At 42.2% G+C, this 274,543-nt stretch overlaps 6 protein-coding genes, 1 non-coding gene and 2 pseudogenes across 21 annotated transcripts; 5 read left to right on the forward strand and 4 right to left on the reverse strand.

Moving 5' to 3' along the window:
- Nucleotides 1-329: 329 nt before the first annotated feature.
- On the reverse strand, nucleotides 330-13,076 carry sh2d7 (SH2 domain containing 7). The gene is made up of 6 exons (XM_085412919.1): nucleotides 12,922-13,076; nucleotides 11,748-11,837; nucleotides 11,503-11,668; nucleotides 3,625-3,864; nucleotides 849-1,496; nucleotides 330-760 (listed from the first exon to the last, which is right to left on the reverse strand). The coding sequence occupies exons 1-6, from the start codon at nucleotides 13,074-13,076 to the stop codon at nucleotides 716-718; spliced, it is 1,344 nt and encodes a 447-aa protein (XP_085269045.1). The 3' UTR covers nucleotides 330-715.
- A 1,446-nt stretch (nucleotides 13,077-14,522) lies between these two features.
- dapk2a (death-associated protein kinase 2a) lies at nucleotides 14,523-30,633 on the forward strand. 5 transcript variants are annotated; one of them, XM_085409092.1, is made up of 9 exons: nucleotides 14,523-14,733; nucleotides 14,971-15,072; nucleotides 16,172-16,393; nucleotides 18,496-18,634; nucleotides 23,716-23,845; nucleotides 24,569-24,644; nucleotides 24,748-24,900; nucleotides 25,043-25,088; nucleotides 26,580-30,632. In XM_085409092.1, exons 2-9 carry the CDS (start codon nucleotides 15,011-15,013, stop codon nucleotides 27,228-27,230), a joined length of 1,479 nt encoding a protein of 492 aa, XP_085265218.1. In that variant the 5' UTR covers nucleotides 14,523-14,733; nucleotides 14,971-15,010; the 3' UTR covers nucleotides 27,231-30,632. The 5 variants fall into 5 exon arrangements, with proteins under 5 accessions (XP_085265218.1, XP_085265242.1, XP_085265226.1 ...); XM_085409116.1 differs by having other exon boundaries at nucleotides 14,717-14,733; nucleotides 16,179-16,393; nucleotides 26,580-30,633; XM_085409100.1 differs by lacking the exon at nucleotides 14,523-14,733 and adding an exon at nucleotides 14,738-14,846.
- Nucleotides 30,634-41,929: 11,296 nt separating this feature from the next.
- On the forward strand, nucleotides 41,930-140,610 carry herc1 (HECT and RLD domain containing E3 ubiquitin protein ligase family member 1). 8 transcript variants are annotated; one of them, XM_085409154.1, is made up of 79 exons: nucleotides 41,930-42,252; nucleotides 44,137-45,113; nucleotides 45,301-45,396; nucleotides 50,292-50,486; nucleotides 51,586-51,897; nucleotides 52,157-52,253; nucleotides 52,496-52,639; nucleotides 53,334-53,461; nucleotides 56,068-56,212; nucleotides 56,451-56,622; nucleotides 57,304-57,438; nucleotides 60,670-60,835; nucleotides 60,975-61,100; nucleotides 61,551-61,772; nucleotides 62,208-62,360; nucleotides 69,169-69,301; nucleotides 69,469-69,660; nucleotides 70,335-70,559; nucleotides 71,786-71,959; nucleotides 72,063-72,177; nucleotides 72,274-72,394; nucleotides 86,269-86,440; nucleotides 87,073-87,409; nucleotides 88,433-88,553; nucleotides 89,238-89,289; nucleotides 90,018-90,283; nucleotides 92,867-93,082; nucleotides 94,901-95,021; nucleotides 95,262-95,499; nucleotides 95,580-95,752; nucleotides 95,987-96,142; nucleotides 96,227-96,333; nucleotides 96,421-96,531; nucleotides 96,609-96,779; nucleotides 98,150-98,389; nucleotides 98,504-98,587; nucleotides 99,132-99,691; nucleotides 100,517-101,144; nucleotides 101,397-101,670; nucleotides 101,767-101,977; nucleotides 102,073-102,239; nucleotides 102,437-102,553; nucleotides 102,806-103,061; nucleotides 105,435-105,556; nucleotides 105,657-105,862; nucleotides 106,202-106,470; nucleotides 106,661-106,713; nucleotides 106,811-107,011; nucleotides 107,467-107,641; nucleotides 107,943-108,210; nucleotides 110,046-110,259; nucleotides 110,691-110,950; nucleotides 111,044-111,171; nucleotides 111,586-111,722; nucleotides 113,135-113,335; nucleotides 113,424-113,554; nucleotides 113,690-113,907; nucleotides 114,036-114,156; nucleotides 114,294-114,443; nucleotides 114,646-114,747; nucleotides 114,847-115,020; nucleotides 115,245-115,544; nucleotides 115,631-115,696; nucleotides 121,007-121,132; nucleotides 121,256-121,394; nucleotides 121,591-121,772; nucleotides 123,133-123,288; nucleotides 123,836-123,958; nucleotides 124,062-124,164; nucleotides 126,738-126,907; nucleotides 128,267-128,405; nucleotides 128,751-128,920; nucleotides 132,047-132,216; nucleotides 132,460-132,625; nucleotides 132,729-132,805; nucleotides 133,962-134,214; nucleotides 135,340-135,492; nucleotides 136,328-136,633; nucleotides 139,979-140,610. In XM_085409154.1, the coding sequence occupies exons 2-79, from the start codon at nucleotides 44,163-44,165 to the stop codon at nucleotides 140,162-140,164; spliced, it is 14,895 nt and encodes a 4,964-aa protein (XP_085265280.1). In that variant the 5' UTR covers nucleotides 41,930-42,252; nucleotides 44,137-44,162; the 3' UTR covers nucleotides 140,165-140,610. The 8 variants fall into 8 exon arrangements, with proteins under 8 accessions (XP_085265280.1, XP_085265264.1, XP_085265307.1 ...); XM_085409138.1 differs by having other exon boundaries at nucleotides 102,073-102,233; nucleotides 105,657-105,883; XM_085409181.1 differs by having other exon boundaries at nucleotides 102,073-102,233; nucleotides 105,657-105,883; nucleotides 110,742-110,950.
- On the reverse strand, nucleotides 75,833-78,318 carry LOC146679213 (zinc finger BED domain-containing protein 4-like; annotated as a pseudogene).
- Nucleotides 132,902-133,006, forward strand: LOC146679214 (U6 spliceosomal RNA). Its single transcript, XR_014912668.1, has one exon. It is a non-coding gene; the product is annotated as a U6 spliceosomal RNA (small nuclear RNA).
- A 14,760-nt stretch (nucleotides 140,611-155,370) lies between the features above and the next one.
- On the forward strand, nucleotides 155,371-156,337 carry LOC146679215 (uncharacterized; annotated as a pseudogene).
- Nucleotides 156,338-158,869: 2,532 nt separating this feature from the next.
- LOC146679216 (CD82 antigen-like) lies at nucleotides 158,870-210,093 on the reverse strand. 2 transcript variants are annotated; one of them, XM_085409411.1, is made up of 9 exons: nucleotides 206,295-210,093; nucleotides 183,605-183,677; nucleotides 181,128-181,200; nucleotides 171,441-171,562; nucleotides 167,433-167,507; nucleotides 163,320-163,418; nucleotides 161,215-161,388; nucleotides 161,049-161,132; nucleotides 158,870-160,378 (listed from the first exon to the last, which is right to left on the reverse strand). In XM_085409411.1, the coding sequence occupies exons 2-9, from the start codon at nucleotides 183,671-183,673 to the stop codon at nucleotides 160,301-160,303; spliced, it is 774 nt and encodes a 257-aa protein (XP_085265537.1). In that variant the 5' UTR covers nucleotides 183,674-183,677; nucleotides 206,295-210,093; the 3' UTR covers nucleotides 158,870-160,300. The 2 variants fall into 2 exon arrangements, with proteins under 2 accessions (XP_085265537.1, XP_085265528.1); XM_085409402.1 differs by lacking the exon at nucleotides 206,295-210,093 and adding an exon at nucleotides 202,564-202,696.
- A 16,586-nt stretch (nucleotides 210,094-226,679) lies between these two features.
- kmt5b (lysine methyltransferase 5B) lies at nucleotides 226,680-235,826 on the reverse strand. Of its 3 annotated transcripts, none has more exons than XM_085409207.1 (10): nucleotides 235,463-235,826; nucleotides 233,229-233,486; nucleotides 232,995-233,142; nucleotides 232,728-232,893; nucleotides 232,539-232,648; nucleotides 232,042-232,208; nucleotides 231,914-231,933; nucleotides 231,690-231,826; nucleotides 231,337-231,536; nucleotides 226,680-231,101 (listed from the first exon to the last, which is right to left on the reverse strand). In XM_085409207.1, the coding sequence occupies exons 2-10, from the start codon at nucleotides 233,395-233,397 to the stop codon at nucleotides 229,615-229,617; spliced, it is 2,604 nt and encodes an 867-aa protein (XP_085265333.1). In that variant the 5' UTR covers nucleotides 233,398-233,486; nucleotides 235,463-235,826; the 3' UTR covers nucleotides 226,680-229,614. The 3 variants fall into 3 exon arrangements, with proteins under 3 accessions (XP_085265333.1, XP_085265324.1, XP_085265342.1); XM_085409198.1 differs by lacking the exon at nucleotides 235,463-235,826 and adding an exon at nucleotides 235,278-235,423; XM_085409216.1 differs by lacking the exon at nucleotides 235,463-235,826 and adding an exon at nucleotides 235,336-235,414.
- Nucleotides 235,827-251,407: 15,581 nt separating this feature from the next.
- pole3 (polymerase (DNA directed), epsilon 3 (p17 subunit)) lies at nucleotides 251,408-269,325 on the forward strand. Its single transcript, XM_085409229.1, has 4 exons — nucleotides 251,408-251,801; nucleotides 265,343-265,428; nucleotides 267,408-267,526; nucleotides 268,392-269,325. Exons 1-4 carry the CDS (start codon nucleotides 251,736-251,738, stop codon nucleotides 268,571-268,573), a joined length of 453 nt encoding a protein of 150 aa, XP_085265355.1. The 5' UTR covers nucleotides 251,408-251,735; the 3' UTR covers nucleotides 268,574-269,325.
- Nucleotides 269,326-274,543: the final 5,218 nt, after the last annotated feature.

Here is a 274,543-nt window from a genome sequence, read left to right on the forward strand (position 1 = left end):
ACCTGTTTAGAGGGAAAGTGATTTTTAGGACACGGAAGCCTAATATTAGCTGTTGTAATGTTAGCCCATAACCACCCGCCTCATTGTCAGTTGGTCTTTACTTTATTGATTTAAAGAGCACTCTACACAGGATAAAAACCACAAAGTGCTTCACAATAAGGGTCGGAGACAAAGGAGACCACAGGTCTAATCTGCTGAAAATAAGTAATTGTAATAAATTGTGAGTAAATAAGAATATTTATGGATGTTTTTGTGCGTTACAGCCCTGAGTTTGATTCAAAGGATCTGATGATGTGAGTTAAAACAGGGCTAAGATCAGGACCTAACGTAATGATTTCAAACCTTTTTCCCATTCAAATCCATGACAGCAGTGCTGAGATTCTTGTCAACAATAAAATCCAAGTATTTAACAGCAGGTGTTACAGATTAGACATTGTTCATATCCAAGGACCCAACCTCAGACAAAACCAATCCTTTCTGATTTAAAAACATTTGTGATTGGGTTCAGTCCCAAAAACCCCTCGTCTGTCCAGCTCAGGGTTTTTTGTAGCTTTGATTTTCTTAATCTTACCTATGTGTAAGCCTCTTATCTTGACTTTATCTCTATCCCTATGTCACTCACAGCACACAGTCATCTGCATATAAGAACAAATAACTGGAGGAGCAATGTTCATCTCGTTTATATTAAGGAGGTTCTCCACAACAGATTCTGCATTTATTTCTTCTTGTAGTCAGGTAGGAATTTCTTCCACTTCATGTTCTGCAAACAGAACATAAGAAAAGTTCATATATTAATATTTTGCTGCTTACAGTAAGAACTGGAATACATAGTATTCTTTCAGGCTTACACTTTTACTCCAGGTGGACTTTGACTTCTTGGTCTTCATGTCGTCCAGCGTCTCATAAGTGTTGCCTTGAACAGCAGCTGCCTCACCAGGGATCTGCTCGTAGGTGTCATCTCGCAGCCTAGCAGGAGTTGTCACCGGAGGAACCTCAGCATACATGTCATCTCCTCGCTGGGTTGAACGGCTTTCAGACCCCTCAGAGGTCTGGTACAGAGGGTTGGATCTTGATATTTCCTGGTCATCATTGTGCTCTTCTGACCTGATCACGCTTTCATGGGGTGCGTGGAGGGAATAGGTTTGGCAGGTAACCCTCTTTCCTGGAACAGGCGATGTCAGAGACAGGCTGCTGAGCTGGTTGGAGTACTCCTCCTCTGTGGTGTTGTTGTCCAGTTGTGGTAGGGATTTGCTCCTGCTCTCTACTTGTGTCGACTGAGAGGTTGTGATGCCAGGAAAAAGATCACCAGGGTACATTGTGTCAGTTGCATCAACCGAGTCTTTGTTAGACATTACTGCTGAATTTGTGTTTGCCATGATTCCATCTGCTCTGTATGCATCCATCTGGGATTTCATTGGATGTGAAGTTGTATCAGGCAAGGAACCACTCAGGGTAAATCCTAGAGGAATCCCTCTTTTTGGTCCTGGAGGCATACCCTTAATAAAAATGAGTGACAAAGTAGTCCAGTTACACAATTCACTAGCATTTCTTTAAATTAAATAAATTTCATTAGATTTTATTGTATTTAGCACCAATTCATAACAATATTTGCCTCAAGATGCTCTATATTTGCAAGATGAAGACCCAAGCCCAAGAATCACATGATCTACTTTTACCAAGGACATGGCACGATGGAAAAGAAGAACAACTGACTGGACGTTGAGTCATTTTCACATAAAATTTTGACTTTTAGTCTTCTGAATGAAAAGACGAACAACAATGAATTTTAGTCAAATTTAGGCATCAAGATCAACTAAATATCGTAAGATTATAGTTGACTTAATCTAAAGTTGATTCAGTTAACAAAAATATTAAGTGTCCAAGTTTGACCACGTTGCTCCAAAAGCAAATTATTTTCCATGAAATCAAATGTTCATTAAACGTTCAAGTGTTGAGATGTTGTTGTGTTTTTACAGAGCATGGGAAATAGGAAGGTTATACTGTTCCCTGAGGCAAATCAATGTGTGTGAAAGTTTAGCAAACAAGGAGATTACTTCTGATTGAATCACTTCCAAACTCGCGTCACGTTTATACTCAACTTCCTTTATCATTTGTTCTCATCTCTCCAGAATATTTTCATCTCATTTTCACTCGTTGAAAAATGTGTCAATTCATTTCATCATTTTTATCCTTCTGCATTATTTTTTATTTTACTTATCATTTTGCTTTCATCCGAAAAAAAATTGTCACCAAAATTAACAGTGGATCTGCCAGAGGGCAGGACAGCAAACTGGAACTGTAGATATTACACAACATATTTAACATTCATCTAAAGAGCTAGTATTATCTATGGGTGAAACTGAAACAGAGTCTGAGATTTTATTCTCAATAAAACTGAGTAGATTTAAACCCCACCTCAGAACAGGCAGGACTTTCTGATGTAACTGTGATTTTAGCAAAAGTGACATGCAGGTGCACTGTCCTGCTGAAAGTCTCCATCAAGTAATTCTATGGCCATGAAAGGCTGTTCAAGCGCGCTCTTATTAGGCTGTACATATGCAGGAAGCTGCAAAACACCGTTCTGTGTCATATATAAAATTGTGGGGTTTTTGTACGTGTGTGGAGTCGAGTAAGGAAACACATTTTCCACACATTAGTAAACCTTTGTACCTGTTTGCTGAAGTTAATTAAAGCACACCAAACCAGATTCTGTGTACTTCAAATACACAGTGGCTAAACAGAAAATTCAAGACCACTGTTACCCTGGCCCAACAAAGATCTCTTCAACAGCAAGGCATGTAATAGAGTAAGAGTAAATTAAATACAGGCCTCTCTCATACTGGATGGCAAGACTGTAAGGTGAAAGCATAGCTCCCATCACTGACAAACTAATAAGTTCTAAACGTTATCAGAAAATTCTACAGTAAAATATCAGGAGAGTGGTTCGTGCCATAAACGTGTAACAGCTCTCAGCTCCAGACAAACAGCGCAGTAACTGTTTAGTTGCAGTTCTTGCTGCTCAAAAGCATCACACCCGATACTGAAAAGTTCACACTTTTCTCTTACAGAAATGTAACACTGGATCATTTTCTTTTTTTTTGGATCAGTGCTTTATTTGTCTGTATTACAGGTCATGTCACATTTTAGGTCATATTTATGCAGGTTTCACAAATGTTAAGAATTACTGTATTTTTGGTCCATGTTTGTAATGCAGTTCTTATCATATACATATGAAATATAGCTCTCATATTATGTTACTTTGCAATCTTTGTTGTGTTGATGCACAAAATGAGCTTTAACTGTGAAGTTGGATTAAACTGATTTTGCTGTTGGATGCTGCCACTGAAAGCAAACATTTAATTATTGTGAAACTGTGTTGCATACCTGCACACATTAGCATAATTTGCACATAAGTATGCACGTGCAGTGTTTTACACAAATTTTCTCCTACATGATTCTTGAGCTATTGAATAAAATTAAATATAAAATTGTAATTCCCTAAGAAGTATTTTGACTATAAAGCTTTGTATGTGGTGAGATGCACACTTTTAATTACATGTTATGTAATTACAGCACTTATAATTCTGTATTCTTCAAAAAGGACAGTTCAAGTGTCCAGCTTACCTGGGAAAGAGACATTGCATCCACAGACACCGTCCCCGTCAGCCTTCTGGCTGTGGATTTCGGTGGTATGGGTGGCTGCACTGCAGGAGGGTCATTTTGCTGCTGAATCCTTTGATTAGTACCCACATGGCTGTGATGATCACTTTTCTGATCCCACAGAGTCCGCAGTGCCTGCACGCTCACCCCAGACATCTGTTTGGTGTTATAGTTCACCACATCATACAGTTCATTTGTGTCCACCTGAAAATCACAAGCAACATTATTGTCTAATAAGAGCTTCAACAAGCAAAACCAGACAGATCATCTGATGACATGACCTCAAATTCAGTCACATGTTAAGGTATGATTAGCTTGTGGAGACCAGACTGCTGCATTTAAGGATTAGACATTGGACAAGATTAAGGTTTAAGAATGAATTTGCTATTATGGAACTAAACATGCAAAAGATTGCAAGAACTTGACTGATGCAGTGGGAATGAACATCTGGACCTTTGCTAGCAACAAGAACTTTTGAACCAAGCTTTGCATACCCAGGGATGGAGCCATCTGACCAGCGTTATGATTTCTCATAAACTTGGTGAAATAAAAACAGCAGGCCCTTCTGTTTATCAAACCGTGTTTGGAAGACTCTGTTGCACTAATATGGTCTCAGAAAAAAGAAGCATTTGGGAATGTGTTCCTGTCCAGTCAACAAAATAAACTGAGCAGCACTCGGTAGTTTTTGTTAATGCTAACAATTAACAGTGGTGTTGAAGATGTAACTAAAATGGCCAAATACTTCAGGGCATTAACTGAATCACAGACAGCAAACACCTAGTTTAGTTTCATGAAAAAATGGCAATTTTTATCTTGCTAATAGTTTTGAATGGATTTTTCTTTTATTGATTAAAGTTTCTTCAGCTCTTGTTCTGTGACAGTTGTGAGTTAAACTGCTATACACAACAAAATCCGTCAGCTTAGGCTTAAGTGTTCTTTGGCTAGAAGCTGCTGTGAAAGTGTCTCAAAATGTCAAAGTGTACATTCATGACGGCCTGCAGGTGGCAGCACGTGCTCTAAAAACTGAAGTGACAAAAGACTAGAGGAGGCTGCACAGAAAATGGACAATATACAAGCTTCACCAGTGAGTCCTGAGGACATTAATGAACAAAGCTTGCTTCAAAATGCAAGTGAACAAAGAAGGAGGGTATAAAGCGAACAACTGATAATAAGTAAAAACGCTGACATATCTGCAGTCTAACATCCAAAGCACTACAGATGAATCTTGCTGCTCTGAACACAACAGAATGTCAACAGAAAAAATTCTTACTAACATCAAGGGAGACGTTTTAAAAAACAAATAAAAAATAGACGTATTACCTTATCACCAAGAGAAAAGCTGAAGTCAGACAGAACCGAAACATGCTCGTCATCACTTGCAGACAATTTAGAGAAAAATAAAAGGAAAGGATGACACTGACATTATGAAACTATGCTGACATAAGAAGTCACGTGGATTTGAGACAAAAGCACTGATGCATGTAAGCCAGTAACTGTTTTTTCAAAATCACATATAAAAGGCTAACCGGTGCTGATGGAGATATTAGTGCAGATATCACTCTGGAAGAAGAGCATAAGAAAGAAGCTTATAATGGAGAAAGACTACAGGTTGGTCGTATCCAGTCTGCTAAGAGCGCAGCACACCCATGTGACAGATCCATGGGATCTCCATCTCCTGCTGTTGCTCTACTAGCACAAAGTGTTTAGGACAGTATAACGCTGAGCAGGCTACCCACACCGGAACCAACAGTGTTCAGTGGTGAGCAAATCCAATAGAAAACCTCCTTAATGTCACTGATAGACCAATAGGGCATCTCTGCTGCTGATTTAAAAAATGCATTGGTGGCCCCACTTGTAATGTCTACAAGGCATGTTCTGGAAAAAACATAATCAACAATACGGTCAGGCATTTGTTTTTCAAAGAGCATTTAGAGAGAAGCTATCAAACCTGTCAAAAGTACAGACGAAAGATCCCAAAGAAACTTTACAGACTCCATGAATGGTAGCAATGCCTTATGTAAAGGGCCTGGAAATATTGAATGACAGTGAGAAAAATCAGAAACTGCCTGTTACAAACGCTTTAATAGAAGTGGAGAGTTTCCCAGTTTCAGTGCCATAGTGTCATCCCTGTTGTGGAAATCATCTGGAACCCAGTTACCTTCAACTCTGCTCTTCGCCCAAGTTACGCAGCGACAGTGAGAAGCTAAAGGACATTAAAAGGACCAAGCACCAAAACAAATGTACACTGTGACAAGACATCAACCAGATCACATGGGGAACACCAAACTCACATCAGCTTCACAACTGCACAAACCTCATAAAAAGGTCTCTAGAAGACAGAAGGACGTATTTGACGGCTAATGAGCTGTGCTATGGCTTTTTGACCTCCTAAGACCTGAACTCTTCCACAGCATGCATTTTTAATTTCTCTTTGCTATTTGGGCTGATTGGGACCTGATGAATGTAAAAACAAAGAATTACCTGATTTTTATTTATTTATTTATTTATTTTTTTTACTACCTGATTTTCGTTTCTGAGAAAAAATCCACATATGAGGACATTCATTTTAAATTTCGATATACAGTGTATAATATAAGTGGTGGATATTTTCATCCAGACATCCTAAAATGTGATGTCCACATACAGTGGGGCAAAAAAGTATTTAGTCGCCACCGATTGTGCAAGTTCCCCCACCTAAAATGATGACAGAGGTCAGTAATTTGCACCAGAGGTACACTTCAACTGTGAGAGACAGAATGTGAAAAAAAAATCCATGAATCCACATGGTAGGATTTGTAAAGAATTTATTGGTAAATCAGGGTGGAAAATAAGTATTTGGTCAATAACAAAAATACAACTCAATACTTTGTAACATAACCTTTGTTGGCAATAACAGAGGTCAAACGTTTACTATAGGTCTTTACCAGGTTTGCACACACAGTAGCTGGTATTTTGGCCCATTCCTCCATGCAGATCTTCTCGAGAGCAGTGATGTTTTGGGGCTGTCGCCGAGCAACACGGACTTTCAACTCCCGCCACAGATTTTCTATGGGGTTGAGGTCTGGAGACTGGCTAGGCCACTCCAGGACTTTCAAATGCTTCTTACGGAGCCACTCCTTTGTTGCCCGGGCGGTGTGTTTTGGATCATTGTCATGTTGGAAGACCCAGCCTCGTTTCATCTTCAAAGTTCTCACTGATGGAAGGAGGTTTTGGCTCAAAATCTCACGATACATGGCCCCATTCATTCTGTCCTTAACACGGATCAGTCGTCCTGTCCCCTTGGCAGAAAAACAGCCCCATAGCATGATGTTTCCACCCCCATGCTTCACAGTAGGTATGGTGTTCTTGGGATGCAACTCAGTATTCTTCTTCCTCCAAACACGACGAGTTGAGTTTATACCAAAAAGTTCTACTTTGGTTTCATCTGACCACATGACATTCTCCCAATCCTCTGCTGTATCATCCATGTGCTCTCTGGCAAACTTCAGACGGGCCTGGACATGCACTGGCTTCAGCAGCGGAACACGTCTGGCACTGCGGGATTTGATTCCCTGCCGTTGTAGTGTGTTACTGATGGTGACCTTTGTTACTTTGGTCCCAGCTCTCTGCAGGTCATTCACCAGGTCCCCCCGTGTGGTTCTGGGATCTTTGCTCACCGTTCTCATCATCATTTTGACCCCACGGGATGAGATCTTGCGTGGAGCCCCAGATCGAGGGAGATTATCAGTGGTCTTGTATGTCTTCCATTTTCTGATGATTGCTCCCACAGTTGGTTTTTTCACACCAAGCTGCTTGCCTATTGTAGATTCACTCTTCCCAGTCTGGTGCAGGTCTACAATACTTTTCCTGGTGTCCTTCGAAAGCTCTTTGGTCTTGGCCATGGCGGAGTTTGGAGTCTGACTGTTTGAGGCTGTGGACAGGTGTCTTTTATACAGATGATGAGTTCAAACAGGTGCCATTCATACAGGTAACGAGTGGGGGACAGAAAAGCTTCTTACAGAAGACGTTACAGGTCTGTGAGAGCCAGAGATTTTCCTTGTTTGAGGTGACCAAATACTTATTTTCCACCCTGATTTACGAATAAATTCTTTACAAATCCTACCATGTGGATTCATGGATTTTTTTTTCACATTCTGTCTCTCACAGTTGAAGTGTACCTCTGGTGCAAATTACTGACCTCTGTCATCATTTTAAGTGGGGGAACTTGCACAATCGGTGGCTGACTAAATACTTTTTTGCCCCACTGTATGTGGATGCCAGGTCCTAGGAGGTTAAAGCAAGGTCAGGTGTGAAGGATGTCAACACTGTGACACTTCTGTGAGAAAGCACAGTAAAACAGTATCTGGTCTCCATGTGACGGGTTACACCTCTGCAGCACACACCCACCTCCCTCCTGCCTATCACCAACCATAGATTAACCCCTCAATAGTGAAACAGGTCTCCTGATTGGCTGCAACTGCCCCAGAGCACTAGCACCCAGACGAGTGATACTTTGCAAAGACGATGAGGGTTACACTGTTCAAACATTTAGGGCAGAACACAGTTGTTGGTTTATCATCTTCCTTCAAGACAGACATGGTGAAGACCTTCTCCCATCATCTTGGTATATAAGAGATCCCTCGACTACCTGTAATACAGTGTGGAATATTGTCCACTATTGCATCCACATACAACCCACTGGGATGTACTACTACCCATCTTCTCAGTAGAAAAAGAATCCTGCAAGAGATGTCAAAGCACAGGATGGGATGACCCATTGCCTGAACATCTGAAACTATGGTGGGAGCAATGGAGAGAGGACTTTGCCAGTCTAGAGACAGAAGGATAGGCAGATGTTGAAAGCTTTGAAGGATGAAAAAGGGACTGCATCCTTTTTTAGATGCAAGCACCATCACCCTTATGGAAAAGATACATATAAATCTTATAGAGTTTTTATCTGTGAGTGAAACTTGTATGAAAAGCATACAAGAGTGAAAACAGATATAATATCCCTAGAAAAAGTATATAAAAGAAACTTGTATGTTTTGGATTCTTACTAAAATGATATATGAAAGTGGCCACTTTCATGAGTAAATCATATACGCCTTATAGCAGCAGCAGCAGCTGTCTCAGTCTCAGTGAGTAACATGCTCAGGTAAGAGCTGTGTTACAGCAATGTGGAAGCACTCTTCTGGACAAGCTCTAAAGCTGTGCCGAGCTTCATTATACATAGATAATGAAGTACACCGTTTTCCCACATTGGTTGTAAATAGCACGCAGTGGTTTTATATGGTTTTATGTCCCCTCCAGTGATATACCATCTACTGGCTCATGAAGATTAAGTCAGTTGGTTTCATCCCACACCTGTCAGTGTGTGGTCTGTTGGAGACCAAGTAAACCTATGGAAGATAAAAGAATGAGCAACCTCCCTACAGAGCGAATGGAATCCTTCCCACCCGCCACTTACTGTGGTGCCACCTTTGAGTTTTTGTGGCGTAGACTGGTCGGCCCATTCAAGACCAAACAGGGATGCGAGGAACACAAGAAATACGCCCTGCTGTTTACATGCTTTAGCTCTTGTGCTGTTTATGTTGAACTGTTATGGAATCTGTCAACCAATGCTCTCGTCAGTGGTTTGCATTGCTTTTTTGCACTATGGCGCTCAGTCAACAAATTAAGTGTGACCAAGGAATCAGTTTTATATGTGCCAGAATGAAATGAAAGCAGCTGACGTTCCTCATAGGAAACCAATGTAACTTTGCTATTGTACGAACCCACGGTAATCATAAACAGCAAACTGCTTGGAGCGCTCACTAACAGTGATGATACAGTGTTCTGTAAAAAACTGTTTCAAGTTACAATGCATGTACAGCATCAAATGAAATAGTCGGGAGTGTAAATTGCCTCCAATGCAGTGTGCTGTAAAGGTTTGTAAATTTTGAAATGCAGTTATTTCTTATTATAAATGTTTTGAGCCTTCCTGTAATAACATCCATCCATCTTCTTCCGCTTACTCCGAGGCCGGGTCGCGGGGGCAGCAGCCTAAGCAGAGAAGCCCAGACCTCCCTCTCCCCAGCCACCTCCTCCAGCTTATCTGGGGGAACACCAAGGCGTTCCCAGGCCAGCCGAGAGATATAATCTCTCCAGCGTGTCCTGGGTCTGCCCCGGAGCCTCCTCCCGGTGGGACATGCCTGGAACACCTCACCCAGGAGGCGCCCAGGGGGCATCCTTGTCAGATGCCCGAACCACCTCAGCTGGCTCCTTTCGATGTGGAGCAGCAGCGGCTCTACTCTGAGCCCCTCCCGGATGGACGAACTTCTCACCCTATCTCTAAGAGAGAGGCCAGCCACCCTTCGGAGGAAGCTCATTTCTGCCGCTTGTATCCGCGATCTCGTTCTTTCGGTCACTACCCACAGCTCGTGGCCATAGGTGAGGGTAGGGACGTAGATCGACCGGTAAATTGAGAGCTTCGCTTTTACACTCAGCTCCCTCTTCACCACGACGGACCGGTGCAGCGTCCGCATTACTGCAGCTGCAGCCCCAATCCGTCTGTCGATCTCCGGCTCCCTTCTCTCCTGTAATAACAAATGTCTTACTTTGACTGGAGCTTTACACTCGTAATTACAGAAAGGTAATAAAAAAAGTCTAAAACAGCAAAGGAAGCTAGAGGTTACTGAGAGAGAGAAATGAAACATGGAGAAACAGGGAAAGTAAACAAGGAGTTGAGCTTCATCTAACATGGCAGCGAGGTTAAATATGTCTGCTACATGTGTTTAAGCATTTGGGGGGTTTTGTATATAGAGGACTTGCTAATTTTCTTTTGCTAAGAATTTTTAATATACTTTTCTTTTGTTGTTGACACGTATGCTGGTCTGTGATAGTATGAAGCTAAGCTGCTGAAATAAACAGAGTTCAGGGTTAAGTTTTCTTCAGCCTGGCAGTGAGCTAAACACAGTACAGGAACAGAGAGAAAAGCAAAGACATTCCAGATATTTCAGATCTGCTCTCAGATGCAGAACGGAAGGCAGATCTCGCATTTGCTGGAGATTTGCATTTCTGCCTCAGACACTGAACCTGATTTTATACACTCCTTTTTTCTCACAGAACAGGAAAGCAAGAACTTAAAAGAATTCGTGTTTTTATTATGCATAATTGTAACCTCTTTTTAAGATGAGAAAAAGAGAAGACAAAAAGGCAACAATCCCAGTTTCTCATGTGGCCCCGTGAGGAAATCGGTTGTGCACCTTCTTGGTTGTGGGGCGATCGTGGCTCAAGAGTTGGGAGTTCGCCTTGTAATCGGAAGGACAGTTTCGTCTCGGTCGTTGTGTCCTTGGGCAAGACACTTCACCCGTTGCCTACTGGTGGTGGTCAGAGGGCCCGGTGGCGCCAGTGTCCGGCAGCCTCGCCTCTGTCAGTGCGCCCCAGGGTGGCTGTGGCTACAATGTAGCTGCCATCACCAGTGTGTGAATGTGTGGATGTGTAAAGTGCTTTGGGTCCTTAGGGATTAGTAAAGCGCTATAAATACAGGCCATTTTACCCCTGGTTTACATCTATCAGAGGCTGTCTGAGGTCACAGTGAAGTACCCATTAATGTCAAGCTCCATATTACTTTGGGGAGGTTTGTGGTTCAGGTTACATGCATCTTTTTACTGGGCCTCTCAGTTCATTGTGTGGCAGTGTAATCTCTTGGGTTATTTCCTGTGTCATATAGTTCACACTTCCCAGTGTTTTCCTAATTCTGGGACGACTGCTTTGGGGCTTCTTTGTTCTGCACCAGCCTAATCAAATGGCTGTTTGGTTCATTCAATCTGCCTTCTGTGTCTTGTGCTTGGGTTCCACTTCTATAAACCCTGACAGCCTCACCTCATTACAGCTGGAGGTCAGATATTCTCCAAAGGGCTGGATGGCGCTGACCTTGTAGTGTTGGATCAGCTCGGTGAGACTGCCGTATGTCTGAGAGTCTCCTGATATGATAAAATGTCCGTCTTGATTTTGGGTGATAACAAAATGGCGGCACCTGTCATTACCCCTTGGGAGAAGGCAGAGAGAGGAATGAGGAAGAATACTGAAACAGTTCAACAAGGTCCAGTTGACATGCTTTGCCTTACTTGTAGGACAGGATGTAGCCGAAGGCTTTATCACTGAGACGAATGAGAAAACAGCCCATACTTTTATCCCTCAGGAGATCCTCTGCTTCCCTGCAGCGGAAAACAAAACCGATCCAATTGAACAAACCGGCAGTCAAACTGGATTTGAAACACGCCATGAAACTATTCATTTCACTCTTACATCACTCAGAAAACAGAGCTCTATTGATGCCGAATCCAGAGGTAACATTTTTAACGCTCTAAGCAAAATTCCTTGGAAGCGGGGACAGCCGTCTTCTGTTCAGCACAGCCACGGCCGTTCATTAAGAGCCTTCTGGTCATTAATGTCAACAGACTTGTAGCTAATGCGCTATAACTTACAACTAGCTCTCGACTCGTTTTTATGTCGAATGCCAGTCTTTAAGAAGGAGCTTTAATCTGAATAGTATGATGCGAGCAAAGACAATTCATATTTTACCTCGTTTTTGGCTGTGATATTAATTAATATGGAACAGAATATTGGCTGCTTTTTATTTTCTGAATACAACTCCTGTTCTCCCAAACAGATGTAGCTAAACTTTTGCTTTGAAAAAGTCATTGAGGTAAAAGTTTGTGGGTGCTTTCAGCAAAACATGTTTAAGTATAAGAAAAAAAAGCTCTAAGTGCATGTCCTACTGCTGCAACACTATCTGCATCTCTATTTTATCCCAATCAGTGAAAAGTAATTAGAAACGGACAAATACATAATACGTTCACCTATATGTTCTTCCCTCGTCTAACACCAAGTCAGCAGTCCTAACGTGAGGCATGAGGTAGCATGGAATGAAAATGATATTCAAACTCTGCATTTCCTCAGTAGCTACCCACAAACACGGACAGTAAAACCATAATAGTGATGGGAGATATTTACAGTATTTACAGTGTTCAAATGAAATCACAAGTAAGTGATGAAGCCCCAGTGAAGCAGAAATTCTTGAACTTCCTATAAAAAAGCCTAATTTTTTTCATGTGCTCAGTCATCTAGAAAGTTGATTCTGTTTATCTGGACGTCGCGTTCTCAGTGGGAGAAAATGTTTGGTCAGTCATCAAAGTGGCTTCTTCACTACGTCCAGCTGAACAGAATCAGCTTTCTGGGTATCTTCTCGTCACTAGTCTCTACGTGTCCTGAAGCAAAGGTCTTTTGTATGCTGCTTACTTTCTTGTAGCAAGGCCTTGAAACCAATCAGGGAAGTTTCCATTGTGCTGGACGAGCGGCGCCTGTGTCTCAGTAAACCATCGAAGCACCAGCTCCTTCAGGCCCCCTCCTTCCTGTGGTTCCATATTCAGCTCAACACCCGACCTCTTCTCCATCCACATCCATATGTGAGCTGCTGACAGAGCACAGGTGATACAGTGTGCATACTCTCTGCTCTGACGTAATACTTCTAAAGGAAGCAGAGGTGCCTCATTTGACTACTTCTGTCTCTCATCTGAATCGGGGTATTGTTGCAGTTTATCTAGTTCATCTGCCACCAGCTTTTCTGCCTCACATTGCACAGGCACTTTCATTTTACTATCTGTGTTCCTTGTTCCAGATTGAACTTTAACAGCTTGGCCCAAAGTAAATATTTCATTTGGTTTGTACCTTGGATTAACAGATCTATACAAAAACACATATAGCTTTAGATGACCTTCCCCCCCATGTTCCTTTTCATGTTTCTAAGCACACCCAGTCTCACTCTCTCCCACTGAGCCTATATAAAACTACTAATGTCACAACTTAAAGCACATTATGTGCACTGCATGCAAAGGATAGAAGTCCAAAGTTACATTGTTCATGTGCTATGGTCAACAATAATAAAACTTTAAAGACTATTAGCGAAAAGCAAATGCAGCAAAGGGGGAAAATAAGAGAATCGGTCAAAAAAAAACCATACAAGAGGATCTTACTGGACATAGGAATACAAGACCAACTGGAAAGCCTGACTATTAAGATTTCACAAGCATTTTTGCAAGGGGGAGCTTAATAACTAGAGTTAGACTCTAATTGACTGAGCAGACTGAAGAGTGAAAGACTAATAAAAACAAAAAGTAACACTGATAACAGGGATTACTAAATAAAACAGGAAAAGAAAACAACATACCTACCCAACGCCTCCTGCTTACCTCTGTTCTCTTTACCTGTAACAGACTTTTACTTTGTAAAATCTATATACGCTACTGCTTATTGAAAACAGAACAGAAATATGAGATTAAAAATAGCAAGTACTGAAACTGCAGGAAGAGAGAATTCAAAATCTGGGTAGAACAATTATATCCCACAACTGATGCTGTAATTTCCTAACATTTATTATTTATTACCAGTCTACCAACCCACCACATGTCACCCTGGCCCCAGCAGGTTATAGGTGACGTGGTGAATGTTGAAGGTAAGGATGTAGCTACAGCTTAATGAACAGTTCTTACTTTAACGACACCATCTACAGTAACCATAACTACAGTTTGCTTTGTGCCTTCACATAATATTTACACATATTTTTCTCCTTTCCTTTGAAACTGCTTGATACCTCTTGTTCTATTATTACCTGCATTTCATTGTAAGGAGGAAGATTACACGCGTTATAGAGAAGTCTCTTGAGTAACACTTGAAGTGTTATCAAATCTTGCTAAAACAGTCCACTCATAAACGTGAAACAGGACCACTGTGTATTTGTTTTCATATGTCACATGTGTGATTCAACAAATTCGACGTTAGCGTCTCCGTTTTTACTGCTTCACCATTTTAATCATGTTAATCTTACCAAACACAAACACATCGTTCAGATCCTGTAACTGTTTCTCTGAATACACGTTTTATCGATATATAACGACGACATTTGTTTCCAACTATACGAATTTTGTGAGACTTTTCTGCCCGACTTCGTGATCTGTGCAGAGCGCTGCAGCCACAGACACGGGGACACGGACACGGGGACACGGACACGGGGACAGGGCATGACGAGGAGGAAGTCCACGAGCACAGAGTTACGTATGTTTTAAACACGCGGACACATTTTCTACACATTATCGTTGTGTAGCGTCTGTCTGGCACGACACGCTGCAGTTCCTGTGATCTGTTTTTCCAGATGACATCGGAAACTGGTTATTTTCGGGGACAGGCTTACTTCAAAATCTTTTCCCTTTATTATTTGTAGATGGTTTTTTAAAATTGGGCCATGTTGTTTAAGTAAAGCACTTTTTACGTGTTATTTAATTATCATTTCAGGACAGACAGAAATAACATCAAACTGGGGACTGCGGCAGTAATGGATCTATTCAAGCAACAGAAAGTGGAAGATTTCTATGAAATTGGTGAAGAGCTTGGCAGGTACAGACGCGCACGGCTTTTGCATCTGCTTTAAATGTAGTTTAATGAGTAACAGCGGCTAGTTTAATGTAAATCAGAATGCAGATAGTGAGACGGATGGATTGAGAACAACAGCATATTAACTACAAACTCAACCACCAACCAGAACACCAACTACTTCAACGTGTATTCCTGTGTTCATTTAACTGCTCATCACTGGTAATCCTGGTGTAGGAAATATAAGGCATGTTTGCAGAGTAGACACCTACACAAAATACACTGGGATCTTTTTCAAACTTGACTTACATTTACTCTTCCACAGAGTTATTTCTGAGCTCTAACGGTATGGAAATGACACTGGGTCATTAACTGCACCAGTGAAAAGTCTTTTATTTGTCTTTGGCTGCACACAGCTTCCTTTTTAGCTGATGATTGCTGACACACACTCTCTAAATATCAGGTGGTTTCTAAAAGCGATCCGCTCTATTTCTGAGAGAAGTGAGAAACAAAGTTGCATGTTTGGCTTTGCTTTTGTTGCTGTGTGTTGTGTGAGAGAGACAAATGTCATGCACATCAAACTGCTTTTTAAAGGACTTGTTTATATTTAGCAGAGGTTATATTTGCTCTTAGCCTGGCTGCAGGAAGTGGAGTGTCAGCTTACAAACCATTGAAGTGAACCAGGAAAAAATAGATGCATCTGCATGGTCATATAAGTGAATTTGAATGTTAAATACTGTACATGACCTGTGGTGTAACTGTGCAGTTTGTTGTTGTTGTTGTTTGTGTTGTCATTTTCAATATAGATAAGGAAATTTGTGGGGTGCATTCTAGTTAGTAAAGTGTCAAACAGTCAAACTAATAACTAAATTACTCATTGGTCTATTTTAAAATAACTCTAATTTTCCACAGTCAATAAAACGACCTACAAATGTTGTAGTTTGCTTAAACTTTGCAGTGCGCCAGACTTTGCCAAATATTTATGACAGTTATGTGCAGTCAATAGGACTGCACCCTTGTTTCCATCTAACCTGCAGATATGTTCATGGTTCTGTGTGGTAGTTAGGAAGTGATTTTTTCAATGATCTTCATTTGATTGTGTGATTTCCTCTCTGTGTTTGAGTGGGCAGTTTGCCATTGTGAAGCAATGTCGAGAGAAAACTACAGGTTTGGAATTTGCTGCTAAGTTTATCAAAAAGCGGCAGAGCATGGCCAGCTCTCGTGGAGTCCGGCGAGACGAAATAGAGCGAGAGGTAAACATCCTCCAGCAGATTCAGCACCCCAACATCGTCATGCTGCACGACGTCTATGAGAACCGCACTGATGTGGTGCTTATCCTGGAGCTGTGAGTAGCTGATTATAACTACTATAATTACTCAAAGATTATTGAGTAATCCCAATTAGCTTCTCTAAAATACAGTACAGTGGAAAATCTTCATGTATATTCTATATTTTGCCAGGCAGATGGGAAATGGGTGCACAAATCATTGAAATGTGCAAATATGCATGAAAATACAGGCATGCATAATATAGCAAACTCTGAGTTGGTGGTAACAAGTGTGAAAGTCAATATGTGAAATGAGTTTTCATGAACAGAATAGGAAGGTCATTTCAACACTATTTATTGGATATTGGCTTTGGTTTGTTCTGTCCTCTGTCAAGATCATCCCGCAGTGCTTCAGTAATGTTAAGGTACCGTGTCTGCAGAGCTGCAGAAGGATCAACTGAAGGATCATAAGACAGTTTTTTGCTGGATTTTTCTGAAGGACGTAACTTTCAGATACGGCTCGTCTGCTGTATATAGTTTTTTAAGCCCAATATTTCTTCTTTTCTGCTCTACTTGTCCAATTTTCTCAAAAATTTTTTTAAGAAAAGTGTTGTGAAAAAGCATTTGACACCTGCTTGATTTCTTTTTATCGTGTCTGCTAAAGTTCCATGTTTTAGATCAATATTAGACAAGGATAACTGGAGTCAATGTAAAACAGTTTCTAAATTGTGTTTTCATTTATTAATGGAAAATAACTACCATTACCTAAGTACCTACCTAAAACTTGGTTGATTGTATTAATTTTGTCCCACTCTTGGGAACATGCAAGTCCAGACTTTAACTAACATCCACAAACGGACAATCAGACGTTCTCCTTCAGGATTTTTTGGTATAGAGTAGAATTCATGGCTCCATTACTGATAACAGGTTGTCTGGATCCTGAAGCATCGAAGCAGCCCCGGTACATCACACTACCACCACCACGTTTGCTGATACCCTTATATGACTTGCTGTTTTAGTTTTATGTGAGATGTAACAGGATGCAAACCTTACAAAAAGTAAAACATCTGTCTTTTTAGTCCATAGAACATGTTCCTCCTAAGTTTTTAGGGTCATCAAGATGTTTCTTGGCAAATGAGATGAGCCTTTGTGCTCTTTTTTGTCAGTAATGGTTTTCACCTTGGAAATCTACCTTTTTTCCCCATTTCTTGTTACTGAATCATGAACACTGATCATAGGTGAGGCGAGTAAGTCCTGCTGTTCTTTAGATGTGGTTGTGATGTTGAAACATGTCCTTATAATATATGTTGCCTAGAGGGGACTACTGAAATTAAATTGGTACTGTATAAGTGAAAGCAAGGCTATCAAAATAAAACAGGAAGTAACACACACTGAGACCCAGACTAAAACACGTGAACTTGATAAAGGGGCTGGAGAAAGACAGGGAGACATGACTGACTGGGAAGAAAAAAGGATGAAACACAGAGAGACTATTGACAGGAAGAGAAACTCAGGGACCAGAACTGGAGACATTAACTAGCCATGGCAGGGAAACCAGGAACCTGCAGAGACAGGACATGGAGAAACCAGACAGACACAGGGACATGACCGGGGAGAAAAAAGGCTACAAAACATGGAGAAAAAAAAATCTTTAAAAAGAAATCATTTGCTATATGAAGCTATACACCATATTATATATTTTAGATATTAAGTATATACACTAGATTGCCAAAAGTATTCACTCACCCATCCATGTAATTGAATTCAGGTGTTTCTGTCACTTCCGAGGCCACAGATGCACAGAATCAAGCACCTCAGAATGCAGACTGCTTCTATAGAGAACAAGTCGCTCTCAGGAGCTCAGTGAGTTCCAGCGTCCGACTGTGATAGCATTGCTCTTGCCCAGTCATAACATTTTCTGGCTACCAAATATTCACAATTTTAAATGTGTGGGAAAAGTTTGGAGATGGTCCTTTCTGTTCTAATATGACCTGACAGAAGAGCGGCGACTGCAAGACAGGCCTACTCGTCCAGCATCAGTGGACGGATAGGCCTGCTCATTGAATGTGTGAAAGGTTGTCGGACAGTATGTTCCTGAAGCTATTCAGTGGGAAATGAAGGAGAAACGTATAAAAAGAGATAAACCGGCATTTTTTACAGTGATTTTTTAACCCTTTCAGAGTCTCTGGTGGTGAGCTGTTTGATTTCCTGGCCCAGAAGGAGTCTCTGAGTGAGGAGGAGGCTACTCAGTTCATCAAGCAAATCCTTGAGGGGGTGAACTACCTTCACGCCAGAAAGATAGCCCACTTTGATCTTAAGGTTTGTCCAAACAAGATATATCACAGTCTCTTTTTTCACCACAGATAAGATGTTTGTGGTGGTGGGGTGTGGTTTGAGACTCAGCTGCCAGGGAGCAGCGGTGCAGTGGGTTCAGGGGGCAGTGCCAGGGGAGGCTTTCTGGCACAGTTGTCAAGGGTAATCGTATTAGATGTCTCCTATATGTAGTGATCCAAACCACCCAATAACCGCCAAAGGCCTCTATACTACTTGTACAAGCTTTCAGACCCAGAGCTCTTACAGGAACGAGCCCAAAATAAACAGGACAAAGGGATCAATATCAGCCAGGCGCTGTGTGACTCTTCTATTACTCCCATTTTCAGCATTTTGGCTAACTCCCTCTGAACAATTTGCCTTTTATGTTCAGGAACCCTGTAGGGCCGTGAACGCACCGTCACGCCAGGCTGCGTTTCAAAACGATGCTCAATGAGAGACGTTCTGCCAGGCAGGGGGGGGAACACGTCCGCAAAGCGCTGTTGCCCGCTCTCTGGGCGTGTCAGATGGTCATCACAATGGAGGGAGGTGGGAATGATGGACTTTTGCTCTCAGGTCCAACACGTACTGAATCTCATTCTTTGCAGGGCTCGGACCTACGGAGCCCCGCAGGGGACATGGGAGAAAAAAAAAATTAGGGAGAAAAAAAAAATTAGGGAGAAAAAAAAATTAAGGCGGACTTTTGCGAGATCTCGCAAAACAAACTCGGGATCTCGCAAAAGTTGAATTCCAACAATGGCGGCAGCTACTTAGTTGTAATATTACTCTTTCTGGGTCACAAAATACACTTTTAAGATATTTTGAGGCATGAATGTAGCTGTGTAAACGTCAGATACCTGCTCGGTTTACAAGACATCACATATTTGCAAAAGTGCTCCGACGTTTTTGGAGATCTGACACCCACTAGCTCGAAGCTAACGGGAGGTCGAGACCTACTACAGCCGGGAGGAACACCGCTTTCCCGGCACATCGTGCCTCGACCTCCCGGTCGGCTTCGAGCTGGCGGCCTCCGAAGAATGCGGCTAAAACTTTTGCGAGATCTCGAGTTTGTTTTGCGAGATCTCGCAAAAGTCCGTATTAATTTTTTTTTTCTCCCTAATTTTTTTTTTCTCCCTAATTTTTTTTTTCTCCCTAATTTTTTTTTCTCCCATGTCCCCTGCGGGGCTCCGTACGGACCTTCCTCTCAGCTTTCTTTAATCAGGTCGAGCACCCCATGTGGCTTCTGGCGGAACAGCAGCTCAAAGGGAGAAAATCCTGTGGAGGCCTGGTGGACCTTGGCAACTGCAAATAACTGAGGGTCTAACCAGCGATCCCAATTGCATTCATCTTCGTGAATGAACTTACAAATCATGGACTTCAAAGTCTTATTCAGCCACTCCATCAGCCCGTCAGTCTGAGGGTGGTAGACGCTGATCCGAACAGATTTAATGCCCAACAATTTGGACAGTTCCCGCAGTGTGCGAGACATGAATGACGTGCCCTGCTCAGTCAATATTTTTTTCAGGATACTGACTCGGGAGATGACCTGAAACAGTGCCTGTGCCCCACGCTTTGTAGAGATGTCACGCAGTGGCACTGCTTCCGGGTATCCCATTGCATAATCCACCAGAACTAATACAAAGCGATAGCCACGTGCACTCTGGTGAAATGGCCCGATGAGAACCATGCCAATGCGCTCAAACAGAACCTCCACTAGTGGGAGTGGGCGCAAAGGCGCTTTTTGAATGGCTGGCTGGTTAACAAGCTGGCATTCTGGGCAGGATGCGCACCAGCGGTGAACATCCACCCAGATGCCCGACCAATAAAACCAGGCCATTATTTGCTCCAGAGTTTTGTCACATCCCATATGCACTGCCATGGGGTTATAATGAGCCGCCTGGAAAATCATTTCCCAGCGGCCTTGTGGCACCAACAACTGGCTGTGTGTCTCCTCCGTGCGAGTGTCACGACTCACTCAATATAACCTGTCTTTTAATAACACGAACATGAAGTGCGGGTAGGTCCGCACGGCTTCAGGGTGCACCACGTGACCATCAATCTCAATCACTTGGTCAAAGGCTGAGCGCAGAGTGTCATCAAGAGAATGCTCCAGTGGGAAATCTCCTGTGGGGGTAATTTCCAGGTGGCGGGGGGTGGCGCGTCCTCCCTTGCTTTTGCGGCCAGGTGATCCTCCACCAGTGTGACCGCCACGTCCACGTCCACTTAGCTGTCTCGCCGGCAGCGGATGATCCTCCCCAGTCAGCCTGCAGGTGCGGAACCGCCGGCGATGATCTTCTTGGGTGAGGCCCATCTGCTCAAACACGGCCTGGCTCATGTCAGCGACGCAGCTCTGTGAGGTCGGTAGTAGGCTCAGGGCTGCCGTTTGCAACTCCTCCGACAGTATTGGAATCAGGGGGTCTACTGTGCTTGTGGCCACTGGCACGCCTCCGCTGTTGCATGGAATGCCTCCAAAAAAACCTGAGGATCATCACCGTCCCCCATCCTTTGCATCACTACTGACAGAGGCAGGGGCCTCGACGGTGCAGGAGCCCCAACTAGCTGCTCAAGGACCCTGGTCTGCTGGTCTGAGTGCTCCTGCAGCTTAATCAGACGCTCCCGCTGGGCCACCGCCTGATCTTGACACATCGTTGCCAATTCAACCAGCATCTGTGCCAACAACTGTGCAGGCTGGGTAGGTAGCGCATCGTGCGGGTCAGACATCCCACTCCTGGGTTTCGGTACCACTTGTAAAAGTACACGACGCACACGATGATCGTGCTCACTATAATTGCGTTTTATTGAAAGTTGTGAAGTCAGGGAACACAGTCGTTCCAGTCCAGCTCTCTCCGTCCCCGCTCAACTTTGCCTTCACTATATAGAGAAACAGAAAGAGACACTGTCATCAGTCAGTCACCACCACCTGTGGCTCACCTGCCTCCCGGTACCACCCCCTTGAGCTCACTGCACCACTCCTCCCCTGCAGCTGAGCCAGGGACAACACCTCCGAAACATATGTCATTGCTGTAGATCCTAGTGGTCTGGATCAATGTTCGCTCCTGGCATAGAGCTTGAAGTTATCCATGTGGTTAACATTAGCTCCATTCTGCAGTCTGTATCCATTGCCATTTTTGCTAACGATCTGGCTGAGGGGTTTAGGCCTATGCAGAACAGCCAGGGAGATACTGCATCTCCTTGGTCAATCCCACACTTGATGGCGACTTGTGAGAGTTGACTTCTAGTGTGTTGCATTGGGTTCATGATGAAGGCTCTTAGGGTTCTGTTGAATTACAGGCTTTCTTGTTGTCAATCCAGGTGTTTCACTGGTTTGTCAGTTTGGTCTTATAGTCTCAAGTCTTCCAGTAGTTAATGTTGTACCCATTCCTTCCTGCTCATGTATTGATCAATGTGCCATCTTAGCTGCTGTGATAACTGACAGGAGCTTCCATGTTGTGCTGAGGCAGGTTATTAGCCAGTAGTTTCATGGATCGAGTCCCTTCTGAGGGGTCATGATGAACAAAGCCAACTTACAAAAACAGTTGCCTCAAGGTGTTTTATATTGTAAGGTAAATAATACAAAGAAAACGGAAAAACCCCAACAATCATATGACCCCTTATGAGCAAGCGCTTTGGCGACAGTGAGAAGGAAAAACTCCATTTTAACAGGAAGAAACCTCCGGCAGAACCAGGCTCAGGGAGGGGCGGGGCCATCTGCCGCAACCAGTTGGGGTGAGGGGATCAAGACAGGGCAAAGTGTGGATGAGAACCATTGCATTTAAAAATAATTAAATGCAAAGTGGAACCACGCAACGTGGTGTATAAACAGATAATGAGTGAAAAAGTATGTTTGAAGAAGAAACACTCAATGCATCATGGGAATCCCCAGCAGTCTAGACCTATTGCATCATAGCTAAGGGAGGGATTCAGAAAGGTCACATGGTCCAGCGTTAATTATATGCTGTACCAAAAAGGAAAGTGTTAAGCCTAATCTTAAATGTGGAATGGGTGTCTGTCTCCCAAATCCAAACTGGAAGCTGGTTCCACAGTTGAGGGGCCCGAAAGCTGAAGGCTCTGCCTCCCATTCTACTTTTAACTAGTCTAGAATCCAAAAGTAGGCCCAGAGTCTGAGAGCAAATTGCTCTAATGGGGTGACTAGATCATTAAGATAAGATGAGGCCTGATTTTTTGTATGTGGAAAATGACTCCAAGATTCCTCAGTATTGCTGGAAGCTGAAGTAATGCCATCCAGATGCCATATTTCTTAGATATTTAGTGCAACAACCTCAGTTTTATCTGAATTTAGAAGCAGAAAATTCGAGGTCATTCAGGACGTTGTGTCTTTAAGACATTCCTGCAGTTACAAAGCTGCTTTTGTATTTCTAAACAGAATCTAACAATCTAAGTCAACAAAACAATCAATTTTTTAAACTCTGTATCTTATCTTATCTTAAAACTGTATTGGTGATGCAGCGTTTCAGACACGTACCTGGTGCTCTCCTGGAAGAAGCCTCGCTCCGTACGGTTTGAACTAGGATGGGTGTGGGATAAGTTAGAGACCAAAGTAAAGAAAACAGAGAACAACTGAAGAAGTGAAAAGAATAAAGAGTGTGAAACAGTTAACACATTTCTTTGCTTCAAACATCAGTATGTGTTATTTCAAACACTGTAAAAGAAAAAAAGAATAAGACCAGGTGTGTCCAAAATGATTGACTGGTCTTCATATGTAGCAACACATCTGAATGTGCTAAGTGAAAAAAACAAAACATTGTAACAACATTTTTCTGACATTTAGAAACAATCACTTATCTGACAATGTATCCCATGTACTAATCAATAAAATGATTTATTTCACTCGTAGTTGAAAACTTGTTCGTAGACCAAAATGCCACTGAGCATATAGTAAATAAAGTAAATTCATGAATTAAGTTGTGCATAGAAACATGATGGGTCCATTTTTCACTGCTTTCCACAAATGATTTTTCCCTTTTTTAATTTTTCTTCCCTTTTTGTATCAAAAAATCAACTCACATGTTTTAGAACCTCCTAATGTGAAGTGTTCAAAGTTGCTTAGTACATGTTCTTGTCTTCTGCAGCCTGAAAACATAATGCTTTTGGATAAGAACACACCCTTGCCAAGAATAAAACTGATTGATTTTGGTCTTGCCCATAAGATTGAAGCTGGAGTTGAGTTCAAGAACATCTTTGGAACTCCTGAGTTTGTAGGTAAGATTATTATTTATAAACTGGGGTAGCAAAGAGCTCATATTCCTTCACTGTTGGTAAATGGACTGGTTCTTATATAGTGCTTTTCTGCTCTACCTGGGGACTCCTATTGCTTTGTACAACACCTCATTCACACCAGAACTTTTTTCTTTTTCGATTAGTAGATGTCCGAGCTCTATCTCCGGAGCTACAGTCACCCAATCTTTTTCATTCCATTTTTAAAATCTTTACATCACTTGCCAATCTGTCTAAGATTTAATTTTTGAAGTCTTCTCAGGAAATTAAACTGATTCTGATTCTGACCTCTCAGCTGTTATGAAGTCAATAACTACATCCCAAAACTCTGGAAAAGGCAGCCTGAAGATTTAGGGGATGTCGATCTAGCCACTTAATCACAACTCTCAGCTTTGCTTAAACGATCAGAAAATAATCTGGACAAAGACGAAGGTAAACAAAAATAATCAAAAAATATCCACAAAATAATAGAAATAAGAAAAGCTAGAAAGAAAAGCATTGTTTACTGCCAGCAGTTCTACAATGCAATGGACATTTTAAAGGAGTTTGGTCCCAGTTATCCAGTTAGCAATCTGGTTTTGAACTGTCATGTCTTTAAAAATAGAAACGCATTAAAGGGTTTGCAATATTAGATCTAAATACAAGGAAATGTTTACCTTTCTGTTTTATGTGCATATTTATTTATTTTTGTATTGGTTGCCTGTAAAGCTCCAGAGATTGTCAACTATGAGCCCCTTGGATTGGAAGCAGACATGTGGAGCATTGGTGTCATCACTTACATCCTGCAAGTTAACCTCGCCCAATATTAATGTGGCATCTCCTACAATATCATATACATAGTAATGCAGCAGTATAATAAACTGCACTTTTTTATTGTTTTATTCCAGGCTGAGTGGTGCCTCTCCTTTCCTGGGGGACACAAAACAGGACACACTGGGGAACATTTCAGCCATAAATTATGAGTTTGATGAAGAGTTCTTCTGTCACACCAGTAAGCTGGCCAAGAACTTCATCAGCCAGCTACTCGAGAAGGATAAGAAGTAAGAGCTCAGGGATAGCTTAGTGAAGGATACTTGTGCCACAGCAGGAGAGTAAAACGCACATTAATTCTGGAGAGCTCATTATAGTCACATCACCACTTTTACATAATGAAAGTTAGCAAGATTTTTTTTTGTCTCACAGGAAAAGATTAACAATTCAAGATGCCCTCAATCACCCATGGATCAAGGTAATGCTTCTGTTGAAGCCATCTCAGTTCGCAGAGCAATGCATGGCTATCAGAGAGCTTTATAGAGAAATGATGCCTCAGAAACCACTTAGGGCTCTTCGCTTTTTAAAAACTTCACTGGTATAAATTCAGAAATTTACAGAGAAACAGGAGACTCGAGCATGAAAAACTGAAATCTCTCATTTAGGAAAATATTCAGACTTAACGTAGAGTTGCTCTGAAATGACCTGATCAAGGAGACTTTACGCAATTCACACTGCACATTAGGACAAAAACTGAATCGTGAAGTCCAAGAGCTCTTTGTAGATAAAACAAAACATTGTGACTACGTCCACACCAGCCCGGATAAATTTGAAAACTGCGTTTTCTTCTGAAAACTATCCACACTAGCGTTTTCAGTTGTTTTCACAGAGTTGTGCATCCACTAGTGATGTGTCAGTCACGAACAAAATGGCTCTTAGAGCCGGATCTTTGACGTGAACGACGCTTTGCGCTGAGCAGAGGGGGGAGGGGCGGTAGTTACACTGGCAGTAGCACAGGAACAGAGCGAATCAACCACGAATGTGGTTGTTGATCAATGGTCATGAGAATTTGCATAATTAAGATTAAGGAACTGACCTCCCAGCCCATTGTTCCCTCACTGGGCTGGTTTCAGTCATTGTGCAAATGTCCTGTTTATAAGATTGAAACCTGCAGTCAGCTGAGACTGAAGACGTCACCTGGATGAGTGACGAAACGTTTCTCCCACAAAACGCTGCGTCCAGATGAACAGAATCAACTTTTGGAGATAAGAGATTCTCAGAAACTAAAGAAATCATAAAACCCAAAATCAACAACAAAATTCCTTCCCCAAAACGCTGGGTCCAAACCCCAGGGATCCTAACAAGGATTCACAAGCAGCCACGGAAATCCTGAACAGGGACGAGGAAAACCAAGTCACTGTCCAACAGGAACGGTTATTGAAAGTTTCCATGAAAAGCTATTAATTTTTGTTTTATCTACTTAGTGTCCTCTCTCTGGGAATAATTAGGTAACAGGATTCATCCGTCCACGAAACTGTCAGTTCTCCAGTTATTTTTAAGCCTCTGAAATTTTTAAAGAAATATTTTTATTGTAAAGAATCAAAATTACCCCCCCCCCCCCAAAAAAAAACAAAAACAAACTGTAATTGTCCCACATTTGCAGACCTAATTGTTTGTTCCCAGTCCTTTCAGCGCCTGCTGCAGTTATCTCCTGCAGTTTTCTTAAAAACCTGAGCATGCTATCCTTTCTTTTCACATTTTTATTATGCTATCTCTCAAACTTTTGATGTTGACTTAATGTTTAATTCTTTGAATAAAAAACATGTTGACAGTGTTTTTGAAAGGTTCTTTATAAATAAAGTCACTACTATTTATAATAATAATAACTTGGATTTGTAGAGCACCTTTCAAGAATCCCAAGATTCTTCTTTAAAACAGTTAATCTCTCTCTGTGTTTGAAATTGTTTAGTCCAATGAGAACAAGGAAGAGAATAAAGCCAGGGGGCCAAAGAAAAGTGAGCGGCGCCAGTTGAAGACCAAGCGCCTGAGGGAGTACACTATCAAGTCCCACTCAAGCATGCCACCCAACAACACCTACGTGAACTTTGAGCGCTTTGCCCAGGTTGTGGAGGACATTGACCAGATGGAGAGCTCGTTCATTAGCCTGGCCGCAGCCCACGACTCTCTGCAGGAAAATATAGACGCCATGGTCTCTATTTATAATGAAAAGGAAGCCTGCTACAAGGAGGAGAATGAAGCCATGCGTCACGAGCTCTCGCAAATCCGCTACGAGTTCCGTAAGGTGGAGGCCTTGAAGAGGAGCCTGCAGGATGACATCCAAGCCTTCAGCTGCAGCCTCGGTGCCATCAGCAACCGCTTCCAGGAGAGACAGAGCCGGTTTGATGCCCTGGCCCTGGAACTAAGCAACGAGGTGAAGTGGGTGCAGGATGTCATGGGGTCATTTCATACAGATGAAGGTAGAAGATACCCCAACTGCAGCTTCTCCTCAGCTTTCAACAACGTGAATGAAACTCTGAAAGAGCTTTTAAACCGTTCCTGTGAAGGAGAACTGCTCTCTGGGATCAACTTGGACTTTAGTGAAACTGGACAACAAAAATGATTTAAAATACTAAATCACATAGAAAACATTTAAAAGCAGCTAGCAGGAGTGTGCTGCAGCATGCCCAAATATTTGTTACACAAAGCTATACACTGTTTGTTTTATACGTAAATAACAGATTGCATACTTCCATACTGAAACTTTTTTTCATATGAACAAAATCTTCTGTTCTAAAATACTATTAAATGTTAAGCAAAGACTTCGCTGTAACAATCAACATTCATTTATTGTGTTCTATGTTGGAGAGATTTTAAAAAAAAAAAGCCTTTTCTACTTATTTCTCATTAAGTCTAAAAGAAAGATTTACTAATTTGCTATTCTGCATTAATACACTGCCTGGCCAAAAAAAGTCACCACCAAATTAAAAGGTCACACACTCTAATATTTTGTTGGTCGCCCTTCAGCTTTGGCGCATTCACTGTGGCATTGTTTAGTAAGCTTCTGCAATGTCAGAGGATTTATTTCCATCCAGTGTTGCATTCATTCACCAAGATCTTGAATTGATGATGGTGGAGTCTGACCACTGTGCAAAATGTCTGTGAAGGTTCTCAGTCATCCAGGTCATCGTAGTCAAAGGAGCTTGCAAAGAAAAGCGTCTGGACTTCTTTAAGTTGCTTGAAGACGTTTCACCTCTCATCCGAGAAGCTTCTTCAGTTCTAAGGTCAAATGGTGGAGAGTCCCAGATATAAACCTAGTGGGAGTTTCCCCCCACAGAGGGACAAAAGGACCCCTGATGATCCTCTAATCGCCTGAGCCAAGGTGCGAAACTGGGTGTGGGTCACAATCAGCCAGAGTTTCGGGTGTGTTCATTGTGAAACCTGGCCCCACCTTATCATGCGAATTCCTGAGGTCAGATGGCCCAGGATGTGAGTGGGCGTTAAGGCGTCTGGGAAGGATCTCAAAACTGGATTATAGATGGCAGAGAGTTGGTGTCGTAAGCCCCGCCTCTGTTCAAAGATGGTCGCTCACAGTGGACATAGATGCTTCTTTCACTCCTCTTTCAAACCATCTGTCCTCTCTGTCCAAAATGTGAACATTGGCATCCTCGAAAGAGTGACCTTTGACCTTTAGATGCAGATGGACTGCTGAGTCTTGTCCTGTGGAGGTGGCTCTTCTGTGTTGTGCCATGCGCTTGTGAAGTGGCTGTTTGGTCTCTCCAATGTAGAGGTCTGGGACTGGGACTATCTGGGACTCTCCACCATTTGACCTTAGAACTGAAGAAGCTTCTCGGATGAGAGATGAAACGTCTTCAAGTAACTTAAAGAAGTCCAGACACTTTTCTTTGCAAGCTCCTTTGACCACTGTGCAAAGCCTTCTCCAGCACACCCCAAAGATCCTCAATGGGGTTAAAGTCTGGACTCTGTGGTGGCCAGTCCATGTGTGAAAATGATGTCTCATGCTCCCAGAACCACTAATTCATCATTTAAGCCCGATGAATCCTGGCACTGTCATCTTGGAATAGGCCCATGCATCAGGGGAGAAAAAACCCATTCATGGAATAACCTGGTCATTCAGTATAGTCGGGTAGATTCAAAGATTCAAAGGCGTTTCTCTGTGCAATGAAATCCTTTCTTTGCTGTCCACCCACAGATGCCGATTAATATATACAATAGAAACAGAACGTATAAAATACAAATAGTACAAATAAATAAATGAAGACAGGAAAGGAGACAAAATATGGAGGTGTGAAACAGAGATGTGTGCAAAGAGCTATAGCTTAATATGCAGGATGACCTGATGTGCACACTTCAGAAGTGTGCACAGTCCGTGTTGGGGGTGTGTGGGGTCTTTGAGGATGGAGGCAGCTCTCCTCTGGACTCTGTGATGGTAGCTGCTCTGCAGAGAGGGCAGCGGAGTCCTGATGATCTTCTCCGCAGTTGTTATCACTCTCTGCAGGCGTTTGCGGTCCATAGCAGCTGGTCAGCTGACCTCATTCTTGGAGCACATGCTGTTGCTGAACCTAGACCTGACCAACTGCAGCAACCCCAGATCATAGCACTGCCCCCACAGGCTTGTACAGTAGGCACTAGGCATGATGGGTGCATCACTTCATCTGCCTCTCTTCCTACCCTGATGCACCCATCACTCTGGAACAGGGTAAATCTGGACTCATCAGACCACATGACCTTCTTCCAGTGCTCCAGAGTCCAATCTTTATGCTCCCTAGTAAACTGAAGCCTTTCCCCCCGGTTTGCTTCACTGATTAGTGGTTTTCTTACGGCTAAACAGCTGTTCAGTCCCACTCCTTCATATTGTGTGTGTGGAAATGCTCTTACTTTCACTATTAAACATAGCCCTGAGTCCTACTGTTGTTTTTCTTCAATTTGATTTCACCAAACATTTAAGTGATTGCCGATCATGATCATTCAGGATTTTGTTCTGGCCACATTTCTTCCTCCAAGACGATGAGTCCCCACTATCCTTCCACTTTTTAATAATGCATTGGACAGTTCTTAACCTTAGACGTTTTCTCTGCTTGATGGATCCCAATGATTTGACCCTTCTCAAACACACTAACATCTTTTCCAGGACCACGTGATGTGTCTCGCGACATGGTTGTTTATGAAATGAGAAGCAACTCATTTCACCAGCTGGGGTTAAATAACTTGTTGCCAGCTGAAAGGTAATTGCCAATGCAGTAATTGACCAACAGGTGGCGACTTTTATTTGGCCAGGCAGTGTATAATGTTCAGGGTCATTTTTAAACGCATCGGGTCCCTCGAAATGCTCTTTGTTTCCATAAAGGTCCCAAAGAGATCTGTTCCCAAATTAGTACAGAATGTCAGTACTTGATCTGTCTTAAAATGTGATGTGATGTCTGAGAGCAGCTCTCTGTGCAGTCTGATCTCTCTCCATGCTGACCAACACTACGTGGTCGGATCAAAAGCAGCATGTATTCCTATATTCTGACAGTAATCATCTGCAGTGAGAAGCACACATATTAGCAGTGTGCTAATAAAATAAAAAATGAAAAGTTATAATAGCTCATTTTTCCAAAGTTACTTTGAATTTACTCATTTTGTGAGACAAAATTTATATTTCTCTTTCATTCAGCTTGCAGCTTTTATTCCACGCACAGTCCACATTATGATTTGAAAGCTTTTTTACCATCCTTTAACTCTGGTATCACTTTTAGAAGAGATTTTGTTGTTAATTATGTTGTTTTACAGAGAAACACGAATGTAATGCAACGAGTATACTCAACACATTACTTTTTTTTAATCCTATAGGATAAGGAAATTCTCCTGGGAGTGATTAACCCTTGTATGGTGTTCGGGTCTGTGAGACCCGTGTTCAGTTTTTTTCAAAAGAAAAATTAAACAATTAATTATTTTTTCACGTGTAAATGTGTTGTGTCTTTCCACTCACTCCACTTGATTATAACTGATTTATTTATAACATTTTATATAAAAGAAAAACGAGAAGCACATTAATTCATAAATGTGATCTAACAAAGGTAAAGGGAAAAAATTAACCATGTTTGCTGTTCATATGTCTTGTAATTGGGATGAAGTAAACATCTGTTGAGTAATTTAACATAAAATTGTTTGATAGTGTTAATTTGGAAAGCCAAAACTCTAGCGGGTCCACCAGACCCATGAACACTGGCTGAGTAACAAAAATACGAACACCACACAAGGGTTAAGTAACACACTCCAAATACTCCAGACTGAAAAAGTCATTTGGATGAGTCACATCTTCTATGACAGATGTGTGAAAAGCAGAAAGCAACAGAGACTAAACTGACAAATCCAAAACTGGGAAGAAACTAGAAACATGAGATGTGGTAAAGGCAATACATCAGAGATGGGCAACTCGAGGCCTCAAGGGCCGGTGTCCTGCGGGTTTTAGATCTCACCCTGGGTCAACACACCTGAATCAAATGATTAGTTCATTACCAGGCCTCTGGAGAACTACAAGATATGTTGAGGAGGTAATTTAGCCATTTGAATCAGCTGTGTTAGATCAAGGACATCTAAAACCTGCTGGACGCTGGCCCTTGCGGCCTGGAGTTGCCCACACCTGCAGTAGATGATACGCAGACAATCAGGCAGCAAACAGAGGAAGACAAAGGGCTTAAATACACAGAGGGATAACGAGGGAATGAGACAAAGGACGAGAGGAAACAGGCAGAGAGACATGGACTGACACTGGAACAATGAGAAGCACAGATATGAACACATAACTAGATCAGATGTGACACAAGGAACACAGAGGAAGCACAGTGACGGAAACCAAGAGACCAAATACTATAAATATCAATGAAATCAAAGACTACTAACTCAAAATCCCAAAACGTTGGGTCAAAGACCCAGGACCGTGACAGGCGAAACGCTCCTGCCACTGAAAACGCTACGTCCAGATGAGCAGAATCACCTTTTTGGATTTCCTCACCTGGATCGTTGAGTTTTTGACTTTTAAGAAAAGTACGTTTTGTATAATATGTGTAGTACATTAACTTTTTTGAGTAATGAGCCAACACTGCTCACAACAAAGAGTGGTAATAGCGCCAACATGTACAAACATCTGCACAAACAGCATGCAGTTCATTTGCAGGACTGTAGTGTCTTTGAAATGCTGCTTTGTGACGGTGGTGAGTCTCAAACTGGAGACAGTGAGACATAAGTCATAATAATGGAATTGCATAATTCTGAAGTATCATCATTGTATAAGTATAAAATGATAAAATTCCACTCTTGCGTGTGTTGGTGGGTTGTTTTTTTTTGCAGAGGTGGGAGTTACCACAGGTGCCCCCCCTTGGGCTTCACACACCTGTGAGTGATTGCACACCTCTCTCTGTTAACCTTGTCAGAAGCCCCTACTTAAGAAAGTGGCTGAACTTCAGTCTTTGTTGGATTATTGAACTACTACAGTCAGTGTTCAACACCACGTTTCTCCACTATAGTTGTCCTATTCTACCTTATCCCTTTAACCCCTAACCTCATTTACGCTTTAAACCAGGGTTTGACAAGAATGCTGCAGGACACCAGCCCTTGAGGCCTGGAGTTGCCCTAACCCGTCACTGGCGACGGTTTAGCGTTTAAAGGTTTATCCTGTTGAGAAAAGCTAACCTTTGTCTTCTTGTGTGCACATTCCTGTGGCAAGATTCCTCCGTGGTTAGCGGTGAGTTAATCAGTGTTTCTGGATCTGAATTGTTGTTTTAGTCCAAGTTGAAAATAAATTCATGTAATTTTATAGACGAGTCCTGCGACTGACTCCTGTTTGCTGAGCGGACTAAGGGCCTAGAAGCCAGTACATGGCAGTGGACCCAAGCGCAAATACCAAACAGAAGACATCAATGGAATATATGAGTTTTATTGCAAACACAAGAATAACAATGACGAGGGGGCGAAGGATGGGACGTGAGCACGAGGCAGAGAATCACTGACATGAGGCTCTGCAACAGAGGGATAGTGTAGTTAGATATGGGGATGATGAGCGAGAACCAGAAAGAGAGACTTGATGGCTTACTAGCAGGTGGAGGTTGTTAAGCATAGAGGGGAGGCAGCTGAGGGAGCGTCCGACAGGTGAGTGACAAAATGCGATTCCAACTTTAAGTTCCAGACGATCCAGAGAAGACAGCAGACAGGAGGAGCAGGTGAAGGAGGTAATTAATTGCGTGCCAAGGGTGAGTCTGTGGAGAAGTTTGGAAAATCTTGCCAAGAAAACCAGTGTTCAGGTAATTGACTGCAGGTAAGCAAAGTGAAGACTGGACGAGGAGAACAGGAGGTAGCTGACAGACTAGCAAAGAACTGATGGCAGCTCTGGTCTTTAAGTACAGGCTCACTGGAGCCATCGATGGAGGGCAGACCCAGGCAAGCACCAGCAAACAGGAAAAACCTGAGCCTGTATGACGCACACTCTAGATGCAAGAAGCCCAGCTAAACGGACATAAGATAAGATAAGACTTTATTGATCCCACAACGGGGAAATCTTTGCGTCACCTCAGCTCAGGTACAGATATATGAAGGAAATACAAAAATACAAATAAGTACAATCAATGAAAAAAAAGTAAGATAATACACTATATACAATGGTAGCATATACAGTATGTGATTATGGATATAGTTGGAAATATGGAAGACATAAACTATATAGCTTGGAAGGTCCATTATGCATGAAGTGGTGACCGTGGATGTTCAGTGTCCAGTGACTCATGACATCATGATTGAGGAGTTATAAAGTCTAACTGCTGTTGGGATGAATGATCTGCGAAAGCGCTCCTTCCTGCAGCGAGGGTGTTTCAGTCTCTGACTAAAGGAGCTGCTCAGCCCACTCACAGACTCATGCAGTGGGTGATGTGGGTTGTTCATGATGGATGTCAGCTTTACTAACATCCTCCCCTCACCAACCACCTCCACAGACTCCAGGGGACATCCCAGCACGGAGCTAGACCTCCGCACCAGTTTGTCAATCCTGCTCCTGTCCCTGTCCGTGCAGCCACTCCCCGAGCAGGCCACTGCATAGAAAAGGGCAGACGCTACCACAGTGTCATAGAATAACAGAGTCCTGCAGACTCCGAAGGACCTCAGTCTCCTCAGCAGGTGGAGTCGACTCTGGCCCTTCTTATACAGGACGTCTGTATTTGTAGTCCAGTCCAGTTTATTGTTGAGGTGAACACCCAGGTACTTATAAGAGTCCACTATCTCAATGTCTTTCCCTTGGATGTTCACCGGTGTTGTAGGGGGTGACTTCCTCCTGAGGTCTATGATCATCTCCTTTGTCTTGCCAGCGTTGATTTGGAGTACGTTGGTCTCACACCAGCCAACAAAGTCACTGATGACCCCCCTGTATTCCTGATCATTCCCGTCTGATACGCATCCAATGATGGCTGTATCGTCTGAGAACTTCTGTAGATGGCAATCGTCCGAATTATAACAGAAGTCTGAAGTGTAAAGGCTGAACAGGAAAGGTGAGAGAACCGTGCCCTGTGGTGCCCCCGTGCTGCAGATTACCACCTCGGACACACAGTCATGGAGCCTCACATACTGTGGTCTGTTGGTAAGGTAGTCGATGGTCCATGCAGGCAGCTGTTTGCCTTCTCCGGCTCCCTCCAGCTTCCCTCTCAGTAGTGCGGGTTGGATGGTGTTGAAAGCACTGGAGAAGTCAAAAAACATGATCCTCACAGTGCTCCCCGTCTGCTCTAAGTGAGAGAGGGATCGGTGTACCAGGTAGATGACAGCGTCATCCACCCCAATTCCAGAACGGTAGGCGAACTGCAGGGGGTCCAACACTGAGCCCACCAGTGGCCGAAGGTGGTGCAGGATGAGCCTTTCCATGGTCTTCATCAGATGAGAAGTCAAGGCAACAGGCCTGAAGGCCTGAATAAAGTTTCTCTCTCTCCCCCTGTCCCCCATATCCAGCATGTAAACAAAAAATAGAGCAAAAACACCTTTAAGCCATTTATTGTAGACATGCTCTGGATGGGAGCAGTGTTTTTGAGGTAGATTATCTGAGTTTGTGTTGAAGCTTAGTTCTATTTTGTGTGCCATTTTGGCCTCGGCACAGCATGACAATTTAACAATTTGCTGAATAATATATACAACAGTGGTTTTTAAAGAAACGTTGTTTCTGTGGCTGCTTGGGGAAGTAAATGCCTGCCCCGAGTTTTATACCAGCCCCTGGATGGAAAACAGCCTCCTGCTAATGTAAGAAAGGCTTCCGAAAAGGGAGAAACAGCTCTTAATTTATGCCCTAGTTTAGGTTGTATGTATACCTTTTCTTGTCAATACTGTACTTGTGATTTATTTATTTATTTTGCATTTACGAAAAATAATTTGTTTAAAAATATTATTTTAATATGGCAACAAAATGGTTGGTTTTGTTTTTAAACAGATTTTTAAATGAGCAGTTCATTTTCAAAGACGATTTTCTTTTTTGAACATGAATCATTGTAATCCTACGGAGCCCCGCAGGGGACATGGGAGAAAAAAAAAAAAAAAAAAAAAAAAATTAAGACCGACTTTTGCGAGATCTCGCAAAACAAACTCGAGATCTCGCAAAAGTTTTAGGCGCATTCTTCGGAGGCCGCCAGCTCGAAGCCGACCGGGAGGTCGAGGCACGATGTGCCGGGAAAGCGGTGTTCCGTTCCTCCCGGCTGTAGTAGGTCTCGACCTCCCGTTAGCTTCGAGCTAGTGGGTGTCAGATCTCCAAAAACGTCGGAGCACTTTTGCAAATATGTGATGTCTTGTAAACAGAGCAGGTATCTGACGTTTACACAACTACATTCATGCCTCAAAATATCTCAAAAGTGTATTGTGTGACCCAGAAAGAGTAATATTACAACTAAGTAGCTGCTGCCATTGTTGGAATTCAACTTTTGCGAGATCTCGCAAAAGTCCGTCTTAATTTTTTTTTTCTCCCATGTCCCTTGCGGGGCTCCGTATAATTCATAAGACCAAAGTGTCCTAGCAAATTAATCGATGGAATCATTGACAGAATACAGAAAAAATTGAATACAGCTCTAATTTTATGGTAATTGTTTAACTGCAGTACATAGTTATTCTAAAAGCAGAGTCTAAATTTTGTTTCAATTTAAAGTCCATTGCAAATATGTGGTCTGGTTTCCTGTGTTCGCTGACGTCTTCCTTCTTCGTCAGGATTAAGTGTCATGATTCAGTCGCTCCCAGTGGATTCCTAGAAATTAAACTGTGCAACCCAGCTCACACAGACCAATATTATCACAAATTATACCTTGACTGTGATATTTAGAGTGCTGTTTATGATCACCTGGTGAATAATTTGAAATGTAATTTCAGAGCTGGGTTGTCATTCACTGTGCTTTCATTACCTTGAGCATCACTTTTCACGGTATATAAAGTCTTTGTCATTTCATCCAAATGATTATATAATGATATGATAAGCATATGACAGAGGTCGTGTAGAAGTGGCAAAATCATTGAAACTGGAAAAGAGTAAACCTCTTTTATTCCTAAATCCCTCACAAGTGAGTCTCCAATTATGAGGTTTTTCAGAGATGCTCGATGATGAAGGATGTGTTGAGTTACCTGAAGAAGGTCCCATTCCCTGAGATGAATGTGATGGACCTACTCACCTTCGGATGATTCGTAGAGCAGGTGGAAGAAGCCAGGAACCCGAGTTCACAGCTGAGTAATGGTGAGGAAGAGCATAGACGGTCTGTCGCAAGTGGAGGGAATGCCTGCTCATCCAAGATGTTGAAAACAAGCTTTGTGGCAAAGCTCCAAGTGAACACAGAGCATTTATGTACAGTGAAAAAGTGAAACGGGGTTAAATTAGGTTGGAACAGTTGGAAGGTCCAGTAAATTTGATAAAAGTACTGTAACACAGAGCAAACAGCAGGCAGGCAAAGTAAAAAATTAACTGCTGGAAAGATGAACATTATCAGGTAAAGAGCCTGATGTTTTTCTCAGCAGCTGACGGGAAGCAAATCAGAGCTAAACTTAGAGAGAATGTTGGACTTTCAAAGGGCAAAGACCACTTCAAGTAAATGCCCAGTTTTCTCTGCAAATATTTGATGTGGAAGTGGGTAACACCAAACTGTTAGGGTCTAGTCAGAGCCATTTCAAGGAAGCAACACTGCATGAAAAAAAATGTACATTTTCCATTATTTTCATCTGAAAAAGGGCTTGTTAAACTACTAGAAAAACAAATTGTTCAAGCCGAGGATCTAATGACATAACATTGTTGTCCAAATGTATTACATGTAACTGTCAAGGCGGACGGAACGGACTCAGGCACAAACGCAGGCTTTTCAGGGTCAAAGGTTTATTTACAGTCACCAATGTGCACGATATATATGAAGTGCAGGCAGGGGAATCCAGGGCTCCAAGGAAAGGTTGGGAGGGGAATCCACATACGCCATGTTCCTCAAACTCCACAATCATCTGCCGTTCGCTCACTCTCTTCTTCTCCAAAACCAAACAAAAAACAAGCTCCAGTGATCCAAATGAATTTCCCAACACACACACACACACACACACACACACGTCCCTGAACAGGGTCCCAAAACATAGTTCAGGAGGCCGGCCCGGAGGCTGACAATTCAGGAGTCTAGAACAGTTCATCTTCAGGGGCCACCCGTGCGGACGGCAACGGCGGCGACAAGTCCGGAGGCCGGCCGCGCGGAAGATAGCAGCGGCGTTCGGGAGGTCGCCCATAGTGGCGATGACGCCCAACAAGCAGCCTGGCAGATGACTGCCGATGTCGAGGCGGCAGTTTGGGACACAAAGGCTGCGTGGCCCCCGCAGCACCAGGCAAGGCAGAGGCTGGACCAGGCGAGGACGAGGCCGGAGCTGCAGCTGCTGCTGCTGCAGGCGATGTGGATGCAGCTGCTGCTGCAGGCGATGTGGGTGAAGCAGGTGAAGAAGCAGGTTGCTGGACGGGCTCCTCAGGCCCTCCAGCTGACGAGGTAGGTTGCTGGACGGGCTCCTCGGGCCCTCCAGCGGAGACGGAGACGAGGACGAGCTGGCCGGGCTCTCCAGAACCCCCAGTGGAAACAGTCACTGAACCAGCGGGCACAGGGCCCCCTGGCACACACATGGCTGACTGCAGCTGCACGGAGCACTGACCCTGCTCAGGCAGCGACAGCCGGGTGCAGTCCTCAGCTCGGTTCTTAGCCTCCAGGGGTCCAGAGTGGGCTGAGGGCTGAAACTCAGCCTCTGGGGGGGCCCTGGAGTGCGTCACAGTCTCTGAACTGGCCAGCTTTTGAGGACTGATAACAAAATTGTGTGGTTTGTCTCTCTGCTTAGGATTAGAGGTCGTAGAACAGTTCTTTATGGGTTGAATAGACATAGCTTGCTGTACTGGAGGAGTAGGTGAAGATGATGGCTGAATAGGTGGCTGAGCTGAGGGCGACTGAGGAAAAGGTTGGAAAAATAATGGTGGTGAAGTTGGAGACTGAGCTGACGATAAGGCTGATGATTCCTCTACCAACTGAGCTATTGACTGGGCAATGGACTGTAACATAGTTTGTAATAAGTCTGGCTGTGACTGTAACTGGGCTATGGGTAGTGAGGCTGAATGTGACGGAGCTTCCGGCTGGGCAGCTGACGGAGCTTCCGGCTGGGCAGCTAACTCAAAAAAAACCAAAAACAAAAAAACAAAAAAAAAAACCACACAGCCCCGGTATAAACAGTCACAAGGTCTGGCGAAACAAAGAGTGCCTTTTCCACTCACCACAGCCGGCAACTCAGAAGTCTCGGGACCCGGCTGTGGCAATGGGCGTCGGCGGCGTGAACGTCGCTTCCTTCTCAGGGATAGCACCGACCGGCCGGGTAATTCCACATCCGGCGGGCCGGGCCGCAGATTCCCCGGCCAGCGGTGCAAAACATTCACCACCGGGCTGGGTCGGGAAGCGGTAGCAGCTGGAGGGTGAAGATGGAGTTCGTTCAGAATGAAGTCCTGTGCGAGCGGGTGAAGAGAGTCCAGTAGCCAGGGGTGAGGAGAGAGTAATTGCTGTAGCCTGGCTTCTATAACGCGGTGAAATTCCTCTCCCTCACGTTCGAGCCACAGGTTAACCAACCTTGAAACAGAGTCAATTAATTCCTCCCAAAACTCCTGGGAAGGTGCGGATGCTGCTGGGTCCATGTTTGGTCGGCTCGTACTGTCGCGGCTGGGGCAGCAGTCGTGTAGTGAAATGAAAAGGACCCAAAATGCAGGGAGCTGACTGATGAAGAGTGTGACGTTTATTTACAAGGTGGGATAGTGGCAAGCAAGCAGTGAGGCATGACAAATAACTGAAGAAACCTAAACTGGGAGAACTACATAACAAACCTAAGAGCATACAAAAGGGGTGCGGGGCAGAGAGCCACAGGAACGAAACACCATGGAACACAGAGAAATGCAGACGAGCCAACAACGAACACAGACCGACACCCACTAAATATACACACACAAGGTAATTGGGTAATCACACACAGGAGGGAAGAACAGCTGATCCTAATACACATGATGACTGGAGGACACAAGCTGAACACAATGACAACAGACAGAGACCTTCAGAATAAAACAGGAAATCTAGAACACGAACCGGACACAAGGGGGGAGGACACAGAATACCAAAATCAGAATAACTAGAACAGAGGAAAATAATCATAAAACACAAAACGCTGGGTCAACGACCCAGCACCATGACATAAACTTATACACAGTACATTAGCACAATAACTGAAACCAGCCCACTGAATGAACAGTGGGCTGTGAGGTCAGTTCCTTGATCATTAATATGCAAATTGTCATGACCATTGATCAATGGCCATGAGTACCATTCACGGAGAGTTGGGGAATTCAAATTCAAATTCAAATTCAAATTTTATTTGTCACGTACACAGTCATACACAGTACGATATGTAGTGAAATGCTTGGACAACTGCTCGTGACCTAAAGAAAACAAAAAAGGAAAAGGCTATGAATAAGATAGGAAATAAATATGAAAAATTAAAAAGGGTAAATTTAACTATGAAGGAATAAAATATAAATTAAGGTTAAAAATGAAATAACTGTACAACACAAATTAGAATGAAGGGTAAATTTAACTGGGAAAGAATAAGATAAAATATATAAATTAAAGTTGAAAATAAAATAACTGTACAACAAAATACACAATATAGAACTATATAAGAATGTATGAAGAAATATAAATAAATATATACACAATAACAGCAGCTGTACAAGTATTAACCGGAAATGAAGAATGTAGTGACCAGTGTTGTGCGATCCACATTATGTCCTGTGCAGTGCAAATATGCTTAAAGTGATTTAAGTGATGAAGTGAAAACAATGTCCAGAAAGTCCAGTGTGTGTGTAAGAACCGTATGTGTGGGTCAGTACTGTGTGGTGGTGTGATTGAGAGACCGTATCGCCTGCGGGAAGAAGCTCCTCCTCAGTCTCTCTGTGTTGGTCTTCAGGGAGCGGAATCGCTTTCCTGACCTCAGCAGAGAGAACAGTCTGTTGTTGGGATGGCTGAGGTCCTTCACCATCTTCCTGGCCTTGGTCCAGCACCGCCTGCTGTAGATTGAGTGCAGGTCAGGGAGCTCGGAGCGGATGGTGCGCTCAGCTGACCGCACAACCCTCTGTAGAGCTCGTCTGTCCTGCATGGTGCTGTTCCCGAACCAGGTTAAGATGTTTCCCGCCAGGATGCTCTCTATGGTGCACGAGTAAAAGTTCCTGAGCACCTTGGAGGGCAGTTGGAAGTCTCTCAAGCGTCTGAGGTGGTAGAGACGCTGCAATGGCTGCAATCACAGCATTGTAAGATGCTGAAAGACGTACCCTTAGCTCCACTCCTTGATTCAGAGATTTCCCTTTTCATGTAAATGGCCTCCTTTACTCCGCGCTCAAACCAACATTCGTCCCTGTCCAGGATGTGTACATCCTCATCACTGAAAGAGTGTCCACTGGCCTGTAGGTGTAAACAGATTGCAGAGTCCTGGCTAGAGTTAGCTTTTCTGTGTTGTGCCATTCGCTTCCCCAGAGGTTTTTTGGTTTCCCCGATGTATAAATATCTGGGAAGGAACCTAAAGAAAGCTCCAGCTGATCCAGGAGAGAAGGACAACTACTAATTGAAAACCCTTAGTGATCCCATAGTGTCTGGAGTATCGGCACAGTTGAGGTGCATTTTTTCTAAACACAGCACATCTGTGGCTTTTAAACCCCAAAACACGCTGCACCAAAAATTGATCCACCCCAAGGATCGGGTCCCCCGACACAAACAGAGTAATATAGTGTATGAAGTGCCAGAAGGATTGCCAGGATTTATACATTGGGGAAACCAAACCAAACCAAACAACCTCTGGCTAAGCAGATTTAATGTTCCTATATTGCCACAGTGGGTCCTCCTGCTGCATGACAATTTCCAGCCTCATGTGGCAAGACTATGCAGATATTTCCTGGAGAATGAAGGAATCGATACCATTGACTTCCTGCTTCCTCTGGAATATTATGCTTTTGGTCCATCTGATGGCGCCAGATTGCACTTTAGACTATCCAGGAAGTCAGTGATGCCCTGCTCGAAATCTGGGAGGAATCCCTGAGGATATCATCCATTGTCTCATTAAGAGCATGACCAGACATTGGAAGGCACGAATACAAGTGTGTGGAAGCCATAGAGTTGTACTGAAATTTCTGCAGAATGATTTAGCCTGGAACATATTTTTTTTGTTTCACTTTCATTTTTGGCATGTCTTTGAATGCAGCCCTTTGTAGGTTGAACATTTTCATCAAATGATACGACATCCTTTTATTCTCAACACATCACCCAATATCTACATAGGAATGATTTTTTTCCCTCACTTAAAGTATTCCTTTAATTTGCTTGACCAGTTTACAATATACAGTATATAGGTAATCCGATCAGAAATAACAACAATAAGTAAATAAATAAATAAATAAATATAGATAACAATTATACTTGAAATGTTGAAAGACAAGAGCTAAACATATTAAAAATGTGCGTCTTCATTTACTTGGGTTTGAGTTTTAAGTTATTCAAACACTCACAGTAAGGTTGAGTTTTAAGAGTATTTTTGTGATAGCAGCTTTGACCTGTAATGGTACAGAACAGAATGACGCTGTCAGGGTGAGGCCTGTACCATAAATGATAATTAAAAGTGACATGGCATCGAAATCAGCTGACCACGAAGACTGTCATGAAGCCCTTTGTCTCTGTGGCCGTGAGCTACTGTGCGTTACTGCTGATGGTTTTGAGCACATGGGCACTCGGAGAAAACACACGGAACATACTGACCAGACAAACGAAAATCAGACAACTAGAGAAGCAGACAGGCAGATAGAGAGATAGACAGGTCTCAGCGTCATAGCCCGGGGCTGGGGCTCTGTACGGGGTTGACAGTGAACACACTGCCGCTTGCAGGATTCACTCGCTGCAGGACGAGGCGGGCGGAGGCATGGAAATCGTTGCATGCCACTGTCTCTTTTCACGTTAACGTTACCGCCACGGCATTGACCATACTGCTTTTGCTTGAAATGAAGCTCAGTTGGATTGTTGTGTAACCGCACAGAGAAAAGGAGGCCTTTCGCTATACTGGTGAGCGAGCTTTTTTTCCCTAGCTAGCGTTAGTCAGCTGTAGCTAGCAAGCTAACACACTCGGCGCTGATGATACAGCAGATAAGCCAGGCTGATACTGGCCGAAATAGCTCACCTCTCACAAACCTGTGCTTTATGTACAGCTATGGATGCTCATAACTAGGTTGTTACCCCCCGTTACACCCGCGCATGAAGATGTCACGTTTAGGTGTTTTAACCTTTGGCTAACTGAGGGTCGTCAAGAAAGTTAGCTACAATCGCCGACAGTAGCAGCGGTCGATAGTTGTTTCTGTTTTGTTTTGTTTTGCCTCGTCTCAAAACTAACCACTAACATGTAGCTTGTGGTTTGACGCAAGCGCTAGCAGTGCTGCTAAGCTTACTGCCATTTCTGTTACTTTGACAGCCCTCTGCAGTGCTGTCACTTTGTGAAACTATTAGCTGCTGGTGATTATCATTGCAGAAAAACAGCCTTTCCAATCTGACACAAGAAACAAGTTACTAAACCGCTCGTCATTCAAGCCAGCGGTGTCACACCTAAGTATCATCCGGCGGGTAGCTGTTTGTTAACCTTAGAAGCTACAATAAAGCAGCGTTAACACGGCCGTTGCTCTATGTTAACGGTATCTGAACATCTAAGTGCTGTCTGCATGTTCACCACGATTACATGACCTGACACTGGTTATCTACACTACAGCAGAAAACTTTATAAAATTCACGTAACCCTTCACGTGTGTCTTAGTTAGCATACATTTCGAAGCTTTCTAATCTTAAAAATGTAAAGAAATGACCATGTAAATCAAATATAATGAAAAAATGCCATACTGCAATGAAATATACCGTGACGACATTCCAGAATTGTAGCTTATTTAGTTTCTGATTCATGTTTCAACACAGATCAGCTGCAGCCTTTAAACCACAGAGATCTGAAGCAAATATTGATTCTCTTGCCACATTGCTGGGAAACACTGGATCCTAGCCATTGTGGATGTTATGCTGACATGAACCAGGCCACTCCCTGACATCAGTGCCCCCCCCTGCAGACAACACAAAACTGCCCACGATGGGCTTGAGGAACATAATAACCAAAAGCTTTCTTTAAATTCCTCAGATCCCCATCTGTTCTAAAGCAGTATAGGATGCACTAGGCTGCTCAGTCCAAAAGACCAAGCCGCAAAACACGACCCAGCTACAGTAAGATGGAACCATGATGCAGTATAGTAGATGTTTGTATTGCTATTTAATTCTCGATTTCAGAATAATTGCAGCCCTAATTATAACAGAACACCTTTATAGTCTATTTGTCTGACCTTTTGCAGCCTTATTAGCCTCTAGAACCCTTCGATCAAGTGATCATTTATGCAAGTCTAGAATGGTTCATAGAGGGGATCAGGCGTTTGTGGTTGTGGCGCCGAAAATGTGGAACGATCGACCTCTCCGCATTAGAAAGGCCCCAACTATCACTCTTTATAAATTTCATCTTAAAACATATTTTTTCTCTTTGGCTTTTGATACTGCATGAGAGTTACCAATTCTTTTTATCCTAATTTTCTTTTAATGTTCTTACCCGTTGTTGATGTTAATGTCACTATTTAATTATTACTTTGTACAGCACTTTGGTCAACTCTCTGTTGTTATTAAATGTGCTTTATAAATAAATAAATGGGAGATAGTGTTTCAAACATGTCAGGCTGACTTTATTCTCAAATGTACAACTAAACTTCACAAACAGCAGTAGTGATGAATGCAATCAATGTCCAATTTATTATTTTACAATGGGTCATATCAACACGACTGTTCTCTGATAGCTGTTCTATAAGAGGGTACATATATAAATTTAATCGAAACAGATTTAATGTTAACGTTTTGCCCACTCCGTGTTTTCAGGACTGATGGCTCCAGAGTAACATGCCATGGCTTTAATGATCCCCCCTGTGAAACTGAAATGGCTGGAGCACCTGAACAGCTCATGGATTACCGAGGACAGCGAGTCCATAGCCACACGGGAGGGAGTTTCTGTGCTCTACTCAAAGCTGCTGGCCAACAAAGAGGTTGTACTGCTGCCCCAGCAGGTGCTGTGTCTGAAGGGCCCCCAGCTCCCAGACTTTGAGCGCGAGTCCCTCTCTAGTGATGAGCAGGAGCACTACCTGGATGCTCTGCTCAGCAGCCAATTGGCGTTGGCCAAGATGGTGTGCTCCGATTCCCCGTTTGCTGCCGCTCTGCGGAAACGTGTGCTGGTGCTTCAACGCGTCTTCTACGCGCTTTCCAACAAGTATCATGACAAGGGCAAGGTTAAGCAGCACCAGCACTCACTGGAGAACAACTCGGGTTCGGCAGATCTGCACTCTGTCAGTGAGCGGCCACGGTCCAGCACTGACGCCCTCATTGAGATGGGTGTTCGCACTGGCCTGAGCCTTCTCTTTGCTCTGCTGCGCCAGAGCTGGATGATGCCTACTGCACCGAACCCAGGTGGAAATCCTGGGAGCAACATAAACTTGTGTAATGATGTCATTCACACAGCCATTGATGTTGTTAGCTCCCTGCCAGCACTCTCTCTTGCCAATGAGAGCAAGATCCCACCAATGGGACTGGACTGCCTGTCCCAGGTTACCACCTTTCTGAAGGGAGTGACAATGCCAAATTCTGGGGCAGATATTTTAGGGCGGCGGCTGGCCTCAGAACTACTACTGGGGTTGGCTTCACAGAGGGGTTCTCTGCGCTACTTGCTGGAGTGGATTGAGATGGCTTTGGCTGCGTCAGCTGTGGTCAGTACGATGGAGCAGAATAAGTTGCTACAGAACCAAGAAGGCCTCATTAGCTATGATTGTTTCATGAACATCCTCATGCAGATGAGGCGCTCTTTGGTAAGTAAATGTTAACAATGTACCTATTAATTTTTAGTATTATAAATCCAGTCAGAACTGGTAATATATGCATGTCATTCCTCATCTCTACAAGAAATGGTATTCTGCAACAGTTTGAGTGTTATTAAGTGCAGTGTCCATGCTTTGAAGCTTTGAGTGTTCTCATCATTGAATTGTCTTCTTCCAGGGTTCCTCAGCAGATCGTAGCCAGTGGCGAGAACCCACACGGACCTCTGATGGCTTGTGTTCATTATATGAGGCGGCACTCTGTCTTTTTGAAGAAGTAAGCAAGCACATTTTTTTCTTTTAAGAAATTGTATTATTGCGCCAAAAATAGCACCTTATAATGGCAGTAACTAAATTGTTTACTTTTGGTGTTGAGTTGGGTAGTTCTGTTCCACTCTGGCAAAAATATTCATATTTAATACTGAAATCCTGAGTGAAAAGAAAGCAACTGGACTTCAGGCTCCTCAACCTTCACTCACATCTTGTGTCAGGTGACCTCAAGTAGGCATGGAAATCAAGAACCGCAGCAGTTCAGTTCCTTGGAATTGTTCGTTTTCCCATTGATTGTGCTTTTTGGTCCTACTTGCACTTGTGCTACAATCAACTGATTTCAATTCGTGTGTCAGAGGAAGAAAATAGTGGCGCAGTCTATAGCTGGATATGGACATTACTTTAATTTTAATTGCAAAAAAGGACGAGAGCACGAAAGTATAGTGGATACTGCACCCAGGACAGAGTCGACTGCATAGCACAACTTCGGCTCTTTGCAAGCATCCGCACAGACAGAATGCTAATGCTAATGCTAAGCTCGCCAGGAACCCAGAGTGGTGTTCAAGCTGAGTAAATGTCAACACCCGCCCAGCAGTCAGACCCTGAACTTCAACAGGTAACAAAAGAAGTAATTATCAGCCAGGCTCAGATCCTCAGTTTCTGTCTGCTTATTTTTCTGCAGTAGAATCACTGTGGCAGTCGCTTTGAGCTGTTTTCATCTTTATTTGTGTTCATACCGAGAGAAAGATCACATGTGTGTCTTCATTAGAATGAGGATTTTTGTTGGTGTGTGGAACTGTAGCCTGTAGGTTTATGAATTACTTTCTCTGGTCGGTAATTAAGTAATGTACTGTATTACTTTTGAGAAAAGTAATGAGTAATGTATAATTCATTGTTTTGTTTTTTTGTTTTGTTTTTGAGTAACGACTCGAATGGTGATCACAGCAAAGAGGGGAAATATCTCAAAATATGCACAAACATTTAACCATACAGCACGCATTTACTTTGAACAAATGTAATATCTTTAAAATGTTGCTTAGAGATGTTGGTGACTCTCAGTGGGGCCAATGAGAACCTAATGTGAATCTAATGTGAAGTGATATTAATAATGCAATCAGAATCTATAAATTCAGTTCCCATTCCTACTCAACGGGTCACATGATAGGATGACTTTGAAAGCAGGGCTTCCATAGTGTCGTGTTAACTGCTTCACATGATATGAGAAGTTTCTAGACTGAGAGGAGACACAAACCCAGCCACAGGGTAGTGTCAGCTGGTGCACTCCTGATGCCACTCCCACTCCTGGGTTAGTGGGAGGGTTGTTCCAGGGAGAGCCTAAAATCTGTGCCAGATCTGATGTGGTGCCCCTCAAGCAGCCGAAAGTACTGCTAATGATTTTGTGGATTTATTGTAGTCAATATCATACAGTGAACACAACATGGGAGTCTTTTTATTGTACAGCAGAAATAAACATGTTTATAGCCTGGTGAAATAAAACAGCTTTGGTCTCTGTCACCCTTCTTCATAACAACTACCAACAACATACTCTGTTTATTAATTCATGAATCTGGATACCGGAGTGCTGCCACAGGAAGCTGTAGTTGTTTTGTAGCGCTGGTGCCTTTTGGAGTATTTTTAATGGAATTAAAATGCTTCTTGCTGACTTAGTTTTGGGGACTGAAATTCATGTACTGTTGATTAAGTGAATTTCTTACAGTTAACTAGCACAGAGCTGTGCCATATTACCAAAATCTTATATCCCGATATAAGTGGTTTCTTGTCCCGATAGCAATATATATATTAAAAAAAAGCCTGTACATCGATTGCAGAGGGTTCAGTCTCTCATGAAGAAATGATCCTTTATTAAATGGCATACCATGGACCAAAACCTCTTCTAACGTTTGACTCTGTGGTTTATTTTGAGAAGCTGACGGCTCTTTTTTGCTGCTTATTCGATATATCATCATCAGATATATTTCGTCTTATCGCACAGCCCTAAACTAGCAGCTGTATGTCTGTGTTTATGGCTGCATCTTCCACTACAGCAGCTAGCACTCCACTTTATCAAAGATGGTAACTTGTAGCTCCAAAGCACTTAACATACCAATTACTGAAGTGCTGATGGTGACGTCACTGTGACTGAAAGCAGGCTGCTGGTGCATTGGATTTGTAACTGAGAGTATTAACTGTAAAACAGAATGCACAACAATATTTTTATCACTGTATTGTTTTGATTTAACCAAATTCTAACACGACTAATTGTGAAAGTTTACTTAGCGAAAGAAATGAGTCATGCTCTTGATAGAAACACAATGCCAAGAGGTCAAGTGACACAGAGCTCTGATGAACTACCAGGAAAACTAAATCTCTGATGGACCCTTATTTAAGGAGAAAAATCTGGTACTTAAAAGCATTGTTGCCATATTTTCTACTATACCATTAAGCAACAAAAGCTGACTATTTAATACAGTTTGGGTATTTTGTAACCGTTCGGCTGGATTACTGTGATTCTCTTTATTTTGGGGTGAGTCGATCTTCTGTTTTTCGACTGCAGTTAGTCCAGAATGCTGCTGCACGCCTTTTAACTGGCACTCGTAGATACGAGCATATCACCCCAGTTTTATATTCACTTCATTGGCTGCCCGTGCATTTTAGGATCCATTTTAAGCTGCTTTTATTTGTTTTTAAATGTTTGTCCAATGCTGCCCCTCAAATCAAATCAAATCAAATCACTTTTATTGTCACATCACATGTGCAGGCACACTGGCACAGCACATGTGATGTGAAATTCTTGTGTGCGAGCCCCACAAGCAACAGAGATGTGCAAACACAACAACACAAACGAGCAAAATACAAGAATGGCCAACCTGAAACTAATAAATATATGTACAATATATAATAGTGTATGCATTTCTGGATGTGTATACTAAATATTTTCCTACGTGTGTGTGTGTGTGTGTGTGTGTGTGTGTGTGTATACACATTTTTACAAATTAAATAGTAAAAAAAAAAAAAAAAAAATAATAATAATAATAAAATATATAAAATATACAGAGTTGAATATGTGCAAAACAAGTGGCATTTATATACAGTGTGGAGTGCAAATGTTGAAGTTTCAGTAGTGAAGCTGAGGTGTCTATGACGTGTTCAGCAGTCTGATGGCCTGATGGAAAAAGCTGTCTCTCAGTCTGCTGGTACGGGACCGGATGCTGCCCTCTGTACCTCTCTGAGCTTCTTCATCCATACATACCTTCACGGTCCCTCAGGTCGGCAGACCAGCTCCTCCTGAGCGTGCCCAGGACTAATCGTGAGCTCAGAGGGGATCGGGCGTTTGCTGTGGCAGCACCAAAATTGTGGAATGAGTTGCCTTTACATGTTAGACAGGCACCTTCCTTATCTGTTTTTAAATCACGTCTTAAAACATATTTATTTACCTTGGCTTTCAGCACAGCAGGACTTGTTGATGTCTCTTAATATGTTTCTTATTAATTATATTATTTTTAATTTTAAGATATTTTACATGTAATTTAAACTGTTTCCTCTCTGTTTTATATTTGTAGCACTTTGGTCAACATTGTTGGATGTAAAGTGCGTTATAAATAAAGATGCTATGCTATTTTTAAATTAAAAGTGATCTGGCAATACAACTGGAAACGTTAAACTTAAGCTTAACACATTTCTGTGTTTGCAAGTTAGTTCAAAACTGCCTTTCATTTCTTCCTTTTGGTGCTGAGATATCAACAGCAGACCAGTAACCACCATCACCGGGTTGGTTAGTTGCAGATAATTGACTTGCATTAGTTTATGTTAGCGAATAAGCGAAAGAACAGATAACTCACTGGAAAACAGGGAACAAAACTGTGTGGCTATAGCTCGAGAGTAGAGCAGATCATCTGTGGTTCAATCCCTAGGTGCTCTGGCCTTCATGGCAAATATCTTTAGGCAACATACTAACATGAGTTGTTTTCCGTTCTTCGTGAAAGTTGGATAGAAAGCACTTGCATAGAAAACAGTGCTTGTGTGAATCGGTGAAGCTCCGTAAAGCGGTTTGAGTGTTCAGATAGAGTAGAAAATTGCTTTATAAGAACTGCTAATGGTGATGTCACTGTGACTGAAAGCCGTGCTGCAGCCAAGCAAAGCATGGGTTACTTGTGGACGTACCTTCAACTGACCAATAGAAGCAAAGCAGGAGGGAACAGGAGAAAAATTCAAAGATCAAAACAAGTATAAAAAGCACAGACAGTGGTTGCAGAGGACAGGGTTTATTGTTTTTAACACTCAGGTCTTTGTATGTTATAACTTCGCTCTTCTCCACGGCTGGCTGATGGACCAGCAAAAGCTGAAGTGGTTCAGAGACCAATTATACCATGTACAACTGGGAGTTACACCCTGAGGCAGCAAAAGTACATTTTTGTGTGTCTGGGCTTTATGCCAGACTGTTAGAAGCAGTTGAGCTAGCTTAAAATCAGTGGACAAAAGCGCTAACTGGTAGTAGCTAGCTCAACTCAGCAGAGGTGTTCTTATTGAAGTGAACAGCATATGAACTTGGGTTGCAAGACGGACCTCAAATATGTCATTACAGATCATCTGCCTTAAAGCCAGGGGGCGTGGGGGGACAGTATCCCGTACTACATATGTTTTACCGACAGAATCAACTGAAAGGGGAAGTGGCACAAGTTATGAAGTTGATGTACGTACGAGGAATTCCTGTGAGCGTAAAGCTCAGGCTTTGCTCTCAACGTTTGAAAGGGAGAGCCCATGAGAAGAAAGGACTATTATTGTTAGCTGTGAATCATCTAAATAACAATAATAATAAAAGTAAAGCTTACTCTAGAAGAGTTTCAGCATAAAGCTATGCAGCTGGAAATAAGTATCATGGCTCCTCTATTTGTTTTCTCCCAGGTATGTCGAATGGCATCAGACTACTCTCGCACTTGTGTTAGCCCGGACAGCATACAGACTGGCGAGACACCTGTGGTGTCGGAAACCTGTGAAGTGTATGTGTGGGGCAGCAACAGCAGCCACCAGCTAGTGGAGGGAACACAAGAGAAGATACTGCAGCCCAAGCTGGCTTCGAGTTTCGCAGATGCACAAACAGTAAGAGCAAACCTTTCTACTGTAAAACTTCATAATTCTTCAACTCTGTTCTTTGTAGAAAGTTAAGAAACCTATCATCAGCTTCAAATGGCAAACTGGATGTTGTCTTTTAAAGAGGCATTACTTTTACTGATCACAAAAATGGTTCGATGTAAGATTTCACTGGTTTTCTCACAGAGATTAAAACTGTATTTGTTATTGAGACAGGGACGGTACTTTAGAGATGATGGAGTGAACATGATTCTGATTTTACTTCCAACTTGGCTTGTTTATGTTTTGGGAAACAAATGACTGAAACATGAGAAGCTTGTAGAACTCTGAGACCCGGTTTCTTTTTGTTTGTGTTCTAATTTTTTTTATTCTGATTATAGTTTTACTGAGTTTAATATTATAATTTATTTCATATTGTAATATTTCCCAACAAGACTTAACTGGGCAGGCTGCCCAGTTACATGACATTTAAATTATAATTTATTTTCATCTGACTGAGAGAAAAACACAATCTATGAGTGTACAATCTCTCGTTTTGGAAGTTCAGTTGCTGTTAGCCTGGTAGTTCTGGTCCTCAGTGTGACTCAGCTGTCTCCAGTCTCACAGAGACTCCAGTGCCAACATCTTGGACTGCAGCTTTTAGCAGCAGGCTATGTTAGACTCCACTGTGAGTTCAACGGCCACGCAGCTCTGATGCAGCAGAGCAGGAGCAGAGCAAGTTCAAACACGAAACAACAGTTTGTTGCAGTTTCCCCGTCTCTCTAATCTAAGAATCTCTGAGATCCTGCAGTGGTATATCACAAGAACGGTGGTAAAGACCAGTCAGCTGTTCCGCACTGCATGTGCCAAGTAACAAAAATCGAAAATGTGGTGTCACTTTTGGCACGAGATGCTGTTTGCGATGGAGCGATGGCAGATTGAAACTGTTACTGTCTGTTTAGAGAAGGTTGGCTTAAACTGAAGCATGGCTGATGGGTAGTGCCTTGTCATATTTTCCAGCATCAAACCGTAGCACTCACTAACTCGCTCAGTAACAGTTGCAGAATGGTGTTGAGTAAGCCTGCAGCCTTTCACCACAGAGGCAAAACTTCTTCGCTATTCTCTTCAGATTGAGGCAGGCCAGTACTGCACCTTTGTGATCTCCTCGGATGGGTCTGTGCGGGCCTGCGGGAAGGGCAGTTATGGCCGTCTAGGCCTCGGAGACTCCAACAACCAGTCGACCCTCAAAAAGTTGACCTTTGAACCCCACCGTGCCATCAAAAAGGTGTCATCATCCAAGGGATCAGACGGCCACACACTGGCCTTCACCACAGAGGGTGAGGTGTTCAGCTGGGGAGACGGTGATTATGGCAAACTGGGCCATGGGAACAGCTCAACACAGAAGTACCCAAAACTTATCCAGGGGCCGCTGCAGGGGAAGGTAGGATGTATACACTTTCACTCATGTAGTACAATAAAGCAGCAGTGAAATCTAGACGGTCCAAATATGATGTGTCTATTTTCTCCACTTCTAGAAACTGTAAAATTCATACAGAGTCCTGTGCTAGTAGATGACGATTTAACAGTTCTCGTGGTGAATTATCTTGTTGGTGTTCTCCTGTACCACATAGAAAACACACAGTCTTTTGAGTGTTTCCTGGCATCGGCAAACATTACAATGCGTTTGTATGCTTTGTCAGGTGGTGGTGTGTGTGTCTGCTGGCTACAGACACAGTGCTGCAGTCAGTGAAGATGGAGAGCTGTACACATGGGGAGAAGGAGACTTTGGAAGATTAGGTATGTTGTCGAGCTACAGTCCATTCATTTCCACCTTTTCTGTGAAGTAATGTGCAGATCCATCCAGTTTTCTGAGCATCAAAATATCCATGCAGATGATTACTCTCTGTTCCAGTTGGTATATTTTCTAAATGACAGACGATGGGCGTCACGGGAGTGCAGGGTTATCTGCTGCTTTTCATTTGTGTTGCAGAATTTCCATTTGTAAATAGCCTGACCCTTTTTATTATGTGTGAATGCAGGTCACGGTGACAGCAACAGCCGCAACATTCCTACCCTGGTCAAAGACATCAGCAATGTTGGAGAGGTGTCATGCGGAAGCTCCCACACTATTGCTCTGTCAAAGGATGGACGCACTGTCTGGTCATTTGGGGGAGGGGACAATGGTGTGTACCTTCATTTGTCAAATAGACTTCAGAACTAAGGGTATAAATGTGGACATCTGCATTGGCACTTCTGTGGGACAAATAATGCCAAAGGTCAGAGAATGGCCAGTTGAATGGATGCTTTGGGCTGATAGGAATGCAATATTCATTCAAATAACCAGTCAGTACAACCAGGGTCTGCAGAAGAGCTTGACTGCACAACTTGCTAAACATTGAGTCAGATTGTCTACAGCAACTGGACAAAGATAGGTTCAGAATAACACAAACGTACAGAGTGATCCTGCCTTGTACCAGTCATTTAAGCTGAAGGTGGTGGTTTAATTATGTGGGGGATATTTTTTGGCACACTTTGGGCCCTACAGTACCAACTGAGAATGCTACTGTTAGGTGTCCATTTCTTTATTACCACAGTTTACCCATTTTTCTCATGACTGCTACATGAAGGATGATGTACTACATCGCAAAGCACAGGTCATCTCACCCTGGTTTCTCAAACACAACAGTGACTTCACTGATCTCAGATCTTAAACCAGTAGAGCAACTTTGGGATGTTGTGGAACAGAAAATTCGCATTAAGGATGTTTTGCTGACAAATCTGCAGTAAATCCATGATGTTTGCTGTAACTAATGAAGTGGCCAGTATGTGTAAACTGCAAATAAGTTCATTTAAGAATGTTCATTCTGTGTCTTGCAGGGAAACTGGGTCATGGCGATACTAATCGAGTCTACAAACCAAAAGTAGTGGAGGCCCTGCAGGGCATGTTCATCAGAAAAGTGTGTGCAGGAAGCCAGTCATCTCTTGCATTAACTTCTACAGGACAGGTAGGACATGATTTGTGTTTCCGCTAACCAAGAGTTATAAAAAGTCTGCAATACAGTAATCTTAGTTTTAAGCATTAAAATATCTGTAAAATTATTTTGATCGATCTTAAAATTATAAAGTCAATCATTATAGAAGTGCTTAAACATGATCCCCGCCCCCTCTCAGAGGGGGAAATTTCTACTTCTCAAGGCCTTAACCAATATGAAATCAGAACTCACTCGTGTAATATATGCAGTTTTGCCACAAACCACAAAGCAAATACATAGGGCTGCACGATTAATCGTTAGAAAATCGCGATCTCGATTCATACTTATGTGCGATCTCATTTCCAAATGACAACGATTTAAAAAAAAAAAAAGAAAAAAAAAAAGACGAAGACGATTGTACCGTATTTTGATCCGGGACGTAATCTGCATGAAAACAAGCGCTCACTCTTCCTGCTCGACAAATGACAAGGGCGGAGCCTTATACCACGTGATACAGAAGCTGTGCCGTGTGATGCTAAAATTAGCAGGAAAAAACAACGGAGAGCACGTCAGGGATGACGAGAAAGTGACAGGAGAAAATCCGTCCCGGTCAACCACCCAAACATCAATAACGGGAACCTTATACAGCGCTTCCCTATACACGTCGAACTCCCGCAGGCACAAAGACATTACGGAGGCTATCACTTATCACCTAAGTAATAAATTTGGCCCGCAGCCTAATTACATTTGGCCCACGAAGCCAAACCAAATTACTATTAGAGCTGGCCTACTGGTATTATACAGCTAATATATATATTGTTTAGTATTAAGCTTTGCTTGTTCCATATTCAGTTTTCCAGCAAAACTTATTTGAGTCCATAAGAAAAGATTCATTCTTATATCTGGAGGAAGATTTTTTTTTCAATAAATATTAATGTTAGCCCACGACTTTGTTCCAGTTTTGAATTTTGGCTCACTGTGTGTTTGAGTTTGACACCCCTGACCTAGACAAACGCTACACAGTGCCGTCCCGCAACTATTTTTCTATTGTTGCACTACCTGCTCTATACACGCAGCGTCGAGCAACGGTGGAGACGGACTTACAAGCAGTACAACATTTTGCGGGAACAACAAAACGTGAGACATTTGTTGTTTTTATGTTTATTTATTGTTTTTATGTTCAGTCGCAACTTTTACGAAGTTGATGTGCAGTTAATAAGTGCAATAAATATTTATACTGGAAAAGAAAATCGTGAGAGAATCGTGATCTCAATTCTAAACCAAACTAGAAAGCGAAAATTTCAGAAGAAATTTTAAGTGTGCCTATGCCGCTGCCAATGAGTGTAGTTTGCCATTCATACGGCTACAAAAAAAAAATCCAAATAAGGGTAGACAGGCCGTACTACTGCTGGCATACCACTAGAGTGAGCCAACACACCACAAATTAAGTGAGTGAGCCAACACACCACAAATTAAGTTTCACTTTCGTTTGAAGTTAAGTTTCACTTTCCTTCCCATTCATTTCAATGGGCAAAAACTTGCATTAAAATATTCATATTTAAAAAAACTATAGAACTAATAAACACCAAAAGTCATAGCACACCATTCCAGCTCCAGCCGCACAAAATGAAAAAGGAAAATAATAATAATAATAAGAATAATAATAAATCCGAGAAACAGTAATAAGTGTGCCTTTTGGCATAGGCACACTTAAAAATCATGATTCTCATTTTATGCAAAATCGTGCAGCCCTACAAATACACTCATACTGGGTGGGTCCTGTGGCTCAACCTGTAAGATGAGTTTAGAAGAGAGTGCACCGTTTTGTTGAACGACTAATTCAACTTGTCTACACGAGAAACGAACAAAGTTCAGAGGTCAGAAGAAGTTCAAACTGCTATCAATGGAAATAGAAAATGTCTGGAAAGTGCCACTCCTGGTCCTTATTTGGACAGTTATTCTTGAAGCATCAAATCATTTTCATTTCATTACACCTTCATGTTCAAGTTGTTGAATCTGAATTTTTCCTAATGCTTCAAAAGTTTCCCCGACATAACGTTTTAAAAATCGTTGTTCCTTTGCAGCTTGTACACTTGCCATGGCGCTATATTTTTGGTGTTTATAGCAACAAAGCCCTGCGTGGCTAACGCTGCACTAATATTCATCAAAAAGCTTGCAGGTATTTAACCTGCGAGTTCGTGTGTACCACAGGACAGAGGTGCACATCACAGGTCTGCAGGCCTGACAGCTGGAGGTGTATCACTGTTTTCCACTTGGTGACAGCATTTAGGCATTCTGCCTATTTTCAACGTGTTTAATCAAATTAAACACGCTGAAAATATTGTTGCCATTTTTAAAAGATGCCCTAAAATGTATTCAAAAGGATCTTAAAACATCTTGAAATTAACTTGTTTCAAGCTGCTTAGATCCTTGAAACTTATGGACATTTATCCCAAAGAGGGAATTTCGTGCAGCTGTTTATGTATTCCTACTGAACAGACAGCTGGTTGGACACAGTTCAATATTTAAGGTCGAGATTTGTTACATAATATTGTTCTTCCAGTTATTTGTCTCTGAGGTGCCGCTTCACTGCCCAGGACAGAAAGCTGTGCTGATGCTGATCCCGCTCTTGTTTTCAGGTGTACGCTTGGGGCTGCGGTGCTTGTCTAGGCTGTGGTTCCTCTGAGGCCACCGCACTCAGACCTAAACTTATTGAGGAGCTGGCTACCACCAGAGTAGTGGACATCTCCATAGGGGACAGCCACTGCCTGGCCCTGTCACATGGTACTACTTTTCTCTTTTTGTGCGCTTGCTGTCTGGGATCAGAGTTAAAATACTCAAACTGTCTCTGTCAGTCAGTTTTTTTGCTGACACAGAAAATTTTTGTGTTTGTTGAGGGCTGTTGCAAGCAGCCTGATGTAATAGCAAATCTGCAGACCTTGTCAATTTAGGGTAATATGTAACTTCCAGCTTGAGATATGACATATCTGTTTCGATCGTGTTGTGCTTAATCCCGATGCAGACAATGAAGTATATGCATGGGGCAACAACTCTATGGGTCAGTGTGGGCAGGGGAACTCCACAGGGCCAATCACCAAACCCAAGAAGGTCATCGGCCTGGATGGAGTCGCCATTCAGCAGATCTCAGCTGGCACCTCTCACAGCCTGGCCTGGACTGCCCTGCCCAGAGACAGGTCAGCTACCGCAACAGTTACCACGAACTGATCCCATCATGATGATTTTCTCTCTGGAAATATTCACGTGGGACTGCAGGCAAGAGCTGATGTTGCAAGACCACCAGAATTTGTTTTTCAGCTACTAGGAAGCACGAGTCAAAGGGCAGTAACTACACGTGAAAAGTACTGAAACTGCAAAACCAACACACTGATCTTATGATTCAGAGTAAAGGTTACAGTGGTGGGTTTTATTGCAGTCACTCAGCAATCAGTCTCCAAAAATGCACCGAAAAACACAAATCAAAACAAATACCCTGATACTGTGAGCATCCTCAGAGGTCCTACCTCTCAGCCTGGGAGATGAGTTTAGAAGAGAAGCACTGTGATTCAGCCTTTTTGTTAAATATGTAATTCAAGGTCTTTAAGGATATGCACTTCCAGGAACAGCTGAAAAAGGCCAACAGGCGTCAACGAGGGTGACGGCGTGAGAGAACTGCTGTTTAACAAACACATTTAGGTGTTGATTGATTAAAAGCATACATGTGAGATACATACAAATGTGGTTATCACAGTTATTGTTTGGATTTTGGTTTCACAGGCCTTTATGTTTATGACATCGACACAACACTTTACTGTAGATCAAAGTAATTTACTGTACCTTACATACTTTACTAATATTTACTTATTACTTCTTTCTAGGCAAGTAGTAGCTTGGCACCGGCCCTACTGCGTTGACCTAGAAGAAAGCACATTCTCTCATTTGCGCTCCTTCCTTGAACGATACTGTGAAGGCATCAACAGCGAGGTCCCTCCTCTTCCCTTCCCCTCATCCAGGTGAGCCTGTTAGCCACCAGCCTTCACTGGTGTTATAAACCCTCCTGGGCTTGCTGTATAGTCTTTCTTGCACTTAGTGAAATCATATGTGACCAATCAGAATGTAACCTTGCCAAGTTCCATCCATCCATCCATCCATCCATCCATCCATCCATCCATCTTCATCCGCTTTATCCGAGGCCGGGTCGCGGGGGCAGCAGCCTAAGCAAAGAGGCCCAGACCTCTCTCTCCCCAGCCACCTCCTCCAGCTTATCCGGGGGAATACCAAGGCGTTCCCACACCAGCCAAGAGATATAATCTCTCCAGCGTGTCCTGGGTCTGCCCCGGGGCCTCCTCCCGGTGGGACATGCCTGGAACACCTCAGGAGGCGCCCAGGGGGCATCCTTGTCAGATGCCCGAACCACCTCAGCTGGCTCCTTTCGATGTGGAGCAGCAGCGGCTCTACTCTGAGCCCCTCCCGGATGGCCGAACTTCTCACCCTACCTCTAAGGGAGAGGCCAGCCACCCTTCGGAGGAGGCTCATTTCTGCCGCTTGTATCCGCGATCTCGTTCTTTCGGTCACTACCCACAGCTCGTGGCCATAGGTGAGGGTAGGGACGTAGATCGACCGGTAAATTGAGAGCTTCGCTTTTACACTCAGCTCCCTCTTCACCACGACGGACCGGTGCAGCGTCCGCATTACTGCAGCCGCAGCACCAATCTGTCTGTCGATCTCCGGCTCCCTTCTCCCATCACTCGCGAACAAGACCCCGAGATACTTGAACTCCTCCACTTGGGGCAGGAACTCGTCCCTGACCCGGAGTGGGCACTCCACCCAGAACCATGGCCTCAGATTTGGAGGTGCTGATCCTCATTCCCGCTGCTTCACACTCGGCTGCGAACCGTTCCAGTGCGAGCTGGAGGCCCTCACCCGATGAAGCCAACAGAACCACATCATCCGCAAAAATCAGAGATGAGATTCTGAGGCCACCAAAGCGAAAGCCCTCCGCCACTTGGCTGCGCCTAGAAATCCTGTCCATAAAAATTATGAACAGAACCGAAGACAAAGGGCAGCCCTGGCGGAGCCCATCACCCACCGGGAACGAGTCCGACTTATTGCCGGCAATGCGAACCAAGCTCTTGCAACGGTCGTATAGGGATCGAATGGCCCGTAGCAATGGGCCAGACACCCCATACTCCCGCAACACCTCCCACAGGACACCCCGAGGGACACGGTCGAATGCCTTCTCCAAGTCCACAAAACACATGTAGACTGGTTGGGCAAACTCCTATGCACCCTCAAGTATCCTCGAGAGGATAAAGAGCTGGTCCAGTGTTCCGCGACCAGGACGAAAACTGCATTGTTCCTCCTGTATCCGAGGTTCGACTAGCGGACGAACTCTCCTTTCCAGCACCCTGGCATAGACTTTCCCAGGGAGGCTGAGGAGTGTGATCCCCCTGTAGTTGGAACACACCCTCCGGTCCCCCTTCTTAAAGATGGGGACCACCACCTCGGTCTGCCAGTCCACAGGTACTGCCCCTGATCTCCACGCAACATTGCAGAGGCGTGTCAACCAGGACAGCCCTACAACGTCAGAATCTCTTTGAGGCAGTCCGAAAGTCTTTTTCCATGGCCTCTCCGAATTCCTCCCACACCCGAGTTTTTGCTTCAGCCACTGCCCGAGCCGCATTCCGCTTGGCCTGTCGATACCTGTCGGCTGCCTCCGGAGTCCCACAGGCTAACCAAGCCCGATAGGACTCCTTCTTCAGCCTGGTGGCTCCCTTCACCTGTGGTGTCCACCATTTGGTTCGGGGATTACCACCACGGCAGGCACCAACCACCTTGCGGCCGCAGCTCAATGCAGCAGCTTCGGCAATGGAGACGCTGAACATGGTCCATTCGGACTCAATGTCCCCAGTCTCCCTCGGAATGCTGTTGAAGCTCTGCCGGAGGTGTGTGTTGAAGATCTCTCCGGACTGGGGCCTCTGCTAGACGTTCCCAGCACACCCTCACTACGCGTTTAGGTGCACCAGGTCTGTCCAGCGTCCTCCCCCACCACCTGATCCAACTAACCACCAGGTGGTGATCAGTTGACAGCTCAGCCCCTCTCTTTACCCGAGTGTCCAGAACATATGGTCGCAGGTCTGGTGATACGATTACAAAATCGATCATCGACCTACGGCCTAGAGCGTCTTTGTGCCACGTGCACTTATGGACACTCTTATGTTCGAACAGGGTGTTCGTTATGGCCAAACTGTGATTAGCACAGAAGTCCAATAACAAAGCACCGCTCGGGTTCAGATCAGGGAGGCCGTTCCTCCCAATCACGCCCCTCCAGGTCTCGCTGTCGTTACCCACATGAGCATTGAAGTCTCCCAGCAGGACAACAGAGTCTCCAGGTGGAGCACCTTCCAGCACCCCCCCCCCAGGGACTCTAAGAAGGCTGGGTACTCCGAACTGCCACTCGGCGCATAAGCGCAGATGACAGTCAGGACCCGTTCCCCGACCCTAAGGCGCAGGGAACAAACCCTCTCGTCCACCGGGAAAAACCCCAACGTACCGGCAGCAAGCCGAGGGGATATTAGGATACCCACCCCAGCCCGCCGCCTCTCACCAGGGGCAACTCCAGACTGAGACAGAGTCCAGCCCCTCTCCAGGAGACTGGTTCCAGAGCCCAAGCCATGCGTAGAGGCGAGCCCGACTATATCTAGCCGGTACCTCTCAACCTCACGCACTAACTCAGGTTCCTTCCCCACCAGAGAAGTGACATTCCATGTCCCTATTGCCAGTCTTGGCAGCCGGGGGTCAGTTCGCCAGGGCCTCCGCTCCTGGCCGCCACCCGGCACACAATGCACCCGACCCCTATGGGCCTGCGGGAGGATGGGCCCATGTCTCCTCTTCAGGCTGTGCCCGGCTGGGCCCCATGGACTAAGGCCCGGCCACCAGACGCTCGCCCTCGGGCACCCTCCCTGGGCCTGGCTCCAGGGCGGGGCCCCGGTAACCCTATCCCGGGCAGGGTAAACTGTTCCCTCGATATTCTTTTCATAAGGGTCTTCTGAATCGCTCTTTGTCTGGTCCCTCACCCAGGACCAATTTGCCATGGGAGACCCTACCAGGGGGCAAAAGCCCCCAGACAACATAGCCCCTGGGATCCCTGGGACACACAAACCCCTCCACCACGATAAGGTAGCGATTCAAGGAGGAGACCTTGCCAAGTTCTGGATTAAAAATGTTTTTAAATTTATTTGAAGGGAGCATCACAACTTCCTCAAGCTGTGCCTTCGGCTTCTGTCCAATCATCTGGCGCTGGCCCTGGCGGGGGGCGTAGCAACGAGTATTTTGGGCCGGCAGGCCAGGCCACTGAGGAACCTCCTTTTCAGACTGATGGACTCCTCTGTGCCAGACGAGATTCAGGAGGTAAAATATGCTTTTCGGATAATTGTTATCAACAGAGTAATATTCAGACTGAACTCATAACAGAAATAAGTCATGAAGGATTATGGGAGGTGATCAGAATGAAACCTAAAACTGACTTTAAAATACTTTCTTCCTTCAGGCAGTGATTGAGACTCTGTCTGTGGGGGCAACCATGTTGCTGCCACCACTGAGGGAGAGGATGGAGCTTCTTCACTCTCTGCTACCTCAGGGTCCGGACAGATGGGAGAGTCTCTCCAAAGGACAGGTACCCGATGCTACATACTGTGTAGATGGAGCTGCGCAGGATTCGTTGCTTGATGCTTTAAACAGCCTGTAAAGAAGAGGAACAGAACCTGTTTTTTTTTAAATAAAATCTAATGATTATCAGGAACAAATCCATCAGTGCCATGTAGATACAAGCATGCAGGCTGAGGAATAGACGTAGCTGTGGACAGGATTCAGAAAGAAATCACACACTAAACTCTGAAACATGGGTAACTTATCTTAGTAATGTTGTCTTTTATGTTAAATAGCGTAATAATTTCAGAGGGGAGTCACAGAAGACCAAAAGGGAAATTAGTGGTGGGCAGCAATGGCATCGATTTACATTGCCCTCATATATTCTCACTTACTCAGGTGTGAAAGATGAATTTGCTGATTGGTTCATGTCTCTGTTGCCTGCATTGCTCAGGAATGTTTGTATTTTGTGTCACAGAGGATGCAGCTCGACATAATCCTGACCAGCCTCCAGGACCACACCCACGTGGCCTCACTCCTGGGTTACAGCTCTCCTGCTGATGGCCCAGAGGTACTTTCATCTGGCCCTGCCTTTACAGCTCTCCCAGAGCCTGCCTACGGCACCACCACAGGCCACCCCGACACTCACCTGGCCGAGATTCTCATGAAGACGCTGCTCAGGAACCTTGGCTTTTATACTGTAAGTTAATACCGAGAAATGAACACACTGCACACTGAATGCTAGTTAGACTGCCTCTGGCTGTACTTTTCCTCTTGAGTCTTCTGACTCAATTATCCACATCATTCTGTTTTCTGCTCTCGCAAAGCCACAAATGGAACTCTGACATCCAGACGAACAAAACAAAACTAGAAACTACTTGGATGAAATAACTTTTTTTCAATTCAATTCATTTTTATTTATACAGCACCAAATCACAACAACAGTCGGCTTGAGACTGTTGTGTATATGAGATTTCTATCAGAGCGTGGGAGCACTGCGATATCAGACTCCTGTGTATGATCTGTACATGTACATGGTTTTGAAAATAAAGCTGACTTTGACAGTTGTAGACTAGTGTTAAATAAATGGAACTGAACCCACAGATGTTTGTGTTTGTATGTTTGTGCTGTACAGGATCAGGCTTTCGGTGAGCTGGAGAAGAACAGTGATAAGCTGCAGCAGGGCACATCCTCCTCTGACAGCAGCCAGCCGGCTCACCTGCACCAACTTCTCTGCTCGCTGCAGAAGCAACTTCTAGCATATTGCCACATCAACTCTCTTACTGAGGTACGGCTGCGCTCCTCTTTTTTAGAATAATTAGAGTGTGTAAACACATTTGTTTTGATTCTTGATGCTTAATGACTTAGAAAATAGTTTTCACACTACCAAAACATGGCAGGATGACGGGATGGGGGATTACAACACAATTTCATAGCCTCACAGTGTTTTATTTGAAGACGTTTTTTATTTCCGATTGCACTTTAATTTCAGATCATATATGGTTGTTGTAATGAGGATTAAAATGGCTTTAAACTCTCAGGCACGTTGGTTTTGTTTGTCTGAGAGCAAACTGAATTCTCTATCAGTGAACAGGAGAGGTGTAAAATGTGCTTGGTACCCCGCATCTTTCTTTCGTTCCTTCTGCATTGCATGCTGGGAGTGTGGCGGTGGAGCGTGTGATGAGTCTGACTGAGAGATCGAGGACTTGTTTCTAACTTTACTTTTCTGAATTGATTAAATTAAGCATTACTGACTTTTTTTGAGTGTGCAAAATCGCCAAAATGGACTTCTCTAAACTCATGAGACAACATGGTTTTAAGATCATACCTAGTTGTCCTTGCTCAGTAGAGGAGTGTAGTCTGGCAGTGGGTGAACTCAGCGCTGTGGTCATCTTTGTTGACAGTGTGGAGAACGCAAATAAAGCAAATAAATCGGAAAGATGATTTTATGTCTTTAAGTCACTGGTGGGTTCTTGGCAAAACTGAAATCAACGAATTTTGTCAGCAGTGTACTGTCATTGTCTCATCGGTAGGGATGGGTATTGATAAGATTTTAACGATTCCGATTCCATTTTCGATTCTGTTTAACGATTCGATTCCTTATCGATTCTCTTATCGATTCTCTTATCGATTCTTTTTTTTTTTTTAAAAGGAGAACACTAAAGTCGATTAGCTTAGAACTGTGTTTTATATCTTCTCTTTGAACAAGATAGAAATTTAGGAGTAACATGGCCTTACAAACCCAACAGTGAGATCTTAAGAGAGCCACAGCCTACGGCTCTTCAATGGGGTGTCACAGGGTCCCCAGGAAAAAAAATGTATATGTAAAATAATAAAATAAATATTCTCCTGTAGCAATAACAAAGTTTAACATAAATTATTCTGTAGCAATTACACAAGAATATCCAGTAATGTCCTGCCTACAATTAAACACATTCACTTACCAAAGTGAAATCGGGGGCATCTGCTGTGGCAAATGGGTGCAAGCCTTTGACCACAAACTTAGACACTGCTCGGTGACATTCGTCTATCCTGGCCTGAAAGGAGACGCTACCGGTAGACTGCAGCGAGACCTGCCAGCATCTGAGCCAGACTCTGTCTCTCTCATCATGGTTATCTAAATGCAACGCACAGTAATAGCAGGTTTTGTAATAAGGTAAATCGCGCTAACATAATATGCAATGCTAATTGATTAGTTACCTGCAGTATTAACGGGAGAGGACGTGGAAACGCTACCGCTGCTGCTGGGTTGAGCTTCGCTAGTCCAGAGCGGATCAAAAACACGACATTCGTTGAAAGCAATCGCGTGTTTTTTGAGCAAATGCTTTTGCATATTCGTAGTGTTTCCTCCCTTTGATGAAATCTCTACTTTGCAAGTATTGCACGTTGCCCTGTTGTCATCCTTTCTCATAAAGTGTAACCAAACTTTTGAGCGTTTGTGCCGCTCAGGCGCCGTGTTTCCTACTGGGTAAAAGACGCTACTCAACGTGATGACGTCATTCGGGGCGACTGGAATCGATAAGGGAATCGTTTTTAAAAGTGGCAAACGATTCCAAGGAATTGAAACAGTGGGAACCGGTTCTCAACAAGAACCGGTTTTCGATACCCATCCCTACTCATCGGCCAAATCTCTGAGAGATCTGGAGACTGACATAGTGGAGCTGGAGGTGTCTGCAAATTTTACAGGAAACCGAGTTTGGTTTGAGAACCTCAAATCTAAAAAAGCCTTGCCGGGCTCTGGAGCACAGGGGGCTCAGGTTTGTTGCAGATTTCAAAATCTTTCTCTGATGGATGCTCCTACGAAGGTTTTCTTTTCTCTGGAAAAAAGAAAGGACAGAGCAAGGTCTGACCTTTGTGACGATGTCATGGAGGTTTTTGAGGAGAGCTTCACTGAAGGCTCAGAGACCTCAGAGCTGCAGGAGAGCAGTTCTAACGCTGTTACCAAAGAAAGGTGATTTCCAGGATATTAAGAAGGGGCGGCCTGGCAAACAGACTGAAGAAGGTGATGGATCTGGGCCCTATTTCAGGAAGCCGGTTTAGAAAACTCAGCGTGAAAAACGATACTCAGGGTTGAGTAACCCCGAACTGTCCAACTCGGAATATTCGGTTTGAGAAAGGCTGATAACAATTAGTGCAGTCAACGCGGAGTTGCTTTAACCCCAAGTTAAGCGCGCGCACGAGGATACATAAAGCCCTGATTAGTGGAGCACAGATTAAGCGAGTCACCATGGAGACTGAGGGAAAGAAGGCGCGGTCAATGTATTTCACAGCGCTTGAGGCCGAAATTCTGATGGCAGCATATGCCGATAACGTGCAAATTTTGCGGAAAAAAAGTAACAGCCTCAGCTGCAAAAGAAAGGGAGCATGCATGGCAAAACAAAGCCGACAGAGTCAATGCGTGAGTGTTAATTTAAACATTGATCTAGGGATTTCCACCCATTTAACACGTTATTTTATCATATTTTATTTTATTTTTTATTTCATACATTTTATTTTGTGATGTGATGTGAGCGCAGGTGCAACCCAACAGGCCCCAAACGTTCCTGGCAGCAAGTAAAAATGAAATATAAAAATATAGTCCAAACAGGTAAGGTGTAATTGTATTATGAGCCATAGTGCTTGGTCTGTTTGTCCTATATAAATCAATTGCAGTTAGAGGCTACATTAATTTCCCCTCTGTAAGCACTTATTGAAATTATCTGAGCACATTACAAGTACATATTTGCTTACTCTGTATGCTCAAATGTGACCCGTTATAGCCAACAGAAAAAAAGCGGAGGCCTGAAAAACAGGTGGGGGTCCTCCACCACCACCACTCACAGAGGCTGAGCAGTTGGCTTCCACATTTGTGATAATGTTGGCAGCATCACATATGATCTTCACAGTGCAGAGAACACAAATTAGCATCCATTACTATAATGAAATAATTTGTTAGTTTGAAATGCTACAGGGAACTATGTACCTGTACATTAATGCTGTGGAAAGACTTCCTGTTCACATAGTCTCCTTCATTTACTGAAGGAGCAATGATTGGAATGTGAGTGCCATCTATACAGCCAATCACGCCTGGGAACCGTGGGAATAAATGTAAAATTTAAGTAGTAGTTCAAGTATCACCACATCATGAATTAAGTTTCGTTCATCCTGATACCTGCAATTTTGTGGAATCCCTCTTTGATAAATCTTGTGGGTCTGTGACCGGGGAACACCACAAACGGGTACAGGAGACGTTTCAGTGCAACTGTAACATTCCTGACTGCCCGACAGACGGTAGCCTTGGAAACGTGCTCAGCGTCACCAATATTATACAGAAAGCTCCCGTTTGCAAAAAACCGAAGTGCAATACAAATAATATGTACAGAACTGAGAGAATGTCCGCGATGTGTCACATGAGCAATATTAGGCCTGAGGATGTTATCCAAATAAATTATAGATTGTGCTGAAAAACGGTAACGTTCACACAGGAAATCATCAGGAAATTATAAAATGTCCAAACGCGCTCTAATCACTTTCCCGGCGGAGAGCTCTGCGGAGAATTTGGGCTTCAACATCTACTGGCTCTTCAAGGAAGGAGCACGCCATGTCTGACACTTCCTACAGTCAGGTTTCCGACAAAGAGGCGGAGAAAGTCGGGGTTAGTTGAAGTAAACCTGCTAGGGGGCAGGTTAGCTTCACGGAGTGTGTCGTCATAGTAACTCACTCAGAATTAATCTAAACTCGCTTTGTGAAACCGAAAACCCAGAGTTTTCGTTAACTCAGGGTATACTTACTCAGAGTTTGCACTAAACCGGCTTCCTGAAATAGGGCCCTGGTTGTCCACCAAACACAAACATACTGCGTGCCAGACAGGTCTATTGTTGATAAGAGGGGACTCAAAACACATCCTTGTGGAGACCCGGTGCTGAGTGTGATGGTGCTGGACCGGTGGGGGCCGAGTCTGACAGACTGTGGTCTATTTGTCAGGAAGTCCTTGATCCAGAGGCAGATGGGGGTGGAGAGTCCCAGGTGAGACAGTTTCTGGACCAGGATCTCCGGGATGATATGATTGAATGCTGAGCTGAAGTCCAGGAAGAGCATTCTCACATAGCTTCCTCGGTGCTCCAGGTGACTCAGCGCAGTGTGGAGCGCTATGGTGATAGCGTCCTCGGTGGATCGATTTGTCCTGTAGGCAAATTGGTGGGGGTCCAGAGTGGGAGGCAGACCGGCCCTGATGTGCTGACAGACCAGCCTCTCAAAGCACTTCATCACTACAGGCGTAAGTGCAACAGGCCTGTAGTCATTTGGGCTGGCCACAGCTGTCTTCTTGGCGATGGGGATGATGGTGGAGGTTTTGAGGCAGGGCGGGACGGTGTTTGATGACAAGGAAAGGTTGAAGATTTTAGTGAAGACTCCGGTCAGTTCGTCAGCACATGCTCTGAGAACCTTTCCATGTATTCCATCAGGACCTGCCGCCTTCCTGGGATTCACTGACCTTAGAACACACCTCACTTGGTGCTCCCTGAGTGTTAGTGTGCCAGTGCTGGGGGCGGGTGGAAGTGGTGTGGCAGCTGAGGGCCTGGTCGTCTCAAAGCGGGCGAAGAAACGGTTTAGATCCTCAGCCAGTGAGGCATCAGTCCTAGATGTCGCCTGGTTATTGCTTCTGTAGTTGGTAATGTGATTGATCCCCTGCCACATTTTTCTGGGGTCGTTGTCAGCAAAGTGATCTTCAATCCTCCTCCTATAGGCAGCCTTAGCTTTCCTGATGCCTCTACTCAGGTCTGCCCTGGCTGCCCTATACGCAGCCCTGCCCGATAGGCTCGGAAGTGCTGGCCGGTGTGGATGTTTGCGTAGCCTAGCGTCTGAGCCCGACCGGCATCCCCTCTTCCGCTTTCTTTCCCTCCGTCGCCTTCTACGCTTGCTGGGCGGGCAGACCATCCACGGTGACCCTGGCGGTCTCGCTATCTCCTCCAGGATGTTGTGTGTTCGCTGATAGTCGCCAGAAACAGACAAACTATATTTAAAACCTAGGTCAATTAGGTTCTGGCGACTGTAAGAGATGGCGGCGTTGCAAACATTCAAAAATATCCACATTAAAAGTAAAAACGAGCACCAAACTGGAGAGCTAAGAGCCGCTGCACCCGTGCGCGTAAACTTTAATCCTTGATGATCAAGTTTTTTTTGCATAATCGACATTGGATACACCGGGCTGTGCTTTTTGCCCAAAGAAGAAGGTGGACAGGGACGAGCTCACCTAGAGAGCAGAGCTGCAGCTTTCAGACTGCAGTTTATTCAGAAACACTTGATGGGAAGGGAAGATGTTTTCTGGGAACCAGTAACTAGTGTTATTTTAAGAGGAAAAGGAGAGTTAGGAATGGATGCTTCCGTGTTTTTACTAAACTGTAATTTAATATTTTGTTATGAAATTCCTATGTTTTATAAAGGCCTTTTTAAAGCTTGGACCCTTTTCTGTTGGAAAAGACTGGAACCAGCTTCCTCATTGTTTTGGCTTCTAGAGGAACCGTTGTTTTTGGGGGCTTGGCCGGATGCATGTGATGGAACTGGACTTGCTTTTTTGAAAAGACTGCTTGAGACAAATTATGGACCAGACCTTCAGAACACAGAAACAGCAACAACTTTCATTGGTTCAAGTCAAGCCACATTATGAGGAGTATTCTAGACTTTTGGCTTAAATGTTTAACTTTAGTTGAAAAGGAGATGCTGTTAGATTCTAGTCGTGGATTAGAGATTTCCGATGAAAGAGATCCTTTTTGAGGAATGGAATTGAGTATTGATTTTACATTCTTGACGGGACCCTCGCTTATGAATCGGAAAGACTCGTGACTTTTCACATGCTGAGTGGAAAACTGTTATATAAAATGTCAGTTCAAGGGTTAAATAAAAGGCACTTCAGTGGAAGGACCGATGCTGTCTGGAGAGACAAGTTAAAAGTTGAGGAATGTCAGAAACCTATATGGAGAGTCTTTTATTAACCCCCACTCAATAAGAGGTCAGGTGACCTACAGGGGAGGGTTTTGCACGGTGCCATTGCTGTCAGTAGTTTTGTGTCCAAGGTTAAAAAAGATGCAAGTGAATTATGTCCCTTTTGTCAAGAAATAAAAACTAGTTTTCATATGTTTCTTGAATTTAACTGCCTTGAAACGCTGTTTATTGTGTCTTTGAAAACTGTGGAGTGGCTTGGTCTCCAGTGGCAGTGGGTTGATACAACTTTCATTTTGCTGGTTAAATATAGAGTTAAAGCTAAATGTCTGTTTTATTTACTGATGAATAATTTCACTGATGCTTCTTTTCAGTGGTGTCTTAATAATGTGGTGTGCTATGTTGTAGATAGATCGCCTCTGTCAGTGCGCCCCAGGGTGGCTGTGGCTACAATGTAGCTGCCATCACCAGTGTGTGAATGGGTGGATGACTGGTTGTGTAAAGCGCTTTGGGGTCCTTAGGGACTAGTAAAGCGCTATACAAATACAGGCCATTTATTTCAGCCCTGTGATGTTGGTAAAAATCTGTCTGTCTGTCACTTTTTTAGTGAATAAAAGAAACCAAATAAAAGAAAATGACCATAGTATATAAAAACTTTTTGTCACCCTGTTTATTTGCAGAACTCCAGCAGTGTGTCATTGCTCCACAAACATCTGCAGCTGCTCTTGCCACATGCCACAGATATCTACTCCCGCTCTGCAGCGCTGATAAAGGAGAGCTCCTGGAATGGCAGCATACGGGAGAAGCTACAAGGTGAATGAAATCAAGTGACCTGTGTTGTAATCTGGCTATAAAGGCCTGTTTTCACTTCCTTGTTATCTCATTCTGCTCCGATAGTTCAAGTTCTTTTCATTTAGCATTGAAGATACTTTCTTTTGTTTTATATCATTGTCATAAAACTATGACCATGTAATCTGCAGATGTGATCTACGTGTCAGCAGCAGGCAGCATGCTGTGTCAGATAATCAACGCCTTACTGCTGCTTCCGGTGTCGGTGGCAAGGCCGCTGTTGAGCCAACTGCTGGAACTGCTGCCTCCTCTGGATTGTTTGAACAGACTGTTGCCTGCTGCCTCTCCTCTGGAGGACCAGGAGCTGCAGTGGCCTCTTCAGGGTGAGCTCAGAGCAAGGTTAACTTGGTCAAAATTTGAAAAAAAAAGTTACAAAATATCCTGGGATGAGGTAAATGCATGTACAGACACATGATGTGATCATTTCTGCTGGAGATGTTAAATTATGAGCCCTTGTCAGCTAAGCCAGCAGTGTAATTACAAAAAGCCATGTGTGCAGGCATTACGTGTACACATATTCTGTCGTTAAGTTTTTTCTCTTTAAGAGCTTGATGATTTTTTTTTAATTTGGGATAAACATACACTAGAATTGGAGGATTAATTTGCCGGTTCAGGTGTCGGCAACTTTCAACATCAAGAGTCATAGCTGCTCCTACCAAGCAGTGGGAGAAGAAGAGCAGCACATGCAGGTGACGGGGACAGAGGTACATATAGTATAATAGGGTTCGGGGTAACCTTAATCCTAACCCCTGGCTTGCAAGCTGCAGGTCGCCGACCTCTAGGCTAGATGTTCGTGTGAGATGCTGAATAGATGCGACTTCGCAAGACTCATTTTTGGCCTTAACATTAATATGTAACACTGATGTCTGATATGAGAAAATGAAAATCATATCGTGTTATTTATAATGAAAGGTGATATGTTTCAACACCCTGCAGTTGGGGCCATCTTGGCGTCTGGTGGAGTACTAAATTGGAGAACGTATTTGTCTTTTTCCAGGTACCTCAGACTTTGCTGAGCCAGCCTCAGGAATGACCCTGCCGCAGCCCGCACTTTCTTGGGTGTGGCTTGTGGACCTGGAGAGGACAGTCGCCCTGCTAGTTGGGCGCTGCCTTGGTGGGATGCTGCAGGGAGCTCCCACCTCACTGGAGGAACAAGATACTGTTTACTGGCTCAAAACACCGCTATTTAGCAATGGCTTGGAGATGGACATCCCCCAGCTAGGTACAGGACGGACGCCCACATACACAACCAGTAGCAACTAGTTAACACGATAAGCTTAACAACCGATATATGGAGCGACGGCCTCTCTCTCTCTCTCTCTCTCTCTCCTGCTGCTACTTCAATCATGAAACTGATCAATCATCAGCTGATCGGCTTTTCTCTTCTTTGTTTTTGGCCCACTTTGCATCAGAAAGAGGAAACCAGCGGCTGAACAACAGCAGCACGTTTAAGCTTAATCAGCTGTTGTTAGAATGTATTTAATATTACTTTCTACTCGAGGATCTTTTTCTACGTCGCTGACGGCTGGTAACTGTGCAGGGGCGGAGCTAGCAAAGTTTAGCCAGGGGGGCCGATAGGGCATGAACAGGGAAAAGGGGGCACAAAGACATACTTTTCTTTCTTATTCTCATTTAAAATGTCTAGCGTTTAATAAATAATTATCTGAGTCTTACACCCAAAGTTTTAATCTTGTGTAAAATGTATAGAAGTCAATTACTGCATATAGTAACTGTTAAGTCTAATATACCCTAGTAAGCTATAGTACTTTTTCCTTTGGGAAGGTACCATCTGTGCAGTCTGCAGTTCTGTGGAAGAAAGATGTTGAATCTATTTAATATTTCTTGAAAAATAATTGATTTCTGTGCATTTTTTTTCCACACTGCATCAAATTAAAGTTGATTACGTTGATTAAGCATCATGAGGTGGAGCGTGAGGGGTGGTTCCCTATTTTTTATTTATTTATTTTTGTTGTTGCTGGGAGTTGGAACCCTATTAGTTAGGTTGCTTAATATTTATGCTAAGTACTCTTTAAAATACCAGAATAGGGAGGATGGTGCAGGTTTAAGTTTATTAGATTGATCAGTATTGCTGAACTATGAAATATTTTGTTGTATTTTTTACATACAGGTATAACAGAATAGCTTTAGTGTTGTTGTTTATTTAAACTTGAGTATGAACTTATACAAAATGCAGCAAGATATTTAAAAAACAGTTTTATTGATTAAAAAACACTATATCGGATTCATATCGGTATCGGCAGATATCCAAATTGATGATATCGGTATCGGTATCGGACAGTAGTAGCAACATGAGTAGATTAGTAGTAGAATGTAACTTAGAGCAGGACATTACTTCTGACTGATCAGAATCCTAGGGCTCTTGTCCAGTTGAGTTCATTTATCGCTTCTTCTGTGACTTGTGAAGATAATTGTTTGCTTGTCCTTCAGACACCTGCATCAGCTCATTATTGGAGGCTGCACTGTCTGGTAATGAGGAGCAGAAACCCTTCGACTGCACACTGCATCCTGACTTGAGTGTCTTGGTGGATTTGGCTCTGGGTTCCTCTAAAGAACCTGCCAACAGCCTTTGGATCAACATGCATGAGTACGCTATTGGCAAAGGTTTGCATCTTTTTTGAGTATATACAGAATCCTACCATTTCTTTAATGCAATTAGCTTTACAGGTATATACATTCACTGACTGCACTGTGGATTTTGTTGCAGACTGGGACAATGCATCTCTCAGTAATGAGACCCTATTAGACACTGTGTCCAGGTTTGTGTTGGCAGCCTTACTGAAGCACACAGGGCTGCTCGGCCAAGCCTGTGGAGAGGGCAGGTAGTAAAACAAAATACACCTTTTAATATATGAAATACATGAAGCATTTCCATACTGTCCCACAGTACCTGTCTAAAGGAAATATTTTCCTATCAGGTATCAACCATCTAAGTCCCTGGCAGAAGTCTATCGGTGTGTTTTTAAGGTACGAAACCGCTTACTAGCCTGTAAGAACATGGACTTCATCCAGACACGATCTTCTTCTCGTGAGAGGAGGGTAAGTAAACAAAGCTTCTTTTTTTTTTAGTTTTGCCTCTGCACACCACTATTTAAATAAATCAATGTGTGATTCAACAACAGACTTTCACCTTTAATTTAAGGGGTCAAAAAAGTGTAGCACAAACTGTTTAGGAACAAACCAACATAATTTCAAATATAAGGGTTGATTTTAATACATGGGTGATGGGTCTCTCTGCCCTAACTTTTGTCTTTAGTAACTGAAAAGTATCTTTTGTTGGACTGAGATCAAGTGTGTGATTGATACCATAAACACAACGTTGCAAAATGAACAGCTGTTTTTTAGCACAATCAGCTTTACAGCTTCCTCCCTTTGTGCTTTATGAGATTGGCACGGCTGAGGGTGGGAGAACACATCTGCAAAACGCTGTTCCAATGCAGCACGTCCACTCTCTGCGCCTGTGTGAGATGGTTATTACAATGGAAGGAGGCTGGAATGTGGGAATTAGGTACCTCTGGCCCTATCTCATCTCTCTCTTGTGATGCCCTGGTCAGTCAGTATCTGCAGACTCGTGCCTGCACCACACTCGTTGCAGAAATGGTGCGCAGAGGCACTGCTTCAGGATATCGTATTGCATAAGCCACCAAAACTAATACAAAGTGATATCCCTGTGTACTCCGTTGAAATGGCCCGACGAGGTCCGTGCCAATGTGAGCTCAAACAGGACCTCCATTAATGGTAATGGCGACTCCGAGCAGGACGCACACCATCGGCGTACATTTGGGGAGGAACACCCTTCACTTGGTGCGGGAGTATGAAAAGGAATCAAGGAAACTAGTGGATTATAGGAACCATCTTCGTTTTAACGAAGATGCAGACAGAACAAGGTTGTTCCTAAGAGTTTGCGCCTTGGATCCACTGTCAGGGGATACAGAGTTGATTCTACGGAGAGCACAAAATCAGCTTCTAAGTGAAAGGATAAGACAGGTCCATTTCACTATAGCTGATTAGCAAGATTAGAGCAAGATTAGCTAGACTGCAGGAAATGAAAACCCTTCTACCGTCTCCAATCTTAGAAGAGGTTTACAAGTTTGTGGACAAGGCTCAGCGGTCCCAACACTCTAAAGAAAAAGAAAGACAACGCAGGAAATTCCACAACTTGCTTTCAAAAACACACACTCGTCAGTCTGAATCTACACAACTCAGAGAAGAACACACACCTGAGGAAGTCAGGAAAAATGGGTGAAGAACTTTTCAGACCGGAATCTCACTGAACCTGAAAAGAGAGTATTAGCCAAAGGACTCAATTTTGCCATTTCTTCGCAACAGTTGCCCATAGTGGACCTCATCACAGCCACAGAAACCGCCGTACGGATGAACAAATTATCACAAACAGAAGCAGAGCAAATCAGGATGAAAGTCTCAGCCACCCTCTCCACTGCCAAAGTCCCTCCGTCCAACCTCACAATACAAGAAAAGAAGGCCGTCGCTTCCCAGAGCAAAGACCACAACATCACTATATTACCAGCTGATAAGGGAAGATGCACCGTGGTCCTAAACACTACAGATTACCACACAAAGATCACTACTCTCCTCAGTGACAACAATACCTACAAAGCATTAAAGCGAGACCCCACAAGCAGCTACAAAAAGAAAGTTATCGCTTTCCTTCAAGAGCTTGAAAAGGACAAACCTTTGACCGCCTTACATATCACCGCCTTTACCCTGCATTTATGGACTTCCTAAGCTCCACAAAGAAGGTGTCCCACTCAGACCCATAGTCAGTAGCATAAACTCAGCCACTTACAACATCTCGAAACACCTTGCTACCGTCCTAGCACCTCTTGTGGGGAACACCCCACACAACTTCACTGACAAGGTCCAGAAACTTACCCTGGATCCAGATGAAACCATGGTGTCCTTTGATGTAGTCTCTCTCTTCACTTGCATACCCACCACGGAGGCCGTGGAGACAGTCAGAAAACGACTACAAGAAGACAGCTCCTTGGAGGACAGGACCAACTTCACACCTGATCAGATCTGCACACTGTTAGACCTCTGCCTCACCACTACATATTTCAAGTACAACGAAGGTTTCTACAGCCAAAAACATGGCTGTGCCATGGGCTCCCCCGTGTCACCTATTGTAGCCAACCTTTACATGGAGAAAGTGGAAAGGAAGGCTCTTGGCTCTTTCAAAGGAAGAGTACCCAGCCACTGGTACAGATGTGTGGACGACACCTGGGTGGAATCCTTCACTGCGCACATTAACGCTGTGGATAAAAACATCAAGTTCACCAGGGAAGACACAAAGGACGACTGTCTGCCGTTCCTGGACTGCGCTGTGCACATTGAAGAGAACGGCAAACTCAACATCGAAGTTTACCGGAAGCCCCCACACACGGACCAGTACCTCCTCTTTGACTCCCATCACCCTTTGGAACACAAACTTGGAGTAATCAGGACCCTACACCACCGGGCAGAACATGTTCCCTCTAAGCCTGAAGGGAAAAAGAAGGAACACACACATGTAAAGGAAGCACTCAAAACGTGCGGCTATCCTAAATGGGCGTTCTTAAAGTCAGCAAAGAGGCACAGAAAAGAAGACCAGACACCAGCGAGGGAGGATAAGAAGGACAGACGCAACAACATTGTCATCCCCTATGTAGCCGGTGTATCAGAGGAACTCAGGAGAGTTTTCTCCAAGCATGACATCCCAGTGCATTTCAGACCAAGCAACACACTCAGACAGAAACTGGTTCACCCGAAAGACAAAACTCCTAAACACAGACTTAACAATGTAGTGTATGCTGTACAGGTTTCACAATGAGCTCACCCAAAACCTTGGCTGATTGTGACCCACACCCATTTTCACACCTTGGCTCATGTGATTAGGTAGAGTATTATCAGGGGTTCCTTTGTCCCTCTTTGGAGGGAAACTCCCACTGGGTTTAAATCTGGGACTCTCCACCATTTGACCTTAGAACTGAAGAAGCTTCTCAGATGAGAGTGAAACATCTTCAGTAGGGATGCACCGATACCACTTTTTTCGGAAAACGAGTACGAGTACTTGCATTTCAGTACTTGCCGATACCGATACTGAGTACTTAATAAAAAACATGATTTAAATTTACAGGTAACAGCTTTAGTCCTATAATTTAACAAAAAAACAAGGGACTGGTTTGGAATTAAGAACATTTATTTAAAACGAAAAGCATGTTGTATGCAACATATTACAGAATAAATAATGATGAAAAAAAAATGTAAACAGTGACAGTGCAACTCAAGTATTGTTTTCAGTTTGTTGTAAACTCTGCCGCTTTGGACAACACAAAGGGCATTAATAAACATCTTTGCTATTTAGTGCACAATATTTGAATAAACTAACAACATCCACCAACATAGAACTGTGGCAGTCAGTGCAACTGAGGTAGGTATTAACATCAAGTCTAAGACGACTCACTTAATGGAGCCTATTTAGAAAAAGTGAGTGGCAGGTTTTTTTTAAGAAAAGTAAGAAAAAAGTAGCTTTTCTACATTATCAGCAGTCAGACTGTTTCTGTTTTCATCTATAATATGTGACAATGAGCTAAAAAGCCTTTCACTTTCCACACTGCTACATGGGGCTGAGAGGTATTTACGGGCCATTTTAGCCAAAGTGGGGAACCTGATTTTGTTGACACCCCAGTACTTCAGAGGACTGTCTTCACGAGGGCTTGGGGCCTCTCCGAGGTACGTGTCGAGCTCAATGGCAGCACCTTATGCCAGCGGCTGTGCTGCCTGGGGCTGCTCCTTAGCAATTTCATCAAATACAGTGTCCAGACTGCTGCTAGTGCTGGCCTGGGCCTTGAGGAACAGTTTAGCAGGAGGTTCTGCAGCTCTGCCCGACTCCCCTCTGCCTCAGCTCTGGACATCATCTGCAGCTTGGCCTCTGGAGCAGTGTTGTTAGAGAAGAAGCGATCTTTATACCTGCACAAAATTTATGAATGTGTTAATATGTGGAAAAATAGGACTGATTTTAGTTTCCCCTAAACCACTGTGACAAATGCCAGCCATTTGACTTTCTGGTAGTAATAAGGGAAATGTATTTCATATTATACACAGTGGGGCAAAAAAGTATTTAGTCAGCCACCGATTGTGCAAGTTCCCCCACCTAAAATGATGACAGAGGTCAGTAATTTGCACCAGAGGTACACTTCAACTGTGAGAGACAGAATGTGAAAAAAAATCCATGAATCCACATGGTAGGATTTGTAAAGAATTTATTCGTAAATCAGGGTGGAAAATAAGTATTTGGTCAATAACAAAAATACAACTCAATACTTTGTAACATAACCTTTGTTGGCAATAACAGAGGTCAAACGTTTACTATAGGTCTTTACCAGGTTTGCACACACAGTGGCTGGTATTTTGGCCCATTCCTCCATGCAGATCTTCTCGAGAGCAGTGATGTTTTGGGGCTGTCGCCAAGCAACACGGACTTTCAACTCCCGCCACAGATTTTCTATGGGGTTGAGGTCTGGAGACTGGCTAGGCCACTCCAGGACTTTCAAATGCTTCTTACGGAGCCACTCCTTTGTTGCCCGGGCGGTGTGTTTTGGATCATTGTCATGTTGGAAGACCCAGCCTCGTTTCATCTTCAAAGTTCTCACTGATGGAAGGAGGTTTTGGCTCAAAATCTCACGATACATGGCCCCATTCATTCTGTCCTTAACACGGATCAGTCGTCCTGTCCCCTTGGCAGAAAAACAGCCCCATAGCATGATGTTTCCACCCCCATGCTTCACAGTAGGTATGGTGTTCTTGGGATGCAACTCAGTATTCTTCTTCCTCCAAACACGACGAGTTGAGTTTATACCAAAAAGTTCTACTTTGGTTTCATCTGACCACATGACATTCTCCCAATCCTCTGCTGTATCATCCATGTGCTCTCTGGCAAACTTCAGACGGGCCTGGACATGCACTGGCTTCAGCAGCGGAACACGTCTGGCACTGCGGGATTTGATTCCCTGCCGTTGTAGTGTGTTACTGATGGTGACCTTTGTTACTTTGGTCCCAGCTCTCTGCAGGTCATTCACCAGGTCCCCCCGTGTGGTTCTGGGATCTTTGCTCACCGTTCTCATGATCATTTTGACCCCACGGGATGAGATCTTGCGTGGAGCCCCAGATCGAGGGAGATTATCAGTGGTCTTGTATGTCTTCCATTTTCTGATGATTGCTCCCACAGTTGATTTTTTCACACCAAGCTGCTTGCCTATTGTAGATTCACTCTTCCCAGTCTGGTGCAGGTCTACAATACTTTTCCTGGTGTCCTTCGAAAGCTCTTTGGTCTTGGCCATGGCGGAGTTTGGAGTCTGACTGTTTGAGGCTGTAGACAGGTGTCTTTTATACAGATGATGAGTTCAAACAGGTGCCATTCATACAGGTAACGAGTGGGGGACAGAAAAGCTTCTTACAGAAGACGTTACAGGTCTGTGAGAGCCAGAGATTTTCCATGTTTGAGGTGACCAAATACTTATTTTCCACCCTGATTTACGGATAAATTCTTTACAAATCCTACCATGTGAATTCATGGATTTTTTTTTCACATTCTGTCTCTCACAGTTGAAGTGTACCTCTGGTGCAAATTACTGACCTCTGTCATCATTTTAAGTGGGGGAACTTGCACAATCGGTGGCTGACTAAATACTTTTTTGCCCCACTGTATATTGCATACATTTGTATTTGTGTATTTTAATTACAAATATATAATATTTCAGATGTAAAATAATCTTACATTTAATACTGTAGTTTATCATTGAATACCTATAGCACACAGCCTTTACCTTGGGTCAAGTATGGTGGAGATGAAGTACAGTGGGTTGGTCTCGACATCACTGAAGTTCTTCTTGACAGCTGCCAGTAAGGTTGCTTTCATTGTCTTAACGCCGTGGTCCTCGTCTGTTTCTCTGTTTAGAAGTCTCACTAGCACAGTCACAGCTGGGATGACATCAGAGGCTAGTGCGTCGTAGATGCTCTCTCTTTTAGTTAGTTCCTCAAAGGGGGCGAGGATGGCAACAGTCGTCTCCATAAGAGCCCATTGGTGAGCGGTGAGATAGTCAGGGAGTTCGTGCTCGGACATGCCCAGCACTCGCTTTTGCTCAATGAGGGACTGGAGCATGTAATACGTGCTGTTACAGCGCATCTGTACGTCCTGCTGCAGTCTCTTTATTGGCTGGTTGAGCTGTCCCTGAATGTCCTCGAGGCGGGAGTAGGCTAAGGCGGAATGTTTAAAATGCCCAACTATTTTCCGTCCCACTGCTATAGCACAGTACGTTACTGTAATCTGATTACTTTTTTCAAGTAACGAGTAAAGTAAGGGATTACTATTGCAAAAACGGTAATTAGATTACCGTTACTTTCCCGTAGGAACGCTGTGTTACTGCATTACTAAAACCGTGATTTTTTGCGAGAATGTCTCACGATAGTGACGTAAGCGAGTGCGCCGTTAGTGACAACAGCTGTGTGCAGATCAACAATGGATCACATATCGAGTGCGGGAGAGAGTATGAGCGTGCAGCGTTTAAAGCGTGGAAGTACTGACCTTACTTTGAGTTTGATTCCATAAAAAGTGACAAAAACATTAGTGTCCATCGTGCGTGGGAAGAAAACTTCTTTTTACAGCGAAAAAACCCCCTAAACTTCCGAGCAAGCACGAGTGCGCAACGACGTAATGGGAAACTCACAGAGAAACTCGCGGATTCTTCAACTGACCGCGGCACACCTGCACCAGGGTAACCCTCCGCCTACCCCACTCCTGCTTTACAGGTGAAAATAGAGCAACAGGACCGCTGAGTCTTTGACTTTATTTATGTTCTGCTGTGTTTTACTTGCATCTCTTTGAAAGAGTGAGTGTAAACACAAAAAATATTTTATTTTATGTGCTGGAATGTGCAGAAAATAGGTTTAAATGTTAAACTAATTTCTTCCAGTCAGAGAATGTTGCATATAATTAAATTTTTGCTTCATGCATAAAGTTAAAAGATTAAAACTAATAAAACAAGTTTTAAAAAGAGACTTTTCCATTTGATTACATTTTGTATGATGGATTATGTAGAAAAAGTAGAATTGGTCTGAAAGATCTATCGCTTTATCACCTCTTCAGGTTGTAAATCGTGTTTTTAAAAAGTAACTAAGTAATTAATTACTTTTGAAAATAAGTAATCAGTAAAGTAACAGGATTACTTTTTTGGGGAAGTAATTAGTTACTGATTACTTTTTTCAAGTAACTTGACCAACACTGGTGGTGACCATGGTAGCCATTTAGAAGTCGGCCATCTTGGATCCATTTTTTGTTTTTTCAATAGGAAGAGGGCCATGTGACATATCAAACTTATTGGTAATGTCACAAGAAAAACAATGGTGTGCTTGGTTTCAACGTAACTTTATTCTTTCATGAGTTATTTACAAGTTTCTGGCCACTTATAAGATGTGTTCAATGTGCTGCCCATTGTGTTGGATTGTCAATGCAACCCTCTTCTCCCACTCTTCACACACTGATAGCAACACCGCAGGAGAAATGCCAGCACAGGCATCCAGTATCCGTAGTTTCAGGTGCTGCACATCTCGTATCTTCACACCATAGACAATTGCCTTCAGATGACCCCAAAGATAAAAGTCTAAGGGGGTCAGATCGGGAGACTTTGGGGGCCATTCAACTGGCCCACGACGACCAATCCACTTTCCAGGAAACTGTTCATCTACATCATCATGTAGCAATTTAAAATATCCAGTGGCCTTGAGGTTTCCATTGATGAAGAATGGACCCACTATCGTTGTGCCCCATATACCACACCAAACCATCACTTTTGTTGTTCCAACAGTCTTGGAGGGATCCATCCAATGTGGGTTAGTGTCAGACCAATAGCGGTGGTTTTGTTTGTTAACTTCACCATTCACATAAAAGTTTGCCTCATCACTGAACAAAATCTTCTGCGTGAACTGAGGGTCCTGTTCCAATTTTTGTTTTGCCCATTCTGCAAATTATGTGGCCGATCTGGGTCATCCTCGCTGAGATGCTGCAGTAGCTGGAGTTTGTAAGGGTGCCATTTGTGAGTAGCTAATATCCGCCCAAGGGATGTTCAACTTCAGTCCAACACTGAACCAGTTTCACGAAACTTAGCAAGCAGTTTGCTGACTGTAGCATGGGAGATGGGTGGTCTCGTAGGGCGTCTTGCATTGAAATCTGCTGCAATGACCCGGTTACTGCGTTCACCAGATATCAACACAATTTCGATCCGCTCCTCACGTGTTAACCTCTTCGACATATCAATGGCTGTGAACAAAGAGAAACTTGTAAATAACTCATGAAAAAATAAAGTTACGTTGAAACCAAGCACACCATTGTTTTTCTTGTGACATTACCAATAAGTGTGATGTGTCACATGGCCCTCTTCCTATTGGAAAAAAAAGTTGTATCCAAGATGGCCGACTTCTAAATGGCCACCATGGTCACCACCCATCTTGAGGAGTTTGCCCCCTCACATATACTAATGTGCAACAAACAGGACTTTAATATTAGGGGTGCAACGATACACAAAATTCACGGTTCGGTTCGATACTTTGGTGTCACGGTTCGATATTTTTTCGATACAAAAAAATGTTCATGCCTTTTTAATTTGTCATTTATTAAAATTATAAATATATATTTTAACTCAAAAGTACAGTTTTTAAATTTAACCCTAACCCTTGTGCGTGTTTTTTATTTTGACAGCGAATGCGCACCTGCGGACCACTTATGTGCAGCCCTGGTTATTTAGCTCGTCATATTGCAGCCACAGAAATTCTTTTGTCCATAAAACCATAAAGCTGCACTTTCTTTTTGCCTTATAGTCTGATTTGTCATAACTTCTCCGTTTTGTGGTAAACTTTTCTTTGGCTGTCACTTCTTCCCCCTGACCTGTCTTATTTGGCTCAGCAGAACTGAAATGCTTTTACACGCGCACTCACATAAGCTCAGCGATTCTCTGCGCGATCAACCTCTCACATGTTTAAGCTGCGGGAGATTTCACTTGTCATGTTTGCATAGTAAGCTAACGATTAATAAGACGATGTCAGAGGAATTGGTGCACAAATTATCATCACTCACAGATCAGTGCTGTCGCTCTCTATACACAGTTCGCACGATTGCAAAGTGAAAGCAAAAAAACGAGCGCAAATTCAAACGCGACTTCAATATGTCACATATTGACAGTGGCTCACCGATGCCAATGACATAATTACCCAGCTACATTTCTGAAAGAATGCAAAAGCATTGACATATATTTTTCCTACAATAGCCCGACGGGCAGGGAAGAGAAAGATTTTGGTAGCCCGACTGAAAAAAATCGCTAGCTCCAGGACGTCGGGCTAGCGATATTGCGAGCCCTGTATCTGATTGAGGAATCACTCATCTTTGGAAAAGAGAGTTTATTACAGAGAAATGGCTCTTTCCAAAATAAAAGCTATACTATCCGCTTCTTCTGGGCTATATTCTCAGCAGCATAAGGAGAATCATGTGCTAACAGCTGTCTAAATGACTCGGCTAAAGTTAGTAGCATGCTTGCTTTTTTTTTGTCTGCTTCCACTTGTCTTTGCACTAGGGTGATGTCGGCGTAAATGTGCAGTCATATTCGTTGTGTTCCCACTAGTGCTTTCAGGTTAATCTCGTTGAAATGACCTTAACGCCACAACACGGCAAATCTCCGTTAACGAGCTACCGCCGATCGCTCCGTGCATGGGGCTAGACGGCCAACACGTTAACGAGCTAACTGCGCTAACACACTAGTTCCCACCAATGTAATTGAGCATTGCATGGCACATCCAACATACTGTTTTACTTTAGTCCATGACTCGCTTACCTTCAGGGTCATACGTCACATGAAAACCAAAATAATTCCAAACGCCAGATCTGAATGAGGTTCAATTTGCCTGTTGCAAGTAGAGCTTAACTTCTGTCTCGCTAGCTTGCCCTGCGCTCTTCCTTCTGACTATGCTGTCTGTGTTGAGCGCTCAGTGGATCTGCGCTCGACAGTGCAGCCTAGGCGGAGTAGTCGAACACAGATTCACTGAGCGCTCAACACAGACAGCATCGTCAGAAGGAAAATTGATAAAATAAATTACAAATGTTGTATTGTTCGATACATACAGTGGGGCAAAAAAGTATTTAGTCAGCCACCGATTGTGCAAGTTCCCCCACTTAAAATGACGACAGAGGTCAGTAATTTGCACCAGAGGTACACTTCAACTGTGAGAGACAGAATGTGAAAAAAAAAATCCATGAATCCACATGGTAGGATTTGTAAAGAATTTATTCGTAAATCAGGGTGGAAAATAAGTATTTGGTCACCTCAAACAAGGAAAATCTCTGGCTCTCACAGACCTGTAACGTCTTCTGTAAGAAGCTTTTCTGTCCCCCACTCGTTACCTGTATGAATGGCACCTGTTTGAACTCATCATCTGTATAAAAGACACCTGTCCACAGCCTCAAACAGTCAGACTCCAAACTCCGCCATGGCCAAGACCAAAGAGCTTTCGAAGGACACCAGGAAAAGTATTGTAGACCTGCACCAGACTGGGAAGAGTGAATCTACAATAGGCAAGCAGCTCGGTGTGAAAAAATCAACTGTGGGAGCAATCATCAGAAAATGGAAGACATACAAGACCACTGATAATCTCCCTCGATCTGGGGCTCCACGCAAGATCTCATCCCGTGGGGTCAAAATGATCATGAGAACGGTGAGCAAAGATCCCAGAAGCACACGGGGGGACCTGGTGAATGACCTGCAGAGAGCTGGGACCAAAGTAGCAAAGGTCACCATCAGTAACACACTACAACGGCAGGGAATCAAATCCCGCAGTGCCAGACGTGTTCCGCTGCTGAAGCCAGTGCATGTCCAGGCCCGTCTGAAGTTTGCCAGAGAGCACATGGATGATACAGCAGAGGATTGGGAGAATGTCATGTGGTCAGATGAAACCAAAGTAGAACTTTTTGGTATAAACTCAACTCGTCGTGTTTGGAGGAAGAAGAATACTGAGTTGCATCCCAAGAACACCATACCTACTGTGAAGCATGGGGGTGGAAACATCATGCTATGGGGCTGTTTTTCTGCCAAGGGGACAGGACGACTGATCCGTGTTAAGGACAGAATGAATGGGGCCATGTATCGTGAGATTTTGAGCCAAAACCTCCTTCCATCAGTGAGAACTTTGAAGATGAAACGAGGCTGGGTCTTCCAACATGACAATGATCCAAAACACACCGCCCGGGCAACAAAGGAGTGGCTCCGTAAGAAGCATTTGAAAGTCCTGGAGTGGCCTAGCCAGTCTCCAGACCTCAACCCCATAGAAAATCTGTGGCGGGAGTTGAAAGTCCGTGTTGCTCGGCGACAGCCCCAAAACATCACTGCTCTCGAGAAGATCTGCATGGAGGAATGGGCCAAAATACCAGCTACTGTGTGTGCAAACCTGGTAAAGACCTATAGTAAACGTTTGACCTCTGTTATTGCCAACAAAGGTTATGTTACAAAGTATTGAGTTGTATTTTTGTTATTGACCAAATACTTATTTTCCACCCTGATTTACGAATAAATTCTTTACAAATCCTACCATGTGGATTCATGGATTTTTTTTTCACATTCTGTCTCTCACAGTTGAAGTGTACCTCTGGTGCAAATTACTGATCTCTGTCATCATTTTAGGTGGGGGAACTTGCACAATCGGTGGCTGACTAAATACTTTTTTGCCCCACTGTATGCGTACCGAACCGAAAGCACTGTATCGAACGGTTCAATATCGATACGAATATCGTTGCACCCCTATTTAATATCACCAACCATTCCCATGTTATTATGGTGTATCCATATAAATGGCCAACCCTGTAGATATGTTTAGCTCTTTCGGTGATTCTATAAGATTTTTATTTAATGTCATGCCTAGTAATCTTTTTTCTTATTTCAAATCAGCTGATTCAGTATTGTACTGACCAATGGCCACATGAAGTCTGTGACAAAAACACTGCATCCTCAACCACTAAGGTATTAGCCCCGTTGTCAGTCGTTAAAGCGTCAGGTTGAACTTCCAGCTTGTGAGGGCATCCTGCAGGGCTTCAGCTATATGCTCTGCGGTGTGGTCTTGGGCTGTAGTCACATTCATGTATGGCTCACAGGTCCTGCTGGTCAATGAGACATTTTGGTGAGCATATACTTTTGGCCGTACTTCTCTTGCAAAGTACTTTTGACTAGGTATCTGGTATGTTCGGTCAGTGTTTTTAGCAGCTGTATAAAGGCCTCTTGTTCCACAGTTGAGATGCGGACCATGTCTTTAGCGATATGATAGGCCGCTGCTTTAGTACTGTCACTCCACTTCTCATAAGGCACAGCATGGGTATGGGAGTTTTGTAATGTGGTTTGTTTCAGTGCTGGAGGCTTTATGATCTGTGATACAGCAAAGTTTCACACTCTTCATACTGCACTTTATGGCGCTGTTGTAAATGGTGGAAAAGATTAGCAGTGCTTGAAACTTTTGTCAGAACATTTTTTAGGGATTCTCTACAGAACACATTATTCTGCTGATCATCTGACATTTTGAATCCGAACCATCTCCATATACAGGGAGTGCAGAATTATTAGGCAAGTTGTATTTCTGAGGAATAATTTTATTATTGAACAACAACCATGTTCTCAATGAACCCAAAAAACTCATTAATATCAAAGCTGAATGTTTTTGGAAGTAGTTTTTAGCTTGTTTTTAGTTTTAGCTATTTTAGGGGGATATCTGTGTGTGCAGGTGACTATTACTGTGCAGAATTATTAGGCAACTTAACAAAAAACAAATATATACCCATTTCAATGATTTATTTTTACCAGTGACACCAATATAACATCTCCACATTCACAAATATACATTTCTGACATTCAAAAACAAAACAAAAACAAATCAGCGACCAATATAGCCACCTTTCTTTGCAAGGACACTCAAAAGCCTGCCATCCATGGATTCTGTCAGTGTTTGATCTGTTCACCATCAACATTGCGTGCAGCAGCAACCACAGCCTCCCAGACACTGTTCAGAGAGGTGTACTGTTTTCCCTCCTTGTAAATCTCACATTTGATGATGGACCACAGGTTCTCAATGGGGTTCAGATCAGGTGAACAAGGAGGCCATGTCATTAGTTTTTCTTCTTTTATACCCTTTATTGCAGCCACGCTGTGGAGTACTTGGACGCGTGTGATGGAGCATTGTCCTGCATGGAAATCATGTTTTTCTTGAAGGATGCAGACTTCTACACATCACCTAATATGCTTAATTGGTAGTAGGCTTTCGAGCCTATACAGCTTGGAGTAAGACAACATGCATGAAGAGGATGATGTGGACAAAATACTCATTTGCCTAATAATTCTGCACTCCCTGTAATTGAGCCATTATTTTTCTTTTCTTCAATTTTTGACAACTCAAAGAGCGTTCTACTACAGGTCTCATTCACCCAATCACACACATTTTATTCACACACCCACTTGCACTCCAATGGGTGCATCTTGGGCAACTCAGGGTTCAGTATCCTGCCCAAGGATACTTGGACACATGGACTGTAGTAGCCAGGGACTGATTGATCGACAGCCTGCTTCGCCACATGAGCCACAGCCACCTCTGGAATTCCCAAACAGTTAATGCCAAGTTTTTGCTAAACCTATTTATTGTGAAGGTAAAATGTGTACTTTAAGCACATGTTGATTATTTGATTTAAAACCCACTATGGTGGTGTACAGAGGCAAAATTGTGTATATATTCTGTATTTGTCCAAGAAACTATGGTCATAACTGCATACACACGTTTCCACCGAGCTTAATAGTCATATCAATGGTATCCAAAATCAGGCATTATTGTCATTTGACCAGTTTTCCGACAATCAGGACTCTCTGGACATGGACCCCCAGGAGCACTCTTTCACACGCACCATTGACGAGGAGGCAGAACTTGAAGAGAGGGTTGACCGTGAGAGAGAAGAAGGCCATCAAGAGCAAGACGATGAAGAGGATGACAGGGAGCATGAAGTAATGACAGCTGGAAGTAAGTACTCGTGCCTGTAGTTGCATGTGTGTGTGTTTAGTGTGCAAAGCAGTAGCCAATTGGAGGACATAACTGAATAAATGTTAACTTTTTAAAATCCTGTCTGTATTATTCATCTGTGTTTTTGTTGACTTTGCTTGTCACTGTAGCCTGTAGTGTTGGTAAAAGGGTTCTAGTATGAATATTATTAATAAATGGTTATTATTAATAATATTCAGGTATACTACTTAGTATAATGTATTTGGAAGTGCAGCTGTAATCTGCAACATTGTAACTGATTTCTGCATATTTCTCATGCTGTGAAGTTCTAAGTCGAACAGTTTATCAGCTAGCTTTCTCAGTAGGAAGGTGTTTCATAGCACCTATGAGCATGTGTAATCTGGCAGTTTTAAAGCTGTAAACTTCTGACATACTGTTATGAACACCTTCACTTGATATTCATGTCCTGTAATATATGGACATTTATGTGCCGAAGGCTTTGCAGTGTGTTGCTTTAGCACGGGCTTTAGTATTGACTATTAGACTCCAGTAATTCTTTGTGGCTGCTGTTTTGTCCTCTAACACTGCATCTTATTTGTGTGTCTTTTTGTGTGTGTGCGTGTGTGTGTGTGTATGATTGTGGCACAACACAGAAATCTTTCAATGTTTTCTCTCAGCGCGGGAGGTGGCTCGCAGTCGGGAGAGAGAGCGGGCCAGCAGCAGCACAGGACTGGGCTCCAGCTCCAGGAATGGAGGAGGAGGAGGTGGAGAGGAAGACACCATTCTGGCTCAAGAGGGCAGAAGGGGCAGTACGGGTCTTCCAGAAGGCCAAGACCTTTACACGGCAGCCTGTAACTCTGTGATCCACCGCTGTGCTCTGCTGATACTGGGAGTCAGCCCAGTACTGGGCGAGCTGACCAAGCAGAACCAGGAAGAAGCTCAGACCCAGTTAGCTACAGGGACACAGGAGTGCCTCAGCTTCATGACCAGGTCGGAGAGAAATAGGATGCTACTGTTGACATCCCTGAAAAATTGAATTCCTTTATCATTGGGCACAGTCACATTACTAAGAAATTTAGTCATTCATTGTGCATTTCTCTTTTACTGGCCCCATATACACTTAAGGGAAAACCCAACTTATTTTAATTATTTCATATACTTTTATAATGTAACATTTCAGTTATATTTAATATAGCTCAGTTTATCATTAGGTTGATATTCTATAGTTACTTTAAATCTGCTTATTTAAAGGTAGTTTGATGAAAGTGCTTTGAAAAGTGTTTTTGAGTCGTCACTTGGGTGGAAAAACACTGAATTCCTGCACCAAGCTCTTGTTAACTTTTACAGTGAAGCATTGGAATGAGCACATTACATAGTTGTACTGGAACTGTACTGACCACAACTGTAAGGCTCCACATCAAGAGCTGTCTTCAGTTAGTCATGATCTGACTAGTCTTAAGTGCCCAATATCAGTGAGGTAAGGTGACTGCACAGGACTAAAAGATAACACACAGGCTACTTTTGTTGTCTACACGACTCCATAAGTCTTTGGACAGTAATTCATTTTGTTTGTTTGTTTGTTCAGCCTTTCTCACTTGTTGTGCCTCGTATTGAGTGTGCACCTGATCAGCTGAATTAATCATGGTGTAATATCATTCCTATCATTCTTGTTTGTTAAGCCTACTGAATTAAAGTAGAATAGTCTGCACACAAAAAAACTGTGTTAATGTAACGCTGTAGCTCACATTTCAAACCATAGTGGTTTGGATCCTGCGGTGTGCACCTCAGAACCTCTCGTAGTGAACATAATTCTGCTTTACCCTTTTAATGTCAAAGTATTCCAATGTTTTGTATTTCGAGCACCGTGTTGTACTTTGTCCTTTTTATAAAAAGGGAGACAACTGATGTGGCTGTATGCGCCACCATTCAGGTGAAAATCATGGTGTTTAATTGTTGTTGTTTAGCTGTCTTGTTCTCATTGATTTAACAGTGCTGTGATATGTTTGTGTACAGAAGTGAGAGCCTGAGCGCAGAGAGCCGTTTAGTGCAGAGCAGCCCAAGTTACAGACTGATGAAGTCCAGGAGCGAGTCTGACCTCTCCCAGCCAGAGTCAGATGAAGAAGGTTACACTTTGGTAATTCAAATGCCTGCACACACTCTTTGTTACATCTGCAGTACAGTTGACAAACAACTCAGAGAACTAGTTGCTCTCCTTTGACCCACCACACACTGACAAAATAATGTGATTTTAATCTCACAGAGAACAAGGTCACAGTAATGATGGTAGTAAACACATTAACCTTTTGCCAGTGTTAATAAGCAAATCATGTTCACTGTAATGTGTCACTTGCTTCTGACATGTGGAACACTACACACACACACACACACACACACACACACACACACACACACACACACACACTCACACACACACACACACTCTCCTCGTGTCGTACGACGACTTTTCTCCGTGCCCCTGGTACACTGCACAGAAACACTTTGCCCCCCCCCCCCCCCCCCCCCCCCCCCCCCCCCACACACACACACACACACACACACACACACACACACACACACAGGCAGATTGATTCACAGACTGTGGCTGCAGTACTGGCATCTGTTAGTCCAATAATCACGCAGTTGACATTAGAATTCCACCTTTAATGTTTGCCTTCCTTCACACAACAACTGCAAAGCCCACACACATAACTTGTCCTTGAGTCTGTTTGTCCTCCACCTCAGCCGCCTGAATCTCCAGTTTACAATCACAGGTTAACATAATGTGCAAATCTGTGAACTGTTCTGTTTTTTCTTTCAGAATGGAAGAAGAAATGTTGACCTAGACTTGGCATTCTCCCACAAAAAGAGAGGTAACGACCGACCGCTAATTTGCTCCGCTAATGTTTGGAGAGAGGACAATGGTTGTTATCGTTCATATGTTACTCTTGTCTCTCTGTCTTCTGATTCCTGTACGGATAGCTTATTTGCTTCTTTTGGGGCAGTTGAGCCCCAAACACAAGAGGAACTTCAAGCAAGTAAACGATGGCATGTTTCTTCCTCTTGTTAACTCATAACTCCATGACTGTAATGCCATACCCACACCCTGCCCTCTTTGAGCCTCAACTTTTCATTTTGTAAAGAAAAAAAGAAAGATAAAGAAATCAGGATCACATAAACGTCTCCATTCAGGCCATTCTTCTGCTTGCACTGTTACTTTGCACTATGATGGCTCATTCCTCGTGAAGAGTGTAATCTGTTACTTTGAAGAATTTTCATGGAACTTTCTGGGTTGCACTTTTGAAGAAGTCATCAGTGCTGATACTTTGAGTTGTTGTGTGGACGCGCTAGCCTGTTTCCCATTCCACTTCTCAGCCGCAGAATTCTTCCTCAGTGTGTGTTGGATACTCGGTGCATCCATCACAGGCAAACTCATAATGGAGGCTTGCGCCTGCATGTAGACTCGGCATTTGGCCATTTGATGAACTCCGGTCGAGTAATAATGCGCTCCTTTTAAGTGCTTCAAAGCTACTCGGCACATCCCTCAATAGATCCCCTGTGTGCACAAATACAACAAACGGGATCTTCTTCTCCTTCTCAGGCCTCCTTCACAGCTCACCAGACTCCCTGGCTGAGTCCTGGTTTCGGGCCAAGCTGAGCCGTCAGCAGAGTTACAGTTCAACGTATGAAGAGTCAGACCTGGACTTGAGCCGATCGCTGGGCATCCACGCTCTCATCGACAACATGGTCAGCTTCATCAGTGGTGACGTGGGCTTGGCTCCAGCTTTTAAGGAGCCAGAAGAAAGTATGTCCACCAGCCCACAGGCCATTATCCTGGCTATGGAACAGCAGCAGAGCAGAGCAGAGGTGAGCGATTCCTCAGCGAGAAGTCGAACCAAATGATGGTTAATCAAAGTCAGCATAGTTGATTTTGTTCTTTTCTTCTATGAAACGTTTTTAATTCATTTGTGGAGGATTTTTATTTTTTGTACGGTTATACCTTTTCAGAACAGAGATGACAGTATTATATACGTTTTCTTTGTCTTCTCAACAAATCAGTTGAAGACCGAAATCTGTAATGCCTGTCTCTCATTTCACTCAGTCTAAAACTGACTGATTCCTACTGACGATATAAAGACTTCGTCAAAAGTTTGGGTTTTTATTTTCTAAAGAAGAACACGTTATCAAATTTAAAAACAATTCAAATTAGTCAGATGATATTTTAAAAATGTCTCTACAGTTTTGCTTAGAGGCCTATCATCAACAGCTGTCAGTCCTCTGGATCAGTTTCCTGGTATGGCTGCTAATCCAAATCAATACATTTAAAAGGCTAATAAATTAGTAGAAAAACCTTTTGCAGTTGTGTTGCACAGCTGGAAACCATGGCACAGCATTATTTAGGTTAGTTTAGTGTCCGAAGCATCAGTCATTTTATTGTTCTCCAGTCATCAGTTGTTCTTCTGAGAAAGGAAGGCTATTGTGAGTAATTGTGCAGAAACTTAAAATCTCTTATCCATATCCCTTTAGGGAGCAGCAAACACTGAGTCTAAAATAGGCAGAAAAAGGAGTGGGAGGCCCGATGCACAACTGTGCAAGAAGACAAACATCTGAGAATGTGTCGTTTAAAACGGAGACACCTCACGGGTTGTAAACTGGCAGCTGCATTAAATAGTACCTGTCAAACACCAGTGTCAGCATCACAGTGGAGGGGTGACTTCATGGTCTGAGACGGGCCGACAAAAAGAAAAGACTGAGCTGGGCAGAACAGAGCACACACACTGGATACAGGAAAACATTATGGAAGCCCGTTTCCGCCACTAAAAAAAAAGGATCCATAACTCAAAATTTTGAGTTAATAACTTGAAATTTCGAGTTAGTGCTGCCAATCAGTAATCTACGTGAATGACGTCATTTCCTTGTTACCCAGAAGCTGAAGCCTCAGCTACAAATGCTACAGCTAAGCTACCGGTATTACATCCAGTCGTGAATCCACAGATTGCTGAGTGTTTTCAGCCTGGCTTCACAAATGATGAAATCCCTGTTATTAGCTGAATCACATGGTGTTACTATCAGCAAACGTACTCGCGAAAGCGCCAATTTGTTGGGATCCGTTTTTGAGTGCGCGTTCCTCTGCGCCATAAGCTTCCGGGTAACAAGAAAGCGACCTCATTCACGTATATTTTTGATTGGCAGAGCTAACTCGAAATTTCGAGTTATGGATACTAGCTGTTTTGTTTTTATTTAGTGGCGGAAACGGGCTTCCAGTGAAAACATTTTACCCAGTAAACAGTCAAACTGCAGCTTGAAGGAAGACTCCATCCATGTACCTTGAAAAATTGACATCTACAATACCATGATTTTTGCACTTAAGAAATATTAAAACTATAGTTCTGCACCACACGTCTCAGGAGTTGGTCTTCAGACATTGTTTGGACAAATCTGTGTTTCTCACAAATTTGGAATCTATTTGTAGCGAAAGGGGGAATTTGTGCAAGTCATATAGAGCATGTGCAGTAGTGGTTTGGTGCCTTCCAGGTTTGAAGAGTGGTTTGCATGTTTTTAGTAGATAAAACATGGTTTTGAAAGGACTTATTGGGCTTATAGAATTCTATGAGGAAACAGCCCTCGGCCATGACCTCAGTAAACACTATGCTATGAACAAGCACGTTGTTTAACATTTGTGCTCAATGGATCCATTCTGGATTCAGTCTCTTGCCTAACATGCTAGAGCAGTGTTTCCCAACCATTTGGAGCCACGGCACATATTTCACATTAAAAAAATCACACGGCACACCATTAAACAACAATGTCACAAAAAGCATATTGATCATTTTCCCCTGAGCACCATGCGTAGCGAAACTGGCTCGGTTTGTCCCCAGTAGACCTTTTGTGCTTTCTTCTAACCACTGCTCATCCTAAGGCCTTCATCTGGGTCAGCATTTTCTCCAGGAACCAGATCAGGCTGACTACTTTTTCTCTTCAGATATTTATCTATTGCTATTACGTGACTATTATGTAATTTCTTCTTCGTCTTCTCCTGTTTTACTGGCATTTGGCAACCCATTTAATTAGAGCAGGTAGTTGTACTCTCCTCTAGTGGAAGACAATGTAATTGTTCTGGCCGTTACTCACACCGATCGCTTCGAGTAATAATCAGGTGGAACGGCACACCTATGTGCCGCAGCACAGTGGTTGGGAAACGCTGCTCTAGAGTAGCCGGGAATTGATCCACCGACCTCCCAGTTGCTCTACCTCCTGGCTTGCCGTACCCACTCAAACACAGCTTCCTTGTAAAGACTTATTTAGGCTATACTTATTGGCTAAAAACATCTACAGCTCCAGGCCTAGTAACAGGGCTTCACAAACCAGTGTTACTGATGCTAATTACGTCTATCTTATCAGTCAGTATTCAGAATATTCATTTGAGTGTTGGATGTGTTCTGTGTCCAGCTGCGTTTGGAAGCACTCCACCAGATTGTGGTGTTGATCTCAGGCATGGAAGAGAAGGGCAGCCAACTGAACAATGCAGATCGATCCAGCGCAGTCTTCCAGTCCTCTTCACTGCTCACCTCTGTCAGGTTGCAGTTCCTGGCTGGCTGTTTTGGCCTTGGCACTGTGGGAACTGGAGTGCTGAAGAGAGAGAACGTGCAGCTGCATCATTACCAGGTATGGCTCTCATCACAGGATGAAGAATACCTCGAATTGCGAGTGTCTGGACAATTTGTGAGATGATAGGCATTATCTGTTATCTCATAGATTTGCATCTTAATGTCTTTACAGGATATTTGGCGTGTTAAAAAATTCAAGTATGTAATAGGTGTCACAGTAGTAACGTAGCGGGCCAGCCAATGAAATGATTCAACTTTGCTGTCCTTTCTTGATGGCAACATAGATCCAGGTTTGCAAAAGTAATTATTGTTAATAACGATCATCATCAAAATACATCACTGGTTCATTTGGGTGTTGGAACCACCAGGAAGTCCCGCTCGCTCTGCTAATGCTCAGAATGTGGTTCTGATCTGCAGGGTTATCTGTTCGGGGTTTGAGTTTGTCCCTTTGTTTGCTCTGCGTTCCTCCAGGCACTGTGTGGATTTCTGGTGTTTTAAAAACACAATGTATCAGCTGACATCATTGACAAACTGATTTCACTAAAATTTGTTATATGAAGCTATTTATGAGTTCTTACTAAAACAAACGTGACAATGACGTTTTTTAATCTTGTTTTCTCTTCATAACAAGTTGCCTCTGTCGTGTGTCTTATTTACGTTTTTACATTTTCATTTACTGGCCAGTATAAATGCAGATACCAATGTATTGACAAAAACCTAATATTGACCAGTATGTCAGTCAATATTATACTAATATATTAATTATTAAAATATTATTAATTAAGCCCAAATTGAAGAATTGACTCTTCTGGAGTTGATATTAATTACCTCCACAGCAATGCAACTCCAAAAGTGACCAGACAAAATCTAGCATTCAGTTGTGGCACATAAACACATAAACTGAAGGACGTGGAGAAATAGCAGCCTGAGCCTTTCTATAGCACCATATCTAAGGACTGATTTAGGGTGACCTGATCCAGCCATGCCTACAAGTTTGATCAAAAATAGAGAGGGTGTCTGTCTCAAGAGACCAGCCACATACTTTTCATTTAAAGATCACTAATACTTTTAAACTATATATTTTTAAGATCACTTTTAAACTATATATGACCATTTAATATTTGTACATGGATACTTCATCATCTGCTGAGCTGAGGTCAGGGCTCTAACACACGAAACTCCATAAACTCACTTATTTATTCACAACATTGTTGCAGTTGCTCTTTGTCTGCTGATTAGACATGCAACCATCTTGCCTCTGGACAGCTGACAATTAGCATGCCTCTACGCTAACAGTATGCCAGCTAACGTTAGGCTCAAGGCCTAAAAGTCACATTTTGTTTCTGATGAAGAGTCTGATTGTATTCTCACATTGTATGAGGATTTATTTACCGAGCGTTTGAGTCCAACAATGCTAAATCACCTTCAAATTCAGTTTCAATACCATCAGTTAACAGCAGCTAACAGTGGTAAAAACAGCAGCGGTTACCAGCAGAAAAGTTTAGGATATCCTAAACTCACTTTAGTAATGCTGTCATTGGATAGAAGTGAATTCATTGACTCGTCCACTCATATAAGACACATATTGACGGGTGAGTGGTAGTGGTAGATTTCCTTCTGTTCTTATTTTTTTTATATAAAATATTTCAGGGATTAAGTTCTGTACACTGGCACATAAACTCAGAGTGGGCTGCCTGCAGTACAAAAGGAGTTTACCGGTTCATTGTGATGCGCTGTATCCTCAATATAGGATCTCTGTATTTGTTTGACAGGAAGAGGTGCATCAGTATTTTCACCTTCAGTGTATGTGTAAAGGACTGACTGATTTGTTGTTTTGAACTCTGTCTTTGTGTGGCTGTGCGTTTGTTTTTGACAGGATGGTGTAAAAGCAGCAAAGAGGAGCCTCCAAATGGAAATCCAGACGGCTGTCCATAAGATTTACCAGCAACTGTCTGTCACACTGGAAAGAGCACTTCAGGCAAACAAGCACCACATAGGTAATCCAGAGTGCTGCTGTATAGAACTGAGGAGTGTTCACAGCTGTACTGCTTACATTTATGAAAGCTTATTAGAACTTTCAGGCGATAGCTTCACCTGCAGGTAGATGTGAAGTTATGTCTCCAATCGTGTTTTGAAAAGAGAACTTAACGGCCTTACTCTAAACCTCTAAAACACAAGGCCCAGCCTGTGAGCTTCTATTTGACCCCTTTCTTTGATCTTTTCATTTGTCACCGTAGAAGCTCAGCAGCGCCTCCTGCTGGTGACTGTGTTTGCATTGAGCGTTCGCTACCAGCCAGTGGATGTGTCTCTGGCCATCTCCAGTGGGCTGCTCAATGTGCTGTCCCAGCTCTGCGGGACGGAGACCATGCTGGGGCAGCCCCTCCAGCTCCTGCAAAAACCTGGCGTGTCTCAGCTCAGCACTGCCCTGAAGGTGGCCTCCACACGGCTGCTGCAAATACTCGCCATCAGCACGGGGTAAGCGCTCAACAAGGTGCAGTAGAGGAATTGGTAAATCAGAAGCAGTGCAACACCAGTGTCTTTCCTTGTGTTTGCAGAACATATGCAGACAAATTGAGTCCCAAGGTTGTCCAGTCACTGCTGGACCTGCTTTGCAGTCAGCTGAAAAACCTGTTATCTCAGGCAGGAGTTAGTCTCCTTCATGCTGGAAAAGAGCAGGAAGATGGCAAACATGAGGACAGCGCCGACTCTGAAAGGAAAGACTTCAGAGGTGAAACTCGCGTTTGTTGTCATTACATCTCTGTGTTTGTTTAAAGCTTGTTTATTTTCTTTAAATCTTGAGATGTATAAGTCATTGACTTAGCAACACTCACATGAGTGATGCACTTTTGCATGAGGTTTAGATGATGTGGTGTGAACAGTATTTGCTTCAAAGAAAGTCCGTTTTTGTGTTTGTATAAGTGCAACCTGTTATTATACTTATTGCAATTCTGTTGATTTTCAGCGTTGCTGCGCAAACAGCATACAGCCGAACTGCACCTCGGTGACTTCTTGGTCTTCCTAAGGAGGGTGGTGTCCTCCAAGGCCATCCAGTCCAAGATGGCATCCCCCAAATGGACTGAGGTGCTGCTGAACATTGCAGCGCAGAAGTGCTGCTCAGGTACGAGAAGCTACTATCGTGTATGGTGCTTTCTCAAATATAAACATAAGTGAAAATGACGTTTCCTCTGGTTATTAAATGTAGGTGTTCCTCTGGTGGGAAACTTGAGAACTCGGCTCCTGGCTCTTCATGTTTTGGAGGCTGTCCTGCCTGCCTGCGAGGCTAGCATGGAAGATGACCAAATGACACAGGTGCTAATAGTTTCTCTGTGCAAGTCCTCAGTTTGCCCTACATGACTGTCGTCAGTCCGCCAGCTTTAATATTTTCTTGTCCTCTAGGTCATTGAACGGCTCTTCTCCCTGCTGTCTGACTGCATGTGGGAAGGTCCCATTGCTCAAACCAAACACTCGATCCAGATTAAAGAAAAAGTTCAGGAGCTTAAACTACAGGTGTGCAGGATCACCTAGCTGTGGATGTATCTTTATCTTTATTTGTTTATGTAGCTGACAGCTGCTTGAATTCACAGGGAGATACAGAGGAGGAAGATGAGAACCTTCCCATTCAGGAAATTTCCTTTGACCCAGAAAAGGCTCAGTGTTGTGTAGTGGAAAACAGTCAGGGGCTGACACACGGCAGCGGGGGTAAAGGCTACGGCCTGGCCTCGACTGGCATCTCCTCTGGATGCTACCAGTGGAAGGTACAGTATTTTTCTCATTGGCTCATTATTACTTGGAGGCAGTGTTGGGAAGGTTACTTTTAAAATGTATTCCACTACAGATTACAGATTACATGCCCCAAAATGTATTTTGTAACGTATTCCATTACGTTACTCAATGAGAGTAACGTATTCTGAATACTTTGAATTACTTAATATATTATCATGCTTTTTACAACTACATGAATGCACTACTGCTGTGTGATTTATTACTATTACTGAAGGCTACTCTCCACACCAACACCAACTAGATGTTTAAACCTTAATATAAATGAGTAACAGTAGGTGGACTTTAGGTAAGGCTGCACTTTTTGCAGCGATCTCATATAGAAAACTATTCCTCGCGTATATAAAACAGGTCCGCGGCTCCGAACCGTAGTAAAGGGACCTCTGGCTGATACGTCGGGTTCGTGTCGGGCTCGTAGCTGAAAACTAGCTTTACTTTGTTGTCTGGGTCAACTTTGCTAGTGGGAGACAGAGAGAGGCGTTGAAAGGCTGCTGCAACGGAGCTTATTGTTTCGGAGGAAAACACGAACACGGTGTACAGTCGAGTCTTAACAGCTTACTTACAGCTGGGCTCGTCAGGCTGCAGTGGTTATTATTATATTTACATGCTTCCAGCTCCCGTTTCTGCTCGGTGACAGCTCGTACTTTTCCTTTTTCTCCCTCCTCGCTCACAGACACATCACAGGTATGGCCGTCCATTCTCCCTGCAGCACGGACTACACTGCCCATCAGGCTGCATGCTTTAGGGCGATGCCTGTAACACTCTCTTATTGCCTTCATATTTAATCATTTATTGAACAATAATTTTTAAAAACATTTCTTCACGTCATTATGCGGCCGCAAGTAGAGGTGACATGGGCAGTGAGATCGAGACACAGGAATTAGATCCTCTTAATGTGTGTTTGTTTGGGTTTCCACCGGCGTGGAATCACCAAAAACAGAGAGGCCATAGCCTAACATATGAAACAGGAAGAGACCGCCGTGTAATCCACTTATTTCAACAAAGTAACTGTTTGTGTAAACTGTGTGTCACAGAAATAAAAGGCTGCAGGGAAGCTAGCGTGTGAAGAACTGGTCGAGCTGTTCGTCTTGCTTCGTTAACGGGAATAAGTCTCTGAACCAGCGGGTCTGCTGAGGCGCAGACCCAACACTCCCCAACACTGGTTGGAGAACACTCAAAAAAGAAGATTAATATTGTTTTTAGTCAATTTTTCTGCTCGATTTCCTTATATAATAATAAAGCATAGTTTTGTTTTTAAATATCAGTAACACAGAGGTGGGAGAGGTGGCCTTTGTTTTTATTTTGCTCCCTACGTGTTTCAGAGTTTGTTTGTTGTCACCCGTAGTTCTACATTGTGAAGGAGAATCGAGGCAACGAGGGGACATGCGTGGGTGTGTCACGATGGCCCGTGCACGACTTCAACCATCGCACCACATCGGATATGTGGCTGTACCGAGCGTATAGCGGAAACCTCTATCATAACGGGGAGCAAACGCTGACGCTTAGCAGCTTTACTCAGGGAGATTTCATCACCTGCGTTCTGGATATGGAAGCAAGAACGGTCTCCTTTGGCAAGAACGGAGAGGTGAGGGGTGAAAAAGGAGAGCAGTCAGTTATTCGTGCAAGTGAAAAGACTTTAGTTAGACTCCTGTTAGAAATCAATAGTTCTTTCTCTAACTATCAACGTTTGATTCCAAAGGAGCCCAAGTTGGCCTTTGAGGACGTGGATGCCACGGAGCTCTATCCCTGTGTGATGTTCTACAGCAGTAATCCAGGAGAGAAGGTAGGTGGCTGGACTGAGTCCGTCCTTTTGAACATTCACTCTTTGAGGCTGAGTGTTGAATTAATTAATGGAAATATTCATTTAAGATATCTGTGAAGTCATTTCACATGTTGTAATGTGTGTTTTCATCTTCACTATAAAAAGTAATTAAACAGTAAATAAACAGTTTTAAAGTCGTTAGATCTTTTTATCGTGCAGTGCAAAACTAATGTGACACATGACGCTGTTTCATGTGCCTGCATGTAGGCTAATATTGTCCACCAATCACAAGTAATTAGCACATGTCATCGACATGAAATGAAATCTTTTATTGATGAGGTCTGTCAGCTTTGGATCTTTGCGAGAGACCCAAAAAGAGAATTGTTGATTTGCGAATAGTCAAATTTACATTATGGATTTTTGACTACTCAGACACTTGTTTGTATCTACATTCATCTAACAACCGTTGATTAAACACTTAAAACACCTGAAATCACCTAAAAGAATCTGTTTCTGAGTATATGTTAGTTACTGTATATGTTTTGTCTTTATCTTCGGTCTCTAGGTTAAGATATGTGACATGCAAATGAGGGGAACACCGCGAGACCTCTTACCTGGGGATCCTGTCTGCAGCCCTGTGGCCACAGTGCTGGCTGAAGCCACCATACAGCTGATCCGCATCCTACATCGCACTGACCACTGGACCCCTCGCATAAACAAGACTATGACTGAACGACTTCACAAAATCAAACTGTGCTTTAGAGAGTCAGCTGGCGCTTCTGGCGGCGGCCTAGGACAGAGGCTGAAAAAGAGCCGCTCGGTGCAGAGCCGCGAGGAGCACGACACTCAGAGAGAAAGCCAGGAGACGCCCACACGGACAGATGAGGAGAAAGGTCGCCACGGACGGCAGCACGGCTTGGGGGAACTGTCGGAGCACCACTTGAGAACCCTCTGCACAGAGGTGTGGCCTGTCCTGGCAGTGATCGGGGGGGCGGACGCAGGACTTCGGGTCGGAGGCAGATGTGTGCACAAACAGACCGGGAGGCATGCTACTCTGCTGGGTGTGACGAAGGAAGGCAGTACCTCAGCTAAGGTGCAGTGGGATGAAGCCGAGGTCACTATCAGGTATCGAATGAAAAGTTTTCTGCTGTTTACTGGCTTATTCTTATTAAATGTAAAGCATATATGTTTAGGACATACTAAAGACGTAAGACAAAGTGCTGAGTGACTTCTACCCCCTAGGACCTGGCATCCACATATGTGGACATCACATTTTGGGTTGTCTAGACCACAATACTAAATATTGCTCTACAAGGGCCTGATATCCACTTACGAGGACGTTACACTGCCACCGTTCTATCGAAATGCAAAACGAATGCCCTCATATGTGGATATCAGGCGCTTAGAGAGCAAGATTTTACATTCATCAGGTCCCAAACAGCCCAAATAGCAGAAGAAGTTAAGAATGTATGCCATGAAAGAGTTCGGGTCTTAGGAGGTTAAGGCTTAGACTGCAACCGTTGTTCTGTTTCTCTGGAATAATGACTTCAGGGGTTAAAAAAGAGTAACATCACTTTGCACGGCATGTGAAACGAGCTGTCCTCTAGACACGTGTTCGTGTTGCTGAAGAACACGTGTCTACTGGAACGTGTCGACATCACAGATGGAGCTGGATGTGATTTCTGGATGTGTCTTCATGTTTTCTGCCGTGTCCTCCTTTGAAATCATCATGTCACCCTCTGTTTTCCTTTGCTCCGTTTTACTCTTTCACATCTTGACTTCGGCTTTTGACTCATCGTCCATACATTCTTCTGGGATGGTCACGTGTGATACCCACATAATGCACCTTTTTATTTGTCTCGCATGCTGTGCCTTTTCTCTCCTACCCTTTCCCTCACTTTGTGTTTCCTTCCCTTGTCTCTTTTCACTCTCCACTCCCTTCTATTAAAGCTTCCCAACTTTCTGGTCACCTAGTGACACTCCATTGTACAACCTGGACCCGTGCGAGCCTTTGCCCTTTGATGTGGCCCGTTTCCGTGGCCTCACTGCCTCCTTGTTGTTGGACCTCACCTACCTTACCAGCATTCACGAGGATACTACAACAAAGCTCAGCGCCCGACGCCACGAGAAGAAGCACCGCAACACACCCTCTACTGGGCACGAGCCGACCGGCGGCGAGGAGAAAACCGACGGCGAAGGGCACAACCGTAACGACTCAAAAGATAACGTTGGAGCCCCTTCGGCTGCCACAACCTCTGACCTACGAGTGTCCCACAGCCTCGATGAGGTGAAAGCACACGTGGCGCCCAACTCAAAGTCAGAGAGTGAGATCTCCTCTGTGGCTGGGGGCGGGGTAGGTGCGAATGAAACCCTTTTCACTGCTCCTGCTCCTGCTGATGGGAACAGGAAGAAAGGCCATGATCATGGCTGCCGCAGTCACGAGCCCTCTCCTTCCTCCATCACCACTCAGTCAGAGATCCATGCTGTGCAGCTGTCCTACCTCTACCTGGGAGCTATGAAGACCCTCAGCGCGCTGCTGAGCTGCAGCAAGTATGCTGAGCTGCTCCTCATACCAAAGGTAAAGAAGCCTGCCGAGTACGTTTACTTAAGCTGTAGCAGTCCATGCACTTGGCGTGCTGTGCAGTTCACAGGAATTCTTACAGGAAATCTTTGACTTCTACAGAAATGTGAACGTTTCTGGTTGTTTGCACCATGTGTAAAGTATGTTAAGTACATATGTAAATACATTGTCTGAAGTTGGTGAAATCAAAAACAGATCTCAGTTAAATATTACGAGATTTCTAACCACCAGTTCTGTCCTGACCTCCAGGTGTTACCAGAAGCAACCCCCAGTGGGCACAACGCTGATCTGAACACCTGCACCAGTGGAAACCCAGCTGCCACCTCACCAGTATACCAGGACGAGGTGGAGATGCGGGCAGCTCTGCAGTTCCTCATGCGTCACATGGTGAAGCGGGCAGTAATGCGCTCCCCCATCAAGCGAGCCCTGGGACTGGCAGACCTGGAGAGGGCGCAGGCTATGATCTACAAGCTGGTTGTAAATGGGTTGTTGGAGGAGCCTAGTGGTGGGAAAGCAAAGGCTGGTGAGAACATGCAGATAGTTTCAGTTCAGAGTCCAGTTTATAATCAAGCCACATAGAATAAAGCTACAAATGATCATTTTTTTATCTCTTTCACAGGTGTGAGAAGTGAACCTGAAGGTGAGGGGGAAGTTACAGAGGGGGAACAGTTGGCACAAACCCCCGTCACCACCAGTCCGTCAGCTTCCAGCACCACCTCCTTTATGAGCTCCTCACTGGAGGACACTACCACGGCTACCACACCTGTCACTGATACAGAGACCGCCCCTGCCTCGGAGTCTCCAGGAGTCATGCCTCTCAGCCTCCTGAGGTCAGATGGCACATATTGTTATTTAGCTAGTGCTAACGAGTAGCCTTGTTTCCGTGTGGGATTAAAGCCAGATGATTATTTGAATCCACCTGCAGGCAAATGTTCTCCAGTTACCCCACCACCACTCTTGTTCCGACACGTCGAGCCCAGACTCCTCCAGTGTCATCCCTACCGACCTCTCCGTCAGACGAGGTTGGCCGCAGACAGAGCCTCACCTCTCCGGACTCCCAGCCCTCCAGACCACAGAACAGAACAGGTACCTGTAAGTATGCCAAACTGCAAGGAGTATTCTTTGGTTGGCCTGTGGAAAGCTTGGACCTTATCCATTATGGAAAAGTTGAAAAAATAGAAAACACAAACAGATATTTTAATATAATTCCGTTTTACTTTTTTCATCTTTTGATACTGTATTCAGCCGCCTGACCCCGATGATGATGATGTCATTGTTGTTTCCTTCAGCCCTGTCGGACCCCAGCAGCAGACTGTCCACGTCTCCCCCTCCACCTGCGATTGCTGTGCCTCTGTTGGAGATGGGCTTCTCCCTGCGCCAGATCACTAAAGCTCTGGAAGCCACTGGTCAGTCTATCTGCAGTAACCGGCCCATTGTTGTCCATTTACAAATACATGAAGTCAGGGTAAAAAGATTATATTCCAGGAATAATCAAGATGTTGACTTATTTTTTCTACCTAAAATCTTGAATGTTCTCAGAATGCTCCCTACCAATTCATCCTGTGTAACAAAGCTTCTGTGCGTCATTACGTGTCTGTGACGTGGCATAACAAGATTTCCCCTACAAATAGTCGACCTGTTATATGTTTTTATCCCAGGTGCTCGAGGAGAGGTAGATGCTCAGAACATCACCGTGCTAGCCATGTGGATGATCGAACATCCAGGAACGGAGGATGAGCACGATGAGCCCCACGCCAGAGGCGGCGGTGTCAGCGGTGAAGCCCCCGACTCGTCCTGTCCTGGTGCCACAGCAATCACTGGAGCCAAGTCTCTGGATAAAAACTCATATCTGTGCTCTCCCGGGGTCATAGCCAGCGCAGACACTTCCGAAGTGGAGGAAGGTTTCAGCGAAAGGTACAACAGGATGCTCATTGCTCGCAGCGTGTTGCATTTTAATTACAACAGTAATTAAGTAGAGTAGTAGTAGGATAAGTAATGTTTAAAAGTTGTGGTTAGAAGTTTACATACACTCATCATGGACATGTATGTCACAGTAACTGCTCTTATTCCAGGCGTCTTTAATGAATTAAAAAAAACTGGGTCCACAAATTTGAATTTATTTGGGATTTTCTCCAATCCACACAGGATCAAACATACATTCAACTGAGTCTTTTAACTAGTAGCCTATTCATTCCTTATTATTGATCATGATTGACAACTGATAGCTTCGCCCTTTCGATATAAAAATGGAAAAGTCCAAGGAACTCCGTGAAGATCTAAGAAATACTGATGGGATTTCTGGCTCTTTTTGGAGAACCGGCTCTTTCGGCTCCCAACCGGCTCTTCGGGTTATTTTGTTGCTTTAATTAATTTATTATTAACAATAATATAAAATTACGCACAAAAGGAAGTACTAATGTAAAAAAAGAAAGTGGTTTTATTTATATATGTTTATATATAAATAAATGTGGTGACCCCTAGAGACAAAGCACGTACAAACTCCAAAACACATTTCTAGTTTTAACTGAACTTCCAAAGCAGAGCTACTAGATCACTTAAATTACACAATTGAAAGCATATGTGTATTGTTTGTGTATTTATACACAAGCATTCATATATAGTCAAATAATTTAAAATTCATTTACCTGTTACTACCACACACCAAATCCGGTCGTTGGTACTTCCTGGCTTGTGTAGCCACTAAGTAACAAAAGCTCAACACTGCCCCCTAGCATCCTGGAGCACTTCTGTTGTGTTTTGTATGTGTTTTGGAGTTTGTACGTGTTTTGTCTGTAGGGGCCACTGTAACTATACTTTTATTTATTCACGCCACATAAAATGTAATAAATAAATTGTATAATAAAAAAACTATTCACATTTCAACTTTTAACTATTTAAATTTTCAGCTTTTTCCTTTTAAACCAATTTAAAGTGAAAAAACACAAAACAGGGCTCGCAAAATCGCTAGCCCGATGTCCCGGAGCTAGTGATATCTCCGGTCGGGCGACCAAAATCTATCTCAGCCCCGCCCGTTGGGTTATCATATAGCCCGACGGGCGAGGCTGAGAAATCGATTCAATTAAATGAACTGTTCTGTGAAGAACAGCGTCAAATATCCAATTATAATTAGGGCTGTGCGATATGACCAAAATCTCATTTATTGTCTCATGTCCCGACAGCGACATGTATCACAAAATTTTACATTTTCTGTAAATTCTGTGAATCTCGAGCAACTCAACTTGCGTGAAGTGTTTCCAGCTGGGCGTCGTGTAGCTGGAGTCGAGTGTTACATAAGTTGAAACGGCCGCAATTTTCTTTGTGAGTATTTATACACGGCCTGTTCTAAGGTTTATTTTTTAGCACCTGACGGCTCTTTTTAGCTTCTCGTCTGTAAACACTCTGCATGCTATTTCACATAATTCAGTTTATTTTGAAAAATCTCGACAGGATCTTCAGCTTTATTTTGAAAGGTTTATGCGGAAAATAATCAAACGGATGGCGGAGCCATGCGATGCTGTTACCGTCGTTGTTGCTAATGACAACGCATAAAAACAGGCGCTTGTCCGTCCGTAGTGTGGTTATATTAAATAGAAGAGAAAGAGAGAACTTTAAGAAATGAATACAGCCACTACAGTGTCCATCAGAACCATGACAAAATATTACTGTAAACAGTTTATTTTGAGACACCACGACAGACGTTTTCATATCATCATCCGATATATATCGTTATATCGAGCAGCCCTAGTTATAATCGTGTCAGAAAGTTGTCTATGGTCACCAAAAGCATCTGGTCTTGCTAAGGCTCATCTAACCAATATTAGTAATGTGTATGTATATATTTGAGGGAGTACGTTTCCTTTTAAACCTGTGTAGATGAGAGAAAATCCAAAGTAATTTCACATTTTTGCACCCAAGTGTTGTTGTTTTTTTTTTAATCATTAAAACTTAGCGTGATATTTATGGCCAAGCTGCTCTAAGTATTTAGAGCTCGCTCACATAGATGCATTTTCTCTTGTTTGAAACTTAAACTCACTGTTTAATTCAACTGACGACAAAAAATTCTGCTGTGTCTGAAGTTAGAGAATGTAGGTCTGTGGTGCTTTTACAACCCTCCCAATTGAGAAATGGAAAGTACTGAGAGTCACCCCAACACAGAACAGAGGTGCCCAGCCTACTTCCCTGACACGAGATGAGATGACGTGTTTATCGAGTGTGTTTCTTTTTCTGCAAAATGTCAGCTACTCTGCGACTATGAATACTCTAAAGTGTGTATACTTTGTCTTCTAGTCCTGAAGGTCTGGAGCAGGACAATGCATCTGCATCCAGCAGTGCCCCACTCAGAGGCCGCTCTGCTGCGGGCAGGAAACACCGCTTTGACCTGGCTGCACGCACACTGCTGGCTCGTGCTGGTGAGAATATTTCACAAGTGTATATCCTACCTTTCTTTACAAGACAGTGAACGTTTATCTTCCGCTCAGAAGCTCATGGGAAACGTTGATTCTTTTGTAGCTGGACTGTACCGCTCAGTGCAGGCCCACCACAGCCAGTCACGTCGGGAGGTCTCGTCCTTACAGCAGCAACAAGACCCAGGTGCACTCTATGACTTCAACCTGGATGAAGAGCTGGAGATGGACCTTGATGAGGAGACCATGGAGGCCATGTTTGGCCAAGACCTCGCTAGTGACACTGACATTCTGGGAATGTGGATCCCGGAGGTACTGGATTGGCCAACATGGGTGTGTGACTTTAGAGCTGCCATCACGGTTCTGCGGTTTCGCTTCATCACTTATTGCGTCGAGTAAACTTACATGCACGTTGAAATAAACCCATTTGTTTGGTTAAACATTACCCATGAAATCTTCCTGCATTAGGACTTTGCCCCTGAAACTTTAAATCATGCAACTAATGAAATTCATGTTTTGGATAACTCGATCTTTATTCTCAGTACTGATAACTGGCTGCTCATTCATATCTGTCAGAGGTTCAGATTAGATTGCATGAATGTGTATTGTTTCTCTAAAACATCTTCGTGTCTGTTGTACATCAACTCACAGCACGTGTGTGAGACAGACGATCGAGATGAAGTGGTAGTGTGCGAGCTGTGTGAGGCCAACGTGGCCAATTTCAATCAGCACATGAAGAAGAGCCACCCGGGCTGTGGGCGCAGCGCCAACCGGCAAGGCTACCGCAGCAACGGCTCCTACGTGGATGGCTGGTTCGGTGGGGAGTGTGGGAGTGGAAACCCCTACTATCTGCTGTGTGGCGGCTGCAGAGAGAAGTACTTGGCAATCAAAAGCAAAGCCAAAGTCCCCATTGTGGAAAGGTGTGCACTCCTGTGTGTGACAGCCGACAAAGCAACAGGAAGTTGATTAGATTTTTACACTTCTGCAATGAAATGATGTTTTAAATTAGGGGGAAAATCTATTGAAAAGCACGATAATAAAAAATATTTCTGCACTTATTTATATTATATTAGAATCTTTGTGTGATTTTATTTTGTGGTGTGACTTCAGATACAAGGGACAGGCTCCCGACCTTCTGGGAAAGCAAGACAGTGTTTATGAAGGTAACGCACGGTGACTGTGGATGTGATGCGTTGAACTGACACAACAGATTTAGAATTTTCCTTCAATTTTAAACTCTGTTGTCTTTCGGTCTTGCAGAGGATTGGGACATGCTGGACGTCGATGAAGATGAGAAGTTGACAGGGGAGGAGGAGTTTGAGCTTTTGGCTGGCCCTTTGGGTCTGAGCGAGCGCAGGATTGTCCCCGAGGCTGTCCAGTTTCTAGATAGTGACCCGTTGGGAGCCTCTATTGCCATGGTGACGGCAACCAACAGCATGGAGGAGACTTTACTACAGATAGGTTAGAAAACATCAGTAATTACCGTGTAGGGGATGTGTTCCTCTCCTGGGCAGCAAAGCAGTTCAGATCAATGAACCAGCTAAAATAGAACCAACATGTCCTGATATAAGGCCAAACTCTTTCCTTAAAAACTGTGTGGTGACTATGTGGATGATGCTAGGGTGAAGTGCAGGATTTTATTACAGACAGGTCTGCCGTTAAACACAAAATACTTTGCAGGGATCTAACCTGAGATACGAAGAAAAAAAACACACGAATTCACCATCAGATCAGATGTGAGGTCACAAAAATAACTGTGTCCACACCTTTTAATTTCAGTCTTCACATGAAAGTCGTTTTAATGCCATTAGAGCGTTTCGCCCTGGTACAGTCAAGCAAACTTGGCCCCTTATCTTTATAAGTTGGGTGTTTGTGACTGTAGTGGCAGTAAACTGAGTGTGTGTTTGTGTGTTCAGGCTGTCAGACCTCAGTGGACAAGAGTTCTTCTGGTAGGGTGACCCTCGGTGAGCAGGCAGCAGCCCTACAGAACCCCCATGACCGAGTGATGGCACTGAGGAGGGTGACCGCTGCAGCTCAGGTGCTGCTGGCCAGGACAATGGTGATGAGAGCCTTGTCCCTGCTATCCGTCAGGTAGCCTTTTGTATCTGCTGGAAATACTTTTTTAGCCTAAATAAGGTACACAAGCTTTTTTTAGAATTCAGAAATTCATTATGTTCCTGGGTGGGATTGTCAATAAATATGATATTATGTGAATAATCATGCCGTGAGAGTATTCATAATACCAACAGTACATCTATTTCAACCCTTTGGATGAGGTTGTGTATTCATAGATAAAATATTAATTTAAATATTTATGAATTGTGTTTGACAGGTAAACAGAAACCAGAACAATAAGTTAGTTTTTCTCTCTTCTCTCCTTCCACACATTCAGCGGATCAAGCTGCAGCCTCGCAGCAGGTCTAGAGTCCCTTGGTTTGACTGACATTAGGACTCTAGTCAGGCTGATGTGCCTGGCGGCAGCGGGCCGAGCTGGTCTTTCCACCAGTTCGTCCACAGGCCCAGGCCATGCTGAAAGGCCCCGTGGGGCCACCAAGACGAGCAAACCCATCTCCTGCCTGGCTTACCTCAGCACAGCAGTGGGCTGTCTTGCCTCCAACAGTCCCAATGCTGCCAAGCTGCTAGTTCAGTTGTGCACTCAGGTAAAGTATCATCACCCCAGTATCTCCCTGATGACTGATTTGATTTTCAGCTTAGATATTGAAAACACAGTCACTGGGTGATGAGATTCCCCAAATTTGTTCAGTCCAAAAGGAAAAGATTCCTTGTCAAACATACCATTACATCGAAGTTTTATTCTCTCAAATACCGTATGTGGAAATCTACACATGCAGTAACTGACAACTTGAACAGAACCCCTTTTTATCTTTAGGTACTTTGCTACCAGCAGCCTGTAGCACCTAATTTAATGTGATTTCTTTTATACGAGTCTGCAAAAAATGCCAAAGATGACATAGTTTGACATGGATAAAAAAGTCTTTTTTTTTTTAATGCTATATATATATATATATATATATATATATATATATATATATATATATATATATATATATATATATATATATATGCTATATATATATATATATATATGCTATATATATATATATATATATGCTATATATATATATATATATATGCTATATATATATATATATATGCTATATATATATATATATATGCTATATATATATATATATATATATATATATATATGCTATATATATATATATGCTATATATATATATATGATATATATATATAGATATATATATATATATATATATATATATATATATATATATAGCATATATATATATATATATATATATAGCATATATATATATATATATATATATATATAGCATATATATAGCATATATATATATATATATATATAGCATATATATATATATATATATAGCATATATATATATATAGCATATATATATATATATATAGCATATATATATATATAGCATATATATATATATATAGCATATATATATATATATATATATATATATATATATATAGCATATAAGATAAGATAACCTTTATTAGTCCCACACGTGGGAAATTTGTTTTGTCACAGCAGGAAGTGGACAGTGCAAAAGTTATGACGCAAAAATTAGAATACAATAAGAATAAATACAGTACACAGCTGTACAGAATAGAATAAAATAATATACTATATACAGTAGAATAAAATAGAATAAAAATATACAATAAGATAAAAATAGAATACGAATGCTATATACAACTGAGTAAAAATACAACGATGCCAGAAAAGATTATTGCACTTAGTGTTATTGCACATGTGTGGATGTGTGTGTTTGTTCAGTTAAAGTCTTGGTGTGGTGTGCAGTGTGTCCTTCAAAAATTGGAGTAAACTGAACTGTACCGGGAAGTCACAGCTTTAAGAAATAGGAAAAGTCCAGTAAAGACCTACAAAGAAAGAGATGGTGTGGTGTTCAGTTGATCCATCTGCTGTTTGCCAGTGCCTCATCAGAAATGGTCTCAGTGCAAAGGTGGCTGTCAGGAAGCCATCCTTGATCGCCAAAGAAGGGAAACTGGGAGAAAAGGTTAAGGTTTGCTAATTCATATGAGAACTGGTCTGAAAATCTAGAGCAACAGGTCTTATGAATCCACATTTTTGGTCATTATCAGTTTATACAGAGGTGGTGTGATAAAGTCCACAGAAAGTAAAGAAATGTATGTTGGGTTGATTACTTATTTATTTTAACAATGCTTTTTGACAATGAATAAATCTTATACTATAGGAAAGCCTGTTTATGTCTCATTAAAAGGTGCAACATTAGTAAGGAAATGCATTTGTAGGTTGAGCAGCAGGTGTGGGGTGCAGCTGTGACTTTTGCACAGATTTCATCAGACAGATTATCCACGTCTCCCCTTTCAGCTTTCTTGCACTTTAAAAATGTTGATTGATGTGATGCTTTTCCCCCCTTTTCTTATCCAGAACCTGATCTCTGCGGCTACAGGCATGAATCTGACAACGGTGGACGACCCCATCCAGAGAAAGTTCTTGCCCAGCTTTCTGCGTGGTGTGGCTGAGGAGAACAAGCTGGTCACGTCGCCTAACTTTGTGGTGACTCAGGCCCTTGTGGCCCTCCTGGCAGATAAAGGGGCCAGACTGAGACCTGCTTATGACAAGGCTGATATGGAGAAAAGAGGTTTGTAGACTCTGAGGAAAAGGCCGTTCCATGTCATTTCGTCTGTCATTGTTTCTCTCTTACTTCATGGAATTGATCTTGATTACCTTGAAGTTATATCTCATATTGGTATATTATGATGTTACTTTTTCTTAATATTTAAAGAAAAGTCATTTCAATGTGGTTTGTGTTCACATAAATATACTTTATACTCAGAAGAACAGTGATTCTGTGATGCTCTTATGTTCTTCTGCTTATTCTAAAATGTTCTTCCTGGTGCTGATACCAGTCATACACGTATTCGTTTAATTCATGTAGTAGTGACATAACTCATCTGCTTGTGCCAGTTTCTTCTGTATATTCACATTTTTTGTGCTTTTTGTGTCTTTTCATCGTTGCTCCTTCTTTCACTCACCGGGCATTCTTGTCACTTTGTGTTCCGTGTCGAGCAGGTCTAATTGCGCATTTGTATGCCCATCCTTCCCATAATCCTTCCGCTGTAGGCCCTCTGGAGCTGGCCAACGCTCTGGCAGCTTGTTGCCTGTCCTCACGGCTTTCCTCGCAGCATCGCCAGTGGGGTGCTCAGCAATTAGTTCGCACTCTGGCCGCCCACGACCGCGACAACAACCAGAACCGTCCGCAGACTTTTGCTGACATGGCAGGGGACCTGCGAAAGTGCTCCTTTATCAAACTAGAGGCTCACCAGAGCAGGGTCGGTAGTTTGGTCTTTCTCTGTATTATACAGTGAGGTTGTTTGCACCATTTCTGATTGGTAGTTAAAATAATCCTCCTCTTGTTGCTTCAGGTCATCACATGTGGTTGGTGCAGTAAGAAAGGCCTTTTGGCTACCAGTGGCAATGACGGGACGGTCAGAGTATGGAACGTAACCAAGAGCCAGTACACCCTCCAGCAGACCTGCGTCTTCAATAAGGAGTAAGGTTTTTTTTTAAGGATCCCACACAGCTAAACAGAGACATCTTGCTGTAATTGGTCCAGTTTGTATTTATTTCCCCCCAATAAATCTTTTTTCTCCATCAGAAACTCAGTTACCAGTTTGAGAATTAAGATGCCTTTTAACGATCCCTGTGGGACAAATGTTTTTGGTTCGTTTCTCAAGGAATCGAACCAACCTGACCTTTGGCAGTTTGCTGAGGCAGGTCCTGAAGGCTCCTGTCCCATGAGCCTCTTTCACAGAATCACACATCATTCCTTACAAAAGAAAAAAATAGTTTTCATCATTGTATAAAGTTCTTTTAGATGAGACTTTAAATAAGTTTGAGTGCTCCCAAAGGTGTCAGATACTTCAATACAGTTCTAACTTTGTTTTTTTATCTTATCTTTCACTAGTGACGACTCTTTGGAGGAGGGAATGTCTGGTTTGGGGTCTCCCAGCGATCCTTGCCTGTCACCTCTTGCATGGAGTGTCACTGGAAAGTATCTCGCCTCTGCCATGGAGAAAATGGTCAACATCTGGCAAGTTAATGGTAAAGAGTTCATTTTGTCCAGTCTTCTGTGGGGGTTATTGAATATGTTAATGATGAGCTTCACTGAGTTTTGCAGGACTTGTTTCACTATAATCTGTGGCTCACCTCGTATCACTGGTGACGGAGGCCTGCAGCATATGAATGAGAGGTCTTCTATTAAAAATAAAACTGAATGGTCACCGGATGTGTTCCAGGCATCATTTTCTGCCCCTCACCATACACCTGGCTTTGTGAACCATCTGTCCAGAGCTGTTACTGGGGTTAATAGAAGGTGTAATCACTTTCACCTGGTTTGGTGTTAATGAATTATCAGCAGGTACACTAGAAGGGCAACAATGAGACAAACCCCCGAAAAAAGGAATGGTTTTACAGGTGGGGGCCACTGAAATTTTAACCTCCTCGTCTTTTTTGACTGTTTTTTTTTAACATAATTTTGCATTTGCATAAAAAGAAGCAGTTCATGCTTTCTTATGCCGGGCAGACACTGTGCGATTTTTTTTTTCAGTCGCGCGATTCAGCTCCTGCTCAAACTGCACGATTGACTCGCAGGGGTTAGAAGTTCATAGGTCACGATGCAGAGTCTCACACTATACCGCCCGATGCTCTGATGCGACCTGAGTGCTCACCCTGTGCGTCCATAACATGAAGGTTATAACAGAAAATCTGTCGCTCGCTCTCCCTCTCTGTCTGTCACTCACACAGACACACCACCACCATCAACTTTGCTAAATTGCTAATGAAAAACATGATCAGGCAGCTGTGACTGAGCAGCATGTAAATCCAACTATTTTCACGGTTGTTGTGGTCGTGATAATTTTGTGAGGCCACATCGAAAAGGCTCGGATGAGCTTTCTAAAGTTCTACAAGTTGTGCCTCCATCGCTTGTGTCCAGATCACACGCTGCACAGCCGTGCTGCTCCGTCTTTATCACCGACGTTTATGTGTTTGCGCGTGAGCAGTGTGAGAAGCTGCGGTGACACCCTGAGGTGTTAATCGCTTCTCGGTACCCCACGTATACTACACGACGCACGATGAAGGCCAAAATCGGGCCGATCGCCAAAACGGTCGCACGACTCAAAAATCGGCTCAAAATGGGCCAAAAATCGCACAGTGTGAGCCCAGCATTAAAGAAGTTGATACATTGTGGCAACAAAGTCATCATCCATCTCACAGTGAATCTGCAGGGAAGAACAGAAACGACAGCTCACTCCAAGACTGCAGTGTTGGAGTTTGTCCAACTGTATAAGCAGGAAGCTCTCATGTTCCTTCACAGACAGCTGAAAGACATCAGAACCACTATATAAAATACCTAAAAGGAACATTAAAACCAAGTATACTTGGGCATTTGTCAATATAAGTATGATATATCTTATACAAAATGTCATCATGGATCTGCTTTCATTGTCTCCAAGGTGGTAAAGGGCTTTTGGATGTGCAGCCTCACTGGGTGTCTGCACTAACTTGGCCTGAAGAGGAAGCAGAGTCCTTGTGGTGTGGGGAGCCCAAAGACATGCTGCTGGTGGGTCGAATGGATGGATCACTGGGCCTCATCGAGGTGCTGGACTCTTCTGGTATGCACCGCACAGAGCTGGAACACTGCTACAGGAAAGACGGTATGAGAGTTTTATTTCAGGTTCAACCACATCTTTGATATTTACTTGTGTAACTGAAAGAAAAACCGAAGGTTTTTTTCTCCTTTAGTGGCAATAATGCACATTGCCTGGTACAGTGAAGACAAGCCTTTTGCCGTTGGCTACGCAGATGGAAAGCTGCTGATTGGATCCAAAGAACCTTTGGATAAAGGAGCCATTGTTGTCATTGATGCGCACAAGGTGGAGTAATTTTATCATTCTGTTTATGTTGTGATTCTTTCATTTAAATTTCAAAAAGAGCGAGCTGTTTTACTGTCAGCTAGATGGATTAGATGGACATTTATAGCTGACAGTGATTCCAAATCTTTTTGTCAGGAGTCGATCAGCAGCATGAAGTGGAGTCCAACGGGTCAGATCCTGCTGACGTGTGCTAAAGAGGAGACTGTGAAACTGTGGGCCAATCCAGACTCCTGCTCTGACACGGGCTCTGGCTGGCACTGCCTACAGAGCCTTAGACACCCCTCCTTGGTTAATGGTGTGGCCTGGTGCAGCTTGCCTGGATGCAGTCCGAAGCCCCTCAGCATGTTCGCCGTGTACGTTGACCTTGAATGCGCCCTCTGTTTTGGGTTTTGTGATTTCACTTCTGCCGTTTTTGTTGTTTCTCCACACAAAATGATTATTTTGAGGAAAAAAAGTTGTTATGGGTCATTATGCTTTTCAGATGCTGCCAGAATGGTCTGGTCTCTGTCTGGACTGTTCCTCAAGACATTTCAAACTTCACAGACTCCTGTTCCTCTGATTCAGAAGGATGGTGGGAGAATGAAGCCAAACCCAAGTTAATGGTATTTGTGTGTTTTAACTTCTACTGTAAAAGCACTTTAGCCAAAGTCATCCAGTAGCAGCTGAGTTTCTTTTGCTTTATTTTTGAGCAATAAGTTAATGTGTTGTTCAACCTCAATGTGCTATCATTGATGTGCAGCAGTCCACCCGATGGTCAGAAGATGGAGCAGTTTGTGTGTTCCAGCTAAAGGGCCACATCACTCCAGTAAGAACACTGGCTTTCAGTCCTGATGGTCTGGCCCTGGCATCTGGAGGAGTGGGAGGCCTCATGAACATCTGGTCCCTGCGGGTAAGAAACATACATATACACACAGATGGAAATGAAGGCACATAGTTCATATGTAAATACTGTAAGTACACACACAGATGACTGGAAATATGTAGATGGAAAGAACACATGACACTTAATTACACTGGTGAATGAAGCTGCTGTTTATAGTGACACTGAATGGCACACTGTGTGTGTGTGTGTGTGTGTCCATTTCCAACAGGATGGCTCAGTACTCCAGACCGTGGTAGCTGGGTCAGGGGCTGTCCAGAACATTGTCTGGGTCTCAGATGTGGGCGTGGCCGTCTGCTCCAACAGGTCAAAGGCAAGTTGTCTCATTTGACTCCATTGTCTCCGTCATTTTGTATGATTGTATTTGTCCTCAGTTAAGTTTCATTTGCCTTTTGTATGGCTTGATTTCCAGGATGTGTTGGTTGTGAACTGCTCCAAAGAGTTCATGGCATCTAACCATGTGCTGGCCACCTGCCGCACGGCTTTGAAGAAGCAAGGTGTGGTCGGCCTCAACTTGGCACCCTGCATGAGAGCTTTCCTGGAGAGACTGCCTGTCATGTTGCAGGAGCAGTATGCCTATGAGAAGGTAAAGGGAGATATGATGTAGCCCCTACTAGAAGTCAGAGTTTGTACTAGATGATTATATCACCATGTTTCTTTCTTGGGCTGAAAAAACCTTCTTCTTCAGCTCTATTTGTGTTGGAGAACTCTGAGAAAAAAATAAAAGCCAATCCAAGCAAACTTGCACTATTCATGACAGATTAATAGTATTTGACACTAATAATGTCTCTTTTTGCTCTCTACTTCCAGCCCCATGTTGTATGCGGGGAGCAGCTTGTCCACAGCCCGTACATGCAGTGCCTTGCCTCTCTGGCTGTAGGTCTCCATCTGGACCAGCTTCTGTGCCGTCCCCCTGTGCCGCCCCACCTTCGACACTGCCCACCTGAGTCTGGCATCGCTGTATGGAGCGCCAGCGAGTGGGCATGGTTGGACTGTTTCTCCACCACAGTAAAGGCGGCAGAGGCTCTTGCTCGAGGTGCAGCCTTCCCCGAGTCCTTCTCCGTTCCTGACCTGGAACCCGTGCCTAAAGATGAAATGGCTCTGCTCCTGGTGAGCAAAGCTGATTAAACTGTAATTTAGAATGTAATCAAAACCTGTGCAGCTCATAACAGCAGCCTTTGCTTTTATTTCTACAGGACAACAGTAAATGGTCAGCTAGTATGGATGAACAGATCATGTCATGGGCCACCTCCAGGCCAGAGGTAACTTTGACAGTTTAGGTGAAATAAATGGCCCCCCTCCCGGGGGTACTGCTTTATACGCTTTATACTGCTGTTGCAGTATGTAGTAATGGCAGAGAAATCATTTCAAGTTTAGCTGCTTATTTTCATATGATTTTTCTGATTTTAGGTAGGATTTTTAGAAATGTTTAAGAGGAAGATTAAATTGTTTCATTACAGAAGGTTAAAATACATATTAGAATACAATAATGAACAAATATCAGAATCAGAATCAGAATACTTTATTGATCCCTGGGGGAAATTATTTTTTGTTACAGTGCTCCATTTTAAACCAACATTAAGACAAGACAGACAATACGCTAACTAAGAATAGTACAATATATACATATATATACATACATACATACATAAGTCACTTATAAATAAATATTTGGAAAAGAAACATGTGTAGCTGTAGCAGCAAACAGTGTGTTAAGTGGATGCGTTGTACAGGGAGATGGCCACAGGCAGGAATGATTTCCTGTGTCGTTCAGTGGTGCTTTTCGGTAATCTCAGTCTCTCACTGAACGTGCTCCTGTGACTGACCAGCATGTCATGGAGTGGGTGGGAGGTGTTATCCAACATTGTCTTTATCTTGGACAGCATCCGCCTCTCCGACACCACCTTGAGGGAGTCCAGCTCCATCCCCACAACATTGCTGGCCTTACGGATCAGTTTATTAAGTCTGTTGGCATCTGCGACCCTCAGCCTGCTCCCCCAGCATGCAACAGCATAGAGGATCGCACTGGCCACCACAGACTCATAGAAAATCCTCAGCATTTTCTGGCAGATGTTGAAGGACCTCAGTCGCCTCAAAAAATAGAGACGACTCTGGCCCTTCCTGTAAAGTGCTGTGGTGTTTTTAGCCCAGTCCAGTTTATTGTCAATGTGTACTCCAAGGTATTTATAGTCCTCCACAATGTCAACACTGACCCCCTGGATTGAAACAGGGGTCAAGTGTTTCCTGGTCTTCCTGAAGTCCACGATCAGTTCCTTGGTCTTTGCCACGTTGAGCTGCAGATGATTCTGCTCACACCACGTGACAAAGGAGTCGACCACAGCCCGGTACTCTGTCTCATCATCCCTGCTGATGCATCCAACCACCGCAGAGTCATCAGAAAACTTCTGAAGATGGCAGGTCTCTGTGCAGTGGCTGAAGTCTGTGGTGTAGAGGGTGAAGAGGAAGGGGGAGAGGACAGTCCCCTGTGGTGCCCCTGTGTTGCTAATCACCTTGTCAGACACACACTGTGGGAGACGTACATATTGTGGTCTTCCTGTCAGGTAATCAACAATCCAGGACACCAGAGAAGCATCCACCTGCATCGCTGCTAACTTATCACCCAGGAGGGTCGGCCTGATGGTGTTGAAAGCACTGGAAAAGTCAAAAAACATGACCCTCACAGTGCTCGCCGGCTGGTCCAGATGGGTGTAGACACGATTGAGCAGGTAGATGATGGCGTCCTCTGTTCCGAGACGAGGCTGATAAGCGAACTGAAGGGGATCCAGATGTGGTCTTACTATGGGTCGCAGCTGGTCCAGGATGAGCCTTTCCAGGGTCTTCATGATGTGGGAGGTCAGTGCCACGGGCCTGTAATCCTGGGGGCCACTGGGACGAGGCGTCTTTGGTACAGGGACGAGGCATGATGTCTTCCACATCACCGGGACCCTCTGCAGACTCAGACTCAGCATAAACAGTTTATGAAAGACTCCACACAGCTGGGGGGCACAGGCCTTGAGGACAAGGGGACTCACTCCGTCTGGTCCAGCAGACTTGCCTGAGTGAAGTCTCCTCATTTGCATCTCAACCTGGTATTGAGTGAAGGTGATGGGTGGGGGAGGGGTGTCAGGACTCTCACAGGAGGCAACATGTGAAGAGAGAGGCTGGCACAGTGGTGTGGCTCTGGATTCCAGGCTGACTGCAGGTGAGGTTGTGGGGGTGGGAGCAGACACTGTGGTGTCGAATCTATTGAAAAACAGATTCAACTCGTCGGCTCTATTCTCACCTCCCTCAGCTCCCCTGCTGTTGGTTGGCCTGAATCCAGTGATGGTCTTCATGCCCCTCCACACCTCTCTCATGCTGTTCTGCTGGAGTTTCCACTCCAGCTTCCTCCTGTAATTGTCCTTAGCCTCTCTGATCTTGTCCTTTAGTAACACCTGGACCTTCCTCACCTCCTCTTTGTTGCCCCCTCTGAAAGCCCTCTTCTTGTTGTTGAGGAGGGCTTTGATGTCCTTAGTCACCCACGGCTTGTTATTTGGGTAACAATGAACAGTCTGAGCTGGAACAATGGAGTCGGTGCAGAAAGTTATGTAGCCTGTGATACACTCAGTAAGCCCATTGATGTCCTCGGCGTGAGGCTCACAGAGTGTTTCCCAGTCGGTCACCTCGAAACAGCCCTGTAGTTCCGCTATTGCCTCCTCTGACCACCTCCTAACAGTCCTGGTGGTCACAGGTTCCCTCCTCACAATTGGCACATAGCGGGGGGTGAGGTGAATCAGGTTATGATCTGACCTACCAAGTGGGGGGAGGGAGGAGGAGCTGTATGCATCCTTGACGTTAGCATACAGTAAGTCTAAAGTTTTCTCTCCCCTGGTGGGACAGTCCACATATTGTTTGAATGTTGGTAGTGTATTGTCCAGTGATACATGGTTGAAGTCACCCGAGATCACAATAAAGGCACTCGGGTGCTGAGTCTGTAGCCGAGCTATGGCAGAGTGGATAGTGTCACATGCAGCTGTGGGGTTAGCAGAGGGGGGAACATAAACAGCCACCAAGATGACGTGAGAGAATTCCCTGGGTAAATAATACGGCCTGAGTCCAACAGCACACAGTTCAGTGTCCGGGCAACAAATCCTTTCTTTGATTGTTATGTTGGCAGGGTTACACCACCGGTTGTTAACTAAAACAGCAAGCCCACCTCCTTTACGCTTACCGCTAGCGATGCTGTCCCTGTCCGCCCGAACAGTGTGGAAGCCTTCCACGGAAGCATTCTCATTGGGAATGACCTGGTGCAGCCATGATTCGGTGAAACACATCAGGCTACACTCTCGGTATTCCCTCTGACTCCGTACCAGTGCTGAGAGCTCGTCGATTTTACTTGCCAACGATCGCACATTTCCCATCACGATAGACGGCAGACACGGTTTAAACCTCCTCCTCGCTTCGAGCCTCCGCTGTCTCACCGTCACCTTTTTTCTTCTCTTCTGTCCTTGACCTCTGCATCCCCGATGTGTTTTCCTCCAAATTTCAGCTGGTACTTCTGCGGGCACTTCTGCGGGCCTGGCCAGCGAGCCGGCCGGCATCAGGGCGATCAGCTGATCTCTGGAGTAAACAGTCCGTGCGTGTAGGAGATGTGCCGCGGTCCCGTTCCATGATAAAAGTAACAGTTCCACGGCCACCAGAAGAACAAAAACTCTCTCAATCCACATGATTGAGTAAGAGATAGAAAACGGAGGAAAATACAAGTCAGAAAAAAAAAAAGAATACGTAAGAAAAAAGAGCTAAACTAAGAGAAAAGCAGGAGCGACTGTAACAGGCTGCACGCTGGTTGGCGCATGCGCACTTAATCCACAAAATATAACACAAAAGCTAACACATGTAAATGGATTAATTAGTACAGAAGAAGAACATTATGAGAAGTTATTTTGGATGATGTGTTTGGCTTCTCATCCAGTGCTTACACTGCTCTGCCTCTCTTGAGCTTCACCTCGATAACTCTGCTCCTTAGATTTGAACCAAATTCATTTCCCTCTCTATTGTCTCAGATTTGTTCTCCACACTCTGAACTCTCCGCTCAGTTCAGCTACAGCTCCCCCAATACTCAGAGCAGCCAGCAGTCCACCCAGTCACGCACCGCAGTCACGCACCGCAGTCACGCACCGCAGTCACACACTGCCTCTGCCTTGTTGTTCCAAAAAGTGATTTCAAATGTTTCTGTATAGTTTTTATGTCTTTACCTATACTGATAAATAATGTGGAGTCAGCAGGAGTTACAGGGGGAGATAAAGTACAACACGTTTTGCAAGTATCTTTATGATTGCAGTATTGCACCTACTCTATCTTCTGCATTATAATCAGTACTTATGGTTTTGTTTACAGCTAAAGTATCTTTATAGAACTGTTATGTTTGTTTCTGCTGCTATAGATTATATAAAAGTCACTTTGCCCAAAACCGATTGCAGAGTTTACCTTGCGATGGGGATATGATCAAAATGAGCTGATGGCAATCAAGAGATATTTAACAGATTTTAGACCAAGTCATTTACAATAGTTTAAATTGTTGAAATCACTTTTTGGTGTGACCCGTTCAGCCCTCCCTTTTTTATCCAACTACAGTCCTCTAAATCAGCGAACCCCAACCCCCGGGCCTCGGACCGGTACCGGTCCGTGAGTCGTTTGGTACCGGGCCGCGAGAGTTGAGGCTCAGGTGTGAAATGTATAGTTTTCAGGGTTTTTATCGGTTTTCAGCGTTATTTTGTCATCGTTTTTATCGTTTACTCGGTTTTCCTGGGTCTGTTCACGTGTGTTATGAATAAATTTTCTTACCGGTACTAGTTTTATTCTGTTGTATTTATCCGCGACACCTTAAAGGCCGGTCCATGAAAATATTGTCGGGCATAAACCGGTCCGTGGTGCAAAAAAGGTTGGGGACTGCTGCTCTAAATATCTATTTATTTAGGTACAAGTGATCATAGCTTTGTTTTTTTAGCCCTCGGCGTAAAAGGCTGATGCAGTACTGCTGTCACGCTGCCGAGCAGGCAGGGAAGCAACGTGGAAGTAATGTAGTAATGTAGGAGTTTGAAACTGAAACCATAGGTGTCTACTAAAAATCTTAGATGAATTAGAATTTCAGTGAAGTTCTTGAACCTCAAGATCAAGGTCAGAGGTCAAGTTTTCTGAAATTCTGGTAACTTGACAACAAGGCAACATAGGATGTTGAAATTGATACCTCAGGTTCATCTGCTGCTAATACCTCTGACTGCAGAAAGAGAGCAAGAGGTCATTGTGAAACAGTAAGACAGTCACAGAATATTTGCTCTGCATTTTTGGGTAAAATGGTGTAAAAAGTGTCTCAATCAGCCAAAATCACAACATTAACAACAGTGAGCTTAACTGAAGGGTGATGGCAAGTAAGAGGGATGTCAGGCCAGGTGAGAAGGTGGATATTTCCACACAACAAACACGTTTCTTGATCTCAAAAATTAACAACCAAATCCTTACCTCATGATTTAATATCACATCTAGTTTCAACCCGATTCTTTTCTTCCATTTTTCATGTTTGGGTTCATGATCAGGACTGGCACCTCGGAGGGAAATGCGACGTGTTTCTGTGGGGTGCAGGGCGACACGGTCAGCTAGCAGAGGCTGGAAGAAATATCCTCGTTCCAACCATTGCCCCTTCCTTCTCTCAGGCACAGCAGGTACAGAGACATAAACTACTGGACATATTGTTTTTTGAACTTTGTTTCTATAATTAAAACAGCAGCGTGAGCTGTATTTTATTTCTACCTGTGATTACTCGTTCACATTCTCGTTTCTTGTAGGTGGTGTGTGGGCAGAATTGCACCTTTGTGATCCAGCCCAACGGCACCGTATTGGCCTGTGGAGAGGGGAGCTATGGCCGCCTGGGACAAGGCAACTCAGATGACCTGCATGTCCTTACTGTCATCTCAGCTCTTCAAGGTGACATGACAACACCTGTACACAACCAAAAGTAACAAACACACAGGCACAAAGCCAGCTGAATGTAGCAGAACGCTTAACGGCTAAAAGGCAAATTATTTGTGGTAGCTGGTGTGCACGAAATATAGAGCTAAAAGAACATTTGGTCAGCGGATTGGTGGCATAAACCCTGTCATGTGCTTTTCGTTCTTACCAGGTTTTGTTGTGACCCAGTTGGTTACATCTTGTGGCAGTGATGGTCACTCCATGGCTCTGACAGAGAGCGGCGAGGTGTTCAGCTGGGGAGACGGTGACTACGGCAAGCTTGGACATGGAAACAGTGACCGCCAGCGACGACCCCGACAGATTGAGGCACTGCAAGGAGAGGAGGTGGTCCAGGTAAGTCTCCACCCTCCTTAAAAATATATTTCATTTAGTGCTGTCAGCGTTAATCTCGTTAAAATGACATTAAAGCCATGACTGCATTAACGGTTATGGGGGGGGGGAATGCGCGGCATTAATATGTTAGCGCAGTTAGCTAATCAATGCGTTAGTGCCGTGCAGACCCTCGCACGGGGCGATCTGTGTTAACTCGCTAACAGAGATTTACAGTGTTAATGCGGTTATGGTATTAACGTCATTTTAACAAGATTAATGCTGACAGCACTAATTTTATTCAATTCCACAGTACCCAAAAAAATCATGCAGGATATGTACAGAGGGCTGAATTCAGACAATGATGTGACCGGGTATACATTTTATTGGTACTCACTAGTTTGTAAGGTCTGCCTTATAAATATAAGTAAATATGTATACTGTATATATCACATGTATCTAAATGTATCAACAAAATGGAGTTAAATTGAATAGTTTGTGTATCCATGTGCTGTGGGATGTCCTCCAAGATCTGTACCAGGGCATGACTGAGCTCTTGGAGAGACAACCTGAGGTTCAGATAGACTAAAACACAATATCTCAGAGGTGTAATACTGGATTTAGGTTATGCGAGCGTGGGGGCCAGTCAATGGCAGTTCATCCTCTGGGAACAGCCTGCTCTCTCATACTGTCTGCACATGAGACCTGACATCATCATGCACCCAGAGGAACCAGGACCCACCACACTAAAAAGTCCCCTCTTCATCTGTCAGTGGCTTCCACCTATGAAGCTGGGATGTTCTCAAAGCGCTGTATACAACATGCCTCATTCTCCCCATTCACACCCACTCCTAGAAGCACTTCTAAACTCAAGTGCAAACTAACCAACATTCACACACCGATGAACGCATCGGAGGGCAACTTGGGGTTAGTATCTTGCCCAAGGATATTTGGCACGAACCACCAACCTTCCACTCCGTAGCTGATCTGCTCTACCACCTGAGCCACAGCCACCCTGTTGTTGATTTTATTAACACAAAAACATCCTCTGTGCTACTTAACTGATCAGTATTCCAGATGTTGTACTCTGGCTAGAGTCTCCTTAAGAAGTGTTCTTTTAATCTTTTTTGAGCGGTGTACAGTGTAATTCTGTGGGAATCAATAAAACATGTTTGCCTACTTTGAGCCAAAAATAAGTTTTTTCTCTTGAAGGTTAGACTTCCAACACTATCTTTGCTGTTGCAGAATTCTGTCATATATCTATTAAGGTTTCTCTGGGTCACGCTTCTCCTCCATATTCTGCACACCTTTATTGGGGTTAACAAGAACATCATAGAGATAGGCAGTTTCAGTTACAATGCTCTGTGCTTTCTTCACTCTTTAGATGTCTTGCGGGTTCAAACATTCAGCCGTAGTCACAGCTGATGGGAAGCTTTTCACTTTTGGTAATGGTGATTATGGAAGACTAGGGCTGGGGAACACCTCAAACAAGAAGCTGCCAGAGAAGGTCACTGCTCTGGAGGGCTACCATGTAGGACAGGTAAGACGTTCATTACTGTTACAGTTGGTGTCTGTGAAATGCTTGGATACGCGGCACATTCAGAGGATTTCTGTACTGTTACACTGTTACTGTTTTCTATACTGGAGAACAATATGAAGACATCAGTCGTCATGTGTCCACTGGTGCTATATGCTGATTGTGGACATTCAAAAAACACTGTGAAATAAATATTTCAGTGGTTCTTATATAGAGCTTTTCTACTCTGCCTGGGCACTCAAAGAGCTCATACGAGCACATGCTTTCTGTTTAACATTCACACGTTTACACACAGTGTTGTGCCCAAAGGATATTTGGCATACAGACTGGAGCCGATCAAGCTACCAACCTTCCAACCCCATCAGCTAATTTTTTAAGGTTTTTGCAGTAATATGATTGTGCTCTAGGTGTTGTGACATTTTGGCAGATTATTTCTGGTTGCTGGAACTACTTTGGGGCAGTTTTGAGTTCTAATTGTTTTGATTATTTTCAGTTGTCCAGCCTTATCTTAGCTATTGATAGTTGGTGTTGTCGTGTGCTCCCTCCTCAGGTGGCTTGTGGTTTGAACCATACTTTAGTTGTCTCTGCTGATGGAATGATGGTTTGGGCCTTTGGCGATGGAGACTACGGGAAACTGGGACTTGGGAATTCCACAGCCAAGTCCTCACCTCAGGTACCTGCTGCATTGTGATGCCTGATCAATGAACTGAAGTTAATCTGTTGGCCTATCAAACAGTGAAACTGTTTGTGACCCTGACCTGTTTTGAAATCCTTAGAAAGTGGACGTGCTGTGTGGGATTGGTATAAAAAAAGTAGCCTGTGGAACTCAGTTTTCCGTGGCTTTAACCAAAGATGGCAAGGTTTTCACGTTTGGCCAAGGTAAGCTTAGCTTATTCCAGGTTTAAAAACAAAGTTAATCTATAACTGCCTTAAATCTGCATTCTTGTTAAAGGCCAGTCTGTAGGCAAATGTTCTTATAGCTCACTTGATCAACGACTTCATAAAACATTTTGCTGAGGAGTTTGAGTTCTCAGCCTTTCTCTCACCCACGTTGGGGTCTTAAAGACAGACCTAGCTGCCATGTAGAGCTGCCACAAACGATTATTTTTGCGATTAGTCGACTAATCAGATCATCATCGTTCAGCTTATTGCACCAGCAGCATCTGCTCCTATATAACTATCATTAGCTTACAGCTTTAAGTGTTTCAGGTCTGTGCTAACTAACAATAAAGACAAGATGGTAGTTTATTAAATTTTAATGAAATTTGCAGATTGTTTCGGTGAAGTTTAATAAACTCCTTGCTATCTAAAATATAACAGGACACCGGAGTAAACTCTGGAGCATCTCACACTTCTGATAACCAGCTGTCTGCTTGACGTTTATTCAGCTGTGTAAAAACTATAACTTTAATCTCAGACAAACTGATTTACTCAGGAACAAATAAAACACTGAAAAAAGCCAAACAATAACATTGTTAAGTTATCTAAGTGACTCATATATATTTAACCTGAGTAGCGAAAGACGGCGGTGGGTTTGAAAACGATTTGCCGGGAGTCCGGTGTTCTCACGGCTCTAGTTAGCCTAGCCCCCGGCTCGCTATCGAGCTAGTGGGTAACAGAAGTCTCCGAAAACGTCAGAGCGCTTTTGAAAATATGTGGTGTCCTGATAAACTGAGCAGATATTTGAGGTTTACACAGCTACATTCTCGCCTGAAAATATGTTAAACGTTTATTTTGTGACCCAGAAAGAATAATAAGAGTAATATTAAAACTAACTAGCTGCCGCCATTGTTGGAAACTGAGCTGGGCCGCGCTATGAATTCTGGGACACAGCTTCTTCTTCTTCTTCTTCTTCTTCGGGGTTTAACGGCAGCTGGCATCCTTGTACATGCAGTGCTGCCATCTTCTGTTTCAGTCCGTTATTACACTCTTAAATCCTGCTACTTATTCCTGCGTCTTTTGAGATCTTACAAAGCTTCAAACGACGCGTCGACTATTAAATCAGTCGTCGACGTAATCGTGACTAGTCGACTAATCGTGGCAGCCCTACTGCCATGTCGCCCATATTAGCTAATACCTGGGCTTTTATTTTTATTTAATTTTTATTTGAGACTCCCTTTCTCATTACATGATCTGTTTCAGACAAGCATACTAAAATGGTGAAACTTGTCCAAGATTTACAAAATCACATAAAAAATTCCCAGTGACAGATTCATAAAGTCGTTTATAGATCTTTTAAACTCTGCAAGCGATGCCATCTGAGAGAGCTCCGCTGTAATGTGGTCCATGATGACAGGGCAGGAAATGAGAAGGCCTTTTTTCCAAGCTCTGCACAAACTGATGGAACAGTGAATAGAATGGAAAACCAGAAAATGATTTATAGATATACCAATCAGCCAAAGAATGTTGATGTGTTAAAGGTTTACAGCCAGTTAGGTATCTTAATGCCTCATGATAAACTGAGAGTGAGCAGGAGGGCTGATGAACGATACCTTAAACCCGGAGGGTGGCAGCAGGAGAGAAATCATCTGTTTGTGAAAAAGTACCCCAACTTCAGTCTCAGTTTCTTTAACAGGTGGTCAGTATGTGACTTAAAAGATTGTCATTGGTCACAGTATTTAAGTATTTGCAGAAGCCCACAGGTTTAATAGAAGTACTCTTAGTACTGTCTTTCTATTGTTTAGAGCAGGGGTGTCAAACTCAAATACACAGTGGGCCAAGATTCAAAACTGGAACAAAGTCGCGGGCTAACATTAATATTTATTGAAAAACAAATCTTCCTCCAGATTTAAGAATGAATCTTTTCTTATGGACTCAAACAAGTTTAGCTGAAAAACTGAATATGGAACAAGCAAAGCTTAATACTAAACAATATATATATTAGCTGTATAATACCAGCAGGCCAGCTCTGATAGTCATTTGGTTTGGCTTCGTGGGCCAAATGTAATTAGGCTGCGGGCCGCCAGAGTTTGACACCTATGGGTTAGAGCAACATGACCGTGTTTTTTTCTACATTTAAAATGCAGCAGTGAGATGAAACAGCTGTGACTGCACACTACCCAAAGCTAAATGTGATTGTGCAAAAACCACGTTGATGGTATTAATGCAAAAATAATAATGTACGCCCTGAGATAGAAACCTCTGTTAGTGACATTATGGTGCTCTATAAACTCCATAAGACAAAACTGAAACCCACAAACCCCTCAGTCCCATTTTTCTTATTTTATACGGGATATTAATAACACAATAATCTATAATCATATTAATGAATGCTAGTGAAAACAGTAGTTTATTATATAACATATTAAAATGAGTGTGATATTTAGATTTGGCCATTAGTGGTTTTAACACTGATTATGACAATTACACAATTGAGTTTTCACCATGAAGTCAAAGTGAGATTTTTTCCGTGCCATATTATTCAAATATATTTTTACCTTTTTTTGTTGAAGACCGCCTAATTGGCTTGCCAGAGGGTCGAGCCAGGAACCACAACCGGCCCCAACAGGTACCAGGTCTCTCAGGGATCCACATCCAGGATGTCGCTGTAGGAGCTGAACACACTCTGGTCCTCTCCTCCACAGGAGATGTTTACACCTGGGGCAGCAACTCGGAGGGACAGGTAACATGCATACAATGCTTGTGGGAACATAAGTGTCAAAGTCTCAATAAGACTGTTTGCTGCTTATCTTATTTGAAGTAAATGGATTTACTGAAAATGTAGCCTTGTCATCTATCTTATATTACACACATGGAGAGCCTTGTGGCACACAATAGCTAAGATAAAAGGACGAGGACTCAGAAGCAGCCAAAGAAAAGTATCATTCAGACAGATATGATGTGAGCCACTCCAAAGCAGAACCAGATACACCACCCCAATATTTCAGCCTGTCAAGGAAAGTATGGTGGTGGACGGTATCAAACGTAGCGTTTCACATCAGAATATTCTCCAGCGTCACTTTGCATTAAAATGACACTGGACACTCAAAGAACAGAATGAGCCCCAGATTGAAATGTCTCCAGCACACTGTCTTTGTTTAAGACTGGTGTAATCTGCTTAGTCATAGCCTTTTCTAAACTCTTAGCAATAAATGATCATTTTGAGATTGGTCTGTAAATGCTAAGAAAAAGAATGAGTTGCCCCCAATGAGCAGGGACTCTCTCAGTGTTTCAAAGCTCCTAAGAGAAGTCTTTGGCCCATCCTTGGCCTCTGCACTGACTGGTAGATTCAGTTCAGTTGAATTCAGTTTTATTTATATACCAAATCACAACACAGTCGCCTCAAGGTGCTTTATATAGTGAGGTAAAGACCCTACAATAATCCAAACAGAGAAAACCTCAACAAAACTCTACAAGCAAGTGCTTTAGTGACAGGGGGAAGGAAAAACTCGCTTTTAACAGGACGACACCTTCAGCAGAACCAGGCTGGTAAATGGACTAGTTCTTATATAACGCTTTATAGAACTTGAACTTTTTCTAGTGATCTAAGTGCTTCTGTCTTGGAGAGCATTGGAATTAGTATCTTGCCCACAGATATTTGGCATACAGCGGCCAGGGATCAAACGCAGCAGATGACCTGAGCTACAGCCACCCCTTCAGTTGTAGCAGCGATTAGCTGCTCTGCTTCGCACAGGACCCAGAATCAGGTCATCTGCAAGATATTTAGCACGAGGTTCTCCACAAATCTGAGTGTGCAACTGGAGAGGGGCGCCTGTCGTCCAGCAGTCACAAAACGCTCAGCCAGCTGTCTTAGACTAACAAAAGATCCAGAGTGCTACGGTATCACTGAGTCTAAGCAGAATTCCTGCTGTGCCTCTCATACTGTGCAGGATTGCTACTGCAACAACACATCATCAGCAGGGTAATACTAACATTGCATTGTTTGCATTCCTGGCAGTCAGGTTTGATTTATTTTCAGAATTGATCTTGAGCTGTTATACACACTTATTCTTAAATGTTGACTTATGACTGTGTTGTGCAGCTGGGTCTGGGACACACCAACCATGTTAGAGAACCTACACTGGTAACAACGCTGCAGGGCAAGAACATCCATCAGATCTCTGCTGGACGCTGTCATAGTGCAGCGTGGACGGCTCCCTCTGTGCCGCCTCGAGCACCAGGTTACACAGACACACAAAATTCACATAATGCCTCCTGATATTTTGATACTTTCTCCCAGATATCAGATTTCCTGCTGTGCTGCTGGAACGTACAAAATACCAGAGCGTAATGGTTTTATTTTTATGTATTGTGCTTAGAAACCTGCCTTATAAACCACATCACATAGAAAATATGTCAAAGGGATTAGAGACAGAGCTTTGGATGGCTGCCACAACAAACAATAATTAGCATAACTGTGACAGCAGAAAATCTCTTTAATGTAACTTTTGTCATGAATGAGTCGACTTTTCTTCCCACACTTCTCAGTGTTCAGGGTGATCATATCTCACTCTAATCTTCCTCAGGCTCATCTGTACCTCTTCAGCTTGGCCTGCCAGCAGCAGTGCCTCCTCAGTACAGTGGGCTTAAAGAAGTGAGCATCGAGGCAGTGAGGGCCCGTTTGCGGCTCCTCTACCACTTCTCTGACCTCATGTACTCGTCATGGAGACTACTCAACCTCAGCCCTAACAACCAGGTGGGCAACGACTACAATAAAAACAAAAGACACTTGTACAGAAAATGTTTAGAAATTTGGTAAAAAATGTGTTGTTAGAATTTTTTGTAATGTGATACCAGTTATATTGTTCTGAATGATAGGCTTTAGCAGCCTTTGATATTTGACCTGGCAGTGATGCTAAGTGTTAGTTATGTCTTACTGTGTATTTTATCTACTACAGAAACAGCTTCTGGAAAAATACTGTTAGTTTAGTGCCTCTAACACATTGACTGTAACAAGCTGAAAACTCTCCCATAGATGTGAACAGAATGAGAAGAAGAAAATGGCTAAACTTAGATTTGTCTTTCCTTTGGTTTGCATCTCCAGCCTCAGTGACTGAAGGCACAGTCCAGGCTCTGAACACCTTCACTCTCATAACTGAAAGGCTGTAAAGGTGATTGAGTTCAGGCATAAACCCAGAAAAGGTGCATGTTGTACACACTTTTCGGTGTTTATTATGAAGCTCAGATTGCATCTTAAAATCTGACATTTGTGTTGTCACTTCCTGCGTTGACTGCACTAGAAGGAGCCAGTCACCTAAATATACAGCTAAATTAACACCCCCTGTCTCAGTCACGCTTTGTGACTTCCTCAGCACACTGTAGAAACACTGTGTGTCAGACACAAGCCAAAAGTCAGCACTCTGTCCTGGAGGCAGTTGGTGAAATTGACCTCTCAGTAGGTTGGTGGCCCCTTGTCCAGAGTCCTCCGATGGAAATGGTTGCGTCGTGGTCAATTGCAGAGAAGAATGAGGGCAGTAAGTCTTCACCCTGGTGGCAAAAAGGTCTACTTTTGCCTCGACAAACAGATCCCACAACTGGCCACTAGTAAAGGGTGTAATATTCATTCCCCCCTCTGGGGTTCCTGCCTGGAGAGAAAGTCCAGCCCCAGCATGTGTGGCTCTCGGAGACAGAAAATGAACACTAAATCATGAAAGCAGAGACTGAGATAGGTTTAACAGTGAAGGGGTACGTGCCCCTGTCTGGGCGTTTGTGTAACAGACCACTGTTGAACTGGACAAAGAAAGTTGAGAGCTTGAAACACGGCTGGGAGCTCTCACTGATTGGTGTGCAGCCTGTGCTGCACTGAAATTCAGACTCTGATGAGGGTGAGAAACGTGGGATTACCTGTTGTGGTCACCTGAACATCTGACAAGTCCGAACTAGGAATTACAACCTGAAACAGCAAAAATATATTTTTGTGTGCAGGGGGGTTTGTGACTTAAGGAGTGCCTCTTGGGCAGCACCAGATAGGGGAACTGGCATCTCCCTGCAGTTCTTAACTCAATCCCATAGCTAGGAGGACTGAGACGTCTTTCTCCTGGGCGTTGGGGCCCAAAGGTGGACCTTAGCTCCAGGCTGACTGGCGTGGAAGTTACCCCAGAGGCTGGGCTCTTGCTGGTGGTACACCCACATTAGCAGCAGTCGGTCCGCTCTCGGCGGTGGGAAGAGGAACAGCTAGCCTGTGTCATGTCTGGGAATGATATCACGCAAAGCTGCCGTCTGCTTCTTCCTCAGTTCAGATTCAAATGACCTGACAACAGATACTGGCTCATCCAAGTAGATAGCACTGTCCCTATCTGAGGTCAGATGTGCTACTATTATTGAAGCCATCTCTCTGTTAGGGAGCACACCACAAAGGGCACGGAGAATGTATTCCATTTTTACTTGGTTCTTATTAAGGTAGAAGTAGTTGTCTGGGGAAACCAATGGACCCAAGTTGCACCGGGTACATCGCCTGGTGCGACTGTATCACAGTGACTGAGCTCATGGCATGGGCAGCGCCCGCCTGAGAATTATAAATCTTGTCAGGCTGAGATGCAGAGCATGTACAGTGCTTGGATGGAAGAGATGTGGGATCAGCTACACCATATATGTGGAATGGGGATGCCTCCAGAAATGTAAACGGTAAATTTACCAGCTACAGCCATTCCGTAGGAGGCGGGTTGGCTAAGCCAGCCTTCTTTGTGCTGTCCAGCTCTAAATACTGTCCATAGCTGGGGATTCCCTAACCCAAGACGGTGGCTTGACACATGTGAAGTGGTTAGCTCGGAGACAAAGTCTGGGAATACTGGAAGGCAGTTATACTCTGTTGTCAGCTTCGCTGGAAGGAAAAACTCCACAAACTGCCAGAGATTTGTAGATGGCCTTTCCACTCTGAGCTTCTCCACTGTGTGATGAAACGTGGAAAAAACAGAGATGTTGTTTTGGCCTGCAAGCGGAGCAGCGGCGGCACACTGAGCCGACAACAGGCTCTGCTGTTCATCCATGAGAATGTCGATGAATGCCCAAGCTGATGTCCAGCACGTCATCATGTTGGTGAGCGTCCGCTGAGGCTAGCCAGTGCTCCCGCGTGGTTCATCCTCAGTCAGTCCAGATATTTGCAGAGACATCGACCAGATACTCCTCATCTTCAGATTTGGAAAAGCTGGAACCCTAGCGAGGGTATTGCAATGCAACAGCCGTTCTAGCACTTTCTCCGTCTTTCCAGGGTCGAGCCCTGGAGCTGGCAACAACATACACAGGCTTACTTTTCCCGGCGTGGTAAGTCCCCAGTCAGACAGGGCAACCTCATGCTGGTCATGCAAACAGCACCCATTAGGACGGGAGAAACAGAAGATTTCTGCTTTGCTTGCTTTGGTTTGGTACTCATGCCAAAATGCAAAGCAACAGTGCTGCACAAGGACACTTGAAATTTCCACTCTGTGGGAAGCCCACACACCAACTGAACAGTGGAGGCTAACACCAACGAGGCAGTTAAACTGACTTCATGCCAGCAGACAGCAGCTCTAACTATCAGTAGCTAGCCCAACTCGGCATCCCCTCAGTTTTTACGCTCAGGTGAAGTGTGAAAACTGCAGGATCAATGTGATCACAGAAGTCTATATGTGTCATCACAGGGCACGAATAGAGGTGCCTTAAGCCACAACATGCAGGGGCGTGATATCCCAAACTAAATGTTGTATGGACTGAAAGGGGACTACTATGTTACATCTTAATTGGAAAGATTTTTTCTTCCCTATAGTTTAGACGTTGCACAAATGTAGGGAAAAGATTTGGGGCTCCTCTTAATTAGTAAATACTAAATGTCATTTTAATTCTGCAGAGCTGTACCTCCCATTACAACGCCGGTACCTGGGGAATCGTCCAGGGCCAGTTAAGGCCCCTTTTGGCTCCCAGAGTGTATACGCTGCCTATGGTGCGGTCGATAGGCAAGACCATGGTGCAGGGCAAGAACTACGGTCCCCAGATCACTGTCAAACGCATCTCCACACGGTCAGTACTGGTAACTGTTTTTAGCCTGCAGTCAGAGGTTTCCATACACTCACCACTGGTATGAAGGTTTTAATGGTTGTTTTAAACTGTTCCAGGGTGGAATTGTTGTACTGCATAAAAAAATAGATGCATAACTACTTGATCAGCTACTGATGTTATAAATATAATTTTGTGCTTAAAGGTAAACTTAAAATCCCCTTCTTCCTTTTCACTTTGGTTTTCCATCACATTTGAACTCTGCAGAGGTCGGAAGTGTAAACCAATCTTTGTACAGATTGCTCGGCAAGTTGTAAAGTTGAATGCTTCAGATCTCCGACTTCCCTCAAGAGCCTGGAAGGTCAAACTAGTTGGAGAAGGTGCTGACGATGCAGGAGGGGTCTTTGATGACACCATCACAGAGATGTGTCAGGTATGTAAACATCTGGACTTGTTAGAACAAATTTTATTCCAGCTGTTTACTGGATGTCTGATAGAGCTACTACTTCTTCACTGTCATGTATATCTATCCATAGGAGTTGGAGACAGGAGTTGTGGACCTGCTCATCCCATCTCCCAATGCCACAGCAGAGGTTGGCTACAACAGAGACAGGTGAGAAGACCTTAATGAAACATGTAGGTCAGTTAATGTGTTGGAAGTTGTAGGACTTTAAGAGAGTAACTAATCCTTTGTTTGAAATAAAAGAAAGACATTTCTTTGATGGCATGCGCTAAACTGGATATGATACAGGGAAGATTAGCATGGTCTCTGTGCAAGGATGGCACGTAAATTCGTGAAGCGTTCCACATTTTTCAGCGGAGGCTTCAAACCGTGTCTGCCGTCTATTATATTGGGGAACGTTCGGTTGCTAGCAAACGAGATGGACGAGCTAACAGCGCTGACACGGAGTCAGAGGGAATATCGTGAGTGTAGCTTGATGTGTTTCACCGAATCATGGATGCACCGGGGTATTCCAGTGGACAGTGTGTCTTCCACACTGTTCGGGCGGACAGGGACAGCGCCACGAGCGGTAAGCAGAAAGGAAGAGGGCTTGCTGTTCTTGTTAACAAACAAACATAACAATCAAAGACTCGGGCCGTATTATTTGATCAGGGAATTTACCCTTGTAATGTTGGTGGCTGTTTACGACACTGCAGTGAATGCTCAGCCACCTACAGCCGTATCCAGAGCTGCACCACTCCCTCAGGATTGTTTACGAGTCCGTTGTGGCCAGTGCCATCCTCTATGCTGTTGCATTCTGGGACAGCATGCCAACAGACTCAATCAACTGCTCGGCAAGGCCAGTAATGTTGTGGGGATGGAGCTGGACTCTCTTAGGGTGTTTCTGACAGGTGGCTGTTGTCCAAGATAAGGACAGTGATGGACAGCACCTCCCACACACTGCATGACTTGCTAGCCAGTCACAGGAGCATGGACTGAGACACAGGAAATCATTCCTGCCTGTGGAACTCCTCCATCTAATACGCCGTACACACTGCAACAATTACACCCTTTGCACACGCTCTACAGTAAAATAACGAATGACAAAGTTTCACAGGTTAGAGTCAAATGTCAATCATATACATTTCACCTCTATAATATTCTTCATATGTATAAGTGAGCGATTTGTATGCGTGTATATTGTGCTATTTCTTAAATGTGTAAACTTTGTAATAGTCTAGTCTGTTACTGTTATTGCCTTGGAGCAACTGAAACCCACATAGTTTCCTTCTGGATTATTAAAGTATTCTGATTCTGATTTTGATAGATTCCTCCTCAACCCGTCAGCATGCCTGGATGAGCACATGCTCCAGTTTAAATTCTTAGGTATTCTTATGGGGGTAGCCATCCGCACCAAGAAGCCCCTGGATCTGCACTTGGCTCCTTTGGTTTGGAAGCAGTTGTGCTGCATCCCCTTGTTGCTGGAGGACCTGGAGGAAGTGGACCTGCTCTATGTGCAGACACTCAAAAGCATTCTTCACATTGAAGACAGCGGCATCACGGAGGATAATTTCCATGAGGTTAGAAAAGCATTTTGATTGTATGTTCGTGTGAGGATTATACTTAGACATTTAAATATTGAAACCACACTAAAGCAAGCCAGCAGCCACAAACACATCCATTCATTGAGCAGCGTTAACTGGGGTTGTTTAATAGAACATTAAATTCAATGTTTGGTTCATTTTTAGTGCAACAGAGAAAAAGCAGATGTCTACATTTAAGAACAGTTGAAATATGAAAGAAAACCTGTGTAATGTTACTTTGCTTGAGACAGGCTTACCTGGGTCCAATCTGGAATTAGGCCGGGGGAGCGGCTACATTGGCAAAGCGGGCTGGGTATCGTCTAACGTTGGGCAATATCTAAAATCTTTCCAACCGACATTCGACATGGGCAGAGCAATATATAGTTATGCACAGACTGATTTGCGCTTTTAGGCTTTATAGGGTGAAAGGTAAAGACCCTACAGTAATACAGAGAAAGCCCAACAATCGAAAGACCCCCTATGAGCAAGCACTTGGCAAAAGTGGGAAGGAAAAACTCCCTTTTAACAGGAAGAAACCTCCAGCAGGCTCAGGGAGGAGGAGCCAGATGGGGGTGAGGAGAGGAATACTGAAGAAAAGACGCTGCAGATGAGAGCTCATTTCTGCCACATGAGCTTTCATGCGTTGGATGAAATGAATAAATGAACAGAACAATGAACGGTTGTTAGATTTAGTGGAAAGCTTTTATAGAAAACCATACAGTGGCCTTTATTTACCATGACTGCAGACGTTATTGACTTGTATTCTATGCTTTGCTTGTCTTTCTAATGCGTTCTCTTTGATAATATAATTGTCATATTCTAGTACAAAGCCTCATTTTGATCTGCTTCTTTTAGGCCATGGACATAACTGCTTTTTAACTACGTGTTCAAATAGAAAAACAGCAGTTTGTCTTATCAAACTCAGATCTGGGGACAAAGATTAATTGTCACTGATCCACAGGGCCCAAGGTTTATTATTTAGGACTTAGAGATGTGGAGATTTTAGGTATATTTTTAAATCATTAATGTAATTCCATCACAGGTCCTTTCTTTATGAAGTGAAGTTCTCTAACCTCAGTGAGCTCTTTGCCAGTACTCACAGTTTTTGTGTTTGTTTTGCAGATGATTCCTCTGGATTCCTTTGTCGGGCAGAGTGCAGATGGTAAAATGGTCCCCATTATCCCAGGAGGGAACAGCATCCCTCTCACTTTCTCCAACAGGAAGGAATATGTGGAAAGAGCTATTGAGTACAGACTGCATGAAATCGACCGTCAGGTACAGAAAAGGCCTTTACACACCAGACATGTCAAATCCATGCGAATATTTTGTGTATTAAAAATATTTTTCGGACTCACCTCTTCAGTACAACAGCACAAACTCCATTTTTCCAGTTTTCTGGATCTGAATAAACAGATCTGACCAATCAGATCACTGCCTTGGGCAACAAATGCGATTGTAAGTCAAATCATGCAATGATATGGAAATAGTAAAATGTTACTATTTTACCTCAGATTGGATGGAGTCAGATTCTCAGTGTTTTAAGTTTCCTGTTTAGAGACATCAGGACGAGCTCGTCGATGTTGACTCTTTTCACAGTGTGTTTTTTTTTCTTTTTTTAAAAAAATAAATAAATATGTGTTTATTAAAAACATGGATTAACTTCAAAGTCATAAAAAAGTATGGAAGTGTTTTAAACCTGTGTTGGGTCAAAGACCCACTTATTGGCCATAGCTGTGGTTGTAACTAAAGACTTCGGATAGACGTCTGGGAAGCATTTTGACTTGACTTTCCTTTGGAGTTTATTTGGGTCATATGAAATTGAACTGAACTTGTACGTCTTGGTCATACTGTTTCAAAACTTCGTTGGCTAAGGACTTCTCAGTCACCAGTTGTTAGCCACTGAGCATTCACAGGGGAATGAACAGATGATCCAGATACAGGAACACAGTGTTTGTCTGCTGTTTCAACATGGAAACCCTAATAACAGCAAGCTGTGTGCAGGACTGGAAACAAACAAGAACGTCTCTTTAGCTGAACTGACCGTTAGATAAAACGTGACTTTGGCCTTAACACGGACATAAGTCTTCTCCTGTGGGCTCATCTCTCCCAGGTGGCAGCAGTGCGTGAGGGCATGTCGTGGATCGTGCCGGTGCCGCTACTGTCCCTGCTCACTGCCAAGCAGCTGGAGCAGATGGTTTGTGGCATGCCGGAGATCTGCTGCGATGTGCTCAAGAAGGTGGTGCGCTACAGAGAGGTGGATGAACAGCACTCCTTGGTGCAGTGGTTTTGGCAGACCCTGGAGGAGTTCTCCAACGAGGAGCGTGTCCTCTTCATGCGCTTTGTCTCAGGTCGCTCGAGGCTCCCTGCTAACACAGCTGATATCTCCCAGAGGTTTCAGATCATGAAGGTGGACAGGGTAAGTAGAGCGGTGCATTGTCATCATGAAAAAATGCCCAATTATTTTCCTTAAATCCCCTGGGGAATCTAAGTGATTGGCAATGAGCTGAGCAGGGAAAATAACTTTTCTCTGGATGAGGCAGTTCAGAGACAGAGGACCTCAGTCTACGTTTATCTGGGGGCATTTTGGTTCTTTTGTTCTCCCATCTTCAATGGACCGCTGCGTAACTCAGGACACTATTAACTATCGTTATGAGTGTACAATAACATATTTTTGCATTTCCTGGCAGTGTGAATGCTGGAAATTTAAAGATTTTGCCTGAAGTGTTTAAAAATATTTGAAATAGTCAAAGCTGAACTTCCTGAATGAGCTTAATTTAATTAGATTACCAAATTATCAGCCAGCTTTAGTGTAAAAAGTAGAAGCACAAAATTGAAAAATGGGCTAAATAAAACCAAAAAGTCCATCATTTTACTCTAAAATAATAGCCACGGGTGTCCGCTTTCATCCCCGGTTATTGTGATAGATATTTGTCTCTCATAAATGTCCCCAAAGCGCTGCCTCCTCCGTCCAACTCTTCCACAGGGAACAATGTGAAAACCGTCTAAATTTCATGTGAAAATCCGAATCGCAGGCTGTTTCCACCCTGTCACGACATCCACATACTAAACTCTACAGATAGGAAAATTTAAGAATTTGTAGACTAGGAGTTGTTGGCGCTCACGGTGAAAGAAGTTTCCTTATACAACAGTTTTCTCTTAGGAAGCATTTCAGAGACAAATTTCTGTCTATTTCAACCTGAAGCTGACAGAAGTCTGGGTCACCTGACAAGAGTCACTATAGCAACCGGTCCTCACACCTGCATCCTGATGGGCGCTCTCTCACCCAGCCAAGATCCATCTCAAATTATATCAGTTTTTACTCTCCAGCCATTATCTTCATCTTAAAACGTAGGGCGGTTTGTCCTCAGCCTCACAAACCGACTCTGCCTTCAGGCTCGGGCTCATAGTAGCCCTGGCCTGCATCTTAATTAGTGAATTAATTAAGATGCAGGTGTCAAAAAAACAACACAGTGCTTCAGAAACACTGTGCCGAGGCTTTGTTCATCAGCACATCACTCCTTCAGTACCTGATTCTTTGGTTTATAAGGAAGTGAACCACTGGCAGGATTTGCGGTCTTTTGTGCGAGACATAGTGAACTGCTGTGCGACATTGAGATATGGAGTCAGCAACAAAAAGAAGATGTTCTGCCTATTCCTGAATAAAAACCACTTTAATAAGGAGTTCTACCCACAGGTCTAAACTGTACATAAGAAATGCACCGTACATATATAGTGATAGAATTATAACCATCACTAATCTGGGAGTTAACATGAAGGCAGATCTTAAACTTGGTCAGAGCTTTTTTAAATTTAAGCCCGTCTTATCAAAGCAGCTTTTTGAGACAGTAATCTACGCCTTTGTTACTTCTAGGCTGGATTATTGTAACGCACTTTATTGTGATGCAGTGCGCCTTTTAACTGGAACAAAAAAGTCTGGGCACATTACCTCCATTCTAATTTCACTCCACCAGCTACCTGTACCTTTTAGTTCTTTTATTTTTAAATCTTTAATTGGCCCTTACCTCTCGGGGCTACTACAGCCATATACACCTGCCTGCTACCTTACGTCCACCAATCAGCAGCTCCTTAAGGCACCAAAAACTAAGTATACATTTAGAGGTGCTTTTGAGGAGGCTGCTCCAAAGGGGCTGTAGCTTTTATTAAATTAGATACAATTTTATTTTATGTGTTTATGCTTTTTGTATATGTACAGCACTTTGTGAACCCTGGTTTTATGTTGGTGTGGTATTATATAAGCTTTGGTCACTGGTGAAATACATAATCAGGCAGAGGCAGGGACCTCACAGCACAGGCGTAGTCCCAGCCTATTATAAGAGTGTGTTGCACATTATTATATATAGTCTTTTTTTTATGAATAAAAAATATCAAGACGTCACAGGTTCTGTAGAGCAGTTCATTTAACTTTTAGATTCAAGCTGCGCTTCATATTTTTGGCCACCAGAGTTTCGTGCTGAAAAGCTTCGAGTAATGAAGTTTCATTTGTCCATTAAACATCTTAACATAAAACCAGAGTTCACAAAGTGCTGTACATGCTAATAGCATAAGTAAAGAAAATTAAAATGAGATAAGATAAAATAAATAACTAAAAACCTAAAATAAATTGAAACATGTTAAAACAAATTGAGTCAACCCCTCTAATCAATGCCAAAGGCTTCAGCGAATGAATATGTTCTAAGAAGACTTTTAGATTCAGAGAGAGAAGAGGCCTAACATGCAAGGGCAGATCGTTCCACAGCTTCGGAGCAACTACAGCAGAAGCACGATCACCTTTAGATTTATACTTAGTTTTCAGTACCTTAAGCAGCTGCTGATTGGCGGACCTAAGGGAACGGGCAGGTGTATATGGTTGTAGTAGCTCGGAGAGGTAGGGGGGGGGCCAGGCCATCAAGAGATTTAAAGGCAAATAAGAGAATTTTAAAAACAATCCTGAAACGTACAGGTAGCCAGTGGAGTGAAATTAAAATTGGGGTAATGTGCTCAGACTTTTTTGTTCCAGTTAAAAGACGTGCTGCATCACTAACCCCACAATAAAGTGCGTTACAATAATCCAGCCTAGAAGTAACAAAGGCATGGATTACTGTCTCAAAATGCTGTTTCGATAAGAACGGCTTTATTTTGGCTAATTCCCTCAAATGAACAAAGCTAGATCTGACAACAGCTCTGACCTGGCTTTCAAGTTTAAGATTTGCCTCTATTTTAACTCCCAGATTAGTGATGACTGGTTTAACATACTGTGCCAGCGAACCAAGATCTATAGTAGTGGCCTCAGAAGCGCCACCAAAAACCATCACTTCCACCAGGGTATTTAAAAGTAGCGCAGACTGGGGGGCAGAGCCTTGAGCTTTCACGTCCGTCTTCTGTGTCATCACCACCCAGTGTGGATTTGCCAGACGGAGACCGTCTGTATTTTTAAGATCCGACTTTCATTTTTGATAAAGCGTATAGCTGGGATGACCGTGAACCCTTCCTTCGTTATGCTGCAGTAGGCCGGACCTGCTGGGGCTTCTCATGATGCATGACCACTTGCATGTTTCTTCTTCACTCACATTCACTCACTTTCCATTAAATCATTAGTGTACTGTTGTTTGTTCTTTACCTTATTATATAAAGTGCCTTGAGGCGACTGTTGTTGTGATTTGGTACCAACTGAATTGAATTTAGGAGAGCAGCGTTTGGCCTGCCACAGAACGACACTGTGTGAGGTTTAAGTAATTTGGAATTTGTTGTGTGTCCTCCACAGCCCTACGACAGCTTGCCCACCTCTCAGACATGTTTCTTCCAGCTGCGCTTGCCTCCGTACTCAAGCCAGGCTGTCATGGCTGAGAGGCTGCGCTACGCCATCAATAACTGCCGCTCCATCGACATGGACAACTACATGCTCTCCCGAAACGTGGACAATGCCGAGGGCTCTGACACTGACTACTGATCCAAGCAGTTCTTCACACGCACACAAATAAACTCGGCAGAAATGAGCAGGAACAGCCAGTATTATCCAAACCGCACCATCGTAGGAAACTCTTAAGCAGATGGGCTATTTTCTAATCTGTTTTATGTCGATTAAACAGCACAACTTTTCATTTCTCTTTGTGGTTTATTAGCAGTTTTTATTGACACAAATTCATACGAGAAATGCATTTAGTGTTTTATTATCTTTTTTTGTGCACATCCCATTTTCAGGGCTTCTGAATGGAGATATGTTTATTTGTTTGGAAATGTGTATAGAACCTTATCAAGCAAGCTGTGGAGAAAGAAACACATTGTACATTGTGTAAAATGCTACATTAGGGAAAATGTCATATTTATTGTTTTCATTGCCTATGCCAAGTTTCCCAAACCATATAAAAGACCTGACAATAAATGCTGCATAATTGATTTGTTCTGTTGCTGGAGTTGGCTATTTCCATGGTAAAAAGAAAAACCCTTCATCATAAATGGATTAATTTATGTGAGAAGTACAAAATATCACAAATGCCACTGTGTGACAGGAAGAAATAAACTGGAAAAAAATAACGACCCGAGCAGGTGAAACAGATTCTCGTGACGCGGCGCTTTGGGAAGTCCCTCCTTCCCATTTCCTTATTTTTTTGCACATTTGTCATATTTTCATTATTTCGATCAAACAAATGTTAATGTCGAACATAGATGTGCCTAGTAAATACAACATGCAGTTTTTAGTTGAGTCCATTCATTACACGAAACATCCGTGACAAATGGTTAACTTACTCAATCTAAAATGAAATCTTCACTTTAAAAATGCAGAGTTTTTACTGGAGTTATTTTTATGTAATAGTAAAATGTTTTGATGATGAAAAATATGCTAGAACTCAGAAAGGTCTTGATGCATGCTCAATAATCCAGGTAAGGAAATCCCAAAAGGTTGATTGTGTTCATGTGGACGCAGCGTTTTCAGTGGGAGAAACGTTTCATCACTCATCCAGGTGACTGCTTTGGTCTCCGCTGACTGCAGGTTTCCCCGAAATTGAATTGAAACCAGACCTAGTTTTATTCTTGAGATCATCTTCTGCTGGTCTAACAGCACAGGTATACACGGAGCTAGTCTCTAGTTCAACAACCAAATCTGTGAGATTAATATCCTTTCTATCCATGTTTAAACTGAAATATCATCATGCAACATTATGCCTTTGGATCACTTTTCTAAGGGTAAGTGGTAAATGGCCTGCATTTGTATAGCGCTTTACTTACTCCCTAAGGACCCCAAAGCACTTTACACTACATTCATCCACACATTCACACACTGGTGATGGCAGCTACATTGTAGCCTCAGCCACCCTGGGGCGCACTGACAGAGGCGAGGCTGCCGGACACTGGCGCCACCGGGCCCTCTGACCACCACCAGTAGGCAAACATGACCGATCTTGATGAAACTTTGCATAAAGAAAATTAAATACATAAAGCACATATAAGAATATTTTATACAAATACCACAATATATTTGTACATTTGACAGGTCAGCTGAGTACAGGATGGGATGTCAGATTAGAAAGTTAATAATATAAACATGCACATATTATCCAGTGAGGAACATGCACTCACTGAGGGCAGGCAAACTGATGATGACAGTGAGGAAGATCAGAACCCAGAAACAGTTTTGAGGTGCTGTTAGGAGGTCAGGGGTCAGTTCATTTGTTAGGAACAAATCTTGTCAGAAATACTTCTTCCTCCTAGCGTTTTTCCCGCTCGGTTGTAGGGTCCGCTTTTCTGCAAAGTCGTCTCCACTTGGGTCGGTCAAGGGCGTCGGTCAGATCGGCTTCGATCTTCTTCACGTCGTACTCTTGTCAGAAATACATGCACCTGAATTGTATTGACAAAAGCATTTAGAGCTGTAGTATTGTTCGCTCTGATTTTCTTTCCTGTCCAGGTTCCCAAAAGATAAAATTAGAAGTTTAGTGAAATGAGTAGTCCGCAACCCTCATTCTTAAATCAGACTTTGACTAGACAACTTGTTTAAATCATAGTACTGATCCCATCAGTTTTTACATTTGTTGGGATTCATTTCTCTAAGGCTCATATCTCATAATTAGAATCACATATTTGTGTTTTATTTTTTACTTGACATTGCTATACAACTACAGGCCATTTACCATAAAATGAACCCAACACATTTTACAGTCACTTTTTACAGCAGAACTTTACAAAAACAAATTTCCATATTCTCCAGAATTCTGTTGTTCATGTTAATCATGAACATCACACACAGTACCAGGTCTTTCCAGTGGTGCCAAATCCTGGACGTTATGCTGGAGCCCCAACCTGTGCATCCAGTTTAGGCGCTGGCTCTGATGGTGGCCTGTCGGTACCTATCGGCTGCCTCCAGAGTCCCACAGGCTAACCAAGCCCGGTAGGCTGGTTACCACCACGACAGGCACCAACCACTTTGCGGCCACAGCTCCGTGCAGCAGCTTCGGCAATGGAGCTGCTGAACGTGGTCCATTCGGACTCAATGTCCCCAGTCTCCCTCGGAATGCTGTTGAAGCTCTGCCGGAGGTGTGCGTTGAAGATGTCGCGGACTGGGGCCTCTGCTAGACGTTCCCAGCACACCCACACTGTACATTTGGGTCCTGATCCAACTCACCACCAGGTGGTGATCAGTTGACAGCTCAGCCGCTCTCTTTGCCCGAGTGTCCAAAACATATGGCCTCAGGTCTGGTGATACGATTACAAAATCGATCATCGACCTGTGGCCTAGAGTGTCCTGGTGCCACGTGCACTTATGTTTGAACATGGTGTTCGTTATGGCCAAACTGTGGTTTGCACAGAAGTCCAATAACAAAACACCGCTCGGGTTCAGATCCGGGAGGCCGTTCCTCCCAATAACGCCCTTCCAGGTCTCACTGTCATTGCCCACATGAGCATTGAAGTCTCCCAGTAGGACAACAGAGTCCCTAGGAGGAGCACCCTCCAGTGCCCCACTCAGGGACTCCAAGAAGGCTGGGTACTCTGAACTGCCGCTCGGAGCATAAGCACAGATGACAGCCAGGACCCGTTTCCTGACCCAAAGGCGAAGGGAACAAACCGTCTCGTCCACTGGGAAAAACCCCAACATACCAGTAGCAAGCCGAGGGGGTACCAAGATACCCACCCCAGCCCGCCGCCTCTCACCAGGGGCAACTCCAGACTGAGACAGAGTCCAGCCCCTCTCTAGGAGACTGGTTCCAGAGCCCAGGGCAAGCGTTGAGGTGAGCCCAACTATATCTAGCTGGTACCTCTCAACCTCACGCACTAGCTCAGGCTCCTTCCCCACTAGAGAGGTGACATTCCATGTCCCAGTTGCCAGTCTTGGTAGCCGGGGATTGGTCCGCCAGGGCCTCCGCTCCTGTCTGCTGCCCGACTCACATTGCACCCAACCCCCACGGTGCCTCCTGCGGGTGGTGGGCCTGCAGGAAGATGGGCTCATGTCCCTTTTTCGGGCTGTGGCCGACTAAGGCCCGGCCACCAGATGCTCACCCTCGGGCACCCACCCCGGGCCTGGCTCCAGGGCGGGGCCCCAGTAAACCTAACCCGGGCAGGGTAAACTGTTCCCGATGGTCTTTTCATAGGGGTCTTCTGAATTGCTCTTTGTCAGGACCAATTTGCCATGGGAGACCCTACCAGGGGGCAAATGCCCCCACACAACATAGCCCCTGGGATCCCTGGGACATACAAACCCCTCAACCAACATAAGGTAGCGATCAGCGGAGGGGCAAAAAAATCCCAAACAAGCAAATTGAACCCGACATCTATGATTTGATTTCTTTGCATGTGTGGATTGGATGGGTTGTTACTGAGATGAGGTGATGATTTCATGTCAATAGCGCCTTTAGAAATATATTTACTAAGAAAACTGGTGACGTATTCAATACTTGCACTTAGTTTTACCTGCTGTATGAAAAGATATGCTGTGTTTGGTTGTGATTGTCTCCACTACCTTACAAAGGTATCGACCTAATTAAAAGGAATGACAGTAACATCTCACATCCTCTGGAAAAAGAATGAGCAAACACGCATCCTTTTGCAAAGCTTTTATTTAGGTCTCTGCTGGACAGGTGGGATTTAGATTCTATGTAAATTTACAGGCTTGTGTCTGTTAATGTATATAAATATATAAATTTCCTCTTCTATGTGCAAACCAATAAGCACGCCAAAGCATGAAGAATAATTAGTCTCCAGGTCAGGCCTGAAAAGACAAGGAAACATTAACCATAATGTGTTATTCACACTATTTATATCCAATGAAAAGTAAAGCTGATATATAATGTTGGCTCTGGAGACTTTGCTATGTCCAACTGTTTGTATTCACTAACCAGACACTTTATTAGATAAGCTTCCTCAACTGCACATGAAATCAAATATTTAATCAGCCAGTGACATGGCAGCAACTCAGTGACATGTAGGCATGTCAAAAAACCCTCAAGTTCAAACTGATCGTAATTTAAGTGATTTTGATAGTGGCTTTTAGTGCCATATAGGCTGGTCTGATTATTTCACAAAATGCTGATCTACTGGAATTTTCCCACATGATCACCTCGGGGGTTTACAGAGAAATAGCTGCAGTTCACTCTTTTGTTGATGGTTAGGCTGGTTAGACTTCTCTGACTTTCAAAGTGATAAGAAGAGAACAGTGCCTCAGAAAAACACTGAAAATGTAATGCTTCTTACCTGACTGATTCATTCCACCTGTTGGTGCTGAAGTAACAGAGTCTAGAGGAAAACAAATGCGCCTGGTTAGCATTAGAGCTGTTAACACTAACACAGTTGACTCCCTTTCTTTCAGGCCTCAGTTTGTGCCATGATCCCAAAAAGAAATGACTAATTCTCAGGTATGAATAAAAAAATAAACAAGTTTTCCTTTACAATAAACAGGATGGAAATTAAAATGAATACATCCTACCCTAATACTTAATACTTAAAATATTATATACAGGGTGGGCCATTTGTATGGATACACGGTAATAACATGGGAATGGTTGGTGATATTAAAGTCCTGTTTGTGGCACATTAGTATATGTGAGGGGCAAACTTGTGACATTACCAATAAGTTTGATGTGTCACATGGCCCTCGTCCTATTGAAAAAACAAAAGTTGTTTCCAAGATGGCCGACTTCTAAATGGCCACCATGGTCACCACCCATCTTGAGGAGTTTGCCCCCTCACATATACTAATGTGCCACAAACAGGACTTTAATATCACCAACCATTCCCATGTTATTACGGTGTATCCATATAAATGGCCCACCCTGTAGTTTATATAGCCATTTAAAGTAAATGTATTTTAATGTAAAAATTAAATGAAAATAATAAACAGTGCAACATTTTTTCTAATGAACATCAGGGAATGCCTCCCTTGTGGCAACCCCCCCCCCCCCTTCCCAAAAAACAAACAAACAAAAAAAAAAAACTGCCACAATTATATAAATGAGAATAGTTACTGTGATGTTCACAAAGTCCTGTTTGAGATCAAGAAAAATGACGAGTGGGTCTGACTGTGAAACACTGCTTCTTCATTTGCTAATGAGGTGCCAGTCACAAGTAATTAGTCAGTGAGGAGCATAGAAAAATAATATGACAGATTTTCAAAATACACATGATTCATTTCATTCAACATGACCCTAAACTAGCGGCGAGCAAATGAAGCTTACTGAAGCTTGTATTTAAAAAAGGTTCATCACTCAAAGCTTCCCAATAGCTTTTGGTGCCACCTGGTGGGCAAAACTATGAAGAGCAGCTTGAATCTACAAATTAAAATGAACTGCTTCATTATGATTGCCCACTCTACAGAGCTAACAGCTAATAGCAATCTAATATTGGGCTGCCATTGTGGTGCTTTGAATGTGTATTTTGGGGGGTGCTGCCTGTATGTGCCTCAGGTCCTTGTTTCAAACTGTAACAGGGGATTTGAGGTTTTAATAAGATGGACAAGTGTCATAATGCTGGATGAGCTCATTAACCATTACAACTAAGTAAGATGCAATACAATAACTACAACTTGAAAAAATACTTTAAAACTAATGATAATACGTTCAATTAACTTCAGAAGTGTCGGGATTCATCTTTCATGTAACACGTGATGCTCAGTGTCTGAGGTCACATCTGAAATCCAGCAAAGAAGCCGGCGCTCATCAAACAGCATGTTGATGTTGGTTCTATCACCACATTTTGGAGGCGACTGGAAGAGGGAAATAAGGTCGGTTAAGTCCACGCTCCAGGTCATCCTAAAGGATCAAATCAAATAGTGCCTGAAGAAGTCTTCTTCACAGCACTCACTAAAATGGAAGGGATCCTTAATGCTAAACCTCTTGGCTAAATATCATCTGATATTGCTGATCCTGACCCAATTGTACCCATTTTCATGGTCATGGGGCACCAGGATGCCTCGTTCCCACAGGTGGCATATGGACCAGGTTAACTTTATCGCCAGTTAAAGATGGAAACAAAGCCAGATCATTGCTGAACACTTCTGGACCCATTTCATTTCGAGATGCCTCCATGGCGTTCAGCTCAGACAGAAGTGGTGTGATGCCACCTGACCTTGCTGTAGATGAAGTCGTCATGATAGTGGACTCTCAGCTGCCCAGGGCCATGTGGCTAGTTGGGGAAAATCTCAAAATTGTTTCTTTGGGTGGATGGTATAGTGTGGTCAGTGGAAGGGCAAGTAAAAGATCACACTTACACACGACCAAGCTAGTTACCCTGCCTCAGATGCAAGATGGGAAAACCTTATAGACATTTTTTGCTATGATGTGCATTTGCAGTGTAAATACAGGGGTGGCTGTATATATGTCCCTGTTGGTATGGAATACATTACCCAGAACCCCTTGCCTAGCATCACAGGATTGATTAGCCCTTGTTCTAGCTGGTCTGACTCAGCTCCTGGGCTGACGATGCAGGAAAGAGCTGTTGGGAACAAAGGCAATAACCCGTCCTTTGTTTGTTATGACTGGTGTCTGTCGCATAAATGTGAGATTATGTGGGTCATGTTTAGGATGCTTCTATTTTGACCTTTTCAAAATATTTGTTCTAGCTACCGTTGGGGCACGTGCTAGTTAGTGAGAACCATGGTGACCCGATTAAATCAGTTTCCGGTCCTGCTTCATCTTTATTTGTCACATCTACGTTCCAATGTGACTTGGAACAGTCTACTGTAGGTGTGTTACCCACTGGCTAACTGCCTCATTATACATATTTCCATCCCTTGTGTTGGAGTTCCATCTAGTGATACGTTTGGGAAGTGGTATACTAAATGTGAGCGCTCCTGAAGAGCAGACTTTCCCCATATAAAACTGATCATTTAATTATATCTGGTGCAGGTTGGAGTCTTCCACGAACAGCATCAACATGCTGGTGCAGACGTTTTGTTTTGAAAATTACTTCACTACATTCTCGGCTAAAAAATATTTAAAAAGTGCAGGTGGTGACACACAAACAGGTTATTTTAAAACTTAGCTTACAGTTTAGAGTACCACCACCACTGCCGCTTGTGATTTGAAATGCTAGAGACTGCAGTGGCAACATTGGCCCCATCAATTTGATGTGTGAGGTTTACATGTATTAATTAATTAGTTATTACATTAGGTTGTGTAATATAATAAGTTACATTTAATGTTCCTTGCTAGAAAGGTTTGGTGTCAGCTGGCAGGCTTGGTGCAATGAAGAAGGTGCCTAAAAAGTACAGTAGGCCGTCCAAACAGCCAAGCAAAGACTCACAGCCTCGGCCAGCTGCTTGAAGACGTACACCAGAGAGATAGAAGGCAGGAGAATAAACCAGCTGTTCTCCACAGAACCAGCCACGGTTTACTCTCAGTGGCAGGGGAACAATATGAGCACAGAACCACCGAGGCTGGAGATGGAGCGATACTGGAAGAGCATATGGGAGAAGGATGCAACTTAGTTTCTAGTGAATCTAAGAGCAGACCACAGCAACCTCCCTGAACAGGATCCAATAACCTTCACAGTGGCAGACATCCAAGAAAGCATCTCCAGTATGGAGAGTTGGACAGCACCAGGCCCAGACATGGTTCACGCCTACTGGCTGAAGAAGCTGACCGCACTATGACATCACAATGATGCCAAAACAGGCTGAGAGCAGCATTTTCTAATAAAAATATCCTAAAACAAAGTTTCATATCTCAGCATGGTGTGCAATGTTTCCTTTAAAAAATGAGGAACCTGGACAAGTAGAGGACAAAAACAAAAAGACCTGGCAGGCCGAAAAAGTCTAACTACAGTTGATAGACAATATCTGAAAGTTATATCCTTAAGAAATAAGGATAGGACCAGCGAGATACTCTATTGCCCATGTTTACTGCAGCAATTCAGTTCAATTCAATTTTATTTATAAAACCACCAAACCACCAATCACAACATTATTCCCCTCAATATACCTTACAATAAACCTTATATTGTGAGGTAAAGACCCTACAATAATATGTTAAAACTTCAACAATCAAATGACCCCTTTGAGCAATCACTTTGTGACACAAGCTACACATCTCACCTGTCAAACTCACCTGACATTCTGGCCAGCTCAATGCTGTAGTCAGAGAACTCATGCCGTTTGCTCACCGAGCAAACGTGAGTCCCAAAGTCCTCCAGTCTGGCCTGCAGGACGGTGAGCGTGATGTTGCCTGGGCTGTAGCTGATGGTGTAGCCAGCCGTGCAGTTCTGAAAGGCTTTGTGTTTGATATAGTGACACAGCAGCTCATTGAGAGGACTCCTCCACTGTATGGATAGCTGGAAGATATGCATCTGGTCCTCATAGTGGTATGAGCAAGGCAAAGTGGCACGCTGGCCCGGCAGGCAGAGCAGTTTCCCAGTGCTACCTTGAGACACAAGAACTCAGGGTTAATGTTTTTGAAGATGCTCAAATCAGCATTTTTTAATTTTATACACATACTGTGGTGGTTCATTTACAAACACAAGTCTAACTTACGTGTTTTTAATTAGAAATAATCAAATTGTTACATGCTTACATTTAGACAAAATGTCAGAAATCTGCACTGTCACGAATGTGTTTTTCACCAAAAATTGAAAACCAAATTTTTCATGATTTGTTGGGTTAACCCTTTGGGCTCCAGGATATAATTGGCCATTTTTGTTGAAATTTGGTGTTTTGGTTTTTTTTTATTTTTATCAATGACTGGTTTCTTCCTGTTAAAAGGGAGTTTTTCCTTCCCACTGTTGCCAAAGTGCTGCTCATAGGGGGTCATATGATTGTTGGGTTTTTCTCTGTATCTATTATTGTACGATCTACTGTAAATATAAAGCGCCTTGCGGCGACTGTTGTTGTGATTTGGCGCTGTATAAATAAAATTGAATTGAACACACTCTATTAAGATAAGATAAGATAAGATAAGATAAGACTTTATTGATCCCACAACGGGGAAATTTTTGCGTCACACAATTGCATTAACACAATTTATCTGTAATCACACAAAAAACAAAAACTCTAGTACATAGGTGTCAAACTCTGGCCCGCGGGCCAAATTTGGCCCGCAGCCTAATTACATTTGGCCTGCGAAGCCAAACCAAATTACTATTAGAGCTGGCCTACTGTTAACCCTAGGATTCCCAAAGTCCAGCTGCTTTGGATTAAGGACTTTCTGACAAACACAAAGGGTAAGGGTGGACCCCCACATCTCCTCGGCCATCAGCACTAGCTCTCCTGTGTGCTGAGCCCCCTGCTCTTCACGCTATACACACATGACTGTGCCCCCGCTCACCAAAGTAACACCATAGTCAAATCTACAGACGACTCCCCTTTGGTGTGGGTCATCTCTGGGGAGCATGAGTCCGCCTAAAGGGATGAACTGGAGTGGCTGACAATGTGGTGCAGGGACAACAACCTAATCCTGAACACATTTAAGGCCAAGACGATTAAGACCACATTAAACCACTTTACATCAATGGGGATGGGGTGGAGATGGTGTCGGAGCTCCTCTTCCTGAGAGTTCACATCATGGAGGACCTGTACTGGGGTGTGAACACGACGGAGATGGCAAAGAACTGAACACCCTCGCTGCCTCATGAAAAGCAGGAAATATTATAAAAGACATCGCTCATAATCTGTAACTGTCGCCATCAGGCAAAGATAGAGACGCATCAAAACAAAGACAAATAGAATAGCAGTTTCTACTGTGTAACTGTCAGGGCGCTAAATGACATGTAATCACCTCCAATTTAACCTGACAAGTGCAGTGCAATGGATCACATCCTATGCAATAGTGTTACATGTGCAATAAGGTTTTATAATACTACCTTTGTTTTTATAGTATCCTTTTGTAATCATATTCTACCTCTACTTTGTGACACCACAGGGACTACATTTTGTTGTACTTGTTACAATGACAATAAAGATTTTCGGATCCTGATCACTTCCTGTTACAATGCACAGTGGTGTTTTTGTGCAGCTTATCTGTGTTTAACTAAAACTTACTCAGTGAAATAAGATGTTCTGTATAATCTTCACGTGTTTTATCCAAAGTACACTCTCTGTTGGCTCTGCAGGCAGAGCCAGGAAAACAGGATGGCTGGGTGACAACGAGGAGGACGTGTACTCTAAATAGAAGGCCGCAGTTCACTACCAACCCATCCATCTCCCAATTAATTTTTCCCACTTGCTAAGGAACAAACTCCAGTAACTGGTGATTCTGTTTTGAGACATGTGAAGCTAGAACACCAACAAACTGGAAAAAAACTGGTGTTGTTGGGAGACCGTCCATCCCACTTTGAATGGCGCAGCTCTCATTTCTAGAAATCTGGCCAAATTTATTTAACCCACCAAAACGTCACTATTCAGAGTTGAAACCAGAAAGCTGACCTACCTTTAAAAGCAGGCTCAGACCATCCCCAGCTCTTATTATGCTGCCTTGATGACATCAAACAGTGGATGTCCTTAAATTTTCTAAAGCTAAATGAAAATAAAACTGAAGCTGTCATTTTCAGCAACTTTGTCAATAATCCCATCGACAGCACTCTGGGCCTCCTTTCCTGCTACTGTCAAACACATGTAAAAAACCTCGGTCTCTGCCTTGATGGTTCTTTTAAATTGAATAAGCAGGTGAGTGCAGTAGTCCAATCCTGCTTCTTTCAGTTAAGACAGCTAGCTAAGGTAAAGCCAAACCTCCTAACATCTTTGAACGTGTTATTCACCTTTTCCTTACTTGCAGGTTGGACTACTGCAATTCATTGTGTTTTGGTCTCGATCAGGCCTCCATTCATCATCTTCACATGGTCCAAAATGCAGCTGCTCACCTGCTAACTGGTACCAAACGGAGAAAGCATATAACCCCAGTTTTAGCTTCTCTACACTGGCTTCCTGTCTCCTACAGGATCCAATTTAAATTTGTTTCTAAGTCACTTAACGCTCGAGCCCCTTCATACCTGTCTGAGCTCCTCTCTGTTTATGCTCCAATAAAAACTATGAGGTTTAGCTCAAAATGAATGCTGTCCATCCCACGGACTAATCTTAAATCTCGTGCCGATAGAGCTTTGTCTGGCCCAGACTTTGGAATAGTCTTGCCCTAAATATTAGATCTGCACAAACATTTGCAATTTAAATCACTACTAAAGAGACATTTTTATGCCCTGGCTTTTAACACACTATGACCCAAGCATTTTGGTCTTATTTGATAGTCTTAGTTATTGTTTTAATTCTTTTATTGTCTATCATTGTTTTATGTTGTTATTATTGTTGCACATTGTTTCTTTTTAATGGCATTTTTATATTGTTAAGCACTTTGTGCAGAATCGTCTGTCTGGAAATGTGCTATATAAATAAATTTGATCATTTCTTAATAACATTTGCAATAATGTAAATTATTGTAACATTACAATAACATAATGTTCCCTTACAGGGAGGAGGTCAGCGCCCTGACACACTGGTGCCAAGACAACCATCTCACCCTCAACGTCACAAAGACAAAGGAGTTGATGGTGGACTTATGGACTTCCAGAGTTGAAGAGAAGCACACTCCATTACCATCAACGGCGCTGCTGTGGAGAGAGTGAGCAGCTTCTGTTTCCTAGGTTTACATCTGGTGGGTGATCTCACATGGTCTGTTCACATGAACAGAACAGTGAAGAAGGCGCAGCAGCGCCTCTTCTTTCTCAGGAGACTGAAGAAATTCGGCATGAGCCCCCGCATCCTCAGGACCTTCTACTACTGTGCCATTGAGAGCATCACTACCTGGTATGGCAACAGCACCGCCTACAACCGCAAAGCTCTCCAGAGGGGTGCGGTGTGACGAAAGGATAATTGGAGGTGAGCTTCCCTCCATCCAGGACATCTACAAGAAGCGGTGCCTGAGGAAAGCGGGGAGGACCATCGAAGATTCCAGTCACCCCAGCCATACGTGTTCAAACCACTTCCATCAGACAGGAGGGGCTGCAGTACCCGGTCCCAAACCAGCAGACTGAGGGACAGCTTTTTCCATCAGGCCACCAGACTGCTGAACACTTCATAGAAACCTCACTTTCACTTCCTGGAACTTTGACACTTATGCACTCCATATTGCACATATATACCATTTCTTTTGCACAATATTCATACTGCTGACCTCTGCATGTTTTATATATATGTATATCCATATTTGGAATACATATTCATTAATGTGGATACATTCTTATATTTGTACATATATTTATTCTTATAATTCTGATATTCCTGTTCTTATATTTGGCTTGTATCTTATGCTTCTTGTATCACTGTTGCTTGTGAAGCTCGCACACAACAATTTCACTCACATGTGCTGTACCAGTGTGTCAGTAATGTGATGTGACAATAAAAGGGATTTGATTTGGTTTAATGGATTGCACAGCAGTGGTGAATAGATCTGAACACAGTAGATGTCATTCTGAAAGTGCTGTTACTAAGTCTGTTATCTTCTTCAATGCCATGTGCCAGCACAGTGCAGAGCAGCTACTTGGATGCTACTCTGACAGAGGCTGATTACCTTGTAATTAATAATATTAATATGAATATTTACATCTTCACTGTGTATGACTGGATACTGTAGCTCCTCTGAAAAAGAGAGCCTCAAATTAGAACTCTCAATGCTCATCTTACAGCAGATAACTTATAAGTTGGAGAGGAAAGGGCGTCTCACTAAATTAGAAAATCGTCATTTAGCCTGGAAAAATAGTTTGCTGCTTTATTAAAAAGCCCTCTGTAAAACTAGAACGTCTTACTATTCAAAACTGATTGAGGAAAATAAGTTCAACACTGTAGGCAGACTGACCAAAAGACATAGCTTTGTTGAGCCAACCATGGTAAATGGACTGGTTAAGGTTAAACCTTAACCAGTCCATTTACCATCAATGTGTCTTTTAGACCCGATTTCTACAAGTCTGCTCCTAACATCTATGACCCCTATAATGCCCTTTGTATCATATACATGAGTTTCTGAGACCTCAGTCTCATCAACATGATCAATACTTACCATAATATCAAAATGTTATGGACAAAACTCTTTTTTGTCTAAAATTAACATTGTTGTTAACAGAAAGTTGCATTTTGTATCAAATGTGATACAAAAAAAATATAACAAATATATAATTAAAATAATACACAACATGACATAGCAAAAAAAAATGTGTGGATTTTGTTATAACGGTTATTAAACATCACAGCTCCAAAAAGTCTGAATTGTTTGATTGGGCTGGGTCTTACAGGGTTAATGCACTAATCCTAAATATGATCAGCCTATCTCTATTAATTAGTCTTAGCTAATTATAGGCCAATCTCAAACCTTCCTTTTATCTGATCATGTTTTTCAAGTTAAGTGATATTTGTTTGTGGCTGTGTGGTTAAACCTACCTCCTCCACCCACGTGTGACAGAATCAGTCCAAGGTACAGTGCAGCTGTCCTGCTCTGTTCGAGAGGTGTTCTCCACATTTGTTAACAGATTGACTCCACAAGTTCAAATACTTACAAGATTCTAACACAGAGAACCCTGAGCCCGAAGATGAAAAGTGCTATCATTTTTGTTTTTGCTGTGGTGTCAGTTTACAAGCTCTGGCTGTAGGAGTGCAGAATCTGAAGACTAGGTAGACGCAACGTAATCTGATTCTTCTGGATCACAGAAAAAAAAATCTTGTTGGTGTTTGTGAAAAAGGAAAAATGAACAGACTTTATACCGCATGTTTCAGTAGAATTCAAGAACAGTGTGTATGGACTACAAGATGGCAGAAAAACGTCCAAACTTCTAGTGAGAAGACCTTAAAGAAAAAAAACCCACTACATGAACAATCCGGTTGTTCAGTGATGACGTGATGAATCCTACTTCCGGGTCTAAAGTAGTCTGTGTTTAATATGGCTTTTGTGTTGTTAACATGTTTAATGTTATGTATTTTCTTCTATTTAATCTCAAAAAGCTCCTAAAACAGTCAGTGATCACTGTTGACCTCCCTCGGCTTTTATTACCGCTAATCATTTATTTAAGCTCAGTTTTTAAAACCTTAGGATGTAACTACAGCCCAGCCCATGCAGCAGTATATGAATGACTAACCTCGTATTGTGGATGGATTATCTCAGTTGTTCTCCTGGCTGAAGTTTGGTCCTTTTACAGCATCCTGCCATGCGATTAATTTGTTCCTGACCACCGAGAACACTCACGTTAACTTTTATCCAGTGGAAAAAAAGTTAGCTTGTTTATATTATGCTAACATAGCTGTGTCGCTAGCGGTCACGTAGCACATCATTATATACCAGCTAGCCCAACTTCAGTAACCCTACAAACGTCACTGCTGTTTAGTTTTCTGTCTTCATTTATGTTGGAAGTGATAACAGAGCTGTACGTTTGAATTTGTTTCCAAAACCCCGCAGGCAGGATATGCTATATTGTATTTAGATAGAAGCTAGCGAGCTAACTCCCTGCTAACTTCTAACTCCGTTAAATGTCATAAATTCCGTTTTCATGGATGCCTGGATGTTAAACTCAATTGTTACACCTGGTAGAGCAGAACGCTGATCATTTTATTAAAGATGAAAGACTTTAGACAGTTTTTCAACTCTCAGTAATGCCATAGTGATCGTTTGATATATGGACCTGCAGCGGAGTTTAGGCCCAGACACGGCTAGTGACGTCAGACTGAACAACCGGATAGAAACAGTCACCAAATCATACCACAGAAAATACATGAAAACTGCTACTAAACATTGTCCCAACAACTCTGCCACAGTAGAGGAATCATGTTTTGTCTTATGTCAATCCTTTACCCTTACTGTAGGTTTGCCAAGCTAAGAGAAAGGTCACCACTATTGGGCGAGGGCTCAAGTTCCTCAGAGTATGTTTTTTCCCTGTCCTTGTGATCCTATGGCATTTCTGTACCATTGGTGTTTTCCTCATACGAGTTGTAAGAAGATCTTCAAATGGACCAGCCTATTTGTTCAGTGGTTATACTGACTTCATTGTTTGTAATGTGATCACTGTTGAGATGCCCAGGATCAGATGATATTTGATTTTCCTTTACAGGGTCAGGATTTGCAGGAATATAAAAAAATGGACTTCATTGAAATGTGAAATATGTCATCTTCAACTGTACCAGTGTAGACGAACATAGCATAGCCAGCAGATGGTCCTGAATACCTGGGAAAACAGGCTGGCTGGCTGACGGTGAAGAGGAAGTGTAGTCCTAAACAGAAGGCCCCAGTAAACTGTTCATGTCTCTAATCGTTTTCCCCCACTCACCTGCCGAGGAACAAACGCTGGTATTTTCAATTCTGTTTTGAGGCATGTGAAGCTGGAAACACCAGCAACCATAGTGAAATGTCTTCCAGTCGCCAGACACTGAAGGAACCCTGAAACTACTGACTAAAGATACGTGTAAATGATGTCAAATTATCATTTTTGTCAGCATCACACTTGACACCTGGTTACGTCAATTGGAGTTCATTACAATTAATATTTAATCGGTGTGTAACTTTGTGAAAACGATGTCATAGTTTTCTCTTGTCCCCTTCCCAATCGGACCAGGAGGGACATGTTTAGCCACGTGCTCTCCTTAAATTACTGGCTGTCTGAGTGGTGTCCAAAAAATTATGTAGGCTTTATAGATAAAGACTGCATCTGCTCCCAGACCACCAAAAAAAAAAACCCCCACTAACAAACCAAAAATGAAAAACAAATGATTTAAACATAAAAATTCACAAAGAAAAACACCATAATATCCTCAACTGCAGCAAAGAGTACAAAGCTTAAGTGTAAAACTTTTCTCTCTTCTTATCAGTAAATGATTTAATGATTGATCAAAAAATTGATTTACTCTGTGTTACAGAAACCCAGTTTTACAGGTTTACTGACCCAATCAGCACTTGCAAAACGATGGCTCTCTACTGAGACAATTCAAACTGATCAACACAACCACATCGACTGACGGATGACAAATTCTGAAGGATTGAAGGACCCCCTATGAGCAAACACTTTGGCGACAGTAGGAAGGAAAAACTTCCTTTTAACAGGAAGAAACCTCCGGCAGAACCAGGCTCAGGGAGGGGCGGGGCCATCTGCTGTGATTGGTTGGGGTGAGAGAAGGAAGACAGGATAAAGACATGCTGTGGAAGAGAGACAGAGGTTAATAACAGATATGATTCAATGCAGAGAGGTCTGTGAACACATAGTGAGTGAGAAAGGTGACTGGAGAAGAAATACTCAATGTGTCAAGTCTACACCTATTGCAGCATAACTAAGGGAGGATTCAGGGTCACCGGATCCAGCCCTAACTATATGCTTTAGCAAGAAGGGAAGTTTGAAGCCTAATATAAAAGCAGAGTTAGTGTCTTTGACACACCACGGACCCACACAGCGTTCAATTATAGTTACACAGTTCATTTTTACAGCGTGTCAAAACACTAGATGCTTTTCTTCATGGCAGCTCAGCCACACAGCTTCCTGTTCGGTGCTTCGACTGCTCTCGACAGCTTTCCAGCTGTCTCTGCAAACACCCACACCTCCTCTGCAGTCACAGGTAATTCCTATTAACCAAAAGCTCAGGTGTCACATTGCTTGATAGAGTGCTTCATACCTTCCCCGTGTGCTCATACACCCTGTAGAATAGAATTTGGTGTGGATGAAGTGTTTGATAAAGATGGAAAAACAAAAGCAAAACAGTGGAGCTGAAAAGCTAAAAGAGAAAAAGAAAACAGATGAAATCGAAACAGATGGAGCAAACCTTGTCAAATTAACCAACATATGTCCGGGTAGCTGCTGCCGAATCACCATTCTCTTCTGTACTCTCTTCTGCTCATCGAGTTGTGGGGGCACTGGAGCCTATCCCATCTACCACAGGGCGAGAGGTGAGGTACACCCTGGATAGTTCACCAATATGATGCAAGAGTCATTCACACCGATGGGCAATTTAGAATCACCAAATAACCAATTTAGAAACATAACCCCCATTAATGACATGTTTTTATACTGTAGCGGGATGTAGAAGCACCCTGAGGAAACCCATGCAAACATGGACATGCAAAGAGAACTGAAAATAGATAGTGGAGTCAAACTCAGGACCTTATTGCTGTGAGGCAACAGTGAAAACCACTGCAGCAATAACATCAGTATCAGCAATGATTGGTACCAAACCCTGGCAGTTCCAGGAGATTGCTGTTATATAGGTGAGGAGGGTGTACTTAATGCGGCAAGAAACTAGACAGAGGGACAAGGAAGAGATTCAAGTGAAATCAATGTTTCCTTTGACCATGGGCCATTCCTCATGGCTTTTAATTGTAACAGTTTTACCATAATGGTTGTACCATTGAAAACATCCTGACACAAAGTTTGACATCTTGGTTTGTCCAATGAGAAGTGACAACTTAATAGGATTGTTAAGACTGCCAGGAGGATTGTTGGTGCCCCTCTCTCGTCTCTGGAGGAGATCTACAAACAGTGCTGCATACGCAGAGCTATCTCCATCATCAGAGACCCCCACCACCCCTGGCAAGAGGTACAGGAGCATCAGCTGCAGAACCACCAGGATGCTGGAAGCGTTCTTTGCACAAGCCGTGAGACTGATAAACACGGTGCCTTGGTTGTACCTCAGGAGGTAGAGCAGGTCATCAACTGATCAAAATATTAGTTGTTAAATCCCTGGCTGCTCCAGCTAACCCCAAGTTTTTCTCCAGTCCATCCATTGTAGCGTGTATGCTATAGAAAGCACTTAAGGAGAAGAGAAATAAAAGGCTGCTTGAATGAATGGGAGGATGAGGTATGTTATATAAAGCACTTTGAGTTATTAAACTATAGATTATGTTAATTTTACACATTAACTTCATATAATTTAAGACCAAAGAGTCTTGCTGACAGATTTCTTTCATTTACTACTGTATTTTTTTTTTACCATGTAGGAAAAACTGGCCGAGGGCCGTTTTCCTATTCTCCTGATTGCTCCTATTTGCAATCAGGAGACGCCCCCTGCTGGTCATTAGAATGAATGCAGTCTTTTAGACTGCAGGATAAACTTATGTAGGTGCATAAACAGTCTAATCTAAGAACAACAGCCACAACAATGTTGTCAGAGATGAAGTTCTGAGTTAGAGACATTTAGAGAGCATGAAAAAAAATTTACACTACATTTAAAATATATATATTAACAACATCGTGAGCAACAAGGAATCACACTGAAGTACTGTAATCAGTTTATTGGCAAAATGAAATATGAATCCATTTGTGAGTACATACTTATGACACCAACAAGCTATAATTGAAGAAGGCCATGTACTTCTAAACAGATGTATCCTTTTGTGTCTTAGTAACCATTACAAGGTTAATGGGATGGTATTTATGCGACTGTAAACAAAACAAAACAAAAAACAGGCCACTGAGAAAACCACATACTGGCTTGAAATTAAAATTGTACACAAATGAATGCCAAGGATCCGTGCTAAAAAATAGTCCCATCATGTCACACAGTTCACAAGTGGTTACAATTAATGTGCTACTCTTCTCAAACGTCTGGATTAAACAAGGTTCCATACTTCAACCTAAAAAGGCTCTATTTGCTTGTTTAAAAATGCCAATAGTAAACTGCAACACTTTTAGAAGACAAGTATCTTTTTAGTACCTTATTATTTCCTTTATTATTTTCAGACTTAAAAGCAATTAGGAGAATGGGAAAGAACATCGTTTAAAAATTGAAGGAGAGACCTGCTGCCATAGAAAATACTGGAAGGAATACTTTGGGGACTCAAATTCTTACAAATAAACACTTAAATTCCAGACAAACTACTATAACTTTACACAATAACTCAAAACACTGGCATATAAAAATAAAACAAAACATCCACCGAGTGGACTTTCCAGAGTCGTCAAAACTTTGCTTTTCTCGACATTTTTACAGTGCTGCAGGCATCTTATCATTAGAAGTAGATACAAACACAGGAATTCCTTTTTCTCTTTTTCTTTTTCAAATGGCCATCATGTGAGATACATGCATATATATTTTTGTGAATGATTTGCTAACAATAGTTTGTGTTTCATTCGAAATTCAGTCTTTTACAGTATATTGTCAAAAGCATTGGAATGATTAACCATAAAGGGTAAAATCTCTGAAATGATTCCATTGGTTGAATTTCTCACAGCTGTTTACCTAAAACGAACATGATGGCCAAACTGGAAAGTTTTAAAATTTTGAAATTTCAATGGCTAATTTTGCTCATTAATGCCTCCAAAGGAAAGGTGAATCCATTTTCACTTCACTATTACAGATGCACAGATGGTTTACTTTCAGATTTTCAAGGGAAACTAAAAGCATGCAGCAGCAAGTTGGCACTGTGGAAACCAGCAACACTGGCAGGGAAAGAAATCCTCCAGTATGACACCTTTCTTTATTAATCTCCTCTAACCCAGTGTCCTCTCAGCATTTTTCAGCTTTGCGCTTTGATCCAAAGTTCAAAACTATAAGTTTTTAAAATAAAACCAGACTGACAAAAAGCCTTAGAGGATAAAATCGAATAAAATCTAAGGAAAAAAATAGACATATTTCATTATTACCCTTGGATACAATTTCGCCAAATACTTTGCTCCCTATTTGTGTGTTTCTTGAGTTCAGTAATGTAACTTCCTCCGCTGAGCTTCAGTATTTTGGCACTTTGGTATAATCCTCCATGTGGACGTTCCTGCACAGGCAGATGGACAGGATCATCCCCAGCAGCTGTTGACCAGAGAAAGACACTTTGAAATTTCTCATTTTTAAGTTATTTATTCATAAACAACTCAGATTGTTCATCTTGAACAAACTCAATCTACAGTTTCAATACATTGGAATTACCAAGATTTCTCCAGTCTGATATGAGCTTATTCTTAGTAGAAAACATTAAAAAACACAGTAAACTAATAACACAAAGAGTCTTTATTCCACTCACTTTGCATCGAAGAACATAATTGTTGGTGAACTTTGCTTTTTTTTTCTTCTTCAAAACAAATATTTGTGACAAAAAATTGTCAGAAATTTGTGAAAAAGTTCTGCATAGCGTAACGCCACAGAAGTGTATGAAAGTGTGTGAGAGCAAAGAAAACATCAGACCTTTGTGTCACAACACTGTAAATAGAGGAACTGCTCAGCCTTCACTGAGTGATTACTCGGTGTGTTCAACAATGACATGAAGGTGCAGCTGCTTGTTTTATTAAAATTGTATTTGACTTTAATTAACAACATTTTATGATTAACAAAGAATCCAGACACATCCAAAGGTTTCACAAAAAAAGCCACTTTAGTGACGTTGAACTGTAACAGGTATTATTTTGCATATTGTTTGTTTCTGTAAACTACTTTCATGGAAACCCAGCTAGTTATAGGTGAATGAGAGTTAATGACGTTGTACCTCAAGAAGAGTCACTCCAAGGCAAATGCCTAACACAACCCCAATGTTGGTGAGGAGCCACCTCTCCACGCTGGCGGCACATCCCTGATTAAGACAAGAACCTTATTGACTGGAAATGCATCTAAGAGACAGCAAGTATGTGAGATGAACGGAAAACACCATTTACCACATCGTATACAGGCCAGTCAGGTGTCTTAGCCTCACAGAATCCACTGTCAGAGAAGTTTCCAGAAATAAGTGAGATGTTCTGGCAGGAGCAGGGAAACAGCAGCTGCGAGCTGTTGACGATGACCATGTTACCACTCCAATCTGTACGATCAATCCAGCTACAACACTCCATCTACAGATGGGGAGAGTTAAGCACAGGTTTCATTTGTAACAGCCAATGTTTTACTCTCAAGGACGTTTGACTGGCACGGCTGATGAAGGGGTTGACACATATCATTCTGGAACAGCTACTTTTGGCCTGATTTCATGTTTTTCAATTTAACACCAATGTAAACATTTCTGAAGAAAATATCAAAGTATTTTATTTACAAATGTTATTAATCTACTTTCATATTTTGAAATGAAATGAAATTCCTGTTAATGTCAACATGTTGCCGGGGAGGTTCTGACATCACACAAACCTTAGTTCTAGTTACTGTTTCACTTGGAAAACACTGGTGTGAACCAGGATTAGACAAGTTAAATGCTCAGTTTGCTCTCATGTAGTGTGAGAATTTTCTGTGATTACAGATGTCTGGAAGCCTTTAAGATCCACACAATGCAGTCAAATGGAGTATTTACAACATGCAGCTATCTTATATTAAACATTATATCGTAAGTGTGTTGAGATAAGGTGACTACACACTAACAGTGCAAAAATTTAAACTCAGGAAATCTGCTGATTAAAATAACTGAGGTTTAGATTACTGAAAATTAAAGGTTGATATTAAGTCATTTTTGCTTATCAAGACTGCAAAGCTATTTTGTCACAAGTGACAGAATCTGTTCATATAAAAATGAAATCTGATTATTTCAGAAGAAACTGGCTGAAAAGAGAAATCTAGAGAGCTATTTTAAGCTACATTACCTTCTTTTGGAAACACATTGATGGAGAAGTGGTAAAAGGCAAAAGTACTGGTCCTTTTATAACCCTTTACTACGTTACCTGAGCACCCTTCCAATGCCCTGCTCTACCTCCTGAGCTCAGTGGAAATTAAGATTGTTATTGCTCAGAGTACAAAATAAATTTTATAATATATTTCAGACAGATTCTTATTAGGATAAAAGATCTGATGTCTCAACAGGACCTGGAAAAACTAGTCCATGCATTCATCTTTAGTAGGCTTGATTACTGTAACAGCATCTTTACAGGTCTACCTAAAAAATCAGTCAGACAACTACAGCTCATTCAGAACTCTGCTGCTCGAGTCCTCACTAAGACCAAAAAAGTGGACCACATCAGTCCAGCTCTGAGGTCTTTACACTGGCTGCCTGTCCGTCAGAGGATAGACTTTAAAGTTCTGATGCTGGTCTATAAAGCTCTGAATGGTTTAGGACCAAAATACATCAGTGACCTCCTGACCCAGTATGAACCTTCCAGGTCCCTCAGGTCATCTGGATCCGGTCTTTTATCAGTTCCCAGAGTCAGAACCAGACACGGAGAAGCTGCATTCAGCTTTTATGCTCCTTATATCTGGAACAAACTCCCAGAAAGCCTCAGATCAGCTGAAACACTCAGTTTATTTAAATCCAGGTTGAAGACTCACCTGTTCTCAGCTGTATTTGAATAAAGCACCAAACCCACACATTTAAGCTTAAATTTCAAAACTTACATTTAACTACTGATCTTATCTATTTCTGATTTTATCTGTTTTGATTGTTTGTTTGTTAATTAGTAATTTTGTTTGTTTGCTTGTTTTAATCAATTTTAAATCATGCTTTTTATTTGTTTTTGTTTCTAATGTCTCTGTAAAGCACTTTGAATCACCTTGTTGTTGAATTGTGCTATACAAATAAATTTGCCTTGCCTAGTCTCTTTAGAAAACGTAAATTCAAGTTAATTTGTCTTCTTTGTCTCATTTAGGTTTTCAATGCATTTTCCAGCATCAGCTGACAAGAACAAGTCTAACTGTATAGTTACAAAGTGTAAAGCATCAAATTCCCCCTGTTAAAAATGGACTTTCCTGTGCTTCTAGTTTCTAGCTAGGACATTTCTGCCATTTTGTACCACTGAAGATATTTTTATTGATGGGTTTGTATTTCAGGTCCATGCTTCCAACTCACGTTAGTCTGGATGAAGTCCCAGGCCTGCTCTGTGATTGAACTGTTCCCAGAGTATTTGTCCAGTACCTTAGTGATGACCTTGGAGATCTGCTCGTTGACCTGAAAGACAGCAGGCTGCCAGAGTTGGTGAAACATGTATTACCATAAACATATAGGCAGCGTAATATGCCCACACTGTATCCATGTTTGAGCCAATGTGTCTCTTTTGTGTCTTCTTTTTGTGAATATATTGTTGGATGGATACCATTCAAATGAACTAAATTAAAACGCCCTCACTACATGCTATGCCAGACGCTAAGTAAAATAAAAATTTCTCAATGTGGCATGTTTTAAATCTTATTAATTAGAAGGACTATGTGAGTTTTTGTCAATCATAACAACAATATTTACAGCCCATCGTTGTATTTTTACTCAGTTGTATATAGCATTTGTATTTGTATTCTATTTTTATCTTATTGTATATTTATTTTATTTTATTCTACTGTATATAGTATTTTATTTTATTCTATTCTGTACAGCTGTGTACTGTATTTATTCTTATTGTATTCTAATTTTTGCCTCATAACTTTTGCACTGTCCACTTCCTGCTGTGACAAAACAAATTTCCCACGTGTGGGACTAATAAAGGTTATCTTATCTTATCTTATCTTCATTTATAATATGATGACTAACATATTGTGTAGGTCTTTCTTAGAAATATTGCAGTTCATTTGCAAGAAAGTACAAAAAAGGTTCTTCTGAGAATAATTGGAAAACATAGCTATACTTATTTTACACAAGTTCAAAAAGTTTATGAATGCAAAAAGACAAAAGAAAAAAGAGAAGGACTGTAGGAGCAGTCAGCTTCTTCAGGTCAGCAGATGTTTTATCTCAAAATAAGCCTCTTTTTTTTGTTCAGGCTGAACAGCAGACATTTGCATCCAAACTTTTCACCAGAATTTATATTAGTTTACACTCTTTGCTAACAGAATACAGTTTTGCTCCTGCACCCTACGAGCGTCTGCCAGCACAAATGAACCTGCTGCTAGTTGATCAGAGACATCGAAAAAGGCCAACTGAAGACCGGACAGTCCTGATCCTCAAGGACCCCCAGAAAGGACCGGTCCCATCCAACTACCAGTCTCAATAACCTGCTTCAGCACCACATGGAAGCTCCTGTCAGGCATCATAGTGGCTAAGATGAACAGGCACATGGCTCAATACATGAGCGGGGCATAGAAAGGAAATGGCAAGAATACCAGAGGCGCGAAACACCAGCAACTGGTAGACCGAGCAGTTACCCAAGACTGCAAAACCAGACTGACCAACCTGTGCACTGCCTGGATTGTGACAAGAAGGCCTATGACTCGATGCCCCACACCTGGATCCTGGAATGACCTATACAAGAGCAGAAGAACCCTAAGAGAATTCATCAGGAACTCAATGGGGATGTGGCGGACAACACTGGAGGCCAACCTCAAGCCCATAGCACAAGTCACCATCAAGTGCGGGATCTACCAAGGAGATGCTCTGTCCCCACTGCTGTTCTGCATAGGCCTCAACCCCCTCAGTGAGATCACTGACAAGACTGACTACGGATACTGACTTCGGAGCAGTTGTCAGCCACCGGCTTCCTGGATGACAAAAAGCTGTATGCCAAGAGAGAGACATGGATTCGCTGATCCACACCACCAGGATATACCGCAACGACATTGCAATGTCATTCGGACTGGAGAAGTGTACTTGGATGATAACAAAGAGAGGGAAGGTAGTCAGAATTGAGGGGATCGAACTAGCAGAAGGCAACATAAAGCGCCTTGAGGAGACTGTTGTTGTGATTTGGCGCTACATAAATAAAATTGAATGGAACTGAACATTGCAGACATTGAGGACAGCTACATGTTCCCACAGGCAAATGGGAACCATGAAGCTCCCCCTAGGAAAGCTGCAGTCACCAAGTACCTGCAGAGGACCAGGCAAAAGAACAAGATCCAGGCTATCTACACCTACACCCTGTGGGGTTAGGTTAATTGGTGATTCTTAATTGCCCATAGGTGTGAATGTGAGTGGTTGCCTGTCTCTCTGTGTCAGATTGGTGATCTGTCCAGTTTGAACCCTGTCTGTCACTATATGGCAGCTGGGATAGGCTTCAGTCACCCGATGACTACAAACTCCCAAGATGTGAAGTTAGTTCAAGTCTGATACATAAAGATTATGAGGAAGAATAAATCACCAGCCAAAACAACGTCTGTAGAGACTGAACTGCAGAGGTAGCAAAAGTACAAAAATTCTGCACTTAAGTAGAAGTACAGATACCTAAAAAGTACTCCAGTAAATGTTGAAGTACTGAATGAAATGCACTCAAAGTAAAAAAGTAACTCTTTCGAGGATGTTTTTTTTAAACAGCTTATTTGTGTAAAGTTAACTGAACCTGTTATGTTAATGTAATAACAAAATAGCAAGTGGGAATACAAACTTTATTTTAGTCAGAGTTTTTTATTCTAATTGTCCTCAGCTTGAACCAATTAAATAGAAATGAGCAGAGAAAAAGAAGGAAATCTATTAAAATCTAAAATCTATTTTCTGTTGCCTACATTGTAGAGGGTGACTTTGCTTCTAAACAGGAAAATGAGTACAGGGTTAAAGTGGGATACAGCAGGTGGGGGAACCCTAAAACTGATTGTAATGGCTCAGTGTGGGGAAAACAACTCATAACTGACGATCATTTCTAATGTGAGCTCCAGTAAACTCTTGGCTCTGACGGAGGCGGTCGCATCTTTCCCCGTGTCCCTCACCTTATCTTTCCTGCTTGGCTTCTCATGTCCTTCTCTAGTCTCAACTAACTTTAAGAGAGAACCTCAGAGAGCTTCTCCATCTTGTTCTCTAAAACCTAAAGAATTATGGATTTGATTAACTGGTCCCTCAACCCAATTGACACCCTTTTGTCGACGAGAAGCCAGGATTCGAGAGAGCCTGATTGTCCTGGAGGGACATTTCCTGCCGGATAAACGATGGATGGGTGGCAGCATTGGCACAGCGTTTTCCTGGCGGGACTGTCGATTGAGGACATAGAAGATTTATACCTATTTGGAACCATGATAACAGGGTTCTTGCTGATCAGAGCTGGCTCGGCGCTGGCTTATCAAAGATTAAAGAAAGCGATTACAGCTGGTCAAAACCCCACAAGGCTGGCCACTATGATCGAAGCGACGGGAAATACCGCTTATGACCTGCAGTCATGCCAGCATTGTGCAAAAAACAAAAACAAAAAATCCCCCAAAAAATCAAAACTCTCAGCCACTTTCAACTCTAACTATAGTGCATGGTTTTGCCTCCTGTTATGTGACATCCTCTGGGATTTACACGTACAGCACTGCCTTTCATGTGTTGCTGTTTAGGATCAAATCGGTTTGATGTTTGAAGCCTTAAATCTGTCAAATCAAAATTAACGAGCCTGTTCTGAAAATGTAAAGAGTAGGAAATACAGATATTGGTTCAAAAATGTAGGGAGTCAATATAAAGAGAACTACTCAGTTAAAGCAGAGATACGTGAAAATTCAAAGTACAGTAACAAAGTATTTGTATGCCATTATTTAACACTTCACATCAGCTAAGCATTTATTGTTGGACCAATGACTGAAATAACTCATAGCAGGAAGGAGGTTTGGCCTGGACTTGAGCAGCAGACAGTGGCTGAGAAGACCTTCCAACAGAAGTTCAGATACAGTAAAAGCTGACGTCCTTTTTCTTGTAGTGTTCTGCTTTCATTTGTCTGTGTGAACACAATCTCCTGGCTCTCTGAGCAAAAGTATAAAACGTAAAGTATAAAACGCTTTGACACCCAGTACCCAGCTCGTATTTGGCAAAAGGACTGACTTTGCAGTTGATATAAACTAAAGAAAACCTCAACCCTCATCTCTCAAAATAAACCAAGAAAAAACAAATAGTAAACACTTTAAAAACTATTCTTAACCATGAAGCTTTCACTGTGTTTTACTTCTGGCTGAAATACCTCAAACTAAATAACTAAGTCTGAACACTGCTACTGTAGATTTTTTTCTTTGCATGGTGGGTACATTTATCACAGCATGTGGATGAACTCAAGCTTGCAATATTTGAAATGCCATCACTCACCACATCCTTCTGAAAGTAGATGAGGGCACCAGCTGCAAACTGAGTGATGAGGATGAGCAGGATGACGCTGAAGTACTGAGGAGGATCACAGAGAACAGTGAATACAAAAATTTAGGGGCATGTGAACAGCTGTATAAATAAAACTGAATTGAATTAAATTGAAATTGAACAGTCAGACCCACCTCTATATGTTAGTTAGTGGTACATACACAAGCATATCCCTCTATTATGTTTTACTGTTGTCAAGAGGGAGAGCAGCAAATAAACTCCATATCCAAATGCAGTTTTCCCCAGGCTGCCAGCCGTGCCAGCGCCATCTTACCCTCCGACCATACATACATTACACAAACATCACATGGGGAAGACAGGTCAGAGAGGTATAGCAAAGGAAACACACGAGGAAAGACGAGGAGAAGAAAGAACTCCCCCCAGACTGAGCTCCAACAGGGAGATCAGTTTGAGAACAGAAAAAGAGAGAAAGTGTCCCTTCACCCGGTTAAGCAAAAGTCAACAATCTTCGATCAACGCGGACGGCCTTAAAGGAGGAACAAAGAGTCCTGACAACAATCCTGTTATCATGGAGATTTTTGTTGTTCCAGTCAGCTTAGACCTTGGCAGGCCTTCAGCTGGCGCCAGTGGGATAGCTGCATGAGTGAAGATGAATGAGTTCAAGTTCAAGTTCAAGGTTCAAGGTTCTTTATTTGTCACATGCACACAGTGAAATGTAGAGGAAGAACATACATATATATATATATATATATATATATATATATATATATATAGTATATACACTGGGTGAATGTGCAGTAGTAGCAGCAAGCAGGTGAATTCTGTACATTAATATGAATAGACATCTGACTATTTTACAGGATATTTTACAATGATTGGGTTTAGTGCAAACAACTGCATCCAATTTTTACAATTGGTCTAATGTCCGTCACTGGTCACCAATTCTCTCAATTCTTTTTGTTCTTCTCCAAGATCTTATCTATATTGCGTTCAAAACACAGTCTGAGCACTCACAGTCCTGCCAACCGTCTGTCATGTCGGCCAGCCTTGTGGGATTTTAAACAGCTGTAGCCGCTTCTTGTTCTTCGATAAGCCGGGTCCGAGCCAGCTCCAATCAGCCAGAACTCTGTTATCATGGTTCCGAATTGGTAGATGTCGTTCAATGTCCTCCATCGAGAGCGTCACCAGACACACGACGCAACCGACCATCCAGTATCCGGCAGCAAACGTCTCCGCAGGACACTCGGGCTCTCCCAAGCCCAGGAAGGTGTCAATTCCGTTACGGGACCAGTTGATCAAATCCATAATTCTTTAGGTTTTAGAGAACAAGACTGAGAAACTCTCTGAGGGTCAGAGAATAAGCAAGACTATACAAAAGATGAGAAGCCAAGCAGGAAAGATAAGGGAGAGGGAGAAGGAGAAAAGTGCGACCGCCTCCGTCAAGAGCCAACAGAGAAAAGAGAGCTCAGAGAGAGCTTTTGTGCTCAGAGCTGTTTGTTTGTTGGTCTGAGGCAGCCATTCTTTAAGTTAAGAGCGCTGTGGCTCACTTTAAAAAAACAGAATATGAAGATAAAAAGTCTTTTCCTCCTTCCTGTTTTTTTTTTTTTTAATATATTGTTAAATTTCAGATCCATCCATCTATGCAACCATGTTTTAAATGTTTGATTTTTAATGGCAACAAAAACTAAAATTAAGCATTTGTGATAATTGGCAATGTGTGTTTCACATCATTGGGAAGGAATTCTGGCCCACTCTTTGCAGAATTATTTTAATTCAGCCCTGCTGGGGTTTTCAAACATGAACAGCTTGCTGAAAGTCCTGCCAGTGCATCTCAAGCTGATTCAAGTCCAGATTCTAACTTCAGAGGTGAACCTGCTGGTGTGCTTTGACTCATTATCCTAACCCAAGAGCACTTGAACATCCTGTCATTCTCCTTCAGAATTTTCTGGTAGAGACCAAAACTCATGGTTCCATCGATTATGACAAGTCACCCAGCTCCTGAAGCTGCAAAGCAGAACACCACACTACCACCACCACGTTTGACTCTGGCATAATATTCTTTTTGTGCAACACTGTGTTAGTAACCAGATACCAGATGTAACACCAGTTGTAACAGGACACAAACCTTCAGTCCAGAGAATATTTTCCCCCAAAATGTTGGGATCGAGATGTTTTTTTGACAAATACACTTTTGTGTTCTTTTTGCTCAGCAGCGCTTTTCGCCTTGGAACTCTCACGTGAAAGCATTTTTTGCCCAGTCTCTTTCTTACTGTTGAATCACAAATGATGAATAACTGACCAAATGAGGCCCTATTTATTTCCCCTAATAAATGAAATGACAATTTTGAATTTATTCAGGTTATATTTGTCTTATATATAAGATATATTTAGTTTTATAATCTGAAACATTTAAATATCACAAATAGATGGAAAAAAAAAGAAATCAGGAAGGGGGAAAAAACTTTTGACAGTATTGTAAATAAATGATGTACAAAGTCTGCTTATTGACAAAGTCTCCTATCATCAAGAAGAATTGGCTGTGTGAAGCCTCAATCACTACTTTCACAACACTTAGAAGAAACATTGTAGAGATGCTAGAAAAAAAGCCACAAAAATTTACAGTGGACTGCTGAACACTGGATAACAACGGTACTGATAAAAGGGCACAAGTGCTCACTGGAAAACACGGTGGCATGTTTCAAGTATGCAAGACACTAACCCAGGTTTAGCCTTACTCTGGCCTGGGTGTAGCTGCTGAATGATGATATTGGATAGAATGGAAGTTGGTAGATAGTTTGGTAAGCGCACGTGCAGATACCAAAGTCCAGATCTCACTGTTTTGATGTCCTTTCTGTTTGTTTCTCTTCAGCTATCTTCTACCTTGTCTCCCTCAGTAATGTATTTGCAGCTATTACTCCACAAGGGTGTGATGCACAATCTCCTCTCAATAGCTAATGCCAAGTTGTGTCTTCTATTTGAACTCTGGGAAACACTGATGTGAACTTCTCTCCAGGTGATGGAACCTCCCTTCCAGGTGAATTGTCAACATATCGTTTGATGTGTTTCTCTGTGTGAACTCGTACACACTTTTATTGTTGTGGAAATCTTCTGGACTTAAAGTACTGCGATTAGCTGAACTGTTCTTTCCAAAACATGCAGTAGTTGAATAAGCTCTTAAAGTAACACAGCTAATGGTCTTCAGTAGTGGTGCAACGGATCACGGTTGATTCATAATCCGAACCGATCCCACTCCACGGTTCGGTACGCACGTGATCCGAAGATTCAAAAACGAAGGAAAAAAAGTATGTGTATGGTGCGCGTGGTGGGTCTGTCAAGCGGTTGCGCCAGCGGTCCAAGTGGAGGAGCAGAGGAGGTTGCGGCATTTAAGCAGCCCTTTGCTGCCCAGTCCGACCGGGCTAAAGCTGTTACAGAAGCTACTGGGGTCTTAGCTGCAGACGGGAGGCCGTATTCTGTTGTGCAAAACAAGGGGTTTAAACGGTGATGAACGTGCTTGAGCCACGCTATGATATCTCGTTGTGCGTCCACTTCCGTGACAAGATCGTTCCAAGCATGTATGAGCAGGAGAAGTTTAAAGTTATGGCTGAACTGTCCCAGGCATCTTCTGTTGCCCTAACTACAAATGGGTGGACCTCCAGGGCAACGGAAAGCTACGTGACCGTGACCGCTCATTATATCACAGCGGAGTGGTAGATACAAAGCCCTGTACTGTATTGCATGGATTGAGTCTTGAGTTGAATGTTTTTAATAGGCAAAAAATACTTAAATAAGTTAATAAGTTATGTTAAGTTTGCTGATCCGAAAATTGATCCGATCCATGACTTAAAACTGTGATCCGATCCGAACCGTGAGATTTTTGATCCGTTGCACCACTAGTCTTCAGTAAGGATGCAAAAGTTAACTATTGACAGGAAAACCTTTACATCATTTATATTTTTTCATTATCATGTCTAAATGGGGACGGTACACACACATACTCACCAGGCTCAGCAGAGAGCGGACCTCATAAATGGCCCCCAAGCAACCGAAGAAGCTTATGAGAATGGGGAAAGCTCCAACTCCTATCAAAATGTAGCATGCCAACTTCACATCTGTGGAGTTTTCTGAGGATCAGCAACAGAGATCTCAGGTTACAAACTGCAAGCTGTCAGAGCGTGTGACTATGGCTACCATACTGTTAGGATATACATTATGCTTTTTGTTTAAGTAGCAAAGCACATTGGTCACACATGCATGTTTGAGTTGTAACTTGTTTCTAAGGCGATTTCATCACAGTGGTAAGTTTACATTATTCAACTATAACCGAGCAACGTGATCAAATGTCAGACTGAATTTAAGAATGTTACAGCTGACCTACCAGATCCCGACATCCATGGATTGGAATTACACAGTAATTGTGTAAATGTTTTTTTCCTGTATGCCATGAAATGCTAGATATTTACTAAAGTGATTTTTATGTCGTGTAAGATTCAGAAAATAATCTAAGAGACTTTCGATCTTTCTAAGCCCCATTAATTAAACAAAACAAAAAGAGTGAGACAAGAGTTAGTACTTTCCCAGTCCTCCTAAATCTAGCTGTAGGGAGTTATACAAAATATACCTAACACAACAGTTAGACATTAAAGTAAAACAGACTGTGTGGACTTGTTATCAGTGTTGCAATTGATCAACTTTCCCATTAACTGAAGCATTTTGACATTTCAACATTGTATAGTACAGAACTGAGAGAAGAACAAACAACAAACTACATGAAGGTGATTTGAAGTAGATGACTGCACTTCATTATGAACACATTTCTAAAGTTTGACTATAATATCGGAAACACTGCAAACCCATCAGGTAACTTAAAAAAAAATATTGATTCCCAGTCTGCTTTTGTATTGCGGTTCCCATGTGAGCTCTAAAACAAAATCTAAATACTTATTTGAGTATGACCTCAATAATAACGGAGCCCACAGGGCAGATTTAATAATGCTCTGCACAAGTAACGACGTTACCTTTTTCAGTAACGAGTAATCTAAATAATTACTATTCCTATCGTTACAACGCCGTTACCGTTACTAACAAGAAAATGCGGTGCGGTCGTGTTACTATTTTTCAACAAACAGGCGGCTGAAGCTGTCTTCAGCTTACTGCATCTTATATCAGTTGCACGGAAGTAGCTGTAAGTAATCTGGGCGATAACTTTTTGGCACAACACGAGATAAGGCGGCAAAACAATCGCATGAATGCTGCTGTTTGGCTGAGGTAAAACCAGAGTCATGATAAACGATATATACGCGTTTTTTTCTCAATAGTTTCGTCATGTTTAACGTCTAAGGACAGCGCAGCGAGCACTCTCTGCATATGACCAAAAAAATTAAAAAACAAACAAAAATCAGCCCTTTCGTGTTGGTGGAAAAATGTCAACCAATCAAAAAATGATATGGCACCATGACATTTGGTTGTTTAGGAAGAGGGGGAAGTTTTAGGAGTGACGGAGAGAGAGAGAGAGTTTTGAGATGTGAGAGATTTGTGACGTTTAGCGTGTTTGGAGTGTGTACTTAATGTGTTGTCTTGTGTAGTTAGTGTGTAGTGTTGTGGATGATATATATCAAGCTCAGGTCCTCTACCAGAGGCCTGGGAGCTTGAGGGTCCTGCGCAGTATCTTAGCTGTTCCCAGGACTGCGCTCTTCTGGACAGAGATCTCCGATGTTGTTCCCGGGATCTGCTGGAGCCACTCACCTAGCTTGGGAGTCACCGCACCTAGTGCTCCGATTACCACGGGGACCACCGTTACCTTCACCCTCCACATCCTCTCGAGCTCTTCTCTGAGCCCTTGGTATTTCTCCAGCTTCTCGTGTTCCTTCTTCCTGATATTGCTGTCATTCGGAACCGCTACATCGATCACTACGGCCGTCTTCTTCTGTTTGTCTACCACCACTATGTCCGGTTGGTTAGCCACCACCATTTTGTCCGTCTGTATCTGGAAGTCCCACAGGATCTTAGCTCGGTCATTCTCCACCACCCTTGGGGGCATCTCCCATTTTGACCTCGGGACTTCCAGGTTATACTCGGCACAGATGTTCCTGTACACTATGCCGGCCACTTGGTTATGGCGTTCCATGTATGCCTTGCCTGCTAGCATCTTGCACCCTGCTGTTATGTGCTGGATTGTCTCTGGGGCATCTTTACACAGCCTGCACCTGGGGTCTTGCCTGGTGTGATAGACCCCAGCCTCTATGGATCTTGTGCTCAGAGCTTGTTCTTGTGCTGCCATGATTAGTGCCTCTGTGCTGTCTTTCAGTCCAGCTTTGTCCAGCCACTGGTAGGATTTCTGGATATCAGCCACCTCCTCTATCTGCCGGTGGTACATACCGTGCAGGGGCCTGTCCTTCCATGATGGTTCCTCGTCTCCCTCCTCTTTCTTGGGTTTCTGCTGCCTGAGGTATTCACTGAGCACTCGGTCAGTTGGGGCCATCTTCCCAATGTATTCTTGGATGTTCGTTGTCTCATCCTGGACTGTGGTGCTGACACTCACCAGTCCCCGGCCCCCTTCCTTCCGCTTAGCGTACAGCCTCAGGGTGCTGGACTTGGGGTGAAACCCTCCATGCATGGTAAGGAGCTTTCTTGTCTTTATATCAGTGGCTTCTATCTCCTCCTTTGGCCAGCCTATTACCCCAACAGGGTACCTGATCACGGGCAGGGCGTACGTGTTGATGGCCCGGATCTTGTTCTTACCATTCAGCTGACTCCTCAGGACTTGCCTGACCCTCTGCAGGTACTTGGTGGTTGCAGCCTTTCTAGCGGCCTCTTCATGGTTCCCATTTGCCTGCGGGATCCCCAAGTACTTGTAACTGTCCGCTATGTCTGCAATGTTGCCTTCTGGTAGTTCAATCCCCTCAGTTCTGACTACCTTCCCTCTCTTTGTTATATATATATATATATATATATATATATATATATATATATATATGTCCCCGTGGTAATCGGAGCACTAGGTGCGGTGACTCCCAAACTAGACGAGTGGCTCCAGCAGATCCCGGGAATAACATCGGAGATCTCTGTCCAGAAGAGCGCAGTCCTGGGAACAGCTAAGATACAACGCAGGACCCTCAAGCTCCCAGGCCTCTGGTAGAGGACCCGAGCTTGAAGGATAAACCGCCCGCAGGGGCGTGCTGGGTGTTTTATATATATATATATATATATATATATATATATATATATATATATATATATACATACACATATATATATATGCCTCTCTCTCTCCTGAGAGAGAGGCAGTCGCTCCATATATCGGTTATTAAGCTTAACGTGGGAATGCTTTACAAACATTCAGAGATGAACTTACACACTTGCATTACTTCTCTCTGGGATAACTTCCTCGGAGATGAAATGCTGGTTTGGTAGCGAGACTACAAATACACACAGCCGCTCTATCACGTGACCACACTGCTCCGATGTGCTACGGTTGTGAGCCGAGTTACGTGGTGTTGCAAGTTTTGTGAGATGCTTTTTTGATATTTAATGGATCGGATTACATTTTTTATTTTTCTCCGATATCCGATCCAGTAATTTACGTCAGTATCGGACCGATACCGATACGTAATATCGGATCCATCCATCTCTAATCTGTACATAAGTGAGACATTTCATACGGTTTGCGTTGTATGACCACATTCCTGAGCTCAACTCTCTGGACTTGTGCTATCAGGCCGTCTGTCTATCCTTTCAGCTTTGTCCAGCCAGTGATGTATTGTGGGTTGCGAGTGTGGAGTCATGAGTAAGGGAGTGAGCGCACTAGGCTGATGTGATGCATACTGATGCTGGACAGAGCTGAAAGAGCCCTGTGTCTGATGAGGGCACCTGCTGAGCAGCCATGGCTGACAAACATCCTCAGTGATGTGCGCTGTTCTATTCTTTCTCTATTACACTTGGTCACTGTCTCTATATGTCTTCACTGAACCCTCTTCAGTCATGTCTGTACCTTTTCCCCCCTCATGGACACAACTCATCTTTCTCTTTCTGTTTATCTCTTTTTACCATCTTGACATATTATTACTGCAGGTTAACCTTGTAAGTTTTAAAGATCTTTCTGATGTTAGATTTACAATCTGCTATGTCATAACCAACAATGGCTCTTCAGTTACTGAACAACTACAAACAGATGCGTTTCCAAACTGAAACTTTTGGTATATGACTTTGGTTTAAGATTCAGTTTAGTCATGAAAATGTTTCTGTTTTAGTCAGACTTCAAACATCTGACATTTAACCTCCTAGGACCTGGCGTCCACATATGTGGACATCACATTTTGGGTTATTTAGACCAAAATACTAAATCTTGCTCTACAAGGGCCTGATATCCACTTACGAGGACACTATACTGCTACTCTTCTATCGAAATTTTAAATGAATATCCTCATATGTGGCAAAAATTAGGTAAAAAAGAAAAATCTGGTAATTCTTTGTTTTTATATTCATCAGGTCCCAATCAGCCCAAATATCAAAGAGAAATTAATAATGCATGTCATGGAAGAGTTCGGGTCTTAGGAGGTTAATCCAGTTTTCCTCTTTGACACTTTAGTATTCATTCATGGGCTTTAATTTTGTATCCCTCAAGAATTTTGATGTCCCATCAAGTGTTCTTTTGATCTAAAGCAAGGTTATTGAGATTCCTTAGAGACCATGTCCCTCTGGTCTGTACTGCACTGATACAGACACACAGTCCAGATCAAAGTTTTAAGTTTTGATACCAGTATTAAATCTTTATTTCTATTTGGAAAATATTAACTATTATTGTTAATAATAACTGTTATGTGTAAGGTAGTATCATGCCCAACTTGAACACCTGCAGAAGCAAATATTTGTGAGGAATGCAAAAAAACCCTTCCTAATAAGTATTAAAATAATCATAACCGTTGTTTGTTTTTTGTGATTTTTCCTGACTGACTGAATTCATTAGAGGGTCCTTTGTCCCTCTTGAGGGGAAACTCCCACTAGGTTTATATCTGGGACTCTCCACCATTTGACCTTAGAACTGAAGAAGCTTCTCGGATGAGAGGTGAAACGTCTTCAAGCAAGTTAAAGAAGTCCAGACGCTTTTCTTTCCAAGCTCCTTAGTTGAAAAAAGCACTTCACAAAAACTTCATGAGAAACTTTAAAACCAATGTCACTGACTGTTATATCTTAATTATCTCATTTAATCATGGCTCAAGGTGCTTTATATCTTAAGGTAAAGACCCTACAGTAATTGAAAGAAAACAGAGAAAACTCCAACAATCACATGAACCCCTATGAGCAAGCATTTTGGCAACAGTGGGAAGGAAAAACTTCCTTTTAACAGGAAGAAACATCCAGCAGAACCAGACTCAGGAATGGATGGCCATCTGCTGCGACCAGTTGGGGCTAGGAAAAGGAAGATGGGACAAAGACACACTGTGGAACAGAGCCAGCGATTAATAATAACTAATAATTAAATGCAGAAAGGTGTGTAAACACGTAGTAAGGGGAATCCCCAAGCAGCCTAGATGCACTGCAGTGTAACTAAGGGAGAATTCAGGATCACTTAATCCTGCCCTAGCTATAGAGTACAAAAACTTCAGTTTTATCTGAATTTAGAAGCAGGTCATCCAGGGCTTTACATCTTTAAGACATTCAGTTTAACTCATTGGTGTGTGTTATCTGGCTTCATGGACAGATAGAGCTGGGTGTCATCTGCATAGCAGTGAAAATGTATGCTATGTCTTCTAATGATGCTGCCTAAGGGAAGCATGTATAATGTAAACAGAATTGGTCCTAGCACTGAACCCTGTGGAACTCCATAATTAACCTCAATGTGTGAAGAGGACTCTCCATTTACATGCACAAACTGGAGTCTATTAGATAGATATGATACAAACCACTGCAGCACAGTACCTGTAATACCTACAGCATGTTCTAATCGCTCTAATAGGATATTATGGTCGACAGTATCGAACGCTGCACTGAGGTCTAGCAGGACAAGCACAGAGATGAGTCCACTGTCAGAGGCCATAAGAAGATCATTTGTAACCTTCACTAAAGCTGTTTCTGTGCTGAGCTCTGAAACCTGACTGAAACTCTTCAATAAGCCTCTGCAGATGATTTGTTAGCTGTTTGACAACTACTCTTTCAAGGATGTTTGATATAAAGGAAGGTTGGAGATTGGCCTATAATTAGCTAAGACTGCTGGGTCTAGAGATGCTTTTTGAGTAAAGGTTTAACTACAGCCAGCTTGAAGGCAAAGAGCAAAACAAACAAAAAATTAAGAAAAGTAGCTGGATATATTGGTTTAACTCAACATACTTACAACATATTTTTTAAGATCAATTACTGATAATCCTGTTGCTAATGGAATAACCACATAAAAAAGTACACATAGCCCATACTACTACTTTGAGGAAGTTTAGGAAACAGACAGTTTGTAGCACATACTTCATGTCAATTAAATTATTATAGATTATATTTGACCATCCCCCCAAAAATCACAATCTAAAACCAAAATCTATAACTCATCAGTGTCATAGGCTGTAACATAGTTTCTCTGCACCGGTTTAATGTCTATGATGTATAGTCACAGAAGTATCAATACAGTGGATGTAAAAAACATAGATTCATTACTAAAATAATTACTGTAAAAGGGATTTCATGGTAAGCTGTCTCTAAAAATAGATTCTGGTTTTGTTTTACAGATTTTAACCTTATTTTAAATAGGATTTGATGATTGTTAAAAAAAACAAAAATCAATTATCCAGAATTCGCTAGAAAGTGTTAAAAAAATGAAATCCTTTGACAAAATAAGAATGGTATGCTTATGTCTGATCATATATTGATACAGTTTTGAGTTTCATAGTTTGTGTTTTAACAATTCAAATAAGTAAACCATAAAATCTGAGGTTCCCAATGTTTGCATTTCTTCTTTTTTCTTCCTGTCACACAAACAAACAGTGATACTTGGAGCTAGAACATGGCCACATTTAGGCTCTTAATCATAGCTTCTTGTTTTTTTGGCCTAAATGCAATCCACAAGGGGTTTAGTGGGAAGTATCCACTGGAGAAAATACAATATAGCATTTCTGTTTTAGTAGGACTCACACCAAACGCTGGTCAAGACAGCAGGTTGTATTTTTATACTCCTATTCAATAAGAGCAGGAAAGTGACTTAAGTAAAGTTAAAACCAGAGGAGGAAAAAGTACAGACTTTCTTACTTAGAACTATAGATACCTGTGTCTAAAAAAATACTCCAATAAAAGTAAAAGTACTGAAGCATCTTTTTTACTCAAGTAAAAGTGAAAAAGTAAAGGCTCTGAAATGTACTCTAAGTAGGAAAGTAAAAAGTAGCTCCTTGAAGGACATTTCTAATTCTGTACAAAGGAAACTGATCCCTGTGCTATATTAATATAATAAAATAATATTAGTACATAATAATCCAAATATTTAAATATAAATTCTAATTCAATTGAATGCACTCAGTTTGAATCTGTTATGTAGGGATTCAGCAGGTGGGGAACCCTTAGATCTGTGTAGTGTCTCCGCATAAGGAAAAGAATCACAACTCAAAATGTCTTGGCCGATTCCCATTTTCTAAACTGACTCCACACTGTATATTGTGTTGTTACTAAACTGTTGGTACAAATGTGGATTCAGCAAATTAATCTAACCATGATGGCCCCAAACAGCTGGAGGATACATATGAGAACTGCATGAGAACTTAAATGCAAAACGTAAATGAATATTAGCATATTACAGTTGATTTAAACCAACACTGACCATGGACACCACAGCCACTGTGCACCAGTCCAGCACAGTGCTTTACAATAAATTAACCACAGTACGACAAGCTAACATCTTTATCTCATACAAACAACTATTTTCAGCAACACACGCGTCAAACTGCACACAACAGTTGGTATGTTTATTTATGTTTGTTAAGCTTGAATTTCAAATTACCTGACACTTAAAAAATGTAACTCCCTTCATGTTTTCTCCATGTAATGCTAGCTAGATTTGAAGTACCGCAACCACAACATACGGACACCTGCACTCCTTTCTACAGTGGCTGGGAAGTGCAAATCGCAACAAATTACAAAAACCCGCAACAAATTAAAAATCCTTGACGGAAAGGGATTGTCTGAAATACCGGAAGTGACGCAACGATTAGCCTAATAGGGCTTTTGGAGCGTGATGTCACGAGAGGGGGCGTGGCCATGGTTTTTGGTTGTGGTGCCATGTTTCTGGGCCAAACAAAGCGCTAGCGAAAGAGGAGCGAAAGTACACGGATAACACCAGCTATGGTTCGTACTTGCTGTGCGGTCGGTTGTAAAGTTAGATCGCACGACCGACAAGGGAATAAGGTTGAAAATGGTTTATCTTTTCATTCTTTCCCCATCTGGAAGCAACATGAGGCAGCTCTTGTATCGGATGTTACCAAAAGAAGGCGTCTAGTCTGGATAGCAGCTGTGAGACGAGCTGATATTAATCAATGTATTATAGTAAAAAATGAGACACAGGACACAAACATGGAAGCAAGATATATAATTAGTATTATTTATAATAAATATGAAGAAATAATTGCAATTTCTTTAACCATTGAGAATAACTAAATCCTTCAGGACAATGTCACATCAGTGCACTGAACTCACTATGGCTACGTTCACACTGCAGGTCTTAATGCTCAATTCCGATTTTTATATTTAAATCTGATTTTTTGTGTCTGCTTGTTCACACTACAAATAAAATGTGACAGCAAAAGCGCTCCTTTGTGAACCCTCAAAGTGGCCTGCATGCGCAAAAGCAGACGTCACACACAACACGCTCTGTTCAGACCCAGACCAAACAGTAATGTTTGACTGATGGCCCTTAATATAAAGACTTGTTTCAGACTTTGCGTTCTCCAATTTTGCTTTAAGTTATTTTGTTATTTATATATGGCCTAATAATTATCCTTATTTTTAATTTGTTGTGGGTTTTTGTAATTTGTTGTGGGTTTTTGTAATTTGTTGCGGGTTTTTGTAATTTGTTGCGGGTTTTTGTAATTTGTTGTGGGGTTTTTGTAATTTATTGCGGGTTTTTGTAATTTGTTGTGGTTTTTTAATTTGTTGCGATTTGCACTTCCCAGCCACCGTACCTTTCAGCCCACTTTGACTCCCAAGTATACATGCTCTAGATAAGCGGCCCCCAACCTTTTTTGGTCCACGGACCGGTTTAACGTCACCGGTTTAACGGATCGGCCTTTAAGGTGTCGCGGATACATACAACAAAATAAAATGATACCAACAAGACAAAAACTGTTGTATTTTTTAAATATATTAATAGACACGAATTCACTGTGTAATTGTGTAACTTTATTAGCAGCGTCCGCCTGAAATGCGCCAACAATATGAAGAGTTAGATCCTCCTATCTGCCCCTTAATGCTCTCTGGCTGCTATGGTAACGTGTAAATACTTCTTTCAAAATAAGACACACAACTACAACATGGGAAAAGACTCAGGGAAACCATGTCAACAATAAAAACCCTGAAAACCATCAATTTAAATAAACACTCAAGTACAGATACCTAAAAATTCATTCAAGTACAGTAACAAAGTATTTGTACCTCGTTACTTCCCACCACTGGTTCAAACACACAGAGAAGTACAGATGACCTCAAACCTGATCAAGCACTTACTCAGGTCAACGATGAAAGTCTGATTGTCCAGGAGAATCCAAAATCCAAAGCCAACGATGACGGCCCCAAACAGCTGGAGGATACATATGAGAACTGCATGAGAACTATCAGAATGAAAGGATGTCACAAGAAATTTGATAGTTACAAGCACCACTTCCTTTCCATGATTTTCATGTATTTAAAAAAACACTTTGATCAAAATGGGTTCTAAAAACTCACTAATGAGAAGCATGAAATTATGTGTTTTCAGAAGTATCTGTCAGAACAAATAGGAACACAGTGGAAGCTGCAAATGCAGAGGGTGAAATGCAGGTACAATGAAAACCCACTCTATTAAGAGTTTTAATGCAACAGCGCAAATTGTCCTGAGTTGATTAATTTCTTGACATTTTACCTTTATTTTGACTAAAAGTTGCTGTATTGAATATTCCTAAATATTAGCCAACAAGCCAACAACATGTTTGTCTATGTTTGTTTGGAATTACATTTACATTTACATCCCACTTTCTCAAATTTTTTATTGAAAATTATGCAGTTTAACATCACATTGCACTCTGAAAAGAAAGCATAGTACAAATAAGCCATTGGAGTTAAAAAAGGGAATCATGTAATCGACTTATAGCCCAAAACGTATTCTAAATCTTTGACTCATCAAAGTAGCCACCTTTGGCAGATATAACAGCTGAACACACCTGTGGCATTCTTTCCACAATAGAAATCCAATGCAACTCGTCCTGTCAAACCTGCAGCTCAAAGTCTTGTCTTCATAGTTGAAACTGAGACTTGCTTACGCATATCACACAACCTGTTAACTCTCAGAAACTTGTCCTCTGATTCAGTTGTGGCTTTAGATCTGCCGGACCTCTTCCTGTCAGAGTTTGTTTCTGAGTGGTGAATGAAACTGTACTCAATGACACCTTGACTTTTTGCTATGATGGTCTGTCTCCATTGATAATGGCCCTCTCACCATTTTTACAGCAACGCACTACTTTCTGCAGTACAAGACTGTTCAGCTGATTTTTACAGTGCGTTCCAACACTGCTAATATGCACACAGAGGGGGTTGTAAGTAATCTAAAACAGTTGAAACAGCTGTAGGAATTAGTAGCACCAGCTCTCAAGGCTTGATGAACCTCCATTGCTGCAGAACAGCTTTAAATTGTTAACCCATTTTGAAAAGCCTTTTTGTATAATTCTAACATGTAGATTACTTTTCAGTTCTGGGTAACCTTACCTTTTTTTTTAAAAAAAGGTCTGGCAGTTCACCCACTTACCTTTGTATCATTTCGAGCTATTCATTGGACATGAACGACTTGAATTGCAATAAATAAATGGACAAATTGGGGTGTTCTAAAACTTTTGACCAGTAGTGTATGCCAAAAGTTCAGTGCGCGAAAACCACCCCCAAACTATTGCAAGCACAATTAAATTCCTTACATGTTAATTTTTATAACATGCATGCATAGAACTCACAGCCACTTGCACAAAAAAGCCATCATGCATATGAGAGTGTCTGCGTTGCACTCACTGCTACAGTTTCGCGCAGACAGGTTGCTTAATGTGCTCAAAGCTGAATCCTGCTTGCATAAACTAACTTAACTTTTCACTGTTTGGAGGGCAGAGCCCAAAGGAAGATTGGTCACTTTGGTGGACTGTTAATGTTAGTGCCTTAAACTGCCTTACACTGTCAGAGCAAAATAAGCGCTACTTTAAACCATATTTATATATCCATCCTTTTTCTTCTGCTTATCCAATTTAAGGGGTTGGAAAGTCTATTTCAGCTGTCACAGAGCAAAAGGCAGAGTACACCCTGGACAGGAATGCCTTAAATGCCTGGGCCCTTGGTATCCCAACATAACATTGCATTATCTTCTTACAAATCAATGTAACTGACATTGACACTGCACTGGCAGTCTTCATAAAGTTGAAGGAAGGATGAATGGCAAAATGTACCAAGACATTCTTGATAACAATCGGCTGCCATCCACCAGGATTATGAAGACCAAATGAGGGAGTATGCTTACAAATCATTGTAAGAAGATGATCTGTCCCTAACCACCTGTCAGTGGTTTAATCTTTTGTCATTTTAGTTATATTTACATGTTCAAAATAAACTCTATTCTATTCTATTCTATTCTATTTAGCACCATTTGACAAAATCTAAGATTTATAAAATTCTTCTAAAAAGTAGATCTTAGGCCAAAGCATGATATTCTACAATACAAGCTGGACAGTTTCCCCATGCTTACTTATGTGTTATCAAATGTACTTTGTTATTGTCAGGTTTTTATCTCACCATATTAAGCGCCTTGAGGCGACTCCTGTTGTGATTTGGTGCAATATTAAATCAAACTGACGTGAACTGAATGGAGTAATAAACTCAATCACAAACATACAGCTGCTCTAACACCATCCTAAAGGTGCATTTTTCTGCAACAGAACACTTTTATGAGTCACTAGTAAATTTAAAATACTTACAAAGAAGATGAGGTTGAAGAAGAACAAGAAGTACTTGCTCGCTGTCATGCAGCCTTTCCCCATGGTCATTTATCTGTGAACATGAGACAAATGAAGAGTCATAATAGAAATTTACATTAACAGCCCCAGAAGCAGAGATTATTACAGGATGCAGTTTAATTGTAACAGCTTTAGATCAGGGATAATCTTGATGTAAAGAAGTGGCGACAGATGCTGTAAGAATTAGAGACCACTGTGGATCATGATGATCAGATCAGGACCAGGGGCTCAAATCTAAAAGATTACAGCAGCAAAACCAGTACGACCTCAATCTGTGAGCATGGGGAGACTGCACTGGCAGTCAGATGTCTATTCATATTAATGTACAGAATTCACCTGCTTGCTGCTACTACTGCACATTCACCCAATGTGTATGTATGTATATATAAAAAAAACAAACACCCAGCACGCCCCTGCGGGCGGTTTATCCTTCAAGCTCGATCTTTCGATCTTTCTAAGCCCCATTAATTAAACAAAACAAAAAGAGTTAGTACTTTCCCAGTCCTCCTAAATCTAGCTGTAGGGAGTTATACAAAATATACCTAACACAACAGTTAGACATTAAAGTAAAACAGACTGTGTGGACTTGTTATCAGTGTTGCAATTGATCAACTTTCCCATTAACTGAAGCATTTTGACATTTCAACATTGTATAGTACAGAACTGAGAGAAGAACAAACAACAAACTACATGAAGGTGATTTGAAGTAGATGACTGCACTTCATTATGAACACATTTCTAAAGTTTGACTATAATATCGGAAACACTGCAAACCCATCAGGTAACTTAAAAAAAAATATTGATTCCCAGTCTGCTTTTGTATTGCGGTTCCCATGTGAGCTCTAAAACAAAATCTAAATACTTATTTGAGTATGACCTCAATAATAACGGAGCCCACAGGGCAGATTTAATAATGCTCTGCACAAGTAACGACGTTACCTTTTTCAGTAACGAGTAATCTAAATAATTACTATTCCTATCGTTACAACGCCGTTACCGTTACTAACAAGAAAATGCGGTGCGGTCGTGTTACTATTTTTCAACAAACAGGCGGCTGAAGCTGTCTTCAGCTTACTGCATCTTATATCAGTTGCACGGAAGTAGCTGTAAGTAATCTGGGCGATAACTTTTTGGCACAACACGAGATAAGGCGGCAAAACAATCGCATGAATGCTGCTGTTTGGCTGAGGTAAAACCAGAGTCATGATAAACGATATATACGCGTTTTTTTCTCAATAGTTTCGTCATGTTTAACGTCTAAGGACAGCGCAGCGAGCACTCTCTGCATATGACCAAAAAAAATAAAAAAACAAACAAAAATCAGCCCTTTCGTGTTGGTGGAAAAATGTCAACCAATCAAAAAATGATATGGCACCATGACATTTGGTTGTTTAGGAAGAGGGGGAAGTTTTAGGAGTGACGGAGAGAGAGAGAGAGTTTTGAGATGTGAGAGATTTGTGACGTTTAGCGTGTTTGGAGTGTGTACTTAATGTGTTGTCTTGTGTAGTTAGTGTGTAGTGTTGTGGATGATATATATCAAGCTCAGGTCCTCTACCAGAGGCCTGGGAGCTTGAGGGTCCTGCGCAGTATCTTAGCTGTTCCCAGGACTGCGCTCTTCTGGACAGAGATCTCCGATGTTGTTCCCGGGATCTGCTGGAGCCACTCGCCTAGCTTGGGAGTCACCGCACCTAGTGCTCCGATTACCACGGGGACCACCGTTACCTTCACCCTCCACATCCTCTCGAGCTCTTCTCTGAGCCCTTGGTATTTCTCCAGCTTCTCGTGTTCCTTCTTCCTGATATTGCTGTCATTCGGAACCGCTACATCGATCACTACGGCCGTCTTCTTCTGTTTGTCTACCACCACTATGTCCGGTTGGTTAGCCACCACCATTTTGTCCGTCTGTATCTGGAAGTCCCACAGGATCTTAGCTCGGTCATTCTCCACCACCCTGGGGGGCATCTCCCATTTTGACCTCGGGACTTCCAGGTTATACTCGGCACAGATGTTCCTGTACACTATGCCGGCCACTTGGTTATGGCGTTCCATGTATGCCTTGCCTGCTAGCATCTTGCACCCTGCTGTTATGTGCTGGATTGTCTCTGGGGCATCTTTACACAGCCTGCACCTGGGGTCTTGCCTGGTGTGATAGACCCCAGCCTCTATGGATCTTGTACTCAGAGCTTGTTCTTGTGCTGCCATGATTAGTGCCTCTGTGCTGTCTTTCAGTCCAGCTTTGTCCAGCCACTGGTAGGATTTCTGGATATCAGCCACCTCCTCTATCTGCCGGTGGTACATACCGTGCAGGGGCCTGTCCTTCCATGATGGTTCCTCGTCTCCCTCCTCTTTCTTGGGTTTCTGCTGCCTGAGGTATTCACTGAGCACTCGGTCAGTTGGGGCCATCTTCCTAATGTATTCTTGGATGTTCGTTGTCTCATCCTGGACTGTGGTGCTGACACTCACCAGTCCCCGGCCCCCTTCCTTCCGCTTAGCGTACAGCCTCAGGGTGCTGGACTTGGGGTGAAACCCTCCATGCATGGTAAGGAGCTTTCTTGTCTTTATGTCAGTGGCTTCTATCTCCTCCTTTGGCCAGCCTATTACCCCAGCAGGGTACCTGATCACGGGTAGGGCGTACGTGTTGATGGCCCGGATCTTGTTCTTACCATTCAGCTGACTCCTCAGGACTTGCCTGACCCTCTGCAGGTACTTGGTGGTTGCAGCTTTTCTAGCGGCCTCTTCATGGTTCCCATTCGCCTGCGGGATCCCCAAGTACTTGTAACTGTCCTCTATGTCTGCAATGTTGCCTTCTGGTAGTTTAATCCCCTCAGTTCTGACTACCTTCCCTCTCTTTGTTACCATCCGGCTACACTTCTCCAGTCCGAACGACATTCCAATGTCATTGCTGTATAGCCTGGTAGTGTGGATCAGTGAATCGATGTCTCGTTCACTCTTGGCATACAGCTTGATGTCATCCATGTACAGGAGGTGGCTGACAACTGCTCCGTTCCGTAGTCGGTATCCGTAGCCAGTCTTGTTAATGATCTCACTGAGGGGGTTCAGGCCTATGCAGAACAGCAGTGGGGACAGAGCATCTCCTTGGTAGATCCCGCACTTGATGGTGACTTGTGCTATGGGCTTGGAGTTGGCCTCTAGTGTTGTACGCCACATCCCCATTGAGTTCCTGATGAAGGCTCTTAGCGTCCCATTGATCTTGTACAATTCTAGGCATTCCAGTATCCAGCTGTGGGGCATTGAGTCATAGGCCTTCTTGTAATCAATCCAGGCAGTGCACAGGTTGGTCAGTCTGGTCTTGCAGTCTCGGCTGATTGTTCTGTCTACCAGTAGCTGGTGTTTTGCGCCTCTGGTATTCTTGCCAATTCCTTTCTGTGTCCCGCTCATGTATTGACCCATGTGCCTGTTCATCTTAGCCGATATGATGCCTGACAGGAGCTTCCATGTAGTACTGAGGCAGGTTATTGGTCGGTAGTTGGAGGGGACCGGTCCCTTCTTGGGGTCCTTGGGGATCAGGACCGTCCGGCCTTCAGTTAGCCATTCCGGGTGTCTCTCGTTAACTAGCAGCTGGTTCATTTGTGCTGCCAGACGCTCGTGGAGTGCAGTCAGCTTCTTCAGCCAGTAGGCGTGAACCATGTCGGGCCCTGGTGCTGTCCAACTCTTCATACTGGAGACCCTTTCTTGGATATCTGCCACTGTGATGGTTACTGGACCCTGTTCAGGGAGGTCGCTGTGGTCTGCCCTCAGATCCTCTAGCCACTGAGCATTGCCGTTATGGGTTGCATCCTTCTCCCATATGCTCTTCCAGTATTGCTCCGTCTCCAGCCTTGGTGGTGCTGTTCTCTTATTGTTCCCTTGCCACTGAGAGTACACCTTTGCTGGTTCTGTGGAGAACAGCTGGTTTATTCTCCTGCCTTCTATCTCTCTGGTGTACCTCCTCAAGCGGCTGGCCAAGGCTGTGAGTCTTTGCTTGGCAGTTTCCAAGGCCTCAGGTATGGACAGCTTGCTGTATTTCTTAGGCACCTTCTTTGTCGCACCTTTCTGCAACTCCGTTAGTTGGCTAACCTCCCTCCGTGCTACTTTGATCTTGCCCTCTAGCCTCCTTCTCCATGGAGTGTACTGCCCCTTGTCGCTGTTCAACTTGTAGCCAAGCATCTCACTGATCACTGCTGCCGTATTGTAGATCAGCTTGTTAGTGTCGGTAATCGTGGTTGTAGGTATTGCCCGTAGTGCTGCATTAACATCATCTAGCAGACCTTCTGAGGGTACTTCACGTAATCTTGGTAACCGGCTACGGGGGATCCAGGTTTCAAGCTTGGCCATGATCCTATTTTTCAGGTCAGTTCCTCTCGCACTCAACGATCCTTCTCCTATCGCACTTGGGGCTATGTACCCAATCTCGGGTGGGGGTGATGATATCGCCCCCCTGACCTGGCGTCCTGACTCCTCCTTGCCGTAGCATTTGTGTTGTACCTCGTCAATCTCTAGCTGTGAGAGCAGTCCCTTCTTTCGAATGTTGGAACACTGAGCTACTAGTTGTTTCGCCGTCATTGTGGATGTTGGGTATCGAAGAATCCATAGGTCCCTCATCCTATTCATGTAGCCCCTTCCGCCGGGGTTACTTGCGTAGTAGCATTCCAACATTTACAGCAGAAACATAAAATGTACAAAAAAACAAAAAGAATAATAACTACAATAATTAAACAGCAATAAAATAACTGTCAGTTACCCACTGAGTCAAAGGCCAGTGAATAAAAATGAGTTTTTAATCTGGATTTAGAAACCAGCACTGATGCAGATTGCCTAATGTGAAGAGGAAGATCATTCCAAAGCTTTGGGGCAACAGTAGAGTCTCCTCTAAGTTTCAGCCGTGATCTACTGACTGAGAGCAACAGCTCAGCTGACCGGAGTGAATGAGGGGGGACAATGAGGTGCCAGACCATTTAAGGATTTTATAACCAGTGAAAGGATTTTAAAATAGATTCTAAATTCAATTGGAAGCCAATGTAAGGAGGCCAGAACTGGAGTAATATGCTCAAATGATCTTTTTACCAGTTAAAAGCTGTGCCGCAGCATTCTGCAACAGTTGCAGGTGTGACAGAGTGGATGCACTCAGATGGAGAAAACAACAGCCATCGCATCCTGCCCGCGTCCCAAGACCAAAAAAGGTTCTTGGGGCTGGCTGGGTACTACTGTTGGTTTGTGCCTGGGTTTGCAGAGTTATCCAGTCCCTTGACTGAGCTCACCCAAAATGTGGAGCCAGATCTGGTCCAGTGGATGGAGCAGTGCCAGAGGCTGCGGGCCATTTTGTCCCAGCAGGTAAGGAGGCCATTGTGTACATCAGCTGAAAGCTGTCAGAGAGCGTAAGGCCACATATATCACGGAGGAGGAGTGTCTGACCACGTGGTGTCCAGTCCACTCCCTTCGTTATCTGGTCGTTAAGTGATGACGTGACGAATCCTACTTCCGGGCCTAAAGTAGTCTGCGTTTAATATGGCTATGTGTTAACTATGTGTTGTTAACATGTTTAATGTTTTGTATTTTCTTCTATTTGATCTCAAAAAGCTCCTAAAACAGTCAGTGATCCCTGTTGACCTCCCTCGGCTTTTATTACCGCTAATCATTTATTTAAGCTCAGTTTTTAAAACCTTAGGATGTAACTACAGCCCAGCCCATGCAGCAGTATATGAATGACTAACCTCGTATTGTGGATGGATTATCTCAGTTGTTCTCCTGACTGAAGTTTGGTCCTTTTACAGCATCCTGCCATGCGATTACATTTGTTCCTGACCACCGAGAACACTCACGTTAACTTTTATCCAGTGGAAAAAAGTTAGCTTGTTTATATTATGCTAACATAGCTGTGTCGCTAGCGGTCACGTAGCACATCATTATATACCAGCTAGCCAAACTTCAGTAACCCTACAAACGTCACTGCTGTTTAGTTTTCTGTCTTCATTTATGTTGGAAGTGATAACAGACCAAACTGCAAATTACTTCTGTGTGGTGGCTCATATCTGTGGGGGAAAAAAACAAACCAACCTGAATGGACCATCAATCAGCCCTCACTCCACAGAGTAGTGGCATTTACTGTCCAATAAATCTATGGAAATCTGGGTGAGATATGGAAAACTTGCTCAATGCTTCCCCTGGCAGTGGAGCCCTGTGGGCGACCCACTTTCCTGTTACTGTAAATCGGTTACACCAGTGTTTGTTCCAGCTTGGAAAGGGTGGTACCTGCAGTGATGGCAGTGGGAAGAGACTATCCAGTGAGAAAAATTTTGGTGACTTCCTGTAGCAAAGTCAGATTGAAGTGACTGTCTAACCACACACACACACACACACACACACACACACACACAATTAAGCCGATCTTCTATGGTCTGATTTCAAACTTTGGATCTTTTAAGGACAAATTGTTAGCGGGGTTGGGCGATCTAAAAGTGAAAGTCAAAAGCATAGACATTTTTTATGAGCCACTCAAGTAACTCTGGCATTCAATATATTTGGAAAGGCGCTACTGAGATGAAACTCTCACCGGTTGCTGGTAAGAACCCATCCAATCCACACATGCAAAGAAATCAAACAATAGATGTCCATAAATTATGTGTCATTATGAGAAATGGCACAAGGAACAATATTGAACACTGTTACTGAAATGTATTTATTACTTTGTACAGAAGCCTTTGTTGGTGACGACAGCTTCAAGACTCCCGTACGGAGAAACTAGTTGCATGCATTGCTCAGGTGTGATTGTGGCCCATTCTTCCACACAAACAACCTTCACATCCTGAAGGCACCTTCTGTGAACTGTGAGTTTTTCAATTGGATTCATGTCAGGTGATTGGCTGGGCCATTCTAGCAGCTTTATTTTCTTTCTCTGAAACCAGTTGACAGTTTCTTTGGCTGTGTGCTTTGGATCATTGCATTGCTGAAAGATCCACCCTTATTTCATCTTCATCATCCTGGTAGATGGCAGTCAATTTTTATCAAGAATGTCTGGGTACATTTTTCCATTCATCCTTCCTTCGATTTTTAGAGGACTGCCAGTGCCATATGCCAATAAACAGCCCTACAGCATAGTTCCACCTTCAAACGTCACTGCTGGTATCGTGTTTTGGGGGTGATACGCAGTGGCTTTTGACGTCCAAACAGGATCTGTATTGTGGCATCCAAACAGTTCAATTTTGGTCCGATCTGATCAGACTCTCCCCAGTATTTCACAGACAGTCTAAATGTTGTTCAGCAAACTTTAAATGCACTTGAACATGCTATTTCTTCAGCAATGGAGTCTTAATTATACAAAGAGCTGACAAAAAAGCTGAAACACAGTCAGCCTTTGGTTTTATTCTGAAACGTAATAAATGAATAAAACTAAGACACGACAAGCAGACTTAACTCTCCTCCTGCCTCTCCTTTTCTACCCCCTCCTCCTTTTTCCCAGCCTCTGCTAGTACCAGGCACAACCCTACATAGCTCAGCAGCTCTCAGTGACGCAACACACTGTGAGATTAGGGCACAAGGGTATACTATGAAAGAAGCTCAACACAGCGAGGCTTTCTTTGCATTAATTGACTTGGCAAGCCCAGTCGAGACAGTAAGTATCACAGTGGTGGTTATCAGCTATATCTGTTAAACTAGGCTTTTTGGTCCAGGCTCTGTGCACACTCACATATAAATGAGCATTTCACATGTCATATGCCTCTTCTTCCACACAAAATTATCCCTAGTGAGTCACGCAGGAGGAGGAAGCAGGATAAACACGCTGGCGTAAAGTTGCTCCTGAGAAAACACCCGGCTTCCCCTGCTCTTGGTTATCATGGCCAACGTTCTGAGGAGCAAACTGAGTGTGCTCCAGGGAAACATTGATTCTAAAAGGATTTTAGAGATTGTGGCATTTTAGCCTTTATAGAGACATTGCTTAGTGGGGCCAAACAGGATTTCAGACCTTTTTCTGGAGGGATTCAGATTACCCTTTTGTCTAGATCGAAAGGCCGAGGTGACCCAGAAAACTCAAGGAGGCGACGTATGTCTTTATTTTACTGAATGAAACTGTAACTCTGTGACTGTCATGGAACTAATCTGCACAGCAGATGTTGAACTTTTATCAGTATCAGTTTGTCCATTTTACCTCTTCCCACAGCTTTTTATAACAGCAGTGATGTAGTGAATAAACGGCAATCACTTTCACCAGAGGCACCTAACTTCATTCTAGATGATTTTAATCACGTCTCGCTTAAAGACTATTTAACTTCTATCAGTATTCAGTTTTATTTTATTTTATGTATACAGCATCAAATCACAACAACATTTTCTTCAAGCCACTTTACATTGTAAGGTAGACCCTATTATAATACAGACAGAGAAAAGCCCAACAATCATATGACCCCCTATGAGCAAGCACTTTGGTGACAGTGGGAAGGAAAAACTCCCTTTTAACAGGAAGAAAACTCCAGCAGAACCAGGCTCAGGGAGGGGCGGGGCCATCTGCAGCGACCAGTTGGGGTGAGAGAAGGAAGACAGGATAAAGACATGCTGTGGAAGAGAGACAGAGGTTAATAACAAGTATGATTCAGTCCAGAGAGGTCTGTTAATACATAGTGAGTGAGAAAGGGGACTGGAAAGGAAAAACCCAATGCATCATGGGAATCCCCCAGCAGCCTACGTCTATTGCAGCATAACTAAGGGAGGATTCAGGGTCACCTGGTCCAGCCCTAACTATATGCTTTAGCAAAAAGGAAAGTTTGAAGCCTAATCTTGAAAGTAGAGATAGTGTCTGTCTCCTGAATCCAAACTGGAAGCTGGTTCCACAGAAGAGGGGCCTGAAAACTGAAGGCTCTGCCTCCCATTCTACTTTTAAATACTCTAGGAACAACAAGTAGGCCTGCAGAGCGAGAGCGAAGTGCTCTAGTAGGGTGATATGGTACTACAAGGCCATTGTTGGACAAATGTATGTATGGATGTCTCCTGTCCTACCAGACAGTCCTACTAGACAAAACGTTGCCTCACTGTACAAGTTAGTCCCACTACCCGCTACCTCCACTTGGTACTGCAGACCACAACCGTGCCCACTTATAAAGCAGTCTTAAAAAGACAGAAAGCACAGATGAAGGAGATAAAGAACTGGACAGAACAATTTGTGCTCTGCTTGCAAGAGTATTATGACTGCACACACTGGGATAAGGGATTTGCTGGAATGATTTGGACACACTTACTCATGTCATATGTTCTTATACTGCACTTTGTAGAGACATGATTATTCCTTCCAGGCAACTTAAAACTTATCCTAACAATAATAATACTAACAATAATAAATCTGTAAAGTCAAGCATACAGAAAAGAGTCAGTAAGAACAGCAAGGACTTCCTCCCGATGTCTAATGTCAGTGTGCTGCTGCCTACCCTGTGGAGGTCTGTGCTTCCCTCCATGGATATGCCTCCCCAGACCATCACTGACCCACCACCATGTTGAACGACATTAAAAGCAGCATAAATACTCCACATCTTACCCAGAAGCTTTCATGTTTGTCATATGTGCTCATAGTAAACAGGCTCTAATCTGTAAAAAGCATAGGATGCCAGTGGTGGACCTGCCACTTCTGGTATTCTATGGCAAATGCCACAAACATCAAGACAAGAAGGCTCCTTACCATACATGGAGGGTTTATCTCCAAATCCAGAACACTAAGCGGAAGGAGGCCGAGGATTACGGTAGTGAGTGTCAGAACCACTATCCAACAACATGAGCACATCAGACAGATGGCCACAACTGATTATGTGATTAATGAATATTTCAAGCAGCAGAAACACGAGAAAGAAGAACTAAAAGACACCCCAGAGGCACTAATCATGGCAGCACAAGAACAAGCTCTAAGCACCAGACTGATAGAGGCTGGGGTCTACCCAAGGGCGTAGATCTGGTTTTGGCGTTGGTGGGGACGGATGATTCAACCACCGAACCCTGCCGTGTTTCCTTTCTTTTTCCTTTTTGTCTTTGCTTCTTGATAAAAAAAGGAGAAATATACTTGCCTACATATGCTATTCTACATGCTTTTAAACCATTTAAAATCACAATTCAAAGTTTTATATTTGAATTATATAATGTTAAATTACTATTAAACAAATGACTGAGTATTTTAGGCTTTAGTTTACTTCAGCCATATTCCATATAAATCAGGTATCATTCAAAAATAGCTTCAAATACAGTCATGACAATAAAAGAATATGACCTTAAGGACTTAACAACATTACTTCAGTTACACCAACATCTCTGATGCATTAGCACTAAGCGAACACTGAATGACCTGGTGGGTTTTGTCCATAAAACTACTCATCTAAGATGACCACAAAGTAAAAGATCTCTCAGCAACATTATGCAACATTTTAGGCACTACTGCCCCGATCAGATCAGTGAGCTGGGATTTTTCATTCTAAACATGAACTACTGTTACAGCAACAGACATGGACTACTGGTTCCCCACACAACAACTCAATGTCCACTATGTGAAGGAGCCAAACACATGCCTGCTCCTCTCGTTAACTGAGGTAAACTGCTGGCATATTTGTTTTACATCTATACTGTCCAGTCTCTGCTGGTGGACACGGCAACACTTTTTTCATGGTTACATACAATTTTAGACTGATGTGGGCCAAAGCCTAGCACATACTTGCCAACCTTGAGACCTCAGAATTAGAGAGACATTCAAAAGGGCTGTTGGGGGGGTATACATATACATACCAAAAGTTTTTACAGTGTTTACTTATCGGATAAAATAAGTTAAATGTCACCGTTATTATTGTCCGGCCGGAAACAGGCCAGGGGTGTCCAAATACAGAAGCTGCGTCCACCTGAGGACCCGGCCTTCGCGGTCTAAGTGGGCCGGGTCGTCTGAAAGCCGGGTGGACCGGAAATGAGCGACTGTGAAATTGGACGGTCTAGCCTTCAGAATTACGTCACCTCTGCCGTCTGCTCCTTGCTGTCTAAACTATAACCGGATGCTGGCGTAGATTCTCGACCATCTCACACTTCTGTTCAATCAGTTTTCTGTTTAATCAGTTTTCTGTTTGACGTTTATTCAGCTGTGTGAAAACCCCGGAGGAACTCTTCCGAGGGATTAATAAAGTTTTATTTAATCTAATCTAAGATAATAACTTTAATCTCAGCCAAACCGATTTACTCACAAACAAATAAACCACTGAAAAAGGCCAAACAACAACATGTTTAGGTTATTTGAAGTTTACACAGCTACATTCTCGCCTGAAAATATGTTAAAAGTTTATTTTGCGACCCTGAGAAATTTATAAGAGTAATATTAAAACTAAGTAGCTGCAGCAGTAGCCATTGTTGGAAACTAGAATTAGCTGGGCCAACCTGAGATATGGTTTTTCAATGTTGTTGTCCGGGTGGAAAATCGGGAGAATGGTGGCTCTGGGAGATTTTCGGGAGGGGCACTGAAATTTGGGATTCTCCCGGAAAAATCAGGAGGGTTGACATGTATGGCCTAGCATAGCCTGTAACGTTATTATGACGGACACATTTTATGAGTGAACTTGACTTTAAGTGATTTACAGGTTTGTTTGAAAAATATTTTTTTTATATCCAGGTTCTTCCTTTTTGCTGCCATCCTCCTCTCCTCATTGCAGCGCAGGCTTGCCGCTGCTAAAACTGAACAGAGCTCCCTGAAAGGCTCAGCCAATCACATTGGCCATATTTGTCACATGAGGTAGGACTCCGGTAGAGAACGTAATTTAACTCTTTCTGCACCGCTGGGTGAATGAGACGTTGACAGATCGTTTTTTTTTTCTCTTTCTATCGGGTTTGTTTGTCTTTGCTCGAAGAGATCAAATTATTGGTGGGGAAAATTCAATAATCGCTGGATATTGGTGGGGACATGTCCCTTCCGTCCATGCCAAATCTACGCCCTTGGGTCTACCAAATCAGGCAAGACCCAACCCAGATAGGAAGAGAGTCCAGGGCCAATGTGCCGTCAGGTCAGCAGATCTGCATAAATTTCTGGCAATCTGGAGAACGCATTGTTAAACAGCAGACCCTCCAGATAACATGTCTTTTCTTTCTTTTCTTTTTGTTTTCATTCTTACCAGCTGTTCTCACAAAGAAAGTATTGGACAGGATACTTTTCTAAAAGTAGTACTGTAACTATCGTATCAAACACCATTTTAGTGAAATTATACTGGAATGAGATAATTACAGTTACGGGTTATATTCAGAAACGTGAGAAGATTGTTGCGAGTGGAGTTGGGTTATAGCACATTAGCTTATGTGCTCATGCAGGTGGATGGCAATGGAGGAGGAGGAAAAAGGAGGATGAGGCTCCATATCAGGGCTCATCATCGTCTTCTTTCTCTCTCTCTTTCTTTTTATTTGAAAAGCATGATTGGTCTGCCTATAGTTAGAGCACTGAGTCTTTGTTACCTTGTCATGCATTTTCCTTTTGTTTCTGGCCATTTGACAATACAGAAATGTTTTTATGCTTGAGTAAATTAAAGCTCCATTTTAAAAAATCTGGGTAAAAATGTTTTTTATTACAATCTTCCTTTGATTGGAGGCCAAAACCTGTTGGGATGGGTACCAGATATTTTTTGCATGCAGGAAAAACTCAAAACAGCAAAAAACTTTTTAAAGCATACTATAAAAGCAGTTAAAATACAGTCAGACAATTTTATTATGACTCTTACATGTCTGACAGACTAAGGAATGGAATGATACGATATGATATGATAGATTTCCTCCCTGACCTTCATGTATTTGATTGTTACCACTGCACTGCATAGGCTGGGTTCCAAAAAACTAAAAAGTTGAATCAGACTAAAGTTTTTCTACCAAGCAACATAAGCACTTGGCAGCAGAAGAGCTTTAAGTTGGTCCTGATATTTGCATGTGCATATTTCAGGTGGACGCTGTGGCTTAATGTCAAACTTAGTATTACTGAGAAACTGAGGAACTGACAAGGAGACCTCTGGGCTGTAGAGTGGGGGTTAAACAGAGATCGAAGAGGAAGAGGTTTAAACCCTGTGTGCTGGCAGTCATTGTGGGGAATGTAAGGTCCCTAGCTCACCCAGACCCAGAGAAAGTTCAGAGAGTCCAGCATAATGTGCTTCACTGAAATGTGGCTGAACGATCAGATACCGGACTCTGCTGTTTTGATCCCTGGCTTCTTCACGGTTCGGATGGACAGAGATACCGACGCCAGCGGCAGAAAAAAGGAGGTGGGGTGGGTGTGTTTGTGAACTGCAGGTGGTGTAACCCGAGACATATCTCTGTTAGAGTGTTTCTGCTACTGCGATGTCAAGCTACTTGCCATCAGACTTTGCTTGTATTATCTGCCCAGGGAGTTTACTTCTCCTTCCCTGCTGAAGGAGAAGTTGGAGGACATGCAGGTGGAGGCTCCACTGGTCTAGTGGATCCGCGACTACCTGACAGGCAGACCACAGTTTGTGAGACTGCAGAGCTCTGTGTCAGAGAGTCTGAACAGCAACATAGGCGCACCCCATGGACCTGTTCTGTCTCCTTTCCTCTTCACCATCTATACAGCCGACTTCAAGTACATCACAGAAACTTGTCTCCTCCAGAAATTCTCTGATGACACAGCCATAATTGGAAGTGTGGAGATGCGATGGGAAAAGGAGTACAGAGGACTGATTGATCGTTTCGTGAGATGGTGTGAGGTGAATCACCTGCAGCTGAATGTGGCCAAAACAAAGGAGCTGGTGGTGGACTTTGGCAGAAACAGATCCCGACCCTCCCCTTTGTGCAACAGTCACATCCTACAAGTATCTGGGAGTTCAACTGGATCACAAGTGGTCTGCCAATACGGACGCTGCCTACAAAAAGGGTTCGAGCCGGCTTTACTTTCTACGAAGGCTCAGATCTTTCAATGTATTCAGCAGGCTGCTCGATATGTGTTATCAGTCTGTTGTTGCGAGCACCATCTTCTTTGCTGTGGCGTGCTGGGGTGCACGCATCAAAGCAAAGGACACAAACAGACTGAACAAACTCATCAGGAAGGCAGAATCTGTTGTTGGCATGAAGCTCACCTCGCTGGAGGTGGTGATCGGTGACAGAAAGCTGGCAAGACTGCTGGCAATCATGGACAATGACTCCCACCCCCTTCATAACATGCACAACAATCTGAAGAGCAGTTTCAGCAACAGGTTCCTTCAACCTGGCTGTCTGAGGGAACGTTACAGGAGGTCGAAATCATAAACGGGACCTTCAGGATTTGAAGACTGTGAACTATAAGTGGCCAAAATTACACCTGGGCAATGCATGCAACTGGTTTCTCCATACAGGAGTCTGTCATCGCCAACAAAGGCTTTTGTACAAAGTATTAAATACAGTTCAATAAATATACATTCTCCCTGTGTCTTTACTCATTATTATACATAGTGTAATGTATGGACATCTATGGTTTGACTTCTTTGCAGGTGTGCATTGGATGGCTTTTTAGCAGGTATAGGTTATAGGTTTGATTACAATTACTACCATAATGCCGTTAAATTGGGATGCAACGTCATCTAAACAGCTTTGACAGGCAGAGACGGAGAAACTTGCATATCTCTGTTGTGCAAACGCTAAGAGGAAGTCCAGCGTTTACTTTCCCGCAAAACAAAAACTGACTAAAGAAATCACTCTGAGGTCAAACATTGATTAAGGTCAGTGCCGTAGACGTCACCCAGTGGAAATTTGTATTTGTTTTAATGATAATAATAATAATAATGGAGTGGATTTATATAGCGCTTTTCAAGGCACCCAAAGCGGTTTACAATGCCACTATTCATTCACTCTCACATTCACACACTGGTGGAGGCAGCTATGGTTGTAGCCACAGCTGCCCTGGGGCAGACTGACAGAAGCGAGGCTGCCATATCGCACCATCGGCCCCTCTGGCCATCACCAGTAGGCGGTAGGTGAAGTGTCTTGCCCAAGGACACAACGACCAGGACAGAGAGCCCAGGGATCGAACCGGCGATCTTCCGGTTACAGATACGCTTCCCAACCCCGGTCGCCCTTTTATAGGGCGACCGTTGTTTATAGAGAGAGACTGGAAACCTCCATCATCTCATCTTTGCAGCTCTCCTTTTAGTATATAAGGCTATATCTTTCTTAACAAACAGCCCACGTGTCAGCTGTCAGGAGAACTGAAAAAAATGTAAGAGCAGAACTTAAGATCGTGAAGTGTGCGAGGAAAGGATCAGCTTTATTTGAGATCTGAGTGACAATCATCACATTTCAGTTTGTGATGATTCTGTTCTCTTTGTGATTACAGAAGCTACTGCCAGATTAGACCTCAGCACCACCCAGTGAGAACAGACAAATCATCCCATATGCTCCCTGTTTGTAGTAACTCCAAAATTAACTGATGAAAAAGGCACAAAGGCCATATTACATGCATACTACTACACCAACAAGCAATATCTCTACTCAAAGGAGACATCTCACAGATGCCAAACGTGCAAGTTTTGTCACCCTCAGATCAAAATTCACTGAACCAGCAGCAAAACATGACCAAAACGATGCTTCAAGTTTGAAAAACATTAGTATGAATTCTTTCATACCCGTGCTGTCTTGCTTCCTAAACTTAAATCCACCGCAATTAAAAGGCATTAACTGACTAACTCGATCTCCCACAATGCCTCAGAGCAGTTCCTTGCCAAAAAAACAAAACAAAACAATTTTATGCCCGGTTACAGAGATTTGTGTGTGGGTAATAAAAAAAAATTCAAAAACAAGCATTGTTTGGAGGCATGTCAATAAAGTTAAATAACTTCTCCTATTCAGTATTTAAGAAACAACTCTCACAGATTGTGCCAAATGTGTTGAGTAAAACCTCTGTAACTTCGCTCTGTTTCACTTCAGCAGCATCAGTCTGTGCAGACATAATGTCAGTATATATGTCTACTGCAGCATGTTTTCAAAAAGGCTATATTCTATAAGATACAGAAAGAATTAGGCGAGGAAAAAATTTCTATGGCTTTATTTTGATATACAGAGTTTTTAAATTGCATGTTGGTCGTGTCATTTTCAATCAGGAGCCTCAGAAAGGCTCTTGGGTTTTAGAGGTTAAACTCATGTTCACATGTTGTTAGCTGTGGAGTAGAATTTTAATGAGGGAGCTAAAAATGGGTAATCCCATAATTAGCTCTAAGGCAATTCCAAAAAGGAAAAACAAGTTGTGGACTCACTATGGGTTAATGTTTGAAATATAGCCCTTCTGTTATCATGCAACACTGATTCAGGAGACAGACACTATCTCTACTTTCAAGATTAGGCTTCAAACTTTCCTTTTTGCTGAAGCATATAGTTAGGGCTGGACCAGGTGACCCTGAATCCTCCCTTAGTTATGCTGCAATAGACGTAGGCTGCTGGGGGATTCCCATGATGCATTGAGTTTTTCCTTTCCAGTCACCTTTCTCGCTCACTATGTATTAACAGACCTCTCTGCATTGAATCATATCTGTTATTAACCTCTGTCTCTCTTCCACAGCATGTCTTTATCCTGTCTTCCTTCTCTCACACCAACCGGTCGCAGCAGATGGCCCCGCCCCTCCCTGAGCCTGGTTCTGCCGGAGGTTTCTTCCTGTTAAAAGGGAGTTTTTCCTTCCCACTGTTGCCAAAGTGCTTGCTCATAGGGGGTCATATGATTGTTGGGCTTTTCTCTGTATCTATGAATCGCCTTGAGGCGACTTATGTTGTGATTTGGCGCTATATAAATAAAATTGAATTGAATTGAATTGAATTGAACACCGAAGAGGTGTAGTACTGAGTTAACCCTAGAACACTATCGCTATAAATAGTAACACGATCACTAATGCCGGGTGATTTTTACCCGATATAATATAACCAATGAAAGGTAATCAAATATATCAAAATATGACAACACATGACAAATTAGAGTGGTCTTCTTTTACTTTAAACTGTGCCATGTCTAACAAAATGAAAAATAAGACTCCTAAAGCTAAATAATGACTCTGGAAAGCTGGTCTTTGGTCCACCCATTCCTGGGACATTTGAGACTTCCCTGGTGATGGCACAGGCTCCTCGACACGCAAAGAGCTGCAGGAGAGTGAAATCATATAAATGTATTTTCTCGGGTGTAAATCACCCAGCGATAGTGTTCTAGGGTTAAACTGTGAGCCCCCCAAGTCTTCTCATCAAATCTTTCTAGAATGGAGCCAAACTGTTGCAGAGCTCGAAGAGATGAAAACATTCTTATCTAACAGTCATTTAGACTTTTAACCTCCAGCTGTATCCAGCGCAGTCCAATTTATCCAACAAGACAGGCTTTTCTGTTCGTGGTATATGGAAAGTCACCAAAGTGAATCGTGGAGCTGGCCCTGGAGCTGAACCGATCTATTGTCTCACATTGTGAGAAAGAGATGAAGGTCCTCTGATGAGCAGGCAGCTAAAATATTGGCTGGGCATTGACGCCACCGTGGAAAAAACAAACTGACCCACATTTTCATCTATAACAGAAACATGTCCTCAAACAGACGGCCCACTCTGCTTTCAGTGAGAGTTAGAGTACACTGTGAACATTAATTTATTATTTATTAATTTGTCGGTGTTTGCTGAAGTGTGTAGCATGATTGCAAAACATCCTAAACATCGTAATATAGTAAAGATGGAGAACTTGGAGAATTAAAGTGAAAGTGCACTGAAGCTTCTGGCTACACATTTCAGTGGTCAGTGTTTATCTGTTTTGTTTGTCCTTTAGTTTAACTCCTGCTGAGAAGATCACAACATACAAGCACCTTCTTTGTAGTGAAGTGAAACAGTGTGAAAAGCACACTGAACTCTGCAAACACTGTCTATACTTGTGCTGCTTTTCTGATCTCTGATTTCTTCATGCTTGTTCCCTTTTGCAGTGAACATGCTATTGTTTCCTTTCCTGCCCAAGCCCATTTTCAACTAATCCAGCTATATCATACTTGCATATAGCATCACCATCATCCACCATTAGACTGGACAGGACTGGACACAAGAATGTCTAAATACCCCAAATCAAGTACAGCATAATGTGAAAAGATGCAGTATTGGTGGCTTGTTCACTGTAAACTTAATTATCCACAAATGGATATGATGATGTCACACATTTCTTTTGTTTAGTTAAAAAAAAATTAATTATTTTTACCAATTTGCTTAAATACACTTCTCAGTAATTACCTTGCAAAACTACTTCTATTTACCTACAATATTAATGGATCAAGCATAAAAGCTGGTGTAAAAACGTATTTATTCTTTAATTTAAAGTAGATTTATTATAAATGCAGTATCCTGTTAAGTACACTGTATGCATACTATAAAGGCAAGTTTCTTCCTCAGTTTAAACCATTAAATAGTAAGCCGTGCATTAGCGAATATTGGGAATAAATGCCTGGCCATGAAAAGATCCCAGATATTGACTGTACCTGATAAATAAAACTGCACTTCAACAGAGTCCAATGAGTTCATCAAGCCTGCCTTCTGTTTCTCTTTGGACCACATTTGCTCAGGCTTTAAACAGATCACTGCATTTCTGAATGACAAACTTTGCAGCAAGAAAACTTCTGACGTTTATTTTTTGTATTTTATTTTACTTCATTTTTGTGGGGTTTACTACAAGAGACTCTAAGAGATGAGTTTCTAAGCAGTGTAAAAGGAGACTAAACTTTAGCTGTAGAGCAAAGAATGGTCCGACACACAAATCCTCTCCAGAGGCGCCATATCACCAACCCCTCCACCTCACAGCATCCACAAAGCAGCTGATATGTGGCCGATTTTGCGAACTTCCACTCGTGATCAGCTGAACTCAATCACCATAGCTGCTACAGACGCGCACAGGTAAGGAGAACAGGGCTTTAGAGAAGCTGTTTCTCTAAACGCACACAGTCGGAGCAGCGGTTACTCACGTGTTTCGGTGTAAATTGTGAAGAAGAAAAGGTTGAGCGCGACTTCTGTTAGGATCCTGTGCCCTCTGAAAGACCCGCTGCTGGGACTGAAGCAGCGTGCCTCGGCAGCAACAACTGTCAGATACTGTCCCCATCATCCCCCAGGAGGAGGAGCTACGCCGCGCTGTAGCTTGTCGTGTCGGAGCGCAGGACTCCTCTGTCACAGTAAATGCTTCCATTCTTCTGTAGAAACGGCTTGTTGAACCCAAAACTTCATACTGTTACACTTATAATCCCATTTTAACACATTGCTGCCCGGTGAATTCTGCTCGAAACGTAACCGTGTGGAACAGACCTCAGCACGGTGACTATCTTATTTACTCACCAGCAGTGTTGGTCAAGTTACTTGAAAAAAGTAATCAGTAACTAATTACTGATTACTTCCCCCAAAAAGTAATCCCGTTACTTTAATGATTACTTATTTTCGAAAGTAATTAATTACTTAGTTACTTAGTTACTTTTTAAAAACACGATTTACAACCTGAAGAGGTGATAAAGCGATAGATCTTTCAGCCCAATTCTACTTTTTCTGCATAATCCATCATACAAAATGTAATCAACTGGAAACGTCTCTTTTTAAAACTTGTTTTATTAGTTTTAATCTTTTAACTTTATGCATCAAGCAAAAATTTAATTATATGCAACATTCTCTGACTGGAAGAAATTAGTTTAACATTTAAACCTATTTTCTGCACATTCCAGAACATAAAATAAAATATTTTTTGTGTTTACACTCAGTCTTTCAAATAGATGCAAGTAAAACACAGCAGAAAATAAATAAAGTCAAAGACTCAGCGGTCCTGTTGCTCTATTTTCACCTGTATAGCAGGAGTGGGGTAGGCGGAGGTTTACCCTGGTGCAGGTGTGCCGCGGTCAGTGGAAGAATCCGTGAGTTTCTCTGTGAGTTTCCCATTACGTCGTAGCTACTCGGTGCTTGTTGGAAGTTTAGGGGTTTTTTTCGCTGTAAAAAGAAGTTTTCTTCCCACGCACAGCGGACACTAATGTTTTTGTCACTTTTTATGGAATCAAACTCAAAGTAAGGTCAGTACTTCCACGCTTTAAACGCTGCACGCTCATACTCTCTCCCGCAATCGATATATGATCCATTGTTGATCTGCACACAGCTGTTGTCACCAACGTCGCACTCGCTTACGTCACTGTCGTGAGACATTCTCGCAAAAAAATCACGGTTTTAGTAACGCAGCAACGCAGCGTTCCTACGGGAAAGTAACGGTAATCTAATTACCATTTTTGCAATAGTAATCCCTTACTTTACTCGTTACTTGAAAAAAGTAATCAGATTACAGTAACGCGTTACTGCCCATCTCTGGTCACCAGTGCAAATAACAGCCCCCTGCCCTTTCTAAAATGGCAAATGGTGGGCAAAATGTTAATAAAACTAATAATAAAAATACATTTTGTTTATACACCTGTATTGTGTACCTTCAGCATCCTACTGAAGTACCAGACTGGACGGGGACTGTTCCCGTCCTTTCACAAAGTGTTTTACTTCATCTGAAATGGAGCTTGTTAAACTTAGCAAATATGTTGGTCCAACTCAGCATATTATGCTGTAAGAATTGTGTACAAATATTAACACATGACATCTAATGTCTCTACAGAACATGCTCATCTCTGTTAGCGTTTGGAGTGCTCAGTCACTTTCATGTCACTGACATTACAAAGTGTGTTATGAGAGTGTTCATAAACAAGTAATATCTGAAAAAAAGTCTGAACTATTTTGAAGAGGAATGTAATTTTAAACCAATCTAAAGATTTCTTTTGTTGTTGGAAAAACGGTTCATTGTACCACTTTCAGGGTTTTTTTCTCACATTGAAATCTGGCAATTTTTGAACATGAATGTCTCAAAATGGCTCCCGTACGGAGAAACTAGTCACGTGCATTGCTCAGGCATGATTTTGGCCATTCTTCCACACAAACAAGCTTCAAACGCTGAAGGCACCGTCTGTGAACTGTGAGCTTTAGTTCTCTCCATAGATTTCCAATTTGATTCATGTCAGGTGATTGGCTGGGTCATTCTGGCAGCTATATTTCTTTCCTTGAAACCAGTTGAGAGTTTCTGTGGCTGTGTTTTGTCATCATTGTCTTCATCATCCTGCTACATTTGGTACAGATTTTTCTCAGGAATGTTTCAGTACATTTTTCTAGTAATCCTTCCTTAAATTAAATGAAGCCTGCCAGTGCCATATGCTAAGAAAACAGCCCCACACCATGATGTGCCCGCTTACTCTTTGCAGGGTAATTTTGGGGGTGATATACAATGCGCGTTGACCTCCAAACATAGTGTTTATTATGGAGTCCAAAGAGTTCAATTGGTGAATACCTCATTGTTCCTCATGTATCCAAGTTTTGACTAACGGAGGACCTTCCCAGGGAGCCTGAGGAATGTGATCCCCCTGTCATTGAAGCACACCCTCCAGTCCCCCATCTTAAAAATGGAGACCACCATCCTAGTCTGCAAATCCAGAAGCACCACCCCAGATCTGCACATGATGTTGCAGAGGCTTTATCTAGAGCAGGGGTGTCCAATTCCATGCCAGTGTTCTGCAGCTTTTAGATGTGTCCTCATCACAGCTGATTCAAATGGCTAAATGACCTCCTCAACGTGTCCTGAAGTTCTCCAGAGGCCTGTGAATGAACTAACTATTTGATTCAGGTGTGTTGACCCAGGGTGAGATCTAAAGCCTGCAGGACACTGGCCCTTGAGGCCTGGAGTTGGACACCCCTGATGTAGAGCCTTTAGGAACTCAGAGCCAACCTGGTCCACCCCAGGGGTTTGGCCACCAAGGAGTTATTTACAGATAAAGCCACTTAAAATAGCCGCCTCGTCCCTGACAGGACCATGTTGGATGCCCGGACGATTCCTGACTGATTATCAGCTGATGATCAGCGGTAATAATATCCTCGCTCATGATGTAGATGACGCAACTGTGAGTAGTAAAGCTGCTAAGTATCTATGAAAATCGGTGGTAATGTTTTGGATATCCACCAGGGGGAGCAGTGTGGCAGCACATTCATTTACAGGCTTCCTACACAGTAATAACTTGCACCAAATAAAATAGATAGAAGACATAAAGTGACGCTTGCAATCTATAACTTAAAGCATAAAATGATTATTTAACTGCACCGCTAATGTTCTTATATGAAATGTAAACGTGAACGTGAATTAATTAATGGCTGGATCATGCAATACCAAAGGTTTTTGGTTGTTTGTTTGTGTTTAGCCTGTCCTGTTCGGCATTGTAGCAATCAGAATTTATGCAGCACCAAATCACAAAAACTATTGCCTCAAGGTGCTTTGTATTGTAAGGTAGACCCTATAATACGGTGGCCCTGAGAGGCCAAATGGACTGCAACTTAAGAAAACACCAGCAATAAGAAAAATGCTGCAGAGGCACACAAAACACAACGGAAATAGGAAAAACAAAAACTGAAACGGGAAAAAACTGATTTCCAACAGCACAAGGGAAGTGTTTCTGGGAAGACAATAACCCGGCGGACCAGTTGCAGGAACCAAAATATGCTAAGAATTGCACTGGGAGACACAAGAAGTGGAGGATCTATCGCTTTTGTGAGGAAAGAAAATATGAGAGGTAAGTGTGTTAGCCTAACTATTAGCCTAAAAATCCGTCATCAGTATTATATGAATCATGAGATCAAACACACTTACCTAGCATGTTTTTGTTCCTGCAAACTGGTCCGTCGAGAGGCATGAGGAGACCTGGGCCCCAGACACCCTGAGGCCCGCCAGAGAATGAGATGTCTAAGAGAGGTGGAGTCGAAGACCCGACCTGACACATGGACATAGACAAACAGGCACACACAGAAACAATTATGCATTTCCACCCTCATGCACACATATACATATACTCACACACTTGCCCAACATGGAGACACACGTACACCTGCAGCAGCAGGGAAGCCCACCAGTCCAGACCCCGACCAGGTGGTCAGCTCCTCCTCCAGGCCCTCTGCGAACAGAGAAAAGGTTGTGAGATGACTCCATGCCTCCCTCCGCCTGCACATATGTGGAAAATGGAAATATAATCTATCCACTTTTATCTTCTTCAATGCCAGGTGCCAACACAGTGCAGACCAGCTACCTGGACGCTACTTTCAAAGAGTTTGGAATGAAAATTATAACGGAAATTAGTTTCAACTGTGACAAACAGACTTTTAAAAAGTAAAAAATATCCATTAAGTTAATCATGAATAGTGATTTTTTGCATATAGCCACTCAGTGCGCACACGCTGATCAGGGGGCTCGAGGGTTATGGTGAGATCAGAGCCAGTTTGAAGAGAACAATGCTTCTCCACAGACCACAGCATATACAATAGTGTAGAACATGAGCTGCGTCCATCTGCCTGTAAATGGTGTCATTCTGTAGCTGAGACACACAATCATGACAGTTGCTTGCTCGCTTCAACGTCAAGCTGTACGAGTCACTTGTGGATCTGTAGGCGTCGCTTGGTTCATGGCAAAGCGTGACATTAAAAACTGGTGACAATCTCTGAGCGCTAAAGCTGAGGACTGACCTCAGAATCGCAGCTGGGACCTCTTCACTCATCGGGTTTCAAAGAGGCTTCATTGATTCTTTCATACATAAGATGTTAAGAGACAAAACTTGAATTTGGATTCTTGAATCTACAAAATGTACTAGGTATCTTGTTTTAACACTCTGAGGCTAAAGATATACAATGATACGTGAAACTTCTGGAAGATTTCCGTTGGACATTCATAGAACATCTTTAAGTCATACACAATGTGACTGCAAAACAAATCATTTTAGCAGCTTGTTTAACTCTATCCATTTACTTTGGTCAGACAGGTATATGATTTCAGTGACAAACTCCTTATTTCATACCAAGTCCTTTACGCAATGCAACAAAATCTTAGGTAGTGACAGTAAACAAGTGAGTTTTCAGTAAGGTTCATGATTTGGGTTTATGAGGTTATTTATTTTCCGGTTATTCAGTGTTTCATCCTTGTATTTATTGTTGATCTTAGTTTCCTATCTAGCCTTTAGCTTTCTGTTATCATTCCTCCCTGTGTTCCCCGTCCGCTTGCGTCCTGCGTTAGTTCTTTGTACCTCCCTGTGATTTCAGTTTCCCCAGTCATGTCTCAGTGTCTCTCGCCCTCTCGCTCTCCGTGTCCCTCTTTGTCTGCGTCATCCTTTGACAAAGGTCTGTCATGTGCTCCCATATCTGTTTATCCCCTGTCCTAATGTCAAGCTTACGTGTCTTTGTACCCTCTTTATTTTGAGGGTACCTCATCTCATGTGTGTTATGTTCAGTTTTGTTCCAGCTGTGTTTCCACCTGTTGCCCATCCTCTCATTATCATGTGTATTTAAGTCCTCGGTCTTCCTCTGTTCCAGGTAATGTCATTTAATCCTGCATTTGGGGTCCTAACCTTGCCTGCCACACAGCAAACCCATAATCCTTACACATATACAGTGGGGCAAAAAAGTATTTAGTCAGCCACCGATTGTGCAAGTTCCCCCACTTAAAATGATGACAGAGGTCAGTAATTTGCACCAGAGGTACACTTCAACTGTGAGAGACAGAATGTGAAAAAAAAATCCATGAATCCACATGGTAGGATTTGTAAAGAATTTATTCGTAAATCAGGGTGGAAAATAAGTATTTGGTCAATAACAAAAATACAACTCAATACTTTGTAACATAACCTTTGTTGGCAATAACAGAGGTCAAACGTTTACTATAGGTCTTTACCAGGTTTGCACACACAGTAGCTGGTATTTTGGCCCATTCCTCCATGCAGATCTTCTCGAGAGCAGTGATGTTTTGGGGCTGTCGCCGAGCAACACGGACTTTCAACTCCCGCCACAGATTTTCTATGGGGTTGAGGTCTGGAGACTGGCTAGGCCACTCCAGGACTTTCAAATGCTTCTTACGGAGCCACTCCTTTGTTGCCCGGGCGGTGTGTTTTGGATCATTGTCATGTTGGGAGACCCAGCCTCGTTTCATCTTCAAAGTTCTCACTGATGGAAGGAGGTTTTGGCTCAAAATCTCACGATACATGGCCCCATTCATTCTGTCCTTAACACGGATCAGTCGTCCTGTCCCCTTGGCAGAAAAACAGCCCCATAGCATGATGTTTCCACCCCCATGCTTCACAGTAGGTATGGTGTTCTTGGGATGCAACTCAGTATTCTTCTTCCTCCAAACACGACGAGTTGAGTTTATACCAAAAAGTTCTACTTTGGTTTCATCTGACCACATGACATTCTCCCAATCCTCTGCTGTATCATCCATGTGCTCTCTGGCAAACTTCAGACGGGCCTGGACATGCACTGGCTTCAGCAGCGGAACACGTCTGGCACTGCGGGATTTGATTCCCTGCCGTTGTAGTGTGTTACTGATGGTGACCTTTGTTACTTTGGTCCCAGCTCTCTGCAGGTCATTCACCAGGTCCCCCCGTGTGCTTCTGGGATCTTTGCTCACCGTTCTCATGATCATTTTGACCCCACGGGATGAGATCTTGCGTGGAGCCCCAGATCGAGGGAGATTATCAGTGGTCTTGTATGTCTTCCATTTTCTGATGATTGCTCCCACAGTTGATTTTTTCACACCAAGCTGCTTGCCTATTGTAGATTCACTCTTCCCAGTCTGGTGCAGGTCTACAATACTTTTCCTGGTGTCCTTCGAGAGCTCTTTGGTCTTGGCCGTGGCGGAGTTTGGAGTCTGACTGTTTGAGGCTGTGGACAGGTGTCTTTTATACAGATGATGAGTTCAAACAGGTGCCATTCATACAGGTAACGAGTGGGGGACAGAAAAGCTTCTTACAGAAGACGTTACAGGTCTGTGAGAGCCAGAGATTTTCCTTGTTTGAGGTGACCAAATACTTATTTTCCACCCTGATTTACGAATAAATTCTTTACAAATCCTACCATGTGGATTCATGGATTTTTCTTTCACATTCTGTCTCTCACAGTTGAAGTGTACCTCTGGTGCAAATTACTGACCTCTGTCATCATTTTAGGTGGGGGAACTTGCACAATCGGTGGCTGACTAAATACTTTTTTGCCCCACTGTATATATATTCTTTTTGTATCTTTATTTTGAACATGTTAGCATAACAACAACAGAGAAGAAGAGACAAAGCAAAACACCAATTTAATGTTCTTTCTTTAAGATCAACTTAACTGTTAAAAAAAGGAGTCGGAGGAAGCATATGCTTATTTTACCCCATTTTCACTATTTAGTAACTAATAGTCAACATTTTTTCTTCCTGTTGTGCCCTATCCATCATACATTCTTCCTTACAATTCGTTACATTTGCTTTTATAACTCCAGTAACACATCAAAAGATATACAAATTTACAGATATATAAATTTGAATAAATAATTATGCATATATAAAAACAATCTGTTCCACAGCTTCACTCCACACACACGCAAAAACTTCAAAGTAAACTTTATTGTCATCTCTGCTATATACAGTACAGTATATAGAGAAAGAAACTAACAAGAAAACGTGTGTTTTACAAATACAGGATTGTTTTAAATTGCATCCTCGTTCCCTTTTGGAAAACCATTTTAGAATATTGTCTCTAGGCAGTGAGAAAAAAAAAAAACAGATCTGTGAATTTTAATTAAGTAGATAAAATGTTTACCACATGAATTTTGCACAACATGGCAAACACATTGCCTGCAGCCCGGCGAAAAGGATGATGGCGCGTACGGACCACGTTAACAAACAAACAAACAAACATTATAATAATTGTCAATATTGTTTTTCCTTCAGTTCTATGGAAGCTGTTTTATTTTGGGTTATTATTGCTGCCACATGTATGTGTTCTTTGTATATTATTTCTGCAGATGTTCATATATATTCTACTTATATAGTCTACAATAATGCATCATCTTTTATCTGCTTTTTGATCTGCTGTTGAGATGGTCAGCAGTGTGAAGTTCCTGGGTGTGCACATATCAGAGGAACCTGAACATTACCACCATCATGAAGAAAGCCAAACAACATCTTCACTTTCTTAGGAAGCTGAATGAGACTTCCTTCTCCCATCATTTTACCAGGGAACCACTGAGAGTGTCCTCTGCTGCTACATCACTCTCTGGTACGGGAACTGTACTTTCACTGAAAAGAGTCTCTGCAGCGGATAGCGAGGACAGCAGAGAGCATCATCGGAGGCCACTCATCTCCCAACTCTAAGACAAACACATCATCCGACGTGCAAACAGCATAGTGAAGGACGCGTTCCACCCCTCACATGCACTGTTCTCCCTCCTTCCATCTGGCAGATGGTTTCGCAGCATCAAAACCGTGACGGCCAGACACTACAAGAGCTTTTTCTCCCAAGCAGTCAGAACCCTCATCTCACAAGGACTGATAAACACAAACACTTTTACAACATCCAAAAGACTCAAACAACAAAAACTTCCACAAATCCACAACAAACTGAACCTTTTAACAGTATGTTTATTTGCACACCTCAGTCACATCATGCCTTAACACATCTGTATTATACGATATTTGCACATTTTGCACCTTGCACATGTCTTCCTCCCGTCTTGTCTACAATGTCCTGACCATAACTTGAACCTGGCATTCAATACCTACAGCACAGTCATCTCACGTTACTGTAATTGTACATGACCACTTTGTATTATATCTGTCCTGTCTTTGTTTATTGTACATAGATATAGTTAGTAATAGTACCTTTTTATCACGTAATTTTACCCAAATTTAGCGAGTTATTATTTATTTGTAATTTCTAGTTTTATATCTCATGGAGATGTTTTTTATGTTCTTATAAATGCACCATAGGGGGCTTGGGGTGAAACAGCATTTGGGTATGCTGTATACTGTGCATATTGTTGTATTGACAATAAAGACCTTGAATCTTGAATCTTTATGAGGATGCTGTGTGTTTCACCTGCCCTGCTAGACCCACTTAGTAAAAATCATCCCGTTTAAGGCTCTGATATCTTTTCATAATGTGACTTAAGACAGTTTTATGGTATGATTTTCATCACCCAAGAAAGGGAATATTTAATAAATCAGCCTACTCTTCAGTTTATTAGAAACATGCAACTTGTGAGTTTTCTTTTTATCCAAAATAATGTAGTGGTGCAGATATATTAAAATAATATCCGTTATTCATATACAATATAGCAATAAATACACTGTACACATGTTTCAGCAGCTAGTGTGAGCTGCTAACTGACAGGCCGAATTGGAAACCACCAGTGTTGGAAATTACCATTTAACAATACAAAACTATAGGCTACAGTCACACACACCAACACAAACCACTATCCTAATGAGGAGACACGTGTTATCTTTCTATAGCCACTGTTATGTTCCCACCCCCACATGGTGCGGGCTAAGGCAGTTAGGAGACAGCAGAACATGACAACCAAAATTAATGAAAGAGAGCAGGTTTAAAAATCAGGCAGTGTTTATTTATCATTTTTCATGCCTTAACAACAATACACTTACAAGAAAAAGGTGGGGGAGGAGGACCAGGGGCTTGAGTCAAATCAAAGAAATGAACGAAACAAAAGAGGCCCGGGGCTTCCCTAAAAGCTAAATCAACCAATACCCAAAACTAAAGGCTTGTCTAAGCTGCTCTACAAAAAGGTCAGTCAAAACCATACAAAAGTGGCATCAACCACATAACCTAGTGTTTCTAACAATTGTTGCTCTGTTGCATGTGTACCAGGTACCCCAAACTTACCTGTCCAGCCTCCAACCACAAACACCATTTGCACACAGAACCTACCAAACAGAGGTCAGAGAGACTCAGAAGCAGCCCCAGGGAGCTGCCCTTTTGCAACCATTCCTGGTTAATGATTGGCCTACTGTGCCCAGATCAGCCAATAGACACGTGGCCAATAGGTCGAGGCTTTACACCTGAAAGACAAGAGCAACAGAAAAACAGCAGTGCCACTCATTGTGGCATGTAACACCACAAAGCCAACAACACAAAACAAAGATGAAAACCAGCACAAAGAAACTTTGTGTGATCTCAACAGTGACAAGAGTGAAATATGAAAGAACTAAAACTCACAGTTTACAGAAGGTACCTTCAGGAGTTGAAGACTGCATTTGAAGGCTCAGGTTTGAGCAACGCATGAAACTAGTTTTTCCGTACAGGAGTCTTGAAGCTGTCGTCACCAACAAAGGCTTCTGCATAAAGTAATAAATACATTTTACGGTGTTCAATATTGTTCCTTGTGTCATTTCTCATAATGACACATAATTTATGGACACCTATGGTTTCAGTTCTTTGCATGTGTGGATTGGATGGGTTGCTACTGACATCTGGTGAGAGTTTCATGTTAGTAGCACCTTTAGAAATATATTTAGTTACAAAATTGGTGATGTGTTTAATACTTATTTTACCTGCTGTGTGGTTCATATTTGACATTTAGCACATTTATGAATAACAACCTCGTTCATTTTTGTGATAGATTGTATTAAAAAAAAAAAGAAAAACTGGGTCATGACCAAGATATGGGTGGAAATAAGCATGGTTATACTGAAGAAGAAGAAGAAGAAAAAACATTACATGAATGCTACATTATTGTGTACTGGTATTATAGTTGTTCACCTAAGGGATTTCTCAGGATCAAATTTAAGCACTTTTTAAGCACTTTCAAGGTCCATTATCAAGCTTTTCCAGCACATTACCAAAAAAAAAGATTGCATGTTCCACTTTGCATCACCTCAGTAAGACCATGTAAAAATTAAAACAAATCGTCTTAGGTTGACTTAAATGTTCTTTGTTCCTCTTTTGTTAAAACAGAGAAAAATGCACCACACAAAAATACTGAAAAAGGAAATGGTTGTCTTATATGCATATAGTGCACAAACTCAAAAAACTAATTTCTCTCAAAAATGCAGATGTGCAAATGTGAACAAATCAACTTGTTAGAGATGCTCATCTCCACTTGGAAAAAACAACCACACAAAAGAAGAAATCTGCACAAATGAACAAGTCTGCTCATCAGATATTGATGCTTCTTTCCTACGTGACACAACAACAGGAGACAGATGTTTACTTTAACTAGTTAAGCACCCACACCACCAAAAATGGGGGAAAAGAGAGGAGATCACATTTAATCGGTTATAACACGAGGTCAGAAATATAAGTGCAGACATGAGTGTCCACAGAAAATCTGAATCTCAGCTGTAAACCATTTCTACAAACACCAAACAGTTAAAAGAGCAGTTACATCACCATGAATCTGTGGACAGGTAACATCCATATTTTGATTTATGATTTTCTGGACTTAAATGCAGTATTGGGACTAACGCATTATTAAGTAACGCGTTACAGTAACTACGTTATTATTGTGGTAACGAGCACAGTAACTATTTATTATGCCAAAACCGGGAACGCGTTACTCGTTACTGGGATTTAAATAGGCTCGTTATTCGTTACTTCGTGTGGCGGCATCGCGGAGCTTCAACAGATTCAATAACATTAGCAAGTGGTGGAGGCCAGCAGGTGGATGAAGGAAAAGGGAGGCAAGAGGAGAGACCCGAAGCGGCCGCTGGTCCGAGTGTCAGGTGAACTGAACTTCAGGTAAGAAGTTATGACCTGCAGTCCATCTGGGTCAGATATGAACCAAGTTTAGGTGGAGTTTATTTTCGTTGTGCTGACTGCGTGCTAGCTAGCATGACGGAGTTTCTATACAGCTGGGTGGTGCTCTGTTACTGATGTTGAACTTTATTTTGTTCATAAGGTTAATTATTAGAGTTGCCAACCGTCCTGTAAAAAAACGGAATCGTCTCGTATTCAGAGAAATTATTACGCGTTTGGTGTTGAGCTGAAAAAGAACACAGTTTGTCCCGAACTTCAGCTAGAATGGAAAAAGACACGAAGCTGGAGTTATTCTGTGTCTTTGCTGCACAGCTGCCTCTTCTTCTCTCATTCTCCCCCCTCCCTCTCCTGTTTCTACTTCAATCATGAAACTGATCAATGATCAGCTGATCAGCTCTCTTGTTTGTTTATCGCCCACTTTGCGCCAGAAAGAGGAAACCAGCAGATGTCGTGGTAAACAACAGCAGCACGTTTAAGCTTGATCAGCTGTTGTTAGAATTTATTTAATATTAATTTCTAGTATCAGCTGATGTTTGCTGGAGCCACAGCTGCAAAAAAGCTGCTGGTCATGATATGGTTTGGTTATGTGGTGAGAGGGAAACATGAAGATGAAACCAGGAGATGTCCTTACTGGATCATCAGAGCTGTGATGGAGAAACAGGTTTACCTTTCAGGTGACATGAATGAGTTGAAGTTATGAACTGTTTCTGAGAGACAAATAACACCAGGATCCTTTTCTAAGTAGCTGACAGCTGGTAACTGTGCAGGGGCGGGTCTAGCAAAGTGTTGCCAGGGGTCCATGTAGGGCATTAAAAGGGAAAGGGGGCACAAATAAATACTTTTCTTTCTTATTCTCATTTAAAATGTCTCACTTTTAAAAAAATAATTATCTGAATCTTACAACAAACGATTGATAGATTGATGCATATATACCATCAGAACAGTGAACATCACTGTCACAACAGTGTTTATTATCATTCAAAGGCTTTATGATTTTTGCTATAATGGCGGCCGGTCTCTAGTCAAAATGCCCGGGCCAATTTTCTGTCCCAGTCCAGCCCTGTAAGCAGCTCATCTGCAGTCTGGTGTTACCTACATCTTCCTATTCGGAAGGCAGAATTTCCGAGTTCTGAGTACAATCGAAAGCACCACGACTGCAGTTTTTGTGTTGGATGTAAAAAGCGAGGATAGAATGGCTAGGATAAAATCAGGCGTGGGATTTCTCTCGTGGAAATGTGCACGTTATCTTTTCCTTTCTATTGGTTGGTGGCACAGTGCACTTGTGGCAAGTAAGCAAGCTAGAAGACTGGCAGTCTTGCTGGGTATCCAGTTAGCAACACATTAACAAGAGAATTCTGAGTTAAACCAAAGTTACTTTCCCTAGTAACTAGTTACTCTGAAAGTAACGAGTAACTTGAAGTAACTGAGTTACTTTTGATAGAAGTAACTAGTAATGTAACCAAGTTACTAATTTAAAGTAACTTACCCAACACTGGTTAAATGTGACCCAAAGTATATTTTATAGCATATAAGCTATAAAATACTTTTAAAAATTAGGTGAGGGAAATAATCATTTTTTTCTATGTTTGAGTCCCAGTAACTTTGACATAGTAACATCTGCAGTAATATTTACCCCTCTGATGACAGCTCACAAGCGTTAGCTTTATTTTGATACCAAGACTGTTTACACAGAGTTTGTAATTGCAGAGAAATACTCCATTTATTTTGGCCTCTTCATTTTCGAGCAGGAAGCTCAGAAAAGCCCTGGGGGCCTAACAGGTCAAAGTTCATTCCCAATAAAACTAACTGTGAGATGTTTGACTACATTGCTCTCTGGATTATTGTTACAGTCCTAAATGATCAGCTTTAAAGTGTTTGTGCTAATAACACCATGTACAGTAAGACAGGCATGGAGAACAGCACTGACGGGAGGCTTTGAACAGATGACACACTCAGTTCAATTCAACATATAAGACTTTAAAAACGCACAAACATCGACCTAAAATCTATTTATTCAGTCCATCACCTGTCATAGAATTATGTCAAATAATAATGTATTGTTCATCTCCCTTAAATAAACAGGCAGCCTTAAAGTATGAAACATTCATTCATTAAAACACTAAAATGTGTCTGTCGTCTCCGTGGCTGATAGAGCCCCACAGGCATCAATGTGAGCTTAAAGCCATTTATAATTTTTAAATGGTTTAATGTGTCGGTGCTCACGATAAACACATTTTGAATGAAAGCCAGGGAACTTCAGCAGCACAAGAAATGGCTTCTTTGTGCCCACATGCATCAGTCCCTCTTTTTACCAGTTTTTCTTTAAGGCTTAAGTTGGCTAGTTAAGTGTCGGACTAACGATTAAAGCTTTCACTTGAGTGAAGTCACTAATATTACTGCTACTGCTAAGTAATGTTAGCCAAGTTTAAAGCACACTGCATAAATCACCATGCCATAACTAACTGCTGTGCTAGCACTGCCGTACTCTATCACACTCAGTGCATTTCAATCATTTCTCCAGCAAGTTTGATAGCTAGCAAAATAATAATCATAGTTTTAAACATTAGCCTGTGTTATGTACACATACTCGAAATTATTTACTAGGACTCACCTGTCATGTGACTCAAATCCCGCCAGTGTCGTTTTCCATCAAACACTCATTAAAACAGCAACGTCAAGTTAGCGCACTCATCCCCGACTGTCCGGAGGGAGGGGCGGGGTCACACATTGAAACAGACTGACATGTGTGCGAGGCAGCCCAGGTGGAGAAATTTAGCTTTTACACTTTGCAACTCATTTTATTTCTCTGATAAGAAAACTATTCGGTCAGATAGTTGTTTGTGGTGAATGAAATACGCGTTTCAAGCACGTTTAAGCACCACATCTGAAATTCAAGCACTTTTCAATCCTTGAAAAGACAATATTAAAATTCAAGCATTTTCAAGGATTTCAAGCACCTGTACGAACCCTGTGTACTCTGGTTTCTTACGTTCTTCTTTCGTTCTTGCTTATTTTCCTGTAGTTTTTCCTTCTTCTTTCTTTCTGTGTCAAGCATGTATGTCTTAGGAACTAGCTAACACTGACACCTGGACTGTCTTACATTGATAGTCTCTCCTCCTGTGTGCATTGTGTTCGGTTTTGCTTCCCGTGTCTCTTTAGTGCACGATTAGTTTCAGCTGTGTTCCCACCTGTCATGGATATCAACAATTATCAAACACTCAGGTGAAGAAACGACACTTAGTCAAAGTCAAAAGTCAAAGTCAGCTTTATTGTCAATTCTGCCACATGTACAGGACATACAGAGAATAGAAACTACGTTACTCTCAATCCCTAGATAAAATAGCAAATGAACATTTAAATATAAGAGTGATTAAAAATGCAAGTAAAATAATTAAAAAGTAAAATTTAAATAAATAAATACAATACAATTTTTACATATAACAAGAAAGCTAACTAACTTAGACACTTGGAGAGATTTTTAACGTGCACGGGTGAGAGCTCAACAGAGCGACTCACACTCAGTTGCAGGCGTTTCCTTTATTTAAAGCATAGATAGCAGTTCCTGTTTTTCCTGTTCGTGTGTATGTGTGTGTGCAGCAAGTCAGTTTCTAAGAATAATAAAGATGTGTATTTTTGTGCTGATCTTGTGGCCTCATCACATGGCACACGCGGCTTGCAGTTTCACGTTTATCAAGCTGAGCTGCACAGTGAAAATATGAACATTATCAGTATTGAAGCAAAGCATAAAAATATTTAAACATTATTCTTTGACACCACCTCTGTCCTGTTCCCTTATTATCCTCTGTGTTTATATTCTCTCAGTCTTCCTTTGACCTCTTTTGCAATATCCGTCTAGGCCAGGGGTGGGCAACTCCAGGCCTCGAGTGCCGATGTTCTGCAGGTTTTAGATCTCACCCTGGGTCAACACACCTGAATCAAATGATTAGTTCATTACCAGGCCTCTGGAGAACTGAAGTCATGTTGAGGAGGTTATTTAACAATTTGAATCAGCTGTGTTGGCTCAAGGACACATCTAAAACCTGCAGCACACCGGCACTCAAGGCCTGGAGTTCCCTACCCTTCGTCTAGGCTGTGGAACCTCATGTGATCCTTTGTTTGAGCTGAAGGGAAGGAGTCTGAAGTTGAAATCATAATAAATCACATTTTTCTTTTGGTATTATTGAAAAGGGTCCCACAGATGTGAACATCATATAATGGTTAACAGAGACAGGCAGTAACGCTTACCCGATTACTTTTTTCAAGTAACAAGTAAAGTAATAATTAGGGATGGGTACCGGTATCCGGTGCCATGATGGCACCGGTTCTGACATAAACGGTAGTAACCAGACCGAAAAGCAGCACATATTTCGGTGCTTTTTTCCCTGAGCTGTGATACACTTTGGATTCTAGCCAATCATTTTATGTTTCCGAGGATAGTAGGCGGGTCCAGGTACGTACGTTCTTTTAGAGCAGAGCTACAGATTAAATGTCCAAGGCAAAGCGGTCAAAAGTCTGGCTGTACTTCACAGCAAAATATGCAAACTCAGCAGCAACAAGTGCTTTAAGCTGATACTGTGATACTGTGCAAAGGAGGTAACACCTCAAATCCGATGAAACACCTGGCGATGCATAGCGGGTTTTTTTAAAAGCCGAGAAATGCGCCGTATTTGATAGCTTGCTGCGAGACCTCACACCGAGCACATCTACTGTGGGTGGGTTGCCAGTTATCGGACCCAGAGTTAGCAACATCCCCCAAAAACCCGAAGAGGAGAGTCCTGGCCCTGCCAGTGTAGCAGAAATGATGAGGATGATGATGCAGCAGCAGCCGTTCTTCTCTGCGTGAGTAGCTTAATGTTGTTCGTGTGTAATTTACGTTGAGTAGGCTAACCACGTTATTACATTAATGCATGTAAGGTGAACTAGCAAACATCATCCAGGGCTCTAGAGTGCGACCAATTTGGTCGCAAATGCGACCAAATTTTTCAGTGGTGCGACTGAAAATAAATATTTGGTCGCACAGGTGCGACCAACTGTTCCGGTAACAAAAAAAAAATCTCTGTAACTCTCCGTGTGGTCAACAACAGACACACATTATGCCCCTATTGTGGACTAAACCAATCAGAGATAGTCAGGGGCGGGACCTCTCTGATTGGCCGTGGTCCAGTTGAAAGTGCAGGTGGAAGAGAGAGGTGAGTAGCTTGAATAAAGCGATATCAATTCATTAACGGATTCCACACAAAGACCTAAACACGGAGCGGACCCAACACATCAGAATCAGCTTCGTCTTTCTCGGCTTTCTCACCCGACGGCCTGAACACGGACACGCTGTCGGAGCTTAGCGATTCTTCGGGTCCGCGCTGTGTTTACGTCTTTTTGCGCTGATTCTGAGCTGCAGGTTTTGCCTCTCTCCAACCAAAATTCACCGAGCCTGCAGCAAAAGAAGCAGCAAACTGCGCTTCACATTTGATCAATGTCGTCATGAATTCCCTCTGACTTTTGCTGTTTTGCTTCCACCATGATAAAAATCACACTTCCTGCACAGCTCTCTCTCTCTCTGTACTTCAGGAACAGTTTCCCGTCTCAAATCTGTTTTCTGCATTATTCATTCGCTTATTACCCACCAGTCTAGCGTTGTTTACAGCGCTTTTTCTTTTTTCACTTAAATGACCTCGGACAAGAAAGCCTAATTTCTGCTGTTCAATACTGAAGAAATTTAAATTTCTTAAAATTATGCAAAATTGCAGAATATTTTTAAGGTTATCTGCTATAAAAAGCCAGACCAGGAAAATCTCCTTCATGTTTTCCTGTGTTTTATTCTCAGTTACTTTCACACAAAGGCATCTGCTGTGATTTTCACAATTCTGATGAAGTCTCATGTGTATCAGTACTGATAAATGATCAGAATTATAATATTTCTGACTGTCTGAGGCTAAATTGAATCAAATCAGGACTTTGAGAACCGGAATTGAATGGATTATAGAAATCAGTGATGATACTCAGCCCTAGTGAGCAGCCTGGGCCTGAGAGAAGTGGATGTACTGTAGCTGTGGGTAATAAGAAAAGATGAAAAGAACTATTGATAACTTTTTTGTTAAGTTAAGGCCTGATCTGTCTGAAATTCATAGCCAGTGCTCTGACACGGTGCCATCAATATTTGAATGCTGAAAAAGCACAGTGTATCCAGAAAACACATTATATGCTGCAGTAAATGCACTGCCCAAGTGTCCCCTCTCCCCACGGCCTTTCAGCAGCAGACAGCAGCAAACAGGTCGTCAGAGGAGGCCAAGATGATGATTAAGTTTTTAACATTTTCTACAATATTGACAAAGCACTTTAAGCACAAGTTTGTTAGTTAATAATTTAGAAATTAATATTGTCTGTATGGACTTCCCCCCCCAAAGAAAGTGCACATGTAAAACTGCGGTGTTAAGCGATGCGGTTGAAAAATTTGAGTGCGCCTAACTTTTGTGCCGGTACGCCTAAATTTTTAAAGTTAGGCGTACCGGTGCGCCCATGTCAAAAAGTTAGTCTAGAGCCCTGTCATCATAGCTACATGCGGCTGTCTTCTTGTTTGATGGCAGATACTCCCTTCACCCTGGCCAAAAAGGCTAAAATGACCAAAGAAAAAGTGGAAAACAGTTAAACATGAGAGGTTTTTGGACCAATTTTGTGTTCTCCATTCTTTAAGCACCGGTTCGAGCACCGTTTAAGCACCGGCACCGTTTCAAAAGTACTGGTTTGGCACCGGTATCGGATAAAACCTAAACGATACCCATCCCTAGTAATAATAAACTTTATTTATAAAGCACACTTAAAAACCAAGGGTATGCCAAGGTGCTTAACAAGTAAGATAGAGAATAGGAAGAGGATAATAGAAATAGGACCAAAGCAAGTACTAAGTATGCAAGTAGGTAGCTGTCACTGATACATAGGAAAGCAACAGGTACAAAGCAAACAAGAAATTAAATGAGCATAAAAGTGCATGACATAAAATCATAAAAGAAATATTAACTAGAGGGAAAGGCAAGATTGAATAAGTGGGTTTTTAGTCGTGATTTGAACAGTGCAATGGAATCAGATGCGCGGAGGTCGAGAGGAAGGTTATTCCACAGTACCGGGGCAGCCAGAGCAAACGCACGGTCACCCCGGGACTTTAGCCGAGATCTGGGTTGGGTCAGAAGTAGTTGAGTGGCAGATCTGAGTGTTCTAGCAGGAGTATGTGGTTTGAGAAGTTCACTAAGATAACTTGGCGCTAATTTATTAATAGTTTTGAATGTAAGGAGTAATATTTTAAATTGAATACGGTACTTTATGGGCAGCCAATGCAGGCTAGCTAGGACAGGGGTAATATGGCAAAATTTCCTGGTACCAGTCAAGAGGCGGGCTGCTGCATTTTGGACTGTTTGCAGTTTAAGAAGAAGAGAAGAGGGAAGACCGTAGTACAAGGAGTTACAATAATCCAACCTGGAGGTCACAAAAGCGTGAATAAGCCTCTCCAGGTCCTCATGCGGAACATAATGCCTAGCCTTAGAGATAAGGCGCAGTTGGTGGAAGCTAGATCTCACTACAGCAGACACTTGCTTATCGAGTTTGAGCGAGCTATCCAGCAGTGCACCCAAGTTACTGACATAGTCACAAGAAAAACTAGCAAAGGAACCCAGGGCAGCACAGAGTTGGGCACGAGGGATTTTACTGTTGAACACCACAGTCTCAGTCTTCTTATCATTCAAAACAAGGGAATTACTCAGGAACCATTCTTTGACCTCCCGCATGCATTCTTGAAAGTAGTGCAGGGACACAGCAAGGTCGTCAGCAAGTTCAAAATAGATCTGTATGTCATCGGCATAACAGTGGAAGGCGATATTGTATTTTTCAAAGATTGAGCCTAGAGGGAGCAAATACAATGAGAAGAGAATAGGGCCTAAAACTGACCGTCTTCTCAGGGGACCCACTTAAGGTCTTAGAGTGGAGCACTAGTTTCAAAGCTTTGATAGAACGGCGATGCACAAATCCAGCTGACAGGTTGTTCTACCTACGCAAATACATCAGTGGAGAAGCACGGTCTGTATTGGAGGGAAGCTTTTACAGAAAAGATGACGAAGCATATGACTAAGCTTGGGAAGCTTTGAATGCTCAGTATGCCCACCCCTTTATAATCCAGCATGCATTTAGGGAAAAACTGAACAACTGGCCAAAGATTCGTTCAAGAGAGTCGCTTAAACTGAGACAATTCAGTGATTTTCTGACAGACTGCAGCAATGCTATGCCATACATCAAAGAACTGCAGGTGTTAAATGACTGTGAAGAGAATCAAAAATTGCTCCAAAAACTTCCTGACTGGGTGACTTCTCGTTGGAATCGTCATGTCACATTGCAGTTACGGCAAACAGAAGAATATCCAAGCTTCAAGCAATTCGCTGATTTTGTTGCACAAGAAGCGGAAGTTGCATGCAATCCTGTAACATCATTTCATGCCTTGAAACACACTGAAGAAAGGTCAGCTAGGGACATAAAGCGTCCAAAGGCTAATGCATACATCACAAATGTGAAAGCATCAGACAGAACAACCACAGGATACAGCGGAGTGGAGAACAATTCAAATGAGCCTGATATAGAAAGAAAAGCAAATGCTTTGCCATCAAACTCAGTCACATGTATCTGCTGTGGAGAAAGCCATTCTATTCACAAATGCCAGACCTTTGCTAAAATGTCCGTGGAGAACAAAAGAAAGGTCATACTTGACAATAACCTGTGCTTTGGCTGTCTGAGAAGAGGACACAATTCAAAAGACTGTAAGCCCAAGGCGACTTGTGGGGTTTGTAAAAAACATCATCCAACAGCTCTTCACGAAGACCGTCCAACGACTGCAGTGAACACATCATCACGTAGAATGCAGGCAGAAGAAAACATATCTGCACTTTCTTGTTGCATGGACAGAGGAGATGGTGGGAGCACATCCATGATCATGCCTGTGTGGGTTTCTTCAACCACCACTCCAGAGAGAGAGACCTTAGTGTATGCTCTATTAGATACACAGAGTAGCAACACTTTTGTAGATCAAGGGGTATGTGAGGAGATGGGGATGAGTTTAGAGCCAGTGAAGTTAAAGCTAACCACTATGATGGGAAGAGATTACATTGTTCAGAGCGAAAGAGTTAGTGGGCTCAGAGTTAGAGGGTTTTCCCCCAAAAGCTTTATCAGCTTGCCTAAACCAGAGACTTCATCCCACTTGAACGTTCACACATTCCCACCTCTGAAACTGCCAAAAGATGGGAACATCTAATCAGAATAGCACAGGAAATGCCTGAGTTAATGGATTGCAAGGTCGGGCTGTTAATAGGCTACAACTGTCCTAGAGCACTGGCACCACGGCAAGTAATCGCGGGAAGTGACGAAGAGCCATATGCAATCAAGACAGACCTGGGCTGGAGCATTGTTGGCAGTTCACAAAAAATGGCAACATCAGCAGAAGTGACAGGCCTGTGCCATCGCTTATCTGTTAAGGAACTTCCACCCTTGACACCAGCCACCATCATCAGAGTGCTTGAGTCAGACTTCAAAGACACAGCTCCTGGAGAAAAGAGCATATCACAAGATGACATACAGTTCATGCAACTGCTAAATGAGAAAATACACCAGAATGCTGATGGGCACCTAGAGATGCCACTTCCCTTTAAGGCACGCCCTCAGCTGCCAGAAAATAAACTTCTGGCTCTGGTGTGACTTAAGCACCTGAAAGGGAAGTTTGAGAAAAATCCCAAATTTAAGGACGATTATGTAAGGTTCATGGACAATGTCTTCAAGGAAGGTGATGCTGAAAGAGCTGAAGATGATCCCAGAGAAGGAAATGTGTGGTATATTCCACATCAAGGCGTCTATCACCTGAGAAAACCGTAAAAAATCAGGGTTGTGTTTGACTGCTCTGCAAAGTACAGTGGCACAGCTCTGAATGATCACCTCTTGACTGGACCTGATCTCATTAACAGTTTGACTGGAGTACTCTGCCGATTTCGCCAACACCCAATTGCAATCATCTGTGATGTAGAGAAGATGTTTAACAGATTTCATGTAAACAGAGAGGACAGAAATTACTGTGGTGGGAAAATGGTGAAACAAACACAGAGCCAAAAGAATATCGCATGAAAGTCCATCTTTTCGGGGCCGCATCCTCACCAGGCTGCGCAAATTATGCAATGAAGTATCTTGCGGGCCAAAATGAAAGGGAACATCCCACAGCAGCCAACAGAGAAGTCCTGGAGTTAATTCCAGATAGTGAACGAGCTAGTGGAGCCCAGGAAGTGGACATCAGTCATCATGAACTCCCATTTTAGACTGTGTTGGGAGTAAGGTGGAGTGTAAGCAGTGACACCTTCTCCTTTAAAGTTGCCCTGGAGGAGAAACCAGAGGCCTCAGGTTCAAATTGGCTCATTGGACCTCATTTCCTGTGGGAAAGAGAGTTTGTCACACCAGACTCAACTCCAGACCTTCTGGTAGGTGATCCAGAGGTCAAAACGACACAAATACTACAAACAAAGGTAGTAGAGGACAGGAACTTCTTGGAGAGACTCTAAAGGTTCTCAAAATGGCATACAGCAGTAAATGTAGTTGCCAGGATCCAGCAACTAGCCAAAAGAGCCAATGCAACAAAGGGTATAAATGTGGAAGACAGGAGAAAAGCAAGTCATGTGCTTATAAAATTAGCACAAGAAGATGCTTTCAAGGAGGAAATCCAAGCACTGAACCATGGTAAATTACCACAGAGCCATCCTTTGTTCCAACTTGACCCAATATTGCAAGACGGTGTTCTCAGGGTAGGAGGGCGGTTAATGAAGGCTTCCTTACTGCTTGACACGAGGCATCCAATAATCCTACCCAAACATGGCATAATTACACACCTGATTTTAGATCAGTTCCATGAGAAAACCCAGCATCAAGGCAGAGGACAGACACTTAATGAGCTGAGAGCAAATGGTTTCTGGGTTATATGATGGATTATGCAGAAAAAATAAAATTGGTCTGAAAGGTCTATTACTTTATAATGTATTCAGGTTGTGTGTCATGTTTTTAAAAAGTAATAAAGTAACTAATTAGATTTGAAAATAAATAATCATTAAAGTCACGGAATAACTTACTTGGAGAAACAATCAGTAATTAATTACTGTTTTCAAGTAACTTGACCAACACTGTGAATGGCAAAATCTTAACTTTGTTTTGATATCTTCACTTTTTGCATTAAATCATACTGGGATGTTTGTTGTAACAAGCGTGGAACTTCAATATCAGAACTCGAACAAGAGATACAAAGAAACTTCATATAGCTTACAGATATTTTCACTGTGCTACTGTGCCAGAGGGGCCGATGGCACGATATGGCAGCCTCGCTTCTGTCAGTCTGCCCCAGGGCAGCTGTGGCTACAACTGTAGCTGCCTCCACCAGTGTGTGAGAGTGAATGAATAGTGGAATTGTAAAGCGCTTTGGGTGCCTTGAAAAGCGCTATATAAATCCAATCCATTATTATTATTATTATTATTATTGTGCACAACTCACCTAAGACCCCATCAATTGGGCATTACTTTGACTGGACCCTTCCACCACTTGATTATTTAGCTTTCAGACAGATAGCTTCACATTTAACTGCAGAATACTTTGGTATATCGGAAGTTTAATCAAATTATCAACCCGGCACCACTGCTTGACAGCTGATATGGGGGGGGGGGGGGGGGGGGGGGTATCAATATGCTGTTAAGCTTTCTCAAAACATGGTACTGTGCATTATGGTCAGATATTTACATATTGATTTATTCTGTCTTTTTTTTAACTGTCATGAACTTGAACTTTTTTTTTCAACATTTAACATGCTGAGGCCCTTAGAGCCTGAGACTTTTGTCTTCAGATTTTTTTTAAATTATTTCACTATTTCATGGTTTGACTCCCGGGAATACTGACTGTCTCAGGCATTTTCCACTTACTAATGTTTCTCGCTGAAGAATGACACTTTAAACTGTTTGGAATAATAAGTTCATCCAGCACATCTGATTAGCAGAATCTGGCTGCTACCTGCCCTCTTAATAGAAGCAGTAAAGGCAGACTTAGTTTTCACACACTGCTTCTACATTCTGGCTTAGTTTTTGTTGAATAATGGCACTGTGTAATGTGCTGCTATTTATCTGAGGTTGATATGTAAAACCTTAGAACTAAAAGGTACATACTGTTTTTTAGCTATTCCAGTTGAAGTGCTTACAGCAGATTCAGAGCGTTTTTAATATTAGGAAATAACATGCTATATAGAACTTTCATCACAATGGTGTGATTAGTTTGCATCGTGTGTTTAAACTATGTTTTCTAATATTAGTTTGCAATTTCTTCGGAAAATGCACAACTGAACTTTTCAAGGCACATGTCCTAGCACCAATAGGGGGAAATTGTACACTTTAACAGCAGAACTCAAAACGCTCAAGGAACAAGAGTCACAAAGAAACTTTATATAGTTTTCAAGTATTCAAAACTGTTAAATAAGTACAAGATGTGTTCACATGATTTACATATTGGACAATATATGCACTGCCCATTTTTATTTGTCTTTACATGATTCCCACTACCCACGCAACACGCTAAAAATTTCCGCAAATTATTCACATTTGTTTAGATGTTTTTCTTTTTACTTTTTGAGTGAGCTGGTTATTGTGACAGCTTTCTATTGGACAAGGATCACACAGATGGTAACACCTGGAAGAGTTTACAGTGTGGGATGGACAAGTCCAAAGGAGGGGATATTGGGGCCACACTGAGCATGGTCAAAATGGTGATTAGCTGCTGGTGATGTCAACAGTACATATTAAACACAGGAAATAAGATTAACATTGAGTCTCAGTCTTGATCCCTTGGGCTGTTCATTTACATCCACACAATAAGAAAATAATATACAGAAGGACTGACGGTGGGCTTTTGATGAAGTGTTTCTCTGGGAAAAACAGATGGCTTAGCATTTACACTCTTTCATGATTAGCTATGTGAGAAATTTTGTCAAAATGCTCTTTAAGGCACCTAATGCTGTTGGAAAGTATATGCGCTCCTGTAAAGGAAACTAAAAAAAACAACAAGTGACTAAACATATAAGTGATACACTGTATTTCTAAATTCTAGGTTAATGCTGCCATTCGTACATGGAAGAGAAAATCAAACAGGTAGGAAGGAAATAAAAGTAGCACCACAGAATGTATATTGGGAAAAAAAACAGAAAAAAAGAAAGCCTCAGTACAAGATTCAAAAGTTCAAGAACATTTGAAACAGTGAAAGGTTCCTCTGCAAAGTCTAGTGTCAACAGACATCACTTCTGATTTTACAAACTCTCACAGTGAAGAGTGAGCGTGGAGAAAAACATCATTCAACGATGACACGGAAGCCAGTCATTCTGTACATTACTTTTAACATTTCGGATTTCAAAAGCATATACTGGTAGCCTTTAAAAGTGGATCTGAATGACCTTGAACTACCACATGTGCCATGTTACCATTACAGAGTAGCTCCAGAAATGAAAAACTTTGAAGAATACAATTTTATGTATGCTGGATTATAAAATTGTTTTTGATGTTGTTGTTTTTTAAATTATGCTGCTTAAAGTGTGTATTTACATCACTGAACAAGCTACAGGGATTTACCACAAAGAAATGTGCTCAATGTCTGAACAATGAAAAAAACACGTTCCTTGCTGCTAAAGCTGGATTACTTGTTTACTCTGTCAGTTGTTTCCAACACATAACAGAGCCTGACCAATATATAAGCCTACCACAGATCTATCTGTAGACCCACACATATTGTTTGAGAAACCTCAATATTAATACCTTTTAATTAAAAAAAAAAAAAAAAAAAAAAGATCCTCTTGCTGTCCATATCACTTGCAGCAAAGTAGCATCACGGCGGGGGAAAAATGGTGGGGTGCCTCCACTGCAAGTTCCTAACTACTTTGTGAATTACTGTAGACAAAATATAAAAGTTTATTTAAAGCCTCAGCATTTGCATTATGGCTTGCTTTACTTTTTTTTTTTGGTTTGTTTGAAGTGACCATATGACAATGAGTGGCTGGGGTGCTATGTTAACAGCTAATGCTAGCTTTGTTTGGTAGAAAGGTGAATCGCACCTGTTCCTGCAAATTAGTACTGAGTAACACAAAAACACAGGAATCTGACACCCTAAACCTGGAGAACAGACTTCTCAGAAAAATAACCACTCAAAAAAACATTTTGTACTAAAACAGACAACAAAAAACACAGACAAGAGATCCAGTTCTGTGACTTCAATCACCTGAGGTGACATCCTGCAGACAGCGTGTGGCACTAACTATCAGTTATACAAAAAGTGATGCATAATCTTAAGTCGATAAAGACTTGAGCAAAATCTAGAGTCACACAGTTGTTACGAAGGGAGTAATAACCTCCCAAAGTAGCTACCAAAACTCTGCTGTAAAATGTGTAATTGTTCAACTGTGTAACACTTTTTATCATGGGAGTCCACAGAGATTGACTAACTTTTGGAGCTGTAATCATATTACCACAAGAGGAACGTTTGACGTTTCATTCATTTTTCACTTTAAACTAATGCATGTCCCTCTTCCAATACAACTCACTTGCTATTTTTATTTAAGCATGCAATACCGAATTTTTGGGTAGCAAAGATTTAGTATAAGGATCGATCAGGCTCTACCTACCTGATATACCATATATAAAAACTGTTCCTGTGGGTAAGCCCATGATAGCCCAAATTTAACATCATAATTCAATTCTACACATACATACACATGATGAACTTAAATTATACTCTGAAAAAAGACATTCTTTCCCAGGAAAACTACTGGAATAATGAGAACATGGCACCTGCATCCTAAAGGACTGTCTGGATGATGTTACAATGCCTCTGGACCAACCACTCTACACTGTTCATTCAGTGCAGTTTGCCTACTGAAACTTACCAACTAGAGACAAAAACCAAAAGTTCAGTAAAATACCTGCCTATGAGACAGAGAGGAATAATCACCATACTGTACACTTTCTACAATATCCACGTCCATTATGAATAAACAAGTGCATTTACTTAAAGGAATAGTTTAGCTTAAAACAAATTCTGTTTTCACTTAGGAGCCAGCTAGATCATTCCCAAAAATGAGAAAGATTCCTATCACGGGATGGACTTGTAAAATTTCCATAAATCAATATTTTGGGTGGTTGGTCTTTATATGAAATAAAGTGACAGAGTGAACAACAAATTTGTTTCAAGTTAACAGCACCCTCTAATAATGTTCAATTTCTCTCTCTCTCTCTCTTTTTAAATTACTGTACTTCTTTTACATCAACACAACAGTTGATTAGCAGGTCGTCTATATTTACAGGGAAAAGTCCACCGCTTATGCATTGAGCCTCAGAGACTGATCCTCTCTCCTCCTGGAGGAGATATCAATGTCTATGGAGTCTTTACCCACAATGAGTCGGAGCCGCTTTGCTGGAGGAAGTGGAATGAAATCGTCTTCAAACTCATTATCAAAGTAGTCATCGTCATCCTCCATTTCCTTGTCCTCATCATCAGACGAAGGGTCTGCCAGGACCTTTTGGGTCAGATGTCCACCATTCCTGGTCTCTAGACCTTGACTCATGTCTCCATTAAAGGAAATCTGGTCCACCTTTGTCTGTGATAGTCTTCGTGCATCATCCTCCCGCTTCAACTGGATGTTCAGCTTGGTGGAATTGCTGTGGACCACAGGGGCAAAACCGTTATTCAGTTTGGCGATGTAGGAGCTGCCTTTATCCTTGTCATGATCCTTGCTGAACTTTATGCTAATTTTGCTCGAAGAAGGTGAATTGACCGTAGATGCCGAAAGATGGGAGGAGCCAACAGGATCGTTGGGGTCAGTGGTCTTGCTACTGCTGCTATCCCTCCGCCGGCGGAGCGTCAGTTTGGGGATGCCTGTGTTATTCTCTAGGATCAACTGAGCATCGTATCTTGTGATCCGACGCTTCTTCTTCCCCTTGTCCTGAGACCGGCAACTACCCTTTCCCTTGTCCCGGTGGAAAGATTTGCTGCCATGGGTGACGCAATTGTAGTCTCTATGTTGGTCAGCAAAGCTCAAAAGCATATTTCCACAATCTGAGAACTCTGCAGCATGGCTGCCAACCACTTGCATGAAGGACTCCCCATATGTGTCTTCGCATTTAATTGTCCGCTCGGCCCTGATCCGTGCTGGCCGTTTCTGCCTGGTGCTTGAGCGTCTTCTGGCATAGCCAGCATCTAATGATGGATGTTCTAGCTCAACTCCGTGGTGGAGGTACTCCTCCATGTCAGCTGGCTCTGTTTTGATGACCACCCCACCAGGGACTGGACTCAAACCATCCATGGCGCTGGGCTCTAGCTTAACACCAGATGCTGTTTCCCGAGCCTTTACAAGGGTCCTTGTGGACCTGCGAGTTCTGTACATCGAACACTGGCTGCCTTCGCTGCTCTGCACAGCTGGGAGGTGGCCATTTTCCTTGGCAGTATGACGTGTCAGATAGCCTTGCTGGCCCAGTGTCTGCTGCACTAGCTCCTGCCCATCCTTCTCCTTCTTTACAGTGACGCCTTTACACAGCGACATCTTTGAGTCCGTGAGACCCAACTGGCAGGTCTCTCGTTTGGCCAGTGCCTTGGGCTCTGCACCCCTTTTCCGACTTCGCAACTGGACTTTACTTAGCGAAGGCTTAGATTGGGATCTTAGTCTCTTTGGTACCCTGTTATTGTTTGCGCGACCTTGTTTTGAACATGAGGTAGTAAGGGCTCTTGACAAAGTCTGTCTGGTTTGAGTCCTGTTTTTATACTTCAGGCCAGATGATGATGACGATGATGATGTTCTTTTTCTGGCAGCTGGAGGAAAAACAGAAAAGGCTGCACATTATAATGTTTTTAGATAAGTAACTGCATATAGAAAAAAATAAATAAAATGTAACATTTTGCACTTCTAGTGGAGTCCTGCAGCACAAATAATACAGATTACTGGGGATGATTCATGGTACAATTAAGAGATATAAGACAGTATTGCCCAAGGAGTTTCACATCTGCAACAGACGAAATACATGTTTAACTGTTAGAGGACTCTTACATTGATGTGTTTTTGGCATTTCCTGAGAGTCTACATCGGTGTGCGAGCCTACAGAGTGACTGTCTGAGGTCCTATTTCCCTCCCCTAGCTTCTTCAGCCTGTTGAGGCGCTTGTCTGTCTCACGCAATCCATACTTGCTGTTGATCACCGGTACTTCCACTGGCAGTCCAGCTTTGGATTTGAAAGCACCAGTACCTCGTCTACATGACAGAAGGGGGGGAAAAAAGAAAGTATGGTTTAATTGTTCTTATCGTACTCAACTGAGATTCTGAGTTTGTTTTACTCAAATTCTTTTGTTTTTCCAACCCACACTCAAACACTGTGTTTAGTTTTCTCATGACGTATACTCCTACCTTTCACACGTATAGCATTCACAAAATTCATTGTTTTCCCCAAAAAAACCATCTCCATAGTAGCACGAGATTTCTTCTCCTGGCTCAATGTCCCTTAAAACTTTCACACAAGCTGTGTCCCGACCTGTTGACACAAACTTAGAAGACAAACGGAAAAAGTCTTAATAACCTGAGTTTCCACATTTAAAAGTGACTGATCCCAAAAGACGCTGAAGAAAGCCTACCTTGCAGTTTGGCCGACAATCTGTGAGGGGAGGGCACAGCAATTAATATACTCGTGAAAAACAGTGATGTCAAAATTTTTAACAAGAGGGTGTGATAAGATTTCCACAAGTAAAACGAAGATTACTACCATGATTGATGAATGCAGCTGGTCCAAGCCACAGCTGCGCACAGTTCTTGCGGGTCGAATACATGACACTGAAGTCATTCTCTCCATGCCGCAGCAGTAAGTTCTCCTCGCTCTCTGAGAGCTCAGCAATGCACCCAACCAAGTACTCAATCTTATCGTTTCTTTTCCTGCGATATTAAATTAGGCAGAAAGGGTTATCACCCAGGTTGAAAACAAGTTTGTAAGTTAACATCACATCCTACCACAACTCTGGTTATCTGTTTCTTCCAACTTCTAATAAACTGCTTATGTTTCTTCTTTTTGCAGTTTTATTTTTTTATGTTTTAATATATTTTACTCACATCCTGTGAAGGACTTTTAATAGTGTTACAATTATTATTATTAGATCAAAAGTTTGAAATCACTGTAACTAGAATTATCTTTGAACTAGACAATGGCCAAGTTTAAACAAAACCAAAGTTCACAGTTATTAATAACATATATCAGTTGGTTCTCACCATTCCTTTGTTGCCACAATTTTAGCTCCATTTTGCTCAGATGAGTAACGGTTACAAGGGAGAATCTCAAACCCACTGTCTGTAGCAAACATGCGCAGATAAACAAACACCTATGGAAAACACATAATGAGCTTTGTGATTGGATGGCTGGCTTGCACAATAGTGGGAAAATAATAATAGTGTATTTACATGCTGTTTGAAGAGCTTTTCTTGAGCCTTCGTCTTGTGGAGAAATATATTTCGAGCCCAGTCTCCTGATGTCAAAGCTTTGAAAGCTTTTTCCAAGTTGTCGTGTTTCTTGAAGCGCTCAATTATCTCTTTCAGCTCTTCTTGCCTTCCCTTAATAGGTCGAAATCTATCAGGAGACATTTGAGATACAAAAGTAACTACAAGCTTATCATCTGGGATAATCTCAGGAGAAGCTGCAAGAAAATTAGCAGATGCATATTTGCTAACCTGGTGTTCATTTTGTGTGTCTGAAAGCCCAGATATGGATCCAGTATGAGGCTCGTGGTTAGATCGTCATTCTCACACAACTCCTTGGCAGTCATTCCAGAGGAGGGTACATAGCGCCTTTCTGCCTCCAGACTGGCTGCATTAAATCCTACAAAAAGCACAAGCATGCTAAAGTTAAAGTATGCTGCAGTTGAAGAATCATTGCATTAGTAAAAGCAAGCATATTGAACTCACTGCGGCTACATCTTCGGTTTCTGGTGTGGCTCTTGCTGTGGCGCAGAGATGCACGTTGTGGATGCTGAGAGCGAGTCTGGCTCGGGCTCACAGTCTGCTCGCCAGTCAACTTGTTTCCATGTCGTCTGCCATTTAATACCATGTTCTTGGATTCGCCCAGCCACTTCATGCCCACAAGACCCCTGGTCCAGTTGCATTTAGTCTCTGAGATGAAGCAACACTCTTGAGTGGGGAAGACTGGGGACAAGACTTTGAAACCTGGTGAAAGAAGAAACGGACGAGAAATTTTTAAACTGCAAAAATTCAATTGATTAACAGAAAATATCTTATAAACTGGAATGATAGAGTTAATCTATCAGGTATAATCAGGTATAAAATATTTTGTTCCTAACTTCAAGGCAAGCTGAATATTTTTTTGACTAAATGACAAACTAATATTGAATTTGCTGGCTACAAACGTTTCATGTTGCATTAAGAACACTATTTGCTCTGTTTAGCATCGCTACATCAAGGCATCTTCATTTTAGATACCTCATCACCTGGGTTTGTAATGTAATGAGAACACAGCGGAACACAGTTACTGTAGGGTTTGTACCAAGGTAACCAATGCTGTGAAATGACGCTATATAAAGAAGACTGATTTGAAAAGTTACTCAGATACCATTTGGCAATCACAGAGGTAGAACAGTGAAGGTAAACATTTCTTGCATTTCTTTCTTTTCTGATTTCACTGATATCTGACTAAACATACATACAAATATTATTCTCTTAATCAATCTCAAACTAATTTCAAGCAAAAAGGACACATTTGCTGCTTTTAGCTTTTCAATGATGACAATTGGTTATTATTTTTGTTTGCCCAGTAAACTGCCATTTAAAACACTACTGGCATAATGTGATCAGCATCAGTGAATGAACCCAGCGCTGTGAGACACTTCAGGTTTGGGCAATGTCAGTACAGAAAAATAATCCTCGAGCGCCGCTTAGCGTTAATTCCACATACTGCATTGGCTTACTGTCAAGTGCACCAGAAATTACTTCTCTCCTGTCATCCATCCACACAGTGCTGCCCTGTTAATGTATGCATCATATGACAGACACGTTTTCGGCTTCATTACCATGCCATGGTGTTTATAAGTCTGTCATACGAGCAGTTTCCAGGGCGCTATAGTGTGGCATCATCGCAGTTGTGATCGAAGCAAATGTGCTTCGTCTTTATGGTTCAAAAGCTAACGTTAGCTACTGGAGAACACAACATCCTCGGGGAATGGGAGAGGCAGTAGAAACCCGGAAGGCCACACCGTAATCTGAGGCCGAAATTGTACCAGAGTTGTGAATATAGCAGGGTATTGTTTGCTGACAACTCCCCTCTCTCCAACCGTTCGCTTCGTTAGCCTGAGGCTAATTACCACGAACGAGGCCAGAGTGGTTAGCTTGCCGGCTACATGCCTAGGTATTTTCCAAAGACTAAGCACGTCTCACAAATACTACCCATCAAACGCAATTAAAAACAAAGACTGATGTCGAGTACTGTTAGACTGATGCACATATTTAAGGACCATCTCATGCCACAATATACCAATTCGACATCACAAACTGCTCTGACGTTTCCCTATCAAGCTGCTAAATTTCAGCAAAAAAAAAAAAAGACCAAATACGGCTCGTTTGCCGGGCCTGCTGATTTAAACCCTCAGCGTATCCTCAAGCATTAACGCACTCCCCGATTCATGTTAGCCGACATGAAACTTCACCTACTAACTTAACTTGATCGTCAGTGAGCAACGACTAATTGCAGTTATTCAGTCTCTCCTCATCAAATTTATGTCGTCTCAAAAATCATGAAATATTCGGTGATTACACGGCATTTAGCTCCCAGCATGTCCCAACAAATAGTTTACGGTATGCAGTCTACCTACAAACAACTGGAATACACCAGCTAACGCACGCTATCAAACTGCATTAGCACAGGTTGTTTGATATGGAAGCCATTAGCTAGGTCGATGGGCTAAATATTCAGTTTCTCAGCGAATTAAAAGTTACTTAATGTACCTGAATCCATGTAGATACAATATACTGTCGTTATCAAAGAAAGCAAATAACGAGTTACCGGGTGTAAGTAATGTTATACATCATAATGAGTTCAAAAGGAAGCTGAGAGCGTTACACGGCTTGGTATCGTTAAATAACCCCAGTCGACAACAAAAAAACCCCCACCAAACACACAAAATACTTACAATCTTAAAACGCTAAACCGTCGCGTAACAAAACAGCTCTTCTTTAAACTAATCCAAATGTAGCACGATACCCTAAAAGAAAATAACACAGGAAACACATTTTTTAAAAGAAATTAACATTAAAATTCAAGATGGCGGCCACGGACAACAGAGGGACAGAGAAAAACGCAGCACAGCCATCCTAAAGAAAATAGGTCCAACAAATACGACGCAATCTCTACCGTCTGTGCTTAAAGGATAAACATAATTAAAAAACGCAATGTAAAACTTGAAAAATGGTCACGATTGGGGATTTTTCTAAACCTTTTTTTTATTAAACAACGCCGAAAATTGGTATCTTAGTTTGTAGCAGTAATTGTCGGAGGTACACAAAAGTAGTGCTGCATAAACAAACCTCGTTACACTTCCTAAAGAATCCACCGGTGTGGGAAGAGCTGGTTCTGCTGCATATTTTATGGAGAACCGTATCTGAACGACATCGGGGTATGGAAACTTCTCTTCCCAAACACAAAAGTCCTTCTTGTTCTGCACTTTTGTTTTTATCCAACATCACTTTGTAATGAGAGTAGTCCTCATTCATATAGGCTTATCCTTATGTATTTATACGCAGAATAGCCCTAACCAATTTTTGTTATAAAATATATTCTGACGTTCCAATATTTGTTACCTTCATTAATTACACCTTACTAATTATAAATGGGTTTCAAAAGTACCCTCCCAATTGGGGTTTATGCATAAACCCCAATACTCCATAAAGCAGAATTAGTATGGGGACTGCACCCTCAGCTCTGTTTCAAGAGGACTGTATGGAGGACCAGAAGCGCCAGATGTATCAAAATAAAGAATTTTTGTGCTTTTGTAATGAATTGTAAAATAAAATATGCATTTTAAAATTTAATCACCATTTATTTTGATTATTTAAACATGACTAAAGTAATTTATTATTTGATAATTTAATTTAAAAGAAAACATTACTTGAGCCAATATTTCAAAATTGATTAATCCATTAATAAACACTTCAAATCAAAAATGGATTTCACATTAAAAAATTAACCTTTCAATAAAAAAATTGTTTTCTGAATTTTAAATCAAATAATAGATTTTCAAAATCTTTTTTAAAATACAATTAAAAAAAGAGAAATAAGTAAAAGGATTTAAAAATCAAAGATTTATTTCATGGTATTAAGTATGGGATTACTTCCATATTAGCTAACAGATTAACAATCAAATTATCTTTCACATTCCCTTTCCCCCCTTTCTATTTTATTATCAGTATTGACATGAAATACAGTTAAGTATATTATATAAAAATATCAATTCGAGACTTATGAAGTTGAGAACATTTACAATGTAAAGCAATAAATAAAAGAAATAGAAAAAGAAATAATGAAACATACAGGAAATACCTGACATGTACCCCACATGTGAGATATTTTAAACACAATCTTTAAAGGCGTTAAAGTTACTTTTTATGGCTTTTCAAATCTGTTAAACCTTTCAAAGTCCCAAGGTGAGCTTTCAGTTCAGCCTTGAATTAAGGGGAATTGAGTTTTGTATCAGAGTTTTCCAAATAGAATCAAAAAATAGAATCTATTTTGTAGGTTCATTTTAATACTAAAATATAGTTGAAATAATTGTTCAGTTTCAGTCCAAAAAACAGAACATTAATACAATCGTAAAAAAAAATGCAAAATTGATTCTCTGACTGTTTTACAGAAGGTAAAAGATTCATCCAAATCATTTCTATATTTTTTTAATAAAATGGTTTGTTGTATATATTTGATGAATTATTTTAAAGTAAATGTCTTTGACCTTGTTGGTGACTAAAGACTTAAGTCACCAACAATTAGTATTCATAACGTTACCATTCCAATAAAACTGACAATGAGCAGTTACAGGACAATGAATCATATACCTAAGAAATTTTTTATTTATGAGAACATCTTTATATCTGGTCCATTTCTGTCTTGTAGCAGCCTTAAAAAAATAATTGCAATTGCATCAAAAACTGTACTGTGTTCTCTCACAGACCCTGGGACATCAAAAGTCCTCAACTCCTGATGTTTTTCATTCATTCGTTTGGATGCATAATTAATATTATTTTAGATCCATTTCTTATAAAACATTGATTTATTTTTGTATTTAATATTTTTGTTATTTCAAATCAGAGATTTATGTTGGGGAAATTTATGCTTGTAGACAAGAATAGAATAGAATAGAATAATGCCTTTATTGTCATTGTCACATGTCACATGTATAACGAAATTAAAACTGGAATAAAACATAAATAGTAAGACAGCACCAATAAATGACAAAAATGAGAAATTAACACAATCAAGAGGAATATAGACAAACCATAGGAATATATATAAAACAATAGAAAGGCACACTTTGGAGAAAAAAGTGCTTGGAAGTAGTTGGACTGATTGCAGTCAGTTGGTAAGGAAGTCTTTGATCCAGCAGCAGGTGGAACGGGGGATCTGAAGGTGAAAACGCAAAAATGTGCAGAGTAGAAGCCAACATGATCATGCCTGTCTGTGAAAAATAGATAAGTGAATGGGAATTTTGTTGACATCAAAATCACATTTAAGAAGGAATTCTTAAGGTTTGGTGTTAAATATCATAATCTATGTTTGTCTCTAATGAAAAATTTTGATCCAGTTCATCTTGAATATCACATCTGATGTATTGAAATTTAACATATTTAAACCCCCTTGATTATAACGGTAAGTTCATTCATTCTTCTTTTTAATTTTCAGACTGACCCGATGAAGCTGTGCAAAAGCTAGCAAGCCTGCCTACCGTTCTGGTTTTATGCATGTTGTCATATAGGAATATATTGTTTATTAATAATCAGCACACAGTGGTCCCGAACATCCGTCACTGCCTCGCTTTTTCGTTAGCAAATTTAACATATTTAAATTTAAAAACTGACATTCAAAAGGTCACGTGATTAACCGTGGACATGGCTTCCATGTAAAACATGGCTTCCTTGTAAATGTTATGGTTCCTGTAAGCCTATGTAATACATCGGAAGAGCCGTTTTGTCGGCCATCCAAACGTTCAGCAGTAGAACACCCTCAGCAGCTGCAGTCTCCACTTCACAATCGCCGATGGCTTGATAGCAGTGTTAGCTAAACTAGCATAACTAAATTACTTAGCTAGTCCTCACTTTTTCTTTTTAAATTTGGTAGGCAGCAGACAGACATCGAACAAAATACAACTTAATTTATTTATTTGGTAGGCAACAGTCATTCTTGATGCAAATATTTCCTTAGGAATCCAGCAATGCACCTGGACCAACAACACCTGCCGTCTCCACTGGGATAACATACCGCTTGGTAGGCTTTCTTACACATGTACAGTGGGGCAAAAAAGTATTTAGTCAGCCACCGATTGTGCAAGTTCCCCCACTTAAAATGATGACAGAGGTCAGTAATTTGCACCAGAGGTACACTTCAACTGTGAGAGACAGAATGTGAAAAACATAATCCTTGAATCCACATGGTAGGATTTGTAAAGAATTTATTGGTAAATCAGGGTGGAAAATAAGTATTTGGTCACCTCAAACAAGGAAAATCTCTTGCTCTCACAGACCTGTAACGTCCTCTGTAAGAAGCTTTTCTGTCCCCCACTCGTTACCTGTATGAATGGCACCTGTTTGAACTCATCATCTGTATAAAAGACACCTGTCCACAGCCTCAAACAGTCAGACTCCAAACTCCGCCATGGCCAAGACCAAAGAGTTTTCGAAGGACACCAGGAAAAGTATTGTAGACCTGCACCAGACTGGGAAGAGTGAATCTACAATAGGCAAGCAGCTTGGTGTGAAAAAATCAACTGTGGGAGCAATCATCAGAAAATGGAAGACATACAAGACCACTGATAATCTCCCTGGATCTGGGGCTCCACGCAAGATCTCATCCCGTGGGGTCAAAATGATCATGAGAACGGTGAGCAAAGATCCCAGAACCACACGGGGGGACCTGGTGAATGACCTGCAGAGAGCTGGGACCAAAGTAACAAAGGTCACCATCAGTAACACACTACAACGGCAGGGAATCAAATCCCGCAGTGCCAGACGTGTTCCGCTGCTGAAGCCAGTGCATGTCCAGGCCCGTCTGAAGTTTGCCAGAGAGCACATGGATGATACAGCAGAGGATTGGGAGAATGTCATGTGGTCAGATGAAACCAAAGTAGAACTTTTTGGTATAAACTCAACTCGTCGTGTTTGGAGGAAGAAGAATACTGAGTTGCATCCCAAGAACACCATACCTACTGTGAAGCATGGGGGTGGAAACATCATGCTATGGGGCTGTTTTTCTGCCAAGGGGACAGGACGACTGATCCGTGTTAAGGACAGAATGAATGGGGCCATGTATCGTGAGATTTTGAGCCAAAACCTCCTTCCATCAGTGAGAACTTTGAAGATGAAACGAGGCTGGGTCTTCCAACATGACAATGATCCAAAACACACCGCCCGGGCAACAAAGGAGTGGCTCCGTAAGAAGCATTTGAAAGTCCTGGAGTGGCCTAGCCAGTCTCCAGACCTCAACCCCATAGAAAATCTGTGGCGGGAGTTGAAAGTCCGTGTTGCTCGGCGACAGCCCCAAAACATCACTGCTCTCGAGAAGATCTGCATGGAGGAATGGGCCAAAATACCAGCTACTGTGTGTGCAAACCTGGTAAAGACCTATAGTAAACGTTTGACCTCTGTTATTGCCAACAAAGGTTATGTTACAAAGTATTGAGTTGTATTTTTGTTATTGACCAAATACTTATTTTCCACCCTGATTTACCAATAAATTCTTTACAAATCCTACCATGTGGATTCATGGATTTTTTTTCACATTCTGTCTCTCACAGTTGAAGTGTACCTCTGGTGCAAATTACTGACCTCTGTCATCATTTTAGGTGGGGGAACTTGCACAATCGGTGGCTGACTAAATACTTTTTTGCCCCACTGTACTTTAACTGACTGTTTTTTGTAAATTGTAACTGACAAATAAAGGCTTCATACATCAGAAAGGTTTCGTACATCAACCCACTGATGTTTGTACAACCCACATCAGTGGGTTGTGTGTATATGTGTGTGTAAAGATACAATATATGAATTCAGCTAACGGCAATAATTTTATGAGTAAAGCTGCTGAGATGATTTCATTGCACTTTTAGTAAGTGTTGAACTTTCTTTGCAATTTCTGTTTTTAGAATCAACAGCCCACATTCTGATTTACTTTTGCAAGTTGCTGATTTCACACAGATCCACTGCTGAAACGTGCCTTTGAGTTTTTCATCATTTAACAAGAACAGTCTCAGGCAATAATTAGGCTTAATGTATGCGACAGTACATAAATGCAAGCGACAGCACAAAATGACTTTCATCTATCTAAATCCAGATTTTAGTCCCTTTTATTGTTGACCATAATGAAAAATATATACTCTTTAGTATATATTCACTCCTAGATGTATAATAATATATACAAAAGGAATTCTGAAACACATTTAGTGTTACATTTTAGATCACCACAATAGGATATCCACAATTTAGGATTCAGGCGTTTGTTTTAGTTCGATATCACAATCATTCTATGAGTATTTTAGAGAACCAGCAGTTAGCAGCAGTTACTTCAGCTGCTTCAATTCATTGACATTTACAAGCATTCCTTTATACACAGCATTTAAGTCAGGTTGAGGTCTGGAGATTTGCTGCTGTGCTTGGGGTCATTATCCTTTTGCATGGCCTAATTTATAAGAAGCTTTAGCTGACACACAGATGTCCTCACATTTGACTCTAGAAAACTTTTAGAAACGGATTGTTTGGCAGTGACAGGTTTCTGGGTGATGGAGCTGACAAAAAGGTGTTATGTAATTGATGCTTCCTTCCTTGTGAAAGTGGGTTCCACTGGACCTGCGTCTGTGAACCATCTATTGAGGGGGATTTTTTTCCTTTGCCTGTGTGTAAGGATCAACCACCAAAGTCTCAGATCTGTTGCATTAAATTTTATGTTCTTTGTAAGAATATTAAGAAAATAGTCAGAATGCTGAATTCTCTGCTATCTAATATGCTGCTCAGTGTCCTTTGCTGCCTGCTTTTAAATCAGATGTCACTCTGAACATAAACACAAGCTACATGCAATGCCTCTGATGTGTATCTGTTTCTACCCGTGCTGATGCTAGCATGACTAAAGTTAGCCAAGCAGCAGTAAATATGTGAAGCAAGGCACAAGGATATACTCATCAAATGAACAGGATCATAAGAATATAAGACCACGAGCACTACTAATGTAACAAAAATATGTTGACATAAAATGGCATGTTATTTGAAATCTACATGAAACAATGACACAACTACTTTTTCCAATTTATTTATTTATTTTTACCAATTGTCCAAATTAGTCTGTGATTGGCCTTAGTGTCCCAGAAATCATATTTATATACAACTAAATATGACTCAGCAAACATGTTTTAAATGGATGATTCCTCATCCATTTATATATTTGCTGAGCCCTAAATTTGACGTCAGTGAGCTTATCAGTGGTTGGTGTTAAAAAAAAAATCCCCCAAATCCCCTATGAGCAAGCACTTGGCGACAGTGGAGAGGAAAAACTCCCTCTTAATGGGGGAGAAACCTCTGACAGAACTGGGCTCAGGAAGGGGTGGCCTTCTGTCTCAACTGAGTGGGGTTCAAATGTTCACTGACAATTTGGTTGTATATAAATATGATTTTTAGAACGTGATGTTGAGACCAATTAGGTGAACTTGGGGACGCAGACAGTTCCGCTTCTTCTTCTTCTTCTTCTTACTTGGTGGACTCTCTGGCAGGCTCTTAACTTCAGTCTCGAGTTCAGCCACCTTCACAGTGAACATTTTCTGCTTGTCTCGTAGACTTTGCAAAGATTCCTGCACAGACAATGCAGGCGAGTCCTCTTTTTCTTCTTTTTCTTGTTGTCTGGTGTCTTTTTCTTTCAGAGGCTCCTGCAGAGACATTGCAGTGGATGGCAGTGAGTCCTCTTTTTCCATCTTCTCTCCTCCAGCGTGTTTTTCTTTCAGAGGCTCAGATGTTTGCATTTCATTTGCATCGGTGGAATTTTGTTCTTCCGGCTCCTGTGCGATTTTAAGTGAGGAAGCTTTGGCCTCTTTCAGCTCTTGTCCAAGAGACTCTACCTTCAAATCATGAAGGGCCTTGTTGGGGCAGAGCTGGGATTTCAGGTCACTGATTTCCAGGTTGAGTGTCTCCTGCTCCTGCCTATGTTTAATGGCCTGCTCTTCAAGCTGATTTTGAGCTGCTAGGAGCTGTTTCTGGAGCATCTCGATCTGCTCTTGCTGAATCCTACATTGGACCTCAAATTCAGCCTCCTTAGAGGACAACATTCCTACAGAGTCAATGTGTGAAGCCTCTGTGGTTGGAGTGGCAGACTCCACACACTGCTCTGTGGTAGGGTGGCTGATTTGGTCCTGCAGGGTAACCATCACCTCATCCAGTATGACAATAGCTTCATTGTCATTTGTGAGAGTGTCTGTCTCACTGATGTCATTGGGCTTATTGCTAGAAGCCTCCTCCAGCTGCTCTATGAGGTCTTTAATCATTTCCTCATGATTTCTGTTGTTGTCCTTCATTTGTGCATGAAGGTTGTTCACCTGAAACTGGTGATAAGAGGCCCTCTTGTTTGCAGCTACCATTTTCCAGTAAAGGTAGTTCTGATGGTATTGGGAGGCTTCCAGTTGCTGTCTGAGAGCAGCAATCTCGTGCCAGGGATTAAACTGGACACTGTCCTGATGGGGTCTAAATGTGGGATTGGGTTGATATTGCCAAGTCCCTCGATTAGGCCCAGGGTTTGGTCTGCTGGGGTTATTCACATTTCCCTCTCTCTCCATATTCATGTCCTCCTTTGCATTTGAAATGGTGAGGGATTCAGCTTTTTCCCTTTCAGAAGTGGCTTCGGTGTTTTCTTGCATTTCTTCATTTTTCGGGTTTGCTCCATCACCCATGCTGTTTTGAGCTTCAAGAAAAGTCCAGGCATATGCCCGAGTAATTGGTCTTCTTGGTTCTTCGGCCACTCTTTTCTGTTTTTGCTTTTTTTGTTTTCTTTGGTTTCACAACCATTTCCTTTTGTGGTTGTGCCACAGGAGACTTTTCAGGATTTGGTTGTGCGGCTTTTTCAAGCTCAGGTTTTGGCGTTTGCACGATTGTTATTTTTGGTGTGATGACCATTTCTATTTTTGCTTCTGCCATTGTAGATGCGTCAGCGTTTGCGTTTCTCTGTGTCTGCCTTGTCTTTGTTTTAACAACCAGGTTGTTTTGTGTTTTTGCCATCCGAGATCCACTAAAGTTGGTTGAATGTCTCCCCTATTTAAGGGTTTTTCCAGTAGAATGTGCACTCTGACATCACAGGCTGTTCCTTTGAAGTGCCATGATTCGAACAATTCAAATTAAAATGCCCACAAACCTACTGTAAAGGAAAAGCTTTTATTTTGTAGCACATACTGAATCAACACTATCTGGTTGTTCAGTCTGACGTCACTAGTCGTGTCTGGGTGTTACGGTCGCTGACCTCTAGTGGCTCTCCCTCTGTCGAAGAGTTGTTTTTCTCCTTTTCTTGTGTTGCAAGTCTGCCTCATGAGCCGCAGCTGAGGTGTGTTCCAGCTCGTCAGCCACGGCATATAGTCTGCCATCCTAAACTGCCACACCCCCTGCCATTTTCCCCATGTTTGCCAGAGCTGTGAGCTGTAGAGTTTTGGGCAGCGGGCCTTTGTGTGTATGTGTGTGAGAACTTACCCTCTGTGAACTTTGGTTTTTCTTTCTTTTATTGTGAGCGAAGGTGTGCCCTAAACTCCGCTGCAGGTCCATATATCAAACGATCACTATGGCATTACTGAGAGTTGAAAAACTGTCTAAAGTCTTTCATCTTTAATAAAATGATCAGCGTTCTGCTCTACCAGGTGTAACAATTGAGTTTAACATCCAGGCATCCATGAAAACGGAATTTATGACATTTAACGGAGTTAGAAGTTAGCAGGGAGTTAGCTCGCTAGCTTCTATCTAAATACAATATAGCATGTCCTGACTGCGGGGTTTTGGAAACAAATTAAAACGTACAGCTCTGTTATCACTTCCAGCATAAATGAAGACAGAAAACTAAACAGCAGTGACGTTTGTAGGGTTACTGAAGTTGGGCTAGCTGGTATATAACGATGTGCTACGTGACCGCTAGCGACAGCTATGTTAGCATAATATAAACAAGCTAACTGTTTTTCCACTGGATAAAAGTTAACGTGAGTGTTCTCGGTGGTCAGGAACAAATGTAATCGCATGGCAGGATGCTGTAAAAGGACCAAACTTCAGCCAGGAGAACAACTGAGATAATCCATCCACAATACGAGGTTAGTCATTCATATACTGCTGCATGGGCTGGGCTGTAGTTACATCCTAAGGTTTTAAAAACTGAGCTTAAATAAATGATTAGCGGTAATAAAAGCCGAGGGAGGTCAACAGTGATCACTGACTGTTTTAGGAGATTTTTGAGATCAAATAGAAGAAAATACAAAACATTAAACATGTTAACAACACAAAAGCCATATTAAACGCAGACTACTTTAGGCCCGGAAGATTCGTCACGTCATCGCTTAACGACCGGACAGGCCGCAGAGGGAGACTTTAATAGAGGTTTACTAACTCTTACTATCATGTCCATTGTGGAAAAATCTGTCTATATTTAGCATAATATATTTGAACAATCCAAGTATGCAAACTAAAATTGACAGGAGAGCTTATGAGACCACAAACACTGTTGAGGTCCAGTTCAGAGACACAGGTTTTGCACAGGTGAAGCCTAGAGGGGAGCTGGCAGCTACAGATTTGCTGATCTGCTTTTTTCCACACAATATCCACATTTTAAGTAAACAAATGCATGTATGAGAATCAGGCATAGGCTGTGTTCCGAAAAGTGTTTATTAAAATCTGTATTAAATGTGTACGTATTACATTTTTAAAAATTAGAATACAAATTTAATGCCACAAACCTGAGTTGTCATATACATCTGTGAGTTTATGTGCACAACAGTATGCACATGTGGTCTGTGCATGTACACACATGAAGAATTTGACATTGCAGCATCTATGAAAGTGTTCATTGTGTAAAACTCACAACCCAAACCTCTACTAGAAAACTGTCTAAAAGACTAGTTTCAATATTTAAACTGTCATTTGTAGTTTTTCTAAGCAAAATCCCCAACTGTTAAGATCTAATTGATATTTGTGTTGATGCTGTCTCCACTGAGTGAGCAGCAGCGCCCTCTGATGTTTGTGTGTAGAAGATTACAGCACCTGGTATTGCATAAACAGATTATTTGGATTTTGTTCAAGATTGATGATTATTTCACATTTTAATATTTTTAATGATAACATTATAAGTTTTGAATATCCCTTATTGCAGAATGAAGATCTCTTATGAAAGTTTGTTTGGTTTTATTCCAAGAAAATGACCAGCTTCAAATGTCGTCAGTGTAGGACACATACAGGATATCATGTTGAAATATAGAGAACTTACAATAGAAGCCACTAGAAACAAATTATTCCAGCCTAACTGATGAAATTTATGGCATTTTTATATGCTGACTGATATGCTGCTCAGTGCTTTGCTCCCTGCTTTTATCAGATGTTTTTTTTCCCCTCAAACTTTATTGAAATTACAAAGTGAACAGCCAGTCATTCCAGTTCAGCCTGACCAGTAAACATACACGGCAAATAAAAGTAACAATATACAGTACAATGAAATAAGATGGACAAATAAATAAAGGGGGGGAAAAAAAGGGGGGGGGGGGGAAATGTGACAGACTTCATAACAACTTTGTACTTGAAAGTCGTGACAGCTCATTTGTTAAACATTTCTGAATGAATTTCAATCAATGATAAACCTTTTTTATTGGAAGTTAATTTAAGAGAGTTTAAATAATATTCAATTTCAATCAAAAATAAATTAAATGATGGGGTTGTGTTTTGAAATTTACATTTATGTATGTGGAATTTCCCTAATAAGATATAAAGATTGACAATGGCACATATTTTTTTTTCTTTAGTTTCAAAATAAGTGATAATGTTCTTCCCTTCAATTTTGATTTCGTATGTTGTCTTGCACAGTATATAATTTTCAAGCTCTCTCCAAAATGTAGCACTATATGAACAGCCATAAAACAAATGAGTAACACTTTCAAGTTCAGTTTTACAAAAGGTACATTTTCTATCAATGTCACAGAATCTTGAAATGTACATGTTGGATGGATATATGTTATGTAATATTTTCAAATGTAATTCTCTAACTTTGTTTGTAATACAAAATCTAAAAGGAACAAGCCACGCTTTATCCCAGGTGATATTATCAAAAATAGCATTCCAAAACAACTTCCCCCTTGGAGTTATTTTCTTCGCATTATACAAACATTCTCTAATATGTTTATTGGTGCATTTCTTGCTTAAGAAATCAATACCATTTATATAAAGAGTGTTAACGGATGCATGTGGTGTGTTCTGTTTTATGTAGCTTTTCATCAACTCAGTCAGTCCGCTGGGAACGGACTTTATTACAGAGCTAAAATCTTTAAATTTGATAGGGAATGTTTTTTCTGTAATAAAGTCATTGTAACTAAGTAGCTGGCCTTCAGAGTCAAATAAGTCTTTTAAATAGATTATATTTTTATCAATCCAATTCTGCAAATAGTGATTTGTTCCTCTTAGTAATACATTCGTTATTCCAGATAATAGATCTATGTGGAGAAAAGTTATGTGAATAACATAATTTCCAAGCCAACAATGCCTGTTGATAAAATGCAGACATTTTAACTGGTAACTTTGATATACTGTAACTACAAGACAATAGGAAGTGTAAACCTCCAACATTTCTAAAAATGTTATGTGGAATGAAATGCCATAATGATCCAGGAGATTTTAAGCATTCTTTTAGCCATTTCACCTTAAATGTATAGTTCAGGTCCATGAAGTCCAGAAGGCCAAAACCACCTTTGTCTTTAGGTCCACAAAGCAATGATTTTTTTAGATGATGGTGCTTATTCTTCCATACAAAGTTAACAAATAAGTTATTAACATTTTTACATGTGGAATCATACACATTAAGGGAAAGGGCTGGATACACAAATCTGGAAACACCTTCAGCTTTAGTCAAAAGGATTCTACCAAAAATTGATAGGTCTCTCTGGAGCCATCAGTTCAGTATAGTTTTAGTTTTTCCATCCTGGGAGAAAAGTTGAGTTGTTGACGCTCTGTGTCATTCTTACAGACATGAATACCAAGGTATCTAACACAGTTTTTGACAGGAATATTGTATAAGGATTTGACATTTGATTGGTACAAACATAAAATTTCACATTTAGATTTATTTAGTTTTAATCCAGAGGCAATTGAGAAATCATTTATTAATGAAACAGCATTTTCAATCTGATCTTTGTTTTTTTAAGGATAAAACGGTGTCATCTGCTAGTTGAGTCACTCTGATTTCTTTACCAAAAATAGATAAACCTTTAATGACTGGGCTATTTAAAATGTGTAATGAAAGTAGTTCAGCCACAATCAAAAATAAAAAGGGTGAAATTGGGCAACCCTGGTGAACAGATCTCATGACTGGAAATCTTTTAGTAGTATTTGGATATAGTATAACACAACTGTCAATATTTGTATAAAACATTTCGATAGTTGACACAAAGTTTGGACCAAAACCAAAGGTTTTGAGTGCTTTAAATACGAAATAATGTTCTACTGTATCGAAAGCTTTATAAAAATCAAGAAACACAATAAGGGAATCATCATCTATATTGTCAGAGTAGTCTAATAGGTCAAAAATAAGCCTTATGTTTGAACTGATATGGCGGTTGGTCATAAATCCGGTTTGCGTTTCAGCTATGATCTCATCCAGATTTTTCTTTAATCTTTTGGCATAGACCAATGAGATAATCTTATAATCTATGTTCAAAAGCGTGATAGGTCTCCAATTTTCTATAACAAGAAGATCTTTATCAGGTTTAGGAATTAAAGTTATAATACCCTGTTTCATGCTTGTGGACATTTCTTTTCCATAAAAGCATTCCTTAAACAATTCTAATAAAGGATCAACAATGATATCCCAGAACTGTAAATAAAATTCCACTGACAAACCATCATTACCTGGAGATTTGCCCTTTTTCATTGATCGAATTGCCTCTGAAATTTCTGATTTTGTTATGGGACGTTCACAATTAGTTTTAAAGTTTTCTGAGATAGTTGGTGCAAAGTTTTTAACTGACTCGATAAATCTATCACAATCATTGATATTACAGTTTGATTTGTATATATCTTTGTAGAATGAACCAACATGTTTTGAGATATCTAAATAATTAGTGGTTATGTTATTATCAATCTTAAGAGCAGATATATTGTTTCTTCTTTGGTTTCGTTTCTCAAGAGCAAAAAAGTAACTAGAATTTCTTTCACCTAGTTCTAGCCATTTTGCTTTGGACCTTATAAAAGCCCCTTTAGCCATATTAATATATCCATTATCTATTTCTTCCTTTAGTCTTTTCAATTTAATTTCTTCATCATCTGATAGAGCATCTTTCTTCATTAATATGTTTAATTCATTCATAATACTGATTTCTTTAGTGTCATTTCTTTTTTTAATTTCTTTGCTTCGCCTTATTGCCGCTTTCCTTACCTTGAATTTGAAAAATTCCCATTTTAGTGTGTGATTCATATTGGTAAACCCCCGAATATCTGTTCTGCCGTTTTTTCCACTATACTACAAAATGTATCATCATTCAATAAATTATTATTTAGCTTCCAAAAACCACGTAGTTTACTTTGACTTTGTTTATTGCCAACTAAGAGAATTGTGATGAATTTGTGATCAGTTAATGGAGCAAAATCATGAGAAGATTCTGAAACAAACTGTAAACACGAAGAAGATATTAACCACAAATCAATTCTGGATTGTAGAGATCTATTTGCATTGCTCCAGGTAAACTCTTTTGTATCAGAGTTGAAGAATCTCCATACATCTATAACTGCAAGTTGTTCACAGAAAAATGCAGTGCTTTTAAATTTTGAGTGTTGAGATGTTCTTATTGGTACTCTATCTATAAGATCGTCTGGAGCATCATTATAATCTCCTCCAAGAATCATGTGGGCTCCCTTATATTTTGATTTAAAAAAAATCAAGTTTCTCAGATAATTGTATGCACATAGATTTGGCCTGAGTTGTGTTATTATGACTGTATAAATTACAGACTATAAAGAAGGTGTTGTCCAATTTGAAAACCAGAATAATCCATCTGCCTTCATCTGAAGACAATGATTCAATAATATTACCTTTAAAGTTGTTAAGGAGAATGGCTACGCCTGCCGAATGTTGAGAGGCGTGGCAAAAATAACACTGATCACCCCACTGTGCTTTCCAGAATTTTACATCATTATCACTCGAATGAGTTTCTTGTAGAAAAATCAAATCAGCATTTTTCCGTCTACAGAAAATGAAAATTGACTTTCTTTTGGTACTGTCGCGAATACCTCTAACATTAAGGGATAGTATTTTTAAGGAACTGAAATGTAAGTCTGTCATAAGAGAAGAAGGGAATGAATAAAGTGAACTGGATGTCTGTAAAATTAACTAGAAATTTATAAGGTGCTAAGGTATAAACACCTAAAAGATACTCTCAAACAGGAAAACTAAATGTTGAGTACCTAAGTAAAAGTCTTCAGACTCTATTTGTTTTTCTTTTCCCCATTGAAGTGACCCAAATACTTAAGCAAATTAACATTTATACACCAATAAAAGTAGGATGTTTAACTACTCACGCTGTAAAACATAAGCAAGTCCAAACATAACCATAATAATGTTTGCCAAGTATTGGTACACCTAACTTGGAGGTATGAAAGTTTTATAGAAAATTTAAAGAGGATATTATTGGTTGTAAACATATTACCTAATGAACCTGAGGTATTTCAAGCAAAACAAAACAAACAAAAAAATACAATATACAAGTGCCTCCATCCATCCATCCATTCGCTTCCGCTTATCCTTTTCAGGGTCGCGGGGGGCGCTGGAGCCTATCCCAGCTGTCATAGGGCGAGAGGCGGGGTACACCCTGGACAGGTCGCCAGTCTGTCGCAGGGCCAACACACAGGGACAGACAACCATTCGCACTCACATTCACTCGCACATTCACACCTAGTGGCAATTTTGGATTATCCAATTAACCTATCCCCACAAGCTGCATGTCTTTGGACGGTGGGAGGAAGCCGGAGTACCCGGAGAGAACCCACACAAACACGGGGAGAACATGCAAACTCCACACAGAAAGACCCCGGCCTGATGGTGGAATTGAACTCAGGATCTTCTTGCTGTGCGGCAACAGTGCTAACCATCGTGCCACCATGCTGCCTGGAGCATATACAAGTGCCTCAAATTATTAAATAATAATAATAATAATAATAATAATAATAATAATAATAATAATAATAATAATAATAATAATAATAATAGATACTTTATTGATCCCCATGGGGAAATTACTTGTTTTTCTCTGCATTTGACCCATTCACTCAGTGAAGCAGTGGGCAGCCCACTAAGCAGGCGCCCGGGGAGCAGTGTGTAGGACGGTTTCGGTCGAGTTCAGGGGTACCTCAGGGTAGCCGTTAAGTGGATTCGAACCGCCGACCTTCCGATCATGGGGCGACCACTTTACCTACTGAGCTATCCCTGCCCAAATATTGAACAGTAACATTGGGAGCCTGAGGTAGTTGAAATACCTGTTAATGTTAGGTAACTTACAGAGTGAACTTAAAGTATTTCAGTCATCTTGCTGATCTTTTATCAGATGTCAGTCAATGGTCAACAGCGGACATACGTCACAAGAAGGTCAGAGGTCGAAGTTTATTGCTGACGTAGGAGCTTCGTGGTAGTTGGAAGATTCGCGGGAAATGTCTGAAAACAAGTCGGCTCTGACGTGAACGCGTACAACTTCAACCGGAGTTTGTAGTTTAACCTTTCAGACTTACCAGATAAAATATCAGTGTCTTCATATAACGTACGAAACGGAGAGAGTTTTAACGTTGGCTTGCTTAACTGAGGAACTCCACGCACACAGCATTGTCAACGACGCTAATCGGTTAGCTCAGCGGTAACAGCCTTTTAGCAACGATAACGGCTAAACCTGTTCTCCTAGGACGGCGGAAACAGCGGCGCACATACAACGGGCCCAGATAAATGCACATTAAACAGTGAGAACAATGGCAGAGAGGCCAGAAGACCTGAACCTTCCCAACGCGGTAATCACCCGCATCATCAAGGAAGCGGTGAGTGTGAACATCGAAACACGGTAGCAGTCACAATGTCGCGCGCGGTTGGTCTTTTTGTGTGTTTTATACACGCCGGGGATGGTTAAATACGCTAAACAAATACACGACGCAATTCTGGGAGGTCGCCGGTGACCCAGGTTAACTGTTTTTTTTACGTTAACCGATTAGATTTGTTTACGTATTCCACTCTCCGTTTTTCAGATGTTCCGTTCGCTGTCTTTCTGTAACATAAATAACGTGGTGACATTTCCCTCACGACACCATCGATCAGCTCGCCGGTGTTCCAGATTATCTGGCGTCGCGAATTAACTGGTGACGGTCGAACAGACGTGTGGCAGACTTGCTTTTCAGGAGCCGCTACCGACAAACCAGCATTTGAGTACACACAAACTGCACGCTTTAGTTGTGAAGCGAAAACGCTGAAATCTGAGTAATAAAACGCACGAGGGAAACTATAACGAAGACGAGATTCTCCAGATCGTTTACTCTTGCTGTCTTGTGAACAGCATCGGCGTGGTGACGTTTATTTGTTTGCTGTTTTCGCGGTCGCCTCGTGCACGAGAATATCACCAGGTAAACTCGCAACATTTTTAAATATCTTGTTGTTCACGAGCAACAGGACGGACTGTGTTTGAGGTAACCTCACAAATGTCACAGATGAACTATTTAGTGTTTATTTGCTGGGTTGTCGGTAGCGGCTCCTGAAAACAAAGTCTACCTCACCAGTTAATTCGCGACGCCAGATAATCTGGAACACCGGAAATCCTGTTCACCTGCTTAACAACACCTGCTGATTCAGAAAACACAACTACATTAACTGGTGAAAGTTAATGCGGGCAGCTGCTGATCAATATACTATAACGCCCCACAGTATTCTGCACAAAATAAGCGAATGTAGCTTGTTTCCTCAGTGCAGCGCTGCTGCAGTTTGTGTGCCCCTTCAGAGTGACTCATGTGAGTTAAAAAAGCCAGATGAACACAGCACTGGGGTGAACCAAAGCTCCACACAATCCTGCAGGACATCCAATGTTTGATGTCGTCAAGGCAGCGTAATAAGAGCTGGGGATGGTCTGACCTAGGGGTGGGCGATATAAACAATATCGGCGACCGTGGCTCAGGGGGTTGGGAAGCGTATCTGTAACCGGAAGGTCGCCGGTTCGATCCCCGGGCTCTCTGTCCTGGTTGTTGTGTCCTTGGGCAAGACACTTTACCCTGCTGCTTACTGGTGTTGGCCAGAGGGGCCGATGGCGCGATATGGCAGCCTCGCTTCTGTCAGTCTGCCCCAGGGCAGCTGTGGCTACAACCGTAGCTGCCTCCACCAGTGTATGAATGTGAGAGTGAATGAATAGTGGCATTGTAAAGCGCTTTGGGTGCCTTGAAAAGCGCTATATAAAAAATCCAATCCATTAATATATACGATAGAAACTATATAAATTTGGCCAACGATAGAGCGGTATCCGGTTGTTCATTCAGTCTGACGTCACTAGCCGTGTCTGGGTCTAAACTCCGCTGCAGGTCCATATATCAAACGATCACTATGGCATTACTTAGAGTTGAAAAACTGTCTAAAGTCTTTCATCTTTAATAAAATGATCAGCGTTCTGCTCTACCAGGTGTAACAATTGAGTTTAACATCCAGGCATCCATGAAAACGGAATTTATGACATTTAACGGAGTTAGAAGTTAGCAGGGAGTTAGCTCGCTAGCTTCTATCTAAATACAATATAGCATGTCCTGACTGCGGGGTTTTGGAAACAAATTAAAACGTACAGCTCTGTTATCACTTCCAGCATAAACGAAGACGGAAAACTAAACAGCAGTGACGTTTGTAGGGTTACTGAAGTTGGGCTAGCTGGTATATAATGATGTGCTACGTGACCGCTAGCGACACAGCTATGTTAGCATAATATAAACAAGCTAACTTTTTTTCCACTGGATAAAAGTTAACGTGAGTGTTCTCGGTGGTCAGGAACAAATGTAATCGTATGGCAGGATGCTGTAAAAGGACCAAACTTCAGCCAGGAGAACAACTGAGATAATCCATCCACAATACGACGGGCGACCGTGGCTCAGGGGGTTGGGAAGCGTATCTGTAACCGGAAGGTCGCCGGTTCGATCCCTGGGCTCTCTGTCCTGGTCGTTGTGTCCTTGGGCAAGACACTTTACCCTACTTGCCTACTGGTGCTGGCCAGAGGGGCCGATGGCGCGATATGGCAGCCTCGCTTCTGTCAGTCTGCCCCAGGGCAGCTGTGGCTACAACCGTAGCTTGCCTCCACCAGTGTATGAATGCGAGAGTGAATGAATAGAAGGCTAGTTCTGATTAGCGTCACCGCTGTCTCGGTGGAGTTTAATAAACTCGGCCATCTGCTTCTTGCTATCTAAAATATAACCAGACACTGGTGTAAATTCTCGACTGTCTCATACTTCTGTTTAATAAGTTTTCTGTTTGACGTTTAGTCAGCTGTGTGAAAACCAAGGAGGAACCCACCCGGGGGATTAATAAAGTTTTATTTTATCTAATCTAATAACTTTAATCTCAGCCAAACCGATTTACTCACGAACAAACAAAACACTGAAAAAAGCCCAACAATAACATTTTTAGGTTGTCTAAGTGACTTATATATCACGTTTAACCCGAGCAGCGAAACTCCGCGGTGATCTGAAAATGATGTGCCGGGAGTTGTGCCGTTCTCGGCCGCATCAGTAACCCTCGAGCTCCCGGCTAGCTGTCGAGCTGGTGGGTAGCAGACGCCTCTGAAAACGTCGAAGCACTTTTGCAAATATGGGATATCTTGATAAACCGAGCAGATATTCGATGTTTACACAACTACTTTCTCGCCTGAAAATATGTTAAAAGTTTATTTTGTGACCCAGAAAGATTAGTATGAGTAATTTTAAAACTTAGTAGCGGCCGCCATTGTTGGAAACTGGAGTTTGGCTGGGCCGCGCTATGAATTCTGGGATATGGTAGTAATTTGGACAGCCTTCGGCACGTCGCTGTGACGTAATCGGTCTACAAATGCGGCCTCAGGAGGATGCAGCCCATGAATTTGGACATGTCCAGAGTATAATCGCAGCCTTTGCGGTTAGAAAATTGCACTTGATCATGTCGCGATATTATCGCAAATGCGATATATCGTTCAGCCCTATCAAGCTGCGCCTGTTTTGGTCAAAAGCATCGCAGCGGCTACAACCATTATCATCTGCAAAGAGATGAAGCACTTTTGAAATATGGGGAAAGCCAAAAACTGCGCTTCCTCCACTTCCGTAACATTTAACATTGATTCATTAATGTTGAATTGTCTCGCAGCTGCTCTGTTCCCATGTTGTTGCAGTATATTAATAACTAACCTCGTATTGTGGATGGATTATCTCAGCTGTTCTCCTGACTGACGTTTGGCCCGTGTATAGCATCCTGCTATGCGATTGCATTTGTCCCTGACCACCAGAATCCCTCACGTTAACTTTTAATGAGTGGAAAAAAAGTTGGCGTTCATCCTCCAGCTTCACTGTGCTAATGTTATGCTAACATAGCTGTGTCACTAGCAATCCCATAGCACAACATTATATACCAGGTAGTCCAACTTCAGTAACCCTACAAACGTCACTGCTGTTTAGTTTTCTGTCTTCATTTATGTCAGAAGTGGTAGCAGAGCTGTACGTTTGAATTAGTTTAATTAGTCAGCAATGCTGATGATTTTATTAAAGATGAAAGAATTTAGACCGTTTTTAACTCTCAGTGTTCGTTTGACTTTGGGACCTGAAGGGACGGAGGTTTGGACCCAGATTACTTCGCGAAGCTCCTCACTACGGCAGCCGTAATGCTCTGACAATCCATCAAGCAGTGCGGCTTACCAAAGTTGTACTAAAACATTTTTTAACAGATTTCTGCAGCCAAAATCGGTTCGAGGTCAGTAAGCACAACCAGAATTCATACATAAGGCACACTCTAGATTTTTGAGAAAATTCAAGTTTTAGTGTGCCTTATAGTGTGGAAAATAATAAGTTATACAGAAGAAAAGAATATATCGTGATATATATCGTTACCGCAAATGCTTCAAATTATATCGCGATATGAATTTTAGGCCATATCGCCCAGCCCTAGTTTGACCCTGCTTTTTTTTCCAGAGTTCTAAACAGAGGCATTTTCAGAGTTCTTGTTAAAATCAAGGTGGGCCTGCAACTGTAAGTAGACCACTTTCTCCAAAACTTTAGACAGGAAAGGAAGCTTTGAGATTGGCCTGTAATTGGACAGTTGGGTCCAGGTTATGTTTTTTAAGAAGAGGCTGAACTATAGCTTGTTTAAAGCATGATAGGACACAGCCCGTAGCAAGGGACGTATTAATTAATCTCAGGATAAAAGGCCCAACAGTATTAAACGTGTTTTTAAGCAAGCTTGGGGGGAGACAATCAGAGGGGCAGTGTGATGATCTTAGGTTACTAACTACCTCAGTCAAGTCATTAAGGGAGACTGGCTCAAACTGCTCTAAGACAGCTGGGCACATAGGAGAAAGACTAGGATCTGAGGTAGCAGTTGACGAGACAAGGGCCCTAATAGATAGACTCTTGTCGTAAAAAATGCTAAAAAAAATCATCACAAATACTTGGTGAAGAAATGACTCCAACATTATCACGTGAACTAAGAAAAAAGATTAAGGACATTAAAAAGTACCTGAGGCGTGTGACTGTTTACTGACACGAAGTTTGAGACAAACTGTGTCTTTGCAGTTTTTGATGGCACCAGATGTCATGGCACGCCGTCTCTCGGTTCTGCAACGTTTATGTTTTATGTTCTTAGTGGTGTCCCTGCTAGTTTTAAAAACCCACTCCCTGTTGGTATATGAGCGACAGACGCTGCTTAACCCTTTAAGACCTACCATAGAACCAAGTCCGCCAGAGCTTACTTTATATTTTTACATGTTGTAGTGCCATTTTTGGGAGCATTTCAAGTTGCTATACATCAATACAACTGTTATAGCCCATATTTTAATAATATGTATGCATTATGTCCATAGTAACTACATAAATTGCAAAAAAGTTGCAATAAACTACAAAAAAATTGAAAATCGTTTTTGTTTTTTTACATATATTTCTACTTGGAGAAATTTAAGAGGTTTATTCCTCAAAACTTTAAATACAAAAAAGTTGCAAAAAACAGTTTACAACAACAGCAAATTTAGCTCTGGGAAGCGTGTTTGGGTCAGAAATTGGATGCGGTGGGTCCTTACCATCGGTGACCGTGGCTGTTTAGGACTTTATTTTGGCCTCAAACAGCGCTGCCTTCTTCCTATTTACCCGACGTCATCGGAGCACGCTCACCTGAGGCTGCTTTATTGGTCGCCATGCTGACGGGATACGAGGGGAGGTGGAGCAAATATGAACAACCTACAAATACTGCCTGCTGCCACGGATGGACAGAGAGTTAAATTAGCTCTCTTAAACTTCACACAATTTGTGTCTGGGCCAACATGCAAGGGCCACACTCTAGACCTTGTCTTGGGCTACGGGCTGAATGTATCAATGACTGAAAATTGTGTTTTACCTATTCTAGACCACTCCGCAATTTTATTTGATATTTTAATCCCTAAATCTCCAGCTTCTGAGAGGGGAAGATTGCCCCTCAGATCATCTCGTAATATTAGCCCCAAAACATTGCTTGGAGTTAAATTACATCTACCTGATGTGTTGGACCCTATTTTTACCCAGGAGTTATGTGTGGACACCTTGACTGCCAATCTTAATAATGCACTTCTTGAACTACTGGACTGTGTTGAAATGTTCAAAAAGGAACCCTAAGCCTTGGTTAAATGAGGAGCTCTTGACCTTGAGAAGAAATTGCAGAAAAGCCGAGCGTCACTGGAGATCTTCCAGACTAGAAGTATTTCTCCAGGCTTGGAAGGACTCATTGTCTTCTCTTCAATCAGCGATGTTGACAGCGAAAGCAAATTATTTCTCAAATCTCATCATGAGCCATAAACCTAACTCAAAACTCATTTTCAACAGTGTGCAAATTAAAGAGAGTAAGTCAACTCTCTGCTGTTCTAATTTGATAGCTTATGACTTTCTTACATTTTTCAGAGACAGGGCTGAAACACTTAGAAATCGTATTACTCACTCTAGGTGTTCATTAGACTACTCAGCTGCTTTGCCTGTTGGTGCTGATAAACTGTTCTCTGACTTCAAGGTTATTTCTCTGTCTGGATTAACTAAGGTTGTAAAAGCAGTTCGATGTACAACCTGTTCTTTGGATCCTCTACCAGCCTGGGTTATAAAGGAACTGTGGTCAGCATTAGGACCCTACATTCTGTTTCTTTTAAATACTTCATTGACGACTGGAGTCTTTCCTGAATGTTTTAAATCGGCTGTGGTAGTGCCGATCTTGAAAAAGCCTGGACTGGATGTTGACATGGTCGCAAACTATAGACCCATCTCACATCTGTCTTTTTTGTCTAAAATCTTTGAAAAAGTGGTTTTTAAGCAGCTCACTGAGCATCTGTCAACTAACAATCTGTTTGAACCATGTCAGTCTGCCTTTAGACCAAATCACTCCACAGAAACAGCTTTAGTCAAAGTGGTAAATGATCTGCTGGTTAATGCAGACAATGATCGCACTTCAGTTTTATTACTGCTGGATCTAAGTGCTGCGTTTGACACTGTGGATCACTGGATTTTATTGAATAGGCTAGAACATTTTATTGGAATTACAGGAAATGTTTTATCATAGCTGAGATCTTACCTGTCTGGGAGGTCTCAGACTGTTGCTTGAAAAATGATCTCTCAGAGACTTGTGCAGTGAGGCATGGGGTCCGTACTTGGACCATTGCTGTTTTCTATGTACCTGCTGCCTCTTGGTGTTCTTTTACGTTCTTTTAATGTAACCTTTCATTGTTACGCTGATGACCTGCAGCTTTATGTCCCTCTAACCATTGGAAATTGTGCTGAAGTCTCTAAACTAGAATGTTGTTTATCTGCAATTAAGGGCTGGTTATCGGATAATTTCTTGCTCCTAAATACTGATAAGACAGAGTTGATGGTCATTGGGCCACACAAATTTCAGCACTTGTCCCAAAATTTCATCTTGAAAATTGATGACAGTGCCATAAATTGCAGGAACAAGGTAAAAACTTGGGTGTGTGGTTCGATATGGTGCTCTCCTTTGAATCTCATGTAAAAGAGATAACAAAGACCGCCTTTTATCATTTGAGGAACATAGCCAGAATCAGACACTGCAGAGGTTCTTGTCCATGCATTTGTGTCTTCCCAACTCAGATATTTCCGTGACGCACACATACAGTCCGTGGGAAAGCGCCAAGTCTAGTGTGTGACCTTTTTCATGCATGGGACCAGTAACCCACTGGGTCAATTTAAAAGCGTCAATAATATTTAAAAAGTCCTTGACCAGAAGTTTAGAGTCACAGCAGACATGGATGTTAAAATCACCAAGGATTAAAAAACTGTCGAATTCAAGAACAATTCCAGCCATAAAATCTGAAAACTCTTTGATAAAATCCTTATTAAACTTGGGAGGACGATATATGAGGGCACACAAAGGCGCAGCAGAGCTCAGGTGTAACTCAAAGAGCTGGAGATCAAAACTAGAAAATGAATCGTGCTGTAATGTGTGATGGCAATGAAATCGAGCATTGAACAAGCCAACCCCCTACCAGAGGACCGAGGGAGGCTGAAAAATGAGCAATCAGGAGGAACCAGTTCCGAAAAAGCTACAGACTCACCGGGTTGAAGCCATGTTTCTGTCAGAAACAGAAAGTCCAGCTGTTGGGACTTTAGGAAGTCATTTAATACAAATGTCTTGTTTGCTAAAGATCTTACATTTAGTAGAGCCATTTGAAGGGTGTAGATTCTAACATCAGATGCTCCGGCTCGGTTAAGCGTGCAAAGATTTCTGTGGTCTACACCAGCGGTCTCCAACCTTTTTTGTGCCACGGACCGGTTTATGCCCGACATTATTTTCACGGACCGGCCTTTAAGGTGTCGCGGATAAATACAACAAAATAAAACCAGTACCGGTACTGGGAAAAAAAGATTTATTCATAACACACGTGAAAAGACCCAGGAAAACAGAGTTATTGATAAAAACGATAACAAAATAACGCTGAAAACCGACAAAAACCCTGAAAACCATACATTTCACACCTGAGCCTCAAAGCTCACGGCCCGGTACCGGGCCGAGGCCCGGGGGTTGGGGACCGCTGGTCTACACCACATCCACGGGTCCGAGGCCGCTTGGGGAAATAAAATGCTGACCGCACTAAGCTGGTCAGCATAATGATGCAATGTGTGCTAGGGCTGTTCGATATATATCGGATGACGATATAAAAACGTCTATTTCATTTTACGCTATCGTTTGATTCGTGGTGTTGCAAAATAAACTGTTTACAGCAATATTTTTTCATGGTTCTGATGGACACTGTAGTGGCTGTATTCATTTCTTAAAGTTCTCTCTTTCTCTTATATTTAATATAACCACACTACTGACAGACAAGCGCTTGTTTTTATGCGTTGTGGTTAGCAACAACGACGGTAACAGCATCGGGTGTCCGCTTGTTTATGTTCCACATAAACCTTTCACAATAAAGCTCAAGATCCTGTTGAGACTTTTCAAAATAAACTGAATCACGTGAAAGAGCAGATTGTTTACGGATGAGAAGTAAAAAAGAGCCGCCAGGTGCTAAAAAATAAACCTTAGACTCAAACGTTAGAACAGGCTTCTCCCCGCAGCACGCCGTGTAATAAATACTCACAAAGAAAACGGCGGCAGTTACAACTTATGTCTAAAAATGTATCGTTTCATTCATCGGTTAAAACACTTGACTCCAGCTACATGACGCACAGCTGGAAACACTTCACGCAAGTCGAGCTGCCCGCGATTCACAGAATTTACAGAAAATGTTACATTTTTGTGATTTATATCGTTATCGGACGATAGAGGTCTTATATCGGGATATGAGGTTTTGGTCATATCGCACAGCCCTAATTTATGCCCACAAATGGCATCGGGACCACCAGCTTTAACCCTCTGAAATTAGAGATGATTGACACTATGGAGCCTTGCTCTCAAAAACAGACATAGATGTAGTGCTGCCTGTGAAGCTGGATTTAAGACACAAGTGCTTAAAGTTTTTAGAACACATCAGCTTGTCATTACAGAACTTGACATTACTGGGTTGGTTGTTTGCAGCTAACAGACTTAAATTAGTTTATGTTAGCGATGTTGTTGTTTAGCTAGCTGCACTCACATGGGAAAATCCAGCTGTTAGGATTTGTAAAACGCATTATAAATGAGAACAGCGGAGAGCCCAGTCACCAGACAGACAATTTGGAGTCCAACACTTTAGGTTTTCCTCACTACGCTGTGTGTAAATCAGTCTCCAGCTTGTTGGTCCAGGGAACGACCTGTCACCCGATTCAGACAGGCTCTCCATGACACGGGCCCCATTTAAAGTGCTTTACACACCCAAACATTACAACTAACAGCTGGATTTTTGTGTTTCAGTGCAGTTGGAATAAAAACATAAAGCCACTTACTACTTTCAAATTCAAATTCAAATTTTATTTGTCACACACACACAACCATACACAGTATGACATGGGGGTGAAATGCTTGTAGCTGTACAATGCCCGACCATTAAATGACAGAAGAAAAGTTTTATAATATTTACAATTTACTACAAAAATTTACAAATTAACTTAGGAATTTACAGTAAAGAATGTGCAAATAGCAGAAGAGATTATAAAGATAAGGATTATAAATTATAGGAATTATAGGATTATAGGAAATGTGTGGTGATGCGTGTGGTGACGTGTGTGAGAGTCCAGTCTTATAGTGACGTGTGTGGGAGAGTCCAGTCCTACACCTGGTTCAGGCCCCGAATAGCCTGGGGGAAGAAGCTCCTCTTCATTCTCTCTGTTTTGGCCTTAAGGGAGCGGAAGCGCTTCCCAGACCTCAACAGTGAGAAGAGTCCATTGTTGGGATGGGAGAGGTCCATCATAATCTTCCTAGCTTTGGACTTGCACCGCTTGGTGTAGATGGACAGCAGGTCAGGGAGCTCTGATTGAATGATGCGTTCTGCCGAGCGCACCACCCTTTGCAGATCTCGTCTGTCCTGCTTGGTGCTGTTCCCAAACCAGGTGCAGATGTTTGACGTCAGGACGCTCTCGATGGTGCAGGAGTAGAAGTTCTTGAGCACCTTCAGTGGCAGATGGAAGTCTCTAAGTCTTCCGAGGAAGAAGAGACGCTGACGGGCTTTCTTAACCAGGGTGTTGATGTGACAGGACCATGACAGGTCCTGAGTGATGTGGACACCCAGGTATCGGAAACTGTCCACTCTCTCCACTGGCGTGCCACTGATGATGAGGGGTTTGTAATTCCTCGCCTGCTTTGTAGTGAAGTCCACGATCAGCTCCTTAGTCTTGCTGATGTTTAGGAGGAGGTTATTCTCCTGCACCAGGTCTCCAGGTTCCTAATCTCCTCCAGGTAGGCCGTCTCGATGTTGTTGGAGATCAGGCCCACAACAGCAGTGTCGTCAGCAAACTTGACAATGGAGGTGGTGTCGGATGTGGCTACACAGTCATAAGTGTACAGTGAGTACAGCAGGGGGCTTAAAACACAGCCCTGAGGCACTCCAGTGCTGAGTGAGATGGAGGGGGAGACTTGTTTTCCTACCCTCACTGATTGGGGTCTGTCTGTGAGGAAGTTGAGGATCCACTGACACAGTGATGAGCTGAGTCCAAGATCCGTCAACTTGGTGAAAAGCTTAGAGGGAATTATTGTGTTGAATGCTGAACTGTAGTCCACGAACAGCATCCTAACATAATTCCCTCTGCCAGTGTCCAGGTGACTCAGGGATGTGTGGAGCAGGTGAGATATGGCATCGTCTGTGGAACGATTAGTCCGGTAAGCAAACTGAAGTGAGTCGATGGTGGGAGGAAGTGAAGAAGTGATGTGATCTCTCATCAGTCTTTCAAAACACTTCATCACAATTGAAGTCAGTGCTACTGGACGGTAGTCATTGTGGCAAGCGGGCTGTTGTTTCTTTGGAACAGGGACAATAATGGACCGTTTGAAGCACGTGGGAACCACAGCTTGGGCCAGGGAGAGGTTGAAGATCTCCGTGAACACCGGTGCTAGTTGATCAGCGCAGGCTCTAAGGACCCGGCCAGGGATTGCATCTGGTCCTGCTGCCTTCCTGGTGTTCACCCTCCTGAAGGTGTTCCTCATGGCATGCTCTGTGATGACGAATGCATTTTCTTCACTGGTGCACTCCGAGCGCACGCAGCCGTTTGTTGTTTTAATTGCTGCGGCGTCGAAGCGAGCATAAAACGTGTTCAGCTCATCAGCCAGTGAAGCATCGGCATTCATCACTGAAGAAGCTGGTCGTTTATAGTCCGTTATAGTCCGCAGTCCTTTCCACAGGCTCCTAGAGTCGCACTGTCGTAGCTGTGACTCTAGTTTTTCCCCGTAGCTCCGCTTTGCCTTTCGGACCGCGCTGCGCACGTTGTAGGACGCAGCCTTGTATAGGTCCATATTACCGGAGACAAGCCCTTCATTGTAGGCAGCGGTGCGTGATCTCAGAGCGTCGCGGATGTTTTTATCCACCCACGGCTTCTGGTTGGGAAACGTTCGGATGATAGTTCTTTCTGCTGTGTCGTTCGCTAGTTTCCCGATAAATCCCACAACCGCTTCCGTAAACATGTTGATGTCATCAGAGCTGCGCCGAAACATGTCCCAGTCTGCGTCATCCAGTGCGTCCTGCAGCGCGGCTTAAGAGACAGTTGCTTGTTGGTAGTCTCTGCTTTACGGTCAAGATGAAAAGGAATACCAAACCCTGTCAGTTCCAGGTCCTTGCCCCAGTACACAAGTGTTCCTCATTTCATGTTTAAGTGAGTCAAGCTTATAGCTTGTTAAGCTTATAGCAGTCTCTAAGGTTTGTGTACCTGAGTTGCCTTCCAATTTCACCCATTCTCCCTCTTTTCCTACATGAAGATTTTCCGTACAGTCTGAGCTCTGGAGGAATATTCACCGGCTTGACTCAGCTGATAGACCATAGTGACAGGAGGAACCCTCATCTAAGAATGAGTTTACATGTTGGTCGTGGCCTGATATACAGTTCTGCTCAAAAGCAAGAGGAGATAAGACCACAAATAACCTCATTATCAGTAAACCGGCTGACCCGACCGATCATTTTTGGCAAATACTGGAAAGCACATCTGGTACCGGAATATTATAGAGGGATATAAATGTATATAGATTCCATCTCCACAATGAGTCCTAATGGCCACGTTTGCTATCATTACACCTTACTGTAACAAGCATAGCATATGTAAGCATATATGTCTCTGTGTATATTATCTCCTAACCTAATGGGCCAGTCTCAACAAAACTTTGTACACATACGCAGGTTATTGACATCTATATATGCTTTCTTTTTTTGAAAGCATTTATGATAAATTCCAGTTGTTTTGATTTTCATATTCATCATCACCTGTGAATGTAAGCTACATTACGTTCTGTTTTTGTTTGTTTGTTTTTATGTTCAATGGCGATCGCCCTTATGTAACTTCAGTCACCACTCGAAAAAGTAAAGCAGTCAGAAATGTGTTGCATTATCAATGCAGAGAAGCATGGATAAGAATTGCACAGTTCGAGACAGAACTGCAGTGGAACCCCGATTTACAAAATTAATTCGTTCCTTTCGTAAGTCGAAGCACCCATCGTGCCTTTTTGACTGATGCTGAACAATAGGCTAATTGCTAACTAGAACAACAATACGTCGTTCAAGTGCAACAGCGAAGCGCAAGTATGGAAGCCAAGGGATTGTCACATGATTCGGAAGGCATTGTAAGCTCAGCCAATCAAAGCCAGCGGATTTCCCGAGTAACGAAATCAGAGTCAAGTTACGAAGGCACTGAACATTGCCGTTCAGTGCCTTCGTACCTGTAACTTGAATTTTTTGTGAAACGGGGTATTCGTAAGTCGGGGTTCCACTGTACTTATAGAACTAGACTATCAATAATTATGATTGTGTTGTTGGAGAAAAGATAAATGATTATTGCAGGCTTAGCAGGTTATGCTGTGACTAAAAGGTTGTGAATTATTATGCTCTGCCTGACTCAGCTGGTTATGTTTATGGCGTTTCAAACAGGTGTTGCCAACAGGGAAGATGCCAAGTGCCCTCAGGTGGGCAAATTTTGTAACATCGACTCTTATAACCAGGTTAAATGATGTTACTCTTGTCCCTTGTTTCTTTATTGGCTGGTATTGATACTGATTGACCGATGTATCAGTCAGGCTCAATGTTGGACCTGATATTGAGTTTTGGTGAACAACCACCAAATATAAGTTCAACACTTGGAATCGTCTCCAGGTGCAGCTTCATTTGCTTGTTACTTCATGAAAAAATAATTTAATGCAATACTGGCCAACCCCTTATGGGCCTTTGTTGGCTGACTGTGTTTTCTGATAATGTGTATGTAGTGTACCCTTGAGATAACACTTCTGTAATGTTTATTTTCAACAGCTCCCAGATGGGGTGAATGTGTCGAAAGAAGCAAGAAGAGCCATATCCCAAGCAGCCAGTGTGTTTGTGTTATATGCCACCTCCTGGTAAGAACTAATAAATCCCATTTACATAATGTGACCACTATTTATTTATTTTAGCAACTATAATAGGGGCGGGCGATATTTCTAATATACTTGCTGTATCTCGAGTTTTTCCACGTATGATGGTTAAAATGGCTTAAACATAATCATCGAGTATAGGTTGCCATGGAAATATTAAGCTGTCTGCATTTAAGTCAGTTTTTATTTTCTCTCACATGCTGTGAATTCATCAATAACCCCCCTGCCCAACACTGAGCATGCGTGTTTATATATATTTATATAGAGAAAAATATGTCAAAGTACAGTAATTTGCAAAACATGCCGTAAAATTATTGGCGCAAAAGGTAGCAGTACCACGAAATTATTCCACCAGCTGAAAAGTCATCCACTGCAAAATTAAGACTGTTTTAAACTCGGCATGTGAACATCTCCCCACACACCAAAGACAACTTTAAACCCGCTGTCATATGAGCTACAACGCCTATCGGCAAGAAGCTGAGACTCTGAGGTTTCTGTGGACCACACATGCTGATATTTTCTTTAAAAGAACAAACAAACAAACAAAAAAACCTGACTTCACTGAGGCTTACACTGCAGCTCACCCCCTTTGCCCCCAGGGGGTGTTGGGGCTCAAGACATATCACGAAATATATCATGTTTTGCGGTATAGCCACACACACAAAAAAAATTGCGATGTTGCATTTTCCTCATATCGCCCAGCCCTAAATTATAATGACTCCGACATACATGCACATATATTTATTAGGGGTGCAACGATACACAAAATTCGGTTCGATACTTTGGTGTCATGGTTCGATATTTTTTCGATACAAAAAAATGTTCGTGCCTTTTTAATTTGTCATTTATTAAAATTATAAATATATATTTTAACTCAAAAGTACAGTTTTTAAATTTAATGTTGCTGAAACAACAAAGTAATAAAAAAATCTATCTGATCAAGAAATCACTCATCTTTGGAAAAGAGAGTTTATTACAGAGAAATGTCTCTTTCCAAAATAAAAGCTATACTATACGCTTCTTCTGGGCTATATTCTCAGCAGCATATTAAACATATCAGGTCCCCATAAGGAGAATCCTGTGCTAACGGCTGTCTAAATGACTCTGGTAAAGTTTGTAGCATGCGTGCTTGTTGTTTTTGTCTGCTTCCACTTGTCTTTGCACTAGGATGATGTCGGCGTAAATGTGCAGTCATATTCGTTGTGTTCCCACTAGTGCTGTCAGCGTTAATCTCGTTGAAATGACCTTAACGCGCCATAACGCGGCAAATCGTGCGTGGGGCTGGACGTTGAGACCAATTGAGCATTGCGTGGCACATCCAACATACTGTTTTACTTTAGTCCATGACGCGCTTATCTTCAGGGTCATACGTCACATGAAGACCAAAATAGTTCCAAACGCCAGATCTGAATGAGGGTGGGGGAGGTTCAATTTGCCATGTTGCAACGAGCTTAGCTTCTGTCTTGCTAGCTTGCCCTGCGCTCAGTGGATCTGCGCTCGACAGTGCAGCCTAGGCGGAGTAGTCGAACGCAGATCCACTGAGCGCTCCACACAGACAGCATCGTCAGAAGAAAAGTTGATAAAATAAATTAAAAATTTTGTATTGTTCGATACACATGTGTACCGAACCGAAAGCACTGTATCGAACGGTTCAATATCGATACGAGTATTGTTGCACCCCTAATATATATATATATATTTTTTGTACTTTATTTATTCGAAATTCTGTTTTTAAATTTTTTTTTTATACATAGAATAAAAGTTTATCAAGAGTGCATGTAATTTTGTTGTGCTTTTGGCACGACAATAAAATCAATTTTTATTCTAATTTCCAGCACAGCAGCAAGCTAAGAATGCTATGATGTGAATGTTAATTCACAAACACTGAATCAAACAACTGCTTCAGTTTAAATGTTTTATTGTTTCCCCCCTGCTTTTTTTTTTTTTTTTCTTCTTCTCCTCAGCGCAAATAATTTTGCTATGAAGGCCAAGCGAAAAACTCTGAATGCAGGAGACGTCTTGGCTGCAATGGAGGAGATGGAGTTCGAAAGGTTCCTGGAGCCCCTCAGAGAAGCTTTGGAAGGTGAAACTTTGAAAATACTCTCAGCTTTTAAAGATATTTTAATAAGTCCACAATAAGTTCAGTGACATCAGGACTTTTATTCATTTCCTTGTGAAGTTGTGAAAACAACACTAATGTTTGTATTAGGGATGTTTTTGTGACTAGTTTCTAAATGAGTGGGACAAAAAGTAAACTCGCCAGACTAAAACTGAGAGACGCTCAGATATCAAGTGAAATTTGAGAATGTTTAATGGAAAATGTCAAAAACTAATAACAGACAACTCTAAAGCTAATATACACTCTGATAGTAAGTTAACTTTAATATTTATTTATTGCCCCAAACTTTCTAAACAGAGGCATTTTAAACCATTTATCACATTCTTCAATAGTATATCATGCTTTTTAACAATGCAGCACCTCTCATTGTGCATTATCAACCTTACACATCCCCAGACAGACAACGAAGAAGGAAACACTTAAAACACACTGATGTTAAATTGCGACTAAGTAGTGTGGTGCATGCACTATAACTAATAGATGTAATCTCTCCAGCGTGTCCCGGGTCTACGCTGGGGCCGCCTCCTGGTAAGACATGCCCATCTGGAGCTTAGTGGGCTCCTTTCAATGTGGAGAAGTAGCAACTCTACCTTGAACCCCTAACCAATGAGTGAAATCCTCACCCTATTGCCCATCCACCTTTTGGAGAAAGCTAATTTCCTCATTAAACATTAAAATCACATGTTGACCCTTTATAAAAAAAAAAAAAAAAAAGTATTTATTTATTTTTTTTAGTCAGTATCATCAATTATGTCAACAAATCATCGCAGCCCTAAAGTAAAATATAATTAACTGCAAGTAACAGCAGGTGTTTTTCATTTGTCAACAGTGTATAAACAAGGACAGAAGGGAAAGAAGGTGTCTGAGCAGAAACGGAAAGATAAAGAGAAGAAGGTCGACACAGAGAATAATAAGAGCAGAGATGAGGAAGGAGAGGACGACGATGAGCGCATGGAAGAGGAGCCTGAGGTCGAGAATGAAGCCGAGGAGGAGGAAGAGGTGGAGAACTGATAACATTCTCCCCACAGAGAACTCCGTCACATACTCTGAGATAATTCCTGGCCAAATGGGATATGTGTGCGTGCAGCTCAGCGTCACCATGTATCAAATGATAATGAAATGTGAACTGAAAACGGGTGACTTCTAGCCTGAAAACATGCAACACAAAGCACAAAGAAGTCACCTGTCTAGATATGTCATGTGACCTCCAATTTTGGATAAAAGAATAACAGACAAAAAAAATGCACATTTGATTCTGCTCCCTGATGTGACAGTTTTTCTACATGACAATGAAGGGAATATGTCTGGTTTTCAGACAAAATAAAACGTTTAAAAGATGTCATCTTGTTCAAACGTCTCCCCAAAAAATGTATATTAAATTGCAATGAATAGAATTGAAAACTGTTACCTTTTATCTGTTAAGAATTGAAAAGATGAAATGAAATCACTGATTTCTTTGCATAGTCTCCTAAGCCAAAGTTCTGAAAGTAGAGTTGGAACACGTGTTATCATATAGGAACTTTAAGGCAGATTCTGGCAACATTTGGATTTAAATCTGCGAGATTGAAGTTGTCACTAATATTGGGTACAAAAATGCATGTTTACAGCTTATCCCACAACTACAGCTGAGGTGCATTGAGACAGTGAGCTGCTGTTGGGTTTTATACCTAGAGAAACTAGTTGTTTTGTTGTTTTTGAACCATTTATACTTTTGTAGACTTGTATACAAGTTGCTAAGATTTTTAATAAATTTGTATAAAAAGCATACTTGCAAGCTTTGTCTTGATAAAACCGGTACCTTGGGCTGCTTCTAAAAAAAGCAAAGGTGGGGCTGTCTCTAACCAGGTAATGCATGTCCAAATGGTAAATAGTCTGGCTTTTGTATAGTGCTTTCCTGCTCTATGTGAGCACTGAAAGCACTTTATACAACTTGCCTTATTCTCCCACTCATACATGCATTTGTCCTCCTTTTTTCCAAGTGTTTTCTAGCGTTCACGCAAATTCGTACTCTGACGGATGCATCGGAGAGCAACTTGATACCTTGCACAAAGATGTTCAGTATGCAGACTGTGTGCGGTCAACCTTCCACCAACCCTCTGATTAGTAGATGACCTGCACTACCTTCTGAGCCTAAAGGATGTCAGCCACTAGCCACTTTTTAGCCCACAACATGGGCTAAAAATTGGACAATAGAAAAAAATAAAAACGTTATCTGGTCTAATGTTTCAATTTCTACTGTGACATGGGCACACCATGCGGCCAATCGCATACAAAGACCGACTGGGATCATACCATTTTGTGAAAGACAGAAACAGTGCAGATGTTCAGAATACGGCAAGTGTAGATGTACAGGCCAGGTAGAGAAACGAGGGAGTGGATTTAAATGCAAGGTTGTCAGGAACCATTGAAGAAAAGAGTGAAAATGTAAAATCGGCAGCATCTGGCTGCATTTCAGTCATGCTGAAGACTGCAAAGCTGAGTGCAGAACTGATTCAATTAGGAGCTGGTTAAAGTGATACCTGTTTTTGTTTTCAGCTATTTTCCATTGTGGGGTTGACAAAAGGCTTTAACTTGTTCTGATGCATGTTCTCTCTAGCAGTAGTAAATGTCTTTTATGAAAACACTGAATAAAAAATGGCGCCCTTGTGGTACCCCGCAGGGTAGGGAGGCAATGTTAGAGAACCTGTCGGTTCTAACAGAGATGGTCCGATTAGACAAGTAGGAAGAAAACCAGTCTATGGCATTGCCAGATACACCAGCCAAAACCTTAAGCCTATTAAGTAGGATTTTGTGGTCAATAGTTTCCTCCATTAAAAAAAATCATTCTAGGCCATTATAGGAGTGGTTTCAGTGGAGTGCTGCCTCTGAAATCCAGAGTGAAAAGGGTCAAAAATCGCTAATCTTTATAGTAAAGATCTGAACTGATTTTCTAAAAAAATTTTCTAATAATTTGCTTATAAATGACAATTTTGAAATAGGCCGATAATCAGAGCTGGCATCAAAATTCAGTTTCTTCAATGTGGAGTTGCCTCAGCATGTTAAAAATAGGATGGAACATGACCTTGCCTCTGTGAACTCTTGAAGATAGATAGCAATGTGGGGTCGATGCTGGTGAGAGTCCCAGACAGGACAGGGAGGTAATATATCTAAGGAGCACGATGAAGATTTAATTTTACCTGTTACTTTAGTTAAGTCATTCGGTGTAACTGGAGTAAAAGAAGTGTGTCCTTATCTCCCAGAGAAGGCCAAGTTGTTGTCAACAAAGAAACCTACACACAGAAATCCACTGAAAATGGAAACATCAGCCAAAATATCAGCAGGGATTTAATAATATAACTTTATGAACTCTGTGAAAATGATTTCCACATCATTTATTGTATACATTACAGCATTCAGGGCCTTTATAGACACAGACCCTACAGAGAAAATAATAATAAACTGAATTAATTTCAGCCTTGGTTTTTATTAAATATATTTTATTAATAACTACATTTCATATATAATATCTGTATCTTTACCATACTTTTGACTAGGTATGGCACTGTGTTAGAGAGGCTGGGTTTAGGAGAATATGGTCCTTAATGATCATCTTGACCTTGATGTCCAGTTGAGAATGAACATGCACTTCTCAGCAGGTGAGAAGTTTGGCTGTTCGGGAGGGGCTCAGAGTAGAGCCGCTGATCCTCCACATCGAAAGGAGCCAGTTGAGGTGGTTTGGGCATCTGACAAGGATGCCCCCTGGGCGCCTCCTGAGCGAGGTTTTCCGGGCATGTCCCACCGGGGCAGACCCAGGACACGCTGGAGAGATTATATCTCTCGGCTGGCCTGGGAAAGCCTTGGTGTTCCCCCCGATAAACTGGAAGAGGTGGTTGGGGAGAGGGAGGTCTGGGCTTTTCTGCTTGGGCTGCTGCCCCCGCAACACGGCCCCGGATAAGCGGAAGAAAATGGATGGATGGATGGATGCTCAAACACATGGCCCAGTTATATATTTGACCATCAAAATAAAAGCTGAAATATTTAAAAAGTTTTTCTCTGGGTTTACGTATAGAAAATCCACTATACTGTGATTTTCTCAATCTGCAGCTGAGCCGCTAACCACACTTTAGCACCACAATGGAGTTCATTTAGAAAGACTACTCTTCTACAAAGAAATGAACAGTACCCAATTTTTATTGTAGTTTTACCTTAATTGTAGTAAAATTTCATCCCCAAGCAAACAGCGATTTAGTAGTTGGTACCTGGTTAGTACTTGACTCATTGGCAAGTACTGTGGTAGTCAAGCAGTCTCTGTTATTTTCTCCAGTGGCATCATTAATCTTAGTTTTTGACATTTTTTTTCCCCAAAACACTGATATGAACGTTTTGGCTCTGACGAATTAATGTTTGTGCCTTTTTCAGACAGCGATTAGTCTTTAACATTTTAAACTTGAATCACATTACACAACATCAAGGATTTATAATTAATGATTCTGTTTATCATTAATCATCATTTTCAATATTTCTGATCAGTTTTGTCCTCTATCAAATGAAAACAAATGTGTTTTTCTTTTAAAAACAGACTATTTAACATAACTCCAAACCTTTGAGCAGGCGTGAGTAATATATAGGTTTTAAATTGTTTGCCACATTTCCTTTCAGCTCATAACAGAACAAAAAACTGCAGCAGACTAAATCTGATTTCCATTGATCAGCATGATCCTCCTGTTCTATTTTGGAAATTCAGAAAAAATAGCCTCAAACAAACCTATGAGCAATGCTCTCATCGTATCATTTTCACAAGGAAAATACACTTTGAAATGATCGTTCTCCTCTCAGGAGGACTGAACTCAGGTTAAATTGGATTGTTTACTGTAGAGGTGATTAATCAGTTTAATCTTTAAAACGTCATGATCTCTGCAGAGGTAAACATTAAAATATCTGGAGAACATCAAATACTAAGACTGGACTCGGGGTGCTTATACAGCAGTAAGGAGAACTCATATAATTTACAGCTGATGGGACTTATGAGTGTGATCGCTTGGATGACTTCTAATTCTCAGCAAAGGACACAGATGTTAGTATCTCTAAGCAGGTCCTCATGCAGACATGGTAATTTCTACAGAAAAAGCTTTGTGATCAAGAATTATGATATTTATTCATTATCCATATTAGAGGAGTGTTTTTAAACGATAATATGGCTGCACCATACCTAGTTAATCCTTTTTACACAAGCTAACAGACTCATGTATTGTTCTCATAATGTATGTGTTATTTCTTTGAAAAATAAATCACAGAGCTAACACAGAGATACAGACAACCATTCACATCAACAGCCAAGTAGAGTAACCTCAAGGCGCTTTATATTGTCGACCCTAAAATAATACTGTGGTATGACTGAGACACAGCGGGACCACAGATTCGGTGCTAAAGCCATTTTATTTATTCTGGCTGCAGCTCTCGGCTGTCAGCCGCACATCACACCACAAAAACCAACACACAACAACCCACACAAAATAGTGTTCCCGTCTTTGTTTTGCTCTTTTTTTTTGTTTTTCACAACCCTCATATGGTCATGAGCTTCTCAAAATCAAGAGAAGCAAATCCACTAACCTTTAATCACGGAAGAGCTACGAACCACACTGTGAAGCATGGAGAAGGTGTGATGGTGTGGGGGTGCTTTGCTGGTGACACTTTTGGAGACTTATTCAAAATTGTAGGCACACTGAACCAGCAAGGCTACCACAGCATCCTTCAGTGTCAAGCCATTCCATCCAGTTTGCATTAGGTTTGGCCATCATTTATTTCTGATAAGTCTGGAGACTGTGCTGCCACTCCATGTTTTCAAGCTCACCATCTTTTTCCTTTTTCCTGAGGTAGTTCTGGCATAGCTTGGACTTGTGTTTTGGGTCTTCTTGCTGTAGGCGCACACCAGAGGGTCCTGCACGGTGCTGCAGAATGCTGTCGTAGCTGTTTTGGTTCAGGGTGCCTCTCACTCTGTATAAGTCACCGACCCTGGATCTAGCAAAACAGCCCCGGACCATCACACATCCTCCTCCACATTTGATGGTTGATGGCACACACTGTGGAACCATCCTTTCACCTACTTGATGGCGTACAAAGATCCTACGTGATGAACTGAAGATTTCAAATTTTGATTGATGAGCCCATAATACCTTCTTCCAGTCTTCAGTAGTCCAATGGTGGTGTTTCATGCCAAGGCAAGCCTCTGTCTTATTCTGAAGTCTTAGCGATGGCTTTCTTGCTGCAACTTGTCCTGTCAAACCTGCAGCTTGAAGTCTTCTCTTTACAGTTGAAACTGAGACTTTCTTACTACGACCACTATTAAGCTGTGCTTGAAGCTGTTGTCCTTGTGAGCCGCCGATCACACAAGCTGTTAACTCTCAGAAACTTGTCCTCTGATTCAGTTGTGGCTTTGTTTCTGAGTGCCTTTTGATGGTGAAGGAAACTGTACTCACTGACACCTTGACTTTCTTTGAAATTTCTCTGTAGGAAAGATCTACATTTTTAGGTGTTATGATTGTCTGTTATCAAGAAATTCCATTGTTAATTGCCTTTTTCTCGCCATTTTTGTAGCAACCCACTACTTTCTGCAGTACAATACTGTTCAATTGATGCTGACGAGGGTATGGTACCACAGTGTATTCCAACACTGCTTTTATACGGACAGAGGGGGTTGTAATTAATCCAGAAAAGTTGGAACACCTGTAGGAATTACTCACACCAGCTTTCAAAGCTTCATGAACCGCCATTGCTGCAGAAGAGCTTTAAATTGTTAACCCATGTTTTCTTCCCTGAAAAAGGCCTGTTTGTATAATTCTGAAATATACATTATGTTTCAGTTTTGGTTAACCTTACCTTTTTTTAACCTCTAGCAGTTCACCTACCTTGAATGTACTTGAATGACTTGAATTGCAATAAATAACTGGACAAATAGGGGTGTTCTTTCGATTGGTAGTGTCTATGTCGTTGTGTCCCTGGGCA

The sequence above is a fragment of the Rhamphochromis longiceps genome, linkage group LG1, assembly GCF_057381845.1.
Source record: "Rhamphochromis longiceps isolate RC_006_pf linkage group LG1, R_longiceps_female_GT1.1, whole genome shotgun sequence".
Lineage (NCBI taxonomy): Eukaryota > Metazoa > Chordata > Actinopteri > Cichliformes > Cichlidae > Rhamphochromis > Rhamphochromis longiceps.

What these genes read in the sequence shown, in the direction of transcription:
- dapk2a (XM_085409092.1), top strand. Translation starts at nt 15,011, where the DNA reads ATGGATCTATTCAAGCAACAGAAAGTGGAAGATTTCTATGAAATTGGT. An exon ending in TAGCCCACTTTGATCTTAAG is followed by an intron (nt 18,635 to 23,715) that starts GTTTGTCCAAAC and finishes TGTCTTCTGCAG; the next exon opens with CCTGAAAACATAATGCTTTT. An exon ending in TCAATCACCCATGGATCAAG is followed by an intron (nt 25,089 to 26,579) that starts GTAATGCTTCTG and finishes GAAATTGTTTAG; the next exon opens with TCCAATGAGAACAAGGAAGA.
- LOC146679216 (XM_085409411.1), bottom strand. Translation starts at nt 183,673, where the DNA reads ATGACCATGGGGAAAGGCTGCATGACAGCGAGCAAGTACTTCTTGTTC. An exon ending in TCTTCAACCTCATCTTCTTT is followed by an intron (nt 181,201 to 183,604) that starts GTAAGTATTTTA and finishes TGTATCCTCCAG; the next exon opens with CTGTTTGGGGCCGTCATCGT. An exon ending in GGGACTTCATCCAGACTAAC is followed by an intron (nt 161,389 to 163,319) that starts GTGAGTTGGAAG and finishes CCCCATCTGTAG; the next exon opens with ATGGAGTGTTGTAGCTGGAT.
- herc1 (XM_085409128.1), top strand. Translation starts at nt 44,163, where the DNA reads ATGGCTTTAATGATCCCCCCTGTGAAACTGAAATGGCTGGAGCACCTG. An exon ending in TGTCATCTCAGCTCTTCAAG is followed by an intron (nt 121,395 to 121,590) that starts GTGACATGACAA and finishes CGTTCTTACCAG; the next exon opens with GTTTTGTTGTGACCCAGTTG. An exon ending in AGGGCTACCATGTAGGACAG is followed by an intron (nt 123,289 to 123,835) that starts GTAAGACGTTCA and finishes CTCCCTCCTCAG; the next exon opens with GTGGCTTGTGGTTTGAACCA.
- kmt5b (XM_085409198.1), bottom strand. An exon ending in AAAAGCTCTTCAAACAGCAT is followed by an intron (nt 232,649 to 232,727) that starts GTAAATACACTA and finishes TGTTTTCCATAG; the next exon opens with GTGTTTGTTTATCTGCGCAT. An exon ending in AATGCCAAAAACACATCAAT is followed by an intron (nt 231,102 to 231,336) that starts GTAAGAGTCCTC and finishes TTTTTCCTCCAG; the next exon opens with CTGCCAGAAAAAGAACATCA.
- sh2d7 (XM_085412919.1), bottom strand. Translation starts at nt 13,076, where the DNA reads ATGGAGAAGAGGTCGGGTGTTGAGCTGAATATGGAACCACAGGAAGGA. An exon ending in ATGCAATGTCTCTTTCCCAG is followed by an intron (nt 1,497 to 3,624) that starts GTAAGCTGGACA and finishes ATTTTTATTAAG; the next exon opens with GGTATGCCTCCAGGACCAAA. An exon ending in AGTCCACCTGGAGTAAAAGT is followed by an intron (nt 761 to 848) that starts GTAAGCCTGAAA and finishes TTCTGTTTGCAG; the next exon opens with AACATGAAGTGGAAGAAATT.
- pole3 (XM_085409229.1), top strand. Translation starts at nt 251,736, where the DNA reads ATGGCAGAGAGGCCAGAAGACCTGAACCTTCCCAACGCGGTAATCACC. An exon ending in GTGTTATATGCCACCTCCTG is followed by an intron (nt 265,429 to 267,407) that starts GTAAGAACTAAT and finishes TCTTCTCCTCAG; the next exon opens with CGCAAATAATTTTGCTATGA. An exon ending in CCTCAGAGAAGCTTTGGAAG is followed by an intron (nt 267,527 to 268,391) that starts GTGAAACTTTGA and finishes ATTTGTCAACAG; the next exon opens with TGTATAAACAAGGACAGAAG.